At 43.1% G+C, this 288,358-nt stretch overlaps 8 protein-coding genes and 1 long non-coding RNA gene across 24 annotated transcripts in view; 5 read left to right on the plus strand and 4 right to left on the minus strand.

Moving 5' to 3' along the window:
- The first annotated feature begins 66,962 nt into the window (after window positions 1–66,962).
- VSTM2B (V-set and transmembrane domain containing 2B) lies at window positions 66,963–87,859 on the plus strand. The gene is made up of 5 exons (XM_074881678.1): window positions 66,963–67,552; window positions 68,231–68,415; window positions 70,028–70,057; window positions 70,951–71,341; window positions 87,157–87,859. Exons 1-5 carry the CDS (start codon window positions 67,480–67,482, stop codon window positions 87,243–87,245), a joined length of 768 nt encoding a protein of 255 aa, XP_074737779.1. The 5' UTR covers window positions 66,963–67,479; the 3' UTR covers window positions 87,246–87,859.
- Window positions 71,922–131,419, minus strand: LOC141948802 (uncharacterized). Of its 5 annotated transcripts, XR_012630558.1 has the most exons (8): window positions 131,052–131,419; window positions 128,632–128,710; window positions 126,040–126,171; window positions 94,728–94,836; window positions 91,044–91,137; window positions 88,836–89,348; window positions 86,567–86,696; window positions 84,022–84,224 (listed from the first exon to the last, which is right to left on the minus strand). It is a non-coding gene; the product is annotated as an uncharacterized LOC141948802 (long non-coding RNA). The 5 variants fall into 5 exon arrangements; XR_012630556.1 differs by lacking the exons at window positions 84,022–84,224; window positions 131,052–131,419 and adding an exon at window positions 71,922–72,122 and having other exon boundaries at window positions 128,632–128,861; XR_012630557.1 differs by lacking the exon at window positions 131,052–131,419 and having other exon boundaries at window positions 94,728–94,827; window positions 128,632–128,861.
- Window positions 107,183–110,277, plus strand: POP4 (POP4 homolog, ribonuclease P/MRP subunit). The gene is made up of 7 exons (XM_074881791.1): window positions 107,183–107,206; window positions 107,299–107,351; window positions 107,835–108,058; window positions 108,665–108,742; window positions 108,955–109,016; window positions 109,362–109,463; window positions 109,916–110,277. Exons 1-7 carry the CDS (start codon window positions 107,200–107,202, stop codon window positions 110,050–110,052), a joined length of 663 nt encoding a protein of 220 aa, XP_074737892.1. The 5' UTR covers window positions 107,183–107,199; the 3' UTR covers window positions 110,053–110,277.
- Window positions 131,420–131,693: 274 nt separating the features above from the next.
- Window positions 131,694–139,666, plus strand: PLEKHF1 (pleckstrin homology and FYVE domain containing 1). Of its 3 annotated transcripts, none has more exons than XM_074881919.1 (2): window positions 131,694–131,776; window positions 137,295–139,666. In XM_074881919.1, the coding sequence occupies exon 2, from the start codon at window positions 137,307–137,309 to the stop codon at window positions 138,126–138,128; it is 822 nt and encodes a 273-aa protein (XP_074738020.1). In that variant the 5' UTR covers window positions 131,694–131,776; window positions 137,295–137,306; the 3' UTR covers window positions 138,129–139,666. The 3 variants fall into 3 exon arrangements, with proteins under 3 accessions (XP_074738020.1, XP_074738019.1, XP_074738021.1); XM_074881918.1 differs by lacking the exon at window positions 131,694–131,776 and adding an exon at window positions 134,679–134,730; XM_074881920.1 differs by lacking the exon at window positions 131,694–131,776 and adding an exon at window positions 135,392–135,404.
- A 14,060-nt stretch (window positions 139,667–153,726) lies between these two features.
- LOC141948822 (protein C19orf12 homolog) lies at window positions 153,727–159,185 on the minus strand. The gene is made up of 2 exons (XM_074881733.1): window positions 156,817–159,185; window positions 153,727–154,778 (listed from the first exon to the last, which is right to left on the minus strand). Exons 1-2 carry the CDS (start codon window positions 156,974–156,976, stop codon window positions 154,513–154,515), a joined length of 426 nt encoding a protein of 141 aa, XP_074737834.1. The 5' UTR covers window positions 156,977–159,185; the 3' UTR covers window positions 153,727–154,512.
- A 3,912-nt stretch (window positions 159,186–163,097) lies between these two features.
- LOC141948821 (protein C19orf12-like) lies at window positions 163,098–165,763 on the minus strand. The gene is made up of 2 exons (XM_074881732.1): window positions 165,604–165,763; window positions 163,098–164,165 (listed from the first exon to the last, which is right to left on the minus strand). The coding sequence occupies exons 1-2, from the start codon at window positions 165,761–165,763 to the stop codon at window positions 163,900–163,902; spliced, it is 426 nt and encodes a 141-aa protein (XP_074737833.1). The 3' UTR covers window positions 163,098–163,899.
- Window positions 165,668–216,068, minus strand: LOC141948820 (uncharacterized protein F13E9.13, mitochondrial-like). Of its 10 annotated transcripts, XM_074881724.1 has the most exons (10): window positions 215,705–215,972; window positions 214,441–214,523; window positions 206,979–207,159; window positions 199,264–199,414; window positions 196,988–197,115; window positions 190,753–190,848; window positions 189,795–189,911; window positions 181,041–182,255; window positions 180,716–180,915; window positions 179,596–180,081 (listed from the first exon to the last, which is right to left on the minus strand). In XM_074881724.1, exons 1-8 carry the CDS (start codon window positions 215,844–215,846, stop codon window positions 182,173–182,175), a joined length of 981 nt encoding a protein of 326 aa, XP_074737825.1. In that variant the 5' UTR covers window positions 215,847–215,972; the 3' UTR covers window positions 179,596–180,081; window positions 180,716–180,915; window positions 181,041–182,172. The 10 variants fall into 10 exon arrangements, with proteins under 10 accessions (XP_074737830.1, XP_074737825.1, XP_074737829.1 ...); XM_074881729.1 differs by lacking the exons at window positions 179,596–180,081; window positions 180,716–180,915 and adding an exon at window positions 165,668–165,773 and having other exon boundaries at window positions 181,041–181,120; XM_074881728.1 differs by lacking the exon at window positions 180,716–180,915 and having other exon boundaries at window positions 181,041–181,120.
- A 442-nt stretch (window positions 216,069–216,510) lies between these two features.
- Window positions 216,511–229,289, plus strand: CCNE1 (cyclin E1). Its single transcript, XM_074881720.1, has 11 exons — window positions 216,511–216,725; window positions 216,832–216,922; window positions 217,178–217,246; window positions 223,780–223,922; window positions 224,003–224,138; window positions 224,949–225,095; window positions 225,916–226,011; window positions 226,382–226,516; window positions 226,611–226,722; window positions 226,807–226,964; window positions 227,794–229,289. Exons 1-11 carry the CDS (start codon window positions 216,712–216,714, stop codon window positions 227,914–227,916), a joined length of 1,224 nt encoding a protein of 407 aa, XP_074737821.1. The 5' UTR covers window positions 216,511–216,711; the 3' UTR covers window positions 227,917–229,289.
- Window positions 229,290–280,897: 51,608 nt separating this feature from the next.
- Window positions 280,898–288,358, plus strand: part of URI1 (URI1 prefoldin like chaperone) — a 42,897-nt gene continuing 35,436 nt past the window's right edge. Inside the window, exon 1 of the mRNA XM_074882192.1 lies at window positions 280,898–281,355. Coding sequence (XP_074738293.1) covers window positions 281,284–281,355 — 72 coding nt within the window. The 5' untranslated portion in view covers window positions 280,898–281,283. The remainder of the gene's footprint in view (window positions 281,356–288,358) is intronic.

The raw sequence follows: 288,358 nt of genomic DNA on the forward strand, positions 1-288,358 counted from the left end.
CATGTGACAAAACCTCTTCTTTTGGTAACGTCATCCTGTGTCACTTTGAAAAATTTGCTGTGCTCCATTATGAGAAAAAAATATTTTAACCTAATGCAAACTAAAAGTAAATTGCTACGTACTGAAGAGTGGACAGGGAGTGAGTAGGGAAGGCTTCTGCTGTAGCCTAACAAGAAAGGAATTACTTTAGATCACTTTGGATGCTATTTTTCATACAGAAAGTCCTGCATCATAAAATACAAGATGGTCTGAAGGGCTTGAAACTTTGCACACCACAAAATGCATTATGCAGCATCATCAAACATGAGTAAGGGTTGTGCCTCTTTCCACCCTGTGCAGGTAGGAGCAGGAGCTGGAGTTCATCTCAGTTATTCATCTGCACGAGTACAGCTGAGACCTGAAGGAACATTTTCTTTTCTCTGATGTGAAGCTTTAGTTTCTTCTTCTGGAAATGGCAAATCTGCAGTAAGATTTGGAAAGATTCAACATATTAAATGTTCTTAATTCAACAGGCACTGAATATGTATCTGGCGGGGTGGGCAGTGAAACATTAGTTAGTGAGGCAGTGGATATGCGATTTAGTTTGAGGGCAGAAAGATTAACAGTCAGTGACCATGATCCATGTCAGAAAACCTAGCCCCTTGCCAATACTCACTGCTACTGGTATTTTAATTGCAAGTATGAGATTGCACTTCCAATCTTTTGTTTATTATCAATTCAGTCTGCTAGTTTCATCTTTGCTTCTGCATTGTCAAATTAAAAAAAAAAAAAAAAAACAAAAAACAAAAAAAAACCAAACCACCAAAAACCAAACAGTTCCCTTATTTGTTCAAAAAAATTGAACACAAAGAAATGCCATCACCCTGCCCCAGCAACACCACTGCATCATGGTTGGTGGCAAATGCTGCCAAAGCTTCATGAAAACTTCAGAAAACCCAGTGCATTGTTTCTTCTGTGGTTTGCCAGACTGAATCTGAAAATACTGCATTGAATTCCCTGAGTCCTGGAATTACAACAACATGTCATAAATAGATGCCTGGCAATGCACAGCCTTACTAGACAGTTACAGAACAGCATGTCAAGGATGCCCCTGGTGTATCTCTACTGACATCATTACACCAGGGATGAATTCAACATAGATACAACAGGAGGAAGGGGTCTTGTACCTCAATAGGCACAGATCCTGGCTCACGTAATAATTATCTACTGTTAAACAAAGGAAATGTAAAACTAAATCATCTCTGTGAATATATAATTTAGAAAGTTTTAGTTATAAGTCAAATGATTATTCGAATAACATCTAGATTTAGGAAAGTCCTCAACAGAGGTCTATGTGTTGAAATAAACTTTTGTATAAAAATAACATTTCAGGGTTATGGCGCACAGGGATTTGTAAGTGGGTAGTTTGATGCTGTATGTATGCGACTATGTCTCATATCTGGGGGGACTGACTGCAATAGGAAGGAAATATTCACCTCCTTGGAGGCTAATGATGAGGTACAGCTACAGTCCAGCTCTGCAGTGCCCCCTTACAAGAATGGAGAATGTATTGAAAAAGTACAAGTTTGTGTAAAATAGAGGAAAAGAAAGCAAGATGATAAAATGTTGAGAAGTACTAAATGACATTTACACAAGAGGCTTATCTTCCAGGCTCCTGTACCTTTTTTGCAAATGTGCTCAAGTGTTTTTTTCTATTTTTTCCCCTCCATTTTCCTCCATTTCTAAACGCATCTATTGTACCTGTGTTTTTTTAGAGCACCCATAAACTTAACGTTTGGATGCAAGGTCTGACAGCAATCAGATGTCATACTCTGCCACTCACTTTCCTACATGTTATATTTTATTTTACAATGTTGGAGGAATACAGAGCAAGTTTTCTATTAGCTTTAATTTTTCTTTCTCTTTCCTTGCCGTGTGAGGGTAGTATACCTCTCACAGGATATTTTAAAATAACTGCAACATTTTTTCTGGGTAATTCCATTTCTGAATGCCTGCTCACATTCTCCCCACATGTTTCTCTTAATATCTGATATTTTTCAAATATTGGAAGGCAACATTACACAGTAAAAACAGCTGACATTTTTGATTTCTCTCTCTCCATCTCTCAGTGGAGGAGGTAGCATTTGTCATCCCTGGGCAGAGCAGCTGTTACAAAGCTTTATGGTGAATTGTCTGTGTTTACAGTACTTCAGAATGGCATTTTTGTAAATCTTTTCCTTAAATTGTTTATTGCAGAGTCCTATCTTAAACTCTGTCTCTCCATACACGCTGAACTGAATAGAGGGGCATTCTCAGCACTTACTGCCTTGTAGTAAGTGGAGTCTGGTCTGAGCGCTGTTGCTAGTAGTAGGGGTTTTTCAATTGATTTCAAGGGGCTGCTAATCAAATCTCTATACTATGAACTGGAGCTCAGTTTCTTCCAGTGAATAGCTTACTGCCTTTATAGTATTTAGGAGTGTGAGTTTTAACCTAGAAGATTTCTGCTCCAAAAAAAATTTATGAGAATATTTTTTCTATTGTCTCTTATTTTCACATTGATGCCAGTCACTCAGATGCATTTGTATCTGCTTCTAGCAGAGTTAAAGCTTCATTTCCTGCAGTCTCACTCAAACAAGATTTTTCTTTCTTCTTTTATTTTGGGGGGTTAGGGAAGTAAGGTCCTATGCTTTTGACTCCAATATTCTTTTAGTGCTCATGGCCATCTGGGCACTGAGGCATGACTTTGTATAAAGAACTGGATTACAATGCAATGCTCTTTTCTTGGGTTTGGTATTTTTCCCTACCTTTTTCTTTCTTTGATCCTGCCCTTTTCTGATTCCCAGACTACTAAGCTGTACTTCTTGTGCAGTGCCAAATTTTTCTGTTTCTTTCTCTCACCAACAGCCATTTAATTTCACCGAAAGTTAAAATGGTTATAAAATAGGTTATGCTTTAATATGATACAGATACTACTATCTGGTGGATATTATTTACCTCTGAACTTTAGAATTCAACAACATGCCCTGAAATATTTTTTCAGTTCTCTTGGAATTAAAAACTTTTCATTTGGCTAAGCCAAATCTGGCACATGAGCATCTCTGTGGGATGGACCCTACTTAGTCTCATGAAAATGCAGTGTCATTTTTAGGAGCTTACTAAACTTAGGCCACTCTCCTGCAAGTGAGCAGCATTATCATGGTGGAGTCATATGCTGATGTTTTAGATGAAGATCACACTGAATTCTTTAACTGATTCCAGTGATTTGTTTGAGTGGATTGGGACCAGCTAGCCCATTAGATTCCCCTGTTTCTTTCTGTAATGTCATTTTTCTTTCTTTGTTTGCTCTTTCATTGTCCACCTTCTACTGCTTGCTGAGTCACCATCTTCTTAAGTGTGGTTGGCACAGCTGTAGTGATTTTTATCTGTTCAGAGAGGACAGAAAGGTGGAGGAGTGAAGGAGAGTTTCTGAGGAAGTTTGACTTCTCCATAGCCCACAGGATGAGTCTGGGGTACTGTGGAAGGCAAATTTTTGTCTGCAAGCAGTGGCCATCCATGATGGACTCTATGCGGATAAGCAATAAAAGGTTCTGGTAAAAAGCTCCTATGATGAAAGTCCTTGTGACTGTTGGCCAATTTCCACAGCAAAAAGTAGCGTAAATATATGCAAAAATGCCATTAGTTCAAGCTTTTGCTCTAGATGCTGGAAGATCCAACATGGAAAGTTTTCTGCTGGTCTGAGATAATTTGGTAGGAAGAATGTCTTCAGATCCCCAGGCTACACTGAGGATCCCTCCTCTGTTCATCAAACATTCAGACAGCCCCATGGATAGGACCATCTAACAGCTTGAAGGCCTCTCCTCAGATAGCAAATTTCCTTGCAGGAAGGCTGTCCTCTCCTGCAAGTTTTGCCACAGAATGTTTTTCCTTCAGCTCTGTGGTACATTATTTCTTTCTTTAAACTGCTTCGAACCAGAGTGAAAATGAAAGCAAGAAGCAGCAGGTAGTGCTTTCAGTAGTTTCCAGATACATACTTACCTTCCTGAGCATACATTCTCTCTCTGACTCTCCTAAAACCCATTGAGCGCTACGCTCAATGCAGTGAGGGAAATGTATGGTCAAGTAAAGCAATCAGTGTTATCTGAAGCCTACTGAGTCTTTCCCTTTATCCAAAACTGTCATTGTACCATTAGCCTTAAATGACTAGTGACTGCTAAAATATCTATAATCTTTGCAAACTGGAGACACAGTGAGGTTTCCTGACTTCTCTGCATAATCCAGCATCTCTGCAGTATATAAAAAGCCTCTGTGAACACTCACAAAGGGCTAGTGCCTCAGCTGAGGCCCATTGACTTCGCTGGAGCTTTGCCAGCCTCCACCAGCCGAGAACCTTTTTTTCTTATATTTTCTAAAGATGCTATTGGGAAAACACTTTTGAAATTCGATGAACAAAGTTCAATCCATAAAAAGTGAGAAAAAAAATAGCATGTGCAGCAATGGAACAAGTGAAATCGAATTCAGAGGTTACAGAGTGGTGCTGGTTGATGCATTTTTCTGTCTGATAATACTGATTTGGCAAAATGGGAATGTTTCCCAAAAATGCACCAGGTTTTATCAGTATGCTATGGGAAATCACTGGAACCTTTTGTATCAAAATTAGAACGTAGCATTTTGTTTCGGCTATTATGAAATGAAGATTGAAAAATCCTTCTGGAAACTAAGCAGTTTGATCCTCCTGAAGGAAAATATTTCTAAAATCTCATTTTGCTGTAAATTGTGATATTTCAACTTGTTACTCAGATCTGGCAAGAAGACATATGCCAGAATTCCTTATGGAAAGGTGATTTAATGCAACTTTAATAAGAAGCAGTTTTAATAGGAAGTATTACCATGGAGAACTGTGAGTGAAATAGGCACCCTTATTTTTAACAGGGGTATGCATTAAAATGAAATCCTCATGATCGCTTTGTAATAGAAAACTATATTATGTTAAATAGTAGCACAGCATTTCAAGTCAGTGCATCATTTTCCTCTGCCTGTGTTTAACCACAACAAGTTTCACAAGCTCTCTTGTCTAACTGCAGAATACAGATATCTGCTGGAGTTAGGAACAGAGCATCAGCATAAGCATATCTGACTTTTCTTAACAAATTTCTAGATGAAATATAGGAATACAATAGGCAATGTAGAGTCAGAAGAGGATGTCTAAGTCAGCCAGCCCTGCTAAGAGCTGGGATGGGTAGAGGAATTGTTCACTTAAGCACCCTCTACTGACAAAATTGGTGGGGATCGTTATTTGGAGTATTCAGCACTTGAGTTTCTGGTATTTTCATGCTGTTTCCCCACAGATTATTTTCTTGTTGGTAAACAGTTGTGGGAGGAGATAATACATCACCTCTGCAAAGTTATTGATGCTAGAAATTTGATCCATTCTCTGAGATGGGCTATGCTGGCAAGGCAGGTATATTTAGAGATCTTATATTGGACAGGCTGGGGTTTTTTTGCTTTGAATAATGTAAACCATTTATCTTTTTTTCTGCCTCTGGAGAGAACATTTTCCGTAACTTAAAAAAGGCACTAAAAATACTTATCTGAAAAGCACACCACACCTTGGAGGCGTGTAAAGTTCTTTTTGTATCAGAGCTCCTTTGGAGTGGTTCCCCTGGGATATTTCCCTAAAAAACTTCAGGAATGGGCCCTCCATTAAGAATGAAGATAAGTCCAAAGTGCACTTTCATGACCTTCTTTTTGAGAGCCTCCATTCACCCAATTTGGGGGTTTGTTCCTCTCTTCTGTATTGATAAAAAGTCTCTTTTAGTTCAAATGAAATATATTTGTATTCATGGCACTGAGTTCTCAACTCATAAGGATATTTGCATACTGAAGTGGAGCTGATTTTGTTCTAATTCCACTCATTTTATTTTACGTATTTTTTTAGTTGTAAGGCGTAAAAAAGTCTTTAGATCAGAGGATCATTATGGAGAGAAAGGAGCTTAATATTCTCCTTGTGTTTCCTACCTGCAGTGTGGTGGGAAGATGAAAGTTAATCTCTAGGCTCTCCACTTCCTTTCAAAGAGGGCGGAGTCACCGAAGCATCATTTGTGTTTGTGAGCCCCACCTGAAAAAGTAGGTGAAGCATCAGATTCCTTCACTTAGTGAAATTTTCCTGTTTAGTTTTACTTTTGCACCTATTTATTCTGGAGCATCTAAATATGCCTAGCTTAGTCTGCAAAGAGCATGCAGTTAAACAGAACAAGCTGAATCTGCTGTGGTGTCACTGATTGTGTATTCACGTTGGCGTTTGTGCTAATGGGGAATTTGATAAACTGCATCTTTCTCTGAGCAGCAGAAAGACCATAGAAAACCCGTGGAGGCTTTTCTTCTGACAACCTCTAGGTGAGCACTGGTGTTCTGGAGATAGGGCAGACTCGGTACCTGAGCTCTTCTACTCTGTTAGCCTTCAGGAGTTGCAGCTTCCACTGTTCAGACAGGACTTTCTGAAAACACTTGAAGCAGTCGTTGTCTTTGTCATTCTGTTTTTCAGGGCAGGAGGGTGTTACTCATTTTGTTGTGCTTTCTGTGTGTGCTTATAGTAACTGCAAGAAATGGTGGACTTCAATAATTCCTTTCCTAAATCAAAACACTAATCCTGTCCTCAGTTATAGATCTATGATTTCACAACCCACAATGTCAGAGTATTCAAAAATTATGCAGGAAATGAAGCTGGACAGGACTTTTTTTGTTCAAGTCTTTATTCTAACCTCAGAGCCCATTGTAACTAGGGCAGACAAAGATTGCTATCTGTCTGTATATAAATATATTTTTATTTATATAAAAATATCAATTTTATTTAAATATATTTATTCATTTATGGAGTTAATTTTGTATGTATATATCTGTAATGTTTATGGAGTAGAGCTGCAAATGCTTTTTTTATTTTTCATTTAGAAGGATGACTCATAATTTCCTGAAAAGTAAATGTAGGCCATAAAATCTATACTTATCCTGAATTTGAAAACATTTGAGGAATATGCAAGAACTGAAGGTTTGCCTTGCTACCTCTTACTAAACCTCACTGATAGCATGATAGTAGATTTAAAAAATGGTAGAGTGACCCCCATTTGCCTCAAATGCCTGCACTTAGATTCCACTGATGCCTGCCCTCACTTAATTAACTCTGTAGGGATTATGCAAAAATCAAACTCCATAGTCCTCTGCTTCTGACACCCTACATACATCCTAATCCCAGATTTAGCTATGGTCAGGTTGGCCACGTTTACCCATGAACAAAAGATAACGTGATCCCTGTAATGCCAGGTCACATGTTAACTCTTGAAGGCTTCTGGCATTCCAGCAGCCATCAAGTTCTTCTGTTACCCTTATGCCTTAAACCCAATCCTAAACTAGTTTTTCAAACAGTGATTAGATTTTTACTTCTTTTTCTTTCAAAATTGTATTCAGTTGGGTTAAACACACTGTTTTGTCCCCCAGGTCAAATACAGCCTTTTTTTAGTGATTCAGTCCACTGAATTCAGTGAAGCTGACCCACAGGTTCATTAGTATCACTATGCAGTTTTCCAGCCACCCGGAGGACACTTCTGTTTCTCATGCAGGTTGTGCTTGGTGCTGCTCTGGATTCATGAAAATGCATTTCCAGCACTGAGCAACCTTGCAGGGAAAGGGGACAGCTCCTGTTAGCTCTAGGAACAAACCATCTGAAGATCATTTTTCCATGGCTATGTAGATTTGTCCCTAGTTCTCTAATGCCGTACTTGTGAAAGTGTCAGAAAGTTGTTCAAGACTGCTGTTGGGTTTGCTGTGTCAAACTGTCTTCCAGAAAATATACACTGGTAGGCAAGTGCCAGTAAAATCCCAGATGCTGGACGTGTACACCTGCATGGGAGAAGGAACGCAACCTCAGTAGCCTGAGATTATTACTGATGTTAGAGTTGTATCTGTCTGTGTCATTTAGCTATTCATCTTTGAATTTGGGTTTTTTTCCCTTTGTCTAATCTTTACTGTCTCCTTATTTGATTTTGTGTTTCTTATAATTGAGTGCCTATGAGTTACGTTTGTCAATTAATTGGTGTATGAAATATTAACGGAAAAATTCCTGTAGTACGAGAAGGTGGTTACAGGCACAGATACTCTCTATTATAAGAAAAGGGTGGTGTGAGAACAAGATCGCCTGTTTGGCTCAAATAAGATCTCCTTATTTCTGTAAAATTATAATGTAGACAGGGTAAATATTAGTTTTGTAACACTGACATACAGATTAGGCTTTCCACAATGCTTTGTCTCAGCCAAGAACAACAGCATGAAATTTCCCAGGCATTCAAGTTGTTTTGTCTACCCAGGGGCTTTATAAGAGACCTCTCTCCTAAGAAGTGTGCCCTTTTACTAGGTCCCTTTTCACAGCAAATCAGAACCATTCAGTACGGCAAGTGGCTCTGGGAGGGCTGTGTGCTCTAGTCAGTAAGGAGTAGGACTTTGGCAACAAGCTGCTGAATGCAGATTTCTGTGCTGATTTGTTCTGTAGGCCATTGTTGATGGGAAGCTGTTGACTAGAATTTTATTTTGGCTTTTTAAATTTTTTTTTTAAACCTGTATTTTATACTTTTAACAAGTGAATGTTTTTTTTATATCAAGACAGTTATCTCAGTCTGCTTTCTCTTGGGAGTTGATTTTTTTCCTCTTGTTACCCCAGTTTTGTCCTTGATTCTTCCTTCAACTTAGATTCTGCCACTGGATTTTGTGTAGAATCTGTATTTTGTATCCAGTAATGCCTATCTATAATTGCTTTATTTTCTACCAACAAATGCCCCTTTTCTCGTTGCTTTTGTGACTAAGCGAAAACTATTAACAGAGCAGTTCTGATATGAGCAGAGATTTCTGTTAATCTTACAAACTTTAACTAGCATATGCTTCAAAAAAGAAGCTGAGATGTATCTTTTGAGACTGTCAGTGTAGATAGTTCTTGCTACCTAAGATCAATCTTGAAGAAGCCCTTAGCAAAGATTTTTGGACATTGTGGTTTTATGATGATCTATTATCCCGGGAGGCTGATGGGATGGGACAAGAAAGTATATGTGAAGTTACTACAAAATTATGCTTACAGTGTGCTGATATGGCCTCTGCTACTTACCTATGGGCTGTTCATTACACTGCCAACTTCCAGTGTCCATCAGGGCTCTCCAAGGACGTTATTAAAGGGTAGAGAAACTGGAGCTGTTTCTCTTGACAGAGTAAATCAATTCCCATGACTTTTGTCAGATAAACCCATTTTAAATGTGAAACTTACTGTTTGTTTAACGTCCCATACTCTTGGCAGATTCAATATATGTTAAAGTGTTTGACTCCAGGTGAGTCCAAGGGGTATGTGTATGCGTTCTGCCGCTCTTCAGGAAATAACCTTTTTTTTGTTCCTTCTAAGGCTGCACATTGTGTGTCAAAAATAACAGTTTGGTGGTACAGAGAAGTGTGGTATGAAGTGGTTGAAAACTTTGTTGACTTAAGGGCTTTCCATAGGAATTCAGGGGACTGCAATCATCCCCAAAAAAGCTATGTCTTCATAAGCAAGCAAATAAATTTAGGTAGTCAAATTAAAACAATTGCAATATTTGTTCTGTTTATGAAAGAAATAAAATAGAGGAAAAAGAAGGGGACTTTTTTTTTTTTTACTTTACTGTTAAGCAGACTGTCTGACCTCTTGCCAACAGAAAAAGATGCAATTTCACTGCAAAAGAGCTTATTTCATTCAAAAGTGGTGAAATGTCATTGCTGGAAAAATGCAGGAAAGATTGCGTAGGACAGATTCTGGATGGCTTGCGTAGGGCAGTGATCCCAGATGGCCCTCTCCATTTTACAGCATCACAGCAGTGTTCATGGAGGGAAGCAGGAATCTTGACATCTGTGTCAGCCACAGATACAACAACTGCATCTGACAGACGGGTCATTCTCTGCAGTCCTGCAGTAAGTCACTGCCATTTTAAAATTCTTGGGGTGATATGGAATTGCTTAGCATCCACCACTTGATAGACTGGCTGATTATTAAGTTTAGCTGCAGACATGCTTTGATTGAAATATGTCAGCACTGAGTTGTGAACTGCCAAAGTTTGTGGCTGAGATAGACCATCTCACATTAATCAGTTTTTCGGCCTTGGCACTGACCCCTCTGCTTTCTCAAATTGCCTAAGGGGACCAGGCCATTCACCACAGCCCTCCTAACTGCTGCAAAATCCTCTGGCTGTTTACAAGACTTTAGCCCTTGTAAACATTCAGACTGTGGCCTCTCTGCTTTCTCTTCTAAGGACAACAAAATGAAATAACTGCTTCTCTCCTTTTGTACTTCTGTATGGGCAGTGATCATTAACTCGCTGGCTTTTCTGGGCTTGTGTTTAATGTATCATAGCAGCTCTTGTGCTGCACAAGTGCAGTTGCTTTGGGCAATTGATGCAAGACTGCTAGAGCAAGCTTTTGTAGATGGTACTCTAGGCTGCTTGTCTGCTATCCAGGCTCAATTTATAATCAGGTTGTTTGTGTCAGAGCTGAATCTTGGCCTCTCCTGCTAATGTTCGTTGTCCCAGTCTGTCTCCCCTGAATGTGAATTTAGGTTGCTTCAGACTCGGTTCTTGTGCCAAAATTCAAACAGAGAAGAGGATGCTACCGACACACAGGAGACTTGCTCCTCCAGCCTGGTAAATGCTTCTGGTGTGAGGAACAGTTGAGAACTGATGATCAAACATAAAGAAAGGCTTCAACCCTAGCCTCTTAGCTGCTTCTGTTTAACCACCAAGATAACTAAAGAAGAAATACCTAAACTCTCAAAGTAGATTAAGTAATAATTCCTAATTTTTTCAAAACATATTTACTGTGATTGTTAAAGCCAAAACCATTGAGAGTACTTGACTTATGAACTGACTCTATTATTGAATAAGCCAGCTGGCTTATTTCTCACAAAGCCAAAATACAGCATTTGCAGATGTTGTGAATGTTCAAGCAAGCTAGAACAGAAATGGGAAAGGCCTTCCTTTTCAAAACTCTTCAGGACCAGAATTGAACATTTGCCATTCACACTGATCTAGATGGCTGGCTTTGGGTGTCTCTCACTAAATTTCCTGTGATTCACCAGTTTTCTTTTGCTGCTCATCACTTCTCCACATACTTGGTTACTACTGCATTCATTCTCTGCAGTTTGAAGGAGCAGAGACCATACCATTACCCAAGGAAGATTTAGCATCACTACAAAGGCTGAGAAAAAAACTAAGCCAACAAAATTACAAATCATTGATATTCGGGGGAAATGAAGGTTGGGAGCCTGGAGAAGAGAGGTCTGAGGGAGTGACTAGGGAGAAACATGCTGAGCTTCCTTGGTTTGCTTCTAGTCCTAGCTGAATAGCTTTGCATCCATGGTCATGCCTTTGGGTGCTGTTAGTGTATGTTTCCCGCCAATGTTGATCAGAGGTAGAGGAAACTTCCTTTGCCCAGCTGGATGCCTAGAAACTCATTTCCCTGGCCTGTAAGAGGATTTTACAAAACAATTGTCCTGTCACTTGTGTCATAGTGATTTCCAATAATTCATAATTCATTGTACATGGAAATCAACTGCTTCACTTCAGGCAATTAATTAAGGTTGAAAACAAACACTTGCCCTTTTAGATGGCTTTGTTTTCCCTTTTTGCTCCCCCTTTTCCCCTCTACCTCCTCTTGATCTATATTATCACATTTGAATGGACTTGCTATGTTTAGCAGCTTTGTGCAGTCCCCTTGCGTGGGGCTCCTCTGAACCCTCTATAGACACAGGTCCATACAAAGGTCATGTTGGGAATGCTTTCCTTAACACTTAGACCTAAATGTTTTCATTTTCTAGGGCATCCACTAGAACAGTTTTCACTTGAGGAGTCTCTGGTTATTTGTGCTTAAAGCAAAAGTTAGTGAGAAGTCTATTGACCCTTTAAGGCACCAATATTCAGCTATTTGCTTGTGGTTCTTTACTTGATAAATTACTAATTTAGGGTGAAATCATACTCTTTAGTGGCTCCCTGTTCATAAATCACAATCTGACATTTTTTCTCTGGGGGAAGATTGCTGTTTGCAGTATGCTCTGCCACCAGAACAGATGACAATATTAGTTTATCAGAAGAAACCTATATTTTAAAAACAAATCCTGATGCAACAAATTCCCAGCTGTCTGTATTGCTGCTTGAATGTTTTTATTGCCAGAACATCTCTGTGATCTTGAGCTCAGAAACCTTTGTATATAAAGCAGAGAAATCCAAAATGGAATCTATGATCAAATGGAGAGAAAGGGGAAAGCAGTATTTCAATTTGACAATGGTCTGACAGCCGGTACAGGTATTATAGCAGATTACTTATGCTGATGAGAAATCACACACCACTTTCAATTAAGCAGCATTTAATCAAGAATAAGATTTTACTAAAGCTGGAATCCAGCATTTTCAAGAATCTGTTAAACTGTTATTGTTTTAAATTGCTACCACAAAATTTCAGGTTAGACTTTTAAAGGTGGTTTAAGCCCTTGACTCTTGCAGAACTAGGACTTTGTATTGTATATTGATGTCTTGCCTTTCTAACTAGTATACAAGGCACACTAAACTAGTATAAGGTCCCTACACATATGACTTGCAATTGCTCTTTGCAGGAAGAGTGAGAGAGAAATTATAGGGTTTCTCCTCTATGTCTTAGACGGCAGAAATTGAAATCTCCATCTCAAGCCCTTGTGCTTAACTGCAGGATGCCCAACCTACCTTGCTGCTGCCGAGACAAAGACTAACACCTCAGCCTGTGGTTTTTGCTGGGCTGTTGGTGGTGATACATCTGTGTGAAGAGCAGGGAAGAAGCTTCTTTCCCTGCTGCCCCGTGCAATATATTTTCCTTGTCTGTGGCTGGGCGAGTTTGTCTCTGCTTCCCTTGGCTTACACATCACCGAAGTGGCTGGGAGGTTGTGAATGATTGCTCAGTCCACCCAGATAGCCGAGATGGAGAGCTGTTCCTAGCGGGGTCAGTTGCTTTCAAGGAAGGAGGTGTAATGCACTGGATCCCCTCCCTGCTCCCATGTGGGGCTGGGCTCACTAAAGCTTTGAGCAAGCAGAGAGAGGCCTTGGGATGAACCAGTGAGCATCCCACAGGACCTTGCCACCTGTTTCTTCATTGTAAAACAGGAGCAGTGTGAGAAGCAGTACTTCAAGGCTTCATTCTGAGCAGATCTGTTCTCTGTTCTCCTTTTCTCAAACACTGCTTTGGAGAAAGTTGGATAGAAATTACTAAAAAGCAGGAGGGAGGGAGGGAGGAGGGCAGGAGAGGATGCTTGAACCCAATTTTGCTCCTGGCACTAGCAACTTCCATGTCCATTCCTGCCCTTGCTGCCCCCTTCCCTGTCTGCCAACCAGTGTCAGAGCTCTGTTGCTCACACCTTCCTCCTCTGCCATTATAAATGGTGCTGCTGGTGGGCTTGTCTGCAAATGTGTCTTCTGTGCGTGCATCAGGTTAGAGGACACCTGGGTGCGGTGCTCTCCATGTTCCCTGTGCTCTCGGCCTGGGCATGACGGGGACTCGGCAGCTGCAGCAGCAGTGCTAGGCTCTTCAGTCTTGCTAAACACATTTTAAAAAAGCAAAAACCACAGGTTCTTTTTTATTCCAGTAGAGTACTGCTGGCATAAGAACATTGTTCCCGTGGGTCTGGAAATGTCTTTACATCTTTAATGCGTCTTAACTTCAGAGAAAACAGGCATGTGCAATTAATTCTTAAATGTATGCTACTTGAGCCTATTTGAAATTATGTGTGTATGTGAGCAAGGTAATTAATATCCATTCTTCAGAACTAAGAGAGTGAGGGAGGTTTTATCCCTTTTCCTCTTTTGCAGTGGCAGGGTAAGGATTCAAATTTAGTTTTGGATTTTTTTTCTCCCAATTCTGTGCTGTTGCTTCCAGAGCACAGTGCTTGGGAAAGTATAGTTCTCATCCAGAGGAGCTTCAAGCAATAAAAAAGTGAATGATTAAGAAAGATGTATTTTAATGATTATCGCTATGCAGCACAAATCAAGCAAAATCAAACAGTAATTTCTGATTTAGTCCTTAATGAATTTAAGATAATTCACTTATTTCTGGGACAGAAATTGTCTTTCTGAAGGATGCTGTCATGATAAGAGCAATAAGAAATGGTTATCTGTTGGAACTAAGACTTGTGCTCCAGTGCAAGTTGCCGCATGAAATTAGTTTTCAGTGTAGTTAATGTACACTGGGTTTGGTTTTCTCTATGGCTGCCTGTCCAAAATGTCCCTCAGGATAAGAATTGAAGTGCATAGCTTTAGGGTTTGCAAATTTTATTCACCAGCTAGAACTCTCTTCAGTGTTCAAACAGGCAGGGGTACAACGGCTGCCGAAAGGAAATACAGGCAAAAGAGAAGGAAGACCAAGTGACAAACTCTTCTTTGTGTGGTATCTTCTTTAACTTTGCTTCCAAAAAATAATTTTAGCTCCTCAAACAAGGTTAACGCACCCATGCAGTTTGATACAATTGCTGTTCTTTTCCACTCACGATGTAACTCATAAAAATGTCTTGCACCATTTATGCAGAGACTGTTGTACTTGACATAAAAAGGTGGAAAGAAGTTGTTTCATGAAGACTGTAGCGTGTTCCTCTGGGAGTCATGAAACTCAATTTTCCCTGAATGTAATTAATATCTTCCCTATTATGAACTCGGGGAAGGTCCATGTAGCCCAAAATGGCAGCAGACTAATCGTCAGAAGAGACACGGGGCTGAGAGAATCATATGCTGGGTATTCATTTAGAAAATGAACTTCAGGAAAAACCAGAGAGAGGCACTAATGTCAGGCTTTATGGCTGTGCTCTACCACCTGTACAAGCAAAAGATGCGACTTTCACTGACCTACAGCAGTTGTTATGCAGCGCAGTGGATTGTTTCAGCAGCACTGCTGTCACATTCCGATTGCACACAAGGGGCCAGAATCCTTCCTTGATGCAATCCCCTTCACTTTGCCGAAAGAGCACCACCATTTGGCTCATGCTTTCTGTGAATTGAAGCCTTTTAGCAGAGATGTGGCTATTAAAAGGAGAGGTCAGCACAGCATTTCCTACCCCCCATGAAATATTTTTTCTCAATCTTTATGGACTATGGCATTTATCACTAGGAAGCTGTGCCCATCTTTTTGTCAGATGTAATGCAGGCTGGCCAAAGCCTTCAAGAGCATAGTGTCACTGGTGGCTGACTGGGAAGGAGCATGACCTGAAGCAGCTGGGAAATCCAAGAAGGAGCTTTTAACCGTTACCTGTTAGTAAAAAAGGGAGAAGTGACCAAATGGGCCAGATGTGGTTTGCATTCTGTTTGTGTGACGTTGTGGGGTTACAAAACAGTACATGGTCTTTGTGTGAAGCCTTGATTAGCAGACTCAAGTGACGGTGTAGTTCCAGGGAGGAGGTACTGCTTGATCATCTATCAGAAGCCTGAGGAGATTAAAACCATCTTTTATTCTTAGCCATTGAAACTTAGCCAGGGAAGCCAGGCAGAGTAACAAAAGGCTACTCTGGGATCAAGAGCTTCTGCCAGGACATAGTGAATCTGAAGCATTTCCTTTTATTTCCTGGTAGGTCTCTCTCCTGGGCAACTGAAGTATCACATTGACTTTCCCAACAATCAACACAGGGTTATATGTTCTCCAGATTTGAATGCAGTGGAACAGTGCTGGGCCAGTCACTCTGGCTCTCATCTGCTGTCACTTGAACATGTCCTGCTTATCAATTTCCATTTTTGTCACAATTTTCTGCTCAGGGACATTGAACAAAACATTCTTTAATATTCCAACAAAATAAGTTCTCTAAAAAGGTTTCAAACTTGTGTCTGATGTCTTCAACTACTAGACTTATTTTTTTATAAGAGAACCTCTTCTTTATGTTGTTCTGGATAAACTAGTTCAGACTTCTTCAGGGATCTCATCCTGCTAACATCTCTGAGCAAGCACATGGGAGTTAAGTGATGAGCTAGATGTAGTTTAACCACAGCGGAAAGCTCCCCCAGCGCTGAGAGTCAGTTCAGTAATACACAACATATTTACCAAAGAAGTGAGAAATCAAGGCCTTTCCTGTGTTTTCTGACCAAGCCTCTGAAATGTTTTAATCCTATGAAGGAAACTGACCTGTGACTAAGAGTGCTCTGAGGCAACAGCCTGAGAGAGTCTGTGGCATGGCACTAGCTCTGCTGTAGGAGTCAGGAGCTCATCAGCACACAAGGGGAGCTTTGGGAGGAACTGATTTGTGAGGGCAAGCAGGGCAGGAGCCTGCCATGGAAGTATGTGGTATTCCTCTCATTATAGCCACCTCTCCCTTCTATGAGTTCATTTTCTAGTTGCTACAGGCAATGAACTTGTAAAGTGTCAAAACTTTGATAGGCTGCAGCATCTCAGTGTGGTGCAGGATACTAAGCATTCGCACCTCCCATGGAAGCCAAGGAGAGCTGAGCATGTTTTAATTCTGGCTTCACAAATTAGGACCAAGTCCTTCATTTACCAGTTATCTGCACTTGTCTGGCGGTGATCAAGTCCACTGGTGTTATCCTATTTGTATAGGTCAACAGCATTAATTGGTTTTTGTGCATCTTGTATATTGAGCATGCAAAGTGTGGACTGTCTTGCCAAGAATAGAAGCAGAGGCAAATTAAAGAGTGCTTATGTTGAGGTAATCATAAGATGCTTCCAGGTAATTTTAATAAATTATTTGTTCAAGTCACTCAGATAGCACTAAATTAATGTCTAGAGTAATGTGCTGTATTTTCTATCAATCATTTTTTATTTTTCTTAATTACATTTTCTCTGCTTTAGCTATTGCCTTCTAGCTGTGGAACTGTTATACTTTAGCTGCAGTAGGTACAAAGATTAGAATACAAACAGTGCATTTAGCTCTCAGCAGGAGGCTGAGTTTAAAAATGGTTCAGTGAGTGAGTGCACAACAATGTTAAATGTGGAGCATCTGCAGATCGAGCAGTGGTTCTTAGAATCCTGTTCAGCTAATGCACAAGGAACATACCTAGGGCTAAAGAGTATGCAGACGTACTAGAAAAGGCAGCCCTCGATACCTAGTGGGCTATTTTTGTGTAGATGATGGAGGCTACTTGGCTTTTACTAAACATCAGAACTGAAAATTTTTAATAAAATGGGTTATTTTCAATCCAGCAGAGACTTCCCTTCTCTGCACAGTGGTATTATCAGATGTCCTTGCAGCTACAGAAGCCATGGGAAATGTCACTTCCATGTTCAAAGGCCACTTTTCCTTTCCCTGCCAGTGATAGTCAAGAGCAGTTCTAGTCAAGTTCAACCAGTTAGACTGGCAAAGAACCAGTCCAGATTGTCACTTCAGAATATAAGGCCCTGATCCTGCAAATCTGTCCTGTCTGAACAGAAAGCTTCTGAGATTCTGTGCAAACTTAATAAGTTATCTGCAGTATGCTCTTTACAGAATGATCTTCTCCAGTAACATCTCTCCAAAACTTTATGTCTCAGCGTGCTTAAGCACTGGAAGATAGGATTTCAGGCTAGTGAAACAGGAGGTTCAGGAGAGTGCTGAACCATACTGAATGTACCGACACAGCTTTATTAGCTCTTTCTTACTTCTAGAGACAATGATTTGACAGGGCATTCATAGAGAGACTTGGAAAAAAACTGGGAATGCAATGCAGAAGCCCTGGCTTACAGCCACAGCTCATCCAGGCCTGCAGTTGGAATACATTTTCCTTGGGTGTACTCCAAAGGGAGGGGAATGTCTGATGTACTTGGGAGTGGGAGGATGTAAAAGCACAAAAATGGCAAAATTGGCACAAATGTGCTAAAGATACAAGTGAGCAAATCATTCTTAACTAGCACCAATAAAATCTTTATGATGGAATAGCTATATTTAGATTTCTTCCTACTTCTCCATGCATTTTCTGGGGTTTTCTTCCCTTTTCTAACTCTGTGAAGTTTTACATGTTTTTAATTGATAATAATGTTAATACTAGGCTAGTGCATCCTTTAAAAGAAAACCTACATGCTGACTGAACTACAGCAAGTGTCCTAGTTTTTATTGTTTATGCACAATGTCAACTACAGTGTTGCCTGAGTATTAAGGTCCAGCCCTTCAGTCTGGATTAACTGTTTGCATTTTCTAATTCACTATGTATTTACATATGTTCCGCTGAGTAGTGCATATCTAGCAGAATTGTCTTGCTGTTTATATATTTACTAATCTGGCTAAACATAAGACATATAATCAAGCGGTAGCAGCCTCAGTTCTTAAAAAAGTCCTGTTTAACAGTGCTTCACTTGCATCTGTTTAACTCAAGTGTTAGGTTTCCAATCAGATTGCATGATGGATATTTAGGGGAAACACCAACCTGGTTTCAGCCAAAGTGCATCTTAAGTTTGAGTTTTCTTTGCTGTTCTTTCATCTTGCAATGTATCTTTTTTTCCAGTCTATCACTCTGAAATATGTATGAGTGCTTCCAATCATGATTTCTGGCCATCTGTGCAGTCTAGTGGGGATTTCATAGGCTATTTCTATTAAAATTTATCATTTCTTATACATTTTCTGGAGGACCAAAGTTGTACAGGAGATACTTGAGGAAGGCCCTTGTGATTCTGAAGTGCTGAAAAGAAGAGCACATAGAGAACAATACAACCAAACAAAATCTTAAGTGCCAGTTGATAAAGCTGAATATACCTTTCTGTAAAGCAAGGCAACGTGTGCCTAGTATTAAAATGCCGAAACCAGGACAACTATTCAAAAAGTGGATACAGGTTATCAAGACAAATATTTTAAAAGTAAGATCTGCTTTACTGTGAAAGCCTCTCGAGGAGCTGAAGATTCTTCACACAGATCTTTGTAAGATGAGATTGGCCAAAAGTAATCAGTCTAGGCTCAGTGCTGCACTAACTAGGTAATGAAAACAGCCTCAGGTCTTTTCTTTGTCTAGTTGTTATGCTTCCATGAGTGTTCTCCAAATTCAGGTCGCTCAAATCATTAGATACTGATCACAGACGAACATTTCCTAGCCTATTTGCATCTCGCAGTATGTGCTCAAAGGGTTAGCAATTGTGGGTGCAAATTTAAGAAGACTTGTGGATGGAAGAGCTGAGCTAATTCTGCATTTCGTTGAATATCTAAGGTGAGCAATTGTCCAATGTGCCTGAAGCTCTTAGAAACACAAGTCCTAACTTCCCATAAATTAATTGTAGATGTTTAATTTTGAAACAGTGGTTCCAATCTTCTAATTTTAAAGCTTCTAAAATTTCTATTTACAAGTTGTTCTTCTAGAATTTCTTATACTTAGCAAGAATAAACAAACTGTTCCCACAGGCACAGTATTTATAGCTTGGCACACTGGTTGTTACTTGAGTAGTGATGAAACTAATAGATCTGTTGTTAATCTAAGCCTGTCTCACTGAAAAGGAGAGGTTTTCAACAGAGGCAACAGACCTGCCATTGCAGAGTGCAAAATTCCTGAGAATGCAAAGACTAGCTTAGTATTGTACATGCTAGCATCCCGTTTCAAGAAAAACTTTGCTTCTCAAGGATAGAGTTAGGCATTTGTGATATTTGTGTAACATTTTTCTCCTAGGAGAACACTGTTAGTGTAAAATTCTCATTTATGTGCTTTTTATCCTGTTCCAGGCTTGGGGTGGGCTCTGGTAATTCAGTGGCAGTTGACAAAATGCATAAGTTATCCTATAGCAGTTTGGTTTCTGTTTCTCATTGTTGTACTTAGCATCCAAAACAATTTTTCTACCAATTTGCTATGGTAGCTGATTTTTAGTTTCTTCCTTGATGGTTTTTGTTGTGAGAACACATGCCACCACAAGCAAAAGATGGTTTTGTGTATTTCTGGTCTAGCCAAAACAGTCTTTCATTTCAATTTAGTGCTGCTAGCAGAACCCCAAAGGCTCTTGATGTTTACAGTGAGGCCCTTGTATGCAGCGCATAAGAGCAGTTGGGAATATCCAGGAGGCTTTAGGATATGTTTTGAAAGGATCTTGAAGTTGCAGTTTTTCTCTTGATCTCAGAAGTCGCTAGTAATTAAGTGAATACAAAGAAATTTTGCTATAATAATTCATGGTAACATAGTAATACACCAGAGTGAGAAGATATCTCAGAAAGAATATTTACAACGCAATCCTCATTCAAGCCCCATGGACAAGGGAAGGCTGTGTTGAAAGTATAGCTGTGAAGCTAAACATTCACCAAAAGGTCACCTTGAGAGTTTTGGTGTTGAATTTCCATTCATGAGGTAGAGAGAGGTTATACAGGCAGAAGAGACTTAAAAGGCTCTTGGCTGCTAAGGCTGGGAGTGCAGCTGGCTAAGAGCCTCCTGAACACCTACCGCAACATGTAATTCCTCACCCTCATCTTCTTCATTCAACACGAACACACCACCCTGTATTTTCTGTTTAGAATAATAATCTGTAAAATACCATAGGTATCCTATCCAGCCACTCTGCCGAGCCTGGCTATCTTGTCTGTGACCCTCACAGGCCATCATTCACTCCAATCATTCACAGCTTGCCAAAGCTTTTATTTCTGTTTTGTGACAGTGTTTATGGCTTCATTTCAGACATATGAGACCTCCCCAGGACTGACTGACTCATTACCGAATGGTCTGAAAAGCAACAGCTAGGTCCCCCAGCTTGCTCAGCCAGAGCTCCAACATCTGACAATTACAAAATTGCATTATGCAGCAATTCTGCAACTGCAGAGCCAGGTGATGTCATGCACTGAGTTGCTGCCACAAATTGAAAGGACAATTTGGAAAATTAGGCTCTGTGGAAGTGGGTACTGCAAAAGCTCACGCTTCTCTTTCAGATCTAACAGTGAGAAATGGCACAGTATCTTGAACGATGATCTGAGCTTTAAAAACTAATACAAAACTGATGCTGGGTCCATTTTTTAAAACTACTTGAAACATCATGTATCAAAGTAACTGGAAGCTAAGCTGAGGAAAAACCTTTTGTTTTTTTGCTAAGCAAATTCATTGCAGCTTAACTGGGAAAAGTTCTCAGGAACATTTTTCAGTGTGAGACTGTTGCCTAAATTTGTCACGTTTCCTGAATGTGCTGTCAGGATGAAAAATGTCACCAACAAATCAGCTACAGAAATTCAGGAACAGGGGAATTGGTTAGTTTTGAGGGGATTTTGCCCTTTTTTTTTTTTTTAATGGGAGAAGGAGCCAGGGTTTTACTGCTTCTGAAGTTTGTGTCAGCTTCTTCATAGTTTGAATGAGGAGTAGCAGGAGCAACCAAGTCAAGTCCGGAGTTGGGCAGCATAGGTACTGTTCTGGCTCTGCAGGAATCAAAGGGTTTATTTCAGAAGAACCAATGACTATTTAATAATGTGTGTGTACCATCTAATGTGTTGTTAAGCTCATTGTACTCAGTGCCTGGGGGTGATGGAAAAGTTACTGCAGTTCTTTGGTACTTACTTGGTGTTTAGTGTTTACATTTGGATCTTTGGTGATTTCACCAGAAAAGAGCTCGGAAATTTGTTGATGAAATCGAAAGAGTTTTCATATGGGACTTCAGTGAAAGCAGTGACAATCTGGGTCTGCTGCAAAGTCCTCCCCAGGGAAGAAACTGCTATAAATTGCAAAATCCCATAGGATACACTGAAGGGAAACTCTCAGGACTGTTTTCCCACCCCTGAAACTACTATACAAACTTAAGTATCTTACAGCCTACATACATGTGTTCTTCTCATTGACAAGACCCTCTGAAAGAGAGAGAGCTAATTTATTTTAGCTGGGTTAAAAATGAAAATTAGCACATATGTTTTTGAAATTGCTGGTGACTGTAACAAATGAGAAGGTTACTCTACAAGCCTTAGCTCTGTGGGATCAGATATGATATTCATATGTAACGATTGGAATACTTTGTTTTTTTACTGAAAGGCCATTTTCCCATGTGGACCTCTCCCATCACTGTGAGAGGCAGCTCACATTGGGGCTGAGAGGGACAGAGGAACCCTCAGTGTAGGGACTGAGAGCAGATCCCATCAGAAAGAAGAATCTGGCCATTTTAACAGGGATCTGATCTGAGTGGAGACAGACGCATTCTGTAAATTGACTCTGAAAAAACATCAGAAGAGTATTCTCCAGTTACTCACTAGAACTTTTCCTATTGTAGAAGCTATCATGTCTTTGACATAAAGCTGTAAGAGAGTCATGTTATAAAGTTGAAGTATCCTATTTATATTAATTTTTTCAGATTTGTTTCCTCTACCTTCTGATTAAAACATGTAGCCACTGTGATAGAGGTGCACCACTGGAGCTGCTTCTTTCATATGAAGGTACCGATAATGTCAGGAAAACAAATGGAAGAGAAAAGCTGTCTGATTGAAAGTAAATACTTAGAGCAGTTTCAGCAGTCCTTTGGGTGGGAGCTAATATAAAGTTGCTTAGTAAATCAGTAAACAAGTTAAAATGTGCACAAAAAAGATAAAGAAGTAGAATACCATCTGAAATGAAGGGCTCCCAGGAAATAAATCAAACAATCAAATATGTGTAGAGCTGGACAGAATCTCAATTCCCTGTGCTGCAGAAGGCAAACACAGCTTTCCTCTCACTTCCACATCCCTGAGGTTGTTGGCCTTGATTGTAAATATTTTGTAGTTCTGTCAAGACTTACTTAACCTTTATGGCCAATGTGCCTTGATTAAGCCCTTTCACTGCAAGATTGAAGAGAACTTAAATCATCACCATTAGTACTGTACCAGTAACTGCTACGAAGCTCGTGCCTATGTTTGTATAAGTCTACAATAGATGGAGATAAGGATAATTATTTTAAGATTTTCAGAGTTCAACTTTTCCAAACTTTACAAAATGTATCTGTTTCCACTAAACAGGTAAAACTGCAATAACATTATGTCTCTAACAGGACTTAGACTTATAAAAGGCAAGAAATCTGTAGCTTAGTTTCTGTGGAAACTGAGCCCTCAGAAACCCACTGTGCACCTTTGAGAAATCTGTAATAATGTTTAAGCTGTTACTGCTCCATTTTTTGTGTCCCTGACAGACTGTCATAGTTTGGATTGGTCTTACATATGTCTTTGAGGTTGCAGGAGGCATGTAGCGAGTCTTAATTCAGGTGTTTGAAGCTAGATGCTATTTCCCATATTTGTTGTACTAGAATATTCTCTCATTAATAGTCAAAGCATTATGATGGAAAAATGCTTCACACTCATGTGGTTATGAAGTGTTTGAAGATAAGATGATACTCACTCTTAGGAAATACATCTTCAGTAACACAGCACAGTTTTACCCAGCTCCTGTGGATCAATCCAACACTGTAGGAAAAGCAAATTCAGGTTTTAAATTGATGACCTAGGTGTCCTGCTCAAAGGCTTATAGCCAGTGGTGTTGACCAACAACTGTTTAATGCACAGGATTTTTACTTACAAATTAAGACAGATCAGGCAAAAAAAAAAAAAAATTTAAACAGCAAACTCCATGTGTGCATGGTCTTATCCAGTTTAATGCTTCAGCACCTGCTGAATGGGACAGGCCTTCCTCTTAAATTAGAGGAAAAGTCTAGGCCAATTTGCGGTCTTCTGGGACTCACCTGCTTACTAGTAAAAATTGTGCTGGCAAATGCTCCCAACAGAAATATCACTGCTCAGGAAGGCCAGATAGGCACAGGTTTGCTGATAACATTTGCCCTCGTGGTATCTTATTAGACTAGCAAACAGTGTGTCATTCCCATGTTCCCAAGTGACCAGATACCAGCTTTGATGAACCGTTGGCATCGTATAACTTCCCATGCAGTCTCGCCACTCCCTTGTCATGGAGACTGCTGCAGCATGCAAGTGTTTTGGATTTGATCCATTGAAAATCCTTCTCTGTAAAATCAGTTTACGTGTCCATTTCCTACTTTGTGCCTTGTTAAAATCCAAGTGTTGTTTTGTTTTTCTTTACTGTCAGTGTACTTCATACATCTTTCACACTCCAAGCAAAAGTAAAAGTTGCTTGGCAGCTTGTCAAAAAATGTTTCGTTTTGCTCCCTTGTATCCTGACCAACCTGAAGGGGATAGTGCCAGTCCGTATGTGTGCCGTACTTGCGTCAGCTCTGGATCCAGGCTTAATAGTGATTAGTGACCCCTGCACTCATCATATGCATCAGAAACTTCTTCTAAACCATGGAATTAAACTTCTGTCAAGCACTACGTGAAGCAATCAGTGCAGTTGAACAGTTCTATCTGGTTAGCCCCTAAGTATAGACAAGAATAAATAATTATTTCAGTCAGCCATAACCACACTCTGTTAGGGAGTCAACAAGACTACGGACTGTGGCCAAAGCCTTTAACCACTAACCCAAACCAATTTTCTCTCTTTCTCAAATGTTCTATGATTTGAAAGCTTTTTGAACAAAGAATAAAAGTTCATGAAACACAACCTTTCTAAATGAGCTTAACAAAACTCTCATAGAAAGCATGAGTGATATAGTCATGTTTTCTAAGTCAGTATGGGTTTGTGCATAAAATTGCATAAGACAATTAAATCTTCCTGAACTGAGCTGAACTTGAAAATATTATAATTACAAATGATCTTTTAGATCCAGCAGTGGGGAAAGGAATTCCCTACCACTTGCTGTCCTTTTTTTTTCTTCTTGTATTTCAACAGGCAGCAAGTGTCTAGATAATGTGTCAAAACTATGCATAGGCTATATAGGTGAACTGTATGCTCAACACATCTTTCTTTCAGAGAAGCAATTGGTATAGGACTGTCTTCTGTTTCTTCTATGATTAATCATAGATCATGAAGTGGTGTGTCTAAGGCCTTGAAAATGTATTCTGAGCATATGTGTATTCTTTAATATTGAGTATGCAGACTGGACTGTTGCAGTTTATCTTTTAGTTTTTCATGTCCTATTTATTTTTGCTGCACATCACTGTCATTGAGCCATATCACTTTCTGTTTCCTTTTCTTTCCTTTTTTCATTCCTCAAAATAAAATGAATTGAAAAACAAAATGAAATTAATATTTTTGCTTACTACAAGGCACATCTTGCCTCCTCATATCTTACAGTTCCCAATTACGTTATGGCCTTTAATGAACTGGAAGTATTCAAGATAAGAATTTGGTTCTGTGATTAAGGACAAAATAATTTTGTCATAGAATAGTTAATTTGTAAAGGATAGTGGTAATTTTTATAAGTTTTATTTCCTTTGGGATTAATGTAATGTTTGTGAACCAGTTCCACAATTTTCTAATCTATTCTGCCTTCAGAAATATTTAATAAATACTACAAGCAAGCAAATAAATACTACAAGCTATGGATTGTTTATGAAGCAAGTTTTGAAAATCAGTTTTCAGACTCTGCATATTTATTCATGAAAAATAGTTCTTTTTTAAATAGTCAATGAGATCAATCTCATTCTACCTGTTAGGCATAACTTAATCAACGATCACATAATGAGATAAAATATGCTCGATCAGAGAAATCTGCTTGTGCCTGCTGTTGCTTCTCTCTGGAGCTCCAGGCAAGTTTATAGCACACCCCTATTTCAGTATCACCTGGACATTGAATTATCTACATTTTCATCAGATATTAGCCAAAACACTTGCTAAAATCTTGCAAGAACTTAGTAAACATAAATGGAAGAGGTAAAGAAATTTTTAGTTAAGTATTGATATGTTTACTTGGGCAACAGTTTTCTGGATATACATTTTGAAAGATGGAAATGAATCTTAAAATAGGAATTTGTTCCTGTAAGTACATACTGTTTCATGAATTCTTATGAATTCCTGCTTTCTTTGCAGATCGTTTTTGCTGGCATAAGACCTCAGTTTATTAACATGTCCATCCTGTAATAGGAAAGACAATTACATTTGATAGTTACTTCTCTGTTTTCATCCTGTTTCAGAACTAACACCGGTTCCATAGACCCTGGGTACTATGTTCTAATATACAATGTCTGGGTAATCAACATTCAGAGATAATCCTCTCTGCTTCAGGCTTTCCATTCAATAGTATGGAATGACAGAGGGCTTGGTGGTTTTGCCATTGTCAGGTTTTTATCCCTTCCTTTCTGATGACATACTTAACCCTCCTGTTATTTTAATGATGTTTTAATTGCGTGTCCTGCCTCATCTCCCCTGCTCTCTCTGTTCTGGCCTGCAGCTCTGCTTGGCTTCTGGCCACAGTGCCACGGAGGCTGGGTGGGCTCAGCCAGAAGTAGGGCAGAGATTTCACCTCTTCACAGGCCAGGCACAACGAGAGCTGCTTTGCCTGTTGCACATTAGGCTTTTTGTTTGCATGTCATTATAGCTTAGCTTCATGTTTTAGGTCTTTAGAAATGGTAGTGTGTTTAGTCCTGATCAGATTAACGTGACAAAATTAATAAAGTACTTTAATATAGAGGGAGAAGAGACAGAAGGGAATAGAAATTAGGGAGACAGAAGAACAAAGGCAGTTCTTAAATGAACATTTTTAGCAGTAGCTTAACATTATAAAGATTAATAGGAATTAATTTACATATATAATGCAATGTACAGAACACAATTCAAACTGACTACCGATTCTACAAACACTATTATTGTAAAAGAAGAGCTACATAAAATAGGCGTATCTGTTTTCTTCCCCTGGTCCAGTAAGCATGCTTGACTGAAACTACAGCAGGCGCCAGTCATTTTCAGATGTTCTCATGTCATGTGCCTTCCATCCCATGTGTGAGTATATACTACTCTAGTGTGAGTATTCTTACTTTATAGCTGATCGAAGCATACACAGTCATAAGTAATGATAACACCAGTAATCAACGTTTATGATAATGTTGAGCCAAAACAAGCTGATTGATAACCTACTGGAAGTAAGAATAAAAAAGCCTAAGGAAGAAGCAAGCAGTAATACAGTAAGAACAGAAGTAATTTTATACATGCTGGCTTAACTAAAACAGTCTTCCTGCACATGAATGTGTAAGCTTCAACCCAAAACATACAGGTCATACTGAGTAGGTTCAGCCTCTGCTTTCTCTGTTCCTCTGAGCATTCCCTGCTTGTCTTTTCTCAGTGTAGTGTGCTGTAGGGATATACCTGTTATCTGCCCGATTGCAATGTTTATCTATAACGTTATAGGTTATAATGTTATAACTTTAAAGGAAGACATACGTCTACGGAGCACAGAGTATAAGTCCAGACTGAGAGCTCTCCTAAAACCTATCAGCTAGGGCTAGGATTACCAAAACTAATATGGGATTTCCTGTATTGTTTGATTGAATCTTATGTATTCAAAATCATAATAATAAATGGAATGGTATTTCCTGTATTTCCCCAACATCTGCTGTTTCCTTATGTGCAGATAAATAGCACATCCTCAAACTGCAAACCTCCCTGACATGTATACATGATAAGAAATGTCACTTCATACCTTGTCTGCTGTGGATGATCACTGGGAAAGGGGAAACAGAAATACCTGAGCATCAAAGATAAGAATAAAGGTCTTTAAAAAGGAGCAATTGTGACAGATAAGTGATGACACCTTCCCTCATCCCCACGCAAGCTACATGTAGTGGGACATGCATAGCTGTCTCAGTCGGCCCAATGTAGCATGTAATCTAGCTCACTAGGTCGCACTATTTTGCAACAACTGCAAGCTGCTGTCACTCCAGGAAGTGGAGGCAGGGGTGCTTGTACTACAGGGCTGCTGTTTATATACAACAAATTGAGAATTGCCAAGATGGGTGCCCACAGAGTATTCATATAAAGCGCGCTGGAGAGCAAGCCATGGGCCCACTTTTGTTTGTATCTAGCCATCTGTGATTGTGCTCGCTTGCAACAATACCCCACTTACAATTTGTCGTTTCCACATGGCTGCCTACTGTTTCCAAACGCTGTTAGATAATACAGTAGAGGAAGTTGGTCTTTGCAATCCACTAAGTCTCCCTTGAAACCAATGCTTTACAGGATGTCTGCATGCTGAAGTCTAAGACCAGTGGGAAAACAGGGGAATGAATACTTTAACTCTGAAATAAAATTTGAGGGAGGGGGTGTATTTTAGAGTAAAATGGCATTTTAGAATTTTCAGAGCTCCTGTTCCTTGTCCTATACTGAAGCTGATGCTTTTAGGGCTATTCTCCTGAGTGAAGACAAGCTTGGCAGCCGGTGACTCTCATCAAGTACAGTGGTGGGAGGATTGTAATGTTTCTTGGGGCCCGCTCTGAAGCCCTGCTTTAATTGCATCATAGAGATAGCATGTGCTTGCATCACGAGGTGTTTCTGCTTCCAGTCTGTACAGAAAAAGTACCTTTTTCAAAGGAAATGTAAAGGAGAGAATAGTGTGTGCAGTTCTAGATGGTGTGAAGACGTTGGTTATGTGTGCACAGGGACAGGTATGTGTAGTGCAACAAGAAGGATCTTTCAACAACCTCAAGTCTGAGTTTCTCTAGTTTCCATATTGAATGAGAGCTCTGGCAGTGGGCCAAGGATGGTGCTCCCTTGAGAAGTGGGCTGGAAACAAGGTAGCACGGACGGTTTTGGTACATAGCAGCTTTGTCCTGTTGGCAGTGCACAGACTTCTGAGTGGAGTAACCATGTCCTCTAATATGGTGTTGTTTCCAAAGTTAATTTTAGTGTCAGAAATAATGCTGATTGATTCTCATTACAAGAATTACTTAAAATTCCAGTTTTGGACAGTAAAGAGGACACTGGCTCTTTACAATGGAGATGAACAAGCTCATGTTCACATATCTGTATGTTTAGAGAGTTCATTTTTAAGTAAATCCAATTGAGAAGTTGATTATCTGAAATACTGGCAGTCTTGGAACAACTGTCTGTCTTCAGTAAATGCACTTTGGTCTTTTGGCTGCATGTATCAGTGCATGTTGTCTAGATTAGAAAATTGGACCAATTCAGAATCTGCATTCTACTGTGCAACCAGCAAAATAATCTAGAGAAATTGTTGGGTTTTAAATAATTATTTCTTGATCTTTTTTCTGCAGTCCAACTATGTTACCTAATATCCCAGTGCACTTTTGATCAAGGACCTACATCCTACTCCTGCAGGAGGGTAGATTTACTGACTTAATGGGTCCTTCTCATTTCTAGCTCCTGTAAATTTCTGTCTTCACAGGGTGCTCCAGTGCTTCTGCGTGGGCATCATCTGCCTTGTTACCCTGGGTGGAGGGTTGCATAAAGATGTTGCATAATAAGCGATAGAAGGGAAGCTGGACACAATCTCAGGAAACTTCTAGCTGACAAACAAGACAGCTCATATGGCAAGATGCATGCAGACAACCATAAAGGACTGCTAGTCAGGAAGTAGGCAATAGTAAAATGCTCCTTGTAGGTGCTCTTTGTGTCAATAAATGACTGATAATTATTTTGGGAGAGTGAATAGATTTTAGCCCAAGGCACAGATAACATGTCAGATTCATGAAGCACTATTCAGTGGCATTGGAGTGTCTACAGAGACATTCAGTATCTACAAAGATCACAATTTAGCCAGGTGAAGGCTGCTGCACCTATTCAGAGTTACTGTGTGTTTGCTTGCTTTTCAACTGTATTCATTGTTCTGTGATGCAGCTCAGTGTTCATAGATAAAAGCTTCTTTGAGCAAAATTTCCCTTTGGATCATCAGAATAAACATGGCCAGGAGTCCCTTGTCTTCAGCCTCTGTGTACAACAGCACTCAGAGTGGTGGTACTGTCACACTTGGATGGAAAAGCTGTGGTCTCAGTTTAAAGTTTTTTTGTGTTATTTTTCATCTTAGACAACGTCTGTGGGTTCTGCAGGTAGCATGCTGCCCTCAGCCACTTTTTACTCTAGAATAAAGAATCCCCCAAATCCAGTCACATGCAGAGTCAGTGGATTGATCCAAGTTCAACCACACCATTAAGGATATCCTGTCATTTTAAAAAAAGGTTTGAGATTGGTTTGTTTGCTTCAGCTGGAAACCGTCATTTCATTACGCAAATTATTTCTCTGAAAGCTGCTAAGAAGGATTGTGGTCTATAATTAGAATAATACCCCACAGGATTACGTTCACAAATGTAATTATATAATCATTTAGAACTAAATTGTGCCATGAAAACTACAGGGTTTTTCAAAGTGGTAGTGGCATTTCTGGAGGATTGTTTTTAAGATTTTCTGTTGTAAAGCAGTTGCCACAGGCCAATTACAAAGATTTTCAGTTCAACTGAGAGCTTCCCCCACCTTTCCCCATCAAAAGTTTGAGATTAATCAAGTTGGGGTTTATGTTCAAATATCTGCTGTAATTCGGAGTCAGTTAGTGGCAGTGAAATTAGATGCAGGTGTTTTGCTTTTAGTATTTGAGGTGAGATGGTATAAGGTGGTGTGCCTGTCGAAAGTCCACAGAGGAAGGCTGCTTTGCACAAGCTCCTTTGGTACTTTAGTACGATTGGTACTTAGTATTTCATTCAGAAGTAGACAATCAGTGAAATTGTTCTTCAGGGACTCTCATATCGCGGCTCTGTGGCAGGGAGGCTGCAAGCTGCATTTGTGTCCACAAAGCTCTTAGAAGAGAGCAGTGAAAGGGGGAGGTGATTCCTCGCTGTCTAGTACCAACCTGGTTGTACTGCCTCCCTTGAAGAAACACTGCAATATGTTATTAATCAAGTGGTGCAGTATACACTATCACTGTAGTCCTGCAGCGGTACTCAGGATAGCCTACCTTTGGTTTCACAGTGATGTGGATGTGAATACATTGAACTCTCTTTCCATACTTGAACCTGTGTGAACATGTTGGTGCAGTTCATGGATGAACACTGATACAAAACTATTTTGCACTAAATTAATTTCACTTCTCTTCTGTCTGAAATGATGAAACATAAATATGAAATAGAGCTGATTTAATGGGTGCTTTTTTTCTTCAGGTTTGCAAAGCCCTTTTTAATGTCTTTACAGTGTTAACATGACATCAAGTTGCATCCTTTTTTACATCGTTTTCCTCACTTACACTGCCTTGTCTATTGCACAGACAAAACAGTACCAGAAAGTTTGTTTAGTGTAGCACAATGTACTGAAACTCCAGAAATAAAGAGCAGTATGTTGCCCTGTTTTATTAGGAATTCATCCACTGTCCTTTCAGGTTGCAAACTCTGGTTAGTGAGCCAATGGGCAATAGCAGGGTAAACTAATGAGAAACTGCAATATTTGCAACCTGAGAAAGGCAAATATTTCACTGAGTTCTCCAATTATCTCTGGTAGCTTCATACACTTCTAATGAGCACAAGGTAATCATCCTATCTCTTCCAGTGTATTAACGAGAGCTACTTAAAATTCTCCAAGATTCCTGTAGAGAACAGATATATGGACCCAAATGGATAAATAAAGAGGTTGTGCAGTTGCTACTTCAAGGACTTCACGGACTGCCATACCCTTCCCAGGGCTGGTTGTCTCTCTGCCTGTGATGTGTTTTATTGTATGAAAACTAAAGAGACGGTAATTTGAGGATTGCAAGGGTGCTTGAGCAGCAGTGTGATCTGACTGCTGGGAGACTACAAAATCACTCTCCTCCAAGACAGCATCTCCTAACAAGGACTCCTCTGTGTTCAGTTGCTAGCTCACATCTCAAGCAGCACAACTGGGCAAGAAATAGGATGTCAGAAAGTTCAAACCTTCAAACACCAGCAGTTACTAGCTGGGCTTTTTCTATACCATCCCATGTCAGGAAGAACAGGAGGATCTCAGGAAGCAGTGAGCATGGCATGACAGCCATCTGCTTTGGGAGGCAGAAACCTTTCATATAACCTCCCCTGTGAGGGAGCTGGCACAAGACCTGGAGCTGTAGAAATAGGAAGCTCAAGAGAAGTGTGTGGAGTGGTAGGAAGAGCTAGAGGTGTTCTGTTTTACCACGTACCTTAACAACCTGGGGAGTAAAGATGAGGAATACAAATAAAGAAGTGTTTACTTCTGATCAGCAGCAGTAGCTGTATTTATTCGAGGTTTTTTAAAGCAAGGACAGAACAAATTGTTATTCAAATGGATTTTTCCTATGAGGTTGGAATATACGCAGATTTGTTAATACCCTACAGAAACTTAGAAAGGAAATAGAATTTGAGAACGTTCTCCAATCCAAAAGTCTGTGCCATAATGAAACCCATTTAGAAGCAGATGTTTATAGGAAAAAAATATCAATCATTTAAAAAATGTAAACTGACAGACCGTATCCTTTCTAATTCCTTAATCTGCAGCTGTGCTGAATTCAAACATGCACTTTTGGATGCTCAGGAGATTGGTACTGAGGGATGTTCTTCCACTTTTAGTACCTCCTGGCCTTAAAATTACACCACATGGTTGTATCTGCTTACAAGTCATACTATGAAGTTTTTTATACCAGATCAGTTTAGTATTTTTGTAATCACACTAACACCCTGAGAAACACAAAACACTGAGAATCTCTTGTTACTGTGTAAGAATCAAAATTGCACAGCTGAGTTTTTAACTAGTGGCTTTGTCTTGTATGTAATTAGCAAAGAGACAGCCTAAAACAACTGTCTTGAACCAGGAGACTGAACTGAAACAGCATTCCTGTTCTGCAGTCATTCAGTGGCTGGTGTGAGGTTTGGGTGGCATTGCAGCTGTCAGTGGGCAAACACCTGCACGGCTATACCAGCCCAGTCACCTTCTCTGTGTCCCTGCTGGCTGAGTGGAGCCCTGGGAATTTCAGTTCTCGCAAAACACCGAGAATGTCAAAATTCTGTCTAATGTACAAGTAAAAAGCTTTTATCCAGCAACGCAACAGCTCCAGGATTTACTGCTGAGAAAGTTCAATGCTGAGAAACAGTTGGAGAAATCTGGGAGTGCCATGAGGCACCAGCTCAGAGGTCTGGCTTTGGAGCCAGCAAGGGCAGCAAACTGGGGAAAGTAAGGAGGAAAATAAATATTAATATGACTGAAGTGTAGTGTCTGTGTATAAAACCTCAGTTGTAATCTTGTGATACCTGTTCTTGTGGTTTATGATGGCATTAGGCTCTCTAAAGGTTTATTATGTGCAGCTGGGTGTACATTAGTCTATTTATTAGTCATCACAAGGTTGTTGACATTATTTCTACAGTGCTTTTACATTAAGAGCTTACTGAAATGATAGATTTATGTTAGGGTACCGAAGTAATTTCCTCATATCAAGACAGCTTAGAAATACAGGGACCTACGTTGTTGCTGTAATGAATTTTCTTCCTCTCACAGGGATATTTATCCAATCTGTTCTGTAAACAGAGAAATTAGTTCAGACTTGTGCAAATGCTTTAATTACACTTAACTGGATTAATGGCTGAACTCTGAGGAAATGGTGTTTCTTCAGATAAAACAGTTTGACCAGGTCATCAAAGTACATTTTAAATTCAGGCTGGTGACTCTGGACAAAGCAGGCCTGTATTAGCTGGGCTGCTGGTGAAGCAGTCACTGGCCTTGGGCAATTGGGTTGAGACACAAGGATCTGTGACACAAAGGGCTGTTTGGATTTAGACTTCATGCCATCTCCTCTCTTCAAGCTCACTCCTCTTGGACAGAAGTTAGTCTTGGAAACTGATCCAAATTGTGGCAGTTTCACAGTCTGTTTCTTCCCACATGAGTGAATGATTGGCTCCAAAGGTTTTATGGTGAATATTTGCTGATCAGTTACCTAAAGGTGAATGCAGCAAATCATGTTAAAGGCTTCAGGTCTAGTTTCCTTGACTGTATTGTGTTAGTTTGAGCAGCTTGCTCAGAAATTTGATTATTTTTGGAGAAATGCCAGATGCTTTGTTGCGGTGGTGGCATCTGCATGCCGTTCCCCTTAGAGCAGCTTCAGCTACTTCCTGAGAGAAACACGCATCCCCCAGTGCACTGGGGATGGATCCCAGGCAGCCTGTCCCAGCCACAGCTTCCTGCATCCTCCAAAACGACTCTCTGGCCCCGAGAAGGGGATTGGATTTCTAGTCCCACCTTGTGCTAAACTCCTCGTTAAGCTGTTACAGCCAGCGACCTGCTCAGCGTGTTCCTTTCAGTGTTGTGCTGAGGCATTTCTATTTAATTTTTAACCTTGTTGAAACCAAGTACACCTTAGACAGGGATGTAGGTCCCACTGCGGAGCCAGGACCAAACAGCGACAGCTCTAAACACTTGATTCTGTTTAGCCCCCAGGAGCTCAGCATCCTCTGGCCTCCCTGTGCACCCCTCTGAGCAAGCACCTGTGTTAGCCCTTGGTGGAAAGTTGCCCATTGGTGTTGACAATAAGCCCTGAGTGTAAAGGAGCAATATCCTTTCTTCTCAGGCTCCAAAATGTGCATAAAGCTAAACTTGATGAGTGTGGTCCAAGGGCTCATGGACATAAGGCAAAATGACACTTTGCACTTTTGCACCCTTTCTCGCCTTCTCATGGTTCTTTACAGAGGAGGTTTCTGTGCTTTCTACAGATACACAAAATGTCAGCACTGTCGCTTCTGTTATTTCTATATGCTCTAAAATTTACTTGTCAAATGGCAATAACACTCAGCGTTCCTTTCTTCTTCTCCACCTCTTCCCCACTGCAGTTCCCCCTCTTCCAGCCCTTTAACCATTTAGAGGTATTAGCTCAGCTTCTGCTTTTAATTGCCACTGTCTGAATCAGAAATACTGGAGAGCTGTGGAGTTTCTCTGGTTTGCTGGGGTTCCTGAGACCAGAATTCCTTCTAAACCACAACTGCAACATGAACGTTTTCATGGCATATTTCACTGGTGCCCTTGAAATGTATTCTAAATAACTCTCTCTGCTAAAAATATGTCTGTTATAAATATTACATACACAGGTACATTTCAGGCATAGGAAACTGAAAGAATTTCAAATGGGGCTGTATGACAGAGCACACAAAAAATGTGCACATACTCTATACAGACCTCCTATTTCATGCAGTGTCTGAGAAGCGGTGTTCAGTAGAGTATACACAATTTTAGTACATCCACATACCCACTTCCATACAAAGATGAATGTTGACTTTGATGATTAAAAAAAAGAAAACAAAAAATTTGAACTTTTACTATTCTCAGTATTGTAAAGATACTTGTCGGATCCTGTCAGAAAGGAAATGAGCTATAATCAAAGTGTGGCACGGCATTGCATACCTCGCCTCACCCTGCAGACGGTGCAGGGCTAAACAGAATCTGTACATTCAGCATGTGTCAATTCCATGTAATTTAGAGTTCACTCCGAGTTGGCCTTGAGTCTCTTTTGATTTAAAATATTCCTGATTTGCTCTGGTTCACCTCAGGAGAGGGAGTCTTCCCCAGCTTTTTAATATTAACTGTGAGTGGAAATGCCATCAGCATTTATCATTCAAACTTTGCTGAATACATTACACTGCAGCTTTCATTGCTCCTTCTGCAGAATGGGAAAGGAAGGGAATTATGTTAAATACTCCACGGTTGTGACAGGAGGTTCTCACTGCTCCTGCTGCTGGGAGCAGTTCTCCCTAGCAGAAGTCCTCACCACTGTCCCTGCATGGCTGGACAGCCTGGACCAGGGCTGGAAAGACACCAGAGTCACCTCTGTGTGTGAACAACACCACTGAGCAGTGGCTCACACCATGTGTTGGGAAACAGACCCAGGCCTGTGTTTCCTAGAGCTCCTCTTTAAGTATTTTGAACAGTATTGTAGCAGGTGGGGGGTTTTTGGCAGGGGGAACAGTAGCAGAAATTAGTTATTCATGCGGTCAGCACACAAGCATAGCCCTGCCACCGCAGGGCACAGAGAGAGCAGGTTTGTCCTCCCACCTCCCAGGGTGGAGCAAACTCCTTGACTCTTTTTCCTCTTTTTTCCTCATCTGCAGAGAGAGCAGTGGTTTGTTGTAATGTGTATCTCCCAGAAAAGGATCCACTCCTGAAACAAAGATTATTAAGGAATGCAGTGGTATCACCACATTGATTATAAGAGATTAAGAACATGATGCTTCCTCTTCATTCAGTTTATCTCCCTCTGTGCTTACGAGGACATGTCTGGCTTCTGATTTGGCTTGTTTGGGTTCAGCTCCCTGTTCCTGGTTCCTTTCAATCTTTTTTTTCCATTAGATTAATAATCCTGTTAGTGTAGGGTACTTTCACACCTCAAAGGTGACAGTATAATTCAGCCCTGGGAATATCTGTAGATAATAAACCACAGCCCATGGCTTCATTACAGGGAATGTTGACCAGTGATAGGACACGTGGAAATGGAGTGAAGCTGCATCAGGGGAAGTTCAGATCAGATATTAAGGAAAGGTTCTTCATTGAAAGGGTGGTCAGTCACTGGAACAGGTTCCCCAGGGAAGTGGTCATGGCACCAAGCCTGTCAGAGTTCAATGAGTTAGTCATATGATTTAGTTTTGGGTAGTCCTACAAGGAGCAGGGAGTTGTACTTGATCCTTATGTGTCCCTTCCAATTTGAGATATTCTATGATTCTATAAACAACTGGATCTCTTCTTGTCTTCAGACGTTTTATCTGGGTGATGGAAGCCAAACAACAAAGTTTAAGATAGCTGTGTTGGGTTTGTGTGTGGCGGGGGAGGGGGGACTACAGCAGTGGCCCCTGCAAGAAACTTCTCGAAGCTCCCCCGGCTCCAAGGCAGGCCAGGCCAATTAGTGATGGTGGCTGAGCCTCTGTGATAAGGTATTTAAGAAGAGGTACCTGGGAGGAGGAGTTGTGAGGGAAATACCTCTGCAAATACCGAGGTCAGAGGAAGAAAGGAGGGCAGGAGGGGGGAGGTGTGCCAGAGCAGAGACCCCGCTGCAGCCTGTGGTGAGAGGGCAGGCTGTGCCCTGCACCCATGGAGGTCACTGGTGGAGCAGATGCCAACCTGCAGCCCGGGGAGGACCCTACACCAGAGCAGGGGGCTGTGCCTGGAGAAGGCCGGGACTCTGAGGGAAGCCCACGCTGGAGCAGTTTGTGAAGAGCTGCAGCCCGTGAGCAGGACTCATGTCAGAGGAGTTTGTGGAGGACTCTCTCCCATGAGAGGAACCCCACACCTGAGCAGGGGAAGAGTGTGAGGAGTCCTCCCTCTGAGGAGGAAGGAGCAGCAGAGACAAGGGGTGAAGAACCGACTGCAACCCCCATCCCCTGCCCCTGTGCCACTGCAGGGGAGGAGGTAGAGAAATTGGGAACAAAGCTGAGCCTGGGAAGAAGGGAGGGATGGGGGGATGGTATTTATAAGATATAGTTGTATTTCTCACTGTCCTACTCTGCTTGGTAAACTAAGTGGTGGCGGTGTTGAGATTAAATTGATGTTCTTTTTATTCCTCAATGAGTCTGTCTTGAAAGGGGGGCTCACTCTCTTTTATGTCAGCACAAATAGGAGCAGTTTAACACAAGTCAAAGGAACTGCACTGGCACTGACTGGTCAGAACATAGAACTGTTTGAAAGTCATCTGCATTGCTCCTTGTCCTGGAGATGGTGATGGGGGGGAAGGCTTACAAGTAAAAACTCACTTCAGACAAGTAGAGGATTTCTTAGAACTTGTTTGGGTTTAGAAAGTGTAATCGCTTGTATTATTACCATAAAACAAATATCAGGAAGGTTTTGCCAGTTTTTAGTGAGTTACTGAAAGCTATAGCAGAAAATGGTGTTAGTGAGAAATAACACCACAAAAAAATAAAAGTCACCGCTGTCCATTTGCACAGAGGCAGTGTCAGAAAGAGCTAAATATCAGTTTTCAGAGCAAAATTGCTATTTGTTGGTGAGTCAGTTTTATGCATACAAAGAGTGCTTGGGGATTTTGCTCCCATGCATGTTTATTTATGAAATGGAAAGCAGGCAGAAATTTTGAGTAGTCCCATGGTATAACCCAGAACTGAAATGTAAAGATACAATGAAAAAGCCAGTGATGCTAATAATAGAAATGCAAGGTCTCTGAGGGTGAGCGTGATCAGTGTGGAATGCTAGTGCTGCTGTAATCAGGAAAGAAAGGATTCTTCTGCTTCACTTCTTCCCAAAAATTTAGGAAAGCTTTTTCTTTGTTTTAAACTTGTGCTTCACAAAATCTGGTGACAGTCATGACCTGAAGGACCAGTGCGGAAACAAACCACAAATGCAACAGTGCTGAATGATTTGGGGCAGAGTAAACCAAACAGGTTTTGGCTTCATGACATCAAGGGGCAGCTGGCAAATTTATTCCCTCTAGGTTGGCTTTGACTGTGCCAGCCTGCACGAGGCCAAGGGCTAGCCCTCTGCTACTGCTACGATAGAAAACTATGACTTCCCCTAACTGATGACATGAACAGTTGAACAAATTTATTGGCCCAAAGCAGCAAACTAGCACAAACGTGATGAAGCTCCCCTGTGAGGTTCATTTCACCCTCCCTCCTTCTCTCACCATTGGGTTAAGATCCTTTGATCATATTTATTTCAAATTCCAGTGGTTTGTGTGCACTCTTACATCATGCAGTTTTGCCACTGGAATTGCTTCTGTGTCTCTCTGGCAGCATTTAATGCCTTTTTTAACCTTAATTTTCTCTCCTTTCCCCTCTGTTCATGTTAGTTCTTCAAGCCGTCTGCCATGTCTCTCCTCCAAAAGTGGCATAAGCGCCTTAGCACACTAAGCCTGCATGGATGGTTGCTCCTGTTTCACCGAGTGGAGGCAGAGATGATAGGGCCCCTCTTTCCAATCCTATTACCTCCTTGTACTCTTCTTATAAAAATTGGGCAACGGGGGTGAGTTGGCCACAAACAGTGTTGTGCAGGACATCAGTACAGTCATGATTTAACACTATCATTCAGCAGATATAAGCCACTAAAGCTTTCAGCAAAACTGTAAGGCTTAACCCAAAGCACTCGGAAACAAGATAAAAGCTTAAGCATTTCCTCATCTCACTTTCGCACCTGAAGATATGTGTGTACTGACCTTTCATATTGCTGGAATCAGTGTGTAGTGAAAATCCCTCTGTAATTTAGCGCTACAAGGAGTGCAGTCTGACTCATCTCTGAAAGAACATTTTGTCTGCCACTCAGGGTCCAGAGTGGCTAAGTGTATTATTTGTCTATAAATAAAAACACCTAATGAAAATCACATTCTAGACAGGGAAAGCAGGCATATTTGATCCATGTGGTTATTTTGTCCACAAAATAGAAAAATTGAGGAACTGTGAAGCAGCTCTTGGTTATCCAGGTCTACTCTTCACAAACCCCTGCTGTTGGTTCAGTCACATTGAGGTGAGGACAAGGGTGCTGTGTGGATCCATGAATATTTCACACCAATTATTTCACTTTTGCAGGCATCTCTGGAGGGTGCTGAAGCTCACTTTGTTGGGAGATGTTGGGCCGTTGTTCCACCAAGGAATCCTGGCTGTGCCAAGTTGCCCATCTCTCTCGTTAGTCCTTTTGTGAGCTGCATCCCTGTCCTGAGAGAAAATGAAGGTCTCTCCATCATTTAAAAAGAACAGTATGTTACTAAATAAGGGTTTTTAAATAAACCTTGGATGGTTTTGGTTCTCTTGCCTGTATCCTCACTGAGCACTAAATTTTATGCCTAATGGGACTACTATATATCTCTGTCTAAGCAGGACTAGCAAAACAGTCTAAAATTCTTTTAAACATTTTCAAGTGTCCTTGATGACATGTAACTTCATACAGTTACTGAAGTTTAGCCTCAGCAAGAGATAGACAATCTCTTTGAAATTAGTCAGCATCCATATCAAAGGGAATGAACTTGCTGATTAGATTCTGTTCTCGTTATTGGGGTATAACCACTGGCAAGAGAAGCAGAACCTGGACCAGACTGGGCTGTCTTCTATAACTCTCACTTCAGGTAACTGCGCTGCAGCCGAAATCAGTGTGGCAGGCATATGGTGTTCCTGGCGTTAGACAGTCTGCAAGGGGCTTAAGAACAGCAGGGCTGAACATACAGAATGACGTCCCATTACGTAGGCAGTGGCAGGCTAAGCAGCCCACTCTGGTGTCATTTGCTGTCTATAGCCAGAACTTTTATTTACTCTCTAGGTAAATAACTTTTGGTAGCAGCATCCATGATAATCTGTTGCCTGAAAGTCCTTGGCTTTTCTAGCAGGGGAAATATATTGGACTAGTCAGGTTGTCTTCTGTGATACCTGTCAGTTTAAATCGTACGACCTTTTAGAGAGCTCTGAACTTCACCTGTCTAAGTCAATTTAATCATGTGTCTTTGTAAGGCTTCACAATTTCAGAGTTCTTTGAGCTGAGAAAACTAATTGAAAAAAAGTTGGCAAATACTTCACTTAAGAGTAAGTGAACTTCGAGGAGAAATGTATCTTCTTCTGCATGGATTTTCCTATATTGTTCAACTTAACTTCCTTTAGATCCCTTTTGCTGAAAATGTTCACCCCTAAAGCAGCCCTTTATCTTTTCTTTCTCTGCATTTGACTGGTTCTCAGAGACCAAGATCTGTGGAAAGTAATTAAATTAAATCTTTTTTCCTAATTGGATTGAGTCAGTGCAGTTGTCCATTTCCTTCAGGCTTCACAATGTAGAATCAACTATTTCCTTTTGGATTTTGTTTCCTATTTTCAGCTGCAGCACCAACATGCTATAGTTCACCTTCTCATCCTGTCAGTTCCCGTTTGCTTTTTCCAAACTATGGCAGTATCTGTATTTCTCGTTCTGAGGAGAGATGATCCCTCTGTGTGCTGCTTTTTGTATAAGAACTTCAAAAAACCCTCTTCAGGTCCTGTTTTAGTTACTATAACCATGTCTCACTCCTTTCTGGAGCTTTTGGCTCGTTGCTAGCCGTAGTGGCGGCACAGAGGGGAGCACCTGCTATCCCCTGCCTTTACACAGCACCCAGCTGCTCTCGCACCCAGCTGGTCCTGCACTCTGCTGTTCCCACCAAGAGCGAAGGTTTGGTTTGGTTCCTCCATGGCATATGCAACACCCAGCTCATCATGGGGGTGACAGAATTGGGGACAAGGAATTTGCAGTGCCTTATGATCCAAGAGCACCCACTGCAGTGTGAATGGGTGCCAGAGGGAAATGCAACTTCTTTTGCTCCCTTTCAACCACTCCAGCTTTCCCAGGGAATCCTCCTGCCTTATCTCCAGTCTGAGTCACCAGTCCCAGTACAGGTCACTTAGAGTCCCTGCACATTTGTCAAAGGTGAATGGTGACAATTTAAGTTTAGCATAATTGAGACAAGAAAGGTTTAGACTCCAGTTGCTGATGATATCACAAAGCCAACAAGAGCCCTTGACTACTTCTTTTATTGGAAAGTGGAAATGCTTACCAAATCATTTGTCACCCTCAAGGGTTGGAAAAATGATACTCTGTTATGTCTCAGAAGCATGTCTTGCCTCATCCCCTGCCTCTGTTACAGGCTGGGTACACTCTAGTGGAAAAGAAAAAATGTTCAGAGAACACATAATACCATCAGGGCAGAAAGATCTCCATTTTTATTGATCGTTGCAACAAACCTCATACTTTATTACCCCTGTAAGAAAGACGAAGATTCCCATTCGCAAGAGTTCTAAAATCAAGAAACCCAAATTTGTGGAGGAAAATTAGGGGAGAGAGGCAATCAACGAAGTTCTTAAAAAAAAAAAAAAATTAAAAAGTGAAGAAAAAAGCTTTCTCAGCATCTTCTGCAGAGTTGCCTTATTATCTTTGGGGTTGGGCACTTCAAGGGGGAAGAGGCTTACCCGCCCTGCTGAACGTTAGCAGTGTTACTGGTATTCCTGCACTGATCGACAGATCAGCTTTCAGTTACATGATGGTGTTATCAGCCCAACACTGCCCAAAGCAGGAGGTAACTAGAGAAAAGACCAGGCTGTAACACTCTTGTGCATGATGACTTTTCCTAGGTTTTGAATCTTCTTTTTCCATTGCAAAGCAGAGACAAGCCCAGTATTTCAGAGAGCAGGAATGTATCAGAGGAAAGCAGTGACACCTCACCCGCTGAGGAGCCCATCTCCCAGCAAAGATCTAGCAGAGAAAATAGAGTCAATATATGTAATGCAACCTACATTTTTTTACTTGTCTGTATACAGAAGAAAAGGGCCCAAAATATAAATGCACTCATAATGCAATCTCAATCTTGGAGTCCTTGTCTGATAATTTATCTGATCACATTTTGACTTGTAAGAAGTGTCCACGTGGTTGAGACTGGGAGAGCTGCGACTGTAATGCATGCAGCACTTGTGATTTCACTCCATCAGCGATCACTCAGTAGCTGCTCAGCAAAGTGAATAAGAAAAGGTCTAGTGTAATTGACAGTAAAAGGCCTCTGAATTGAGTTACTCCTGCTTTTCCTTGTAAAGTTTCTGATTAGAGTGTAATTGCTACCCAAGTAGTAGTCTTCAACAAAACTGCCTTTTTTCTTCATCCATGTATTTTTGGTTTTCTGATGCCAGTGTTAGTCAGGACCAGTTCAATAATTCCATGCTTTTGGACTCGGTGCTGCACAGGCCCCCCCCCCGTTTGTAATGAAGATGTTATTTCACAATTCCTAGTGCTCATCTGGTTTGACTTTAGAAAAAAATATGGCTTTTGACTCAGAATTCATTGATAGCAACAAATAGGATGAGGTTATAATTACTCAATTTGTGTTCACTGTGCACAGGATTTGTTTCAGGTGTCTGATAGATTTCACACAAAGTTCAGGAGCCAAATACACAATGGGCAGTGCCCCAGCAAAAAGGTTGGATGCAATTAAGAGGCTGTAGCACAGCAGGGTGGTAATGAAGGACTAAGACTCATGAGGCTGGGAGAAACACTGTCTGAACCTCTGGCAGTTCATCATGCAGTTACAACGTGTGCACTTATGTGAATTTCGCACAAAGCACAGTAAAAGTTTCTTTCTCTACAGAGGCATCCAAGTACAATGAATAAAGAAGAGAAATTGTCTTTTAGAAGGATGGGAGGGTTTCCAATATGCCTAACAACCATTATAGTTTTATGTCAAGCAGTAGTAGGGGGGAAAAAAGTTCTCTTCTACAAGATATTTTCTTAAAGGATATGATAGATGATTAAGGTGCACAGAAAGCTTCAGCAGTATATACATGAAAGTTCTCCCTGCAAGGGTTCATTGTAAAACAAATGTGCTGCTTTAAGGATAATGGCATGGTATTATTTATGTAGACAGTTCCAGCAGTTCCCAAAGAGGAGTAAATGCTGTAATCATACCCATAAAGGCCTGCCTGCTTGCTTGCACATTATTTGGCATTAATTTTAGTACAGAATAATTATCAAAGGAACATTTGGATTTATTATCTGTAAAGGCAATTTTAAATGAGGTATGAATTCAATACAGTAAGTCTTCTCTCAGCAGTGTGAATCCAAAATAGAGTTGTCGTCTTTCACCCAATACGTCAAGCTGTGCCTGGGCATATGGAGATTTTCATAATATATTCTATTCAAGAATTAGAAAGCAGTAAATATTTGTGAAAGCGATAATCAGCAACCGCTTCTGAGGGCAGCAATGATGCACTGTAAGATTTAGAAATGAGTGCCTAAAGCTAGTGATCCTGCATTGGATGCTGAAACCTTGGCTTGGTTTTAAGGTCTTCTTGAGGGGAGAATGAGGCAGGAGACTGAGGTGTTAAACACTGAGAGTACAGTTTTAAGATGAGAGCCTGAGTTAGTGCTGCTCAGTACGATGATCACCTGCAGTGAAATGTTCACCTCAAATTCTAGCGCTGCCATTTTTCAGCTTCTAAAAGTAAATGGCTTAGGAGATGGTACAAGCCATCCGTACTGCTGCAGACCGTAGGTTTTATGGTGCTGATTTTGATCTCACTGGACTAAACTCCGCTCCTAGTTTGCTAGATAGCAGTGAAAAGAAGTGTCCTTTTCCATCTGTCCAAGCCAAGTAATTTATTTTGTTCTTTAGGATCAAAATGTGCTTTATGCCCTCATCACCTCAAGGCTTGACATGCTGCAATGGGCATTATACAGTGCTAACCAGAAAAGCCATGTTCAAGAATCAATTCAGATCACCCCACTTTTTTATGAGAGTCAGCCAGCAGAAGCGTAACATACCTTTGCTTCATACACTAGTGTTTGCTGGCACTTGCCCAAGAACCCATGTCACTAAGAAAATACTGCAAGTATTTCCATGAGCCTTTCAGTTGAGTTTTCAGCAATTGCTTCTCCCTCAGTGATCCCCTGGGGTCTGGGAAGAGCTCTTGGGGAGAGCCAGTGGAGTCCTCTCTGGTCTTTCTCCTGCCATTGTTTGTCAGGTCGTGAATCTGGCTGGTTTTGAACAAGACCAGCTATTCTTCTGGATGTATAATTGCTTTATTTATTTACTTATCTATATATTTATTTAATAGGAGTGGTAGATAGTTTGGGCTGGCAAACATTGCCCCATCAGTGTGAAAAGGGCCTGCACACATGTAAAGTTAAAGAATGGGTGTTGAGCAAATCAGAACTGGCAAGTGCTCAGGACTCAAACTCCCATTTGGGACTTTTTCTAGTAATAAAATTAACTTTAAAACCCTATGGGCCATTATAACTTTTTAAGTAGGAGGAGAACAGTAGTTCAGTACTACTGTTCAGCAGTTCTGAACAGTAATGAGCAGCACTGCCAGCCATGAACTGTACTTTGTGGAGTTTCTCCTGAATGTGAAAATATAGGCAGGAAAATATAGTGACCTACCTGAACTAAATTTCATATTTTGAAGTAACTGATTACAAACCTTGAAAACTTGATCACAAACCTTGAAAACTGAGAGCTATAGTGCTCACAGTTCTACAAGTAGACATAGCAGAGTGTTTGATAGAGGATCATTTAACTTATTTACCCCTTTTCTCTGTTCATGATTTGCTTAGAAGCAGTGAAGCATTTCTCATGTGAGTGGTCCTCGCCCACTTGTGGAGCTACAGGTAAATGTCTGCTTACTTGGGGCTCATTTTTGTCATTGGTGACTGACCTCCAGGAAGCAAGAGCCTGCAGAAGTGCTAAAATAAAAAAAGTCAGCAAAGACCCTTCTGTAGATTGTGCTGTCATGAGCAAGATATTGGCATGTGTCCCTAAAAAGCAGAGCCAACAAGTGGATTTGGTCAAGCCAGCACAGAAGATAATGTGACCACGAAAGGGGAAGGGCCTGAGGGCAGTTTGCAGAGAAGATGGGGAAAACTGACAGTTAGACAGCTTGCTGGGAAGGAAAGATAAGAGCAATAGCAAATCTTAGGAAAGATGGATCAGGCAGAGAAAGAATGAGAACAACACTGCTTCAGTAAAGAGAACAGGATTCATGGCATCATAAAAAAAAGAAAGTAGCAGAACAGATTTTCAGCTGGTGTCACATGGTGCTGTGACCATTATTATTTTCACCCAGTGAGGATCTATCTCACTCCTTGTAAAGGGACTGGTGGGCTTGTCTAGCTGAAAAATATCCTGCTGCTCAGGGAACAGCAGTGGCCCTGATGCAGGAGTTACAGGGGGGTATCCAGTCACCACCACAGTGCTGGAGGTCAGAATTAGATGATCATAATTTTCCCCTCTGGCTTTAAAATCTATTAACAGCTATTTTATGATGCTGATCATTTATCACTGCAGACTGCAAGACCAGGACCACCATGATATACTTCATAGTTAATTTATTTCCATTAGTTCACAGCTAAACTTAATTTAAAAGAATTTCTAAAAATTGGATTAGAAAGGAGAAAACCTAAAGACTTTCCAGTGTAGAACTATTTGGGGGAAAAAAAAGGAATTTCTAACCTGTGAGTTGGTGAGGGGTCTCAGATGCAGATCACAGAATCATTCAGGTTGGAAAAGACCCTTGGGATCATCGAGTCCAACCATCAGCCCTACTCTACAAAGTTCTCCCCTACACCACATCCCCCAACATCTCATCTAAACGACCCTTAAACACATCCAGGGATGGTGACTCCACCACCTCCCTGGGCAGCCTATTCCACTGTCTGACCACTCTTTCTGTGAAAAATTTTTTCCTAATGTCCAGTCTAAACCTCCCCTGTTGGAGTTTAAAGCCATTCCCTCTTGTTCTGTCACTAATCACCTGTGAGAAGAGACCAGCACCAACCTCTCCCTGTCCTTTCAGGTAGGGGTAGAGAGTGATGAGGTCTCCCCTTAGCCTTCCCTTCCTCAAACTAAACAGTCCCAGCTCCTTCAATTGCTCCTCATAGGATTTATTCTCCAGGCCCTTCACCAGCTTCGTTGCCCTCCTCTGCACTCTCTTGTATTGAGGTGCCCAAAACTGAACAAAATACTCCAGGTGTGGCCTCACCAGTGCAGAGTACAGGGGGATGTTTGACACTTGGTTGTGGCACTGATACCAGCCTGTTCCAGGAATGCCCCACATTTCACAGCAAATGATAAAGAAGTTTAACATGTGTGCCCAGACAGGTGTATGCTCAAGGCTCCTTCAGCATGGCTGTCTTCATGGCTAAAGCTTTGCTAATGAAACACCTTTTGCAGCAAAGACTGATACACGGTTTAATTACTTTTTTGTTTGTCCTTCTGGTGGCTAATATTAACTGTTCCTGAAAACAAAGTATGTCCTGCCTCTTCTGCAGACCTGTCAGAGCTGAGACACACTCTGTCCCTTGGTCCACATCATCCCTGGTGTATGGAGACAGTAAAATGGGTTCCGCTGAAGAAAATGAGAAGGGTGACTTGCTCTGTAACTGGTGCTGAGAGGGAATGGGGACAGGCTTGGTGGAGGACAAAAGGAGTAACTGGTTGCACCATTTTTCCTCTCTGTTTTACAGAATCACTCTCTTTCTTCTCTTTTTACCTTTTCTCCTGTCACAACCTTGCTGCAACATGGAGAAAACTAAATCCTTGAGGAAGTGGCCTGGTCACTTCTCCAGCATAGCAGTTCTCCAAGTGCTACTTCAAGCATATGTGCTTCCAGGAACCAGGTGGTTTTAGCTCCAGGTTAAATCTCACTGCACACCACAGGGCAAGATTGTCTCACAGAAGGATGGGGAAGTTGTTCTGGTGATACAGGAAAAAGTTAACATTTTTTTTCCACTCGCGTACATTACAATGATTTTTTTTTTTTCCTGAGAACTTAATCTTCTATATTAAATTAAGTCAAATAATCCTCTTGTCACTACAAAAATAATTACCATAGCTTTTGAAAAGAACATAGGAAATAAAAGATTTTTTTAACCCCCAAAACCCACAGCTTTTCTTTCCAGCATTATTTTAATGAGAAAACCAGTGTTAGATTTAAAACTGCAATTAAGATGAAAGTACAGAAATGACCAGCTTTTTTTTTTGACCATATCTGCTGTTGTTGATGCTGCTAATAGGTTCCACAGGCACTAGTACTAATTGGCCTAACGCCAGATAAAACTAGATTTTCTTTTAGGCAGGTATTTTAAAAAAAAAAAAAAAAGGAACAAGAAATATAGGGAGAGTAAAATCTCCTTGTTTTTCAAGCATAAAAACTCCAGAGACAATGAATCAGCTGCTCTAGGTCTCATCTCAGTGTTGAATGTTCTCCCCTACTTTCTGTCTTCAGTCTCTGTCTCCTCCAGGCCAGGCTGCCCTGCTGATGCACCAAGCACAGAAATAGTCCCAGTGGGAGAGGAAGTAATGACCCTTAATCAGTAATATCCCTTTGCATCCCTTAGAAGAAGTAGCACTATTTTTAGTAGTTTGCCTTGTAAGAATTACTTATATTTCTGTGCTCTTTGGCACAGATCCATTAACCAAATGTACTTTAATGTCAGATGTGTGACCATTACAAAATACAAACTGAACTAACGTGGCAAGGTTACTGATTGCTAAAACACACAGAACCGGGGTTTTAATCCTCACTGGATGAAACTCTTTACTCCCTGTGCATAGGCATTTTCTGCATTGGGACCATAAGCCCTTAACGGAGCTTCCCAGCACAATCCCCAAAGGGGAACAGATAAAGCTGAAATAACTGTGACTGGTACCAGTCCTGGCTATAGGCAGGGCTACTCTCCAGATTAGCTAAGGCCTGAATGTTTGCGTAAATCAGGACAGCAGGAATTGACCCAATATTTGTAGAGTGCATTTTGAATTGTAAAGTTTATTTTCTCCTATAAACTCTCTTGTTTTCCACTGATAAAGTACAAGGGTTTTATTGCACTGTTACTAATCATAGCAGCAATTTCACAACACTCCTGAAAAGTATCATAACTGAGATCAGTTCAATTTGCTTATACAGTCCTTGACGCCTTGCCTTGCAAAATGGCTGAAGTGAACAGGTTTGAACAATGACTCAACACATGTGTTGCTTTCCAGTGTCAGGACATCTTGCTTTATTCCCCAGCCATGGCTAATGATGTCTTCAGCATTGTCTGCACAGCCCTGGGATTTGTTTGTTTGCTTGTTTGTTTATAGCAGCAGTTTCAGCAAGAGGCGGGAGCATGAAGCATTGCACAGCTGATGTAAAGAGAGCAAGAGTCTTTTGTAATTCCTTTGTAGCTCTTTCAAGTACATCCATTTGTTTGACACTGATGCTGTTGTATATTTTAACCAAACACACACAAAGAAAGAACCCAGTTCTGAAGCCTTAGCTTATTCAGTATCCGAGAAAGGACTTCCAGACATTACTTATAGATATTTAAACTCTTTTAATGTAAATTTGAATTTTGGATCTAAAATCAGTGAGGTATAGCTCCCTACCAGAATCTGATCTGGAGGAGAAAGTTTAATGATCACATTGATGCCCACTAGTAGAAGCTCTCCTGAGATATTTTCACATCCAGGAGAGGATGCCAGCTTTGTACTCCAATTACTTTTAAGATATTCCTAAGCTTTGTCCTGCAGATTTATTAAAGTGAAGGATGAGTGACAATATTCACATTGCTTTTGTGCAGAAAAGTCTCTAAATGTAGAGACAAATTTCCCTGCTTCTCATGCCATCATCTAGTATCTCCCATGATTTTCTGTTTGTGTGGTATCACTAATTTATTGATCTGACATCCTTTTATATCATTCCAATCCATTACAAACTCTAAACATGCTTGTGTGTGTGTTTTACTCCTTTATTTTTTAACTAGATGTACACAAATAAATACTGACTTCAGGTCTAATACCCGATTTACACAGATGCAAATGGGTTATTATGCCTTTAATTTGCAAGCATGGTTGACATAACTAAAGGCATTTGTGCTTTTTAGCCAAACAATTGCATATAACTTTTTTAAAAGAATGATCCTCCTGAAGGATTTTTTCCCGCTAATGAACATAATGATTGAACATCAGGTACAGAGCCACTCTGCAGGCAAGAGAATGATGTTCTTGTAAAATGAGGTATCTCATATGGATTGGTAGTTGCATGTGAATATAGCCCTATTACCAGAGACCTGTTTTTTGCTGACCATTCTGACATACAGTCCTTTCTTTTGGGTGATGGAGGGGAATGTACAGGAGGACAAATGTATAATAATCCATAAATATAAGATTCCTTATTTAAGCCATTTTTCCAAAAATTAAACTTTCCTAAAAATGCTTTAATAGCATATAATCTATTCCACTTCCTGTGTAAAAGCAGAAACAGCTTAAAGATTTCAATAATTTTCTGTAAAATATTCTTGAGCTAGTCATTTGTATGCTGGATTTCCACTTGATGCAATATGAAACCACAGAGATACCTTATCATACTCTGAAAGCTGACATTATAAGGCACTACGGAAAATATTGCAGAGCTTTGCATCGCAAAGAACATTTGGCCAAGTAGCTAGTGAGTGTCCCATGGTTTTAAACACAGACACCTTTGCTGCTTCAGTATTATTAGAAGTTCAGAAGACAAGAATCTAGCTGATAATATTTATATAATTTTAAGTGTCATGGGGAAAAAAAATCCAAAAGAAAAAAAAGGGGAGACAAAAAGCAATCTAGCGGTGAAAGCTTCAGGGCCTCAATTCTTGCATATCATCATTTTTACTATGGTCAAAGTTTCTTTTAATAAGTGAACAGACAGAAAGATGCCTCCACTTTGGTGAAATTACAGGCTAATCAGATCTACCAAGTGTCTTCTCTCTCAGTACAAGAGAGCACTTGCACAGTGTGACAGCAAAGGTGGTGTCAGCGGCACGTCAGGGCCCACAGAGTTGGGGCTGCTGCTGCGGCTGTGCCACATGGGCTGCTCCTCGGCATGGCACCCCACTGCACAGCAACCCCTTTTCCAATGGAGCGGCTCAGCCGCACAGGGCACCCCGGGGTCCCACTGTAAGGGAGAGATGGTTGCTGTGGCAGCACGCACATGTTAGATACGTCTGGCTACTAGAAAACGTGAGGTGTCAGGGGGTGCATGGTCCTGTGCACGGGGGCAGGCAGAGCAGCACTGCTTCGCTGGCTCGTGTGGTCTCCCTTCATGGGGAAAAGCTTGTAACTGGGTACCTCGCTCATAAATGCATTTATGACACTGCTAAATACCAGGGGTGCAGCCAACCAGTATCTTGGTTAACGTAGAGGGCTAACTTCTCACTATTATCCACCGCTGGCACAAGATCTGTCAAAACACAGTAAGAAAAAATGAGGGATAATCTTTAAAAGCAGCTGGTTTTGATACAAGATGTGAGTTGGTTTTGAGTTTTTATCTTTCTGCTTTGTGTAAAACTTGATATTTAAATTGTGACTTCATTAGGGAAGGCTGTACTTTCAGATACCTCTTGTTTTCAAGCAAGATCTCAAGCTTTCCTGCATGGTTTTCCTGAAGCCTTTGGAACTGAATCTGACTTTCACATGGAATCAGAAATAGCGTTTATGTAGGTTTTTAAAAATTGGTGTTCAAACATCTCCCAGTGGCTAAATCCTTTGCTTGCTGATGATAAGGAAGCACTTTTTTTGCTAGCAGTTTACTGCTGTTTCCATGGCTTTGTAAATCTAAGCTTTAATTTTTTTTCCCATTTGTGCTTATGTCCAAAGGTGTTAAAGTGGAACTATTGTAAAATTAATTGCATCGGGAAACACAGCATTATTCTTCTCCCATCCCTGATGTTCATATTGCCACTGAGGGAGGGAAAGAGATGGAAGGAGATGGAAGAGATGGAAGGGGAGGTTTCTGAATGTTGTAGTAGATAAGCTGCTTGTTTCCTTCACTGATAGAGTGATTCCTTCAAAGTGGAGTAGAAATATGGCTTGGGACTTTGGCTGTGAATAACATCACACGCAGATGCACTAGGAGCAGAGGTTGATATCACGCTTTCTGGGCCACTGAGTGTCTGGGAATGAATGCTTTATGATCACGTTTAGAGGAGGCTGAACCAAATCTTAACAAGCAAAAGAGTTTTATATTCTGAAAACTCAGACCTTTGGAGAGTGTCTTATATATTCTGTGCTAATAAGAAATGTAGTAAAAAATGACTCTGAAGATTTACACAGACACACAAACACATATAGATGCAAATTTGTATAAAGCACAGTGGAAGAAGGGAGGTAGATTTAGATGTGAATGCAAGAAGGAAAAACTAAACACAGTTGGACTCTTGTAGCCAGAAAATGAATTAGTACTGCATTTTTCTGCCAAACACAAAACATGCATCTCATTTTTAATTGTCTCCTGAGCCATGGATTTACAGCTAAATAGATGTGATAAAAGGTCAGGGGTTTTAAGCTTCACACTGAAACAATAAAAAAGACAGAAGTAATTGTCCTGAGACCTTTTGCATCTCGTAAGAAGGACAAATAAGGCAACTTCAGGGTGTTAATTTAGACTTGATTCTGTCTCATGAAGTTCAGGGACATACTGCCCTTTCCCTGTCCCACAGAGAACCAGATTTCTTCCTCACCTAAACATTTACGAACTCTTTGCTCAAACACTTCCCAGGCAGGGCAGGAGGTTAGAGTACACCAGGTTTGACAACAATCCTGGTAAACTTCAGATGATTTACAAACCTATCCATCTCAATTATCAGAGTCTCCAAACATTATTTCTCTCTTGAGGCCTGCTGTTTTCTCAAAATCTGAATCTAATAAATCCTATTCCTCTGCCAGTAATGACAAAGCTACAGGGAAAAAAAGCAGTGCTGTGAAAAAAGTAAAGGACCAAAGTCCACATAAGTACCTGATACTGTAAGAATTTATCCTCTCTGCAGACAGATTTAACCCCATCTGCAGAGGCTCCAGAGGTGATCTGTGAAAACCATCATCTGATTCTTCACTTTCTTGTAGAGGGCCCCAACTCTCCTTTCCTTGATGACCATCTCAGAGGGCAAGTCTCATGGCTGGCTGCCCTGTGCTAGCCTGTGCAGTGGCCTCCTTATTTCTCCATGACCTTCCTCCCTGACGTTAAGCTTTCCACTTTCTACTGCATTCCCAAGAGGGCTTTCTACCCTCTCCCTTCCTCCTCCAACTTGTGCCCATCCTTCCCTAGCCACTAGGTGATTAGTGTTTTCATCTTTGGCAGTGGCAGTGATGGCAAACCTCTTGCTCTGTTTCACCTTCCTGGCACTGGAGGTAGCTCATTGCTGTCCTGCTGGGCTGTAACTCATTTTGGTGTGTTGCCAAGGAAGAGTAAGTTTTGGTAGGCTCTGTGTCAGCTACATGGCAGCACTCAGGGCTTATTCTGCGCCAAACTGTTCCTAATAAAAATTATTTATAAGGGACATCTTTTCCCAAGATGGTTTTGAAGAAATGACCCTGATATCTATATCTATGTGTTTATGGACACACACACACACATTCAAACAACAGTGCTATTTTTAATTTTTTTTATCTGTGGAACAGATACACAACTTTTTTTTTTTTTTTTTTTTTCCTGACCAGTGTGGTCAGATTCCCTGGATTCAATTTTAATGTTACCATAAAGCATTTCACTTATCCTGTTTAGTGTTGGAGTGGTGTAATACTGAGACAAAGTTACAGAAATCTGAAATCAAGTGGGTTTTTATCCATTTTAGGAGCTGCTCAGAGTCATCCTAAAGTTAGGAATCATGCAGAAGGTATTTCATATGGAAAAGGAGCAGACATTTCACTGCAGTCTGTTTATTCCTCTTTGTTTGCAAAATAGTCCTCCTTTCACCTTAATAAATAGAAGAATTAATGAAAGCTTTTTTTGGAACCCTGGCTATTTCTTTTATATAGCCATCAAAGGGAAATGTGAACAGGATTGACAATTTCATTTATCTTTGTGATAGAAATGCAAAGTAAAGAATTTGTAGCAAGTTGTGTGCACATCATAATAAAAGGGCAGCAAGAAGCCCTTTTCCAGCCAGTGCAATTTATTTACCTCTTTTCAAAATCAGCTTCTCATTGTGTGCCTACAAATCTGCCTGCTCTGAATATGCATTCAAAGAGAAAGAAAACAGGACAACTTTGAAAGGATATTACCTAGGAAATTGTAAAAAGTACTTTATAATTATTTGGAAGTTTTGTCAAATTGGACAGTGTATTTTGGGGCATTTCAGTAGGGTATAAAAATGCACTCGGCTGATGACCATGGAAGAGGGAAGCCAGTGTGAGACTAGCGAGGGCCACTCCTGCTTGTAGCAGTATCAGTGAGTGTGTCCGTCCCCAGGGAAGGTGCGACTGCCTGCAAAGGCTCGCATCTACAAGGGGTCAAAGAACAGCAAAAACCTGAGACAGAACTGATTCATATATGCTGTGATAGATATTGTTATGTGGAAAGGAGCATAAAATGAAGGGGCTGAAATTAAGACTTGGAAGAGCTTGTTCTCTTTTCCATCACAGGGGCTTCTTCATCATGCCCGTAGGATGGAGGTTATTATCGGTCTAATTGGGTGACTCCATAGATTCTAAACCACTGGTTAAAAATGTCCAATTTTTGTATAACAATTTGGAAGAAATGACCCAAATCTGTCTGCCCCGACCTGCTCTGTCCCACCCACTCAGATACAGTAGGTATGTTGGCCCCCACTGCCACAACCAGAGGCTACAGCTTCACACATGCATCTGTGTGACACTCCTGGCTCATCCCAAGCTGGAAGGCGGCTCCAGTGGAGTTAGCCAATATCAAGTGCCCTGAAAGCCTTTTCCTGCTAAGATGGTTGGGTAAAGGAGCCGCTCAATTCCACTAGCAGGCCTCACACCCTCTGCAATTACTAATCATACCAAATGTAAATAATAACATTTATACAAAAAGTAGCCAGGGTTTTTTACAGCAATGGAAGAGAAATTTACTGCTTGGGTTGAGGGGACAACCATCACCAAATGTCTAGGAAGAATTAGTTATAGGCACAAGCAAGGCAGTTTTTTTAAACATGAATGCTATAGTGCCTACACCTGTCAGAAAATTTCAGATAATCAACCATGAGAGGGGAATCATGACAATGAGCAGCTGGGTGAAAAGAACAAGTTCTCCATGCCACTCCAAGCTGGTATTTCCATAATATCCTACTCAAGGAACAGATCCCCATCATTACTATTTACCTAAACCAAAGGTTTATATGGTTCTTCATCCTGAAGATAAGATACAGTCTCTGTATAGAAGAGTGTTAAATTAAAACTCACAAAACCTCCAGTCCAAAAGCAGGGATAAACCAAAACCATTGTTGAATCCAAGATAAAAAGGATTTTGGGCATTCAGTTTGGCAGCATTAGCATGCAGTATCAGGAACCCCTTCTTCCTTCCCTCTCTCAACAACAGCAGAAGTCAAATGTGGAAATAACAATAATTTTTTGTAGAAACAATGCTGCATTTCATGAGCTTTCCCTGCCTGGCATTTCACTGAATTTGCAAAAATCTGACAAATCTAACCAACCATTAAAATGTGTAATAACAATGACAACAAAAAAGCATACTTTGAGGGAACATATACATGTAAATGCAGATGATGAAGAAACTTAAGTAGGATTTCTGACTCATGATGAAGAAATTAAGTAATCTGGTCAGACAATTTTAGTAATTTGTCATTTATTCATTAACTTGTACTGTAGCATACTCCTATTTATTTTCAGTGCAATGGCAAAGTACAGCTGCACAAAATGCAGGAAGAGAGCTAGCTAAAGGATAGTTTTAGGACAGGTGGTATCCTAAATTTGTAAGAAGGCCTTTCTATAATTAACAGTGTATTTACCACATCCAAAACATTCACTCATGTAATGTGCCTTCATGTATTATCAGGGTTACACTAAAGCCTATCAATTACTTTGCAGAATTCATAAAAATATAGACATCTAATATATTTGCAGAGTAAAAGGTGAGTCATTAGCTGCATTTTTAATTTAATGAATTTAACTTTATAAATAAGATTTTTTTCCCCAGGCTATCATTTTTAATTATGCCCCTATATAAATTCATGCTATGGTATTAACATTTCATAAACTACAAAGGGGGTTTTTAGTCTGTGTGGAATATTGTGGAAAAGTTTCTGTGCAATACAACATACTGTCATATAAAGTTATAGCCCAAACACTTGTTCAATGTTTTTGGAAGCAGCTCTATGTCAAAAGTGCATCTTTTTTTTCTACCTGGATAAGCCACAAGTTCAAGTGCAATCGGGTGAACATTTTAGTCTTAACTTAACCTCTACCATTAGACAAAGAGTCTGGAAAGCTATCAGCTATTGCTCAAGAAAAGGTCAAAAATAACTGCCAAAAAGACTGAAGTCTTTGTTGTTGAATATATAGGTTGATCCAAGTACAGCCAAAACAACAACAAAAAATATCTTGCAAGAAAAGCTAAATAAAGATGACACTATCTTAAAAACATAAGTTATTACACCTGCTTTTTTAATTGCCTCTGGTATCAACTTTACCCCTGAAAAGGTGAGACCTTTTGGAGGCTTGATCAGAGTAGTGCCCATGGGCTGCAGCTACCCAGCGCTCAGGAGGCCACCACAACCTCACTGCCTGTGCCTGCACATCCCTGTGTCCTGTCCATCACTCCATTCAGCTGCTTCCCAGGATGGCTGGGCACAATGGAGGATTTCCCAGAGACTGAATATCTTCTGCTCTCCAGGGCTTCATTCTTCCCCCATGAGACCCAGTGATTCTCTGAGGTTACAAAGAGCTTCATTTTTTTTTGCTTCTGAACAAGTTCTCCTGCCCATCCTTCCCCTGGGTTTAGGTGCTGGCAACTCTCCAGACATACAGAATGCCACAGATTATTCCAGCAGATCCCTCCTCCTTCCCACAGCACCTCTCCCCTTTCTGTAGGGCCAAGCTGTAACATGGGTATTATTTAAAAAATTATTTAATATGATTTCTTTTAGCTGTGACTACCATCACCAACTTCAGGCCTCTGTTTTCCAGAGATCTGCTTTTGACTTGATGGTATCGCATTGACAGAGAAACTATAGACAACAGAAGAGCTTCCTAATGCAAAAAATGTTGCTTGTTGTTAGCAGGACTTTCAATAATCATTAGCTAATCTGGATTCACTGTGATGCACTTCACCAGAGTCTCATTAGCCAACCAATCCTGCCTATTTGACCTAGCATTTCTCATCCACACAACAAGGCCATGAAATTGGACTTTAAAAATCACCTTCCCTGACAGCAGAAAGTATTCTGTACAAAATCATAAGCAGCAGTGAGGAATCATCACCCTCAAGACAAAATGATACTCTGTCAAGCAGATAATGTAATGCTGATAATCAGTATAAGATGAAGCATGGTAGGGTTATGATTTTGAAAGCCAACTAGGAGTTTCCCGTTCCAAGCTATCTTTGAAATTTTGGGGGTAGTGTTTATAGCAAAAGCCATGTGTGCCATCCAGGAAGAAAACATGTTGGTGAGGCTTTGGCTTTCAGGAGCAGGTCTCAGAGACCCAGGCAGAGAGTTCAGGCAGTGCAAAGCAGCCTCTCTCCAGGGCAGTGATCGTCCCCAGAGGGGTGGTCTTTGTCCCTGTGCCTATTGCCCTTGTGCCGACAAAAGCAAGGTGTGCTCAGCCCCGGCGTGCCGTGGCCAGCGCTGGCAGCGAGGAGCAGGACTGGTGCGCCTCACTGCCCAGGTATGCAAAAGTGCTTCTGACATTTCTCCCCATTTGTTAGAGCAACCATCTGGCCAGTGGACTTGTTCTGAGGTGTAAAGCACAGCTCAGAGAGGCTTTATTGCTAAGAAAGATGCAATAAAAATAGATAAGCAGAAAACATCATATGTAGAGCTTTCATACACAGAATAATAATGCTGGGAAAACAGACTGAACTTCCACATATGGTGGCTTAAGTTGGAAGCACTGGGATAGACCGTGAGCGCGCACACAGCTGTAAGAAAAATACTGATTTTGCTGGGATAGAAAACTCTAATCAGTGCTTAGAGTTTTCCTCGCAGTGTTCATCTGCTCACAGTATTGTGGCTGAATTCATTCTGGTTATCACTGCAGTTAACGTCTTCATAACTGCTTCCTGGTTTCTGCCTGAAAACCTCAAGTCCACAGTAGCAGAAACTAGTGAGTGGTAGCAGGATCGCTGCTGTATGCAAAGAGCTCTAAGGAAGAACACATAGTCAACTTTATACAGGATTATGAGGATTATCTCCTAAAAAAGATCAAAATAAAACAGACCTTCTGAACAATGGAAATAGCTATCTCTAACTAGCAGTGTAGTTAATTTATTTGAACAAATATCTATTTTTGCATGGTGGATTAATCTCAGATTAGTGAAGTAAAAGCTTTAATATTTAAGTAGCTGTAAATACTTGGATTCTAGCATTTTTATAGAGTTGTTACTGTTTATTTCAAATACATTTTTGCTTAGTGATATGATTTATTCTGTGGCTAATCAAATACATACCTTTATCTTCTTCCTGTTGGTTGCAATACACTTAAGGTAGGTGCTGCTCTGAGCAGGCTGTAGGTCCCTGGGGTTGGGACAGAACATGCCTTGCTTGGCACAGCTGGGCTCGAGCTGCAGTCCCCCAGCACCGTGACTGTGGCCCACCCACTAAGATGCCTCACAAATGTCATCCATACAGCCTGAGTCTCAGAAACACAAATTCCTAGCATGCTATGAAGCCTGTCCTTTCCAATTCATGTGGATACCTGCCTCTGCATTTGAATGACTGCCTGCAGTGAACTGGACATGACTGAATTACAGCTTGAGAAATAATCATTCTGCTCAAAAATTTTCACCATGCAAAAGGCTTAAATCAAAGCAAAGTCACATCTGAGCATCAGGACTCTTACCCACATAAGAGCCAAGAAAGGGAGAAACATATTTATGCATCCAAGTTTTGTTATCTATGTGTTATCACCTAAATTAGCCTCCTGACAGTCAGTAGAGCTTTCAGAGGGAAACATCTGAAGTCAGACACATGCTTATCCCTAACAGGAGCCACTTTGAACAAATGTGTATTGCAATTTTTTTCTAAAATTCTGCAGATAGAACTATTTGTCCATGAAACACTTCATTAGAACTATTTGCTCACCTCTACAGATTCATTTCATGAAGATCTTTTGTCCCAGACTCTTATCCAGGATGCTTTTGCAGATTAATTGCTGGAACTCGTATATTTCTACAGTGCTCATTATCATTATTTTAAACTAGCAAAACCTTATTTAAATTTTTGTAAAAGTCAAAACTCTCCTGAGCGTTTCCTTGAATCCACCTTCCCATATGTTCAACACCTCATCTGAGTATTGTCTATAGCCAGTATTTTCTGCCCACCCTCTTTCCACCTGACAAGCTCCTGTCTGCTGCAAATTGATTATTAGTTAGCACTCTGTAATGCACAACTTTTAATCCACACCTACCAAATGTTCTGCTGAGGTTAGGTTTTGGTGCTCCCTATTAGAATCTGTACAAAGGGCTGACACAGAAAACCCCTATCAGAAGTTAACCAGTTCAGATCTTGGGAGAAGGGAGGTGAGAAAGGATTATTTTTAATCTCATTTCCCTGAGAACACCAAGAAAAACATCAGAGTCTGCACAGGAAGGACGTGGAATCATGAGCAATCTGCCTTTCAGTTTCCATCTTCTTTCCTTTGCTTGTGTTAGCATCTCCCTAGATCTTCTGGTGCCAAAATCTCTGGAGGATGGGAAGAAGGCTCCTATTCCTGGGCCATTTGTGACCAAGCAAGTGACTTAAATCCCATAAATTAGTGAAATGTTGTTTGTCATTTCGGGCTGTGCAACTCTTTCTCCTCTGGCAAAAATTGCTTTAGGCTTGTGAGCTGCCAGAAAATTACCCAAGAGAAAATTCGTCCTGGCCAGGAGTGGACTCCAACTTTCCCAGCCACAAGTCAAGAAGCAGAGAGAGGCATCACTCTGGTCTATCAGTTTCAGGTCTATCAGTTTCTCAGGTCACTCGCTGGAACGGTCCCTATTTCCAAGCTCTGAATGTAGCCCTTCACAAGTGACCGCCAGCATCTGCCTGATACACCCACTGACCAATTTCTTTCATTTCTGGGGATAAGCAGTTCAATTTTCTAGATGGATTTTTCTTCAGTTTGAGTCCTTCCTGCCATGGCCATCAAATGTTAATGTATCAACAGGCCATAGCCAAACTTCCGCACTGTCACCTCCCAGTTCAGCACTTACTCCTCCACGTGCGTCAGCCCTGCAGCTTTCTGACCACAGCGAGCACTGAGGAAACACTAGCAAGTAATTGATCCTGCTTGAACAAAATAGTCATTTCAATTCTAATTTAGGAGCCATAGTCTCTAACAGTCTTTCTGAAACAGTGGGTAGCGGGTTGATTCAGCAACAGACTGAAGAGATACATTACTGATGAAAGGGTTATCTGCAAACCAAAAAATACACATCCTTTCACATTCCCTTCTCCATTCCACAAATACATGCTGTGATGAGAGGGGTGTGGAGGTGACCCCCTCTCAGGCAGACTGCTGCAGGCTGCAGAGATGCTCTACTGGCATCTCCATCCAGGCTGCTTTCTCCCAGTGCCAATGTTGCTGGGAAGAATGGGAACAGAATAGGGAACCTGGCCCAAAGTTTATTTTTATTTCATATAAAGAAAAGTAATATAAATGATTAAGTCAGAGCATCTAATTCATCTGTACAGCATGAGGTCAGGTGTTTCAGCTGATAAATGAAGACATCAACTTATTAGCCTAGTTTTGGCAGAATTATTAAGAGCATGTTTACATTCAAGCTCATTAGGGGAGACATCTAAAACCAGAAGCATCCAAAATTAATGGATCCTTTTTGAAACTGTTGGCTTCAATGAGTTGTGTTGTATTCTTTTATTAAGTGGATAGGTTTTCGTGGTTTAGGCAGAGAGCAGCTGCAGATAGTTCCTTAAAAAATAAAAATACAGTCTTGATCTGTAAAGGAAAATTAATCGAGTACTTAGAAGTCTTTCTGCGCGTCAGCCCAGATATGGTGCGTTTAATACAAGATGTTTGTGCGTAATATGATTTTTGTGTTGTGTGTGTTTTATACATAGCATAACATTCTTGTTCTACTTGAACTTTTCTTTTCTTGCACTCTGTTCTTTTATGCTATAGTATCAATTGGAAAGACAGGGTTTCTGTTTGTTTTCTGATTGTACTGATTTAACAAAGATTGTGATTTTGGCTTTATCGACTAGCCAGATTCACACTGTCAACAGCTTTTCTCTTGCTATCTCACTCATCCGTGACTTAAAGACATAGTACGTTGGCATGCTATGTACTTAAATCCCTAACTCCATATGGAGTACTCCCCTATATTCTCACAGCTTAAGTGGCATTTATAAAGGTATTTAATATAGAAAATCTATAAATCATTTCAAGCACAACAAGCCTGAACACTGAGTATGTATGTATGTACTATAATACAGAGACAGAAATATAGATCTATATAAAATAAAATGTATTTTATGTTAAACTGTTATTAAAACAATTGGTCCTGAAAAAGAGCCCACAGGGGAGCACAGGAAGGTTACCCCCCATATCGGGATAATCAGGAGGCCAGAAAACAGAGTCCATCATGATGCAGAGGATGCTGCAAGTCCTGCTGGCTCAGCTTTCTTCCTCACTTCTTCTGCAAGAGCAGTATCCTCTCTGCCACAGCAGCTTGTTTCTGTGAGCTACCTAGAAGCCAAATCAAGAAACCTAATGCAACCACGTTTAATGAAAAATTTTTTTGTACTTGCTTCAGCTCTTGACCGGAGGGATGCAAGTGATGGCTTTTTAACAGCAACGTTTTCCCTTCCAATAGTTTATCAAGTACTTCTTACTTAAAAAAAAAAAAAAAAAAAAAAAAAAGGAAAAGGAAAAGAAAAAGAAATCAATGCATTCTAAGCAAATAAAACTCATTTCCCCACCTCTAGTTAATCAGGCTTTATTTGCTTAGTATCTGTGATGTTGCAGTAATTATACTAATTCTCCAGCCATCCATTGAGTCTCTCTTGAAAAACTGGATAGATGTGACTTGAATTTCTAATTCTTTTGATTTTCTAGCTTTGTACTATTGGAGAGCCTAGCGTGATGTGATCCTAGCAATGCAAATAATAAAAAGGAAGGGAGAAACAATCTTAGCTTTTTTAAAAGTAAAGCAAACTCTCCAGCTTTACACATGGAAAACATGTATTCTTTAAAATCTTGCACAGTAGGTTCATCTCCTCATCCTTTGCCTTTGGAGCTGGGAGATTGCTGAGGCCCTTATATTGCAGCTCACACAGAAACACTTGCAGAACTGAGGCCTAAGAGTTTAAGAGGTTGCTGCAGATCTTGTCTGATCTGTTGGTTTCTTACATGGATTTTTTTCCATATGAGGTGCTGGGAGTACTTTGAGGTCAAACATTTGTCAGTTTTCTGTGTGGGAGATGTTACTAGGTTCTGTGAGACCAGTGGGAAATACAAGGTATTGCCTAACTCAGTGGTGTTCTCTCTTTAACTTAACGTTCTTTTTTTTAGTAGCATTTTTAATAGTGTTCTCTTTTTAGTCTTTATTAATAATATCTTGGCTTCAATTCCCCGTTAATTATACTGCTTTAAGAATGTGATGAATCAGGCTGTTGGTAAACAATTGTTACAATTATTTTGTAGATCTGAATGTGGACTATTTTGATTTTTGTCAATGCGTTTATCTCTTTCAAAGGATGACTATTACTTTTTCTCCAGAAAAGGGACAAGTGTTAATTTATAATCCATAAAATATGATCTTATAATAATTTTCTTTAAGATATAAGATATTACAAGATGGTGATCTAATATAGTTTATAAAGATCCCAGTGTAAGTTAAACACAATCATGTTACTCAAAGGGAGTAATCACAGTATGTAGGTAGACACTTCAGAGGCAATACTTGCCTCCATACCGTCAGGCACTGCTGGGACATTTGGAGTCGGAGCTTCTCATGGTAATATTGAAGTTTGGCTGCTTCCCTGTATTTAGTATGCTTCTGCAAAGCAGAGCATTTTTTATAATCCCCAAGACTGAGCCGAGTTGGCTTTTACTCTGCTACTTGTCTCTGGGTCATCCACCTCATTCAAGCTCTTCCCGATAAATTTAGTAGATCCCTTTTCATATGCAGGGATTGCACCAAGCAGTGGAGATGCAGCAGCTCCCATCTGCTGCAGGATGAGCTGCCGAATGGCAACCCCACCTGCCGATGGACCTGACAGATGACAATTTTTATATGTTGTCTTCTCTTGCCATCTTATACTCCTGTCTAAGTGTTAGGCAGCCAGCATTATGTCTTTTATTAAAACAGGCTATATGCCATAAATGTCAGATAAATTTTACAGTGTGGAGTAATTTGATTTTCTGACTGCTTTTGATTTTATTGTAAGCATGGCATGCTAGAAGATGAGCTATTGTTGCGTTACTATATGTTGCCTTCTCTTTCTGTATGTTCTTGCATGAGTATCTCATACTGTTAGATCATTTAACAAAGAATATCAGGTAAGAAAGCTAGATAAAGTAGAAACTAAAGGCAATTAAAAATGCATTTGCTGCATAAAGTGAGAACTGTACCTAGCCAAAATGCAGAAATGTGCTTTCTACCTTAGTCAGATTCATGGCAAGTAAAATGAAGCTTTATGGTGGAAATGTCACTTGGCCAGAGTAAGGATGAATGAACCAAAGAGATAGCAGAGTCTGACAGTTTTGGCCCTGAATTTCTTAATATAAGACCAATCAGTTCTTTCTCAAACACTGTGTTAGACTTCTGCCTATCACCTGGATCCTGGAATAACTTCAAGGCAGTGCTGCCCACTGCTTGCAGATGGGAAATAGGAAAGTCATCATGTATACTGAAAACAATCCAGCCCTTTGAACTTGCAGCTTTTATACCTTCTACAAATTTCTTACGGGAACACAAATATGCTCTCAGTTTGGTTTGGGCCTGATCAGGACTGGAATTTGGGGGGTGAGGAGAAGGAAGGAAGGAAAAAATGCAATTATACCCCTTGATTTGATGTTAAACCAGTGACATTTTAAAGGTAACCAGGCTGGCAGTTGCCAGCCTGTTCACTCTGAGGCAGAAGCTCCACAGTGAAGGTCACTGTGCTGGAAGAAATGTGAACATTTTAGCATCTCTCTCTCTCTTGCTTTTTTTGGTTTCTTTACATCCAATATTCGCTTCTGCCCCTCACCTATTTTCTAAAGATAATGCAGTTTTCAGAAGCCAGTCAGCATGCCATCAGTATATTCAGGTTCCTGGGAGGCACCCTGAGCTCCAGAGTTTGCCTGAATGCTGCCTGCGACAGCACTGCTTGCTCCACCACAAGAGCCGAGGGCCAGGACTGCTCTCCACGTTCACAGGAGTCATTTCCAAAAGCATTTACTTTCTATTAGTAGGAGCAAAACCGGCCCCTGTGCCTATGCAAACATGTCAGCCTAATGAGAAAAATGAGGGAAAAAAACCCTGACAAAAATCTAAGAATAGGGTGTTGAACAGGACTTAATTCTGCCAGAGGATTTAGGGCAGAGATGAACGTTGCTTAAATATGGTAGGAATACTGCGTCACATCAAGTATGTTACAGCGCTCTTACACCAACTCATAGTAAATGTCTCATCACATATGCTTTGTGATGGAAATTGGATATTTTTGCAGCTTTCTCCTTTTCAAAGGTGACCTGCACTGTTTTAATTTCTGAATGGATTAACTCCAAACAGCAGGGTATGAATTAAAGGCTCCTCAAGCAGCCATTAGAAAGTATTTTGGTTATTCAAATAATGGAGTTGCTAGTGATTTAAAAAAATTACAGGGAGAAATGTTCTTAAATGTCATCAGCTACACAGTGCTGGAGTCGCTTAGGGGATTTCATGAGTTGCTATAAAACATGGTCCAGCAACAGCAAAAGCAGTCTGCCATTACCAGTCCTGTAAGTCTCAGTGTCTGCTTAAAGCACCAGATACTACTCCGCTGTCCAGCACTATCACCCCCTGAGGTCAGCGATGCTCCTCAAAGGAGGATTAGGGCTAATGGTGGAATATGAGAACGAGACTAAAATAACAAAGACAACTGTCCCTTCAGGAGGGATTCTGCTGGTTTCGTCCAGTGGTCCCTTCAGACTCCTTCTGGCTTCCCTGGAAAAGGTGCTCAGGAGCCAGGAAAGGGACTTCAGAGCTTCTCCCTGCCACCATCTCCTCGGGGATGGCTTAGGGATGAAGTCACGTGGATAAAGTGACAACGAGTCCAGAGCAAATGCTCCTGTGTTTTGGCTTATGCTACAGCAGAGACAATCTTCTCTAGTAAAATCTGATTTGGAAGTGGGAAGCTATGGAAATGCCATAGGATTTCTCCAGAAAAACAACAAATTTCAGTTTTCCTAGGTGTAGAATATTGTTACCTATCTGCCACACAGCTTAATGTAATATCTGAGTGATAGTTACAGCAAAAAAATATGGTCTTCAACGAAATACAGCCTTTACTTTAAGCACCTGAATAGTTTCCCTGATTTCACTGAGGATCGCTGGTGTGGGTGATCCTGCAGAATCAGCAACTGCAAAGGGAGCTTCTTCCTGTGACACTCGTGCCGTTCATGACCTGTTTGGGGTATGAGTGCAGGCAGGTGACAGCTTCTGCGCTGCAGAAGTCCTTTTGCTGGCAGGACTGAATCAATAAATGACTTCAGATGTTGTTATGATCCTAAGAGCAAAATGATTTGCACAGAGTACTTGCTGGAGTACAATAGACCCCCATTACAATTTTAGTAGAAGAGAAGAACATAAAAAGAGTCTTGTTATTACTGTAACTTAAGACTGAAAAACACACTTGTGTTCCTAATTCCTTACTTTAATTGAATACGAAGATATCGGCGCTTCAGTGTTCAGCTACTACATATAAAATCAAATTTGGTGGGTAGTAAATACAGTAGAACTGAAGGTTTAATGCTATAAATCGAGGGACACATTCAAGATAAAACTGTCGTCACTTCAGCAACACTATTACTACGATAACAACCTTAGATTTATTGAAACAGAACTAAGTTTAAATGCATTTACCTCTCCTTTTCATTTTTATTACTTATTTTTTATATCCAAGAAACAAAACTCACTTAACATGAACTGAGTATTTTTACATTCCAAGCCTTTATAAATTTTCACAATGCTGCAATTTCAGAAGAAATTTTTAAACATCAATTTTAATAAAAACTTAAGTAAAAGTTTTTCAAATATGATCTGTCACTAGTAATTTGAAATGAAAAATACTTCTGTTTTGATTCTGTTTATTCATTAGGAGTTTTTTAATCAATCCCGCTGCAGAGGGCACAAAGTTGTGGAATTGTCTCACTAGCGGAGGACCCAGCTGGCCCATTCTTGGGATTTGACTGGAAGACTCTTGCTGCTGAGCAGAGTGGCTGCTGACTTACTTCCTCAGGTATGTCCATCATGATTGCCTTTCCCTGCCTTCACATGCCTGGTAGGTGAAGCACCACGCGGGGACTCTGGCAAGGTGGTCATAAAAGTCACTGCAGTGCTACGTGGCTTAAGGCCATGTGCGAAAAGAAATAATGATGCTTACTTACCGCGTGAAGCACATTGAGCTTTTGGGTAGAAAAGCAAAGCTATTAGACTGTTTGATTAAATGGTGTTTAATAGTTATTACAATAAAAGCTTTTATGATTGGCGGGGGCTGACTCCACCTGCCCAGGGAACCGGGCTCTGCCTGCTGGCAGGATTTAGGCTCCCAGGAAAGACTACAGAGAAAGGCACGGAGGTGCTCTTAAGGCAAGTTGTCACAGACCTGCCAGAGGACTATTGCAGGATTTAAATCATGATATGATCAGTAGGAATGGCTGAAAACGCTCTGAAGAAAAATCTTTCCAACAGGAAATACTGATTTGATGGAGTTTCAGTATTCTTCAGGATCGCCTGAATTTTACTTAAACTTCCTGGTGGAAACCATGTGGGCAGGTTTTCCCAGCAGGGAGCCAGCAGCTGGCAGGGCCCAAGCCTTCAGCTCCAGCAGTGTGGCCAGGCAGGGAGCTAGCTGGGAAGTTAGGTACTAGCACCCATTTAAAAATGGTTCCGATTTAGTTATTCAAAAAGTGAATGTTTCTAAATAATTTGTACCATACAAATCTTCATGCATCCAGCTTTGCATTCTGATACAGAATGAAACCATTAAAAATATAAAGGAAATTTTCAGCAGATCATAAATTACACTTTCCATGCCATCCCAGTGATCAAACGAAGTTGTGGCTGAATAAAATGGGGACTTTTAGTGGAATTTCAGGGGGAAAAAAGGCAAAGATTTTAGAAAGGCACCTCAAATTTATTAAAATACAGCTCCCTCACATTACTTACTGAAAAAATCAAACTCTGCTTGTGACTGTAACTCACTGCAATGACTTTTCAGACTTCGCTTTCACGTGCTTCTATTTTTTAATTGGGATATTTGCCTGAGAAACAGCTGATCCCCAGAAACATTTTATGCTACTGTATTCTAGATCAATAGTGGTCGGGTTTTTTTCTTACTGTATTTTAACAAGTACCAAACACAGTGAGTTTGGAAGCCTGACAGCAACCGAACCATCACCCCTGGGCACGCACCCCAGGAGGAGACCCGGGCTTGGATGGGGATGCCGGCAAACGTGGCCAGCCCCTGGCTCTGCACAGCCGCTTGGGGAACGAGCCCGGGTCGCGCACCGCGGAGGCTGACGCGGAGCCCAGGGCGCGGGGAACACCGCGGCGGCGGCGGGGCTGGAGGGGATGGGGAGGCGGGCGGGAGGGAGCGCAGGGAGGGAGCGCGGCCGCGGCGCGCTGCTGGGGGGGGCGGGCAGGCGGGGCCTCCCGCTGTGGGCGGAGCGGTGCGCGGCCGCGGAGGCGGGGGCCGGCCGGAGGGGGCAGCTGCGGTCGGGGCCGCTCGGCGCCCGGGCGGGGAGAGGCGGGCTCGGCCGTGCCGCCGCCCGTGCAGGGGCAGAGCCCGGGCCGCCACGGGCGCTCCCCCGGCTGAGGGAGAGGCGGCTCGTCCCCGCCGCCTTGCTGGACCTTCCTGCGGGCTCCGGGAGCGGCTGCTCACTGTGATGGGTCTCGGCGGGCAGCCCGGCCTCGCCTCCTCGCCCGCGGACAGCAGGAGCCCGCACTGGGCGCAGGGCAGTTGAGTCCCGCTCGCGGCGGACCGAAGAACCGGGACGAGGTTTCTTGCTTCATTCCCAGGAACGTCCCTTCCACCTGCGAGCGAGTTTGAGCAGCCGGCTGTGGATTTTATATTCGCTTCCCCGCAAAGCAAGGTTAGTCGGGCGGCTTTGGCTTTTTGGGAAGGAGCCCGGCCCCGGCCCCGCTGTGTGCGATGGATTGAGGCGTGCCCGGCTGCGCCCCGAGCCCGGCCCCCGCCCGCAGCCCACATCGATGCGATGGAAAATCGGGGGCTCTTCTGCACCCTCTGTTACCTGATGTTCAACGCGCCTCTGCTCTTCATCGTCACCGGTGAGTAGGAAACTTCTGCCTCTTCCCGCGGTGAGCCGCCGCTCCGGACACAACTTGCTGCCGGGGACCGGCGGGGCTCGGGGGCCGGCGGGGCTCGCCGCCCTGTCCGCAGCTGAGCTCTGGCCGCTCCGCTCCCGCCGGCAGCTGCTCCCAGTGCCGCCCTCCCCGCCGCTGTTCCCGTGGCAGTTGGTGGCGGGGGCAGGGACGCTGCCCGGGGGGGTTGCAGAACAAGGTGGCACTGTTGCGGCCGCAGCTGCCGGCAGCGCGACTCGGCGCCTCCCAGGCAGCGGCGCGGAGCGGGGCGCAGCGGGCGCGCAGCCCGGGACAGTTCCCGCGCTGGATCTGGGGGAGGAGGGGGCAGCGGGGCACTGGTGCCCCTGTATCCAGCCGAGGGCTTTCTCGGGAGGACGAGAGCTTTTAAGGCCCTCTTCAAACTTTCCCTTTCCGCTGGAGCCGCGGCCCCCGGCTGCAGGGTGGCGGGGACCGGCTCGGCCCTGCCCCGGGGTGCGCAGTGCCGATGCTCTGCTTATCCTGCGGTCACCGGCCTACAGGAGAGCCGTGTCTCGGTCAGTGCTTAGCTCTGGAGCTGAAGCAGCTCACGGTGCACTGAAAAGGACTGATCTTGTCTTTTAATCTCTCCCGTTAACCAGCCCTTGTAACTCTGTCTTCCCCTCTCAGCTACGTTTACTGAAGTTCCCAAAGATGTGACTGTTAGGGAGGGAGATGATATTGAGATGCCTTGTGCTTTCCGAGCCAGCGGATCCACCTCTTACTCCTTGGAAATCCAGTGGTGGTATCTTAAAGAACCAGCCAGAGAACTTGCACACGAATTAGCCATCAGTGTCCCCGGCAGCAGGAGCAAGGTAATACAGTGCTACGGAGATACGTCTCTTCCTGGAGTGCAACATGCTCAGAGGGTGATCAGAATAAGCCCGGCAGCCCCAGAGAGGAGAGTTGCTTCCTCTACCCAGTGCCAGCGAGCAGTTGGAAGCACCAGCGTCCCCAGGCCCTCCCTGGGACGGAGGAGGACAGGGCATGCACCATGGGGGACTTCACCTCAGGAAAAACTGCCACTGCTTTAGGGATTGTAAATTGAAAATTATAAATGTTCCACCGTAAAATCAGCAGCAAGGACCCAAGAGAGGCAGTCAAAAATAGCTGTAGTATGAATTGGGGACAAGCAAAACCCAGTGCTTCTGTGGGCTGAGCTAGGAACCGTTGTAAAAGGGGGGAGACTTTGTGTGCTCACTGATAGAGCAGAGAGAGCCATGAGGGATACACCTCTCTGTTGGTATGTTAAGTACATATCAGCCTGAATCTGCATACACAAATGCACACAGTTTCTTGGGGTGCATGTACACACTTGTGTCCGTATCTGGAGCTCAGCAAGACATTTTCAGACAGTCGGATGTAGTATTTAAAATGCATGAAGCAGAGTTGAATCTTACATGTCCTTTCCCCTCCCCCCAGCAAGCCTCCTGGCGTGAGGGCAGGCTCTAGTCTAAATTTTTCAGCTGCATTTTCCCAGCATAAGCCAGTTCACTCTGCAGCCTTCCCCCGGTGCAGGACACTGTGCTGGTGCCAAACGGGGCTGTACAAAGAGTGGGGTAAAGCAGGACTTGCAGCCCTGCAGCGTGGGGCACATCATCCTCTCCAGCCCCCCCAGCCCCTGTGCCGGCAGGGTGGCCCGCGGCAGCCTCTGTGCTTGTGCCAGCTCCCCTCTCTGTGGCACGCTTGTTTTCCTGCAGAGCTCAAATAGAGATGCAAAGCATATAGACACTGAGCTAATGTGATGCCGCCTAGCTGGGGAAAGTGTAAGTCAGTTGTCAGACAGGGAAATAAATCGCTTGGATTTAAATGTCTTCTTTAACCTTATATAAAAACTGTGAGTTGCTTTTACAATAAATGATGACAGGGCATGCCTGGAGAATGATGACCGTCTCCCTGGGAGGCACATTGGTGTGATCTGAGGCATCACTTAGGTTTACAGTAGTTGGCTGGAGACAAAAAAAATAACCAAGTACGAAATCTGCTGAGCAATACTTGCTCCCAGGACGTTTCAGGACCGAAGCTCTGCCCTGAGCAGTGTGGGATCCAGCCTGCCCAAGCACTTTACTGCTGGCTAATGCTGCTGGGAAAGCATCTTCCCCGTGTTTGTCAGTGAGTGTGAGCAGCACAGCGTGCAACAAGCAGTCCCTTGGCTGCTGTTCCCACCCTTGGGGAAGGCAGTGCTTCTGTGGGCACCACTGGAGCTTTACCAAACCAGTCCCCCCAGCTGAGCACTGGTTTGCTGCCTTCCCTGTCGCCTGGGGAACTCCTCTGCCCCCCCCCCCCGCCACACACGGGCTGTGTGAATGGCAAGCGGAGGAAGTTGCTTCTGTCCGTGTCCTGTTCTTGCGCTGGGGTGGGAATACGAGCATCTTGTTGATGTGCAGGCACAGCTGAGTCTAATCTCCCCTTTTTTCGTTCTTTTAGGTAACGAATAAGGATGCAACCAAAATCAGCGTAAGTGCAGCTCGAGCTGGGTGGTGTACACCCCTCCTCCCACACGCGTGGGGTTTACTGCATGCCCCCCTCCTTTGCTGACACACGAATGCAGCTGGTCTCGCTGGCAGCCCCGCTCCTGCAGCACGGCAGGAGCGTGGCACAGTTCCCCGTCTCAGTGTGTCGTGGCTCGGTCGAAACATTCCTGTCTGTTGCTGGTTTAGCAGTCACGTCTCATTCCTTGTAAACTGAGAGGAGGTGATGCTTGCCTCGCAGCCCTTCCTTAGCCACGTTTGAAAAGGACTCTGGGCCAGAAGAGGAGAGAAGTTGGCTTTTTTCCCTGCCCTCCGCAAACCCCACTCGCCTGTGGCGACCCGACTCTCTCCCTGTCCTTGCAGGAAACGAGCCCCTTTCCCGCTGCTGCGGGCCCGAGGTTGCATCTGCCCCGGCTGGGGCCGTTCCCTCCCTCCCACCCCCAGCAGGGCTCGGCCCCCTGCAGCCACCCCCGGGGTGCGGGGCTTTTCCCCCCGTGTCGGGGTGGGGGCGGTTCGTGCGGGCTGGAGGCTGTCCGGCCCTGGGCTCCGTGCGGGACTGGGCGGGGGGAGCGGGGACCCCCAGGCTGGGGGCAGGCACGCGGGGGGGTGGCGAGGGATGCGTGGGAATGATGGGGCTGGTTCTGGATCGCCCCTGGGGACCCCGAAATGGGGCTTAACAGCGAGGTGCTGGGTTTAAGCGTCCGCTGCGCTCCACCTGGGGGCGGGGGGGGCGGAATTAGCCCAGGCTGGGTGATCTTGACAGCAAGACGCGTACGCGGGGTGGGAGCGGGCTGTGCCGAGGAGGGCGGGGGGGGAAGGGAAAGCGGCGGGACCGGCGGCCGCTGCTGAGGCGGCGCCCGGCGGTGCGCTCTCTTGCAGACGGTCCGCGTCCAGGGCAACGACATCTCGCACCGGCTGCGGCTCTCGGGCGTGCGGCGGCAGGACGAGGGCGTCTACCAGTGCCGCGTGGCGGACTACAGCGACGACGAGACGCAGGAGCACCGGGCCCAGGCGCTGCTGCGCGTCCTCTCCCGCTTCGCGCCGCCCGACGTGCAGGCGGCCGAGGCGGTCTCGCACATCCAGAGCGGCGCGGCCCCGCGCCGACACGGCGCCGCCGCCCGGCCCACGCCGCCGCCCGACCCCGGCAAGCGCCCGCCGCCGCCGCCGCCCCCGGCCGAGGGGGGCACAGCCACCGCCGCCGCCGCCGCGGGCTCCTCGGCCTCGCCGCCGCCCGGACAGGCCGCCATCCTCCGCCAGCAGCACGGGTCAGGTAGGGCGGGGGGCGCCCCTCTCCCCGGCCGGCCTCGGCCCCCCCGGGTGCCGCCACGGGGGTGTCATGGGCGGGGCTGTCGCTGCCGCGCCGACGTTAAATAATTGCACCCGAGTCTGTTAGTAAACGGACCGGCCTTAGCCCAAAAGCCGGTGCATGGCGGCCCTGCACAGGGCGCGGGGCTGGGGAGGTGGGGCTGAGCGAGGCTGGCAGCCCTTCCTTGGGGAGGTGCCGGGGGAGGCCCCGCTTCCAGAGTCCCCCGTGCAGCTTTTCGGACGTGGCGTTTTAGACGGCAGCTGGAGCCTCAAGCGAGCGAAATGCCGTGGCTGCTCTGCGGCAGCGTCAGCCAGGGAGCGGTTACAGGGGCTGGTCGCCTCGGGCAAGCTCGGGCCCGTGCGGAGCAGGGTGCGGGTCCGGAGGGAAATGCCAATTGCTGTGCAATGAGCTCCCCGTCGAAGTACTGGCAGGGTGAGAATTGGAGATACTACGCTCTGTAATGGTTTGCAAATGCAAACATCGTGCTAATACTGATTGTCTGTCAGTTAACGGTGTATTCAGTTATGAATGCCACATTACCATATTACTGCTAGCCTGAGAAGGCCGTTGTAAACCTTTATTTACACTAATGACAGCAAAGTCTGGGACAGAGAACACAGTCTTAAATCTGCATTGCAAAGGTTTTTCTAACTTCAAAGGTGTGGTGCTGCTCTGGCTGGGCCTTAGCTCCACTCTCAGCCTCTGTCAGTTAGCTAATGTTGAACAGAACTTGTTGCCAAGTTATCTGTGGAAGAGGGGAAACAATTTTATGCGACTGACTGTGCAGGGAAAGCCCTGAGCTCCCCTCTCTGCCGAGTCTCTTCTGACGCAGATTGATAATCCTCAGGCAGGAATGTTCACACTTCTTCCTGCTACCTCTTCACACTTCTAGGGCAAACGGTTGCAGGTTTTGGCTCACAGTAATGGAAATCAGTTGTATGTGGGTCACTGTGACCTGCTGGTGCTTTACAGGTGCTGTGGTTTATCTGGCTACTACCTTTTGCTGTTTTCTGAATAACTGAGTTTCTTTCTCATGTAGAAATAAGTGTGAAAACTAGGTTTTACTCCTTGTCCTTCCTAAGACTTAAGCTGGCTGTTCATCGATGTCTAGTGGAAGACAAAGTGATGATTCCTGAGGCCTAACTGCAGGTGCCTGTGGGCATATAAAAAAAGTTGTTTGCTTTTGCTGAATTCACTGACCGCAAGAAATTAAACCGAACACTGTAATGCTCACGATCTGTCCTTTCCTGTTGGAAAGATCTGCTTTCCTCCTAGGAGCCCAGGGCTGGTGGTTGGTTTTGCATTTCCTCATTCCACTCCCCCACGGTGAGAATACTTGCAATGTTTTCTACGCCGACAATAAAAGTTGAGTTTAGGATTTACAGCACTGTGCGCTCTGCCTACTGAAGCCAGAGCTTATGTGGTGCATGTGAACTGAAAACAGGACGATGGAAGTGCAGTGGGCTCAGCTCCATCTCAACAGATGGATGTGAGTGTGTGACACCAAGAGAGCATGTCACATATGTCTGTTAGGGCAAGACCCCCTGCCCAGATCATCTAAACTGCTGTCTATCCTGATTTTTGACATGTCTGTGGTTTGGGGATGTGGCACTGCTGCATCATTTCTAGGCTGGATTAAATTCTGAAAATAAACTATAAGCATTGTGGCCAAAAGTGGAGATAACGGAATGATTTACATCAGTGAAAAGAGTAGTGGAATGCAGGAAAATATTTTGTGGGGATCTCCAGATGGAGACTGATGCTAAGAGGGCTACAAAATAGACTAAACTGAAATCTCCTGTTGTGACATCTCTCCTGTGCACACTGGTATCTGTGAACAGTGCCACTCCGTGGCAGCTTCCATTCTGGGAGAAAGCGTAGAGAGCGCAGGACTCCTGTTCTTGCTCATAGTACTGACTTAATATTGTACTGACTTTGTATTTTGGTATGGTCCTCTATAAAAATAACATCTTTTTACTCTGCTTGAATCAAGACCCCTTGAATAACAGACTTCTACACATGTAATTTCCATACATGTGGCAGCTTGGAGCTGCCTATCAGCCACAGCATGGCTCAGATTAGCAGCTGAAAGACTGGGCCCTCGAAGTTCCTGATTCTGGACCAGAACTGTCTGAAACTTGTCACCATGAAATGTCTCTTTGGTTGCTTTTGTGAAGCAGATTGCTGGTTGCCATCCCAGCCCCCATCACCAGTGTATTTCAGAAAGACTGTCTGTGCCAGGCACTTGGTTTGGAGCAGAGAGAGACAGCTTGGTGTAGAGGCAAGAAATGGATTTACCTCCCCTAGACGTGAAGTGTTGCTCCCTACCCAGAATAAAGACACGTGCATAAAATACTAACATGGAAGTCGGCGTGATGAGAACTTGCGGGGATATCGCTTGCTTTTGTGAGGAAATAGAAGATTCAGGTCTCCAGTGCTGTCACTCAGGTTGGATAAGCACTAAACTTTCTTCAGAATGTCTTAAAAGAAAATTACATCCTTAAGCTTCAGAGTTTCCTATTTGTATGTTAGAATGGTGTTCTTTAGAGCTATTTTAGGTACAGTAATTGTTGTCAGTAAAGGATGCAGTCTCTATATAGGAAATACTTTTTTTTTCCCCTCTTTTTTTACCTCTGGAAACTAGAAGCCCTGTTTTGAGTCCACTCCCTTAAGGCAGTGTCATAGCTGGGTTTTGACACAGTAGGGCTGTCAAATCAAACTAAATCTTTGTTCACATAGGTGTATAAGACTGCAGGATCCAACGCTCTATTGCTGTATGAGTTACATATATGTATAGTAGCATAATACGTATGCTTTGTTATCCTATTTTGAGCTCTGTGACACACATACAGATAAGTACTTGCACCAAATCTGTGTGCAATAATTGAATCATCTAATGTATTTGCTCTCAAAAGTCTTTAGCGTTTGTCAGTCTTTTCATTGTACACAGGGATATTTCCTCTGTATAAAAGCATAAATGTGCTTAAACAATGGATTTGCCATCAGTGATTAAGAAACATTCTCATTTAATACACTGGAGAGCTCTGCCTAAAAGCTGATGGCATGGCACTAGCCACAGTGTCCTGCATGAATTGGGTTCTAATCCTATTTTCCTTGCAATAAAAGTCTTCCCAATATGTTCAGTGTAGTAAGATCGGGCCTCTATGTGCTTGTACTCCAATAAATGTGATTATAGATCAAATGCTGCTTTCAGATGTGCCTGCAGGGCTCTTGTTGACTTCAGTTGGAGTCCCAGTCACGCACCGTGGAAAAATGTGATTCTTTACATCTTCTAGTTGAACTGAAACAAACTTATTAGAATAAATGTGTGTCTTACTGAGATTCTCTACAGAGCATAGAGTCTCATCTGACAAACTAGGTATAAATAGAAAAGCCATAGTTTTGGACATGTCATCTGAAATTGTATTTGGTAGAAATTTGTGATCAGCATTATAGTATATAAGGGAATAGATCTAGTGTAAAAGAAAAGTTGCCCAATATGCCAGAAATATTAGCTACTCAAACAGAATTTTATCTGTAACGTTTAAACTACCATATAAAAGCTTAGTGCTGTGGTCTCACGAGAGTCAAAAAGATTACTGCTTGTCTGCTGGTAAGGTAGATGGAAGTGGAAACTCAGAAGATGTTACTTAGGCTGCAAGGAGGTAAAGATCTGCTAGTAAGATCATTGGCTTTAATACTATCAGAGAAGGAGTTGTCCATATGCTTCTAAATGAAAATCATATTTAGCTTTCAGTTTAAATACTTACATGCAGGTGGAATCTTTTGCTGGAAAGGTAAAGGAAAAAAATCATGGAGAGCAAGTGAAAGAGTGCGTATAGTATTAACGTGTTTGGAAGTGTTCCTAGTTTTTACTGGGTAAGTAGGGGGGATGTAGGAACATCAGTGAGTAAGACACGCAGTGTCTCTGTCCCAGAAAGTTTGTAGTCCAAATGTGTGAGATGGGCAAATGGCAGGAAGAGCGATGACCCACTTTGCTGAGAGTGTGGCGGCTGTGAAATTAGGTAGGAAAACTTAATTTCCGATCTCTTAAGTCCAGTGCCTTAGTCGTGAGACTAACTTTGTCATCTGACAGGTGAAGTAATAAACAAGGATCTTCATACTGACCTCTGGAAGGCAAATTTGGCTGTATCGTATCCTACCAAACTGTCTCCAAAATGAGTGCCTGTGTATTGGCTTGGGGGCAATTTTTAGTTTAACTTCTGAGCAGAATGTAGATCAGACACTGCAGCTTCCAAATTCCCTTTTATTTGTTTGATCTCTAGCCTCAAAGCTCTGAAGTGAAAGCTTTAAATAAAATAAACAAAGATGGGAGTGTGAAACAAGAAACTGTGCTTCATTATGCCTAGAGTGCTCTAGGAAGGACACAGACAGACTCATGTGTTATGCAGAGTTGCAGTGTTCACAGCAGGAAGAAAATAAGTCTTCTCTACACGCCTATCCCCCTCTCCCCCCCACAAAGCCTTTTATATCTGAGGCAGAAGGAAGTCTGCTTGTGGGCTACATGGCCTGAGATAATAAAGCACCAGGTCCCAATTCTGCAGTCTCTGTGCATGTGCAGCTCCCAGTGATGCTCGTAAGGGCAGTACATGCACAAAGTCAAGCTGTGGCAACCTACCTTGAGGCGGGACACCACGTGGGAGAGTGTTAGATCTCCATCGTGCACTGGGAAGGAAAAGGTATTTTTTTGCAGCTTAGAGACAGGAAAGTAAATGAACACAGTGTCTTCTTGAGTGTAACAAGCTGTGGCTGGTTAGAGGGCCTCTGTTTGAAGTGGCTGTGGTTGAGTTTGGATTAACCTTGTGTAAGGGTTTGGGTCTAGGGCTCTCCTGGCTTTGTCTGAATTTGAATGACTCTGCATGCTAGTTTGAGAAACAGCACGTGAAGCTCGTTTATCTTTGGTAGATGAACATTACACAAAATAGCAAGAAAGGAGGGTCTGTGTTGCTGTTCAGCTTAGGCTCCCTACCCTTCCAACGCGGTAATGTCTGGGTCTACTTCATTCCCCCTATGTTTTTTATGAGACCATATATGAGCTCACATTCTGTTGTTATTTGTAGTTAAATGCAACCTGGGTCACATCACATTTTCCTTTACATTAAATAAAGTAGCAAGACAGAGGCCATAACTAAATTATCAGGCTGACCTCCTAAATGTCACTGGATAATAAACATGCAAAAAGAATTCTCATTAAATACACATCACTAGCACTTTAATATCTAGGCAAATTAGACTGCTTTGGGGACAAGTGAGGTCAAATATCTTCTTTTGTGTGTGTGTGTAATATGGATTAATTCTCAAACTGGACAAAAGCACGAACTGCAGTACCGTGTCACCTCATTACCTAGGGCAGAAACAAGCTGTGCCAGGGTGGTTTTGTACTGTGGAAATGCAATTTATTTGAGTAACCTCCTTTCAGCGGTTCTTGCTTGTTCCCCGGAGGACAGACAAAACTGTACTAACCTATTCCACTAAAGCCTGTGCAGTGTCCTTGAAGAAATCTGAATATTATTTGAACGTCTTTAATATCTTCAAGTTATAGAGGAAAAAACGTTTTAAAAAAGTATTACTGAACACAATGAAAGGGGTATTCCAGGTCTTTCTAATGAAGGTGGAAGCTGTACCTAACGTTGGTCTAGATTTCTATACAAGGTTGATTCATTTGTGAGTGAAAATTAGAAATTTGTGTGAGGGAAGGCTGAGTGCACCCATGTGTCTTTCTGCATGAACAAACAGCATTTTGGGCAGGAATATACATATAGTGCTAGTTCTTTATGTACGGTTTCAATAGATACTTTGCAAAATGGAGTCTTAGTTTGCAGTACCAGCTAACTTCATCTGTGTATTTCAGAAGAGGCAGCTAATTGTTACACATTCCCCACCTCTGCTACACTGATGCAGCTTTACTGATGTACAAAGTAACACTCGAACTGTGTTGTGGATTATATGGGTCCGTAATATTTTAAGTGGTATACGTAGCAGTCATAGCAGAAAGAAATGTCAAGACAATCTTACTGGTGCTGGTTTTGAGAAGGATATTAATAGTGGTGGTCTGCAGTTGGAAAGCAACCATAAAGTAGGATCTGTCAGGAAATGAATCTTACAGTAGTCCTGTGAAGAAGGTGTTTCTTCTTTACATAACAGAGCCTGACGGGACTGTGCTGGTAATAAAAGGGGTTTGGTTTGGGTTTTGATTTAGCTTTGCTAAAGCAGTGAGAATGCTGGCAGGTTCACAGTTGCTGTTTACTATGTGTTTTTTAAAATTAGGTAATGGCAGAGCAGTCCCATATGTCAATAATAAACAGTTCAAGTAGGTTTGTATTGAAAAAAATGGGGTTGTCAGCAGAACGGTATTATTTGTCACAACAGCAGTTAACAACCGAGTATTTTATATTGCTAGGCTGTTATCAGTTGGGAGGCAATTTTATTAGCTGGAAAGAGCAGCAGTTTGGCAGAGCAGCAACTGTGCTCTGTGGAGAAGACAGTGTGATCGCAGTGCACAGATCGTTGTGCCACGGCTGGAGAAGGGAGCTGTGCTAACGAAGCTCACACAGGATGTCAAGTAGTTGCCATAATATCTGGTCGTACCTGGCATTTGCATGGTTGTGGCTAGGAAGCAGAGCAAACTTGCTGTGTGTGCTAGGAGCGGCTGCTAACTTCGACATGAGGCAGAGCACAGTTAGTAAGTTCTCTAGTGGACACTGTCTTTATGTCTGTCATTTTATTTGTTGTGTAAAATTCACCAAACTGGTATATTTAGAACTACTTTACAAATTTTAAAATCGGTGTTCTAATCTGAATCCTTCTCACGCCAGGGAGCTGGAGATTTCACATGTAAAGAGAGCACTGAGGAATATCCCGTGTCCAGTTTTTCTAAATAATCCCTTGCTGGTTTATTCTGTAAAGTTTTGCCTCCCTTAGATCTAAGGTACGGCAGTGTCTTTAGTTAGCTAATATCTAGCAGATCAATCACTGGAAAGGTCTGGAGGGTCTGTGTATCAGTGGGTCACTCCCAAAATGTTGCTGTTTGTTTACAGCAAAAATGTGATCCTTTCTTTATGTAAATGACAGGCTCTGCTTTTTTTCAGGCGCATACTCTCAATACAGCCATTTTCCTTGTGTCATTGTGTATTCTGCTAATGCACTTTGCTCTATTCTTTAAGTATGGACAGGATAGGGTTATTTTTCAAAGAAAAATCCTTAGATAATCTGCACTTGGATCTGCTTAACTTTAGTAATTCTGATTGGAGTGATAATTACAACTACACTGGCAGCTTGCTCTTAATCCTGATCATGTAAAAAATACTCTAAAATACAGTGAAGTGAGAACTACAGTGTCTTGTTCGTTACTTCTGGGTTGCAAATATTTACAGCTTTTATCAGTTATAGAATGTGAAATCTGTGGTTCTGTCCAGTGTGACTTTTATTGAAAGTCTTTTCCTAAAGAGTCAACATGGAATGGTGTGACCATATCTAGCTTGCCTGCTTTTTGCAGCATGGCTTTTACTTCTCCTGTTTATAATGAAAAACTTGAGAATATGGCCCAGACTCACTTCAAAGCTCAGTAGCTGAAACCCTGCTACCAGTATTCTTCATTGCCTCATGATTTGGGTAGTCTGAGTTGTTGTTTTTGCTAGTTGTGTGTATCAGTATGCTGTGGACGTACTCACATAGTAGTACTGAAGAAGGATGTGTAGGGCTGGATGCTCATTTACCACCTGAACTACCACTAATGTAGTTAGTTATATTTTGATATGTTTTAGTTCAAAATTCATTTTCCACCAAATCACATTACAAAGAATTTTGCAGGTCTCATTATTCAAGTGTCAGGGAGTGAATTAATGGTGCTTGGTTTTGCTAAGTTAGTTTTACATCATGGAACTGCAGAAAATTCTGGAAATGAAATCTGTAGTTGCATGTTTTGGATCTCTTTAAAAAGATACTTTGTGAGGAGAGATCATCTCACAGATACTAAAGCAGCAATCCATTTATGGGAATGTACTGCAAAGTGGAGACCAGCTGCAGGGCTCAGGAGAGACACTTGCTTTTTTAAATGCAGACCGATACAAAGAATTTTAGCTGAGTAATCTATATAGAATGAATGACTCTTTTCAAGTATTCAGGATACGTTCCTATTTTACATTGACACTGTCTATAGCAGTGTTTCCTTTTGGAGCTTCTTTTAAATTAGTGTTGATGTTTTCTTGAAGCATGTGCTGGTGTTTTCTTGAAGTTTTTCCTTGATTTCTCAAGAGTGGATATTTGGAGTGGTTGGGCGGTTTATCTGGCTGTCTCCAGTGTAGGACAGATCCCAAGAGCAGCCCCTCCAGGGCCCCGTTCCACGTGAAGCGGCTCACCTGCTGCTTTGCTGGGATTTTGGGGGGGCACCACCTTATCTCAATAGAGCAGTTTTCATAGTCAAATGTAGCATTTGGAAGAAGTGGAGTGAGGCTTTCAGTAAGACTGCTGGCTGCTCTGTACATCTTTGGCTACCACAGGAGGGAAGTGGGGATATTGAGGGAAAATGTACCAACTGTTCACTGTATTGCGTGTCCCTACTTCTTGTAACTTTAGTGGGAGATGAGTTTTCACAAGCCTATTGACAATGAAACTGCATATTTTTCTGGTAACCTAAAAAGGAGAAATATTTTTGATAAAGGTAGAAGTATTTCTTGCTCTGTACCTGATATGCACTTCCATACATTCATCAAATCCACTAGTTTAATGACCCCTCTTTCTGTTTGTTAGTAGCTGTATTTAATAAAAAAATGTCTTGCCACGCAGACCTGCAGCAACTGTCGAACTGGATCAGGTCAATTGTCCATCTAATCCTGTAGCTTATGTCTAATAATGTCCTTACAATCTGGGAGAAAAACGGAAGAGCCTTCACAGAGGATAATTGAGCACTTGACTGATTTGTGTACCATGTGCATGTTTGGGAGGGATTGTTGTCCTAATATTTTGAGAACAGTTTGTCCTTAATGAGTCTCAGTCGAAATGACCTCTAATGTGATCAGAAATCCACCTCAGTAATTGTAAGTGCCTTAAGAAACGTAGACCCAACTCCTCTACCAATTCCTGTGTTTGCCCTATCCCACAGGCACTCGCACAGATTGACTTCCAGCAAAGCACTGCAGTACTTTAGGAAATCAACACTGCAGAAGGAATCTTTTTCCTTTCTTAGAATTGTATTGGAACCAAACTTTTATTTCTGCATCATTTCCTTGCATGACTACAGCTCCCTCTCCTTGCCATCCAATTTCTTTGTTTTCTAATCTGTCCCTAACTATGTGATGTACGTGACCCATTTTTCATAGAGTATGCTAGAACAGGGACTTTACAATATTCAAGGGTGGTTAGCTATGTCATAGTTTTCTTTCTCAAAGTGGGGGTTAAGCATGTCAGTTGAAATGCTCAGGGAGCTAGAAGATGCCCCTTCTCAAGAAAACAAGGTTCCACTAGTCTCCTTACCACTGCTGTCATGCCTCTCAATATGCTGCAATTCCTCTGCCTTTCTGCTATGGTGTGGTTTACCTTATGCTGTGGTTTACCACAAAAACACCAGTCTTCTGTCCTAGATGGGCTTTTTCAGATGTCACATCAAGAACAATCAAAATTAAGAATGAGGCTGCTACAAAGAATTGAATTTTTCTCACATACACGTTCTTATTTTTTTACCTATGCTGGAAATTTGCATTGTGCTGTCCTGTATGCAGCCTCTGTAGAGTTATCACACTTTATATTCTACCTCACCTCTGTGTTCAGTCACCTGAGTTCAGCCCAACACATAGATAAGGGTACGGGCAAGTCAAACACAGTCATTTCAGGAGTGCTAAATACTCCAGATGCAAATGCAATCTTACTTGAAATACTAAAACCTGTTGAGTTTCCAAAATTAGGATAGGATTGGCTTTCAGTTACCCTTGTTATGTGGTATTTTGGCAATTCACTTCTAAATGCAGGCCTGAACATAGCAGTAGATATCTTAAGAGAGAAGGTGGACAAACGGTGAAACTCGGGTATATTCAAGGAGACCTAAAATGACAACACGGTTTCACAAAACTGGCCAATATCTTCTGGCCAGTAAAACGTTTCAGTTTCCTGCAGAGTTTGAGGCTACGGTGTGGATAAGGAAAGTGAAACATGGGCATTTTCAAGAAGGAAGTGGGGGCAATACTGATAGTTTCACCCAGCTGTGTGAGATTTACTCTCTTGACCTTAAAAACCTTGATGGCATGAATGAAGGAAGACAGCAGGATCAACTAGTTTATACCTGCATGGTTGTGTAGAAATAAATACATGTGCTGGCTTCTATGAGGCATTTTTTTGAGATAAGTTAAAGCTGTTCCAACATTCAGCAAATCATAAATAAAAATGCATAGTGGGTAGAAAACTAATTTTGTCATTGTGCCTTCTAGGCAGGTTCAGTGGTGAGCAGAGGCCATGCAGTTGCTTATAAATAGGTGGGAAGTCACCATTGCCAAAATTAGCAACACCAAAAGGCAGCTCAGGAGCTGTTTCTGGTTGTGCCTAGGCATGATGATCCACAGCCAGCTGAAAGCCAGGAGCAGTGGGGACCCCATAGTTTAGTATTTTTGCATAGATTTCCATAGTACCACATATTAACAGGAGCACCTCAGGTTACATGTAGTGCTCTGGGGTTTTGCTGAGAGAATGTGCTAAAGTTAGCACAGGCTCTGGATACACTTCTGCACAGCAGCCTGGAGAACTAGCGCTTGGTGAGGACTAGGAAGTTTAAGGCACCAGTTACAAGCCTTTAAAAAAACCCTGATAGCAAAAATGCAGTGTGTGGATTGTGCTGTAAGTACTGAAGAGTGGAAGAAGGATATATGTAGCTTATAAGATCATGTCTCAGACTGTGGAGTAATTCTAATGTGGTGTAGGTTATTATCTCTTCAGTTCAGTAAGTGTATAGTGACTTTAGTAATGGTGTCTTTTTAATTAAAAACTTCTAAGAAGCTCTTAGATCTGAAGTTTGGTAAATTCCCTTCAATTCAGTGGAAGTGCTCCAAATGTATGTCAGTGAGAGAGAATTTGTTTTATCTAGGAGGTTATTGCCTGTAATGATCCTTGACCAGCAACCCATATAAAACCCTATTTTTTCCATAGATACAACATAATAGGAGCAATTTCTCCAAGAGTATGTCTTGAGCACAGTCTAAAGTTTCTGGACTGAGAGAATAAATCAATCTATATGGTCAGTTTGATCCCTCACCTCTTAATGAAATGCCAGGTTTGAGAGTTTTAATTGAACATTGTTCTGTAAGGAAAACAGGCTGAGGCTAACAGGTCACTGCATAAAAGCCAGTACAGAGAAATGTCTCGTGATACTGCCAACCAGGGTCCCAGCTCCGTCATGAAGAGGCAGTCAGATTTCAGGTGTTATCTTTCAAGGAAAACAGGCTGCTGATGTCTTTCAGCTTTTTATTATATGGGCCACTGCATTTTACCACTATCTCAGAAAGAGACATCAAAGGACCTTTCAGATTTTTTCTAGGAAGAAAAATAGGAAACTTCTGGAAACTGTGGGTTTTCGCCATTGGTTAAATATAGCTTGTGAAAGAATCATCCCATTTTTTCCATGTGTTACAAGTCACTTCGTTAATTAATGTTTGTTTTCGATTGGATGAACTGTTTTAAGTCAAACTTTGATGAATGCTGGCACAAAACATTATTAAATAGAAAACTACAGTAAAACATTATTATGTTGTAAATTGAAAAGAAGGATGAGTGATGCCAGAGAGCAATTCACCATACACGAACAGAACGATTTGGTATTGTTCTGCTTAGGAGTAGACTTTCCCTTTTAGCCATGTGCATATAAATAATTTGAAAGCAAAATTGTAAATCTGTGTAGCAATAAATAAGCTTACAATAACAAAACATTAAAATATAAATTAAATGTTTTATTGTAAGCATCTGTAGTTTGTTGGTAACAGTGTACTCCTGATTTAAAGTCTCTGGATAGAAACTCTGTTCTCAAATCTGGGTCGATTGCATGGCCAGATCCTAGTGGTCAAGACCACATTCTATTTGGTTTATGTCTACAAATTTAGCTATTTGCTGAGCAAAAGTCAAGACTTCCACTACTGCAGTAAAAGTAGAATTGAGGACATTAAGTCCATCTTGTTTATAAACAATACTACCTACAATGAGAAGGGTTCGGGTTAGCTAAACAGGGAGAAGTTACTGGAAATTATACTTCCAGTCTGCTTATGGCAGAGGGAGGAGAATTCTGAAGTTCTGCGTATCTGCTTCTATTGCCTGAAGACTTAGAGCAGAATAACACTGAATCAGTATGAAAAAAGAAGCTGGTATTTGGTGTTCAGTAAGAATAACTGCTTTCAAATAATTTTTAAAAAAATTGTTTTAACTGATGAGTTTCCGTTAGCAGACTCTGAACTCATGTTCTAGTGTCAAATTAAGATGGTGAAGAATGTAAATTAAAAACAACAGCAATTTCTACAAGAGGAAAAGACAAAAATTTGGACTGTTGCATTCACAGTTCTGCATTGAGATTTAAACTAAAACTAGTGTGTAAAGGTAAAACGTGTAGGAGTGATTTTAGTAAGCAGGCACACAGCTACTGCACGGAGTTGTGACTAATACTGCTTTCCATTCAGAACAGAAACAATCCTAACCTGGTGTCCTTTGCAGCCCTTCAGTGTGATGGTTGTAAGAGCACTTGAGCTACAAGAGCCTGTTCCTCCAGGTTGAGTTCCTCAGCGTTTCCAGGGGGATTCCCCCCTTACACAAATTCAGCTTTCTTGTTGCATAACCGGCAGCGTCTCCTCAAACTCAAGTCCTGTTCATTGAAAGAATTGAGTTCAGCCCTGGCAGGGAAAAATGGGTTTTCACTACCCTCAGGTTTGAGCATAATAAATACCCGCGGCGGGCTCTTCACCGCAGTGGTGGGCAGGTGTGGAATGGACACAGACTGGGCACCTGTGAGCTGCGTGCAGCTGCCAGGAGAGTCGGCTGCTGCCGAGCTGTCCCTGCATCCCCGGGCACGGGGGGTGGCAACAGCACATGGGCACCATCCTGGGCTGGTGTTCTTGCAGCTGTGCCATGTCCCAGAAGTGAGAAGAGCCATCTGACAGCTTGGAAATGGGGATGTGCTCACTGGAGGTACGGGTCTGTTGTGCCAGTGACTGCAATTTGTGAATAAGCAGCCTGTCTTCAGATACCACATACCGTGTTAGGCTCAGAGACGGCAGAAAAGCGGGGGTTACCTTCAGCCTTCCCAGTCAGCAAGCTGTTTTCTCTTGCTGGTGTAGGTAGATTTGTTGTTAGGGTTTTATCCTTGCTAAAACTGTAGGATATAATGTATTTGTGAATTGCCTGTATATTTTTAAGGGAACCCAGGACCTGCTGGAGGAGGGAGGTCCCTGAGGCTGGGGAATGGCTGTCACAGCCCTGTTTGCTGGCAGAGAGGCTGAAGTCTGGCAGGGTTGGCATCGGCACAGGCAGGCCTCCCGCTGCCCTCACCCTCTCAGTGCAGGAAGGGGATTGCTTATCCTGCCTGCAGGTCTCCAGGGACAGACCCTCCTTGCACCTCGACTCTGCAGGGCTGCTTCCTGGGGCAGGGAAGGCGAGTCTGAGCGTGTGAGCTCCTGCATTGCTGCCTCAGAGCAGTGGGAACATTGGGGCTGGTGATGGTCTGTCCCATGTGCTGGCTGGGAACCTGAGCTTTAGCAGCTGTCATGCACTTTCCTGCACACACTTGTAATGTCTTTTTGAAAGAATTTAACAACTTATTCCTTTAGTTACCCGAGTTAATTGTGTCTGTTAATGATTTTCAACTTTAAAAGAAAAATCCTGTATTCATCTTAATGCCTTGCTGTTGCTACGTAGGCAGCCCTTAGCCACGTGTTTGTGCATGCAAGGATTTAATTAAAACCTTAATAACTAAATAATCTCCACACAGTCTAGGTGTCTATGAGATAGCACTATGGGGACATTTCTTGAGTTCCTCAATTGCACACCACATTACTATGAACCTTTTTTTGATATTGGAGATAATAATACTCTAGCTTTGCTGGTGAGGTGTATATATAGGCTAGGAGGCAGCCTGAACAGCGAGCCCAAGAGCAGTGGTTTGCTCAGGAACTGTTCGAGGTATTTCCCTTGATCACAGCTGAGAGTCACATCTCCTAGAGACCAATACTAAAGTATTTGCATTAGGGTGCCTGAAGTGAGTTTCCTAAATAGAAGTGGCCTGATTCCTTTTTCAGAGATACTGAACACAAAAACCTTTTTTTTAAAGCTTTAACACTTTGCAAAGTGGCTCTGACAGTCACTTTTCTGGGTGGCTGTCAGTATTTTGGGCACTGATTACTCCTGTACGAAGGGTGTTCAGCACTGATGAAGCCTCTCCCCGGGTGCCTCTGTGCACTCCAGCTGCAGGGCAAAGCTCTGGCTGGGCTCCTGCTTTTGCATTCACCCCTGCAGAAATGTCCCACGGCTGCATGAGCATCAGTCACGGGTGTGCAGCCCTGTGTTGTCATGTTACAGTGTTGGTGACAGCTGCACACGCTAGTCCATGTCATGGCTTTGGAAAGGTGTCGGACCCAAACCGCTGCGGCCCAGTCCAGCCTTGTTTGTGTGGGCTCGGCCGGGGCTTGGGGTGTGAAAGGCAGCAATCTCTTGTCCTGCAGCAACGGCGCAGGCTGCACCAGGACAGCAGAACTCCTCCATAGGAAGGGGCTGTTCTCGCCCTTGCCCGGCAGCAGAGCAGTGACGCGTTTCAGAGACGGAGCCACCCCAGCACCCCACGCCCTGCCTGCGTGTCCTGGCAGAGCGTGGCCAGAGGACCTTGGCCCTGTGGCTCAGCCCTCCCACACAAGGGAGAGGGCCTGGACTGTGGTGGTACACAGTAAATTCCTCCTTTTTGGTGAAAGTAACTAGGAAATAAACTGAACAAGTACCTTAGTGTAAGTAAGTGATACGAGGCAAGTGATTAGTGCTGCAGTTAGCTGCACTATGGACACGGATGCCACTTCTTGCTGTGAGCAAAGGCATCGGTGTCTTCCCCTGCCCAGAGAGCTGCGTCCTCCTGCTCCAGCCGTAAGGTTGCAGGCACCTGCTTTCCCTTGATGGCACATACATAACTACCCCTGCAGCCCCATACCCGCCGCATACACTTACCTCATAGAAGCAGGAGTGGTCTTGCTCTCCCTGAGTTTGGATGCAGTGACTGTAACAGATGTGTTCCACATATGACCTCTGTTTTTCTATAGCTCCTGTGCACATTTTTAATTTAAAATTCTGCTCTTTCCTATAAAAGGTAAAGAAGATGTCAAGGTCTCACTGTTCCCATTCCAAATGAAATGGGTTCATGTCCTGTTAATCAAGGAGTACAGCTGCAGCATTTGTCATTTCCCTTTAAAGTAATGGGTGGTTGATACCTGTCATTTCTCAAGAAACTATATACCAGATTAAGGTGTATTTATAGAAATCTCAATTGCTGGTAACTTGGCTGAAGCCAAGTTTAGGCATACCATTAGTAATGCATAATGAAATGACCTAAGTGGAGTTAGATTTGGGAGGGGGAAGAGAAAGCTATTTGAGTTGGATAGCTTGAGGATGCTGTTTTACTATTAAAATTAAGCTTCTGACCCCTGGCTCTGAAGTGATAAAAATAAATCTTCCTATATTTCTCTTCTGCATTTAATCTTCTATATTGGAAAAGATAAAGAATAAAATCTCCTTCTCTCCCTTGTCTCTTTCTTTTCTAGGTACAGGACCTATTTATGCTACAGACCCACTCCTATATATGTTCCTGTTAATACTCCATAAGCTTGTACATTTATTAGTAAACCACTGACAGACTACTTCCTCCACTCCTCCTCAGCCAAACAAAAAGGAACCTATTTAAAAACAGAACAAACCCCTGACAAAAAAATACCTACAGTTTTAAAGATGGACAGAAAGAGACTGAAGGAAGCATGATAAATCCTACATGAGGGGAAAAAACATATTTTTGGGGATGCCACAGAAAGTAAACCACATAGAATAATGCATCTAGTTTCCAGACTCTATGGTGTAAAGGCCTGCTCTGTGCATGGCACTTATGATTTCTCTATTTTAATGTAATATTTTTTCTTTTCTAAACCTTTCCTCTGACTCTTCATTTTGCACGAACTGTTGAGCAGTTACCTTTATGACAATATGTAAAGATGTTGGGTCAAAGCCCTTCCTAAGAAAGGAAATATTTTTAGTAGATTATTGTGTTTAGGTTTTTTGGATTTCCTTTTTCTTTTTTATTAAATTATTTCTTTTGGAGGCATTTTAATTAAAAAGGTACATCTTACCATAATTAATATTCACTGTCAATAATATTTATTTTTAAATGAAGATTGGAAACAAGGTAAGACATTTGTTTATAAACTGTATTGTATATTGCTGAATAACAGTTGAATAAAAAGATTTTGAAGTAAAGTTTTTACAGATGTGTGTGCCTTTCCCTGTGTCCTGAAGCTCCCTGAGAAGGCTTCATGGCTGTGTCTGTTCCCTACCTGGTCACAGCACAGAGAATTGAGGAAAGGTGCATCACAAACAGAACAAAATCGACATCAGTTATTTATTACACACCCCCGTGTATTTGCAAACCCCACAGTGGAATGTGCTGACAGCTAGTCACACAAGCTATAGCTGCATTTTCCTGTGTGGACACCAGTTATCTCTGGGCAGTTAATGCAAGATCTAGTCAGATGGACAGTGTGACAGCGTGGAGCACTCAAGGTAAGTTGCTTTGTTTTTTTCAAGGCCTCTTTGAAAAAAGATGAATCAACCAGTGGAAAATAAAAATTAATCAACCTGGAATGTCGTATTCCCCAGTTCTGATTCCAATATTTATTTAAAATATATTCAGATTTTTAAAATTACATAATTGTGTAATTTATCTTAGTGAGCTTTCCTCTAATGAAGCTTTTTACAGTAAATACAGCAGTTATTTTTCTGTTCCAAAGTGCTTGGTTTTTAAGTGAGATAATAGGATGACTTGGTAAAGAAACATGACCACCTCTAGCTGAATTTAGTGAAGTACTTTGAAATTTCCTATGTCTGACTGTGATTCTTATCCTTTCATTTGCGTAGCATTTTAGAAAGGACCTTAATTGTGGAAATGGTAAAGTGACAGCTACAGCACCAGCAGGACTCTCTCGGCAGAAGCTGTGGAGCCAAAGCAGGACGTGCCATTGCCTCACCTCATACCTGAGTCCTCTTCTAGAAGGAGGGTAGGAAGGGATTTTCAATTTCTCAGATGGTCAGAATTTGCTTTTTCTAGGACTGCCAGTAATAGTGAGGGATTTGTGCCACTCACATCTCACTGGGTGTGAGACCAAAATGTATCTGTGTTTCATACATGCTACTACATTGTGGTGATAAAAACCCTCTTGTACTGGGGCGAACTCACCATGGGGATCCAAAGGTGATAAAATCTTTGTAAGAATATTTATCTCCTTAATGCCAGCTGTAGTTATCCAGTGGATTGGAGAATAATTCATAATCATCCCACAAAAAGCAGAACTGCTCTTCGGAAGGACTTGGGGGAGGTGTTTGTTGCAAACTTGAAAGAGCATCAGAGCCTAAGACACTGAAGAGCACGGTCCTTGGCTTCCATATGTGCATGGGAGGGTGAGTCTTTTATAACCTGAGAGGAAAAGACAAGTGGAAAAAAAGATTTGAATGTGGGGCCATGCCTAAATTAATACCAGTATTCATGTCTGGGAACTTGTTCAAGGACAGTTGTTCAATGCAGAGGTATGTGTGGAGACTGTAATGTCACAACAACTATAGGCCTTCGAGTAACGGCTGGTCGTGAAAGTGAAACCTGCCTGGGTTTGAACTGTGGGTCCTTTGGTGAGCTCATCATCACTGCTGCTTTTTTTCAAGGGCAGTGAATATTTCTCAGTGACTCCTCTTCCTTCTAAGGGGGAGAATCAAAACAAATTTTTCTACAAGAGGAAGAAAATCTGCCTAAATTTATCTAAATGAATAGCTGACCCTTGAAGCAGTGGAGCATGTCTATCTAGGAATAGTTACACTTCTATTTCAACTTCAGCCATACCTCAGCATGGTCTCTTAGTAAACAGATCATCTACTTTGATACTTTTGTTTCATCACTTACGGACTACATTATGTCTTGAATTGCATACTGTGAGGTTTGCAGAAAACATGGGAGGAAATACACCATCTTGCATTTGTCCTTCCCTTTGTATTGTAGCCTGTTGCCTGCACAGGGATGTGGCAGCAACTGGAAGTTTTGTGTGCAATGGCACGAGTAGAATTGTCAAGGTTTTTTAGACTTTAATCACATTAAAGGTGAAAAAATATTAAATCTGCAACTAAAAATAACTTTTTTTATCCTTTCTGAGATCAGAATTAAGTGTGCCACAGTAGGAATAACAATTATTATATTCCAGTTCACTGTAAAACCTCAGAACTACTAAACAATAACCTGAGGATTTGATGAAAAATCTCTTCTAACAAGAGCAGTAGGCATCTTTTCTTTCCAGTGAAGACCTGCACACATGCAGAGATAACTCATTACCAGCACACAGGATAAATTCAACAAGGGAGCAGATTGCCAAGATAACCTGGCTCTACCTTTACTTTCGCTATATTTCTGCCTTCAAAAATGTGCAGAATGAGTTGTCATGAGGTTTCGGGGCCTTGGTTTTCACATTCAGGCCAGCTTTTTTGCAAAATACACAGCCTATGTTTGACCCCGGCTTTGGGTAGTGCAGGGGAAATAACTGGCTAAAGAGGGAGCTGCAGCTTTCAGTACAGTATTTAGTCTTTAAAAAAGCACTTAAGGGAATGAGAAACATTTTGATGGAAAAATGTAAAGAATTTGGAGCCTTATTGCTTGTGAGTGTGTTAAGGACTTTTTCTAAAACATCTGTCCTTTGAGAGTGCTCTTTCTTCTGGAAAGGGCAACTGCCTCACTTCTGCTGATTGTATTTACAAAGGGTAAAGTGAGGTTTTGCTGCACTCTTAATGGACAGAGGCTAGTGGCAAATCTTGCTCTTTCATAAATCTCGGCATTCCTCGTGGTGTCTGCCGTCAGAATCGATTAGGAGTAAGTGCTTGGACTGCAGAGCGGCGGAAAGGCAGCGTGTCTCCTGCAGTGCCGCGGAGCTGGGCAGAAAGTTCTCCAGCGCTGGTGGCAGGGTGGGACCTGGGCGTCCCCGGGCACCTGGGGAGAGACAGGCCCTGGTCCCTGCGCAGGGGACAGCACAGTCAGCGGCTCCGCCTGGCAAAGCCAGGAAGCAGCTGAGCTGGGAAGCACGAGTGAGGGCTGTTAGGGGCCAGAGCTGAGTCATCTATAATATAATCATAAGGAAACACACATTTTTTCCTGAGAGAAAATCAATAGAACTTTGCACTTTTCCTTGTAATATTTCCAGTGTGTGCCATCAGCCATAGTTTGCTCACAGTTATACTGCTATAAATTCACTGCGAGTTAATGGATTTCTACAAAAATGAATGGATTTACAACCGTGTAACAAAGCTGGTGCTAGAGCCATGCACATGTAAAAATACATGGAACAAAAGTAGTTTTATAGCACACAGGTGACCTTCAAAGTGCCAAGACCTAGCAAGTAAAAAGCAAAATTACCTTGTTCCTGGTCTCCTTTACTGGCAAAACTCCCAAGAGAAATAAAGTGTGCAGGCCTGACAACGTCGCTGTGCATGGCAAGAGGGCCAGAGACCTGCCGAAAGGAAGACAGGTGAGCCAGCAGCTTCCTGCTGAGATGGAGAATGCAGAAGACTCTGAACATGTCATTTTTCATTTCCTGCATAAAACATTTTGGAGCCTAGTCTCACTTAGAATTAGTAAGTAAGTAAATAATGTGCTCCCAAACGTGCGTGTCAAAACTAGGTTGGTTAATGTATGAGCCACCTCTGTTGCATTTGTTACTACACGTTAAATTTCATGCTCAGCCAGAGGCTGGCAAAGTTCATTTATCCATTATCCCCAAACTTTGGGCAGTTATTATTCAAACTCCCCTAGTACATCTATTTAATAAGAAGAGAACAGAAAATTGATGGGATCAAAAATGTTAAAGTCTTAATTAATGCTTTTAGCAAAGACTGATTGGAGGGGGGGGGTGGTTGTGAAAATATTAATTTGTACAAGTGAGCGTGCTGCCTGGTTTTGCAGGGAGCAAGGAGAGCTCGCCCAGCCCTGCCAAGGGAGCTCAGCCCCACAACCTGGGGAGCTGCTGGCCCGTGGGGACACCCTGTGTCACCCCGGGGGCTCTCTGCCACCCTGTAAGGGAAAACAACAAGTGCTACAAGCCATGGGAATGCTAAAATACCAACATGCGCAAATTATTGCTGATTAATAAAGAGAGTGTTTAGATGGTAAAACATTCACTTACAGCAGAGAAAAGATGCTGGATTTTTTCTTCTTCACCGTTTTTGGGCTTTTGTAGTGTTTTTGTCTCCTGGCAGCCTTGTAGTACTGCAGATCACTGAGCTGCGATCAGGGGGCTGCCAGGCAGTGGGGGGCTTTGCTCTCTGAGGAGATGCCCTGAGGCAGAGCCCAGGGCTGTGTGCATGCGTGGGACAGGTTTGGGGTTTGTTCACACAGGAGCAGTTACAGTTATTCCATAGGAAAATTAATGGGCCCTAAAACAAAGGGAACGAAAGAAAGGCTGGAAAAATCCCAATGAGGCAGGAGGGCGGCTGTGAGGGATTCCTGCATCACCCTGTCCTGCCCCCAGCACAGCAGCAGCGCGGTTCTCTGGGCATGGCCCTGTGGTTTGACAGGGGAAGGGAGGGCTTTTTGTTGTTGTTTTTAGACCGTGTTTCTACAACCCAGCAATCTCCTCTGAGTAAAGATGGATATTATTATACATGGAGCCAGCAGGGGGAAATACGTGGTTCAGATCTGCATCAATGACAGTACAAAATATAGCAGTGAACAAGATGGCTTTTTTAAGGATCCATGCTAATGTCAATGAATGGATTGAAATCTCCTGTTTTTCCTCTGGTGACTGCCAGCGTTTTAATTATAGCAATTATGGACATTCTAAGGAACTTGCAGTTTTATATTGAGTCGAATTGAAGAGGGCTGCGCTGTAGAGTTAGTTAATGGATTTCCCTGTTTGTTGCCTATAGATTTGGTTTCCTGTTATTGTTAAAATGTTTCTTAAATCTCATATGGAAAATCATCTGTAGTTTAATACAAATTAAATGACCAAGGTCTTGATAAATAACTCAAAAATGCTTACAGTTCAAGTGAGGATTATACTTTCCTAGTAGGACATTTTTGGGATTTACTCTGGGGAAGATGGGAAGGGGGTTGTTATTTTTTTTTTCTATTCCATGACCAGATCTGTTTAAAACTTTAATTCATCTCTGTATTAATACCCTTGAAATAGGAAGCAACAGGTAAGACTTTAGGAGTGTTATGCAAGATGAAAAAACACATGACCACATAAAATGGTCTCTTATTTTTGGATATTCTTTGTCATTTTCCTTGAAAAGGTGAAGTCATTGATTTTTTTTTTTTAACAAACTAGAATAGGAATTCTTCATTACTAAATATTTTTCAGGCTTGTAAGTTGTTCTGAAAATCCAGCAGGTATCATGACTCACTTTGGGTTTCAGGGTGATCCACATAGTATCATCTGGACAGGTATGGATATTTAGGCTGTCAGTCGAAGTCAGCTGTTCTGGCAGAAATTAGTAGGATACTTCTGATTGCCAAGTGCTGTGTTTCTTACAATAGTTTTTAATTTCATTTTTTTAAGAGTGTTTCTGTATTCATAATCTATGGTAAACATGAGATTTAGCTCTGAATTCCCATGGCAGAGCCTCTTTTTAATGTATATGCTATAATTTATTTACTGTTATGGACAGTTGTAGTTCAGTGCTTCCAGAGTTGTCAGAGTTGATCCAAGTGACTGATACCTGTCAGTACGTCATTAATCAGCTGTCTTTGCAGTTTTGAAAATGTGTCATCAGCCCCACAGGGGAGCTTCTGCACAGTTAGGATGGGTATGAGGAAGGTCAGGGTCGGGACTTTGACACCCCCCTTGGGTGTTGCCTCACCCTTCCCTCCCAAGATGAGCAACATGGTGCATTGCTGTGACCTAGACAGGAGCAGCTTGGCCAGACTTTAGCGAAGGGTCTGATCACTAAATGGCTGTTTGGGACACATGCCCTCCCGCGGCACTGGGCAGCCCTGGGCTGGAGCACAGTCTGTGCTCTGAGACACACACTCACAGAATTGGACTTCTGGGACCTCCAGAGCATCACCAACGTGGTGGAGAGGACTCTTTCTTTCTTCCTGTGCTTTCTGGGATCCCCTCAGAAGGCACTGAAAGCAGGACAGCAGGGGCTGAGCCATGGGCAGTGCAGCTCAGGGTGCCTCTCGCCCAGCGTCCCAGTGCACGGCTCATCCCCATGCGCTCTGCTGCAGCAGGACAGCCACCACCTCTCCCCCAGCTTCGAGCCAGCAAGGACAGCGGAGCACAAGGAAAAGCCATCCTCTGGTTTAAAAGCCTACTTTCCCTAAACTAATCCTGCGTCTCCAACAGGAATTAGGAAGTTGTTGAAACACCCCACATTGTTACACCGAACATACATTGCTCTGAGCTCTGGACAGCTGCCTTGCTGTGACTCAGCCAAGCAGTGCGTGAGCTTGGGAGCTGCACTTGCTTGGGAACACGGATAAATCTTTGGACAAAGACATGGTGTGCACATCTAAATCCAAATCAGGCCAAGGAATAACTGTCCTGAATGATGGTCTAGACCAAACCAAGTCTGTCAGTGATACCTGTTACCTTGAGGGGAATGCAGGCACTTGAGAAAGTGCACAAGAGAAGCTAAAGGCAACAAAATCAAATGAGATGATGAAAATGCACAGTTTGATTAAGGAATCAGTTACTTTATGATGTTTACCAGATACACTCACGTTTGTAATTCATTTATGCTAATTCAGTGCAAGACAGTAAAAATACTATCATTCAGTGCTACAAATAATGATAATAGTGTAATCCATTTATAGAGTGCATGGATATAATTTCAACTTTTATAGTACAGTGGTATGAAAGTCTCAAATTAGTTAAATGCACAGCAAGGTGCTAATTGCAATCCTGGTTAAAATGAACCTGTTTCTGGGTAAGTTGCTGGTTGAGCTAATGACTTTTTATCCAAGCTAGCTGAGTCCCACTGAAGTCAGCAGCCAGACTCCTTATAAAGTGAAATCTTTTCATAATTAATAACACTGGCATTTCAGTCTCCAGAGAAGTAAGCATGTCAAACCTAAAGACCAAAACTGGGTACATACTGGTGCATTGATCCTGTTGTGGGTTTGTTGATGTGGCCACCTTGAAGTTTTTCAGCATGTAGGGAGAGACAGAAGGCAGCTCACTTCGCTGCCGCCAGAACTGGAGGAGCTCAAACACAAGCAAATAGTAGTTAGCAACACACACCAGACATCTGTCAAAATCTGAACTGTAACATGATTTAATATCAAGACTGAGTAAATGGAACTAAATCCAGCTTGCTGCAGTGTCAAATGTGAGAAATTGAACTTTCTGCGATATTTTTCAAGAACATTACATTTCTTTATTAACACAAGAGTTAATTATTTTAAGACCAGAGATGTCTTATGCTACTTATGCTACACTAAAGCAAACCGTCTCAAAAGCAAATGCGTGGAGCTTTGCTGGGTTCAGAAAGTGTGTGTCAACCTGGTCGTAAATGTGCATGGAAAAGTCAACCAAGCTTAGGCTCATTTCCCGGGGTGGTTCAAGCCTTGCCACGGCAGGTTTTTGGAGCAGAGCAGCACCAGAGAAAGCACTGCTCGTGTTCAGGGCCATGAAAATGCCATGTGTTCACACAGCGCCTTTCCCTTCGTTCTGTGCTCATCTGTTGCTGCTGGCATTTACAGGGCTTGGGAGAAACATCCAGCCCGTTTGTTGTTTGGAGCTGGGAGTGCTATTGCAAAACGGCAAGGGAGGAGGGGAGGCGGCCTGGGAAGCCGCAGGGGCCATTTACTGGGGGACACTGTAAAACTCCCCTGCTGTGGGGTCTCCGGAGCAGGAGACAGACGCGCTGTACAGCCTGCGCCAGGAACGTGCTCAGTCAGGTCTGTGGTCATGCTGAAACCATTTATTTTTATTTGAGCAGCACTTAACATTCCCAAAACAGCTGGATGGAGCTCAAGGCGACAGGTGAATAAGCAGGAGCAGTGCGATTTGCTGTGGCTCAAAGTTTCACTCTGCTCTAAAACAAGCTTTTCTCAGTGGAGAAAAAGGGGGTGTATTTTTCTTCTTAATATGCTGAACCAAGTAGCAAAATAAGGTGTTTTCCCAAATAAACTCACTGATAGTGATTTTTGTCATGCATCCCTAGCTAATTGGGGTGCAATGAAGTGCATAATTCAAATGCTATCTAGCCTGAGGGCTTAAAGAAAAGCTTAACACTGCCTGCAAAGCAGAGTGGAGATAGCTGATGTGACAACTGCCTATCAGTAGGCTGCAGGCTTTCAAATGAGCAGGCAACATAGGTGCGCTATCTGATTGCAGCTTAAATTCTGCCCACAGTCGTGCCTGCCTGGTTCAGCGTAGTTACTCGATGGCCAATAAGGCATTAAATAGTCACAATGTACAGCTTATTTCAGGAGAAAATATTTTAACAGCAGAGGTGACTATCATGCATGCATTAAGAAAACCAGGACAGAGAGTACCACATTTAGTTTAGTTACAGTAAAATAATTGTAACAGAGCAATGCTGATCCCAACTACTGAATGGTGACACCTGGCTTTTGCTGCACAGGAGAGATTAATTTTTTCTGGCTGTTTTCCTCCCTCTCTCTCTTTCTATATATTTCATGTATATAGCATATATTTAGTATTCAGATGTTTGATACAAACCCCCAACATTTTAGAGAGAGAGAGACATGCCCTTCAAGCCCAGCAGCGCAAATTACGGTCTTGTGGAAATAGCAATTGCAAGTGGAAAATAGCCCCTGCTGTGCACCACCTCCGCTTTGTTATACTGTAATATATTTTCATACATATATTTTTCACGTGCCTGGTTCGTGTGACCCTGCCAGTATGTAAAAATGGTTGTTGACAGTGTCTTTGGTTTTGTTTTATTATAATGTAATTTATGGAATGCTGGAAGTCTACAAGTTGCTTGTACTTGACTGACATTCCTCTGAGAGTCAAAAAATTGCTATGTATACTTGACTGAGATTAAAATGGGTAGACTGTGTATAGCTGTATCCTGCTTTCAAAGTGCGGGATTGGAAGGCTTCCATTAAATTGTTATTTTCAGTTATTATTAGCTCCTAAATCAGTTAATGTAATTTCTTTTCCATAATGAATGCACAGCATTGTAAGCATAAATGATCTATTTCCACAACCTGTTTAGTGAAATCATTAAAATTATTTACAAGGCTGACCCAATATCTTAGTGGTTTAGTAAATCATGTTGCTGGGTGGGAGGCTCAGCTAGTTTTAAACTCACAGCTCTTGGCAGCACGAGGACCTCGGGGCAGAGCTGCAGCGAGTGCCGTGCTGTGTCCGAAGGTGCGCTCGAAGCCGGCTTGCGGAAACGCCTCCTCCCCTGCTCAGGGAGAACAAGGGCTCCAACTGGTTGGTTTTCATCACCTCTGCTCAAAGCAGCAAAATTTCTTGGTGCTATCAAGCCAGAGCAGAATTTGAGCTGCCACCTGCAGGTAACGTATCTTCACTAGCCACTCAGAACATCCCCGTTTTCTGCCCCCAGAACTGACTCCACATGTCCGTGTAGGCAGCACAAAATGGGGGCGACAGTGGAGCCTGGTATTTTTACATGCAAGACAATGTGGGAAATGACAATTTCTATCCTTTTTTTGTTATTTTAACTCATAAGAAGAGGACAACTATAAATTCAATCTCTGTTTAAATGCCAGGGTGATGGAAGGGCGCAGTACGATTCAGCAATGTCAAGACAGAGATACACTAAGGCATGCCCCAAAGTCTCTTCAAATCTCTGGACGTCCCTCTGGCAATCTCAAAGGGCCATGGGTAACTCCTTGGGTGGCAGGGAGGGCTTCATGAAGATGATCTCCCTGGCACAGGAGCCCCTCCTGTAATGATACAGGCTCTCCTCGCTCCTCCATGTCTCCCACAGCTCTGATGGGCCAACACACAGGGATGATACAGGTAGGACTGACAAAACATCCCTGGGTTTTTTTTCTAGCTCTCCTCCCAGTGCTACTGTAATGCTAGCAGCCCTCGGGGCAGGGGTGGAAGGTCAGGACAGCAGTGCCTGGGAGGAGAGCTAGCAGCCAGCCTCGGTAGCAAGAGGGGGAAGAGCAAGCTATTTAAAGTACTACTGTGAAAAGCTGGTAGCAGCCCTCTTTCTCATGAAAAAAAATGTGCATTTTGACAGCTGCAGTCTGGAACAAAAGGGGACTGAGGTGAGTTCTATGGGATCAGGGCAATGGCTGCAAAGCCAGGAGTGTGCAGCTGGGTCCAGTCCTCAGGGGGATCGTGCCCCGGCAGGGCCTTGCCCTGGCCAGCCCCGCAGCAAGGACATCCCCTGGCCTGGGGCGGGGGGGGGGGGGGAATGTCCTATAAAAACTTAAAAATTTGAAGACAGTTGTTGGATGCACTTTGCAGCAGATGTCCTTATCTTCTTTCCCTGACCCTAACCCCGCCATCTTTTCTATTTTGCTTTAAATGGACCTGTAATTTCACAATGTGAATTCAGCTGGAACCATTCTTTTTGTTAAATAAACTTTACCCTTTCGCTGACTGCTCCAGGCTCTGAAAAGAAATACTTCCTGCTTGTGACTGTTCCAAATTGTAGGTCTAAAATTCAAAAAGAAGTGTTGGTAAATGGGCTGTAATCACGCTGAAGGGCAAGTGAGTATTCCTCCTCTAAGGCAGAATAAAAGAAAGGAAAATTTGCTTTGCCTTCTGCTGCCTCAGTGCTGATAACTTTACAGATCAGAGGGGTTTTTTTAGAAAGAAGCCTGCAGCGTGTGTTTCAGAGCTGAAATACCTATAGTCATGCCCTTAACACCACACTTAGAAGTGTAAATCAGGGTCTCATTTCTACAAGCATCATGCACAGAGCAGAGCCCTGTGCTGCCAGCAGCAGAGGGCCTGTGCGGTGCCACACGCCCCCAGCAAGCCCCGGCAACTGTGGATTCACCACGGGCCAGAGCACGCAATGTTAATGGTGCAGCCACCCTCTATCGCAGGCAGCGGTGCGCATGAGAGCTCAATGGCTGAGATGAATAATATCATTGAAACTGGGCACAAGGGTCAAAAATTACCTCAGAGGGGGACCATACCACACAAACACACACTGCCTGCGTGCACAGCAGGGTCACAGTCCCCTCGCTGCCTTCTGCATCAGGAGAACATCTCCCCCACTTTGATGTCTGTCTGGCCACAGAACTAGTTGTCTTCCAAACAGGACAACCACAAACCAGAAGGAGCCAGGCAGCCCTGTCAACAGTAAGCGCCTGAGCAGACTTACCCACAGCCCAAGCCCCGGCAGCACCTACAGTTCTGTCAGTGATGACCAGTGCACTTCTACATACAGGTCAGTCCTTTCCCGCGCCTCCTCTGTGCACCTACCAAAACACCCAGGGGCTTAATGTAGTCGCAAATAACTGCTGTTTTTTCTGTAGGTGCGATCTGCCGCTGCAGCACTCCTCATTTCACACTCATGGAACTCTTAGAAATCCCTTTAAACCACACCAACACAGAGTGAATCAAGCTATTTGCTAACGGGGGCTCTGTACTTACTGAGCTGGGGCAAAGCAGAGGATCCCCTTGCAGCTGTCCGCAAATGTGGTTTGGGTCAGTTGTAAGCCTGTGATTGATTAGTTAATTCTGTTTAGAGGCTCTGCTTAAACATTTTCTCTCTCCCATTCTCACCACTGTTCTGGTTTTAAGAAGTATAAGGTGCTTACTAATCTCTACCACCTGAAATATTCACTGGCAGGATGAAAGCTCTCCCCCTCCTGCCCCCACCATTTTGTCCCACTGCAAAATGCATAAATTAATCTCATGCTAAAATTAACATATATTTCTGAGGCAAATGAGTTGGCATCTCCATGTATATCTATTAGCTTCCAGCAGTTCCTGAGAGGGGCTTTCATTTAATTACCAGCCTGACAGGCTAGCTCACTCCAGAACTGCAGCCACATTTATTACTTTTATCTCCTTGGACACCTGCCTCTCTCCGTGGTTTATCAGATTTCTATTGAAGAGATGGACAAAATATTTTCTATTGCACCAGGTTATTGTTTCTTTAAAAGACACTTACTAGAGCACTGACCTCAAACAAACAAGGGTTGTTTTTTTTTTGGTTGGCTTTGGATGGGCTTTCTTTTTGTCAGTTATGAAAGCAATCCAGCAGCATTAACCCCCTCACTGCCCCACCACACACCGGCAGGTCAGAAGACCTCAAGGTTACGGCTAGGGAGCTGAAAGCCTCACACTAGCTCCAAGCAAGCAGCTGACCACCCTGACCACTGCTCATAAAGACCTTGCCTGCAGTGCGAGTCAAAACCCTCAGATGCTGTGACTGCTCTTCATCCTCCTTGTGTGCAAACTCCAAGCGGAAATGCCAAGGGACTCCTGAGCACATGGCTCAGTGCCCACCGTTGCAGTTCAGTGAGAGGGATCTGCCTGAATTCCTCTTGATGGTTTGGGCCACACTTTATATTGTCACTAGTGCCTCTATAACTGATAGCAAATGTAGATATAAGGAACATTTAAAAATAAAAAAAAAATCTGCCTACATGCATTACCAGCATAGTCACAGCCAGTGCCGTGGGTTATACGTAACCTGTGTGACTACGCAGCACTCTGCAACAGCCAGGTGAAGCAGCTGGTCTCTCTTACTGCCTCGGGCAGCAGCTCAGGGGACAGCTAGTTCAGGTGCTGACTGTGGCAAAAGGGACATCACCAGGCTTGTTCAGCCCAGTTTCAAGACAGTTTCCACTTGTTTTTCTCTGGGTGGCATTACTGGAATTTGTGGAGACACACGTCCTGCAGACAGGACTCGTGTGAGCTGGCATGTTGTGACAGAGGTGTTCAAACCAGTGGTGCCTTGGCTTCATGTGTGTGGACTCAGCGATGCATCTCTTTGGAGGTGCGCAAGCTGACTCATTTTATTAAAAAGACTGGTTCACTCCTGACAGCCTAATTGTGTTACTTTGAAAGAGTCTGGCAGGAACAGGGCCTTGCTGATAGTGATGCCGTTGAGAAAAACACCTCATTACAGAAGAAAAATGAGAAATTTGTATCTGTTTAATTAATGAACCTTTTCAACTTTCTTGGGCTTTCCTCCCAGTTCCTAACTCCAGGCATGCTGGCTGTTTGGCACAAAGCACCTGCTGGCACTGAGCTGTGCGGGAGGTGGCTGCACTGCAGACACGGCCCCACACAGCTGGAGCCTCTTGCTCCTTCGTGGGTCAGGTCAGGGCAGCAGGAGCAGCCCCCGTGACCCCAGCCAGAACCCCCAGAGCCAGAGGGTGCCCCCTCCCCAGACTCTGACCCAAGCACTTAGTGCTTAAGCACTTTCTGGGAAATGCACCAAAAGATCCTTCAGTGAAACATAAATTATTTTAACATAAGCCTTGTGCAAAAAGTGCCTCTTCCTTCCTGTCACCTCAGTCCTAGCAAAAACTGCTTCACCTCACTCCAGAGCCCTGAGGCTGTTAGACACAGCATGCCTAAAGCTCCTGGTTACATTTAGGAGCTCACTGTGTGTGGACCTTGAGCATGTGGGTGGCCTGGCAGTGCCAGGAGGTTTGGAGGTGACCAGAGGAAGCACCCTGGCTGACAAGGATGCACAAATACTGAGGCAGCCACAGTGCAGCAGCTCTTCGAGGTATCACTTTTCCAGTGCACGCTATCACAAACAGTAACGTGCAGTACGCAGCAACATGTTTTTGGCCAAAACTTACTACCCACTGGTAAAGTGCCAAGTCAAGACAACCAAATCATGTCACAAAAGCTTGCAGAATTGACAAGTCTAAACCTTTTTTATGAAAATCCAACATAATTGATTTTTGAGCCTAAACCCTATTTATTTGTATTATTTCAAAATGTTAATGAATTATGTTAATTTTATGTAGTTTAACAAAACCAAATTAAATACGTTAAACTATTCAATCTGCTCTAACTCCAGTGACTATTATTACTTTATAATTTATCATTTTTAATACTGATTTTGCATCATACATCCCTATCACATATGAGCCAATGTTAATTATATTTTAAAATAAAATATTCAATAAGATCTAAATGAGACTCAAAGCACAGCAAAAGTAATGACTGTAAGACAGACTGTCACAGAATAATACATGAATGCAGAATGCTGGTATTAATTAGTAAATACAAGCTGTTAAGGTGCAGCAGTGGTGTCTGTCATCCTGGTATGTGATTGGATCATACGTGATCCCAGCATTCAGGGAAACCAAACATCAGCTGCCAAAGCCTCAGCTCTGACTCCTCGTTATTGTTTTGGGGAGCAAGTGTTGCTTTTTTAGCACTGCTCTGTGAGGCAAGGCTAGGTAGTTCTAGTTTGCAGTAGTTATCTCCAGGTGAATACCAGCGTTGCTCATATTTTTAATACTTTAAGAAGGATATAGCTTATTATTTTGATGTAAGAATATACTGGTGTTTTAAAAAGTGGCCTCCTTAACTTGTGGTGAAATTGAATTCCTTCAAAATCCTCTTTCCACTGATAATTTTATGGTGATGCAGAAGAGGCTGGTGTCTGGGAGAACTGGAGTCCTGCATTGCTAAAAAAAGCTGCAGGCAAATTTCTTCCAAAAGAGGAAACACCCTTCAAACTTTCTTTTTTTAAAGACTTAAACCAGTTAGCTGAATGATAACAACACGTAGAAATAAGTACAGCAAATTCATAGCAGATCTATGCCTCTGTGCCTCTGCCCATCCGCAGAGGCGCTCCAGCGACCCCCGGTCTCGGGCTGCCCTCTAGTGAGAGCGGCGGTGGTGACACGGGCCTGCGAGAGGCTGCTCGGCTCTTCCCTTCGCACTTTAAAACCCGGCTGTTAAATCATTGACATTTTGTGAAAACATCCTGGGATTATTATTTGCTTTCTGACTTCAGTGACAGTAAGATATATTTGGATTACGTTTCCAAGCGCTTTCTTGTTTTCTTCACACACAGAAAAGAGTCTTTTTTATTTACCCTGAAGTGGTAGCTGCAATTTGAGATGACAAGGAGCTAGGATGGTAAAGAAATAATGAACCTACAGCTGGAAGGAAGAGTTTAATCAGCTGGGGGGAGGGGGGACGGACACACAGAACACATATCTCGTCCTAATCCATGAGTTAAAGACAAGCTCATAAAGCAGAAAAACTTACTGAAGAATATATGGAAAAGAAACATTTGAGGGATACAGGGTACATCAGAAGATGATGCAAATGATGCTGAACCACAGCTGTCTAAAATTGGTCAACCAAACCCAGAATGCAGGAGTTTGGGCTTCCACACACAAAACTTACAAACTTTCCTCTAGCAAACCTGCACTGACATGAACAAAATCAGGCTACTGATATCAAATACCCTACCCACCTGGCTGAACGGCAGTTCTCACCCTGCCCACCCGCTGCCACCCCACAGACACGAGCCCTTCCTAGACCAGTTTTTCCAGGGAACCACAAGTACCAAATCCCTGGAAACGCAGGGCACACGGCGCACTGCACCACCCTGACACTGCACAGCCAGAGCTGGCTACGGCCAGCCAAGGCGCCCTGAAAACGTGGGCACGGGGCGTCTCTGCGCTCCCTGCCAGGCCAAGAGGCGGTGGTGGCAGGAGAAGGAAAAGGCAGCGGTGGAGGGGCAGCGGGGCACGGGCAGGTGGTGGTGGCACGGCTGCGGGACATGCACAGGCTGGCTGCTCGCTGCTTCAGCACAACCCTAGGGAAGGGGGTGGAAATTGTATTAGCAGCTTGATAGTTGGATAGTGGAAATCAGATCAGAGGGTTTTAAATGGAAATTATTTTCACCAGTACAGACGTCCCTAGGGACCAAATTCAGTTACTAATACAATTTGGCCAAGAGGAATAAACTATATTGATCTTGAAAGCTCAAATGCCTGCTGAGACAGTCCTTCCAGGGAATTACAGTATTTATTTCTTCTATCAGTGACAATCAGCAGAAGTGTAACAGTGATTATAGCCCAGTCACTTTTTACACACATCAATTAACTTCATGTATTTCTGCTCATCTCTCACTTCAGTTCTAAAATTACTCCCTTTTTTAAAGAAACACTGATCATCTTGCATCATACAAATATCTTTAATTAACATCTTTGGTCACTCTGCATCTCAAGTTTTAGCTTTCTGTGACTGTCAATATAAAGCTCTTTCTATAATTGCTCCCAAATTCACTCAATTTTCCCCATGACTCTGCTGTTACCTACCCTGGCCTGCACACTTTTTTTTTCCCCACCACTGTAATTCAACAGCGCCTACAGGTACAGCAATATGGCCCCCTAGTGCACACAGTTAGATTGCATCAATGTTGGGGGTTTGTTATTATTTTTAGAGAGCAATAAATAAAGCAATAAGTAGATTTAATAGAATAAGAAATGCCAATATTGGCACCTATAACTTAGTATTAATAATATATACTAGGGACTTATATCACTATAAACCTATTCCAAGGTGATTTACTTGACATAAAGAGCTTCAAAAGTCTAAGACACTAACACAGGCAGAGCGGGTGATGCTGCACATTTGGAAACATGCATTATAATTATTTTGTTTGCATGTTTCCACTTCATTTTATATTCACATTTTACCCATCTCTCCTCATTCCTCTGAGCCTTCTCTTTCTTTTCTACAAATAGTCTTTGCCTATTCTCTGGTTTCTCAGTTTCTTCACCTGTTCTTTTTCATGTTTATGTGATGGGAGTCTTGACTCCTGACGCGGAGCCTTCTTGCTGTGACACACACTAACGCGCTGATCTTGCTCCCTCAGATGTTATATCTGAAGATAAATTGGGAAATGAAGATGTAGAGTTGTTGGAAGAGACTGGCTTCCCCAGGCACCAGTTTAGCCTGGATCATTGGATTTACAACACCAGCACCGCCAACACTGATTTGACTATTAATCCCTGAAGTGCCCTAGGAATTGCAGCATAAATCCAGTGAAGGAGCACTCATACGGCCCTAAAGACCCATAGTGCTTATCCCGGTACTTCATTCATGAAAATTGATCTTTTCTTAGTAGCAATGACAACTCAAGGAGTCCACGCTTTGTAAAACCAAGAGATCTGTTTGCTGTGGCAATGTACTTAACTGCCAGGAGGTCTGCGATACAAACCAACCTGTGCTCATGTTTAATACTCTGCAGAGACCGGCCCTTTCTTCTTTACACACATACAGAGATCTCTACAATTTCATTCCCTGTTAGGGATCACTTTAGTGCCTTTGTGCTCCACAGCAGCACTCAACAAAATCACCGTGTTTCTTATACCCTGCCTCAGTAACTTGCTCCCTAAGTATCCTTTACCAAGCAGTGCTTAATTATCTGCTAAGCCAACATCCCTCGTGACAAGAATATAAACCTCTTCTGTATTTGGAGAACCATCATGTCTGAGCAGAGAGCAGCATGAGCTGGGACTAGGCTGGCAAGGAAAAGGAGTTGGCTGCTCTGGTTTCAAGGTACCCCTCTGTTGTCCAGTGAGCACAACTTTGTCCTATCCCAGGAGTGAAGAGGCAGTGACATATTAGAGCGGGTAAACCCCACAGCAAGTGGCATCTTCCTGATTTTTTGACCTTGATTGCTAGAAACATGGGGACAGATTTTAAACAAAGATCTCACGTTGCTGGGGGGGGGGTGTGCGAGTACAGGCATGGTACAGTAGCATTTGACACACTGTTAGCTACTGGGAACAGCTGAACAGGAGCATGCAACAGCCAGGTACCTGCAAAGGCAGTGAGGGCCACAGCTGGAGAGGCCTTGAAGGACAGGCTGGGACTAGGAAAAAGCCCTCTCTCCTACCAAGAGAAATGGAATGGGAAGAACTTTGGTGGGGGGCAGAGAGGGCCTGCGCCTGCCCACAGCCTGGAGAGCTCAGGTAGTAGCTGACTCCAGCACCACATCTGTAAATCCTGGGCAGGGGAGACCTGCAGAACAAATGAGGCAACAAAAGGCAGAAGGTGAGGGGGCTGCAGGATGGAAAGGTGGAAATGGATGTCCCAGCATCTCTGGTGGAAACAACTTCAGGATGAGGGAGAAGTGAGGGTTGATGTGTCCAGGCTGCCTATCACAACACGTGTCCAGACTCTAAAGCAATGTTGTTACTATGGGAGGGACACTAACAAATCAATACTCGAACAACAGACTTGTCTAATCCAAGTGATCATACTGAAGTGGTGGATGACTAGAGAAAATGAGGTGGCCTGCATTACAGAAGGTATGAATGACAAGACATTTTTTAAAAGTTCCCCATGATAGTAACTGAAATATCTGGTGCTCAATTTACTCTCCCAAGTCAGAGAACTTGTTAGTATAAAGAAGATAAATAAGACAGATTTAATTTTCTAAGACTGTTTCTTTGGCTAGAAAGAATGTTAATTTTGCATCCTGATCTCTGCTGAAATAAACCTGTCACTTGTATAATAATACTAACTTAGCTGTTCAGGCACCTAACAGAAGTTAGATATTAAATGGTCCCTATCTAGCTTAATCTAAACGGCTAATCTAGCAATCTACCCTGGCCACAACTTCCCCCTTTGTAGAACCTCATGGTTTCAATAAGCAATGTGACTTCCCTGTTTTAAGTTCTTTTCTTTGGATTTTGGTCTTAGCAATGGCTTCCCTCTAAACCAGAGCCCAGCATGGTTTGTGATTTATGGGGGACACCGAGATCTTTGGGACCCTAGTGCCAGCCATGTTAGGCAATAACCCAGAAACACTGGTACATGCAGGGAGGCTGCTCTTCCTGGGACACACAGGGGTCTTGGTTACCTCTAGAGGTACACCCTCTGAAATTTGAGGTTAAGGCTGGGATTTACTAACCTAAACCAGCAGCGGGGGAGATGGTAACAAGATGGTATTTCTTTTGATAAGCTGAGTAGTATAAACTCTCTAGAAAAGCTTTTTAGAAAGCAGAACCTAACAACTTTCCCCACTTCTTTTGGCTTCTGTTTGCTGAAAATGTTTTGACACCCGTTTCCCTTTGTCCCTCATGACTCTGTCATGCAGCCCTCAGGCAAGGCCAGAGGGCGAGGGCAGGGCTGCCCCCTGCCCAGTCCTCCTGCCCTGCCCACAGCTGCCTGCGTGCCCACACAGCTCACCAAGGCCGGCGTGTTGGATACACGACTTGTGTGAAGGTCAGTTTTGATGGTTTCTTTAAGCCTGAACTCAACCCCGGTTCAAACGGCGCCCGGGCCTGAGCCCCTGTTCCCCCGGGCAGGGCAGGCCGTCGCAGCGCCATCTGCACAGGCCTGCACCTGGCTTTGGCACCTCTGAGGGGCACTGCGAGCTTTAAACACTAGGGAACTGCCATAAGACATTTTTAGCTCTTAATAATCGTAGAAAAAGAACTGTGGATGTTCATTTCCTGGAGCACCTTCGCCATTAGGATAATCTGATCCATACGGCCCAAGCGCCACCCGTTCCCGCCCGGGAGGTTAAAAGGCAGCCGGGCGCAGGCGCCGCCTGGCGGCCAGCCCGGGCCACCGCCTCTCTGAGCAGGCGCACGTCGCCTCCGCTGTCGTCACCCACCTGCGCCGGAAGTGCCGGCGGCCGCCGCGATGGAGGGTGAGTGATGGAGGGAGGGCGAGCGCCGGAGGGCGAGGGGGGCCCGCGCCGCGGCGGCCCCTCCTGACGCCCTGCCCCGCTGTGCCTTGCAGGGTTGCTGTACCGCCGCCTGCCGCCGGAGGAGACGGGGGAGCTGCGCCGCCAGGTACCGCCGCCCGCCCGCGGAGCCCCGGCCCGGTAGGACAGCCGGCGGGGGCGGTCCCGGGAGCAGCCTCTCCCGCCCGAAGCGGCCGTCCCGGGAGCTACTTGGCGATTTCAACTCTTTTCTCACACAGTTTTATTCAGAACCAAAGGAAGGGGGGTGGGTTTATGCCCGCGAGCGGGGGCGCCGGCCCTGGTTTCCCCAGTACGCTCCGTTTGGCGGCACCGTTTCAGATTAAGTGCAAAAATGGGCATTTCCTCACTAACAGACACATTCACCTGACGTGAGAAAGCCGTAGGCTATCGTATGCTTGCACTCGGCAGTGCATGCACGGGGTTTCTGCACGTGAACATTTTCCATTTACGATTACTTATGTGTAGATCTCCCTATGTTGATTTTGTCAGCTTGATAAAACTGCTAGTCAGCAGCAAGTTCTTAATTCAATTAAAATTTAATATTATAAAGTATCTTTTAAAATATCTTTAGCTTCAGGGATCAGAAGAGGCCAAAGCGTTTGTAAATGCCTTCCTGAAGCGTAGTATGCCAAAAAAGAAAGATGAAGCTATCCAGGATATATTAACTCGGAAAGCTGTAGTTCTTGAGCATTATTCCAAAAAAAAGACAAAGCAAAAGAGGAAGAAAACAAAAGGTTTTACTGCCAAACAAAGGCGAGAAATGCGTCTTTTTGAAATTGAGCCCGAACAGCAAAGGTAAGATCTTAAATATTTTCTTTGTGTGGTAAGAGTGGGAAGTACATCAAAGTATGTAAAAGTGACAGCACATACACGTGGATATTAACCCTTCAGTATGCAAAGTCTGTCTGAGACTCTGTTAGTGGCATTTCACCATGAAAAACAGTTCTCTTGTCTGTATAGTTCGAAAATTCATTTCTGTTTGTTACTCGTTCTCTTTCCTTTTGTATACCTAACCCAGATACAATCACCTCTGATTTAAGTTTAAGTCAGACTGGCCATGACCAGAGAGTCAGAAATCTGCATCAGGTTCCTCAAACTAATGCATGTTGAGTAAAGCCCCTGCTGTTGCTAACAAAGTGGGGAGGTAAAGAGTAGAAATCTCTTCAGTTTTAGATGTATTCTCATCCTCTAAAACATGTCACCATTTGGGGTTGGTAGAGGGGAGCATATTTTGTACTTTTTTTATACAGCAAACCTGTTGTTTGTTGTTTGCAGGTTATGAGGGCAGATTACAAAACTTATGTTAGTTTTAACAATGTAAATATGGATTACTTTAGTAATCAACCAATAGATTTTTTGATAATTAAGTTCCTGTATACTACTTTTGTCTTTTTACCACAGATACACCATCTTTCTACCACTACATGAACTCTGGAAACAGTATATCAGAGACCTCTGTCATGGACTTAAACCAGATGCGTAAGTTGAGATATTTTTAAATTAGTGTGGTTTTGATTTGGTAGATATTTCCAGGATTACTGAGTTACTGCTTGAAACATCATGGTTACTTGATAGGGTGTATACTATTTTTGTAAGCTATGACCATGATTTCAGTAGTCAGAGTCACATTTTGTAAACCTAACTTTTGTTACAACTTTCTTTCCCTCTTCTCTAATCGCACCCTCTTCAAGGCAGCCACATATGGTTCAGGGCAAACTGCTAAAAGCTGATCTCCATGGAGCTATTGTTACAGGTATTCTGTTTGTTTTCTTTTACAAAATCATCTGAAGTTAAGTAGATACTCTGTTTCAGGGGCTTATTATTACATTCCTTTCAGTATCATTAACTCTAGAATCACACAGGTGAGATCATATGTCCATGGATTCTTTCTCTATTTACCAATGCTAATTACTTTTCAACTGCTCTTGAAGATCATGTTAGTTGCACAGATTAACTGCAAGTTTTACCAGTGATTACTGTAACTGGTTTGCATTAGTCTGAAATAATGCAGTTTTTAAAATCATGAGGCAACTGTAGAAGAGTAAAGAACTGCCTGCATCTGAAATTTTCTAATACATACATACTTCTGTTCTTTCAGTCACAAAATCAAAGTGCCCCTCTTATGTTGGGATAACAGGAATCGTTCTACAGGAATTTAAACATGTCTTCAAAATTATCACTAAAGAGGACAAATTAAAAGGTACACAAGACAATTTTTGCAGTGCTTTTCTCAACTTGAACCTTCAAGTACATTGTTTTATATCCGTCCTTTTAGTTCTTTGCATAGAGTGGCAGAAATCAGTGTCTTCACTGACCACGTAACAGCCCAATATCTTACCAAAAAAGTATCTCAAATGAGCAATTAAAGCATTTCCAGTGAACCCAACATGCTTATGCACATGGCTCATTCATCTGATTCACATGAGATGTTCAGCACATTACTGCATGCTCCTGGAAGAGGAGTAATTTAGTAATTCCAGTTTAAAATGTAGAGGGTTTGGTTATTTTTCGTTTCTTGCTACAGCATTAAAACCTTGAAACATGGCAAACCAAGTCTATGTGTGAATAGTAACCCATGGTACATCAGTATATTTTCATAACAGGAATTTACATTAGTCCACTTCTGTTAATTTCTTTCCTTTGCATTTTCAGTTGTTCCCAAACTTAATAACATATTTAGGTTGGAGATTGATGGATTCATTTCCTACATCTACGGAAGCAAGTTCCAGCTTAGAGCGAGTGAGCGGTCTGCAAAAAAATTCAAGTTGAAAGGAACTATTGACCTCTGATTTCATGGAAAGTCAGAAGTATTAATAGAAATGTCTGCTGTTTTCCTGCAGTTTAAAGACCAGGTTTTCTGACAGATTAAAAGTGGAATAGTTATGTGAAAGTCTTCTAAAGCATTTCGTACTGAAGAATGACTACTAACAGTCTCTCAGACTGCTGGAGTTTGTTGTATCTGTTATTTGTATATAACATTCTGACTTTTATTAAACTTATATGATTAGTATTGATTACCTGACTTCTGTTTCAATTTAAAATCATGAAGTTGCACAATGGAAGTTAGGTCTTGTAACCCTGATAAATGTTACTGTTGCCTTCTGTATCAATTGGGCTTTCTCTACCTATTATGTGCTTACAATGAGACTGGAGGTGATGATAACTGCTCTTTTATATTAACTGTTCCTGGGCCAACATAACATCTTTGCCTGGTGCAAGCAAGTTGTTTCAACTGATAGGTTTTACCTTGAATATCTCCTTCCCTGTCGTTAATATTGTTACAGGTAACATGTATATGAGTGAAAATATAACCATACTAAACATGTAATGCAGCCCTATAAGCTGTTTGCTTACCAGGTGCTTACTAATAACATCCTCCTTTAAGGTTAAACCAGATACGTCTGTATTAGTAATTACATATTATTATGCCAAAGTGTAGGAAACACAACACATCACAAAAGAGGGAAGCGCCTGAAGCTAGAAATTCAAAGATGGAAGTGACCCCCATTCAATCTTGTGGGTAATTGAACTACAAAATTGCATTACGAATATGTAACCTCTATTCATAGCTTTACTCTAGCCTTTTTTATATATATTTAGACATGGTATCTGTTACACATTTAAAAAATACCTTTATTCTTACTAGTATGTGTTACATACACTTTTTAAAAAGGCTAGTGTGGATGGCAATTTGTATCACTTGTGATCAGTACATCACTGGAACAGAAGTCATCAGGTAGGTTCATAGTGTAAGTCTTATAAACTCACGAACCACCCTTAATAAAACACCACTTAAGAAGCTTCTAGCAATTAAACCTTTTGTAAATATTTGCTTTTTGCAACAGCCCGCAACAGTGGTTGTAATGGAGACCCCACACTTGTACCAGTGGAGACTTGGTCAGCTTTGAGTACACATGCTTCATGTATCCTCAGCCACTTTTTATACCTTTTTTTACTATATACTTCCAGGATCCTTTTTTGGATTACAATCTCTCATCAACTAGGCAGGTTTGACTTGTTTGTGAGGTAGAAGCGACCCCTGTATTTAGATCACTTAACATTTTTCTGTTATAAAAGAGCCTCTATGGTGTTTATGTTATAAAGATAGCTTTCAATTTAAATGATGTAGTCCATTTCAGGATACAGTGGAAGACCTATATCTAAGAAAAGGAGTTTTCCCTGTCACCATCCAAGCAATTGTAGCCAACCAGGGTCATCTCTTTAAAGAGGACATAGCTGTTCCTCACATACACTATACACCAGAGCCTAATGCTGGGGTTAGGACAGCTCCAGTTAGAGCTCTTAACTGCACTGCAGGGCACACAAACCATTTATCTGCCACGAGAAAGCCAAAAGATCATCACCACCTCCAACCCTCCCCAGTCCTGTGAAAACACTAACTGTGCCAGTCAGCCCTCAGTTGGCCTCCAGAGCTCCTGCTTCCCTTCTGGAACCTGTTGCTGGGGGAGGTTACAGGAGAGGAGAGCTGCATCTCCCTGGCACGATCCCTCAGACACAAACCAGATGCAGCATCGCTGAACCAAACTGATCAGTTGAAATCACAGCATGGGCAAGAATAGTGTTTTTCAGGAACAGACTGTTTCTCTGCCCCCTTTGAAGTCAGGCAATAACAGAGTTGGTATGGAAATAAATCTGCTGCAATTATATGAAGTACTGCCCTTGAGGTGGGGAAAAAAGTTTTTGCTAGAGATGTGTATTTTGTACAGGGAAATACAGTCATTTCACACCAGTGGGAAACTAGGAGAAAGAAACACTGGGAAAGCTTTTGAAAATACAGATAAACACACTGGGAAATACAAAAGAATAGCAGCTTTTTTCAATGAATTTATATCCGCGAAGTAAGAATAAGATGTGTTAAAGTTGTTAGACCCAAGTTACTATTCTACCTAGTACCCATTATGTTCTCTGAAGTACCTAATGTTCTCTGAAATTAAATCCCTTATTTTCCTGTGAAAAGTCAGAATGAAAAACAAACAAAATGGTAGAAAGCATAAATCATAGCAGAAACTTTTCTTTCAGGACAATGACCTAATTTTAATTTTGCTCATAGCCTTCAGTGTAACATCTAATTAAGACATCTGTTAAATGCCTATAATATTAAATTAATAGGGGGAAGCTAATAGAACTTTATTGGCATAGTCCAGTTAATTAACATTAAGGGCCTTTAGCGGACGTCTTAAATAGACATCATTAATGAGAATGCCATACAAATTGGAATTTGGCACAATCATGTTTCATTGTGCTGTGAAGGACATACCATATTCTACCATATGGACACATTAGATGAACACGATACAACTTCCCATAGCTACTGGCATTTCCATTTTTTAAACTTTCAGCAACCAAAAAAGACAAATGCTGCCTAGCAGTCCCTTTCGATAAATAATAGCAAGACATTCATTATTTACAGTGAAGAGTGCTGAAGAGATGTTCAAAGGTCTCCTCAAGGTAATCACATGCTAATAGCACATAAAGACAGATGACAAATGAAGAATAACAAGAGAGCTGAACAGCCAACGCATTCAAGACACCCTTACTGCAGTTGGTAAATCACCTGAAAAGGCCTTTTTGTAATGACTCAGTGAGATGTTCTAAACAGCCCCCGTAAATCACTTAAGCTAAATCGCTCCCACAGACTGCTGGTATCACCATCTACCCATCAGCTCCTTGAACCAAACCCCCATCCCATCTGCATTCTGCAGAACACAGCTCTGTGTTCATCTTTCACTAGAACACATTAAACTTCCCTTTGCTTGTGAAGGAACTTCCTTAGAAACCAGGTAACATGAAAATGACTGCTCACCAGTTCTCCCCTGCTGATTCATGACTGTTCCCCATCTCTTCATTAGCTGAGACAGTAAATACTTAATGGATTTAATATTAGAGAACTGGAGAACTAAATCACAGCTGTCTCTAATATGCCTCTTCCTTCACATGTTCAACTCCGAACTGCATGCAGCAGACGTGTTTTTCGTTATGATTTTTATACCTAAACTCTCACTAAAGAGAAGGCTAACCAGGGAATAATGAACAACAGTGAAAAATATACTGTCTCACTATGTTACACACATTTCTGCTCTTCTTTACTATGTATATATATTTATAACCAACTGAACTGAAACAGTTGTAAACAATCCAGTTACTGAATTTTGAACATTTAAGCAAGAATGGGAAACAAAAAAACCCACCATAATTTGTTTGAAACCTCAAAATTGTAGGAAATGCTTGAAATTAAAGCCAAGTCACATCTGAGAAAACATACAGAATATTCAATTTGAGGTTTTTTTAATACTTCCTCTAAAAGATGGATTACACAGCAATACAATGGAAACCCCCAAAAACCTCCTGGGACTCTTCTCAGGAAACTCATACTAAGTTACTGAAATCACAGCAGCACACAGCTGACGTTAACTCTATGTATTCAAGCCACCCAATGTTTTAGACAACCATAAGAGAGCATAAAAATCTGATCTGGACCAAAGCCCTTTTTAATGAATTCTGAACTCTTGGATAAGTTCATCCCTCTGACAGACTCTCTTTGTCCATTGTAGTATTTTAGATCTGGGAGGACTTGTGTCAATGCAAGAGGTTAGAAGTAATATCTAAGCCTCTTACAACCTCTGACCAAGCAACTCTTGTTAGATAAACCTTAAAATAATTTGGAACAGTAACACATAGTCCTTAACAAATAGCTACATTTTGCAAAAGAGAAGTCCCAGCAAGGGTGAGTAGTATTTTTTACTAGAACAATGCCCCTGTTGAACTGGAAAAGAAAAGGACAGAATAAAGCTATACCAGGCTGTATGATCTGGAAAAGGAAGCTTCTTGTTCTGAGGTGCATACATAAAAGGTAGGCAAACCTAGCTTAGCTATTTTTACCATAATTTGCAAATCATAGGTTTAGAAACCTTGACTGGAAACATTGTTGGTGTTTTCTAATGGAAAGAAACTAAAAAATAGATGGGGTGAGAAAGAGTACAGAAGAAAAAACAGAGTGAGCTTGGTGTTCAGACTGAATAACAAATGGAAGGAGCATCAGTTCGGTAGAGGAAAAAAATCCTACAAAGAAAAGCTGCAGGTATTCATTGGTGACACTGGTAATTCTCTGTATCGTCTGCAGGCTTCCACCTTTCTAGGGAAAAAGATATTCCAATTTTGCTACAGATTGCATGTGTCACACACTAACCAACTAGGGGCTATTGGTCCTTCTCCACATCAGCACTTTATTTCAAGTGTTTATAAAGCTTTTATAGGAGATTTAGAGATAACCTTTAATATTCTACAAATAAATATGAAGCAGTCCTTGAGAAGAGAACAAAAGCCACAGCATACCATCTAAAAATGATTAAAATTTTTCACTTTCCAAGGAAAATTGTGTCCTTGGGTGTTCAACAGCATGACTAGGAAACGCTGAGTTTGCAACAGAGCTCTTACAGCAGCCCAGGCCCACACTCTTCTGGGTGCTTCTGTTGGTGTGTGTGTGCCAAGGAACCAGCACACACCATAGAGCTACTGACAGGTTTGCCATCAAATAACTTACATCTTTGCTTATAACTCCTTTCTTAAATAGCATCCTTTGCCACATATAACCAGAACAGTTAATTCGTTTTTTTCTACACTTCCTTCTACTCCTTTTAAGATTCACTTAAAACACAGCTCTGATGTCAGACAGGACCCACTGTACTGCATTAGACCTAAGACACCACCTTGCTCCTCTGCTTAACAGCAGCATGTTTTCAGGAAACAGGAGCAGTGTCTTCTCAAAACCAGCAAGACAACACTGCTTTTATCTAAACAGGGCAATTCCTCAGCCCCTTACCAGAGCAGTTACACATGCCCACAGACCAGCTACAAGTCCCAAAAACATACACAGACAAGTTTTTTAACTAACAAAAAGTTATGGTCACCTCATCATTCCTGCTGCAGTCACTGACACCTTCACACCGAAGACCACTAGATAGCCAACTCCTAGCTCCTGCTGTTCACAGTCCTCCCTCAGCACACACTACAGTGTTCTTAATCTCCCTTTGCCTCCGCAGTGACCTTACCATAGGTGATGCAAGTACAAGGCTTCAGCAATCCATGAGCTCTCCTTTCTGGCTCCAACAGCCCCATCTTCTGCAGCCTACACAGCACGTAAAATCTGAGCAGTACTAACAGGATAAAAAGCCTCCAAAGCCCCAAACCAATATAACAGCTGTATCAGGCCAGTCTCCTGCACCATCACAGCTGAGGCAAATATCCAATTGGCCTCTTTGGCAACACCAAAACTCCAAACAAGCTCTCTTGATATGGGAAACACCTGAGTACTTTGAAAGACTATCTCTTGTCAGCTGTGCCTCTTACCCCAGCTATACTGTCTTCTTGCACTCAAGGTGAGCTCATTAGTATGCAGGGTCTTGGTGAGTAAAGCACATTAGTTGACTTATGTAACAAATTCTCACCTTCATTCATCTTGTTAGACAAATGAAAAAACTGGATTTAAAAAGCTTGTCATGCTACAACATTCACCAGACCATGGTCCTCCATATCAGACCAAATTATACGTCAACACAGCCAATTCCATGGAATTTCACAGAGGTTTGACTCACCTTTGTCTCACACTCCCCCTCCTTAATTCTGTCATTCCTATGGTAACTAACTCCAATTCTGAATCACCTTCCCTACAGTGTGTGATTAAAGTATATTCTTTTGGTAAGACAGAAATCTCCCTCAGTGTACTGTTTTAATTAAATTAACGCGCAAATGTGAAAAATAGAGGATCAAGCATTCACTGCTGCTGAGAGGCGCAGTTACATCTGGCAAATACAAACCTCCTGGGCTGCAGAACAAACAGTATCTGGCGTTCTACCTACAGACAGGCTCTGACACATAGCTTTGCACACTCTACCTGTTGGATAGGGATTATGGAGAACTACAGAGAACCCAGCAACATTTAATACTGAATTAAGAGCTCTCCCTGTTAAGAGAGCTCTTTGCTGCTTTCTATTATTGTATTAGTCAGATAAGGTACAGTACCTTACAACCATTAAGAAGAGAAAAAAATTGAGTGTACAATTGACTAAAATAACATAACTGATAGCTTTGAAGCAGTATGCTGAAGGAAAAGGCACAACCTAAACTTTACGATCTATCCTGGCCTGCTCCCCAGCCTGTTATTAGGCTATTACTTTCTTTCATTCTGCTAGGAACTATGCCCATAGCAGCTAACTATTGCCAAACAGCACTGATTTAAAACATAATATTTTCATATACTTTCAGGCCCTGACCAATCTTCTAATAACCATCACCTTCTATAGGCAGCTGAACAGCATGTTAAAGATTTGCAGTACAGGCCCATTAATAGAAATCTCTTCCTGGTGTATTAATAAATTTGGCCTTATTTCTTTCAGCTCTCAGAATGAGCTCCTAGCCTCATGACATATGTGCATACTTTTGACTGAGACACTAATCTTAAAATATACAAAAATATATAATAATGTTGTAAGAACATTAATTATAATATTCATGTAATAGTTTCTGGGAAGTATGATACCACCAGAAATGCCAAAGGACTTTGGCTTGACCTCACAAATTTTAAATCAATAACCAAAATTGAATATAAAAGCTAAAGTCCTCACATGCTTGTTAAAGGCAAAAGTTAAGACTTCAAAAACAAAACCTCAAGTGTGACTGCACACACCTATCTATGTGTCAGGGCTTCTCAGCTGAGCCACGTGGCTGTGGGGCCCCAGGCTTGTAACAGAATATTAAGGGAAACATGCTTGTTGTGTATGTGAGTCCAGCTGCCAACGCAGACCTCTGACTACAAGCTCCTTGGCCATCCTCTAGAGTACAGACAGTATCAGCCCCAAAATGGACTCCACTTAATAGCACTGTTATTCTGGGAGGGCGGGAAAAATAGGATGATGCACTTCTTGTAAATGTTAAAATAATCCCATAAATCTGAATAAAGTGATTTTTTTTTTTTTTTGTGAAATAGTCTGCAACACTCTGCCATGCATATTCTTCCTCGAAAGGATTATTTCAAAATTATGGACTCAGAAATGTTCAGCTGGATAGTTCTTGGGTGGCTGAGGTGCTCACTGAAGAATTTAAATGATGTAATAGCTATTGAACACACCATTATATGGCTGCCTAATTAATGTAAATGATAGTTATGTCTCACTCACAGAGGATTATTTTACACAGAGGAAAATCTACTCACTGCCACAGTAGCCATTTTGATAGTTTTTATAGGAGCACTTGCATTATGGCTTCATTGAGTAAAAGGTAAGTAGCCGTCCTAAATAATGAAGATTGAAGGTTTAATAGTCCCAATAAAGAATCCTGCAGGTTTTTTATTTCAAAAATTAGAGTTTGATTGCAAGCGTATGATAATGAGAGGGAAAAGAGCACTGGCACGTGGAATCCTTCTGCAGCTCAGGCTCCTTGGGAACTTCCATTTTTTCTGCGCAGAAATATAGAAGAATGATGGGAAAAAAGAAAATAAGCTCTTCTTTACTTTTCATGACAGCGTGTCCAAACTCCAAGCCTCTCCCTGTGGCAACATTTCAGTGGATAAGGATATGCTGGATTGTGCCTATTATACTTAGAAGGCTGACATTACTGGAACAGCTGCGTACGGCTGATCACATACACACAAATACCCTAAAATAACGTGAAGAGCCCAGCTTAGACCCATTTGAGTGATGATATGCAGACATAAGACAGCCTTGCAAACTTGTCTCAGAATTGTAGCCTATTACAGCAACTCTTTTTTGCAAGGCAACAGTCAAGGGACTCGGCATTTCTGTTACGAGACCCTATTTCCAAGGTTATATATCAGAGATTATAACAGCTATAAAAATTCAAATGAGATTTAAAACTTGGCATGAGCATTCTCGCATGGGATCTAGTATTTTTTAAGCAAATCTTTGCAGGAAAAGCTAAAAGTTTACTTGTTATTTTAGGCCTCTATTGCTACATAATTTTCAATCTAGATTCTTACACGCACCCCATTGCAGTACCCAAGTAATCTCTTTTCACAGCTGCATTTTCAGAATGGCAGTTTGGAGCTGGGACAATTGATTTGACATTTGTTTCTCCAAACAGCAAACTTCCAAGAAGGGTTTTAAACGAACTTCTGTTCCAAGGCAGCCACTTTTTTCAGCAATAAAGCACCACATGCGTTTTAGCAAGTAAAAAGTGGCAACAACATTAACCTGAATTATGGTAACAATGACTACAAAACAAGCTGGCTGGGGATTTGCAAACACAATCTCCAGATGTCTGCAAAAGATCTGATTTATCAAACACACTCCAGGCCGGATTTGTTGTGGGTTTGTACTTCCTAATAAAAGAGGTCTGTAGTATTTATTTACTGTTAGTGTCAGTGAAAGTGCTACCCTTGTGACATCTTTCAGAAAAGTGAGTGGATCCCTTCAGGAATAATCCACAGGAGAGAGCTACAGACCCTAGATACCGAAGCTTGGAATCACCAGTGAAACAAAACAGGATGAAGCTGAAAGTTAAATATAGGGAGGGGAAAAAAAGATCATAGGAGTTGGAGGCAGACTCAAGAGAAACCTTGGGTAGTGCCAAGGGCAAGTCCAATGCACTCTGGCTTCAGGGACAGGTTAGAAATGCTAAATACAAGCCATGGAAGATGCAATCTTATTATATCAGCACAGCCTGTGGCCACTGCAAATGTCTCCCTCTCTGTGGGGGCCTTAAAAGCACCACGCTGAAGACTAAAGGCTAGTTCCACCTCTGGTTTCAATATCCACAGCCTTGCTGCTGAGGCTATGATGAGAAGCCCTGGCCAGGGCTTACTTTAGGGATTATTTTTGTGATACAATTCCCTGCCATACAGGAGCTGGACTGACATAAACGCACTCTTTCCAAGCAGGTCTCCACACAACCCTCCCCATGGGTAAGTGCTGCATGCAAATAACTCATCACTCGTGTTAGTGGAAGAGTGGCGCAAGTTCGGGCAGAAGCAATGGGGACATTAAATTTATGTTCCCCCACCTTCATTCTCACAGCTCTGCCATGCAGGAGTTTACACTGAAAACTAATGCTTCATACAAAGAATACAGGGTCCCTTATATCCTAGGCTCAATATCCACAGAAAAAAACAGACATACTTAAATACATACATGGAAGTAAAAATAAGTAAAACACATGATCCACATTTTTAATTTTGCATTGACAGTGCAATACCTCCTATTTGCAATGACTTGCAAACAACAGCTTTAGGACAAAACTGCATCAAGATAATTACCTGTGTTTCTGATTTGTTGTGATGGTGGGCTTTTTTCTTAAAAAAAACAACAAAGTTGAGGCAATTCTTTAGGATTACTCAGAAAACCTAAGGCTTACCCAGAGAATGATAACATTTTCTGGCTTTGAACAATGACTTACTTCTGCTTAAAACAAAATTAGTTACTAAGGTGAACAGATTGAGTAATCAAGCTCAATTAAGCATGCGCAATATGCACTGTAACAACATTCACTGTTTGGTGAAGTAATAAACCAGCTTTATTTTCTTTTGACTTCTGGCAGCCTACCTCAAAGAACCATTCATTTCTACTTCTACCCAGTTAGTATTTCTGTGACGATGTATCATGAATTTTAGCTACTTTGCCAAAGATAATGTTGGGGAGGGGGAAACAAAGAAAAACATCCTACAGCTATAAGCAGGAGACAATATTAACACCTTCACAGGTACCAAGCTTTGCTGGCACGGTCCACGCTCTGACCAAACATTGTTTACACGTAGGAGAGCGGTGTCGTGCTTTGGAAGAGAAGCCACTTTTGGGGCTACACACTTAAGAGAATGTTTCAAGAGATAATTTTCTTCCCATGCAGCAGAACAGTTTGTAGCTTCACAAAACTACATTAACAACTTGTGGCTTGGCTCTGAGGCACAAGTATTTTAATTTATTATTATTATTGCTGTTGTTTTTGTTGTTGCTTTTGTAGCAGCTATAAAAATCTCCTCACTTCCTTCTATGCCCAGAGCAACACGTTTTGCTTTGGTACCAGAAGATGGAGCCACATGCTCACAGTTTTAAAGTGATTTTTTTTCCCTGTTCCCACAGAAAAACCACCCATGAAGCAGACAGTGCCTAGAAACTGCTCCCTTACCTTACATGAACTTGCCTTTTTACTGCGTCTATGTGTACTGCTAATCTGGTGCATGCCTCACCCTATGTCAGCTGCCTTTCTCAGACGTTTCCATAACAACTAAATTTTCCTTACTGCAAATGTATTTCCTGAATTACCTACCATCTATGCCTGCCATTCCACCAGGCATCCTACTGAGGGAGCTGGTGGAAGTGGTCACCAAACCACTTTCAATCATTTATCCGCAGTCGAGGCTAACCGGGGAGGTCCCAGTCGACTGGAAGTTAGCAAATGTGATGCCTATCTTCAAGGGCTGGAAGGAGGATCCAGGGAACTACAGGCCTGTCAGCCTGACCTCAGTGCTGGGGAAGGTTGTGGAGCAGATCATCTTCCGTGCCATCACACAGCATGTACAGGACAATCAGGCCCAGTCAACATGGGTTTATGAAAGGCAGGACCTGCTTGACAAACCTGATCAACCTTCTACAACAAGGTGACCCACTTAGCAGATGACGGAAAGACTGTGCATGTTGTCTACCTTGACTTTAGTAAAGCCTCTGACACCGTTTCCCACAGCATTCTCCTGGAGAAACTGGCTGCTCATGGCTTGGGTGGGCATACTCTTCACTGGGTAAAAAACTGGCTGGATAACTGGGCCCCACGACTTGTGGTGAATGGAGTTAAATCCAGTTGGCAGCCAGTCACAAGTTTCTGTTCCCTCACCTGTTCTGTTTAATATCTTTATCAATGATCTGGACAAGGGGATCGAGTGCACCCTCAATAAGTTTGCAGATGACACCAAGTTGGGTGGGAACATTGATCTGCTTGAGGGTAGGGAGGCTCTACAGAGGGATCTGGACAGGCTGGATCGATGGGCCGAGGCCAGTTGTATGAGGTTCAACAAGGCTCAGTGCTGGGTCCTGCACTTGGGTCACAACAACCCCACGCAACGCTACAGGCTTGAGGAAGAGTGGCTGGAAATCTGCCTGGTAGAAAAGGACCTGGGGGTGTTGGTTTGACAGCTGGCTGAATATGAGCCAGCAGCGTGCCCAGGTGGCCGATAGCATCCTGGCTTGTATCAGAAATACTGTGGCCAGCAGGACTAGAGAAGTGATCGTCCCCCTGTACTCAGCACTGGTGAGCATCTCAAACACTGTGTTCAATTTCGGGCCCCTCACTAGAAGAAAGACATTGAGGTGCTGGAGCATGTTCAAAGAAGGGCAACAAAGCTGGTGAAGGGTCTAGAGAACAAGTCTCATGAGGAGCAGCTGAGGGAACTGGGGTTGTTTAGTCTGGAGAAAAGGAGGCTCAGGGGAGACCTTAACGCTCTCTACAACTACCTGAAAGGAGGTTGTAGCGAGGTGGGAGTCAGTCTCTACTCCCAAGTAACAAGCAATAGGACAAGAAAAAATGGCCTCAAGTTGCACCAGGGGAGGTTTAGATTGGATATTAGGAAAAATTTCTTCACCAAAAAGGTTGTCAAGCATTGAAACAGGCTGCCTAGGGCAGTAGTTAAGTGACCTGAAGGTACTTAAAAGACATGCAGATGTCATGCTTAGGGACATGGTTTAGTGATGGACTTGGCCATGCTAGGTTAACAGTTAGAGCTGATGATCTTAAAGGTCTTTTCCAACCTAAACGATTCTATGATTCTATTCTATTAGGGCTTTCCTTTGTTGGCTACTTGCTTCGTGTCAGCTGTATGAGCAGCCAGTCCTAGAGAGTCAGATCAAAGCAAGATAATGGCATTCCTAATAAAGCCAGCAGAGATCTTTCAGGTAAAATGTTTATTGTTCGAGAACATTGTCAGGTCCTTTCATGTCCTTTCCTGACCAGACAATGTCCCAAGTTACTGTAGAACTGTTTTAAATACACAGACTTAATTATTCTTTTTGCCACTCTTTCAGACTGATCTCAGGCAGCAGAAGCAGGCAACTAGTTTTACTCTCATGCATTTCCTTAGTACGATGCCATAACCTCTTTATAACAAATCCTCCACCACAACATTTAACATCCTTCTAACGGGACATTAAAAATGAAGTCAGCAAAACATTCTAGCAAAGTGGTTCACCAAACAAAAAAAATCATTTATTTTTTACAGAATCTAAACATGGGACAAAGCATGCTGCCTCTATAACCCTGAATGCTGCAACTTCTATCAGCAGTAGATATTCACACATGGCTTCAGCTCCCACCAGTCCTTGGGGAAGCACCGTTTGATGGGCAAAAGCAGAAGGGTGTGTGTAACACTGAATGGAGCCCACAGCAGGTGAGATTGACACAAGTGCCATGCTCTATCCAGAGCTTGTAGGTACCACAAGGCAGCTTCGGCATGTGGAACAACTAGAGTAATAGTTACTACTAATTCTCATCTTTTATTTAAAAAACTGTACTTGCAAGCTTATCTCCACCAATTAATTAAAGGCACCTGCACAACAAAACTGAAGAAAATGTCATACTGATCCTTTCTCCCCCCATTTACTTCAGTGCTGTAGCTGAAAGCCCAATGACAGCTTTGGCTGCCAAGATTTCTAAGCAGTGTATCTAGCACTCCTTGTATGATTTTTGGACAAACACTTAAAAACTTGGTATTGCTTCCTTTGCCTGTAATATATGAACAATACTCAAAGTCCTCAGGGGAGCACTACATCTGTGAATCACTTTGGGGCTATGAAAGCACTCTGTAAAGGTATAAGGGAGCTGTGGGTTGGGGTGCTAAGGCATGCCTCAACATGAACAAAAAGGACTTTCATACTCTTCCCATCCACAGTCTGGGTCCCTTGCAGAGCAGCCACAGCTGTAGCAGTGGACCCAGTCAAAATGCAGGAGGTGGAGACATCTCGGCCATGCACCCAGTGCAGGCAGAGGTCAGCTGTGCAGCAAAGCCACCAAAAGTGGCTGTAACCTGCATCTACCAGGCTTAATCTGCATTAGACTACAAACCCCATAAAGGACAGCCGGGCACCACTTGTATAGTATGTTAGATGTATCCCAAATACATCACCGGCACTGTTCGTGCTCTCTTTGCTCAGAGAGGAATGGAAATCCCAGACAGAAGTACGGGATTCCTATTGAAGATCTGCACTGAAATGATAGCAAACAGGAAATCTCCAGGAGGAAGCAGAAGAGGCCACACTGCTGACTGACTATTGTGTCTGCAAGATGGACAAGAATTTGAACTCCTTTGTAAGGAGACCAAACACATCACTTAATAAAAACAAGGCATCCTACAATGAACCTCTCTTTCCCATATTTATTCCTTGCTAAACACAGCAGTGCACAGATTATAGGAAATGGTTTTACATTTAACTTCAACCCCAAGTGGTAAAGAAACGGATTGTATCTCACAATGTAAATTTGCATCTACCATCATTTAATGGATGTTTTATACATGCTATGTACTACTGTGTTTTTATGGAAAGGCAAAAAAATTACTTGGGAATTTGTTTTTAATTAAGCAATAAGGCTCAATGGGGTACTGCTATCATGCAATAAAACCACTCCTGGGGTGTTGTGAGGCATTTGGTCCAGATGAGTGCTTCAAATCACCCCCAGATTGTGATTAGATGATTACTCCCTGGAGTTAATATTAGATGGTTCTCTCTAGAGTTGCCTTATTGCTATTATAAAAAGTCTTCAACATGGGGAAACTAAGTAGCTTTTGTGCTTGAAGAAGATGAAGTTTGCAGTTTCGACTGTTGAGTGGCTGTCTGAGCTGTGTGGGTCCCATAGATCAATTCACCTATTTAGCATGCGTGAAAGATCATCTTAGTGCATTTCTTTGACCCAAACAGTTTTACAATTAAGTGGCTTCCTTTTTTCTAGGAGATGGAAGGATATAAAGAGCAAACAACCCCAAAATAAAGCAATCCCAAGACAAGGCACTGAGGAATTTGATTCTGAGATATGTATTACTGGCTTTATCTTTTTGTAGGGAATAATGAATCCTAATCACTATTATGCTAATTGTATTAATGAAGGCTAATGCATGCAGTAGCGGTAAGAGATTCTCCCAAGTTGGGTGCACGAGGAGGTACATGGCCTGAGGCATTTGTGGGGGCTCCCAAGCTAATGAATTCAAACAGCCCAAATGGCAGCCCTCCCCTGCCTCCCCTCAACGGCTCTTCAGGGCTGAGGTTAGAGAAGAAATATTTCATTCTGAGAAAGACAAAAAAAGAAAAAAAAAAAAAGCAGAAAACAAAAACCAAAGCTTCCTGCATATTTCAGTATACCATCAAGAGAGAAATCTCCAGAAAACAACTCTTGCAGTTCCCTTCCACTCCCAAAAAGGCAGGATGGTAGCACATGCACATGGACAATTTTTGCACAGCTTGAGCTGAAGTACACAGCAGAATCCTCAAGTCCTCCTTCAGATGTCCCTAAACACCCCACCACACACCTCCTGTTACACAAAAACCCTCTGCTTTCTCAAGCAGGCAAGAATTTTTACGCTTCACAAATTAAGCTGTGATCCTTCACACATCCTTTGTACCCTAGCCTATGTCACATCACATACACTGCGCAGCCCAGGCAGCAACACACTCTCTAAAAGCCAATAAACCTCTTCCACCGGGCAAGAAATCCCCATGGTTCCTCCTTCAGCTCAGCACCTCTCCATTTAAAGATCCAGCATGCCAGTGGATGGGGATCCCAGCCAAGCTGAGGTCTGCCCTCTTGGTTTCTAGGATATCAGCAGAATACCTTGAAAAAAACACACCGCCTTTCTGTTTTCCATTATATTTGAAGAACACGAAAGGAAACAAGGATTTCCTTTTTTTTTTTTTTCTTCTCCTTTCCATACAGAGTACTATGTACTCAATGCATAAAACTTCCCCAGGCAATCACAGCAGATGCCTTCCTGCACAAAAGGCACTGATGTGGGGCAAGGCGTAGGTCCCTTACAAAGAGATGATTTTTCCTTTCTGAGCAACACACACACACACACACTCAGCCTCGGTAGCAGTTCCAAAGGAGAGAGACCAAAGCACGTTCTTCAGATAAACAGAAGCTATATCCATGGGCAAAGCAGGGTTTATGAATGAAACTCTTTTATGTGTCTTTGACTAATCAGTCAATCATAAGTGAACAAATTTACATCTTTTTAAATTAACTGATGACTATCATACTCTTGTTCCCTGTGCTTTTTCCCCACTTTAATATTTGAAATGCCTAATCTACCTAAGTTTAGTGTTTGAAATACCTAATTGTTCACCATGATTTATCTTGTGCAATAAAAGCACACTCTGAATATGAGATCACTGTTTAAATAGAATAGCAATAGTAGGAAAAGAGTTCAGATGAAGAACATGCACAGAATGGTGTTATTCTGCAATTTGGCTGAGCCCGAAAGATGCAGTACTCTCTCACAGCACGCTGTAAAATGCTTTTAGCAGCTTTTTTTAGACACATCACTTTCTTCCACATTAATTTCATACGTTTTTCCATTAATATGACACCCCCTGTCTGCACTGAATACCTGCACCTTCTCACAGTTCTGGCATTTCATACTCTCTTACCTCACCTCTTTCTCACCTTCCGCTTTCATACTTTGACTAAAACCTGCTCCCATTACTGGGGAACACTACTCAGAAATAGTGGTCTGGCAGCATGCCAGACCTACTGCTTGTTTTTCAGTGCATACTCACCTGTCCTGCTCCTCTGAAGAGAACAAACTTCTGAGCTTTCCCTGTTGTATGTCCCTGTACTGGGCAGTTCTTGGGTGCAGCCTGGAGACTCACAGCGACCGATCCACTCAGAAAATGAACATCAAGCTCATGCTGTTAAGAATGAAAGCAAGCATGGGTTAGTGACACAAGCTGAAAAAATTGAGACTAGGTAACCTGGGTTTAAAAAAAAACCTTTTCCACTGAAACAATGCAACCCCTTCCTTACTTGCACCTGCTCACTTTTCAGCTACAAAATGCCCTTGCTACCTTCAACCCACCAGCCCACATGGGAGAAGCCACAGAGCTGTCATGGGGCATGTGGCATAGGTGCTGTGGGAGGCAGGGAAAGAGCTGCCAGTGTGGGACAGTGGAGGAGTTTCTGCACCGCAAGGCGAGGCAAATCCACAGTCCTGGCAGCAGCAGCTTCCCACTCACGACTTCACACAGCCAGCGCCAGAGGTCCAGCATGCCCTCCTGACATCCACCACACTCCTGCACACTCTCTGCTTGACCCCACGAGCGTAAATCGGCGTATCTGGGTTTGCTCATGGTTTTAAGGTTCAAGTTTTATCATGTTTCCTGGTCACAGTATACTCTGTCATGCAGAATGGTACAAACCAATTGCATCATATAAAGAACGTTCCAGTGACAAAATACCCTGAGTATTTTACAGTCAAGAAGGAGGATATAAATGGAACTACATATTACATGCTGATCCAAAGCAGAAATTAAAACTCTTACCAAGCTTTGGATCAGATCTTCTAACCACTTCTGTGATTACAGTTACAGATCACTGTGAAGACAGCAAAATTGGCTTAGTGGGAAAACCCCTAGCATTCCTCTCTCTCCCACTGTATGTTTCACCACTGCTATTTATCACTGAAAATTAAGAAGCAACAAGCAAAATACCTATGTCTTCACAGCACTGTGATCCACAGACAACTGACAAAGCTTAACATGAACACCAGTATACAGTCTAAAGATAACATGGGTTTCAAACCCTTCTTGTAGTGCTGACAACCACACTTCCTTTAACTGGGGAGAACACACCCCCTTCTTGCTTTTTCCTAGAACCCAACCCGAGAGCAAGTATTTATTATGTGTTTATACACAGCATTTAAATTTAGCCTCTGCTGTTTACCTGCTTGGTCATTATTGGTTGCTCAAGACTTCAGTTCCAACTCTACCTAAAAGCCATGTACAGCACGATACATATGTGACCAGAAGAACAGGGCTGAAGGTCTGAGCAGGGAAGAGCAAGGCACAGCAAACACAAATTCTCTTATCATGCAAACTTACAACTTTAGAATCTGCAAGCATGACTGGTTTTGTGCTCCTTGAACATGACAGCTTTTGTAACAATCACTGAGATTTCTGAGCTGGGGTATGACTCTGTGGTGAGGCACACGAGGCCATGAGTCAGGAGCTCTGCGGGATGTCCCTCAGCCTCCCAAGTGATTCACTCTGAGCCAGAGCCCATTGCTGCAGAAAACAATAGCAAATAACCCACTATTCCTATTTCAGTGATCAAGCTGCACATGACTATATGTAAGTGTCCAAGTTTCAGTTTTATCCTCTGTGAGGAGGGTACAAACCCTCATATGGTTATCAGAATTTTTGCTGCACTTCAAGATCCTTAAAGTGCTACACATATGCAAAGCACAGCAATGCCATTGTAAAAACAAAAGCACATTGATTGTGTATTGCTTCCTGTGAAAGACAGAGGAGCAAGCAGGTCTCAAGGTTGCTTTCAGGAATACTTTCATCATTGACAATCATTTTGCAGCCAGGCTCCCAGGAACCACTCAAGAACCGGTAACTTCCTGCAAGTGGGCTGAGAGAAGCCCTGAGAACACAAGGACCCTCTGAAATGGGTTTGTCTGGCAGCGGTTAAGGCATGCGGACTAGTGATATTTTAGAAACCAACATTCTGAAGTTTCAGTCTGTACTGAGGGAGCTGAGCAGGGCTCCGACTTCTGCACCAACAGACTTGGAAGCACCTCATTTCTAAAACACGCTAATGATGGTGGTAGGGCTTCAGAGACACAAATCAATCACAACAATTCATACATTTCTAAAATAGGCTGATTAGGTGGATCCAACAGGAGCTAGATCAGACAAACATTCATCCCTCCCTGCACACTGCACTCTCACGGAGCGTAGGACAGAGGTTATTCATGCTTACAAGTAACCTGTATAATGAACACACATTGACTTCTTCACTCATTAGGTAATAGGAGTATTCCAAGCTCAATTCAATAAAATCTCCATAGCTAAAAGCTGTCTTGTTCACTGATGAAATGCCCCATGTAGTCAATTAGTTAAAAACAGTCTTTCCTACGATCACGGTGCGTTCCTAACATCCCAAACTAAATGTCAATATTGAGTTTTATTCAAAATAATTTTATTAAGTGTCTGGGGTTTTTTTAAACATGCACTAAACATACACTGAGCTCAGAATTTAACAGATGTTTTTGTTACTATTATAATCTAATCTTTTCATGCAGGCTGTTTTAGTAATTTTGCCACTAGAAGATAATAAAAAGCCATTTTCTCCCCTGCAGAGCTTACCTTTGGCTGACTCAGCTGAGCAGCTGCAGTTTCCTTTACTTGCTTTGAAATTATTGCATCCCAGTTGGGCAAGATATTTCTGCTAGTGAGAAACAAGTGGTTTTGGAGAAAATGCCAGAGGCAGTAGATCAGATAAAGTCTCTACCTTGCTCCAGTTGCATTAAAAGCTGGTAATTGGGGCTGCAGCTTTTTCAAGTGGTCCCACAAATGTTTCGCTTTTACAGCCAGGAAAAAAGAGCTCCTGAGCCTGCCTATCAAATAGCTTTTAAGATTACTGATTAAACTCTCGAGTTTGTATCTCAGTAAGGCATTCAAACAAGGATGTAACAGCTTCCAAAACAAACAAACAAAATACCAACAGAAAGTCAGCTCTCAAGTGCAACTGCTTAATACTGACTGACATCCAGCGTGTACCTCAGGGCTTCCCTTGCCTCCTGCAGCAGTTGCCTGAACACACCTCCACTTCTGACTGAAGAGAAAGTAGAAACAACATTCAAATCCCAGACTGTTTGGCTAACCCAACGCTATGTCTGGCCAACATGTAATAGCTATTGCCCAGGTCAGCGTATTGAAAAACAACAAGAAAAATAAATCAAAGTATCACAGAATCGTCTAGGTTGGAAAAGACCTTGAAGATCATCTAGTCCAACCATTAACCTAACACTGACTGTTCTCAACTACACCATATCCTTAAGCACTATGTCGACCCTACTCTTAAACACCTCCAGGGACGGGGACTCCACCACCTCCCTGGGCAGCCCATTCCAACACCTGACAACCCGTTCTGTAAAGAAATACTTCCTAATATCCAGTCTAAACCTTCCCTGGTGCAACCTGAGGCCATTCCCTCTTGTCCTATTGCTTATTACTTGGTTAAAGAGACTCATCCCCAGCTCTCCGCAACCTCCTTTCAGGTAGTTGTAGAGGGCGATGAGGTCTCCCCACAGCCTCCTCTTCTCCAAACTAAACCCCAGTTCCCTCAGCTGCTCCTCGTACGACATGTGCTCCAGACCCTTCACTACATCTCAGTGATAAAGACTATGATTAGGATAACATGAGAGAAAATTCAGAATAATTTTAGCACATAGGGAAATGCTGTGGTTTAACTCCGGCTGGCAACTAAGCACCACACAGCTGCCCGCTCACTTCCCCCTGGTGGGATGCGGAGAGAATTGGAAGAGCAGGAGTGAGAAAACTTGTGGGTTGAGATAAAGGCAGTTTAATAGGTAAAGCAAAAGCTGCGCGCACAAGTAAAGCAAAACAAGGAATGCATTCACCACTTCCCACCGGCAGGCAGGTGCTCAGCCCTCCCCAGGACAGCTGTGCTCCATCACACGTAATGGTGACTTGGGAAGACAAGAACGTCCCCCCTTCCTCCTCCTTCCCCCAGCTGCATACACTGAGCATGATGCCCTACAGTCTGGGATATCGCTTTGGCTGGTTCGGGTCAGCTGTCCTGGCTGTGTCCTCTCCCAACTTTTTGTGCACCCCCAGCCTCCTCACTGCTGGGGTGAGAAACAGAAAAGGCCTTGACTCTGTGTAAGCACTGCTCAGCAGTAACAGAAACATCTCTGCATTATGAACACTGTTTCCAGCACAAATCCAAAACAGCCCTGTACTAGCCACTGTGAAGAAATTAACTCTATCCCAGCCAAAACCAGCACAGAAAAAAAAAAAAAACAAAACACTTTAAGAGTGATAATCTATGGCTGGTTAGATCTGAATTATTCTGGCAGCTAAGACAAACTGACATATTTAGTTCAGCACTTTGTATATTTACAGTTAGCTTTATGTAAAAAAGCATTTTGTCGAGGATTAATGTCTAAACCGGGCGGATCTCCCCAGAGCTAGAAGACTGCTTGCAAGGCAGCCAGGACAGAGACTGGTGGTGTCCAGGCTCAACACAAAACAGCTCTCAGTTTTAAGAACTGGTCTGCAAAGGCTCTGCCCCTTCTTCCACTGACAGACCACTCAGTCCTGCTCTCCCACAAACACAAGAGACCCCACACTAAAGCCCTAGCAATAACATGAAAATCACTGCTCAGCCCAGCCGCCTGCCCTCTGTGGTGAGCTCTCTTCTCCCAGGTTTTCAGAAGTCTGTTGACGATCAGAGGACCCTCTCTGTAACTAACCCTCCCTCATATGCTGCCAGGGAGCTACATACTGCAATTAACGTAGTCCATGTCCTCATTCACCTACTCATCAGACACAAACATAAAGTATGAAGAAGTAAGGTCTCATGGAAACTCTCGTGACTGCCCAAGCACTTTAGCTCTAAAGTGAACCAGAAGCTTCCCAGTCCACATTATTATTACTAAAGAAAACGAAAACCTGGAAAGAAAAACACATTTCTAATACCTTGACAGGTCCATCAGTTCCCATTAAAAATAGAAAAGCTATTACAGAAAGAGAGCAGGCACCTGAATTATAGATCAGCACAGGCCCGGGTACCTGGGGGTTGTTTTACAGCGCCAGGCACAGACCAGAGCTCAGCTCACCCACGCCTCCGGCCTGGGGCGCCCACAGCGGGTGTTGAGGGACGCCCGCGGCCTCTGCTCACCCGTCCCACCACCCCCACGGCAGCGACACGCAGGAGGGGCGCTCGGTGGCCCGTGGCACACGCAGCCACCGGGGAGACACAGCCACAGCAAGAGACGCCCCTGGAGCATCCCCAGGGGGCACCAGCCCCTGCGCTGTCGGGGCGCCAGCTGAGGAGAGGCGGCAGAAGGGCCCGGAGGCGCCCGGGGGCCCGCACGGCCCGGGCCAGCCCGCTCGCGGCGCTGAGGGACACGAGCGCGCGAGGCAGCGCTGGGCAACGGCGCCAGAAGCGGCGGTAGCTCCCGCCCTTCCCCCGCCCCATCGCCCGGCCCCGCCCCGCAGCGGGGAGACCGCAGCTGGGAGACCGCGCTCGGGCGCCCCCTGGCGGCGCCCAGCCCCGCCTCGCCCCGCCCCGCCATTGGCCGCCGCCCAGCGAGGGGGCGCGGCCCCCCGCGGCGCTCGGAGGCCGAGCGGTGCCCATTGGCCGGCGGGCGCGGGGGTGGGCGGGGCCGCGGGAGCGCAGCTCGGGCCGGCGGCGGAGCGGAGCCGGCGGGCGAGGGGCGGTTGGGGAGCGCTCGCCAGCGGCGGTCGAGGCCCTTCCGCGGAGGTACGGGGCCTAGCGGGGTTGTGGGGGGGGCTCGGCTCGGCTCGGCTCGGCTCGGCTCGGCTCGGCTCGGCGGGCAGCTTGCGCGGAGGGGGGAGTTTTGGAAGAGTCGAGGGTTTCCGCCGCGGGGCCGGTGCGGCGGGAGGGGAGCGGTCTGGCGGCTGCGCTCCGCTGCTCCGCCCGCTGTAGGAGAAGGTTGGGGGGGGCCGTGCTCGCCGCCCGGAGGACTCGGCGCTGCGGGGCCCGCGGTGGGACCTGCGCCCACCCATAGGTGCGGTGCCCTGCTCACGGGAGAGCGGGGCAGCACCGAATCGCCACCCGCTGCTGTGCAGCACCCCGATGTCTGTGCACGGCATAAGCGCTAGTTAGAGTGACGATTTATTTTTTTTTTTAGAAAGGACTCTTAAGTTACCAAGTTTGACCCTGTACTAAAGCCACAGACAGTGGTCCCGCTGCAGAGTTGTAAGAGGAATCCCCCACCTTTGGCCGTACATCTCTTCTAAAAGGCATGTGGGCTTTTGGGCATTGGGAGAGACAGAGAATTCATCTCTTCCTTGGTGACTGCCCGCCCTCACCAGCAAGCCTGTGTGTGTCATTTGTCAGGAGCCCTTGTCCAGCCTGAGCATGTAACGGGTGGCCTGACCAAATGCTGTTAACGTTAGTCCTGCCGCCTCCCGTTCCGATGCTGGGAGTTCCTTATGAAGGTCTCTTCTTTATGGCCAACTGCCAGGTTGACGCTGACGAGCAGCAGAGTGGGGAGCAGGAGGTGCCCATGGAGTACTGCTGCCAGAGGATGTGTGCATGGAGAGCAGGGGAGAGGGAGGGGCTGAGGCTCTTCCTTGAGTTTCAGGTTTTCCTTCCTTCTGTACAAAGCTGCTTGGGTGCCTCTGAGGCTGGGTGGCACGTGCAAGAGCCACCGCTGAGCTCGGGCTACCAACTGCTGGTTTTGGTAGCATCAGTCTGAGCTCCTCAAAAGCCACTGTTCAGCTATCCCCATGCTCAGGCCCTACATGCCAGAAGTCCTGGGCATGCTGAGCAACGGTGGCAGGAAGCTTTGTTAGTCTATATCCCACCAGGACTGGTGGTATTTCTCAATCAAAGGCCTCATGTGACAGTCCCAAAACATAGATGTACTGAATTCGGTTTCTTATGACCACAGCTGGAATGGGGTTGCCAGAGCCTGCCCCCCTTGCCCCCAGTGGTCCAGCAGCTACAGCATGCCAGGAAAGAGGGAGAGGCAAGCTCAAATCCCCTCCAGCAGGAAAAAGAGAGGAACTGTGTTTTTTCTTGCTTGAAATGCCTGTTCTGGCAAAAGGTGGCTGCATCCCAGTTAACCATGCTTGGTGAGGAAGAGCTTATGCCAGCCCTGACTCCAGGAGGGACTTCACAGCTGAGCAAAGCAGAAAGAGGGAGTAAGGGAGAGCTGTGGAGAGATGAGGCTCAAGGCATTTTCTGCTGGCAGACTTCAGCAGTCTGGTTTCAGTGCGCTGATACTCATGGACCATCCCTTGCACATGGTATGCGTTAGGTATGCAACGGACACCAGGACCGTCCATTCTGTTTGACAGCAAGAACAAGGATCAGGTAGAACGGCTCACTACATTGCTACGCCTAAGCCTTAGATACATACAGACTTGAAAAACATACCCCAGACTCGCTGACCCAGGAGCTTAAGTTGAAATGCCCTGCCTGGCATGCATCAACATGGCTGTTTATAATCACAAGTGAACAAGGGCTCATTGTTAAAAGACGTGGCTTGCTTACTTCTTGAGTGGAGTGCCAAATAGTAGGTTTTTTTCCTTTGAATATCAGTTGTATTCACTGAGTTACATATTCACTGCATAATATTTGATCACATGCAGAACCAACAGATCCTGATTAAAAAAAAAAAAACAACAACAAACTCTGCCATGCCAAAATCTCCCATGAAAATTAGCATGCCAGTACAGTACATATTCCCACCCTCATTTCAACTGTGTAAGCTTCTGCCGCACATGCATATGTATCACTTGCTAATAAGCACTCTGACCCTGCTGACCTGTCAGGACAAACTTGGACAAACAGGAAAAAAATATTTACCAGAATGAATAAAATACATTAGAATTTATATCCTCATTTGTATATCTCATCACTGTTGTTCCAAAGGGAGAGGCTCTCACTTCCCAGTAAAGGAGACCATAATAACACTCAGAAGCTATCTATCTATACCAAATTCACATAGTACTTCCATTCCAAAGCCAAACTGAGTATTATTTGCAGTGAGTCACAATATTAACATGAAATCGGTTTGTATGTGGTTACTCAAGCTGAACACTACCAGTTGGAGCAGAATTGATCTTCTGTGTGGTGGGATGAGGCGAGTCACCTTCTGCAGATGGCTGTTTCTCCCTCTTCTAACTAAAAAGGGAGCATGTAGAGAGGGATGGAGTTAGTTGTCCAAGTCTAAAGGTAGGGAGTGTGAATCCTACCCCTCCTATTTTTTTACTGCTTAGTATGTGTATGTGCTGTTCTCTAGTCATTTATGCCTGAGGGGAGAGAGATGGAAGAAAAACGCTCTGCTTTTGCTTCCCTGGGAAAACTCCTTTGGGAAATACCCTGGGCTAGAACCGCAGCTGACACTTTTAGTCTTAGCAGGTAAGATTTTCCCAGAACAGAGTTAGCTTTTCTTTGCTTAACTTGTGGCATTTTAACTAGGTAACAAACCAGAGGGTGGAAGAATAAGGACATACCCTGCAGGTAGAAGTGTGATGCGTAATGAGCGCTCACTTTCATTTCTTCAACGTTGCAGGATTGTGTCCTTCCCCTGTCCAGCCCCTTCTCCTGTTGCTCCACACAGCACGTTCAGGAGCCTTCTGGCCTATGCAGGGGCCCAAATCCATGCAACAGCTAAAACTTTCATGGCAGCCCGGCTTGCACTCCTCTTTGAAAATGAACTTATGTTTCCTACCTCTTTGCAGGTACCGTCTTTATATCTAACAAAACGTTTTCATTTCCACTGGGATCCAGTACATGGAGATCCCTAGAAATAGAGTTGTGTCAAGTACCGTGCTTGCTTGAGAGGTTAGACTACACTTCTGAAATATATAAAATAAAAGTAAAAGAAGTAGGCTAAGAGCTGGGACTCCATAACCCAGAAACATGATGAGGAAGTGAGAAGACTAGTGGGAGCAGGATTAACTGCTTTGGTTTATCCCACTTGATGTTGCTGGTGCCAAAAATTCTTGACAGGATTTTGTTGCATTCACAGTCTTTCCACACTAAACTTCCTGAGCTGTAATTTCAGTTTTTCTTTTTCTTTTATTATTTCGTGTGTTTATCTTGCTCTTTCACTCAAAAGCTCCTCAGGAAACCCTGAGAGACCACGTCCCAGGATAGGTGAGACTCCAGGTATTCATAGTCAGGGAGTTTGGTGTTCAGTTGGGACCATAGTTTTCCCTGCCTGTTTGTTCTTTGGCCTGATTTGCATATTTAAGAGGGAGAGAAAAAAAACACGTGCTGCATTCAGAATGTAATTCAGAATAAATTTGAATGTATGTCCTGTAGGAGAGCAGCTCCCTTCCATGCACAGGTCCACTCAGGCTGACAGATCAAGGAGGGGGGGAATGGAGCCTTTCTCATCTCCTGACGGCAAGTGATAAATCCCTTTGCATAACTTCTGCATGTCTGTACTGAAATGGCAGGTTGAATGGGGCATTGCTTCAGCCACTGCTGATGGTGTCAAGGCCCCTGGCTTCCCCCAGTCTGGCTGCAGCACGGCCCCCGGTTGGAACATTGCAGTTAATTGTAAATTGCCCTCCATGCTGGAGAACACACACACACACGAGTGGACATGCTTAACACTGTCCAACTCCATCAAATCCATTCTGGTGCTTCGAGGCCCTGAAGATACACATCCTTCCAGAAGGAAGTTAGAGGCCTTGGGACCCTCCCTCTAGTTCGAGGGAGACCCCAAAGAAACCAGCTCTTCAGGAGCACTGGCCATTCAACATTTCTCTGGGAAAGCTATTTCCGCAGGGTAGGTTGCTTCATTTAGGTCTTCTGGGGCTAAACCTGCATCTTAGCTTTGTGCCCTTGTACCCTGGCCTGCTCTAGTGAAGAAAATTCTGGGAACTCAGAGGAATTGATTGGTCTGTCTGCCAGATAGCTCAGACGAGAGGTAAATGGCACGCAGCAGCCTTAAACAGCGGCTCTGTGGTTTCCCTTCTAGCATACTGAAGGGGTGATTTGGGGTGAAGGGCAAGGGGAGAATGTAAATCATCATTGTCCCGAACACACAGGACCAGGCATGTTGTCTGTTCCCTTTCCCCTCCAGCACCCATGACTGCAGGGACTCTGGACAAGGCAAATGGGGAAAGTGTTGGAGAACAGCTTTGCATTAGTGATTCGATGAACCACTAACAGCAACCAGGGCGACACAGATCCCTGTGATCATGGAGCTGCCTCGTGATGGCTGAGCTACCTCGCGGGAGGAGGAAATGACTCACGTTCCCGTGGCTGGCTGGCCTCGGAGCAGCACCCTTCAGCACAGGAGGGGCTAGGTGCAGCGAAAAACTGAACTTACAGCATGGAGTGCTTTCCTTACTGCAAACTACCAATAGCAAACATTTGTTTTCGCTACAGTTACCCTTATGTAGGTTTTTCTATTAAAAAAATACCCAACAGGCTGTCAAACCCCCAGATTATATGAGAAGGAGGGTGCAGAGATGTGAAGAGGGATGAGCATGCTGCCTTCCACTTCCCCTTCAGCAGAGATCAGACTATTTTCAGAATGATGTGTCTTGTAACTGGAAGCACTGGCAGCCCCAGCATAACTGGGGTAATGGAGGAAGGGCTTGGCTTGTGTGGGTTTATTCACATAGGGTGCTTTTTGCTATATTTTTTTTCCTCCCCTTTTTGTCATGCAGGGAGGACCAGCAGGAACAAGTGCTACTGCACTGTTTTGTTTCTACCTCAGCTCTGGCTCAAAATGGCATTGTGGGGTGTGTGTGTCTGTAACTAATCCTCAAGAAAGCAGGTGTGTAGTCAGAAACGGGAGGCTTGCTCCCAAAACCACAGATGTGTCCTCCCTGGGCCTGCATCCAGCTTGGCATCAGTTAGCTCCCAGGACCCAGAGGGATAGAAGGGAGGGGTCCTGGTACCCTTCAGCTGTCACAGTATGGTAACTCCTGAGCAAGTAATGCATAAGAGCAGTTTCAGACCAGCTGGCTTCCTTTACTATGGGCATGCAGTTATACTGGTAAAAAGCACAGCTGTAATGGAAGAGCTGATTCTGCCTTCAAGGGCTTCCATTGCTGCAAACTGAACTATCCCAGTATAGACCAGGCTGTTGAAAATGGGGTCAGAAAGTTTGAAAATTTAATTTAAAAAGGTAACAAACTAAAGTGAGGACTGACAAGGAGATTACTCATAACCTCAGGTTGCATTAGGAGTGTCTCACCTGTGCATATGTTCGCTACTCAGCCCCACCCCGATGCACATGCTTGCAGCTTCACTACTTCCCTCCGTATTTTCCTCTTTTCAGAGTGAGCTGGAGATGGTGGACCATCTTGCAAATACTGAGATCAACAGCCAGCGCATTGCTGCTGTGGAAAACTGCTTTGGGGCTTCTGGACAGCCCTTAGCCGTCCCGGGAAGGGTCCTTCTAGGAGAAGGGATTTTAACCAAAGAATGCCGCAAGAAACCAAAGCCTCGCATATTCTTCCTTTTCAATGACATCCTTGTCTATGGCAGCATAGTCATCAACAAAAGGAAGTACAATTCCCAGCACATCATTCCCCTTGAAGATGTCACTTTAGAGACGCTGCCAGACACCTTGCAGATGAAGAACCGCTGGATGATTAAAACCTCCAAGAAGTCCTTTGTGGTTTCCGCAGCCTCCCTCACGGAGCGGAAGGAGTGGATCAGCCATCTGGAGGAGTGCATCAGGCACCTGCTGACGAAGACGGGCCGGCAGCCCTCCACGGAGCATGCAGCCCCCTGGATCCCAGACAAGGCGACAGACATCTGTATGCGCTGCACGCAGACCAAGTTCTCCACGCTCACGCGAAGGCACCACTGCCGCAAGTGCGGCTTTGTCGTCTGCGCAGACTGCTCCAGGCAGAGATTCCTGATGCCCCGGCTGTCCCCCAAGCCCCTGAGGGTCTGCAACCTGTGCTACAGGCAGCTGCTGGCAGAAAAGAAAAAGGAGGCAGAGGCAGATCACAGGCAGCCAGAGCCAATCCGCTCTGACATCGCAGGCTATGAACCCTCCAGTGGCGATGACAGTGACAAGTCTGATGACGACAAAGCTGACCAGTGGCCAGCAGACACAGAGTTTTATACCTCAGAAGTATCCTGGTCATCTTTCCATAGCTGACCTCCTTGGGAGTCAGTGGCATTTAGACATTGGGAAGCCAACCTCTGGCTCCAGTGCATGTCCTTCTTGATGTTTTCTCTGGAGGCCGTGCCTACCAAAGTGGATCTTGGCCCCTGTGTGTGGCGTCTGTGTGAGGAGCAGAGATGGGGTTACCCCTCTGAGAATGTGTCTCATACAACATGGGCACAGAGAGCAGCAGCTCAGGGAAGAGATATGAGACAGACTGGTGCAGAGACCTGCAGATCAGCCTTGGCCAAAAGACCTCACCCTTCAGTGCCTTAGTCTTCCTGTCTGCAAAAACAGAGCAATACTAACTTCGTTTCTCAAATGCTTTGAGATCGGCTTTTGGGAGAAAAAGAAGCAAGAAATCCTGGAGTTAAACATGCTTGCCTGCTAGCAGTGTGTTCCTCTGTCATGTCAAGGGGCATTCTGGATGCCACTTTCCATAAACATTGCATCCATGTCAGAGATTCTCATTACAAGAATGCCAGCCTGAGGGGATAGCCGCTCATCCCTTCATGGTAAGGTTGGCACGGGCTTACATTTCTACTCCCAGGTCTCTCAACTTTAGAAACACTAATGGAATGGTGCTCCAAATGCAGGGAGCTCGTACGAGGCTCGGCGTAAGTGGCCTTAGCAAAGCACTGGAGCATCCAGCTCCTGCATGGAACGAGGGCATTTTGGTGGTACTGTGCTAGGAGGAAGGAAGGAGAGGGGAAAGAGACAGGTAAAATTATACAGAGGAGTGAGATAATGAGGGAGAGACTTACCACAGTTGACTCAACTAAGTGCACAGCCCCAGATCTCAAAAAATAGGCAGTTCCACCACTCTACCAGCAACTTGATGAACTCAAGCCTATCAGGTGAAAGGATAGCCCAGGGAAGACTTGTTAAAAGTCTTGAAAAATCCAGGAAAATACCCCAAATTAAGATCCTATGAAATACAGCATTTCAACTTCCACTTCCCTCCTGAGCAGGAGCCCAAGGCATTGAATGCTCGCTTGTGGGCTCACCTCATGTCTATTAGTCTCACAAGTCCAAAGTTAAGGTCTTTTATGTACTTCCAGGATTGGAGCCCAAGATTTTACAGTTAACCTGAGAGCAACATTAAAGTTCAAATTAAGTTAGAAATAAACCGTGTTTATTCAAGTATATTATCATAATATAGCATGGGAGTAAATATACTGAAAATCAGACAACAGCAATTGTTTTGCAGCAGACATTTCTACAAACTCTGTTATTACTTTTAGTATATTTTTGTATTGTATATTTTATGCTCTGGAAAAGGAACATGGCGGGGAGTACACTGCCAATGTTATAAACTTGTTTCCTTACCATGACCTGTTCCAAACAGTGCATTGCCTGCCAGATGGCCAGGCTTAGGGGTTTTTAAATTTCAGTTAAAAATAATCATTCTTACTGTCTTTTGTAAACTGCCACTGTTCCAATGAATTTGTATCATTTGACTGTGTGTGAATAAAGATATGGCCAACAGGAAGAAGCCAGGAAAATATGACAATAAAGCATGTTGTTGTTTAACAAGAGTCTTAAACAACAGCTGGGATTCAGGCCCAGCCGGCCAGCACGAGTTCTGACTCCTCAGCCCTGGGGTGAATGCCCTGGGTTTCTATTTACTGCTTGAAGGTAAACACAAGTGAAAAAAAAAATGGCTTCCTTTTTATTTAAACCATGTTATCATCTGACTGAGTTTTCCCAAGTCTTCTGCAATCCCCTGCAGTAGTCTGTATTAATTGCAACTGTATTTTTCTGGTGGGGGTACAGCTTAGAGTGGGTCAACAAACCTTATGATCTAAGCAGATGTTCTGGGGTTTTAAAGCAATAAGTACACAGAGTTCTGTTTTTTCCATCCCTCTCCAAGCTTAGTTCATAACTCTGTGCAGCAGTGATTGTTTTTATAATGCCTCCCACCCACCAGAAGGGTGTACATGCTATGCAAACAGAAAATGACCTTAAAAATAAACAGCCATTAGAACAGTTCACAAGCCAAAAATAGCCCAGCTGCTGAATCTGCATCCATAGCTGGCATTCCAGTTCCCTGCTCGTGAGGCGAAACTCCCTAGTTTCTTCCTAGTAACTGGCTCCAGAAATATATTCCAGTTTTGACCCTTCTCCTTAGTTCTCATAGAGATCAGCTTTTCTTTATCTATGTGTCCAAACGTCTTACTATTATCAGCCCTGGAAGAGCTATGAACTGTTCTTATCCCCTAATGAAGGACAGGCACACCTCTAACAAATGCCTTCTTGTTGAGCAAGAGCTTTTCTTAATCACAGCAGGAAAAAAACAAACACAGAAATGAAACACACTCCACCAAAACCAACCCAGATCCTTTTTTCTGTGCATGCTGTAGTTGATGGCCTTTCTGGAAATGAACACACCTTGCAGCAACTAGTACATCCCTGTTTCTCACAGGAGGTGAGTATGGAGAAGAGTCAAGGGTGGAAAGGATGTGACTCTTTCGTGAATAATTGAGAATAAGGGCGACTCACATCACATAGATGCTGCTATTTCAAAACATGGTGGTTTGGAGCCAAGGAGGTGCACATGAGCACTTGCACTTCCAGAGACTTCTTACATGCCTGCTGCCTTGTGTGCGTTATGGTGCCTTCTCCCAGAGCTTTCCTATTGCTAGCCGGCCGCTCGGCATTACTCCCAGCTCTGCAGCCGTGCAGGCAGTGTCAGGGTGTTGCATCACAGCTGCTGCCAAGTGGGGAGACCCGGAAAGGCTGGGGCTGCCCCAGCTTCAAGAAGACGCATGGAAGCCCCAAGTAACCTTGCGACTCTTAATGCATATGGTAAAAGGAGCCTGGTCAGGAAAACATGGGGAAATTTAAACAAAGACTCTCCCCCCCTTCCTGTAATTTTATTAGCCAAACTGGGGAGCTCAGCACTGGGATTAGAGCCTGGGGCTCCTGGCTTCTGGCCTGCTGAACACATGGGTTTTACATCATGGGCTGTGCTGTTACAGTCCAGCCTGGAGTTTTCCAGCTCTGATTCTATCTCCAGGGCATTAATGGGGCATTTCCTGATGGTTTCGGTTTATTCTTTTTTGAGCTAAATACCAGGAATTCATTAAAGTTTGCAAACCCATGCAACTACAAGAGCAGTAGCTTGAATGCTCACTTTGGGAAAACATCTGTGCGCTGGGGAGTTTGTGGGGTCACATCCTCCTCGTAAAAGGCTCCCAAACGTGATGTGTAGGGATCAGTTGCCAGAAGGGGTTCCTTGCTCAGTCCCTGCCTAAAGGTGTCATGGCCCAAAGGGCATAGCACCATGCAGCCATCCCCTCTGCACACCAGCTTTGGCACTGCCTGAGCCTGAGGTGCGCTGGTTCAGGAAACCGGACTGACTGAAGAGTGTTCCTCTCGAGCAGAAACTGGAGCCCAGGTACTTCTGGAAAAATGCAAGAGATTTTTGGCCCTCAGAAAATGGTTCCTTTTCAAGCTGGGCACACGAGTCAGAGGACTGTTCCTGTAGCCATCAGGAGCAAGAAGAACACTAGCTGTTCTTCTTTGTGCACTGAACACAGAAAGCAAACCTGGAATGTTAGCATCAGACCTGCTGAAACTGTGGGGGATTCTCCAGCAAAGAGACAGGAAAACAGAGTTAAGGGCCATGCAGTGAGGGAATCCTCTTCTGCTCACCAAAGTCAGTAGGAGGGTGAGGAAGAGGATGGCACTGCTGTAGCAGACAGTCACAAAAGCTGAAAGAAAGTAACGGGGAGATTTGCTCTGTGAGTAAACTGAAAAGAAAGGATCAAAGAGGCTCAATGAAAGACATCTGCTTCACCCAAGGCACCGCACGGACTCCAGAGCCTGGCGCTGACTCAGCACTTCACAAGCATTTGGAGGCAGCAGGGTGAAGCAAGACGGCTTCTCAGTCAGTCTTGCTCCCAGTTACTCAAACTCTCCGTTTTTATCCAAGCAGGAGTTCTGGCTCTGCCACAGCCCACAGCCTCTTCTGACTCACTACTGCTGCAAGGCAGTTCCTCATGTTCCTCAGCCTGGGATTTTGGGTTATCAGGAGGAACGGAGGAGCACAGATGGTCCCAACTACTGATGAGCTGAAAAGCGAGCGTCTATAACAAAAAGTACAGGCTGCTGTTTCTGACTCTTACTGCTCCAGGCCACGGATCTTTAAGAAGGGTGTTGGCAGGAAGAAGATGTTACACTACTGTCACTTCCGTGCTGGACACAATATGGCAAAACAGTTCCAAGAAACCCTTTTCCCGGACCCGAGCGCTGGAGATGCTCTTGGGAGCACCTGGGGAGGAACGCTGCGCTCCAGGGAGGCACAGGCTGCACACCATGGTGTAAAGCAGCAGGGGGGCAACACACAGCTGGGCCTGCCTCATGTTGCATGTCACAGGCAGGAGAAACCCCAGTGCCACACACGTGTAGGGGAAGGAGCCTCTCCCCTGCCCACCCCCTTGTTCATAAAACCTCCGGATAGACACAGCAGTCGGTGCTGCGGTCCCGAGACAGCAGCTGGAGGAGACGAGGCAGGCGGGGAGGCAGCATCGAGTACTGACAGACACCGAATGACTCCCTTTGAAGTTCGCATTTAACTTCATTTCCAGTAAGGCCCAGAAATGCAAATAAACCACAAGCAGGTTTTCCATAAACCTCTTATTGAGAGGTTCACGACCAAGAGTGAGTTACACAACCTCCCCCCTTTGCCATTGTAGGAAGGGTGGAGAAAAAGGAGGAGGGGAGCTACATAGGAGGTTTTGCTTTAGCAGAGCTCTTGTGCAGTGCCCTCTTGCACAGTCAAACCGCCCTGGGGCAGAGCATCCGCTGCCGGCAGCAATACTGCTGCCTGTAATCCTGCTGCCTGTGATCCTGCAGCCTATGATCCTGCTGTCCCACGCAGGAATGGAGCACTGCGCCCCGTTTGAGCTTTGTCTAGCCTCTCCTTTTTTGTCCTAAACACAATGTGTTTTGCTAAGAATCTTAGAAAAAAGTGGATTTGAGACAGCAAAAGCATTGACTCAAGGCCAGACAGGCCTCTTTTCTTCTAACAGACAGCAACAACAACAAAAAAAGCCACAGGTGGATTTTATCAGGAATTACACATAAGGTTAAACCAGACCCTTAGTGGTTTCATATACAAAGGCTCTTCCAGAGACGCCAGAGGGAAAAGTAAATGTGACACCGCGTTCTCTCCATGGATTTGTTCCCCCTCCTGTCGAAGCCCACAGGAGGAGCCACGTCCCCCAACACACGGCAAACCCCCTCGTAGCCATCATCCTGTGACAACTGCCTTACAGAGCATGGCCCAGCTGTGAGAAGGCAGCAAGGGTGAGTGTGTGTGCTGGGGAACCTCTCGGCAGCCCGAGGTCACATTGCCCTGTGTGCGGCACGCTGGCTCCGCACAGTGCCAGAGCTGCAGAATGGGCCCCGTGCCCAGGAGCACACACAGGACAGCAGTGCTTACGGGGGCGCCCCTTACAGTCATCTTTAAATGGCTTGAACAGCTCAGATACCATGGTGCGAGCCAGCAAACCAAACCCCCAACCAGAGCCACCAGCACCCAGGTCACAACTGCCTGCTTTCCATCAAAGTCTCTGACTTGGTGAGTGTTTGCTCAGGAGCAAGTTTCAGGCAAACCAATGTGAGCCTCTAGCTCCTTTCAGAAAATGGCCTTGACTACACTCGTTTACTGACCAGCCACTAAGAGCCAGGCAGCCCAGCAAGGATTCACTGTGTGTGGCTTTCTTAGTCCAAAGGTCTTTCATACGCTCCTGTAAGGGTTCACCCGCCCTTTGCAGGCCAGCCCTGCTCCCCAGCGGTACCCAGCACAAGCACTCTGGTTCAGCCCCTGTGGCTGGGTCCATGGAAACAGGGCAGCTGCCCCTGCATCTTCCCCCTGCACAGCTCCGGCAGCAGAAGGGAGCCTCACACCACTTGCAGGTCTGTCTCCTCTGCTAGGAGAGGCTGTTTTTCACGGGCTTGGCAGGATCCAGCTGCTCTCCCTGACACACTCCTAACACAGCTGACTTGACTGAACCAGCCCAGCGGAGCAGAGGGAGGAGTGACGCTGTGCGTTAACCCTGCAAGGGCCTCTGCAACAGAGCTTTCTGCGGCAGTTCATGCAGGGGAGACGCCTTACCCCCCAAACCTTTACAGAGACAGGCAGGTGTCAGTCATACCCATCCCGTGGCCAGCGGAGGACTTGTCCCGCAGGGTATCAGGCTGCAGCTGCATTTGTTCGTTCTACTAGTACCACGTTCAAGGCAGACACAACCCCCGCAGGCCAGCAGCAAGCTGAGCAAGCCCCTGTATCTGGGCTGGCTCCCACAGGCACTGGGGATGTCACACACCGCAGCCATCTGTTTGCAAGGAAACAGCCTTAATGATGAGAGGTTCTACAAAACCCACTGGTAAAGAACTACAGTGTTAATCTGGGGAGGATGACAAATGGAGACTGTCACACTTTGTTATTTCAAGACTTCAGCAGTACCACTGCTGTCTCTATAATACAGCAGTTAGACGTATGTTACCTTCATAAAAATGGGGTCCGTAATGCAGCTGGTGTAGCCCCCGAGCAAGGGCAGCCCTTCACAGCACGCCCCTGGAGCCTAAGGACAGCCCTTTCTGGAACAGCAGCACTGCAAGCACCTTGGCAATCACTAAGCAAGCATCCATCCCTCACACCAACTGACATTCTCTCTTCTCAGGGTTGTGCAACAGCCAAAACCCAGCACACGGCTGAGGCACAGAAGGAATTCTAAAGGATGTGTTTGCTGGTTTAGACCTTACAAGTTAGGGACAGACTGGTAAAAATAGGGTTACTCCTCCACACAGTTTCCCCCATGAAGCCCCCAGGATTGCAACTCCTCTTTCTCTTGGGAGATGGGGAAAGGGTCCTGTGCTGGAAGCAGGCAGAGGAGCTAGTCATTACCCGGTCACAAGCAATGCAGCTCTGCAGATGCAAGTTTTCACAGGCAGCTCCAGAACCAGATGTGGTGTTAACAGCTGTTTGGAGCACAGCAGCCTGATCACCTTCAGTACAGCTCTGTCTCCCACCCAACAGCACTTGAACTTTCTCCTCCTTGCCCATCCTCCCCCACCAGAATTTGTTTGTTGTGTTTCGGAGGCCTGACGCGCGACGCAGCGAGCAGGGCATCCCTCCTGGCTGAACCAGCCCTGCACAACAGGTACGTCTGTGAGCTAGGGGTTTGCTGGCTGCAGGTTCAGGAAGAACAGCGAGATAGGGGAGGAGAAAGAGCTTTTTTTATATAAACTTTAAATTAATTCTGTGAGAACACTTAAACACATGAGGAACTTTTTGACCAGCATATGACCCATGTAATCTCTCTCTGTGTAAAACAACTTCCCTTCTGCAAAACAAAGCAATAGCATGACCATATCTTAATACAACTTCCACTGTATGTGGGTGTGAATAAAGGAGATTTTCTTCTTTAAAAATACTGTCTAGTGATTTGGACTCTGGTGGCACAAAGACATTTTCTGCTTGGTGCAAGCAATAAAGATATTTAGTTTAATTTTTAAGCTGATATTTCAATTTTGAGAACACAAAATAATGGATTGCAACCGATGGACTGAGAGAGGTTAGGGTTTCCTACTTCTGCTTAATCACTTGTTTGTACACAGGAAAGCATTCAGGGAGGAAGGCTCCACTCCTGAGCAGGATAAAAGGGACAAAGGCAAATGGGCAGGTCTTCCCCTATCACAGGAAAACCCTTTTGTACAATGCAAAGCGTGCCGCACTGTTTACAGAAGGTGATTGCTTTGGCAGCACATACGTCATATTTTACTTGCAGCAGCACGTACGTTGGCACAACACTGCAGAATTTTGTGCTGCATGTGTTTGGTATAACATATGAAAGCAGTCTTATTAATAAACCAGAACCAGAGTTCACCTACCTATTCACGAGGGACAGCATGTAAGAGGCACCCACAGAGCGATACTTCCACTCCTTTAGTCTCTTGTCAGCCTCTGGCGAGAAACTTCCCGAGACAGTGCTTGATTCTTGACCAGTGTGTTTAATACTCCTCACTGCCATCAGTCTGCCTAATCACTTTCTGAACACATTTTTGTTTTGGCACCTAGAGCATCCTGTACCAGTTAGCTCCACAATTCCCTGTTATACTGTGCGAACAAGCACTTCCCTTCACCTCTGCCAGTTCAGTGGGTGCACCCTGCCTTCTATGCCACAGTATTGTTCCTCCTGTTCATCTCTGTCCTGTTCAAAGCCATGAACAAAACTCTCCCCATTAGTATCTTTTTCAGGTTGAACAGTTTTAAACTAGCCCATCTCTCTTTACACAGATGCCCTCCCATTCTGTGTTATCCCCCTCTGTATCCTTCATAGCTCTACAATGCCCTTTTGACTCCAAAAGGACTAACTGGAATGGATCAATCAGGCTGCACAGACTACTCAAGATGTGGCTGCTACCTGGATTTATTCAGTGACCTAACAACGTTTACTGCTGCCTTCTCAGTTTCTTTCCCCATCTGTCCTAACCTTGTCGTTGTCTTCTGACCTGCTGCCGAGCACTGAGCTTGTACTGACAGAAATCTGCCCACAGTGACCTCAAGCTCTTTCGTGAGAGAAAATAGGTCACTGCGAGCCCAGCACTGTGACTATATAATCAGGGTTATCTTTCTTCTGGTGGCATTTACCAATACTAATCAATACCTACCATTCTACTGACTGTTGGCTCATATCAATGCTAGCAGCTGATGGCAGGTGCTGGAGTGCTGTGGGCAGGTGGCTTCGCTGCCCAGAAAGGCTTTGAAACCTTGCCATTAAAGTAGAGCATCCACTCTATTCCTTGACATGTCAACACAGCACAGTGTGACCTTGTTTTCCTTTGTGACCAGTATACAACAGTACCATACTGTAATTACAACACCACACCAGCAGCACAGAAACCGGGGCTCTTCAGTTAAGCACAGAAGTGCCTGGGTTTAACTCAGTGTCACGGGGACTGCATCCTCTGGGCAGGGCTAAGAGACAGTGGAGGCCATATGCACACACGGAAACTGAGCTGCTGCAAAACACTGGGGCCACTTTGTTAAACACAGCATTGTGCTGCTTTGCAGGAATATTTGAGGTTCCCAAAGATGTGCCAAGGGTAACCAAAAGACATGGGGCAGCTCTGAAGCTGGCTCAGTTGTTGGGGTGTGAGCAGCCAGTATTTGGTTAACTGATTTCCTGATTACTATCTGAAGACAACGTCCAATTTTGGTCTATGGCATAACAATATGGTACAGTTAAATTATTCACAGTAGAAACACATACCTTTGTCACAAGGCTGTGTGGCAGCTTAATTAGTTAGTATCAGCAGAGCACTACATAAAGCACATAAAGCACTATGAGAGTGCTCCTTATTATCCTCATTGCTACTTATCACTAGTGGCACAATGTGAAGGCTAATCTTTGCCCTATACTCACTGGGGATGTGCTGCCACCATTGCCAGCAGCCCTGGTCCCATGGGGCCGGGCTGGGGACATGAAAGCCCAAAATTAGGATTAGACTCAGCAGCAGCACAGGCTCCTGCAGAGTTAAACTTCAGAGACAGCAGAAATCCTCAAGTATGCAGGCAGCTGCCAAGCAATGGGAGGCTGTTCGCTGTGGTTATGGAACAAATATTTTTATACACAGATTCCTGGAGAGAATGGCTTGGAAAAAGCAAGCAAGCCCCTTTTATGGAAACCAACAAAATCAGATCCAAGTACTCACCAGTACCCTATTTAGATTTTTATTACTGACTTTGTTCCTGCATAAGCAATTAATAAACTGCAGTTTGGTCAAAAGTCTGCTGTGTGAACTTTAGCTCACGGACAGGCACAGAGCAGGCAGCTGATCCTTACAGATACTCCAGCAATGCTTCTGCCTAAACACAGTATTTGCTGAACCATTTTGCCCCGTTCCCTGCTTTCTAGAGTAACTTGAAGCATTTGCTCTTGCACTCCATCTCTCCCATGACCAAATATTACATTCAGCTGTTGCATCTTTTGTGTCCTTCGCTGCTTTAAAAGGAAGCAAGTCTGTAATTTAGGATTTTGAAAATCTGGTTACGTAGGGCTTAAAATTAACGTGGAAGGGCAAGGTAGAAAAGTTAGATGGCCCTCTCATTTTGGCCTGAAAAAGTAGGATTGTTGGAGCCAAAGAGGTTTGAATAAATGCAGATGGCAGTCAAAAGTCACAGCTGCCCTGGCCTCCTTTCATCTTGCAGAACACTTCCATTAGCACTAAGCAGAATTGCCTGGTGGGGAAAGGGCAGAAATATAGAGGAACTGTCCATTGGCACAGTTAGCTTGGTGAGAACAAAATAATCATGTTGGAAATCTATAAACATATCAGAAGAACAAGCTTACCTACAGCTCTGCACTCAGGATAGGTATCCACTGGCTCACTTCAGCATGCTTCAGCAGGAGACACAGATCACCTCCAGCTGGGAGGGAATGCCGGTGCCTGGAGAGGTATAGTTGAAGCTAAATACACACCTGCCCCAGCTCCCTAATCTCTCTCCCTGGGAACCCTCCTATTTCTGTAAGTGTTCAGGGGCTGATTCTGACTCAGCTGGGTGATTCTCCAATTATTTTGTCGTAACATCTCAACACAAGATGTTCAGGGAGCTCCAGCAGAGTGAGGTTAAAATAAGATCTTCAAAGCTTTTGTTTTGTTAGATGAGTTTTGACCCCAAATTACAACAATTATTCATCATATCTTACTCACTGATACAGAAATAACAAACTCTTCATGCTGTCTTCAGATTACACATACAAGGGAGTATCTGAGAGTGCTCTACTCTGAGGCAGCATATCAGAGCACAGGAAAGATTTAATTTCACCCTAAATGACTCCTCCCCACTGAAGCTGAGCAGAAAATAAAGCATACAAAACATTTGCGTCCTCTTATACACTACTCTGTGGGGTCTCATTGGTTAAGGTCAAACAACAGTGTAAATTTTTCATTCCCCTGCAACAAAGAAAGTAGCTACATTTCAAAACCTCCCACTTTTTTCTTCACCCCAGTTACTGTGAACCCCTACTAACATTTATAGTTCTCCTTCTTTAATGCTCATGTCCTGACTGCAGGATCAGAGGGTGGTTAGATCCATGTCACCACATATTGCTATCACGTTTTTGTAACACACCACTTCCTCTTGAGAGATTACAAAGTGTTTGACCAAAAATGCATTGAGGATCGAGATGGGAAGTTACTCAAGGTCACCCAGCAAACAAGCAGAAGAGCCACCGAAGGCGATACGGGCTTTCTACCAAGCCACCCTGCTTTCCCTGCTGAAGCTGAAGGGTTATCTTTGTTGAAAGATCAGCAGTGACACTAGATGAAACCAGACCGTTTTGAGGCAATGGCAAAGGTACAGACAGCCAAATGCAGTGCCTCTACTGAGCGTTGAACGCTGTAATGTTCACGTTTGTCTAAATCCTTCCTGCTGAACAGTCATCCAGAGAAACGAATGCCTTCAGTTTTGCAGACTTCAGAATAATTTCATATATTTACCTCTTAGGCTCTTCTGGAACTCATAAGTCACACTTAATGAGAAGTATTAGCCCACACTTACTGCAGTTACGTGATGAATGTTCGATTTCTGGCTTACAGCCTGAACAAGACAGAGACTTCTGTGATCTCTACGTGGGAAAAGATGAAACCTCCTGTTTTAATTAGGGGCCTATAGCTTTAGCTCACTGCAGTGCAAAGGCCTTTGGTTTCTTAAAAGCTTTGCAACCCAGCAGAACATCTGCTATTCAACTAGTCTGGAGTTACACATCAGCTGGTCAAGCCATGACAGCCTTTCTAAGAAGCTATTGCTTTCTCCATCAAGCATTGCTTTTCCATCCTCTGGCTGCACTGGGGCTGCTAAACTGCTGGTGGAGACTGAGCTCAGCAGGTCCTACCACTGCAGCTACGCAGGATTAAACCCTTGAGTATGCCCATATCTCACGAGTGAGCGCTAACTGGAGCTGCTGCAGCCCTGTGAGAAAAAAAACAGAAAAAATGTAGTTTCCACATGGATCTGCATAGTTTTTCACAGAAATATTAAGACTGGTATAAATGAGGTATGCCCAGTAATACGTGTACGTGAAAGCAGCAGGGCACCACTCAGAGGAGAGGCTTAATCAGTTTGCTTAATGACTTTGAATAATACAATCCCTTTCCCCTTCCATAAGACCTTTCAGTGAGTTTTGTAACATTGACTTCCTATAAACCAACCGAAAGGGAGAAGAGGCATGCAAACCACCATTGGGTTGCAATCATCAACAAGGTGTCACCTGAAAGACAGGTGGACATACTGGGTCTCTAGCTTTATGCTGTGTGTGCTGAACAGCATTTCGCTTTCTATTTTGAAATCAAGCAGCATAAAAAAACCCAACAAAGAACAAAAGGCAATTTTTAACTAAGAATACACCACCTGTCAGTGAAAACCTAGCTTGATTCTGTGTGCTGGTTTTGGCTGGGACAGAGTTAACTTCCTTCTTAGTAGCTGGCACAGTGCCGTATTTTGGATTTAGTATGAGAACAATGTTGGTAATGCACTGATGTTTAGTTGTGGCTAAGCAGTGCTTATCCTACCTCAAGGACTGTTCTGTTTCCCCTGCTCTGCCAGCCAGCAGGTGCACAAGAAGCTGGGAGGGAGCATGGCCAGGACAGCTGACCCCAGCTGACCCAGGGGATATCCCAGACCGTATGCTCAGCACATACAGCTGGGGGAAGAAGGAGGAAGGGGGGGACGTTCGGAGTGATGGCGTTTGTCTTCCCAAGTCACCGTTACGTGTGACGGAGCCCAGCTGTCCTGGGGAGGGCTGAGCACCTGCCCGCTGATGGGAAGTGGTGAATGAATTCCTTGTTTTGCTTTACTTGTGCACGCAGCTTTTGCTTTACCTATTAAACTGCCTTTATCTCAACCCACGAGTTTTCTCACTTTTACTCTTCTGAGTCTCTTCCCCCATCCTACGGGAGCCAGGGCGGGGGCAAGAAAGCGACTGTGTGGTCCTTAGATGCCGGCTGGGGTTAAACCACGACTTTCTGTCACATCTCCAACCAAAGCAGGCTAATAACCAGCATCACAGATGGTTTCTTTATAGAAGTATGTACGTCTCCCCACCGTGAGTCTTTCAGATGCTTCCCAAAAGTGCTGGCACGGCGTTACCTCGTTTCCTAGGCGACAGCTGTGCCTTACACACAGCCTGGACATTATGCAGCTGGAAAGGATTTCAGAAGATGCCATCCCCTGCCTGTGGCTGTTTCCAATACCAACAAGGGATGCAGCGGTGGACAGCCATGTCTCTACCCAAGAACAGCAACAGATGGATATTAATACATTCTTGTGCAGCTGGTCTTCTCCTCAGATGATCAAATCTGCTGAGGAGTTCTTTCAACTTGCCCAAATGCCCGCATAAGGCTACATACCAAACATCATGGTGACCTCGATACCATAGCGTAGGGCTGTAGTCAGAGCATTAGGGGCAGAATCTGATCCTTCTGCAGCATTCAACAGTATGAACTGTCATAAACCACTGAAATACAAACAACAAAACCATTGTAGGGTGCCACACTCATTCTCCCTCGGTAGTTATGTATCAAGATCTCCACAATCAGAAGTGGTTATTTCCCAGTTCTCGTACGTCCAAACTCACTTGAGATGAACGCTTGAGCTGGATTCTGTTCTTCTTCCGTTACCAGGAGTGAAACGTGTTTCAGATCAGACTGCTATCCTCTTGCTACCACTTTGAAAAGAGGTACCTGCCACCTGCCAGCAAGTTCCACGAGCACCAAACCTGTTAAGCAATGATGCAGAGAACAAACACAATTTGATGCATTTCTTCCTGGTTCTACTTCAGTCGTCTGAAAACCTATGGAAGTGAAATTTGTTACACCAACTAAGAGCATGCTGCTCTGTGGCACGGAGCCTAAAGCTTCTCGGGAGCTCAGGGGCAGCAGGGCTTAACATAAGCCAGACTGGCCCACGCAGAACTCCCAACTACTTGGACCAAACTGCTATTGGTACCCACATGACACAAGCCCCCTTCGCACAACAGTGAAGGCTGAAAGATCGTTAAAAACTGAACAGACACCGATGTCTGGCTTCACATTATAAACTATGGCAGAGTGTGGTGGTGCAACCCCTCCCCACACCTCTTGGGCTGCTCGGTGCTTAGTGCAATATTCCGCCCGGCTCACATGCCAGCCCAAGGTGAATAGGGAAAGGTAGTGAACCAGAGCATTAAGGCACTCCTTAACGCTCCTCAGGCCGATCTTCCCTATCGCTTGGAAACGGACTACATGTCAGGTCACATGGATCAGGAACGGCAGTAGACCAGAGTGCTAAGGCGCCCTCTTAGCCCACTTGGTTTCTACCCCCTCCTCTCCAACCGTTTGAGAACAACGACAAAGGCAGTGGACCAGAGTGTTAAGGTACTCCCTTAGCACACTTGGTTCCTGCCTGCCCCCCCTTTTATCGCTTAACAACAATAGTAAGGATCAGTATCTCCTGACAACTTAGTACATCCATACTTGGGTTGTGGCCCAAACGGGGTGATACCAAAACTCCAAGAGCTAGCAAGTTCTGGGCTTGCACAACTGGTAGAAAGTACCACAATGTTCCATCATCTGCATTGGGCTGAGATGGTAAAGTACCTGCCAAGAGCCAATTATCTCAGAACCTATAAAACCGATTCTAAGCAAGACCCTTTGAGCTCTCCTGGATCGCAGTGGGCTGTGACCAGCATCTCCCCTGAGCTGGGACCTCTCTCAGGCTCAGACTTCTCAAAGTTTGATGACCCTCTGTCCACAAAGCCAGCGGAAGGCCAGGCTGAAGTCAGACTTCTTCTTGAATCTCAGTTATCACCCATTGAGAAATAACGATGCGAGTATTTGCTCCAGCCTTGAGAAGAGAGAAATTTTAACTGTAGGCTAGCCTCCTCCACCCACCTCTTTACCTATCCATGTGTTTACCTGAGCACATTTGCCTTTACGTGTGTGGATGTCTATATCATTTCCCTTGATATCCAGATGTTTCCACGCTGTTTGTGTGTGTGTGTCTCTGTATCTCTCGTGGTTTACATATATGTACTTTGATTCAGAATACGTTGTAGTAAGACAGTGTGAATCTTGTCATGCTCAAATCTGTAATCAAGTAGCTATTTCAATCATAACATTGTATACAAAATCACTTTGTCAGTCTTTAAATCAATCAACCATTTAGTGCTGCTAAAATTTAACCTTTGACCTACTTCACACCATTAATGATCTTAAATTGCTGTTAAATCATAACCATGTGAGAGACTTTCATCTCTGACACAGCCTAAGGCGTGCCCACTTACCATTCACTTCTGTCTGTCTTTCACGTCACTAAAAAAGTGTTTTCAAATGAGAAGAACAGTCCCTGCCCTGTTAACAGCAAACGGTACCTGCAGAAGGTAAATCGATCAAATGTATACAATAGCAACCTCCAAGTTTAAAACTTAGCTTCTAGAAATCTCACCACATACACACAGGTAAGTCTTGATTCTAGGGGAAAAATGGATTCTAGGGGAAAAAATAGTTCATTTAGTTTAAAGCAAAACATAGGCCACGAGGATGCTTCTTATGAACACTTTAATGAAAACAGAGGACCAGCTGTGCAGTTTCAGTCAAAAAAACAATGCTGAAATGACAACCCTAACCCTAGGGATAGTACAAACATGATAGATTCAGCTCCCCATTTTTCAGTTTTTCTTAAAAGAGAATTATTGCAATGCCTTCCCATTCCAGGACACCCAGAACTACTAATTGTGCACCGTTTGTTTACCTGTTGCTTTAAACCTCGTTTAGGCATTGGCTTCACTTCTTACAGAAAGGAATATGTAGTACCTCGAGAGTTACAATTAACATGGGACTAAGAATAAAGTCAGGATTGAGATCTTTGAGTTCACAGTAATGCACTTTCTTGCAACTTTCCTTTCCAGGACTGAAACAGACAGTAGGTAAAATTCTTCAGTGCCCCAACTACTTTGGCACCTAGATGTCATTCACAGAGGAAATTCAAAGCATGTGTACAAACAGGATTAAATCTCCTAACTAAAATACATAGACTTTGAAAAGCTTAACTAGTAATACATTAGCGTAAGAGAAGCATGATTCCTTTCGTGATTTTGAATTCAGTCCTACTGCAGAGCAATTCAAAATTAGATTGCAAGTCAGCATTAGGATAATGCAGTAATCTAATACTACCCTTACCAAAAAGAAAAACAAAAAACAAACAAAAAAACTCCAAAACAGAAACCAAACCCCAAACTAATACTGAGATCTGCCTACATTCAAAATTAGTACTGATAATTGTCAGAGTAAAATTCATTACACTGTATAAAACCTGCTCTGGAAAGATTTATCGTGTATACTGAATCTTTGCTCCTAGCTCTTTGGAGAGGTAATTTATCAGCACTGCTGTTAAATTCTCCAGGAGACACATATCTTCCATTACAAGAGTGGTCAGCTCAGCAGTATCAGTCCAGTGTAAGCGACTGAGAACAACAATGGCTTTATTATAGAGCTTCTTCTGCTCAGCAGGAGGCAACTGCCATAAAATCTGAGGGACCGGCTTGAACTGTCCAGAAGACATCCTTGCACCAAGCAATCCACCAACTGCTCCTCCTAGAAAAGAGAGAGGGATTTTACTCTTGACCAGTTAATGTTAAAACCTGAAATTCTACCACAGCCTTCATCAGCAATGTTCCCACCTTTATTAGAAATCAAGGCAGAGTTGCATATGTGTCTACTTTAACCAGGTTTATACACCATGTTCAATGCACCAAGAAGTATTTTTAAAACTTTTTTCACCCACAGCAATCACAAAGGAACTCTTTACACAATCAAAGCTAATAGCTTCAAGCTAGGAATCAGAAACAAAACAACACTCCTTAGGGCACTGGTCTCCTTCAGGTAAGCTCTACTGCTAAATAAAACCACACCCAGGGAAACACCAGACCAACAATTGCCTTATCAGTGCCATGAACACATAATCTCATCACCTCATTCAAGAATGAGGCCACTTTCATTTTTACTTTTACTTCTGATTTACAGCATACAAATTTTTTACAAAAGCTTAAATTCACTTCTTTGTTCCTGATAACTTCAGTTGTACGTTTGTCAAAATACTATTTCTGACTATTAATTAAGCTCTGTACTTGTAACAGAAGTAAATACACAGCCTCATTTTGCATTCTGCAAAAGGAAGCCTAGAGAGGGTAGAAGCAAGGACAGATGAGAAGTATACAGAGAAACTGTCCAAACAGCCAGGGATCTGGTTAGAAAAGCCAAAATCCTGATAGATTTAAATCTGGCCAGGGATGTCAAGGGCAACAAGAAAAGCTTCTACAGGTACAGTGGTGATAAAAGGAGACTAGGGAAAATGTGGGCCCTCTGCAGGAGGAGTAACGGTTTAACCTGAAAGAGGGCAGATTTAGATTAGATGTAAGGAAGAAATTCTTCACTGTGAGGGTGGTGAGACACTGGCACAGGTTGCCCAGAGAAGCTGTGGCTGCCCCCTCCCTGGCAGGGTTCAAGGCCAGGTTGGACGGGGCTTTGAGCAGCCTGGTCCAGTGGAAGGTGTCCCTGCCCATGGCAGGGGGGGGTGGAACAAGATGATCTCTAAGGTCCTTTCCAACCCAAACCAGTCTGTGATTCTATGATTTTCTGCTGTCATTCATCATGTATTATTTAGTTACTTTTTGTAACTCAGCCTTGCTAACCCCCATGCAGGCACACTCCAATTCACTCCAATACCAATAACTTCCCAGGAGTAAGGAGCACTCAGGGACCAAGGCCCACACGACTTCAGTGACAAGGCAGCTTTCAAACTAGGGAACTAGTAATGCAGAAAACAGAGGAGAGACAGCTCTTTTCTACTAGACTCTGGCCTACCTGTAATTTTCCATATATGGATAAAAAGCAAAGAGACAGGGAATAACAAATTCCAGAGGAAAAAAACAAGTTCACCAGGAAGTGAATAGCAGGTACTTTTAACATACAGAAATAAACATCATTTTTAACAAGATCATTGGGAAGATGACCCTGTCCTTGCTAAGGCTGACTAAGAATACTTACACACCCTCGCTTTACACCCCAGTTTTCTTTCTTCTGTGCCACCAGGTACCAACATCCCCCCCCCCCGACTGCTACCATCGCCTCTTGTGCTCCTTCGCCCCTGCCTCACCCCTCTCCTCCTCACTCCCCCACCGCAGCCCTGGAGCAGAGCCCGCTCTAACGAGCTCAGAGCCTGGTAGTTTGCTCTCTGATTCGTCCCACACCCCGGACACTGGTGCACCTCTCCAGATGGGAACCAGGGCTCTACCCACCAAAAGAAAATGACTGGTTAACAGCTTGTTCAAAGGGTTTCAGAGGCACCACCATCTCAGCCTCAGACCTCTGGATGGCTTCCTGTACGCCATGCAGGAGTCCAAGTCGGCAAGGTCACTGTCACCCTAGCAGGGAACACTGACACATGCCTTCCTGACGCACTGCTCATTTCTAATAAGCCAACATGCAAACCAGCATCTTGTTAAAGCCCAGTTACATGAAATCTCAGCACTGCATGCCCCCTTCCTTCAACCCGTACCTACTACACAGACTTCCTCATTTCTTCACTCAGAAATTAACCACGCTTCTTGTTCCTAAAGCAAAACACACTTACCTACAGCGATTCCAACTGGACCTCCCAGCAGACCCCCAAGAAGTGCTGTTGGAATTCCCAGCAGTGCTCCTCGAGCAGAGTGTTTGACAGCAGCTTTCATCCCCTTCACCTGAGAGAGATGGCACAATAGTTGAATCACATCATCAACAGTGATGGGCATCTTGGTGATCCTGAAAAAGACGTTTTAAGTTATCTTTTGATTGCTGCAACAGGGAGTAACACAGAGTTCAGGAGTCTGTGAGACTAAAACGACAGAGGCACAATCAGAGGTTTCACTTTCATTTTTGAGAAATTCACACCCATTTTCCAGAGTCAAAGTGCAATTGCCTTAAGAGTAAAAAAAACCCAGACCATAACGAAACAGGAACCACACTGCTATCTGGTGGTGTACAAAGTGTGCCAAACAGGGATTCCTAATAACATATTAGTCTCAAGGTAAAGCAGAAACATACCGGACCTCAAGCAACTGTATGTATTTTTTCCATAGGAAATTGTTTTACTGCTTTCATCCCCTCAAAACTTCCTCAAAGGGAATTTCCACTGACAAAATTAACACTTTTTGGGGTTTTTTTTGGCTTGATTGAAGAAGGCTGAGGAAATCACAGTAAAGGCTTGTAAATCTCTGCAGCTGGAAACCTCTAACACCTCACAGAGTGGTAGGGTCTGTAAGAAACCAGCTGCAAGAATGTGGAGCAGAAAGTTGCAGCTGACAACAACCTAATGATCAGAATCACTGGGTGAGCAGAATAGGAAGAGAAGCATTGTTGAAAATGTCAGTGAACTACAAGGGAGAAAGGATCCCACCCCAGATTAAGAGGTAGAACCAGAGGACAGCCAAAAATATTTATAAACTTTGATGGTGTAGCTGACAAGTAAAGAAAAGCCCAATTTGTTTCTAGCACCAAATTATTTTCTACAGAATCCACCCAGACGTTAAGAAACACTAGGAATGTAAAATACTGGATTTACACTAATGGAGGGATAGAAATGTCAATGACATCCACAAAATTGGGCCTGGCTTTCAGAGGTGCTGAGTCCCCACAGCTCCTACTGACTTCACAAGGCACTGAGAATATTCAGCACCTCAAGAAAAAAAACATACCAAGACTTTTGGAAAATGAAGTTGCTCAGAAACCAGCTTTGCTGTATAAGAGAACAATGGGTCTTACTAAAAACCAACAGGTTTTACTAAAAAGTACATTCCTCTCAGAACTAGTTTATTACTTCTTAAGAAGAAAAATGCCATAGAAAGAATGAAAACATTTAATTAAAGGATCACATCACACCCAACTCACTGAAAGCCCTATTAATGCAAACAACCAAAGAGGGTCCCCAGATTGTGGCGTGAACTCATTTCAGCTCTTTCCTATTTAACATTCCCATCTCATTACGCCGCTTCCCTCTTCACAGAATTATGCCTTCATACAGGCAAAAGCCCTTTTATCCCCTGGACTCACCATCCCACTTAGAGAAAAACAAACACCCTCCCAAACATCCACACAGGAGATATCCCAACCACTACACAGCCTGGCCCACCGCTGAGCTGTCCTCACTGCTCCTTACAACCTCCTGCTGAGTTAACGGAGTCTACTCTTCAGCAAAACTCTCTAAAATGTGCACATACATAGAACAAAAATCACCTACAGGACAAATTCCAAACCAATTCCAACCAATAGGTTCACTACCTATTGCAATAATAGCTGGTCCATATGCGTAGTGTTGGCTTGAGTAGCCTTTGTCCTCCTAAATCACCACTTTCTGAAAATACTACCTTTAGAGTCCAGAGCAGAGAGTGGTTAGCTGCAGAAGAGTCCTATCATGATTTTGTAGATAGGTTACAAAGTTTAACCAAAAATGCATTGAGGATCGAGATGGGATGTTACTCAAGGTCACCCAGCAAACAAGCAGAAGAGCCACCGAAGGCGATACCTCTTCTGAGGCCCAGCAGAATGGGCTTTCCACCAAGCCACCCTGCTTTCCCTGCTGAAGCTGAAGGGTTATCTTTGTTGAAAGATCAGCAGTGACACTAGATGAAACCAGACCGTTTTGAGGCAATGGCAAAGGTACAGACAGCCAAATGCAGTGCCTCTACTGAGCGTTGAACGCTGTAATGTTCACGTTTGTCTAAATCCTTCCTGCTGAACAGTCATCCAGAGAAACGAATGCCTTCAGTTTTGCAGACTTCAGAATAATTTCATATATTTACCTCTTAGGCTCTTCTGGAACTCATAAGTCACACTTAATGAGAAGTATTAGCCCACACTTACTGCAGTTACGTGATGAATGTTCGATTTCTGGCTTACAGCCTGAACAAGACAGAGACTTCTGTGATCTCTACGTGGGAAAAGATGAAACCTCCTGTTTTAATTAGGGGCCTATAGCTTTAGCTCACTGCAGTGCAAAGGCCTTTGGTTTCTTAAAAGCTTTGCAACCCAGCAGAACATCTGCTATTCAACTAGTCTGGAGTTACACATCAGCTGGTCAAGCCATGACAGCCTTTCTAAGAAGCTATTGCTTTCTCCATCAAGCATTGCTTTTCCATCCTCTGGCTGCACTGGGGCTGCTAAACTGCTGGTGGAGACTGAGCTCAGCAGGTCCTACCACTGCAGCTACGCAGGATTAAACCCTTGAGTATGCCCATATCTCACGAGTGAGCGCTAACTGGAGCTGCTGCAGCCCTGTGAGAAAAAAAACAGAAAAAATGTAGTTTCCACATGGATCTGCATAGTTTTTCACAGAAATATTAAGACTGGTATAAATGAGGTATGCCCAGTAATACGTGTACGTGAAAGCAGCAGGGCACCACTCAGAGGAGAGGCTTAATCAGTTTGCTTAATGACTTTGAATAATACAATCCCTTTCCCCTTCCATAAGACCTTTCAGTGAGTTTTGTAACATTGACTTCCTATAAACCAACCGAAAGGGAGAAGAGGCATGCAAACCACCATTGGGTTGCAATCATCAACAAGGTGTCACCTGAAAGACAGGTGGACATACTGGGTCTCTAGCTTTATGCTGTGTGTGCTGAACAGCATTTCGCTTTCTATTTTGAAATCAAGCAGCATAAAAAAACCCAACAAAGAACAAAAGGCAATTTTTAACTAAGAATACACCACCTGTCAGTGAAAACCTAGCTTGATTCTGTGTGCTGGTTTTGGCTGGGACAGAGTTAACTTCCTTCTTAGTAGCTGGCACAGTGCCGTATTTTGGATTTAGTATGAGAACAATGTTGGTAATGCACTGATGTTTAGTTGTGGCTAAGCAGTGCTTATCCTACCTCAAGGACTGTTCTGTTTCCCCTGCTCTGCCAGCCAGCAGGTGCACAAGAAGCTGGGAGGGAGCATGGCCAGGACAGCTGACCCCAGCTGACCCAGGGGATATCCCAGACCGTATGCTCAGCACATACAGCTGGGGGAAGAAGGAGGAAGGGGGGGACGTTCGGAGTGATGGCGTTTGTCTTCCCAAGTCACCGTTACGTGTGACGGAGCCCAGCTGTCCTGGGGAGGGCTGAGCACCTGCCCGCTGATGGGAAGTGGTGAATGAATTCCTTGTTTTGCTTTACTTGTGCACGCAGCTTTTGCTTTACCTATTAAACTGCCTTTATCTCAACCCACGAGTTTTCTCACTTTTACTCTTCTGAGTCTCTTCCCCCATCCTACAGGAGCCAGGGCGGGGGCAAGAAAGCGACTGTGTGGTCCTTAGATGCCGGCTGGGGTTAAACCACGACTTTCTGTCACATCTCCAACCAAAGCAGGCTAATAACCAGCATCACAGATGGTTTCTTTATAGAAGTATGTACGTCTCCCCACCGTGAGTCTTTCAGATGCTTCCCAAAAGTGCTGGCACGGCGTTACCTCGTTTCCTAGGCGACAGCTGTGCCTTACACACAGCCTGGACATTATGCAGCTGGAAAGGATTTCAGAAGATGCCATCCCCTGCCTGTGGCTGTTTCCAATACCAACAAGGGATGCAGCGGTGGACAGCCATGTCTCTACCCAAGAACAGCAACAGATGGATATTAATACATTCTTGTGCAGCTGGTCTTCTCCTCAGATGATCAAATCTGCTGAGGAGTTCTTTCAACTTGCCCAAATGCCCGCATAAGGCTACATACCAAACATCATGGTGACCTCGATACCATAGCGTAGGGCTGTAGTCAGAGCATTAGGGGCAGAATCTGATCCTTCTGCAGCATTCAACAGTATGAACTGTCATAAACCACTGAAATACAAACAACAAAACCATTGTAGGGTGCCACACTCATTCTCCCTCGGTAGTTATGTATCAAGATCTCCACAATCAGAAGTGGTTATTTCCCAGTTCTCGTACGTCCAAACTCACTTGAGATGAACGCTTGAGCTGGATTCTGTTCTTCTTCCGTTACCAGGAGTGAAACGTGTTTCAGATCAGACTGCTATCCTCTTGCTACCACTTTGAAAAGAGGTACCTGCCACCTGCCAGCAAGTTCCACGAGCACCAAACCTGTTAAGCAATGATGCAGAGAACAAACACAATTTGATGCATTTCTTCCTGGTTCTACTTCAGTCGTCTGAAAACCTATGGAAGTGAAATTTGTTACACCAACTAAGAGCATGCTGCTCTGTGGCACGGAGCCTAAAGCTTCTCGGGAGCTCAGGGGCAGCAGGGCTTAACATAAGCCAGACTGGCCCACGCAGAACTCCCAACTACTTGGACCAAACTGCTATTGGTACCCACATGACACAAGCCCCCTTCGCACAACAGTGAAGGCTGAAAGATCGTTAAAAACTGAACAGACACCGATGTCTGGCTTCACATTATAAACTATGGCAGAGTGTGGTGGTGCAACCCCTCCCCACACCTCTTGGGCTGCTCGGTGCTTAGTGCAATATTCCGCCCGGCTCACATGCCAGCCCAAGGTGAATAGGGAAAGGTAGTGAACCAGAGCATTAAGGCACTCCTTAACGCTCCTCAGGCCGATCTTCCCTATCGCTTGGAAACGGACTACATGTCAGGTCACATGGATCAGGAACGGCAGTAGACCAGAGTGCTAAGGCGCCCTCTTAGCCCACTTGGTTTCTACCCCCTCCTCTCCAACCGTTTGAGAACAACGACAAAGGCAGTGGACCAGAGTGTTAAGGTACTCCCTTAGCACACTTGGTTCCTGCCCGCCCCCCCTTTTATCGCTTAACAACAATAGTAAGGATCAGTATCTCCTGACAACTTAGTACATCCATACTTGGGTTGTGGCCCAAACGGGGTGATACCAAAACTCCAAGAGCTAGCAAGTTCTGGGCTTGCACAACTGGTAGAAAGTACCACAATGTTCCATCATCTGCATTGGGCTGAGATGGTAAAGTACCTGCCAAGAGCCAATTATCTCAGAACCTATAAAACTGATTCTAAGCAAGACCCTTTGAGCTCTCCTGGATCGCAGTGGGCTGTGACCAGCATCTCCCCTGAGCTGGGACCTCTCTCAGGCTCAGACTTCTCAAAGTTTGATGACCCTCTGTCCACAAAGCCAGCGGAAGGCCAGGCTGAAGTCAGACTTCTTGAATCTCAGTTATCACCCATTGAGAAATAACGATGCGAGTATTTGCTCCAGCCTTGAGAAGAGAGAAATTTTAACTGTAGGCTAGCCTCCTCCACCCACCTCTTTACCTATCCATGTGTTTACCTGAGCACATTTGCCTTTACGTGTGTGGATGTCTATATCATTTCCCTTGATATCCAGATGTTTCCACGCTGTTTGTGTGTGTGTGTCTCTGTATCTCTCGTGGTTTACATATATGTACTTTGATTCAGAATACGTTGTAGTAAGACAGTGTGAATCTTGTCATGCTCAAATCTGTAATCAAGTAGCTATTTCAATCATAACATTGTATACAAAATCACTTTGTCAGTCTTTAAATCAATCAACCATTTAGTGCTGCTAAAATTTAACCTTTGACCTACTTCACACCATTAGTGATCTTAAATTGCTGTTAAATCATAACCATGTGAGAGACTTTCATCTCTGACACAGCCTAAGGCGTGCCCACTTACCATTCACTTCTGTCTGTCTTTCACGTCACTAAAAAAGTGTTTTCAAATGAGAAGAACAGTCCCTGCCCTGTTAACAGCAAACGGTACCTGCAGAAGGTAAATCGATCAAATGTATACAATAGCAACCTCCAAGTTTAAAACTTAGCTTCTAGAAATCTCACCACATACACACAGGTAAGTCTTGATTCTAGGGGAAAAATGGATTCTAGGGGAAAAAATAGTTCATTTAGTTTAAAGCAAAACATAGGCCACGAGGATGCTTCTTATGAACACTTTAATGAAAACAGAGGACCAGCTGTGCAGTTTCAGTCAAAAAAACAATGCTGAAATGACAACCCTAACCCTAGGGATAGTACAAACATGATAGATTCAGCTCCCCATTTTTCAGTTTTTCTTAAAAGAGAATTATTGCAATGCCTTCCCATTCCAGGACACCCAGAACTACTAATTGTGCACCGTTTGTTTACCTGTTGCTTTAAACCTCGTTTAGGCATTGGCTTCACTTCTTACAGAAAGGAATATGTAGTACCTCGAGAGTTACAATTAACATGGGACTAAGAATAAAGTCAGGATTGAGATCTTTGAGTTCACAGTAATGTACTTTCTTGCAACTTTCCTTTCCAGGACTGAAACAGACAGTAGGTAAAATTCTTCAAAGTGCCCCAACTAATTTGGCACCTAGATGTCATTCACAGAGGAAATTCAAAGCATGTGTACAAACAGGATTAAATCTCCTAACTAAAACACATAGACTTTGAAAAGCTTAACTAGTGATATGTTAGCATAAGAGAATCATGACTCCTTTCATTGATTTTGAATTCAGTCCTAGCGCAGAGTATTTCAAAATTACATTGCAAGACAGTGTCAGGATAATGCAGTAATCTAATACTATCCTTACCAAAAAGAAAAAAAACAAACAAAACAAAAAAACCACCAAACCCCCAACTGAGATCTGCCTACGTTCATAATTAGTACTGATAACTAATAATTGCTACATTGAAGAATCACAATTGTCAGAGTAAAATTCATTACACTGTAAAAAGCCTGCTCTGGAAAGGTTCATTCTCCATACTGTATCTCTGCTCTTAGCTCTTTGGAGAGGTAATTTATCAGCACTGCTGTCAACTTCTGCTGGAGACCAGCATTTCCCATTACAAGAGCAGTCAGCTGAGCAATATCAGTCCAATCTAAGTGACTGATAACAACAACAGCTTCATCATAGAGCTTCTTCTGCTCAGCAGGAGGCAATTCCAGTAAAATCTGAGGGACCGGCCTGAACTGTCCAGCAGTCATCCAGGCACCAAGCAATCCACCAAATGCTCCTCCTAGAAAAGAGAGAGGGATTTTACTCTTGACCAGTTAATGTTAAAACCTGAAATTCTACCACAGCCTTCATCAGCAATGTTCCCACCTTTATCAGAAATCAAGGCAGAGTTGCATATGTGTCTACTTTAACCAGGTTTATACACCATGTTCAATGCACCAAGAAGTATTTTTAAAACTTTTTTCACCCACAGCAATCACAAAGGAACTCTTTACACAGTCAAAGCTAATAGCTTCAAGCTAGGAATCAGAAACAAAACAACACTCCTTAGGGCACTGGTCTCCTTCAGGTAAGCTCTACTGCTAAATAGAACCACACCCAGGGAAAACACCAGACCCACAATTGTCTTATCAGTGCCATGAACACATAATCTCTTAGGAGAGATTGCCAGACCCATCCAAGCTTTCTGCGTCTGTAGAGCCACACATTGCAGCCTCCACTCCCATGAAGTCCTGCCCTCAGAAAGTGCTCACAGACACCAAACCCACCAGCTTTCTGGGGTTAGACACATTCCTGCTTTCATCTCTCAAATCAACACCTCACTGGAACCACCCACCCCAGCTGGCCAAGAAATGTTCAGGTAAGGAGAGTGGTTTCCAGTCATCAAGGTAACAGCAGCGGGATCCTCTACAGCTGACATGACTGACATGAGAAACCAGCGTTAGCTCCTACATGGCTGTTCTCTTTCACAGCATTACCAGTCTAACTTGCAACACAGCACTCTCCCACACCAGTTCACAGGACTGACACCGCGGCCCGGGGACACAGACATCCTGGTGGAAGGAGGGAGAACCCTCACAACAGAGGGGCGGTGTCAGAGCCCATCCTGCTTCCAAAATTCAGTTTGTCAAAATATTATTTTTGGCTATTAATTAAGATCTGTACTTGTAACAGGAGTGAAAACACAGTGTCATTTTGCATTTTCTGTTGTCACTCCTCACGTATTATTTAGTTACTTTTTGTAACTCAGCCTTGCTAACCCCCATGCAGGCACACTCCAATTCACTCCAATACCAATAACTTCCCAGGAGTAAGGAGCACTCAGGGACCAAGGCCCACACGACTTCAGTGACAAGGCAGCTTTCAAACTAGGGAACTAGTAATGCAGAAAACAGAGGAGAGACAGCTCTTTCCTACTAGACCCTGGCCTTCCTGTAATTTTCCATACATGGATAAAAAGCAAAGAGACAGGAAATAATGAATTCCAGAGGAAAAACCAAGTTCACCAGGAAGTGAATAGCAGGTACTTTTAACATACAGAAATAAACATCATTTTTAACAAGATCATTGGGAAGATGACCCTGTCCTTGCTAAGGCTGACTAAGAATACTTACACGCCCTCGCTTTACACCCCAGTTTTCTTTCTTCTGTGCCACCAGGTACCAACATCACCCCCCGACTGCTACCATAGCCTTGTTCCTAAAGCAAAACACACTTACCTACAGCGATTCCAGGCGGACCGCCCATCAGACCCCCAAGAAGTGCTGTTGCACCTGCCAGCAGCGCTCCTTGGGCAGAGTGTTTGACAGCAGCTTTCATCCCCTTCACCTGGGAGAGGTGGCACAACAGTTGCATCACATCATCAACACTGATGGGCATCTTGGCAAAACTGGAAAAGACGTTTTAAGTTATCTTTTGTCTGCTGCAACAGGGACTACATCTTGCTGCTAGACGCATTTTAGGAAGAAACAGAATTCAGGAGTCTGTGAGACTAAAAGGACAGAGGCACAGCCAATACAGGAAAAAAAAAATCACTTTCTCTTTCATTTGTGGAAAACCACACCCATTTGCAAACAGGTTAATGTTACTGAATCTGCAAAAGAAAAGCACAGAGTAGACCAGAAAAGTCTGTTTTTATGACAAATTGAGAAGACTGAACAAGGACAAGTAGCAGAAATGAGAGGCTTAAGAAAGTTTCTATCTAATTCTTCTATCTATCCATTGTCTCTGTCTTGAGCAATTGCCACGTCTGTTCAGCATCGTGCACAGCTCTGGGAAAAAGACAAATCAGAGCCTCACTCTACTGCAACTAGCAGATGATAATGGACAAATCTGTCAGGTATTTTCTCCTTGTCCTAATTCTTGCCACAAATCAGTTGTTTGTTTTCACACCTCAGTCCTTCTCCCCGTTTTGTTACACACTTAAACACTTCCACACTGATTTCTGAAGGCGGGAGGCTGTCTATAGCAAGCAAGGAGAGCCTGAGGAAGGGAACAGATTTCAGAAGGAGTCAGACAAGAGACCTGGGAATAAACGGGGAGCGCTGGAGACAGGGCATCAGAAATGCAGGGGTGTACGTGCACGGCAGTCAGGACTCAGAGCAGACACGAGGGATGACTCTCATGTGTACAAGGAGGCAGAGAGATGGGACCTCAGTCCCCTTAGACGCAGTGACAAGTCCCCAGCATGGGGCAGACACCTGCCCTTGAGAACGATCCCTCCGAGACCAAACCTTTCCCACCTTGTTCACTTGCTGCTGCTGCTGCCTATCTAAGCCCACTCATCTCCATAGAGGCCCACAGAGAGTGTGGCTACCCATCGCCATTGCTGTGGCCACCGGTGACAAAAAGGGCAGCGGGGCAGGCCCGGGTGAAGGTTCCAGCCCCCAATCCTGCAGGCATGGCAAGCCAGGCTATTGCACTTGAACGCAGCCCCAGGAAAAGGCATGTGAACATGACCTGGTTAAAAAAACCCAACTGATAACAGGGCACCTTTTTGGAATTTCTGCATATTAAATATTCTTTTCCCCAGGTTACTTGCCTTGTCATAGCAGGTAAATCAGGAAGCATAACAGAAGCAAACACGGGCCTCAGAGTTGCTGGTGCCAGCAAGTGTAGTTTTAAAAAAGATAAAAGTCTACCTGAAGAAAAGATTTTACCCCTTATTTTGCACCTTATGTTTGCTTGCACTTAAGCCAGTCATCCAAATCAAACTTTTCAGAAACGGCTACTATGCTCCAACTTCCCCAGGATCCATCCTGCAGTCTCAGAGCAGTATTTGCAATAATGCTGAGCCCTCAAAATAACAACCAAATTGAAATGCAGCTCTCCTTAAGTACAGTGTTACACAATGCCAGGCACTGAAAAATCCATCTCTGGCTTTCAGTTTGGCAAAGCAAGTGGATACTTTTGACTTTAGCAACTACTTTAATGATAGGAGAACAGATAGAGATACTAAAAATATCCACATCTCATGTTGCAAAAATAGGTTCAATACTAATGAAATACTGATTCAGAGATCAGAGGAAAACCCCTAAAGTCAAGTTATGAAACTCCATCCCTAGAGCAGAGCTGGAGGAGTGTTCAGTAAATAAGGCCTGAGGACTCAGCACTGAACAGTAAGGAAAAGCTTGCTCATTAAGCAAGTTTCTTCAATTCTTGTGTCAATTGAGGAAAGGGATTACAGGGCAAAAACAAAGAAAAAACATATTCAGTATGATTAAAAATATAATCACGTGTACATAGAAGGTAGATTATTTTTTTCCTTACAAAAGATACAGGTCGCTTGCATCAGGTAGCTGATACTGAAGCCAAACCAATCCGACCTTCCGTTAAGAAAGAAAAAAAGAACTAACACTTGGAAAACAGGAACAGCAGAGGTTGCTCCCCTGTAGAGATACTTGGCACAGCACACTGCAGTGGTACCTTCCAAATGCAAACTAAACCTGAAAATGAAAGATGCTTTCCCTGACTCACTACAAAAATGTAAGCTTCAGCTCACTAAAATTAATCAACATATCCTGAATATTTTAAAATTTATTAAAATCTTTATGACTAAAATAGGCTGAGCATAAAATGCAATTATAAACTCTTTCAAACAGCTGAAATTTAATTATACTTCACGTATTTTTTTATTTAATTTCCTACAACGTCCATTTCAGGTTCACTATTGCTGAAACGATGATACAGCCGCAATGTAACTTGGGGAAAAGAAACCAGGAATCAAAGGAGAGTTCCACCTGATCTGAAGACTCTCCCAGCTCTGCTCGCCGTCTCCAGATGACGGCCTCAAACCCGGGGGGCCCCAGAGGCTGGAGGGGCCGCCAGGGCCCAGGCCCCCCCGGCCGCTCCAGTCCCATTGCCGCCCGCCCCGGGGCAGCCCCGGCACCCGCCGGACCCTGGGCCGCGGCCCCACTCCCCACCGCGGTCCCGGCCGGTCTCTCTGGGATCTTCCCGGCCGCCGCAACACGCGCAGCCGGCTGAGGCGGGGCCGGGCCGGGGGGAGCTCCCCGGGAAGCGGAGGGGACAGCGGGGCCCGCCCGGCCGGGGTCGCGCAGCACCGCGGCTGCCAGGCCCCTCGGGCCGAGCCGGCGCCGAGGCCCGCCGCGGCCCTTCCCTCCCTCCTCCTCCCGCCTCCCGGCCGCTTACCTCAGCGGGCGCGGCGCCCGGCTCGCCCAGGGCCGGCCCGGAAACGGCTGCGGCGCCGGGGGAGCAGCGGGCCCCGGCGGGGCGACCCCCGCGCAGGCCGGCCCGGCCCGGCCCAGCCTCCTGCCCGCCCCGCGGCCCCTCCGGCATCGGCCGCTGCCCCGGGAGGGAGCGCCGAGCCCGCGCAGCCCGCCCGCACCCCCGCGCCTGGCAGCCTCGGGGAGCGGGCGCGGCTCCCTCCGCTCCCGCCGGCCTCTGCAGCAGCTCCCGCGCCGGCTCCGCGGGGAGAACGCGCAGCCCGGAGCGGCGTTAGGCAACCGGCCTCGGCGTGCCCCCGCCTGCCCCCGCGGCGGCACCGACAGCAAACCCGGCCCAGGCGCCCCAGGGCGGCGCTGCCTTACCGGCCCGGCCCAGGCCGGAGGTCAGGCGCGGTGGAACCGCTCTCCTGGAGCCCGGTGCTCACTGGGGAACTGCCCAGCGCGCCTCGGGGCGCTCCCGCGGCTCCTCTGCGCGGACACGGCCTGTGGGAAGGAGACTCCAAAATGCCCCTGGACTGCCCGGTCCGCTGTTCTGCAAGAGCACCTCCCCATCCCCGCGGAGCCGGTCCACCGGGAGGAAGAAAGGGACTGCCGTCCCCAGAATGCTGTTAGGACGTCCCTGGCTGTAATCTGAGAATATCAGCTGAGAATATTTTTGCATACTTTTCATCCAGGTTTATTTCAGCCATCAACTCGGTAAAGCGCAGCCTGCCAGTCTGATATAGCACCATATGTAATCAAACACGATATGCACTGAAGCAGCGTTAAACAGCTGTGGCACATATGGCTCTTGAAATATCACAGTTTCTTAACACCGGTACAATCTTTGGAAAGTTACTGCCTAATGTTAAAAATGCTGCCATTTCCCAAGAACGGATTATTAACAAAGGTTTAGTTGACAACAACAAAAACCCCTATTAAGATTTCATCTCTGATTTAAGGTAAACCATCTCCCCTCAGTTCCTTGTTGAGAAGATGGAAAAGCAGGATGAGGAAAAGAAGGAGGGATATAACTTGCCATTTTTGTCCATTTCCTGTGGCTGCACTGGGGACTTCTTAACCTCCCCATGCTTTATACGATCACATAAAATAACTCTCTGTGTAACAACTCAAAATGTTACGGGTCTGCTGGTGCTCTTGATTTTTATGATTTGGATGTAAAAAGCAAATGCAATTCCTAAAATGAGCAAAGAACCAAAATGCCATGTACATTTTAAAAAGTAACACCCCAAATTCCAGCTGTAAGCAGCTTTCTGAGGAGGAAAATTAAAAGCAATTAAGTCTGCCAACCATCAAAGGAGGTTGGTTTTTTTTTTTTATCACTTTATACCTCACTACTCCAGTTAAAAATAAATACAGGTTACTAGGACCACATAAGCAGGTGTTTATTATGTCTATTTTTTCCCATGGCAGAAGTTACTAACGCAAAAATAGCAGATAACAGTGCAGAGTGTATCCTTTAAGGATGTACATGCTGCTGTAAATCATACTACATTCTCAGAGGAATTCTGACTCTGTTGAAGTCAAGGGGAATCTGGTTATTGCAGTCAGCTGGATTAAGATTTGATTCTGTACATAGGGACCAGCCAGCATCTGATTGCATGCCTGGTATTCTCCTTGGTGAGCATTAGCCAAAACACGTGAATCGGCACACCACACATTCCACCAAACATTCTGTGAGTTTGAGCTAAACAACAGCGCAGAAGTCCTATTTTTGGTCTTACTGAAGCAGCAAGTCCCGACCACGTTTGCTACCCGGCGGGCTCCATCTGGTGGCTCCCCACACCTCGCCATCACCGGGGTTCGGCTCCGCGCTCGCCGTTCAGGGAACAGACATCCTGAACGCAAGCAGGGACACCTCTGCTGGCTGTATTCTCTGGTACAGGACTGTGTATTCTGGCTGGATCTATCACTGTAATTCTAGTGTGTATTTGAGCACATTTCAACATCCACTCTTAACAGATAATTAGTACCCGAGATAAAGGTTCACGCGCTTTTTAAATTCTAGGAGTGGAGTGAGAGCAGTTCAAGGTGGTCCTGCTCCTGCTGCAAATCAGATCCTGCCACTAATCTCACTATATTCACTGCAGTATGCTGGGCTCTTACAAGTACTAGATGTTACTGCTATTCCTAGATCATAGTTCTCTTTGTCCCCTTTATCAGGATGTTTTATATCTTTTTCCTCTTCAGGTTACTAGGGACTCTATGCTTTTAAAAAAATCAAGAGAAAAAAGTTCCCTTTCACCCCCCAAAATCCTCAAATCATCTGTCAAAAGCAAGCATCAGAAATCAACCGCAGCAATGGTGCATTGCCACTCTGGTTTGATGAGCCGCTTGGCAGATTTCTGCCAAATCCTTCCTTAACATACAGCAGGAACCCAAAACAACCACAAGCCAGTTCAGCATGTCCTCAGCATGCTGGGTTCACTGCATATTTTCGTAGCTTTTGACATACTAGGAGATAGGTCGAGGGGCACCAGGAACGATTTCAGCTGGAGGTGGACTGTTGCTAACAACAGAATGATTCATTCTGGCTTTCAGCTTGCTCCTTACAGGGTCTTGAGAAAATGCCCATCAGGAGCAGGCTCAGTCTGGAGGAACTGTCCAGAAATACCTGATGCAATCATCTGAAATACCTATTACCTTCACAGGAAACCATGACAGATTTTTTTAAGATGAGGCACTTAATCTTGTTGGACAAAAAAAGATGTTTGTCTGAATTTTCTTCTGTGCCAGAGATTCCCGGAGAAAACACAAGGATTAGGCAACGGAAAGTGACAAACTTAGTTTCATCATTTAATCTACTTGCCCTTTTTTTTTTTCTTAAAATCTTTAAATTTCTTATTATCACAATGGCAGGAAAGAAACATACAAAACTTAGGCAAAGGGATCTATATTATTTGCACATGCCTCAAGCTTGCAAAGCACCTAAAAATGCTTGAGATTTCCCTTTTGTGTCAGTGTGTTAACTTGGATATGGGTAAGGATGGTTTAATTTACAATGTTACATCAAAGCAAGAAGGGAAGAGGAAAAAGGAAGAAATGTCACGTGTTCTCCGGAATGCGTGCGTGATGGGAGTGGTCCACAGAGAAGAAAGGGGATGGAAGATGTAACAAAGCAGGTTTCTAATCATATCCAAGTTTAGACAGGTAAGAGATTTCTATCAGTTCCCCCAGAAGTCTGGGAAATCCTATACTGCAGTGAAGAAAAACTGCTTTGCTTATCCCAGTTTAACATCTAGGGTTCTAGACAACATACATCTCTCCCTAGATACTATATAACCCCGGTATGCATGATCTGACAGGGTCACGGGGATAACAGCATCTGTTCTGAAAGAGTCTGCCACTTCTGCTTCATATTATATTTATAATTTGAACATTCCCTTCTTGACAACAATACAGTGTTATAACTTCTGGGTTCCTGATATTATGCTCCAGATTACCAAGAAAATGGTGAGCTTCACAAGATCAAACAAGGCACAACGTATATTGAAGGAGAAAATGAATCTAAAAGTAATACTATAGCATTTAAATCCTTAAACAGAGCCACTTAGTATGGGAAATTTTGCAACTGCAGAATGACTGTTTAGAAGGAATGGTGCTTTCTCCGGAACTCTCTACAATGAAAAAAGGCAACATTTCTAAAAGCAGGAACCCAGCTCCAATTTTCATCTATTAACACTCTTCACGTCTGTGCATGCAGGTGTAAATAAAATAGTAAAAATGACCGAATCACTACAGGAAGACACAATAGCAGGTTACAGAGATCCACTACAAGCAAAGCATATGCTTGATGGCAGATCTTTTCCCCATTTCCTACATTAGATATTCATCAGGGTCTGACTTCTAATTGAATGCAAATAAAGGATATAACAGGTTTTTGCATATGAAGTGAAGATATAGAACATCTGTCTCTTCACAGCCTTTCAATGTACCTTATGTGACATTAAGCAAAGAGGAGGTTTGCCTCATCAGCTTGTAGGAAACAGTTTGAATTTGAAGAACAGTATCACTAAACTAAATCATTTCACCGCTGCTGTAAAAGGTGTTTCTTTGGTCTCCCTGCACAATCTCGGGTGATAAAATGGCAAGTTGGACAAAATCAGTTTCAATGCCAAAAAGATGGACTGCTGGTGCAGAAGGTCACAAAACACTATTAATTGCCTATATCATCTCAGTCTTGAAAGATGATCCAAAAATATAGGCTGGTGCTTTGGAATAAAGCACTCATTGCTAGCTAGCACTATCCAAGTGAGCTGTTAAAGATACTTAAGGCGTATCCTTAACTGCATAACAATCCATAAAGATCCTAAGGCATATCCTTAACGGTGTACCAATCTTCTGCTCTTTCAGACTCTTATTATAGTAGTCATTTATGCTGGTTTTTTACTTCCTCAGAAGCCTAGTTCAGAATTGTGTTTACCGATACAGAGTAGCCATTTTGTGACCTTTTCAGAAAAAGCTACATCAAATCTGAATGTAAAAGTCAGTGTCCTGAAAATAGTTTACATGTTTACATGTATGCATGAACACTGAAGTGGAAATAAAATCCTGGTTAAAAAATAGCTACACAAAATACCTGCAAGGTTTCCCAGACAGGAGCTAAAAAAGTGGTCTCCTACAACCACTACTTCTACTCAACACTCTTTTGCAGAATGTATCCAAGAAAAGTGCATCTGAGCTTTCTTCAAACCTCTAATTAAAGGGCATACATAAAGTGGACAAAGTTCAAAAACAGATCTAAAATGTGTATTGTGAATTCAGTTAAGGAACAAAGCATACTAGTATCAAGGATGGAAGGATGACATTTGAAGGTGTCTGGAATAACATCGGGGATAGATTTCCATGCTTGATACTATTCAGTGGTGTGAGAAATCCGCAGCATAACCTGTGCTCGTGGAGTCTGAGAATAGTAAATGTTCAGCTACATATAATTCTGGCCCCAAACATACAGTACTTCAGAGACACAAAGAGTAAGCACAAAGAAGCTGACTTAAGTCCCATCAGAGTCAAGACTCCTTGGCTAACTTCACTTCCAACCTTACACTGACTTCACCGGTGCTGAATGAGAGCCCAAATTTACAAAGCTGTTAAGACTAAGTTTCCTGTTCTTCTGGGAACACAGAACAATTCTCTCCAGCCTTCCTGGGTCTGAGTTCTGATAACGTGGCAGGCAAGAGGTGAATTCTCAGTCAGCTAGGTAGCAGGGTGGAAGTGAAGAGGCCAGCTTGTACACAGTGTATTGCCCAATTGTCTCTTCTCATATGATAGGTTGGAGGCAAGAAGATGGAAAGGTGAATTTGAATCACTCTCTACAATGATGGACCAGATTCAAAGCTTCCAGAAGTCACTGCAAAATGTATTACAATGGGATTTTCAGACTTAGACAGTTCAGCATGTTATATTTTAATACTGTCTCCTGGGCCACCTCTCTGCTTCACATGGAATCACAAGGGTGTCACCATTTGGGATCACACATAATGCCTATATGGCTATAAAAGTTGTATAAATAGCTATTGCTAAACTAAATAAAGAGCAGGGCAGTGTTTATACCATATTTATAGTTGTACCATAACATGATCTAGACTTAAGAAACAAAAAGAACTGGAGAGTCTTTGCAAACTACAAAGAGGCCCTTTGCTGGGTTTCTGCAGACCTCAACTTGGGAACCACTGCCTTAAAAACATCACAAATGACTGTCTCGGGAATAAAATGATGTGCATTCAAAACCAGTAATGGGCATAATTGATAAAGAACACCTAATACCAAATGGCTTTACCTACAACAGTGTGCATATACACAACTATGAGAGACACTGGAGTAGAGGGCATTGGCCAAGCAGATGACTGAATGCTAGAAAGGGAAAGATCTGGGCAGCTCCTTCTCTATGATAAGTTCCAGGGGATCTTTCATTCTGCCCTAAGTAGACAAGCATTAAGTTCTCAAAAGTCTGTTGAAAAGACTCACAGCAGGATGTGTCAATCTCTATGTCACGGAATAATAAAAGGCTAAGATTTTGCTGCAATTAGAATAAACAACTGTCCTTAATTTCTGTCAAACAGTAGATGTCTCCCTTTGCCAGTATTTGAAATGTGTGTAAAACGTTGTTAGGGTACACATCCACAGCCAGCATTATTAGTCTTTTTTTCAGCCTACATTCCCATCATGCCTTGTAGAAAAATCCATGGGGGACGAAAGATAACACTGAGTCCAAACCCTGAGAACAGAGCCCCATGAAAGCAACAAATTATAAACTCTACTGAAGAGATTTTCTTCAGAAAGATCACAGGTCTCATGCTTTAGTCATGGCCCGTTCCTTTGCCAGCAGGTTCAGAGAGAGTGATCTGTGAGAGCTAAGTGATTTCTTTCAAGTAAGCTGCTCACGATGACTACAGAAACCGCAAGGATTACAGTGCACAAACAATGGGAGAAAAGCTGCTTCAAATAATACACCCAGACAATGGAGTTGCCATTATGGTAGCAATGCAAAAAAATGGACAGGGATTTAAATGAAACGGGTGATATCTGTATACTTTGGAGGGCTCACGTGTGCCAAATTTGGCAGCATGAATGTTCATATTGCTTGTTGCTCCACCCCTTGAACAATGAGGCTAAACCCCATACGTGCAGGAGTTGGTAGAGCACAAGCAGTTTTGCTAATCACACTGCATGCAAAAGCAAAAAGACAAAGGAAACTAGTAATGCTTAGACTAGCATTGGGGAAATAATTAAGCATGAATGAAATATTGTATGTGGATTTGAAATGAATGTTCTTGGAAACAATTGTGCTGTTTCAGTTGTGCTGCTTTCCCCCCTAAGTTTCACAAAGTAATTTGCATGTCATTTAAATAAATACCATAAATTATTGCAAACTTTTTGTTTTTATTTACATAAACCAAAATGCTCATTTCCATTATTGTTTGGATTACCTGACAAGAGTGAAATGCAGAGGCCTGAGAGGAAACTTGTCTCTCCACAGAATATTGGAGATTTGTCATGCGTGAGCGAGCCAGAAAGGAGGGCACCACCTTTAGCTTTGCCTTACACAGACAATTAACACTCTGTAGATGTAACAGAGATACAGGACTGGATCTTTCAGCAGAGCCAAGCTGGAGCTGCAAGCTGGTCAAGGGTACTGGTATATGTACTTGTCTGGGCTTCACGGCCCTTCATGAAAATAAGAACAGCCTCAGCACTGCTTGTCTGCTGCCATGCAATGTTCACTGGCCAAACCTGCTTTTTCTGGGATAGCTTAGTTGTCTGGGGCTTAAGCACCCGCAGCGAACAATGACAACAGCAACTCTACAGGCATACTGAACTTGCACAAGCTGCTTGAGAGCCCGACAGCATCTGCAGTGGATACTTGCTACAGCTTTCACTTGCTGGGAGGTTAGGACATTGTTAACTCTCATCTCTCTGATGAATTCTCTGTTTCTCTTTGAGAATTCATGAGATTTAACTTCAACCACTGTAACTTACAAGGCCTACACTCTTCTTCTCTGATGCTCATATTGCTTTCACTTCCATTCAGTGTTATCCACACATCACCACTTTGATTTAATCTCTGATAAATATTTGCCTCCCTCCTTGATAATATAATTAAACTTCCTTCTCAGAGTCCTTCTCAAACCAGCTTTCTCATCTCACCCTACCAGGGGGGTCAAGGGCATCCAATTCATAACCCTTGCCATTCTGTGCATTCAGAGAATTAAAAATAAACCAAATTAACAAAATACAGATCCTAATCCAGAAAAAGGTGAGTGCAAGGTAGCCTAAAAAGTTAAGTAGGTGCACATCCCTCTGCAGGATCATATGGGCCTGTTGGCCACTGAAAACTAAATATAGGTACCATCACCTGAAAAACTAAGTGACCTAACCATCTGTAAAAGCAGGAATTAAATATCTAGCAAAAATTTTAATGCTCTGGCCATAAGACAGTAAATGATCATTTGGGCTTCTGACCTGTGAAGACTGCCTGCAGGTTTCCTCCACAATGCTTTATTTACATCTGGTTGCTCTCTCCATGCTCTCTCCAGCCTGAAAGCGAACGCAACAAATATTCTCTTCCCTTCTCACACAACCCTGGGTTGCTTTTCCCCATGGTCTGTTGTAAAATACATCCAACAATACAGACTGCAGAACAGATAAACTCATTATACAGATGTTCTTTTCACAGAAGAATATCCTGTAGTCTCAATTTCTAAGGCTGTTTTTTGTTTTATAAACCAAGGGATTCAACCCGCTTCACATCTTGGATACAAAAGCATTTATTTTCATGGACTTTCCTTAGTGGAATCTTAAGTTTGCCTTCACCACAAAGGAAGTAAAATTGACTGGGTCTAACTTTGTGATTTCCAGGTATCACTAGGGTGTGCTGTAGATCATGAAATCTCAGTAAAGCACAGTTAACAAGGAAAAATCTAGCTGCTATACTAAATAGTTTAGATTAATAGAAGCAACATAGAAACATCACTGACTCAAATTCCTTTTAAAACAACTTACACACTCAGGAGAGGTAATATAACTCCTTAACAATTTAGAACATTTTTGTTACACAGGCTTGGTAAGCACAATGTGGTACACAACACAGAACTAACTAGAGTCAGGCAGATAATCACACACCTAAACTGCACATAGATAACTAAAATCCAGGAATGCAGTCTGATGGGAATTGAAAAAATGGGACTAGAACCAATATCCATAACAAACCAGGTAACAAGCAATAGGGGACTCTTTGTGGAAAAATTTATTTGAAAAAAAATTATGAGACTATTTAAGTCACTGGAACTCACAAGAGTAAGGCCTGGGGATGCAAAGTCAGGGGCTGAATAGTAATTATTTATACTAATTAATGCATAAAAACAATGGTGCTGAAATTCCCAGTGAGTACAACAGTAGAGCTGAACCAAATTAATCACAGGAAACTGCACCTGTCAGGTATCAGTTCTTAGTACAAGGGTGCCCAGCACTGAGTGACACCAGGAAGGGGACCGCAGCCTGAGAAGGTGGGAACCCTTGCTACAACCTACACCCAACCAGCTGCTCAGCTCTTGGGAGGAAGCATCTTCCTGCTCTTGCACCTATAACCTTCAGCCTAGGAAAGAAACATCTATTCTGGCACACCGTCCCATCAACTCCCAGTATAGTCACGGAGTGGCGGTGGGATAACAAACCCAGCACAATAAGGATGCTGAATCAGAAGAGCTTTTAGGCACACACTCAACTTAAGCATATATTTACACTAACAACCACAGACTCAAATGCAAATTTAAAAACATGCACCTACTTAAATACTAACAAAAGCTTAAATGGTTTACTGGCTGAGGCCCCAACTGTCAAGACATATCCAGTATGCCATAGTTAGTGGTAACAGCAAACAGAATTATCAAGTGATGCTTCAGCAGGCTGTATGAACTGAGTTTGGTAGTCTTACACCATGAACCATGTATTCATTATTATAACAATTTGTATTACTATTTGTAGCATCTAGGGAACCCCAATCAGGGCTCTATTGTGTTACAGGCTGTACAAGCACAGAAAAATAGGATGGCTCTTATAATGAGTACATCACAAGCCCCACTACCATAATTAACATTGATTAGCATCGATGCAAACAGCATGGGAAGACAAAGATTGAGCCAGTCTGGGAGCTGAGGTACTCTCTCACCCTTTAAGGTGACTCCTCTGGTTCCCAACTGCAGAACAGCAGGGAGGCTGTTTCAGTGGGGAAGGCTGCAGTCTCCAGCACTCCCAGTTAGCAGCTCCCATGAGCACATTCTAGGACACGAAATTCAAAGAGGCATCTTTGTCACTTACTAATCCAGTCTGTATCAAAGGCAACTACATCACACAGTCCTGCCCTTAAATTATCAAGCACCATTACAAACCTTCTAAGAGTGCCTTTTCTTCCTACTCAGGGCATATACATCTCTCTGAAAACACACCAGGTTGGCTGAAACAGTTGGATTAGACTGTGTATCTATGTGTCAACCTACACACAAAAGAAAGCCTGCTATTCGCTGTCACAGATCAGTATGAGCGTGAAATGCAATGGCTAGAATTGACCTCAAACAAGAATCAGTCACACTTCCAGGGTATGTAAATCAACTGAAGTCAAAACACCAGTACCAAACCTGCTCCCTAATGTCTGAATGGGATATTTTCCCTGCTTCTCCAAGCCCCCCTCCCAGCATTTGTTACTCTTCCCCAGCACTGCTATGAAGCTGTATGATTGCAACTACCACAATCAATTCTGATCAAAAAGGACAGTTAGCAACCTCTGATCCACTTAACGTATTAGAAAAAAGACCCCAAAAATCCAGATCCACTTTAAATGAAATCTCAAAAGAGTGACCTTAATGGACATGGAATGTGGAGTTTCATGTAATAAACTTTCTCCCTCCAATATACAGCCCTTGTTAGATCTATAATTATCACATGCACCTTCTCATCCCAGGCCCATGGCATTTTCCCAGGTTTGCTTTGGATACTAAAGCTGTTTTTCCTTTCCAACTGCAGGAAAGAGCATCAACAGCTCTGTAATACCAGCAAAAAAGATAACATTTTTAAATGGATAGTGTGAAATTATAGGGTTGAATATTTTGATTGTGTAATGAAACTACCTTTATTAACCAAATGAGATTCAAGACCCAAAATTTGCTTATGAACCATCCTCTCCCCATAATGTTTCTGCATGTTTTTATTGCATAACCTAACAAAATACAGCCACCTTGAATTTCACTTTCATATCCAGTACCATGGAAAATATATCCACAAAAAATACATTCACACTAGAAATTTAGATCACTTCTCCATGACATCACTCATGTCATGACCTAACCTGCAGTCTGGTGTATCCTCAGACTCTGTGCATATCTGAAGAATTCTCATATGCATTAAACTGAACATGTATGTAAATATTTGCAGGATTACACTGTAGCCACAATTTCAGCTGCAATCCAGACATGTTTACATGCTCAACTGTAGTTAGGTTCTGGTGTTTTGCTACTTTTTGTCATTCTGGTAATGTTTCTTATTTTTTTTTTTTTTTTAAGATACTTCCTACAATTTCACTCAAAGGGAAGTGAAATATAATTCTATAAAGCCTAAAAATAAACTTAGAGTTGCTAAAAAATTCATCATTTCACTCCCAGGCTTCCACCAGCTGGGCTTCTCTGCTTTAGGTTTGACACCCCTGAGAGCTACAAGCACAACTTATAAAGATGAGCAAGTTTACATGAGAATGATTAAGAGATCCAGTTTTTTAATCTTTAATTTGCCAAAATACTGTCTGGGGCACTTATTACTAGAAGACATTTGTTTCTGGTAATTTCTCACTCACTTTTAATACCGAACTTATGTTATTTGCAAATTTGGAGAGGTAACGTCCAAATACGTACGCTTCTCTATGTGTACGTCTTCCAGGTTTGCTCATTACATTCGTTAAACTATTCAATTCTCAAGGATCTACTGGAGATACAGTGAATACCCCCTGAACACCAGTTAAGAATAAACCTGTAATGAGAATAAATTACACACACATATCAATTGCCTCAAGTCCTGTAAGGAGTGAGACCCTTCCACATAAACATCTGCTGCAGAATTAAATCTGATACATTAATAAAAGCCCTCCCCACCCAAATCAAACAATGGAAGTATAACAGTTACCCTATCAGTTAAAAGAATAAACCTTTTAAATAAATAAATTTGCGCTACACCAATTTATGTCACTGTGGTACTTAAGGCGAAACCTTTTAAAGGAATAGATTTACTGTGCATACAGATCTCCACTGGGTATGTGTAATTATGCAAAGGAAAGGCATTACTTTTAAAGTGGATGAATGGCTGATACTTTTTGATTTACTGCTAGAAACAGAAAAATGGTAATGGCATGAAATAAGCATTTGCAAAACCGTTTTGGCAGACAGAAAATGTTTGATTTACCTAGGGCATCCATCAGGTTCTATACTTTAGATCAAAGTAGATAAATGGAAAGGCAAATGGATATTTGGAAAAAAAAAATCTACAGCTTTTCTGTCAGCCCTGCAAGTAAGTTAAATGTTTGGAGGTGGAAAAAGCCCAAGGCTCTCTGGATGGAAGGAAGTCATGATTCATCACTGCTCTGGCAACTACAGCTTTCCATATTTACCTGGAAAGGTGAGAATGGCATGGAAGTAGCTGTAACTTTCTCATTGTGGGCCTGATTCTGAGAGGTGATTTGAAGGCAACCAGCAAAGCTCAACATTTCCACCTGAGCTGGGAATCGATAATGCATACCCTGGGTCATATTTTCCTCTCAACTCCCAAGTTGTTCACCATCTTTTTCTCTCCTCTTCTGTCTTGAATTTACTTTGGTGAAGAAAATAGGTTCCAGTCAAGACACACATCCCCCAAAACACAAAAACCATTGCCTTCGCAGATCCTTTCAAAATCTGTGCAATAGGAAAGCACAATGAAGGTAGGACAAGGCTTACCGGACTTATCTGTGACAAGTCAGGAGACTGAAGAACCAAAAATCAGCTTCTTCCAGGGGCAGAATTCTTCTTAGAGGTTCCTAGTAAAAAGCATGATTTCTGAGTGTTCCATGATCCCGTTCTGAACTCCTCCTATACTGAAATGCATCATCAGGAGCTGTGTAGTGTATGCATTGTGTCAAAACCCTTAAAGCATCACTAGACCTGTGGTACATGTGTTGCACAGATGGTCTGAACGTGCACAGTAAATCCAAAAATGTTTGGGACACATCCAATTTGTTGTGCTTGTGAAAATTCACAGGAGGGCACATGCACAAGAGCCCCAGCCACATCAGATTTACTGCAAGTGTGCACACCACGTGCAGCAGGCATTTCCAGTAAGTGTCAGATTTGCTATACATGCACGGTAGAAAGGATTTGCTCATGTGCCAAGAAAAGGCTGCGATTACTAGACATCTGGAAATCTTGACAAACATACATAATCCTTGAATATAACCTCTCGACAAAATGTCTGGCTGGGGAAGGACATGTCTGGAGAAATTCAATGTATGTCCCTCTGCTCACTCCATCAGGGAGTAACGCAGAGTACAGTATGGCCTTTCCAGGTCTCTCCACATCATCATGAACATAAGCAGCAAACCCATCTGCTTCTTCTGCATCCATTTATTCTATGGAAGGGTTGCCCAGCTCTTAAGGGGCCAAAGAACAATCAAAACTGACATCTTTTGCCCAGATAAGTAAAAAACCCAGCAGGACGTATAATTACACAACAAGGGAGCTGGCTGCTTTCTAGGATACTCGTTTCATACATTTGTCATAACAAAATTAGCAGATATCTGTTCCTGTTGACTTACATGGCCTGTAGTTTTAACTCAGTAGCTTATCCTTGACCACTGAAATACTGGAACAGGTGACCCAGAGAGGTTGTGGAAACTCCATCCTTGCAGATATTCAAAACCTGTATGGACAAGGTCCTGAGCATCCTTTCTAGTTGTCCGTGCTTTGAGCCAGGGGGCTGGACTAGATGATGCTCCTTCCAGCCTCCACTATTCTGTAATTCTGTGGTGAAGATCTTTGCCTTCAGTTTTGTAGATGCACTTGCCTTCCAAGAAGTAATTAATTGATCATACCTCTACCATAAGCCATGGTTATCACTGTATATGGAAAGCTCAAAGATGATTTGGCCCCCTCCACAAATGCAGCATCTGCAGTGATCTGCAGTTATCAACAAAAAAATGACCAAAAATTATGAAGTTTTACCAACAGAAGAGACCAAGAAGGACGATGCTAGCCTTCTGCTGCATCCCAGTATCTGTGACTGGTAAACAGCCCTTATACATAAGGCTTTACATATACAGCTCCACAGATGAGATGAAAATCAACACATCTTCAGACCAGGCTCAGCAAGCAACACCCTGACCTTTTGTGACTATATGCCTTCCAATCTCACATCCCTAATCCCCAAGCCTATCTTTAGTTATACTTCTCTGAAACAGCAACTCTGCTACAGACTTCTGCATACATAAAGTCTTAAAATCAAGACTCAAGACTGTAAGACCACCAGATGCAGGATGCACGTACACCTATAGCAGTCAATGTACCTGTGCGAGCTGAAGATTTCTGCACATCCAGGGAGATCTGAAAGTTATACACTTTGTCTGTGGAAAAAGTCATTGCAAGCTTCGATGCAAGGAATAAAATAAGTGTTAAAATATTGAGCTAGAAGTAAGGCCAGACTGTATTTCTCCTCCTGTAATAAATCAGCACTATATGTATATATTAAATCCAATCCCTTGGTGTGTCCAGTTTCAGTGATAAAAACTTAGTGAGCAGGGCAAAAGTTATTGGGTAGAAATCGATATGCTTGCTTGTTGTCCTTGATTGGCAATAATGTGACATTTTCTCCTTGACTGTAAGAGGCACTTTTGTGATTTGGGAGCATAAAGAAATTCTGTACCTGACAGATTTATATAGTAGGAATACGCTAATGTCCTTTGACCCGCCTAAGAATAAATACGACCTACCAAATTGTCATTTTTATGGGTATTTACAACTGAGGCACTTTGTAAACCTAAGAACTAATATTTCCCAAAGGAAATCTGTGCTCTCGAATCTTGATAAATTACTGAAAAATACAAGCCGCTACCAGCCCTACAAATTTTCTCTTCTATTTCTCCTATTTTTAGTTACATAGGAGTTGTCAAAGCAGATTGGACCACTGATCTATTTCACCAAGTATGTTGCTGCAGCCATGGCTAGTGCTTCAGAGGAATCCTGTAATATTTTTGGCTATTTGATCAAGGTTGTGTGAAAAAAAATTATTTTCTGAAACTTGAAGGTTTTCAGTGTCCAACTGAAATATTAGTCATATAACTCTTTAAACTCTCAAATTACTATTAGAAAAGTATTAAAACTATAATTTCCACAGCCCAAATGCCAGCAGCTGCATTTGGTCTCATGAATGCTTCAGTTGATACTTTAAACAGACAGTGCAAGCAGTAAAATAAGCCATCCCAGTTCACCCAAACTCCAGTGCTCACCAACTCATGGGTGTAGTGTAGATACTCTGTAATTTAACTCGTTACTAACCAACTACATCCCTTGTTTCTTAATTCTCCAGGCCAGGTGACCCAGGAAGCCTTCACTTGATTGCTGTATCACAGCTCCAGTTCATCTCACCTACCCACCCATTTGCCACATAAATTTCTTCCATCACCTTCATACTGTCTCGGCCCACAAAGGCTTTCAGAAAAGACAAACTACCCACAGAGGAGAGATGGAAACTAATGAGATGAGGACCTTTGCCCTTCAGAATCTTCCTCTGGAGGATGGCAGTGCACAACTATACCTCTATAGTTTGGTGTTAAGGAAACAGAAGTTTTTGATATGAAACTGATTATTAATATTGTTGTCCATAACAGAATGGTTGAACACACTGTTTCCTTTTATCACTATTCTCCAGCTAAAAGTTGACAAAAAGTCAGCACTATTCAGGACAGTATCTAAGACACAAGACTTGCAGTATTTTTCTAGCAGAAGCTTATTGTTTCTCCTCTTGGTTATATCCCTGTACAACAGTACAGATCCTCTCAAAGACTTTCAACACATCAGATTTTAACTAAAGCATCATGACGTGGCACTCATCTCTACTTTTACTCCATTTCTAAGGGCAGCTGCTTTTCTATTTTTCTTTGCGCATCTGTGGACAACAAAATCTTTTCTCTATCACAAGAATGTCTTCATTAAGTCAGTTTCTGCCTTCAGCTTATTCTTAGTCTTCTGCATACTCTAATCTATGTATATGCACAAGAAAGGCTTGAGAGGCAAACTGAAAAAGCAGGAAGCTGGAATAAACAATGAGGCAGGAACTGCAGGAAACTCAAGCATTTTTTCTTGCCCTTACTGTGCTGCCTTCCTTTTCATCCTTGTTTACTGTTGAATTTGGGATTCCTCCTACATTTGTATGAAACATGATTTCAATGTCCTCTGTTTTGTGACCTCATTCTGATAGCAGTATGACATGGCACAGCTAATACAGTGACTGCAGCACAAAGTCAAACAATTCTAACTACTATCTTGAACACTTAATTTCATATCAGATTTGGCAAACTTAGATATTTAAAATTTCTTGTACACTTAACTTACACTTTTACACTAAATGTTGCTCCCTAAGTAATAAAAAGGTCCTAAATAGCCACTGATTCATCAGCTCCTACCCTCTACACTGGATATTCCATCTCCCTTTGCACAGGTAGTAGGACAGAAGTAGAAGTTGCATTTTAATACACAAAACACCCGATAACCCAGCAATCCACGCAACGAAACAGCATCTCTGTCCCATTCATTTCAAGTAGAGTGACATCCTCTAGAAAAATAAATTATGAAACACTAACATTTGCTGTCTGACACTGAATTTACTTTGTGAAACAATGAAAATTCAAGTGACAGGAAAGAGAGAAGTTAAACATAGACAGAGAGTAGTAGTTTTACCCCAAATCAGCAAAATCCCTTTTTAACATCTGGAAAGAAACCTACCTGTTAATAAGATCAACAGATTTTTAATCAAGATAATTACCCTCACACATCTTTTCCTTAAGTGTTTAACAAGAAACATCTTAGGCTCCCCTTACCTTTACTACTTCTAAAGCTTCAAACTGTAAGCAAAGAAACAGACTATGTTGTGAATTGCAATCCTGTTGCCTCATGTGAAAGGCTTTCCTATTTGCATTGCAGAAAAGACTTTTTTCTCCCTAAAATTATCTGTGCATTTAAAGATTGGGGTGAAAAAGCATCTATTGCTCTCAACATTTCACTAGAAACCATCTGGCTTTACTTTTAGTTCAGCTGCTGCCTCTGTTTTCCTCTATTTGCTGCAGACCTGCAGAGGCTGACAGGAAGGAGCAATAGTTTTCTGTCTGTGAGCAAAGCACAGGCGAGAAAGGGAGTCATCTGTGAAGGCTGGAATACTTCAGTGCCCCAAAGGCATCAGTCTGAGATAGTGCATAGGCAAGTAGTAACTTTGCCAGCTGAAGAATAATTGAAAGAAAGTATTTAATAGGTCTGTCTGGACCTGAGTGAGTGCCAAAGTCTTTTTGACAGATGAAGTCAGGAATATGAATGCAATCAGGAAACTATGCAACATTTTCAACTTAATATTGACCAAGTATGGACTTTCCAATAGAAAATTCCCAACCAGTCACCATATGAGAACAATGTGACTGAAGTTATTAGTCCTAACACAAGCCTTTAACAGACATCCTAAGAGAACTAGGCTTTTTATCCCTAAAACAAGTGTTCAAAGGATCAAATAATCATTGTCACTAAGAGTCAAACAATAGTTAAGAGTAGGGGGAAAAAATGGAGATAAGTTCCCTAATGCCTCAACATGAACAATTTCTTGCAAACCCCAGTACAAGCACTGGTCCTTATAAAGGAAAGGAGCTAATTGGGTACATTTCCCTGTCACCTCTAAGGCAGGAATCCAGCTCTGTCTCTGAAGGATTTTAAGGTCTGATGGTGTTTCTGCAACTGGGACTGTAGAGTGGAAGGGAAGGTCAATTCTACTACACACCATGGCATGTTAGCTCACAAAAAGAATATCTCAGCCCAATTCTCTACCCTTTCTGAACAATATATTATTTAGGTTGCATAGATAAGCACCACAAACATGCAAGAAAAAAAAAAGCCACAGATAGTTCTGTTCTGAAGCTCAGCTTCTAAGTTCCTCAGCACAGCAAACACTGACTGGATGTTACGGCAAAGGTGCAGGAAGTAAGTGAAGTTTTTGTAATGCAAACATTCAGTGGTTTCTTTTTGAAGATACATACAACTAAATATGCTCTTAAACCCAAGGAACTGTGAATTCCAAGCTGGATTTTGCTACAGATAATCATCCCTTATCGCCATAATTATCCTGCAAAACTTCAGCTTTCATTTAGGAAAAAACGTCTCCCTAAGCACAAATACCAGCAGAGATGAACTTGGAAACATAACCTAGGTGTGAACTTACAAAGTTTTAACTGAAGAGGCTGCAAACCTGAAACTATGCCAAACATCCCCCCCATGCAATTCTCTGAAGAGAACCATGCAACGTAGAAATTTGTCATGGACCTCGATATTTCACTAAAGCCAAATATTTTGGTTTCCTTCCCCCCTTCTGCTCTGCCAGGACCTGCCTGCAAGTCCTTTCCATTCCTCAGTTTTCCCCACAGTGAGGAGTTTGTTGGCATAGGTGCAGGAAACAAGAACTGGACTCCAACTTGTAATCAGGGAGTCTGCAGAATCAAAGTAATGGGATGAAAGAACAGCCTAGCAGCTGGATCAACTGCCTAAATGACACAGGGAAGAAAATCTCTGCAAATCATCCATAAATCTTACAAGCTGACATACTTTCAGCACCAAAATACCTAAAAAACCCAATTTGTCTTATTAGGTCCAAATAAAAATATTTACATTTTATGAATGGAATGAGGATTTATTAAGATTTATACATTGATTTAGACCACAAAGTCTATTATTACCTGTGAGTTTTATTCATCTATAATTTCACTAGAGACCCTCATTTTCTAGGTTTCTTTCCTTAGTAAAGGTGATACTGAATCTTCATGAAAAGTCATTTTGCTACACAAACGGACACTAACATTCTCTCTGCTGGTTTATAAGTTAACAGTGAGAACCACAGGTGAAGTTCAGGTGGGCACATCAGGGAACTGAGCTGTGGGCAATTACTGTTGTATTTTCACAATCTATTTTTAAATTTTTTCTGCTCAGCACAGAACGGACATGAGTAAGTACAGTAACTATGCAAGAGCAAAACCTGAGAGAAAGAAGAGATCCAACAAGAAAGGGAGGCCACTATCTGACATTTTAAAAGGGCAAATCGAAAGCAATCAACACCCAACAAAATGCTCAATGTAGGATGAGGTGATAGCTTAGGATATACTTAGGATACCGTAATGAGACTACCAAGTGCTGTGTGTTTTAATGTAAATTAACACAAGATAATCTCTTCACATATTTAAGTGATGCACTTCAAATTAATTAATACATATTTAATAGAAGTCTTCTTGAACAGCTGTTATTTACTTCTGGAGTTTCTACACATTAGCACTGCCTGCTTTGTTCTGCTCTGAAGTTGTTCATGCTCCAAAGTACTTTAACAACTTGGGCTGTATAAAAATTGAACACTCTTCCCAAAAGAGACAGCCTTTCTGATAACTTAATATTTTTACATTAAATATTCAAACACTTTCTGAACAAAAGGTCAAATTCTACTTACAGCATCTGTGTGAAACAGGCAAGCAGATGCTTAATGCTGCTAGACAAATACTTTCGGCACAAAGAATGATAAAGAGTTGGTGATCAGTCACATTTCCAGGCTTTAAAATCAGCTTTCGTTTACTTCCATTCCGTGAATTCTGCACTTACCATTCATATGTAACAATACAGACCCAAATTATGGCCTGTTCCTTCCATAAGTGTTACACAATGGTATGTTGAATGAAATCCTGAAGTGAAAGTGCTGTGTACAGTATTCACTACATGTTATGAGTATTACACCAAGTCCTTAGGGTTTTTGTCTTAAAGACTACTGGGTATGACATTACTTCATTCAGACCTTGCATACAGCATTAAAGTAGTTCTCACTTACCACCCCTTTCATTCAGAGGAAAACCCATTTGAGTCCCAGTGACTTCTGAGTTTTTAGGAAGTGAATGAGTAGAAACTAATTCAAGAAAGATGCTGGTAACACATTGTATTTTCACACTCACAGTGATGAATGTGACTTTTGGCAACTGTAATCAGTTTCTTTATACATCACTGAACAATCCTTATCAGTTTATCAGTTCTAGTTTTCAGGTGACTACTTGAAGATGTTTACTTTTCTTATGGCACTAGAGCACTGGCTAGTGCTTACTGCTTACATGCCAGCCTTTCTAGCTTACAGCTTTACTGAAAATAACTTTCAAAGTTGGTAATAACTGTATGAGAAAATACCTGTTGGGACAACCATCATTAAATCTTCTGTGCAATGATGTACGGAAACATACGCAACTTGTGAAAGGCCTGAAAACAGTCCTAAATACACAAAGGTGAAAAATATGTCCTGATTTAGGCACACTGATATTACTGACATCTAAATTAATTCTTTTTTATTTAATGTGGTGTTTTTCATAATAAAGAGGACATAAGACAGAACTCATTATTCAGGCTAAGAACTTAAAGACTAAACCAGATCAATGCTTTACCCAGTAAATATACTGTGGGTGAATGAGTGTGTGGAAGACAGATTTAGAAAGCATCTTCACGATCCTCAGATAATTCTGCACTGCCTTGGAGTTCGAGCTGCATATGCAAGGAATGAGGAAGATGACCTAAATTCCCCATAAACAACCCCCCCCACCCCCACCCCGAGTGTGGCTGGTAGAAGACTGGGTTAGCTTTCAGCTAGAATCAGTTTCCTGATCCCTATGAGGCCACATGAATGCTCCTGCTGACACAAGAGAAATGGTGGGGACAAGTGGTTGGGACGGAACTGTTGGTTTTGATGGAAGTCCAAGCACATGGCAGATTAAAATGCCTGTGTAAATGTAGACTTTTGAAAAAGTAGTGTTGGCACAATAAAAAGGCACCTGAAAGGGTTTCTATGCACTGAAACTTAGGAGGAAAAGGGAGCAAAGCAGAATGCCAAGATTGTCACAGGGTCTGAAGAATCTCTTTTCCAGGTCAGCACACCAAAGACATTTCACTGCTTTGATAGGAGTCATGTGGGAAGCAGACTAGTCCAGAAAAAAGAAATGTGAGAAGACTTGATCTCATGCTGTGATGTTCTAGAATCACCATTATGTTAATGAAACTAAATTTCTTGAAAATCTCTTTGCCTTTGGAAGGAGGGTGTATCTTTTGTTCAGAGAAGCATAGGCACTCTGCCAGCTGATACCAAAAAATGTGTTTGTATACTTGCTTTTGCTTTGATATCTACAATATAGCTTTCATTACCATAATGAAGCCTGATGCATAGATGTCAACGAGAGAGAGAGAGAGAGATCCCAGAGGACAAACTTGGCTCCTAGTCCCAAGGAATGAAAACATATGCCCACATTTTATACAGCCATGACATAACAGATATTGGGTTATTTTAAACTTCCTTAGAGCTAAAAGATCAAATTCAAGGGGAATCTCTTACAACATACACAGTGAGACTGTTATATTTTTCCTCTACATTTTACAGGAAAAATGAAAATCTGTGTTTACCTGTCAGCTTTAGTAGAAAGGTTTCCATCATAATTACACCTTGTTTATTGGAAGGAACCTGGCAGTTTTTAACATCACTAATACTAGTCTGGAGAGGTACAGAGCTGTAGGAGCTTGCTGAAAAATAACAATAAACCTTTATTAAAATTTCCAATTTTTGCAAAAACATTTTGACTAAATTTCAACTCTACTTAAAATGTAATTAAATATTTACATTTATTCTCTAATAAGTATTGTAAGTAAATCAATTTCCCAAGTATCTTAAATTTTTGCATGGTATACAATTACTACATTTTTGTAATAAATGCACTATTCTAATGAAAAAATAATGATCTTGAACTTTAATAGAGCCCCTCATTTGAGATGAAAGTGCTGTACATTCATTCATTTATTATATCTTACAACCCCTGTGTGATGTAGGTACTATTATCATCATTTTACAGATGGGGAAATTGAAAGGCTAATTAACTTGTCCAATTTACAATACTCTTAGCTGTAAACTTAGGGCATCCTATTGTACTCACAGGCAAAACAAAACTCAGCTCACCTGTGATGAATATTTACTACAAATTCTTAAACTCCATAAGCATTTTACTTATAGGGGAGAATATATTACACAAGCCTTTGGAGAGTTGGTTTCGCATTGATGATGGCTTTGAGGGCCACAGAAATGTGCTGCCTAGAAAGAAACATCAGAGCACCAGTTTATTTTAGTGTCATCACGTTTCCCAGCTAGTTATGGAGATGATGTGCGTTTTCATTTAATGTTATTAGGCATTCAAGCACACATTTGTGCTTTAATTCTGTATGATGCATGATACTGCACTTATACACACACAAAAAAATACTGTTTGCTGACAAACTCATTCTCTCAGTTTACTTATGTGTTCCATAAATTTCTTTACTCTGTCAGGATCAACACCATTTGCCCAATAACCTTCTTTCTTGAAATACGAACCAATTATTAGAGCATTTGCATCCAAGTAATTCCTCATATTCTCCAGAGTCACTCCAGACCCAATCAGCACAGGAATCTTCACAGCATGTTTAACCTCTGAAGAGAAGAAAACTAAAATTAGGGTTAAGTCCCATCTTTGAAACTCTATCAAGACTCTAATTTGTATAGTTTTTCAACAATAAAGAAAGGTGAGTATCAAGAAACTCATGATCATGGTATTTCTTACTTCTACTATAGAATGAAACAACTTCTCTAGAAAAAACACCTTTAGCTCTGAACAGCTGTTGAGAAATATCTCACTTTTATTTCATTTTGCATTCTGTTGTTGTATGAAATGGTGCAGAATAATATTCCTGGCCACATATCAGAGGATGGTTTCAGTGCTATGGAAGATATGAAAGTTGGGTCTTGGTACTATACCTGTACCCCTCTTTATTCTCAAGGAACAAGATTTAAGCAAGATTAAGTTGAGCTGGCTGGCAGAGAACGTACTGCATTTTACTATACTCCCTCAAATTCACTTCTATTCCACGACCCTGCTAAGAAGAGATAGTAGATGCAGGAAATTTTTGCACAGCAGGACCAGACCCTTTTACTTACTGTGACTGGTATCATCACCCTTAGAGCCTCCGTTGTGCTTGAGGTACTACACATACACGGGAAGGAGCTATCGTTTACTAGTGTGTTGCAGTAGCACCCAGTACAGATCCCAGGCAAACCAGGTAGGTCTATTGCCTTGAAAAGGATTTACTGATGCTGGAGGGACCATGTGGGCTGCCACGCCCCATCTAGAGTTTTAACTGTTCTCTATTTCCCTCACCTTAAGATGGGAATAATCACCTCCCCCAATCTTTCCATGAAGTAATCAAAATACAGCTACAAGAATAAGATGCCAATCTTGTTTCCATTCATTGGAAGCTCAGATTCTTTTTTGCAAGTCTGGTGAGATGGTGACACTGGCAGAACTATTCAGCAGAGCTGTGCTCATTACAATTCTTCAGTCATCAGTTTAAATCAGAATAACGGTAGTTGGACTGGTGTGTATTTCTGTCAGGTCTCCTTGCTGAATTTATGCTATGTTGACAATTAGTAGAAGATCTTCAGTGAAGAAACAAGAAGGGCCTTATTCATAGGGAATAGAAAAGGAACGTGCTTGCTGCTTCATGATCCATTTCAGGGACTCGGAAGTAGGAAAGCAAGCAGTGGTCGTATAGACTCATTGATAGCTCCAGCTAGTTTACCGGAAAGCAAAAGGTAGTACTGATAAAGACTACTTCTCTTTCTATGAGTGATAATGGAATAAAAAAGAAAATTATTATTTTCTACATACAGCATGTGTTAATTATCTGACCCTATACCTAGGTCCAAAATGAGAAATAGACAAAATATCAAAATATTACAGATCCACTTCACCCCTCACGTACAGGGGTGGATTTCAGTCCATGGTTCAGGTGATCACATTCACTGTGAAATGCATGCATTCTGACAGACCTGACTGTGCAGAAACTGCTCTGTGGATCAGTTACCGGAGTTTAACATTTTTTAGAATAAAACCAAAAGGGGATGGCTGTTTTGACCATGGAAAGGTTCCCCATGGATAAATAATAGGTTATTAGAGTATTTTCTGCAGGACTTGGGTCAATACTATCTCTGGGAAACAAAAAATTAAAAATCCCTGTTCAAGAATTACTAAGCATCCTTCTCATCCTTTCATTTCAAACTGACCATCCTAAGAGTCACTCACAGGACTGGATGCTTTATCATTTACTTAGAGAAATGTTGAGGCATTATTTCTGACCTTTAAAAACACACAAATTGATTTAATTGGTGATAAAGTGATGTAAGATGGTTAGAGCTTGAAGTAACTAGGGAAAGCATATATGCAACATATAAGTCTGCCTCAAAACACTGTTTGTTTAAGTGAAGTTTCATCAGAAGCCTAACTTATTAATTATGCTTCAGGGAAGACTAATTATTTATCACCTTCCTACTTCACCGAAGAAAGGGGATCAATTAAAATGCTCTTGAATCTCTTTTTAGGTCACATGCCCTACCATTTTTCTTACAAACATTTTAACACAAAAATAAAACCATTCCACACAGTCCTTATTGAAAATTTTAAACAAATCAGATGGATCATGCATATATGATTAAAACTATAGTTATTTCTATGCATATTTTATATTCTTATAGTCATCCTGCTTACAGCAACAAAATAATTCATTTTTAGTTATTTATAGCATTATTACTGAAATACTATCCTATAAAAATCAGAATTTTATTTATATAGTATCTACGTGCCCTTAGAAATATCGTATCTGCTTTACATAGATACCAATGCATAATTAAGGTGCTACGACTGACCGCAGATTTGTGCAACAGTACTTTACTGTATTCCCAGAAGAACTGCATTCCAAGTCAATATTTGTTTTTATGACAAGTGTGTAAGGCACATTAGCAGGTACTTGTTTTATAATTATTCCACATCAGCAGGAAAAGTAAAGAGCCAAATAACTAAACAGAGCATGATCACATGGGTGAGAGACAATAGCTTAGCCCTACCAGGCAAAGAGTAAAAACCAGTGAAACCTGAGACTGCTGTGAAACTATAAAAAACCCCAAAGCTTTCCAGAGTAGCAAGGTAACCAACTCCTGCTGCGATCCATAAATGACACATGAAGCCCATACACACATCTCCTGTGCTGGAGATGTATTCAAGATTGACAACGTAGAGAATGGCAATGAGAGTGCTTGGTCTGCAATGAGACTGGGTTACCTAATTAGGTACACTACAGATGCTACTGTTAAGTCATTTCCAAGCACATCAAGGCCTCAAGTTGATTAGTAGAAGGTGACTTGTCTATTAGCTGTGTTAATACAAATTCTAACTTGTAAAGAAACTAAAGCAACAACAGTGAGATATGCTTTTGTGTGGCAATGTTCAGTCACTGTCAAGATGTCTCTAAACACAGAGCTTTGCTTTAAATCCCTCAGCTTTCTTGGCTTCCTTCTGCTTACGTATTTTTTAACACAAAGAGAAAAAGAGACAATTTTGTGATGTTACAGTAACAAGATCCTAAAGTTTACACAACTTGCACATTTCTCTATTTCAATAAACTGTAACTAGAGGGCACTGTGCTCTTTCTTGTGACAGTACATCTGCAGACATGTCTTTAATAAAATCAAATGAAATAGTGCTTGGTTGCAAAGCACAATGAAAGCATTTGAACTATGGTATACACAAGTTACATGAAATAAAGGCCAAATGCTCCTAGCTTGAAAACAATGGTGAAGAGCAGCGCAAAAATAAGCACCACTGTGCCAATAACTTGCTCAACTACTCTTCAACAGCTTTTTCATATGCAGTAATCACTGTACCGTACACAACACTATGCTTATGGTAATGCTCCACTGTAACACATTTTAGTTTTTTAATTCAAAGGACTTTTTCTCTGTCATTAAATCTAGGGTTTACAAAAAGTACTCATCAGAGACTCACATCTCTCATTCATCTCTGAGGGTACCGCAAAGGCAGCAGCCTCTATTTTGACCTAAATGTACCATCAAAAGGTGAGAGGGTAAATCAGTCTTGATGCCCCTTTTATGAACAGTAACTAAGGAGGTGACAGTCACAGCCAGCTGTTGGGTTTCATGATGTACCCTGTTTTCCACTGGTTACTCAGCTGAGGCCATTTGCTTTGTTCACACAGATAACTAAGTAGTCATTACACAAAGCTCTGGTCACTTAAAATACAGCCTGGATGTGAAGCAGGTATTTCAGCAGTTACATCCAAACAGAAAACCTGGTAGATTCACTCTCCAACCAAAGAATGTTTCACAATGTAGCAAACTGAAGAAACTTCTATAAACCTCTTAAATGAAAATATGTTTTTTTAAATAAATTAATTGTAATTCAAAATGCTCAGCTATAATTCCTGTTCCACAGTAACCTGAAGTCTGATTTTTAGACCTTGTACTCTGTCAACCACTGGTGCCCCGGTATGCCCAGGGAGCCCTGGACCAAAGCCTGCCAGCCTCTGTGAGGAGCGATGCTGATGGTTGCCTACAAGAAGGCAGAGACACAAACTACAAACAAAACTCTACTGAACACAGTTCTCTGGCTTGACAGGGAAACACTCGTTTCCCACACCCCATCACAAATCAGTCAATTCAACACAAAGACACAAAGGCAAAAACACTTCTATATTACTGCACCACAAAGCTGAAAAAAAGACATGACAAAAATCTCATCTGTCTCTTGGTTCTGCTTTCAAGAGATGCTCTGCAGTGTGATGAAAGGTGCCCAATTGTGTGTATCATCGTAATACAGCACTTTCAGGGCTGCATAAATTCGTGAAATGCAAAATTTCACTCACATCAACACCAACTTTGTAGACTGTAGATCTGATTTGTTTTAAGAATCTGCTGACATAGATATGCCTAATTTGTCATTTCCTTATACTCTGGAATATTGATTTTTAAGTTCTTCTCTTAGCTGTTTTAAACCAACATTCTTCTCACGAGAGGGCCTGCTAACATCAAAAATGCTGTGACCTAAGTAAAATAAACCCATGATCTGCAGACTCTTGCTTTCATAGCACAAATCCAAATACAAAATTAATGCGTGTACTTCATTACAGCCGCCAAGTCTGATTCATTTTGTTCTTTGGACTCAGAAAGAGAACAAGACAGAGACTGACATGTTTGTTCACATGAAAGAAAAGCAGAAGCCACGGTGCTGTCTGGTTGGAGTCCTGTGATAAAAAAAACATGGGCCTAGAGGTCAGGTTTTGCTCTCTGATGCAGGAAATCAGTGGAGGTTGCACGTGCATATGTGAAAGCAGAATTTAACCTAGGATTTTGCCCTAAGACTTATCAAATGCCTTTCTTTTTTTTTTTTTCATTATTTAATCTGCATTAAGAGTGATGGGGACATTAATTGCAGGCAAGGATGGAGCTTTAGATTAATGAAATTTTGCAGTGTCTAAAATACGCCTAGTTTTCAGGGTCACCTGTTTCATGTATCATTTCTAGTTTACTATACCAAAAGACTCAACTAATTCAAGAGCTCAGTGTTCACACAAAGCCATCATTTTATTTTTAACATTAGTGATAGAAGCATAGTCATTTATAACCTATTATTTGGCAAAAAGTTTAATATGTATGAAATAAGAACCCATTTTGACAAGTTCAAGATTCGTTTTAAATGCTGTTAAGCACATACAATATAGATAAAATCCTGAAAACACTGAATTATTTCATGTTATTTCAAAAGATGTCTGAGGTCCATGTATCTATGGCAAGCAAATTATGTTCTTCACCCTGATCAGCTAACATAAGTTGAATACAATACATTCTGGAATGGAGCTTCAATACATACTAAGTTAAATAATGCATGTCAGCAAAAGTAAAACCTAAAAAAAATACACGTTCTATTTTATGTAGTGAGAGCCTCAAATTTAAGCCCTTAATCTAAATTAAAACTAGTGATGAAAATTAAATACCCTCATGATAGAACTTTAATTCTAGCATGGGAGCAATCCAGTTTCATGAAGACATGCCCAAACTTATGCCAATATAAAAATATGAAGAATCATGTAACACTTCTGCAAAGGTCAGAACTCATAGGTCAAATGATGCTCCCTTGATAAAAAGTCCATACCATTTAAAAATTATCTTGATGTAATAGCTTTCTACCTACCAATGAACTTGTATTCTTTCTGAAAATCTTCTAAGCAGTACTTACCCTGATATTACTGTTTGGAATGCTGCCTTATCAAAATGCCCCTTTTCCTGCAGGACTTCCATTTTCATTGTGAAAGATAAAAATGCTTAACTCTTCAATGGAAAGATTTATAGTTAGTTTTCTAATAAGGCTATAAAGTAGCTTTTTCTTATATTAAGAATTTTTAGAAACGGAAGAGTAATTTTTTTTACATAATTTTACATACCTTTTTTTCATTTAAGCCTCAGCATCATTCAGTGTTTTAAAAGGTTGAAATAATTTTCATTTTTGTCCCGCCAAATTGTTGTTTGGAAACATACAACAGCCAATCTGAATAGCCCCTCAATGACATTAGTTCTGCTGTATCAAATCAAACCTACAGTGAGAGATTCTTTTCCTTCCTTTTTTTTTTTTTCCCCTTAAGGAACAGCGGATATATAGATTTCTTTCTACATTAATCCAGAAGCTGATTCACTGCCTGTTGTCCGACCTTCGTATGACAGCTCTCACCTTTCAGCTCCTGAGGATCTGCGGGCAATCCGGTAGCCGTGCCAGTCAGTACAACCCCATCAGCCATGAAGAGCTCAGCAGCTGAAGCGGTCTCGGCCACGCTGACATCTGCCGTCAGAGCGTGAGCACTGTAAACAGCAGGAACGTACCCTGTGGTTACTGCCGGCACACACATTTGTTATCCATCTTGTTGAATGTTTAGACTGCATTTCTTCATCCTCCTGCTGTCAGAACAACCAAAGGCAGGCTTTGTGAGAGAGGGTAAGTGTCCTGTTTTAAATTGGGAAGTAACCCTGCAATACGAACAAGAGGAAAAAACCCAGCCTTTTCCATCAGGGAACCATAACTGATCCGTCTATTGCTCTGGGTCTCCTGTCTCTAAAGAGTGATTGCTAAGTGTGAACTACCAAGTGTCAATTGAGACAGCTGCTTACATGTCGAGCACCTGTATTTCAGAAATGTTGAGCACACGCAGCTCTCTGACTTCAAGTGGGAGTTGTGGATGTGCAGTCATTCATAAATCAGATTCTGTTGCCTAGAACAGAATTAACACCCTCCACATCATTTCACAAAGTCCAACTAACAGAAAGTATAGTTATTACCTATGATATAATCACAGGAATCATCTTACACAGCAGTTACAAACACCAATTACCTGCAACCTAGCTTTTCACCAGCGGTCTCTGATATATGGGTGACACACTTTGAAACCTATAGCAATAGCAGCTTTTAATTTAAATGGCTCTAAACTTTGAAAGAATTCCGGCCATTGCTGGTTCAACACCAGACTTTATTGTTTCTATATTTCCATTTAAGTAGAAAACAATGGCTATGGCCAACATGTTGCCTTGATGAGTGCTGATGAAGCCAACCGCTTTCCTGGATCAGCCTGGATGGACAATGCTCTTGGAGGGAGACATGCTCTAGCCACATTCAGAGGCAGCACGTGTGTGCAGTGTATGCCACTCGTGGCAATGGATGCAAAAGGAAGTACAGTAACTCCCTTTCTGCAGCTGGAGACAGGCAGGCCTAAGTACCTAATACATACAATGAGGTTGAAATGGGGCTTAAGAGTAGTAGGCACCCTAAAACCAGCACACGGAGGGTAGCCATAACAGAGCAAACAGACTACAGAAGTAGTTTCTCCCCATTTTAAAGAACAGGAAGCTAGCAGTAAAGTGGCAGGCATATTTTTCTACATTAAAAACTCAACCAACAAGTCCCTCAACATTTCCTTCTCAGCTTATGCATCTACCTGAAACAAAAACCTCTTCTCCTTTCTTAAAAGCAAACCCTTTGAAAAACAGGAAGTATAATCCAAATATCAATTCATCAATTGTCAAGACAAAGAAAGAAAATCACATGATGCAATCAATTTTTTACAAAAAAGTCTAGTGCAGTGTGTATATATACACACACACATATATATAAAGAAATCATTAGAAAGAAACCACTCTGAAAGGACCTTAAAAGTTTCATTTGACCACGCTGCATTGTCTCCTTTCTATTTTGAAACTTCTTACCTGTTTATTAAGTATTTAAGATCTTTCAGACTTGGTTATTCTCATGATTACCCACATACTACACACAAACATTTTAAGTAGGTTATTTAGCATGTATAATACATAACACTTGAGCAGTTCTTCTGGGGAAAAAACCCAAAGAGTGACATCTAAATAGCTGAAAGTACCACGTGACAGTGATGATAAAGTATCAGCAGAAAAGAAACTGTATTCATCTGTCATAAGTTCATTCTGTTTGATAATCACAGAACATAATCTGTACATAGACAGCACTGATTTAAGTAGAAGAAACCAGTATTATTGGCAGGAAGGGGAAAAAAAAAAGAGAATAGCTTTTTAAAATGCCAAAATATTATGATTTGGATGCATTTATATGGCAACCACTTGCATAACTAAAAATAAACCTTGATGCCTAGCCTCCAGACACAAAATTTCCTTAAACATATAGGCATACACACGAGTATCCAAAATCTCACCTAACACCAGATACAAAACTTTTACAGTCTGAATTTATAAATCCTGAAGGTTAAACAACTGCAAATTTCACAGATGCAGCAACCTGCAGCTTACAGGTGCAAATTTATTTTTAAACATATCCCCTAATAGCACTGCAAGACCTTGCTTGAACAGTAAAGTACTCACTATATCATTAACTTTCCTGACACTAAACAGGCATTAAAAAAATCAGAAAGTGGAGAAAAATATAAGGTCATTATTACATTCATATTTACATAAAATATTGCTTGTATTTACCTATGTTTCTTTTTAATATCAGCAAAAATCTGAATTTTCTCTGCTCCAACTTGTTTTCTGTATCGTAGCAGGTTACCTGCACAGGCATTTATAATCCCTTCATCAGCAACATGAGAAAACACAAACCCTTCAGCCCGGATAAAATCAAGACCTGAAAAAAAAAAAAAAAAAAAAAATTAGCAGTATCATAGCTAAAACTGAAGACTGAAAAACTGAAATACTAAACCCAAATGAAACCCCACCTTACAGCCCTCTTATTTGATCCCAGCACAAGTTGTTCCATATGCTCTAAGACTAACCAACCTTGCTTTTCCACATATTTAAGTTTTGCATTCTTTATTTTCACTGATATTCTCTGCAACTTCTTTCCATCTTACTTCCTTCCACTCCTGTCTCTCCCATAGAGTCCACCAGTTTTCTCCCTATCCCCATGGTTCCCTTCTCTTTCTCAGCCCCCATCAGTTCGTTTCTGTGTGACTCAGAACAGGCGGCTGCACACCCTGCCCTGCCTCTTGTCATGATGTGCCAGTGAGCATGTGCCAGAGGAGCAGGTAGGTGAAAACATGTTTCTCCTAACAATGTGTCTTCTCTCCAAAAAGGGTCATTAACTTGGGTTCCTCCCCTCTTTCCAGATACTCTTTCATTGTATTCCTTCTTTCCCAACATCTCTTCTCCTGTTAAATATGCCTGAAGTTGTCCATCAAGTCAAAAAGCATCAAGGACATGGACACACAGAGGAATAGCATAAAGTCTTCTTTCTTTAGGAAATTAGGCAAGAAAACACAGCCTGTGACACATTATATACAACCTGTTTGACTCTTCATCTGAACATAGCTTGTGTTTTCTACACAGCAGCACATCAACAAATTACTTCTAGAGCTGTGCCAAAGGTACAAAAAGATAAGGTTTGGGAAGAGTGAAACATTTCCCACTCTACTCCAAACTTACTCTGACCATCAGCTCTACCATGTCTTAGCAACATGGTTTCCATCATATCCTTAATTTTTTTCACTAGGAAGGTTTTGTGAGATGGATACTTAAGAGGAAGATTACAAATAGCAATGACTTCACACAGGCCATTCATCTACTCTCAGGGACCCCCTACAGAGTCTTGAAATATCTCTGCATTAAAATACTGAAGCCTTGGGCCATGATGTAATAAGCCCACAGCTGTGAGGCACAAGATTGAATTCTGACTCCCTTATTGTATTCCCCTCTTATCTCCTGTCTTTCATAGCCTTTAAGTTTATTTCACCTGCCACTTAACATTCGTGTCAAAGCTCTGCACTAATCTTGTGCAGCTTTTGCTGTTCTTCCAGTTTGCTTTAGAGGTCTCTTCCAAGCCCTTCTGAAGCTCTGCTGCTGCTCCAGCTTTGGAGTCAGCTGCATGTTTAATTAGAGCTGACATCATACCAAGGAAGCCAATACATGTGAAAGCAGCCATCAAGAAACAGTCCCACCCACCAGAGAACTGCTTAGGCAACAGAGGCCTCACCTTAGCACATTTCAAATATAAATATAAATGATCTTTAAAATGTATTTACCAAATGACAAGGTGCCTGTTTATTTCAAAATTTCAGTTTCATTCCAAAAGCCCTGAAGTTGCAGAAACAGAATCTTATGCCTGATAGAGAAGAGCCTGTATTGCTTAGCAACACAGACTCCAGCTAACAAGAAACATCACAGATGGATGCCGAATCAATTGCAAGCTGTCCTGTGTCTTGAGATTAGTGGGTGAAAAGCATGGAGTATTCTCAGGATCCAAAGAGAAGAGCATGCCACAAGTATAGTTACAGGTGGGTAATAAACACAGTGCAAAGCTAGATAGAGATTTCTGCATCCAGGAACAAAGGCTATAGGTTCTATTTAAATCACCCAAGTTTACAGTGCAGTTCAGAGTTAAATAAGAAAAATTACTTCTCTAATCATAAGACTATCAATGAATCTAAAGATATGTTACATTTTCACAGCAATCATTATGTCTAACTCAGGCCAGGGGCTTTTCATTAAGTAATTTCATTTACTGAGGTCACTACTTACATGTTTGTTGATGCTTGGTTTGTGTTTCCTCAACTTAGTAATTTAAGACTTTTTGCTAAACATTAGGATTGTACTTAGTTTAACAAGGCTGCACTCTATCTGGGTTTTTGGGGGCTATGAAAATACAAATTTTAACCAAGTGTAATAGGTGCAGGCACCAAATCATTACCCTTCTGTTTTATGAGGCTATAATCAGATTCCGCTAATGAATTCATTTTTACGCTCATAAAATTGTGAGAATGATACTATTGCTTACTTTCACATTTGGCAAGTTGAAAAGTAATAACCGTTGAATAGTTAATAGGCAGTCCCATTTCTGACTTATATGGAAAGAAAAAAAAATTTTGTAATCTCACTGGAAAACAAGAACAGGAAATTTCCAATGAAACCTAATAAACAGAACTTCAAGAGTATAGTAAGATCATGGAATCAAGCAACCAGCAGCTGCAAGGCCTGCTCAAGGAACTAGAGCTTGTCTCTTTTTCAGAAGTTAGTGTTACTCCACTTACTTTAATCCTACTTAAACAGCTTTACCTAAACAGATGTGAAAGTCTATCAATTGCAGAGAACAGTTTTGTTTTTTACTTTCCTTCCCATGATAATTTATGACTAAAAGAAAAAAAATGACAGACTGAAACACTTCTTTTGCTGGGTGAGAAAATATTGCAAGACTGAATTGATGGAGGAAATAGTAATTTTACTTTATGCATCTTAAATGCTGCAAATGTGCATATCTGCATTTTAATGCCCCAAACCACTGAGAAGCCCTTTCTCAGGTATGTTCCTTCCTTCAGTTAAAGTCAAAAGGAGCTGGGAGCCAGGATTTACTGCTTTCATAGAAATGGGATCTGGCCTCTGCAAGGCAGCAGCTCCTGGTTGCTGCTGCATTTTGGACTTCAGGCAAACATCTTTGCCTTTACACAAAGGCAAGATGCTGCAGGTAACTTTACTGGTAGTACCTTTTTTTATGCGCAGTAAATCCTGGCTCCCAGCTCCTCTTGCCTTTCTAATTCAAAAAGAATCTGAAAGACTGATTTTGTGCTGAAAATGAAAATTCAGAGTAATATTGACTTTGTCTGCTATTGATGCTAGAGGCATACAATCTCCATGCTGTGAAGACCCTTTACTACTCAGGACATCATCTTGCAGCAGCTCTTTCCATTCTCAGCATGATTTGCAGGACTGGGAGAAGCATCTCCAGCAGGGCCCCCAGTGCTCACTGCCTTGCTCCACAGCCCCTGTGGATGCTCCCAAGGCATGCACACCCCTGCTGCAGTTCTCAGCTTATGAGAGCCATCATATTAATGCTGCCACCCCACCACCACAGCATTAATATGATGGCAGTTAAAAACAAAAAAGCAGTATACAATTCTGTCCAATTTTATACCACCTTAAACAGTGTCATGGGCTGTAGCAAGTGAAATACTGCGGAAAATATCTCTGCTTGTGGGTGAGGGGAAGGAATGGTCTCAGACAGCAAATCTGTGTTTATAAAAGACATGGAGATATCTGGGTACCTGGGATGTCTTCTGATATGAAGCCTCACTTAATCAACTACCAACTGTGTCATTATCATTGATGAAGACTAATTCAGAAATGGGATTTCAGTAACATGATCCTTACAGGAAAAAAGGGCAGTTTCACAGTCAGGAGGAGATGCAGTTGGACTAGATGATTATTCTAAGTCCCTTCCAACTGAACTATTCTATTCTAAATTTATGAGTTGAGAGAAGATAAACTTAAAAACTGAGCCCTGATTCATGACAAGTGTAACACAGGCTCACCCAGGTGTAGGGAAGCTCTACTCTACAGTAGCCCCTACAGTCCTTGCTCCCAGGCACCCAGACTGAAGCTGTGGCCAGAACACAAGAGCATAACTTGCCTCTGGCCCATATGTTCAGGTTTTCCACCCTGTGGAGTCAAGATGCACAGGGAGGGGGTACCTGGAATATCAGAAGTATTTCTGTGCATCGCTACAGAGATACAGCTATGGGGACTATTTATGCCTCAAAGATCAGCAGATGGCCAGGCCAGTATTTCACAATGGCCATTTTTCTTGAAATCCTTCTTCCCACCATTAACTTTGTCTCCATTATGTTAATGATGGGCCAGTTATTTATTTCTTCTCAATCACTGCTACATGTTGGTAATGGAGAGCATGCAGAATATGCAAAATAATAAAGGCACTATCACCAGCATATACTCCCTGTATTATAAAGGCTCTGCGTCTCCTCTGCAGATCTACACTGACAGATTAGAGCCAAGCAGAACACCTCACTAATGCAAGGAAAAACGCAAATATCAGCTGAGGGCTTTTGAGCAATTCCTTTAGACACAACAGTCCCCTATAATATGAATAGTGCTTCATAATTAGCAAACTTTCTATAAAAGAAAAGCCATGAAATTCAGAAGTAGATAACAACACACAACATGAGTACATGAAATTAACACATGGTTAACTTCAGGAAGCAAGACACGCTGATAAATAGCAAAACCAAACACTATACCTAAATCTGACCCAGACTTAGTGAACATATTGTGGACATTCCTGAGCACTGAGAAATGATTACCAGTAATATTTGATAAACAAAAATAAATACGGGAGCATTTGTATTTTTATCTCCTCTACAAATGCTCATAGAACCTGCTTATAATACATCATTCTGTTTCAACCTCAAGCAGATGTAGTTAATTAAATTGGAAACTACAAACAGGAAATTATACACCTCTAAAAAACACATGGTACACCTGTTAATAATGAACCAACTGAACAGTAACCCTAGCAAACAAATTCTGACTTGCTTCTCCACAAAGAGCATTTTAGGAAAGAAGGAAGATAATACAGTCTTTGGAGGATGTCATTAAAATGAACTATTAAGAAGGGTTGTTTTTCTGAGAATAAGTATTTGAGATTAAGATGGCTTCCAGTCAAAAATATAAATACAAAACTGTACTATTCTGCCTCTACGTTCTGTGGCCTACGGTTCCTTAGGGACATTACTGTATTTTATATTAAAATGCCTACATTAGAAGAGTACAAAATTGAGCAGCAGAGTGTGATATGAATTTCCCCCACTATCTGCGTATATAAGGACACGATTTTTGAGTGGGCTGACATTGCCATACCTGCCCTTAGGAACAGAGGAAAACCCAGCAGATTTCAACAGAGCCTCTTGAAGTCAAAAGTGAAAGCAAAAGATCAGACACAGTGACTCTGGTTTGTGGGGCAGACAGAGGAGGAACACGGGCCCTGCAGCGAGGCCCACGGCAGGAGGACGCCACAGCCTGCCGGATGGATGCCCTTGGGCAACCGCCTCCTTCAGCCCACTGTGGTGGACCTGTCAGTGCGCTGAACCAAGCACATTCAGCACTGGCTAACAGTCTGCAATAACCTTTTGAAGCTGGGAGGGTGTTGGTAACAACTGTTTCGGCTCAATAGTTGTTTTATGGTAACATGAGGAACTGCTTGTTTCTGTCAGAAGAGTGGAGACACAGCAGTTCCCTTTTTCTTCAAGATCCCCCACTGTTTTCCTACCATTGCCCCATACCCTTGCTGAACTATCCAGCACGAACATGCTTTTGCTGGCATTCCTTCCTTTAGGTGCCTAATTGGATAAATAAATGTTTCTTAAAGAACCAAAATAAATTTTAAAAATTCTCGACCTTCTCAGATGCCTCATCCCTGATTTATTACTGTTATTTTCACATTTATCCAATACCTTGTCAATATGCTAAGAAAATTCAGTAATTTAATCTGTTACTATTTGGCTACCCACAACATATTTATTAACATAACCACACATTGCTGATGTTGAGTTCCTTCTAGTCACACTGCAAACCTGCTGACTTGTTTCCCCCTTTACAAAATAAAATCATTACCTCCACCTAGAGACCACTTAGAATTTCCCTGTGCAGTTCTCTTCAGAACCGCTGTTTCTACCAAAGATAGGAGTTTCCACAGGGAAAGTGAAATGACTACATAGTAGCAGGAGATGCTACATATGCTTTTTAGCTGAAACACGAGCAAGTATTTTTTGTAGTGAAAGCAAGAAAGGGCTTGCTTTATTAATAGCCACCTATTCAAACTGTATTGACATTAAAGTCACTACTAAGTTGCCACAGAAGAACTACTCAAACATTTGCTACCTACAAAGTAGCACTCACTTTTCTATGGTTTTGCTTAAAGTGATTTTCTTTTCTTTTTGCTTTCCTGTTCAGTGAACTTGAGACAGTAATTTTTAGAGAAGTGCAATGAAATGCATTAAACACAGGCCCTTCCTAGCTGGTGTTCTCCAGTTACAGAGCAAATAGTGCAGAACAGTAGTAGAGCTGAGCAAAACCCAAGCCCTCCAGGAATTCTCTCCCTCATTAATAATTGCTGAGAAGTAAGAGAAATACACTGTTCCCACACTATATCCCTTATTTAGTGATCAGTTTTGCTCCTCAAAGGATGCATAACTCACTAACAGTTTGACTACTGCTTTTAAAAATAAGATGTGTAAATATTTTTGCAAATGCCTGTGTACTCCAACTATCCTACATGTATACAATCCCTAAAAACTAAAACTGGATTCTGTTAGCACTTTTATTTCAGGTTTTCATATAGGTTCTACTGCAGCAATAAAAATTAGGTTTTGTCAGTTTGTCAAGTAGCTAGATACCTTGGAAATGGCAACTTCTGATTTTAAAGCACTCAAAAGAAATATGTTCAAAACACATCTACTAACAAGAATTCCTCCAAGAAAAAAAAGGAATTTAAGACTTTTAGAACATATTCAACATAATTAAAACTGCCACTGCACATAAGTTAGCCTACATTATTTTACCTGAAGTATGATTTTCAATTAACACCAGCATCTTTTAGTTTTTCATTCCTATGAAATTCTGCCTGTTTATAAAATTTGTACATTCAAAAATGTGCAACCTTACTGTAATCACATATGCAATTTGGGCAAAAACAGGCATTAACCCTCAATTTATGAAGTATTTAGGAAGTACAAGTCTTCCATATTAAACCAGCCTCCATCTTTAAATCATGGAACGTTACATATGAAAAACTAAAATTGCTTCAGCAAGCAGTAGGAGCAGAAAGGTTAGCAAGTCTAAGATTCATGCAATAAAGATAGATTAATTTATATTTAATTCCCCCAAATGCAATTTAATTTTAAGTAGTTTCACTAGCTGTACACTCAATTTTTTGTTATTATATAAAAAGCTTCATTCCATCCATTCATTAAAAAAAGGCAATGAAAACTTAGTTTTAATGGATAACAGTAGTAGCAACAAAATATAATTAGATGCTGAAACAGGATGCTTAACCACAGTGGGTTAAATTGATCCTCAAATATAATTTAACTGAAGTAAATAGAGTTACACCAAAGGTGGCTTTTAGACATGAGTAGGTTTAAACTAATCATTATATTTAGACAGGTTTCACCCAGAAAGCTGCAGAGCGGCCTTGGGATTTTTAGCTGCCTCCAACTGAAGCAGTGTGCAAGTATCATCTATTACAATCAAGGAGGCATCTTTCTCAAAATCTAATTTCTGCTTTTTCAGGGTACAGTGAGCTTTTCATGTCTCATTTTTCATGGTATCTATGTTAGTACAATGCACAATTTGCAGAGAGTAAATGCCATAGCAAACAACGGTAATAACTGATGAGTCATTTCTATTACCTGCAGCAAGAGCAACTGCTATCGCCTGTTGATTTGCAGCACACAGGATCTGGACACCCAGCGTGAGATGGGGGCAGGTTTGTCTCACTGCAGCACTAACGACTGTCATTGCTGCAGTTACTTCAGGCCCAGGACACACCATGTAAGGAAGATCATGCATGTTTTCTACTATCAAGCCATCCTGTGGAGATTATAAAGAAATATGATTCAACTGGGAAAAAAGGAATTTAAAAAACATGGCTAGTTTACCATTACGCTGTTTTGTATTAAAAGACACAGGAGTTTAAAGGTTTTCCTTCAAAGGAAGGATTATCTACAGTAAATTGTGTTGATGCATACAACCACTTATAAAAGTGCTTTCATCAACAGCATGGTATTTGCAGGGAAATCATGAAGAGAAATAAATGTGATTTTAATTATACATTCATCAATTTGGTTTCCTTTGATCCATCCTAAAATGTGAACTATAGGCGAATGAGTTAAATCTTATACCTCATTAAAAATAGTGTAAAGTCAAACTTCAATTATCCAAGTGGAATATAGGATATTGAGTATGTTTGGATAACGGAGGATTTAGAGATAATCAACGCAATTTTCAATTCAATTAATGTCAGAAAATAAGTGTTATTTTGGATAAATAAAGGAATTTTTTGTTTGACTATTATTGTGCCTATTTGCAGTGTGCCTAATACCATAGTATTAACTATTGATATTTCTCCCATTGCGGATTCAGAATTACTTGAAGGAAGATACTGCTATTTATTATCTACTATACCTCTCACTCCACACAGACATAATCTTAGCAAACAATGGAGTGATGATAAAATACTCTGCTGATGTAATTTATACGATTTACTGAAAATCTTTGTACATTATCTGATACCTTGCACTTTTCCAATCATTGTATAGTATATATCAGAAAGTTTTCAACAACTGGAAGTCATATATAATTTTGTCAAGGACTAATAACAAGAGTAAAAGTATAGCCTTGAAACATATTTCAAGCCTGATGTTTTGCATTTGCAGTGAGAATGTTGGAAGAAGATAGAAATTTCTCACCTGATTCACTCTAAAAGTACAAAAAGTTGAACAGGCAAATTAATTGTATATATAGAAAACAAATTCCACTCGAGTTTTATCACACATCTTAATCCTTTAAAATGAGAGCTTTACATTTTAAAGATATTGTAACTGAAGCAGAATAGAAAGAAGAACATTTGAGGAAAAAATACAACTACAGATTAAACAAAGAAGTTTGGTTAATAATAATGTAGAAAAACAGGAAGGGGAAAAAAGGTTTCCCTTTTAAAAAAAATTTCATACGTAACGCTTCTTTAATCTTTGTTGTAGTGCAGAAGCCCTTTTGGCAGTAAAAGATAAGACAGTATATAAAATGCAGTCAGCATTTAATGGCTGAATTACAGGCTAAACCACAAACATCATAAATGAACACCTAATGTGGAGGATGAGGAAAAGTGAGAATGGAAATAATCCAGTGGAATAATATGGTCAGTCCAAACACACGACCCACATACGTTCAGTGCACCAGGGTACAGCTGCCTTTACCAAATGACTTACAGCTGAGTATTTAAATACACAAAATACATCATGCTACCTTAAAAACAAAAGGACACAACCTATTATCGGAAAAAGTGATCCAATATTATGAGTACCCAGCATTAGACCTACTCACTATTTGGTGCCATTCATCAGCATATTTCATTACAGAATTTCAGTCCAAGAAAACCTCAACTAAGCAAAGGAAAACCAAGTATGACAACTAAACAAAACATCTGTCCTTGACTTTGTTTCTTCATCCAATTCAATGTATAATTTAACATCCACACTTCTCTACCTGTGATAGGAGATAGCCGTATTACAAAGATGACAACCAGTCCTCAGAAAATCCACAGCATTTTCAGAAATGAAAAAAACCCCACAAACTTTTAAGTCAGTTTCTCTGAATGAGGTCAGGACTGTTCCAATAAACCTGAACTGACCAAATGGTCTTGTACCTCAGGCACAACTACTGAACACTTTGTGGTACCAACAGAAAGAGAAATGCCTTAACCTTTTGCCCTCTGTAAATGTAAATATATTAGGTCGGTCTAAGCAAGAACGCAAAGTTGGTCAGTAGCGGTATGTGGCGTTAATGTAGAACTATAATATTTTAACAAAACTAAACAAACTCAAAAAATGCAATGAACCTTCAAAACCAGGTAATTCCTTGAGGCTACAAAACCTGGAAGCCCTTGGTCCTTGGCTCAAGAATGCTCTCACTGGCAGACTTCACCAAAACCTGGCTATCTGGGAAACTCCAAGCTTATCGTAAGGGCAAGGAGCTAGGGTCTGCAAACCAGAAGCCCCAGGCTTTCAGGCAGTCAAGAATCAACCTCAATAGGACAAACAGGAAGAAAGCAGAGAGGAAAATTTTTCACAATAAGAACAATCAGTCACTGGAATAATCTCACCAGGGAAGTAGTGGATTCCCTAATATTGGACACTTTTAAGATTCAGTTGGACAAGGTGCTGGACCATCTTATCTCAACAGTGCTTTTGCCAAGAAAGGTTAGACCAGGTGATCCTTGAGGTCTCTTTCAACCTGGTATTCTATGAAAGGCATCTGGAAAGGGGGCTTCAGCTGCTTCACTCCTGAAGAGCCACCCTAGCAGCCGAAAAAGCAGGAGAATGGGCCGGCAGAATTCCACAGGAATTTGACAGTGAAAGTGAGCTTTCCGTGAGTTGCTACTACTCTGACAGCTCGGGATTTGCATAAAGCAAATTATTCCATTAGATACATTAACAAATTAATTAATTTAAAAATTAATTAAAAACCCTAGCCATACTACTGTGCATAAAAAGTATCTGATTGAATTCTAGTTCAAAATGCAGGCATATGGGAGGATTCCAACATTTCTCTCTTCTGCCTTAAATGAACTATATTCACTTTCTAGCAGTTGTTTCTTCCTATGGCCTCAAGGTGCAGTTACAGTGAATATTTTTGGTATTACTTTAATAATGTGTCATTCTTTTGGTACCATCCAATAGACTATGTTCTTTTGCATATTATGTTTTGTTTAATTAAAAAAGAACAACATATGTTCTGCAAGAGAGCTGAATTACACATGCGTTAACTCAAAGCTTCCTTTCATATTTTATATAAAAATATAACATCACAGATTTCTGTGTTTACTGAATTGATATGTATATAAAACAGACTTCAGTACCATCAGACAGCTAATTAAAATGGTGGAAAGAAAACAGTTACATTAAATTAAAGTTCTTAGAACTTAAGCTTATAGTTTAGAAGTCTATGGGAACAGCTACTGTATTACACTCTCCAAAGCAGAATTTATTTAGATAGTATGAGAGAAAACTCTAGCAAATACCTTTTGTGTTCCTTTTCCACTGAATATTAAGAAGATTTAAGTGTTGCTTATATATAATAGCCTTATTATAAAAGTAATTCTCAAACAATATAGGTCCTTTCTACTCTGAATGACTTCTGAAGTGCTATGTATGTGCAAAGTGCCTCCTGTATCACAGTTAGCTATTGGAGAACAGGTCATTCACATAGCTCTCTGATTATATAGAAAAATAATTTCCTTAGCTTTATTCCACTTATAGAAATGACCTCTTAAAACACTTCAGCTGCACACACACATATCACAGCAGAAAAGCCTCAAAAATAGTCACAGCACTATAAGCCACAACAGGTAGAACAATCATACAAGCTTTAACTCAGCATCTACCTAATACAACTTTTACCTAGGGCAACTTTAACCCCAGTGTTTCCCCTAACAGAAGGGCTCTACCTACAAAAACATACATACTAACACAAACCTTTGCAGGCTTAAAGCAACTACTCTTTCCTACAGGGGGAAAGGGAGTTTTTGTACCATGCCTGTTATTATATAGGCTCAAGTATGCACTAAGGCAATTAAAGCCTTTCCCACCACCACCGTCATGTGCACCTTATAAAGGAAATCAGGTGCTTTGGTAGAGCATTTATTTGCTGTGTCTAGGCACAGCTCCCCAGCAATTCCTTTAAAAGCTCTACCTCCAGAGGAAGCAATTACTGCCTTAATATAGGTAAGTAGATATCTTATGTTCTCCTACATATAACATAAGAGGTAGTAATATAGCTAAGACTTGAAATATTAACCTCTGTAATCCAAGTGATAACTACCTACATGTTTCTATGCAGAAATACTAATTTATTTGGTCTCAACTGTTATTAAACTTTAAGTAACTTGAATTCTAACTATCATTGTAGTTATAAGAGTAACAGACTTGAAACTTTTCATTTTTTTAAAAACATCAATGTAAAACATTTACTAGCAACTCCTATTCCAAGTTCAGAGACAAAAGAAGTGTTGGGAGGATCAGAATAGCAATGAATGCATCTCCAGAGACAGCATTGGTAAAAGAAGCAAACCTAAACTTTGTGTGACAAGAAACACCATAATATTTGCAACTCAATGTAGCTTTAACTTGGGGATTTTTTTTAAAGAAACAGTTTTACTTATGTATTATCTATTATGTATTATATCTAGTGGTCTTTAATGTCAGCTACTCAAGTAGCTGCAGCTATGTAACAGCAACTAGTAGTAAAGTGATCCTATCAATGAAATTATAGGAAACTTGTCCTCTATTCTGTGGCTACAAAGTAAGCATAACCCAGGCTGAACAAAATGAATAAAAGTTAACTTGAATACATATTTTGCATTTTTCTTAAACAAAAGCAGATACAAATTGGAGGGATCATAATGCCTCATAGCTTGCTGCTTATAAAAATCTTGTCTAGGGAATTTCATTGTTTAGCAACACACAAGTACAAAGCATATACATTTTGAGCACAGATGGCTTTCTGACTGAGCACTCGCTTGTTTTCATTACTGTGCTCTAATATCCCAAATCTTTTATATTTATTATGTTAAGCTGCTAATGTGCCAACCAAGTCACCTTTTCTAAATATACTAGGATTTGCTTCAAGTGCAATGCGTATTGAGTGAGCAAGACCATATTTATTTTTAAATGTTAACACCAATTCAAGCAACTTGAGACAATGTGTAAATATCTAGTAGCAGCAAAATGGTTACATATCTTCTTAAAGGCTACTGTCAGCAGCATTTGGAAATACTGTCACTAGAAACATCCATGGAAAAAAACCTTTCAGTTTCTAGTTCTTCTTCCACAAGAAAAACAGATTTTAACAGTTCACTCGGACTACTGATGGGGAAACTCAAATCTATTCCCATTACAGAAGCAGGAGAGTTAGCGTGGAAGAGTGGTGACTTCGGTGCAAAAGCCAGAAAGTTTCTGCAGTATCTATCATGAAAACTTGCATTTCTCTTAAAGTACCAGGAAAAACACCACAAGTGAATTGCAGAAAGTGTTAGGCAACCATACTGGTATTCATGGACACTCTCTGTTATCTCTGACCTTTATGGCATTAATAAAGGATTTGTTTGCCATACTGCTGTAACACTATTGTGTACAGACATTTAGAATGAAGATCAGTGTGGAATGTATACTGATGTTCTTATGACTTCTATAGGAAACAGACTAAGCATAACTTTAAGCCCTGAATTTGTCCAAATGTGTAGAGAAATGACTACATTTACCTCATCTGTCTACCTGAGAGGTAGGTTTGAAAATATATTCTAGTGCAGAGACTGCAATGCAACAGGAGAAAAGGTAAGCCAGTTAGACCTGGAATAGCCAAATTTATTACAACTGTTGAAAAGACAGAAAAGTATAAAACCCAAATTAAAATTTTGCATTAATACTGATTTTAAAGCTTGTCTTAAAACTGTTCCAGCTTTGTGCATGTCAGCAGTGAAAGTAACTGCTTCTGTACCCTCCCTCACCTTTAGGTATACTTGGTGTTTTCTCCCTGCTGCTAAAGGTTTCAATGTGTAATTAGCATGTAAGGGAAATGGGTAAACAAGCACTGGAATGTGGGGCAATGGTTTTACCAGTTACAGATCACTTGTGTAACCACTTCCTCTAACACAGGAAGACAGAGACTTGCCACTCCTCTGCTGTAGATCAAATCACGTTATACCTCATGTTGATACTGTAACTGTGAAGACAAAATATAAAGTCACAGTACAGAATACAGAGCTATTGCACACCTGTTCTTTCAAGAAGCATGAAAAGGAAGAAAATTTACTCATTCTATACAACATGCAGTTAGAGATTATTCTGAGTGGACAGCTTGTCTGGTTCACAGGCACTGAAGTCCACCTATGTAAACATCATTCTTCTGCACTGCTGTTTATCCTTTCAACAATTCTGTTCTCGGGATTCTTTCCTAATTTAGACTTACTAGTGCTCTGCTCATAACCTACTTTGTGTGATTTGTCTTGCATTTTCACCATGGTCTTATATAATTTAGACTAAGCTCTTATATTCGATTTTGTTCACTCTGTAAAGTATCATTCTAATTTATGCCATTAAAAAGGTTTCAACTGACTTGTTGTTAAAGCTTTGCAGAAAACAGCAGCTCAGAGCAGTGACTACTTGTTCATTAAAGACATTTTCAAACCTCGGACATTAGGACACCACCTTACCATGCCAGAAAATGCACATAATACTGTAGGCAGGTCAAAGAAAAAGCACATCAACACCTGAAGACAAGGTGCAATGAAATTTTTAAAACATATCTGACCTTTCAAAAGGACATACACCCTGTTAAAATCTACTGACCTATGAAGATTACTACACCACTTTAGGTCCAATGGCAATTCAGTCAGTAGTACCTGCCTGTTCTTGCCTCTGGCTGAGACTGGCCTTTTGGGTCTTCTCCTCTAGATGTACAAAGCAGGCACGCTTGCTGCCCGGGGGTAGGATAGAAGGGTTAAAGAAGACAGAAAAGGGCCCAAGCTTTTTTCTTTAGTCCCTGAATGATCTGTGATGTTTTGGTACAAACACAAACGTGGGGTGATCCTGCACCCTACAAGTGACTGAGGTATACATGCAGCGCCTTGGCCATACACACAGCATTCCTCCATGACTTTGTGAAACTGGAGCGTTGTACAGAGCTAAAAATACAGTGTCTTGTCAGACTGGATGATGAAGCATTCTACAGCCAGGTATCTAGAATGCCAGCAACCATCTGTGTTGCAGTCAATTTTCCTTTTTTTTTTTCCCCCCCCACTTAAGATTTGATACTTAGAAATTCTTAAATTGATGGTAATCCAACTTAAGCAACTTGAATTGCACAATTTGAACCTAAGCTTTTTCAATTGTTTTGGGTGTATGTGATATTTATTTTAGGGTTTGTACTCTAGAAGGCCTACTTACCATTTGACATAAAAGATGTGGATTTAGGCATCTTCCTAAACAGTGCAGTTTAAGGTGCTTTTGATGAATTATAGACTCAACTTAAGATATTGGCTATGCAGGAGCAGCTTTGTGTAAATGCTGCCATAGGAAGAAGGAAACCAAAACTTACAACTCCAGCATCCTTGTAAGCTTCTGCCTCTTGACAAGCTTGATCAGTGATCTGGGTCAATGGAAGGGAACTTCTTGGTGTCCCTGCAAGAACAATGCTGCTTACCCCAGGGCACACACAAACCAAAACCACGTACAGTAACAGCTTTCAGGTAGGGTAACCACAGGCATACTGAAACAGGGAGAAAGAGGGTAAACTTGCTAGAAGGCTGCTGTTATCTCCTTGTGACATGCCTTGGTGGCATTGCTTTCCTTAGCTGAACTTGACAAATCTGCTGTAACCATTCAGTTCCTAAATCTAACTCACAGACTTGAGGAATATCTGCTATAATCTCTTATTGCACCAGGCCTGCTCTTAGCTTGTTATTCCTGTACTTACTACAGCTTATCCTGCATTAGTGATGCTCCATGCAATACAACCTATGGCAAGACCGACCTCTAGATCTGCAGAATACCTTTGCTAAACACCTGTCAATTTAAAATTAGTTAAAGCTATCTTTAATCTGCAAGGTTGATTGTATCCGATCTGCAGTATAAGCGCTTCATAGTGGAAATGAACACACATGGATTTTGCTGGAGTTCAATGAGTTTTCCTTAAGATCAACTCCGAAGTTTTTTCTGGTATTTGGGTTCCTAAAGCCAAGCACTGAGAGTGTGAAATGGGGACTGTGAAGAGCCCTCTGACATCTGTCAGATGGTCTGATTTCACAGCGTGGGGAAAGCTGGCAGTAGTGCCTGGAGGCTGCTCCTGGGAAAACATGGAGCACGGTGAGCTCCGGGAACCAGCCTGGCAAGGGGAAGGTCAGCTGCTGTAATAAGCTCTGCTTACCCTGAGCCCCGGCAAAGGTGGAGGAGGAGGTCAGGGCGGAACAAGCCCTGCCTGTCGTCTGAGCTTCTTCTCGCCTCTCACTGCATGTGAGAGCTCTGTCCAACCACTGTCCTGTTCCAACGCTCGTTTGCGTACTTCCTAACCCCTGCCTCTTAAAACACAGCAGCGGAGAGCTCACCACAACCAAGCCCTTGTTTTCTCGGTCCAGCTCCCTACGTGGAAGCGTCTCCTGCCTCTTTTACCTCTAAAGAGGGGAGATGCCCAAACCTGCGGCACTGCACAGGAGCCCGCAGCGGCGGTTGAAGGGACAGGCTTCCAGGGCAGCGGGCTCTGCCGCGGGGGCCGCACCCGGGCTAACGGGTGACGCCGACGAGAGGGCGGCGCGGCCCGGCCCGGCCCGGCCCGGTCCCGCCGGCTGGCCGTGCTCGCCGCTTACCTGGCAGCGCTCCCACGTGCACCACCCCGACGACCGCCGCCTTCAGACGCCCGAAGAGCCCGGGCAGACGCATGCCCTGCGGGGGGGAAGGAGGGAGGGGATCAGGGCCGGCCGGCGGGGCGGGCAGGCCCCAGCCGGCCATGGCGGCGGCCCGCCTCCCGCCGCAGGCAGGCTGGTCCCGGACCCGGGCCCGAGCCGGTCCCCGCTCGCGGGCGGGGCGGCTCGGCTCGGCTCGGCTCCGCTCCGCTCGGCTCGGCTCGGCTCCTCTCCCCTCACCTCACTTCACCCCGCCCCGCCGCCGGCCCAGCCGCCTCCACCTGTGGCGGCCGCGCGCGCTGTCCCTGCTGCCGCTTCCGCGTCGGCGCCGCCGACCCCGCCCCCGGCCCGGCCCGGCCCCGGCCCCGGCCCCGCCCCGCCGGCCCCGGCGCGGGATCCCGCGCCCCGCGGCGCCCCGCGCCGCTCCCCCAGGGCCCGCGGGCGCCCCGCCGCGCCCCCCGCAGACCCCGCCCCGCTCGCGCGCCGGCCCCCGGCGCTGCGCGCGGGGCCACGTGTGCGGGCGGGCGGGGAGGCGGCCCCGCGCCGCGCGTTTAAATGTCCCGCTCGGCGCGGGCCGCGCTGTGCGCAGGGACGGGAGCGGCCGCGCCGTGAGGCAGGAGGCGCCCAGCGGAGCCCGCCCGCGCCGCGCTCCCGCCCTGCCCCCGCTCCCTGCCAGCGCTGGCCGGGCACCCACCGGGCACCCACCGCCCTCGGCTGGGAGGGTCCGGGGCGGCGGTGAGCGAGTGAGTGCGCGGGCGGGGGGTGGCGGGCGCCCCTGCCGCCTCCTGGGGTGCCCGGCCGCGGGGCGGGGGGGGGGGGGAAGCCGGCGGGGCCGGCCCGGGGCGGCGGCCGCCCTTTCCGCGCCGTGCGCCCGCGCCTCCGCGGCCCTTTGTCGGGGCTGGGGCCCGGGCCTGCTCGGCTGCTCCCCGCACGGCGCTACCGCTCGCCCCGACCCGGCCCAGGCGGGCACCATGCGCCGGGAGAGGTGAGTCCGCCGGCCGCGCCGGGCCCTGTAGGCCGAGGTCCCCGCCAGGCACCCCTGAGGGGGCTCCCCGCGGCCGGGGCTCTCTCAGCTTCTCCTCTCTTGGCAGCGACTGCGCGGAGGAGAAGGCTCCCGCCAAGGGGGACGGGGGTGCGGACTGCGCCATGCGAGCCCGCAAGAGGAAAGCCGATGTGGCCACGGTGAGTGCGGGCCCGGCCCGGCCCGGCGGCCCACCCGGGTGCCCGCAGGCCCTCGCCTGCCCCACCGCCGGGCTTGGCCTCCGGGCCATCGCCTCCTTTTGTTGGGTGGCTGGGGGCCATGTGGTGGTCTGGGTGTTGGGTAGGCGGTGGTCTGCTGAGGGGCTGTGATCCTGCGGGACTGGGCATGCTTCGTGGTGGTCAACGGTTGCTTGTCCTGCAGCTGGTACTCTTGAAATTATGTATTCCTTTTGGTAGTTCTTACAGGATCCTGATGAAGAAATTGCCAAAGTGGAGATGACTAGAAAAAAGCAGTATGAAAACCAGGTAACTGATTTGGCTTTAGATCATACTTCTGTAATCTTTCTTAACCCTATTATTATTTTGCAGTACCTCATTATTATTATGAGCATGGTGCAACAGGTATGTGGCTACCAGATGCTGTATAGCAATGGGCGAGGGAGACTATCAACCCTGGCTGATGAAGAGTGCAAAACACTTCAGCTCATACAGGTTGCTTTGGAGTCTTTGCAAGAGATGAGGACTGTGTTGGTCTAAAACATTATGTTAATACTTCAGTATATCCTGCTGTCCTGGGATTGCAAGGGTGTACCTTACAAAAGCCGTAATATGCATTCAGGCTTACCTGGAGGGACTCTGCATTGACGTCTCTAGAGCATTGCAGCAGTACAGTCACGTGCTTACGTGTTGTACCTTGCAGGCCAAAGCACAAGGCTCTTAAGCATATGAACAGAATCACCTTTTGAGATTATTCTTTTTGCAGTTGTGTCTCTACTCATGGGTCACCTGGGAGAGAGGAGAAGTCCCCTGTTGCTTCCACCATCAGCTCCATTCCTATTGACAGGTGTCATTATAAGACTGACAGAGAGTATGAGGTTACTGATTAGAACTTTGAAGTTTCTACTGGGTGCTAATGCAGTAGTAAAATAGGCTTCATTTCTCTGCAGAACAGGGGGATAATTTCTGTAAAGCCATGTAGCTATGGAAATCAGCTCTGCAGTGGAGGTTAGTAGTGACCGTTGCCAGTTTTCTCAGTAAGACACTTATAATGATTTCAGTTACAAAGTCAAAACTAACTTTAGTAGTGTCCTCTTGCTCCCTTAGTGCCCTTCCTATAATCTTTGAACCTGAGATGCTACTGGTATCTACATTGGATGCTATGTTGGTATATGGTATTGAAAGCACAATGCTTTTGTACATTGAGATGCCCACTCTAAATAAAACAGAGTAGACTGTTTTCTGAAATAGGTTTGTTCCTCTCCTTTTGTTGGTTTTTTTTTTTCTGCACGTACACACATGCTTGCTCAGTCACTGTCACTAGGACTTCAGCCTGTTAATGCACATGCAGGGTGATACTTAAGCTGCAAAAGTCATGATCAGGGAGTACAGACTGTACTCATTTGGTACGCAAGGCTATGCATAATGTGGCACATCTAACCAGAAGTGGCAGCTGGAAGTTCTAAGACTGAAGTGCTACCATAACAGATGGGCATCATTGTTTGGAATGGCCTCTGCTTGTTGCAACTGCGTATACTAGTTATCAGTCAACATATTAAGCGGGGCTCAAATGGTGAGCATTTAATGAGGGGATCTCTCCTTCCCTTCTGTCTTTCTTTTGTGCAGTATATTAAACTAATTTCTCACTTCTGACAAGGAAGAGCTGCCTGTCCTTTACCACAGCTCTCTCCTTCACCAAAACATTCATTCTGTTTGAGCTGAGCAAGGGCTTCTTGTGCATGTTTATTGCATAATAGTAAGGTATTGTTAAAAAACCCACAGTGGAGACCCAATTTTACCTTCCTTCAGAAAGACAGTGGAAAGAAACTTGAAACATATTTCGCATACATTGACCTTCAACTCTGAAAGTAGATAAAGACTTCCAATTTCTTTTTGTTTGTGTTCCTGGCATGGTAAGCCATTCAGGGTTACTTCAGGAATGATAGGTAAATTCAAATTTAGATAGTTTAGGCAGTAGGCATCCAGAATATTTACTTGGGAGTTTTTCAAGTTAAGCTTAGGATACTGGTGGGATTTGGCCCTTTGATTCTGTAAACCATAAATAAAATGGGTACCTGTGTATCCATCCTTACATATAGAAGGTTTTTTGTTGTGACAAAGTAGCCAGATTGTTACAGAGCTGTTTAAAAAAGCTAACATTTGGCTGCACAGCAGCAGCTCTTCAGTCTATGGTGTGACACAAGCTATTTTCTGATATAAATTGCCATGGGCCACTAATGAGAATATGTTTACGGTTCCAGCAGCAGTATAGCAGGCTTGTATGATAGCCAGTGAGATAGTTATTCTGTTGAGGCACAACAATTCTAAAATGCAAGTAGCTATAAATCCACTGCAGCCTATACCACATGACTTCTACATTAAATGAATTGTTTACTGACACTAGTTTATGCACGAGGCAAAATATCATAGTCACATCCCACTTTACAGCATCTTCATAGTCAATTCATTAGTTTGTTTCTGTTGAACATAAGGCCTGAGTTCTTAATTAGGATGCCATTGCCCTTTATGTGATGAAAGGGTGGCTATATCATCAGGTTTGTGACAGCAGAATATTGCATAAATTCTGTGTTTGATTTTAGAGAACTGGCACTGCTGTAATTCTCTAGCAATTCTCATATTAATTCTGGCTGCTTTCTGTGGACAGATACACTTCCAAGGCTCCGTGTAAAACAAAATTAATCTAACTAGATTAGAGTCATCTGTGCAATTGTGACACAAAATACATAGCCACCTCCATCTAGAGTGGGGAATTGAATCTAGAAGTTGATTTCTTTAGATTAAACTAACTTAATGTTTTCAGGTGGCGAGGAGAAATCATTTTGACCAGTTTTTCACTAGACTTTTTTCCAGAATCTAGACTTACTGTTCTCAAAATGCTCCACCTAACTGGCTTGAAAATATCCTCCAAAAAGTTTCTTTAACTAGTGAAGGTTATCGTTGGAAGATCCAATTTAAAAAACAAAACAAAATCCCAAAAAACAACTTGCAAGTTTTGAGACAAACAGATAAAGAATGTAAACTATATCCAGGTTGAGAGCTTGATTTGGCTTAAATCTGGGGCAGGGCAATATTCAGACTCTTTAGAAAACTAAAAGTGATAGAAGCTCCTGTGCTATTCAGAAAGAATCGAAACGGCTTAATAATGTGAGTTGCTCTTCTCTCTCCTATTTAATAACTCAGGACTCCCTTTCTGATGGCAAAGCAAACCCCTATACTTCAAACCAATGCATCCAGTGAGTGCAAAATGGCTAGAATTACAGGTCTTACTATTTCTGATGGGCAAACTAAAGCTGCAGTGTAGTAGTTGATATTGACATCTATTATGCAGCGCTGTTTTTTAGGATGAGACAAACAGGCCTGTTCCTCTGCCTTTGATTTCCATGCTGAAAATCCTCTGACCTTGCAGTTTGAATGCAGTTCTGGGTCACTGTCTTCCCCTGCTTTTCTGCTGCCTTCCTTGTCCTGGTCTGTGGAAGCTTGTTCTGGTGGCTCCCAGCTCACACTGACACACACGAGTGTCTCTGCAGCTTGTACTCTTAGGCGTTGCTGCTTCACTGGAGGCTCTGCCTGTAACCGGTAGCCCCAGTGGTCGCTACCTGCTCCATTTTGTGTCTGGCCTTTGTGCCTGAAGAATGTCCAAAAAGAAAATCTGTTTAAATGAACATTTGGTTTATCAGTGAATTATGACATGCTGCAGAAAACACAGATGTGGGAGGGAGCATTTGAGCTTTAAAAAAAAAACCCCAACACCTCTGAACTCCTTTTTTGGAGCTGTATGGGCTTGACTGCTCTGATAGACTTCTCTGGTCACCTACCTTCTGCCCTTCTTGGTGCTCCTTTTCCTAACGAGCCTTTTCATGTCCTCAGTTCAGTTTCTGTAATCTGTATGTAGTTGTTGGGTCTGAGGTACAGATCTGTATCTCTGATCAATTGTTCTGTTTCTGTATCTGGAATATTACTGTAGGTGTCACCAAGCTTTCTTGCTGGGCTCCATATAGATTTGAAGAGGCAGTTTTCCCCATTGATTTTTGGTTTGCATCTTACTCGGCTCCTATTTGCCTCAGAAGTAAGCCCAGGACAGTAGGATTTCCTCCATTAGGCTGCACTGATTCTATGTAACATCTGTCACTTTTTGGCAGCTCCCTGCTTTTGGGTTGGCTCTGTGCAAGCCCAGAGGAAGCTCTTCATGGTTTCCTCACACCCTCCCCACCTTAAACTGTTTCTTTTTTCAGTGGTGGCTCCAATTTCCTTATAGTTCCAGTGTGGTGTAATGCAGTTTCTTGATATTGTTTCTTAGTTCTTGTTGAATGTCTTGCTGAATCTGCTTTAAAGATTCAGTAGTCTGATTAATATGCTCATTCCCTCAACCAAAACCCATGCCAGAGCTATAGTGCTCCCTCACTTACACTAATTCAGACTTGTGTCTCCCTTCCTGGTAGCTTCATGCTTTTGAGGGCCCTGCACATTTCTTTCGTTCTTGTCTCTAGCTAAACCATGTTTTTTTCTGTTGCTTGCATCTTTTCCCCAATTGTCTTGGTGAGTGATATTATCTAGTCAAAAACTTTGTTTTCACTTCTTCTCAAAACGTCTAAGAGGCTCCTGAGTCTTGATTTACATTTCCTTATAGAAGATGGAGAAATCTCTTAAATCAATTGTTGTTGCTGCAGTATAGTATGTGAGGTATCTACTTTGGTTGAGAACTCTGGAGCAAATCCCTCGTCTTTCAGAAGCTGCTGGCATATTAGTCACCTTTAAATAGACATTATATAATGTACTGCTCTTCTGTTGGTTTGCTGATTAACTGACAAAGCAGCACTTCTCCAAAGGCTGTTGGCAGCTGGGCTTTCTGTGCAGTTTGGAGGACAAAGTGTAACTAAAGTCTAGTATTGAGGGAGGACAAAAATTAACTTAAAGCAATGCTGATGCAACAATTTTATTCAAACTCTCAGTTCATAAGGAATCTGTCATTTTTAAGATAAAGATACTATAAAGATCTTTTTGCCTTCCCCCACCCAAATGAAGTTGTGGCATGGCCGGGTATATAGCTATGCTAGATTTGCATGTAGATCTCCAAGAAGAAAAACTACCCATCTGTGTGTCAGTAACTCAGAATACAAAGCAGTCTTAGGTGTGAGTGAATTGTGAAATGTGGGTTTTGTTTCATCAAGTCAGTGGTTTCTATTTCTGAAGCTGGTGCTAGAGGGTAGCCATTTTGCTGGAAAGTGATGTAGCAAGGATAGGACAAATACCAGGTGTGGAACCTTCTTTGCAAGAGGTAAAATTTAATGTAGAGCATTTTACTTGTTAACACCTAATGATTCTTCTGGGGGGGGGTTTTGTGTTTTTTTTTTTTTTCTCTTGAAGCCCTCTAGGAATCTTGTTAGGGATTTCTGTCCTTTCAGCACTGCAGAACAGGTCAGTTTGCAGCAAGATGGCTGACTTCACTATTAGGCAGAAATGCCAAATTTTAATTTGCTTAGGCATGATGACATGGGGCTGGCTTTGTTTTCTACTGCAAAATAAAACAGAAAAAAAAAATGTTAAAAAAGGTAGTATTTTCCTGGGGAACTGTGTGAAGCGTCCACCAAGATCTTGTTTAAGAAAGTGAGCCGGGGAAAAGTAAACCTAAACTTAAGTTCTGGTCCAAAGAAAAGGTGGAGTGTCAGATGTCTGATGTTTGCAGACCTTGGCAAAATTCTGTGTGTGGACTGGTCAACTTGATACTTTAGTGGCAATTGCTTAACATGTGCTTGCTTTATTCTGAAAACAGTTGGATCATAAGTGCTTTGTTTTTTCATCTTAGCACTGCAAGATGAATGAGTAAGAAAAATTCTATAAACTAGTATTTTACTGTGTTCATTGTCAAGGTCGCTTTGCATGGAACCACAACTTCAGGCATTGCATCTACATATTCCTTACCAGAAATCCTGACCTTGTCTTTGTATAATTATAATCACAAATTGGGTTTTTAAAGTTCCATCTGCTCATTCTTTACCTGAAGGCAAGCATCTTGCTTTCAATCAAAATATTTTTGGTAAAAACAAAATGCAATGTGATAACAGGAGACTCTGACTTGGATATTCTTTCATGAAACAGTTGTGGTGCTTCTAAAGGAGAACAGGGTATAAATGTTCTTCAGCTTTAGTTGCAAACTTTCACTACTGTGAAAATAAGCAACATCCCTCTACTCACCGCTGGTTGAGGTCACACCTGGAGTACTGTGTCCAGCTCTGGGCTCCCCAGTGCAAGAGAGACTTGAACATACTAGAAAGAGTCTAGCAAAGGACCATTAAGATGATTAAGGGATCAGAGCATCTGTCCTATAAGGAAAAGCTGAGGGAGCTGGGACTGTTTAGCCTGGAGAAAAGAAGGCTCGGGGAGATTGTATCAATGTATATCAATACTTGAAGGAAGGTTGTAAAGAAGATGGAGCCAGGCTCTTTTTAGTGGTGCCCTGTGACAGGGCAAGAGGAGATGGACACAAACTGAAGCACAGGCTGTTCCCTCTGAACATCAGGAAACACTTTTTTTAGGGCAGGGGTGACCAAGCACTTGCGCATGTTACCCAGAGAGGTTGTGGGGCTTCCATCCTTGGAGATACTCAAAGCCATCTGGACATGGTCCTGGGCCACTGCCTATAGGTGACCCTGCTTGATCAGAGCAGTTGGACAAAATGACCTACAGAGCTCCCTTCCAATCTCAGTGATTCTGTGCAGTTTAAAGAGGTAATTGTAGTTTCTTGCCAATGTCTTATCTTCTAATTACAACTAAAATGATTATTTAAAAAGGCACAGTGTAAAATCTCATGTTTCATTTAATAGCCATCCTGGAATAATGTTCACAAAAATGCCCATATGCTGATTCCTACTCCGGATAAAGACGACGATCCAGTTGGTGTTGATTACTCTCACTTTATACCTCTAAGTGTTGTTCCAACTAGAGCTTCACCTTTACCAGTTCTAGGGTAAGTGTGCCATTTTGCTGCTGCTTGTCTGCCTTCCTTTAGTCTTATGATTTGAGACTAAACATATTGATCTGTCTTAGCTGGGCAAACAGGGAGGACGTATGGAAAAACATGATAAATAAAGACGAGACATATGTGAGGGATAAACTTTATATGCAAAGGCACCCTCTTCTGCAACCTAAAATGAGAACAATCCTTCTAGACTGGCTAATGGAGGTAAGCTTTTCAATGCTTGTGAGTATTTCAAGTGTGCTTTTGTTGAAGTGTATTAATAACTGTCATGATTATGTTTCATGATCTTTGCATAACCCATTCAGCACTAGACACTTGTCTTTATCTTAAGGTTTGTCAATGGCAGCAAACTTTAAAAAAGAATATATAATGGATTGAGGTGATGTATACAAACTGACAGTATATTCTGATATTAATTTATATTATTGTGGATAATACACAATTTGTCTCTAAAGCTCCACAATGTAAGCTTTTTAAGGTCACACTGCAGATAAAAGCTGCACAAGAGATTATGAAAGTCACTGTAAAAAGGAAGGTGTGGTGTCTTAGAGACCAGATGCATCTCACAACTGCTCTGTTATGGGCACGTGGAATGTAGTACAACTCTGCATGTAAGTCTTTTTTTGCTGTTTGGATGACTTGGTGGCATAGTCTCTGTTCTTAGTTCTAAAGTATTTCTGAGAATTTTCTCTTTTGAGGTGTTGGAATGATGCATCTTTGCAAAAATGAGGAACTGATGTTCTGACATTGTTAGAACATGTGCTTGCATTTCCTAAAAGGGTTTTCACTCTGATCTGTTTGTTTTGGGAGTTACTGTAGTGGCAGTCATCTTGTGTCAAAGGAAACTGTTTAACTCGTGCTCTTAGTTAACATGTTACTTCATAATAGCAGTGAAGCAGAAAGCCAATATGAATCTTATGTCTAGCTCTTGCTGTTTTTTGAATACATCTGTAGCATCTGTTTTTGTCTCTGTAACACTGTTGTTGACCTTTGTAATCTCTGATGTCTCTCCAGGTTTGTGAAGTCTACAAGCTTCATAGAGAAACTTTTTATTTAGCACAAGATTTCTTTGATCGGTTTATGGCAACACAACAGAATGTTGTAAAAACACTATTGCAGCTTATTGGTATCTCTTCTTTATTCATAGCAGCAAAGCTTGAGGTAAGTATAACCAGCTTTATTTAAACATAAAAATGTGAATGGACAAACAGCACACTTATTGTACACTAGATGCATTTTGACAGTCTCTATGGAGTTTGTTGCTATGACTTTTCAGCTAGGAGACAAAAAAAAATCCTTTTTTATTTTCAAAATTCCTCTTTTTTGTTTTTTTTAGAAGTCACTAAAGACTAGCTAACATCACAGTATATCTCTTTAATATTAAAAGGATAGTCTTTTCAGTGTTGGAATAAATATAAAATTTTTAATTGCAGTTGCTAAAGGAGTTTTTGGCTGGCTGCTGTATACAGAGACCACTTGTTGCAATTCTGTTGTCAGTGGAGTACCTACTGGATGATAGTCTCAGCTATTCTTTATTTACTGAAACAAATTGAACTATTAAAATCCATAGTGCTTTTTAGGTTCTTACTGTTTGTCTTTTAAGAGGGCTATTATTCTTCAGTCTGTTCTTCTCAAGCAAGGGATAAAAGGCCTTTTCTTTAATATGTATAAAAAAATCTAGACATCAGTTATGATACCGTCGCGGTAGTGCTGTAGTCAAATATAATGCATGTTGTACTGGTCCATCAAAAGTGAAAGGTGAAGGCTACAAGCAGAAATGTTGAACAAGAAATCTGTGTATGTTAAAGGCAGAGTACAACAACATCAGTTAGGGTGGGGGGTTTGTTCTTTTCTCTTTCTCCCTCTGTTTTGAAATGCTGAACTAGTGGTGGGTTGTTCCTTTTTTCTTTTTCTCTTTTTAAGCACATGAGATTAGTTACAACCTATTCCACAAATTAATACTTGATCTCCTATCTTTCAGGAAATTTATCCACCAAAGTTGCACCAGTTTGCCTATGTTACAGATGGAGCTTGTACAGAAGATGAAATCCTCAGTATGGAATTGATCATCATGAAGGTAATATTTCAAAGTGGAGTTAGTTCTACTTTAGTTTTTAAAAATGTATAGCATAATCAGACTAAAAGCAGAGAGCCTCAGTTAATCTTATGTGCTGCTAAGAGGCACAATTTCTCTTTCTAATTAGAAAACAGTGTTCTCTAGGTAACAAGTGATTTAAAGCATCCACCAGTATGTGCATATTAACAACATTAATTGTTCCCCCACCCTATCAGCAGGAGGAGGTACAGGAGAGGATTAGATTTGTGTGTTTCAAAGATGCCTTGATGAACTGGAATTACAGCTTCTGATCTGGAGTACATAAAGTTGCATGGTTTAAGTTAGGAACTCTTTATTAATACTGAAGTTTTGTGCATGTCTACTTTTTCAGGCTCTTAACTGGAACTTAAATCCACTGACAGTTGTATCATGGCTAAACATTTACATGCAAGTTGCATATTTAAATGAGCTTTATGAGGTATTGCTGCCACAATATCCACAGCAAATATTTGTACAAATAGCAGAGGTAAGACTGATTTCCTTCAAATGCTATTTCACTTGGGGGGGGGGAAAAAAAGGTGCTCTTCTGGTAGACTTATTAAACATCTGTTGTGTTGTAGCTCTTGGATCTCTGTGTGCTGGATATTGGCTGCTTGGAATATACCTATGGAGTACTTGCAGCTTCTGCTTTGTATCACTTCTCCTCATCTGAGTTGATGCAGAAAGTTTCAGGTATTGGCATTTATAAACTAAGTCTAATGTGCATACAAATGTTAAGCTTCATTCAGGCAGGTAAATATATGTCCTGTCTTCCAGGTTATGAATGGTGTGAGATAGAGGAATGTGTAAAATGGATGGTTCCATTTGCAATGGCTATAAGGGAAGTAGGAAGCTCCAAACTCAAACACTTTAGAGGTATAGCTCCTGAAGACTTGCACAATATACAAACGCACATAAACAGCTTGGATTTGCTGGTATGTATATGCATAATAAAGACAAAAGCTGTCTATAATATCTCTTAACATCTTGTTTCTTCTTTGGTTCAAACTGAACTTAAGTGAAACATTATCAAATTGAGACTTGAGTGTATGCAGATGATAAAAGGCGTAAGATTGTACTCCAGTTGCAAAATTCTTGGGAAAGAGACCTAACTTGTTCAGTTTTAGTTTAAAAAAGTGATTGTGACTTAAGCCTCTCATCTCAAACAGAAAATAATTACCCTAGAAATCAGAAGCATATTTCTACCCTTTGAGATGCTTCAAATATTGTATGTTAGACCTTTCTCTATAGGAAATACATGTAATACAACCTTGTCTGATGGAGAAGAGAAAATAAAGACTGATCACTTGACACCGATCTTGTGGGACTGTTATGTGACAGTGGTAGTTGACAAGAAGTTGAGAGAGTGTTTTTTAGCATGAGAAATTTGCAGAGGATCAAAATCTAGTCCAACAAATTGTAGTTAATCTAAGATATTGGAGGTTTTTTTCTATTTACGTCATTTAGTTGTAGAAGTAGTTAAAGCTTTTCCTGTTCAGTTGCTTCTGAATTTTGTTTCCTTGATACAAGTACAGTAATGCTGATTGTTAGATTCCAAAAGTTAATACTGACCTCTTGGGGTTTGTATTCACTACTGTGTACTGCACGATTTATCAGTTCCTGTTAGGGGGGTTAGATACAGATAGCCATTTCCAGATTAGCAATCTATCAAGTTATAAAACACTGAATTATATTGATCTGTTGCATAGATATACCAAAGTGAAGATACTATTATTTTTTTTTCTCCTTTTCCTGTGCTTTCAGGACAAAGCTCAAGCAAAACAAGCCATATTGGCTGAGCAAAATAGGACTTCACCTTTCCCCACTGGTGTCCTTACACCACCACAAAGTAGTAAGAAACAGTCTTCTGGGCTGAAGCCAATATGACTTTAGAAGCTGTTGACAGACAATTTTGCTGAAGTGCCTGTTCTGCTCGTTCTAACTCCTGCTCCATTATAGAAATGCTGCCAGTGAAGTTCATAAGCTTTTATGGAATCTGTAAAGGAAACCGTACCTTTTTTGTGACAGAAGAACTTTTCTATTTGAAATATTTTTATTGAACATTAAAATATTTTAAAGAAATGGATCAAGTACACCAGCCACTTAAAAGAACACCGAAGAGTGCTCCAAATGCTGCTATGGAGGGTGATGCTTGATGAGACCAACTGTTGAGAAAAAGGGTTTGAAGTTTAGATTAGTTACTGTGCCTGTTTGTCCTTTGGATAATCTACAGTTATACTGTCCCCTATTGACAAATGGGCAAAAAGTGCTGTGGAAGACATTTCAAAGCCCCTTTTTCAAATAGTTGGCTTACAACTTGATGCCTTTTTAAGAACCCTTTATTGTAAATGCTGCTAAGTCTCTGTGTATCCATTTTTAATAAAAATGCTGTCTAAGACAGCTGGATTTATGTATATTCCTATTTTCTTTTAATTATGGTCAGCTAAGGTTTTTCAGACTGACCACTAGTAGTGTGGGAGTTGGGGATGAACTGTGTAGTAACTATGGTTTTATTTATTTACCACTACTGGCTTATCAATTAAAACTTCCTTTTTGGATACTAAGATAAAATTGTCATGTTGGGCTACTTGGATTTCCCTTAGCCAGATGCAGGTGGCTAGGGAGGGGATAATAAACATGACAAGTATCTGGGGAATCCTTCCACAACACACTTTCTAATGATCAGTGTATTGGGAAATTCTTGAATGAGATTGTCTGGATTGTTATGCTTAATAGCAAGAAGTGCTCAGTAGGAAAAGCCTACCTTTTCTTAAAACAATCATTTAAACTTTGGTATTTTGTCATAGTCTTTGTCAACTAATCGTCTTCTGTGCAAAATTGAATTCTGGAATGGTGTGTGCTGTTTTACAGGAAGAGTTTTCCTTGACCTTTGCAAGGTCTGAGAACCTGAGAAGTCATAAGAAGATGTTTTCTGGAAAGTCATAGTTCTAGAGAAAAGGGATATAGAGAAATAAATGTTAAAATGGCTGCTTGTTTTTATTGTGTTCACTTTGAAGGTTCAAAAACACTGAACTTTTGTGAGGCTACCAGGATTCATCATGTCCTTCTGTAGATAAATGCTACAACACTTATTTCAGGAAGCTCCTACTCTGCTGTTGGTTATTTTTTTCTAAACAATAGTTCCCAGCAAGGCTGCTTTTTTCTTATTTTTTTAAGTTATTCTCCCTTCTGCTCTTCCCTGACCCAGTATTCTGATAAATGTTAAAAGTTTTAATGTAATAAAAATGCCTATGGTAACTAATGGTAAGCAAATTCTTTGCTGTTGCTATTTTTTTTCCCCCTTGCAATAAATGGTTGTAAATTCTGTGAAAACAAAACAAGTGTAAATGTTAGCTGAACACGTTTGCTGGTGCTAGTTCAGAGAGGTTTTAATTTCTCGGAGAACTACATAGCCTAGGCAAAGGAATGTTATATTTGCCTATTATTGAAAAAGTTTGTAACATTGGAGGAATTGTCAAGACACATTTTGGTACTTTGTCCTTAAATTTAGAACACAAAAAGGAGGGAGGGCAATAACTCTCCTGAAGGGTAGTCTCTAGGCTTAATTTCTAAATCACCAGCCAAGATTAAGTACTAGTCCTTTTACTGTTATTTTTCAGTGCTTAGATGTGTTTAATGTGTCTCTAAAAAAAAAAATTTAAAAATCATATTTAAACTGTAACTAGCATCTTATAAATGGGGATTGCATTTTCTTTGACTTTTAACTGTTCAAGAAAATATTCTGTAATAACATTACAGGTATGATCTCAGTTTAAGCTACATAAAACTTTCTGGTTAATACCTACTCAAGAGTGAATGCAGGTGGGCCACATGTTCTCAGCTGTGTGGGAAACCTGTATCTGAGAGATACATATTTATCTATGAATGAAACTGTTCAGATAACAGGCCTCTTTCTAAATTGGGTCTCTGATTTAGGTGGTAATCCTGCTAATTTTATACTCCCCCCCCCCAAAAAAATGTTACTTGGATGAGAAGCAGCCTGTTCACATTGTGGGGATCACAGCTTTGCAGCAGGTGGGAAGGCAGCAATGTGCCAGAGCTGTGGTACCTTCCAGCAAGGGTGACTTACCTTAAGAGCTATTTTCTTACTTTCTCATCTATCTTATGCTTTAAGAATCTTTGTTTCTGGTTGTCTTGCAACACATGTGGATACTTCAGTTGGAGTGTGCTGTTGTTCTAAGGTAGCTTGAAAAAATTATGCACTGGTTGCTACAGGCTGAAAATCATTTTACGGAGGAATGGTGCAGCTAATTTTAAGGAAAATAGTTGTCTATTGAGGAGGAAAACAAACAAAAAAAAACCCAAAACAAAACCAAGAGGGAGTTCTCTCCATATTTCTTTGCCTGAGGATACTATTCTCCTAAATTCTGTCTGGTCCTGGACCAATCTGGGGGCAGATTCATGGCAGGCAGGGAGAAGCAAGTGGTCAGTTGTGTCTGGCTAGGTAAGAGAAAAAGGTCTCGTTTGTTTACAAGTGGGCTGAAGTTTGTGCAGCAAAGATGAGTTAATATCAAATATTACGTTCCTGCAAACTGTCTCTGACTCTAAGCATGTTACCCTGAGAGCTGGGGAGAGGCTCCAGGGGAGCAGGGCCCTGGGGCAATGCGCAAGGTGGCTGTTCCTGGTGCAAGTGTGTGGGGCAGGAGGCTCGATGGCACTGGGGAACCCCAAGAAAGCATTTAGCTGTGCATTGCTGCACACTCCTCAACTGGAAATGTCTCTCCCTTTAATAGCTACAGACCAGCATAAAGCATGCTGCAAAGTAAATTGAATTCTGCAGTAATCCAGGTCGCAAATGATTATCTTCCTCCTCCTGAAAGGTTCACCATAACTATGTATCAAAAGCTCACCTTGGTCTGAAAGCTGGGGGCATGGGAGAAACTGAACAAGAGAAATTAATCCAGTGCTAATTTTGTATTACTGCTACTATAAAATTGAAAGTTGCTTGCAGCTGTGACCGTGTTGAAGGGAATAGCCCCAAATGAGTGAGCTGAGGCTGCAGTTGTGAGCTGGGGTTGAGGAGGAGTGCTGGTGAGCAGAAAGGATGAAGGTGCGGAGGTCTGCAAGGTGCTAAACTGTTGAAAATGCTGTAGTTATCTAACAGTAGTTCATGGAAGTACTTCTGCATAGCCTGTCTCACATAAAGCAGTAGGATGGTCTGCCTGTGGCTATCTATCAGTTCTGAGGTCTCAGGTCAGCATCTCCTCTTGGTTTTGAGGAATTGCACGCGAGGGGGTTTATTACAGCCCTGCTTGCCCGAGGTGGAGGTAAGCAGCCAGCAGGAGTTCAGTGAAGTGCTTCCACCAATGTCCAGCCAGGCATCCCCTGGGAGCTGCAGGCCCTGCAAGCTCTCCTGGCCTGGCTCAAATTTCTCTCAATTCCTGGCTGCTGTTTCCTTCACATACAGCGCAGCTGGCTTGTCTCACAGCAGTAGCAGCCTGAATTCAGGCAGCTGGGTAAAATGCTCTTCCTTCAACTAGGCTGTGAATTTGGACCTTGATGCGAGCATAGGAGGCTTACTGCAGCATTACCTCTCGGTGGGGGAGGCATCAGGGCACCTGAACTTTGGGAATTGCCAAAGGCTACAACTGGCTTTCCTCCAGACTTTAATGGGAGTTAACACCCAGTCAGGGCACTGCGAGGCTAGGTAAAAGTCTGTTAGGAAATAGTCAAGGGGCCGATGTGCAGTGCAGCAGGGGAATTGGCAAGTGCACGTGTTGACATTGGATGGACCCGCTTTACCTTGTTTGTTGGCATAAATCTCCTATTTTGGGAACATGCTTCCTCTATGTATTTAACAATATGCATTTAAAGTATCAGATTACACATATCCTCATCTTCAAAGCCTTCCTCCCCCACAACCCTCTCCCCTTAAAAAAAGGGAGATGCTAGTTATCCTGTGAAACAATACAGGTTAACTCGGACTTCATCCAGCCTTGAATTTGTTGGGGATTAAGCACAGCTCCTCCTTGTTGGCAAAGCTGAGGTCAGCTTGACCTGGGCTCTTGTAATCTCTCTGGAGAGATCTCCTGCTCAGACTTGGCATGTAAGTAGGGGGTACAGCTCTGTCTGTGACGCCTGTGGCAGGAAGCAGCATGGCTCTTCCTTCCTCTTCTGGTCCTCCTGCCCTCGCCCCGGCCAGCATCGCCTGTGCCACAGGGCACAGACCTGTCAAGGTGGAGTGACTGAGAGGTTAGGGTGGGGTTTTTTTGTGTCTATGAGATGGCAGGAGGTGATTACTATACACAAATGCAAGAAGACTTTAATGTCTGTTTCTTGCCATTATAGCACTTGATTTCTAGCCAATTCATGGAACTTCTGTGCTTTGAAGTTAGGACTCCCGCAAAGCAGTCGCCTGGCTTGAGTTGTTGAACAATAAGTATTTTGGCGATGGGCTCTTTCGGCCATGCTACCTGCAAACAAGTCTCATTATATCTTATCTTTAAAGTATGAAACCCGTTTCTCTCAATTTTTGAATTGTCTGCTACTGACACAACTTATGCTTAATCAAACATTTAATTAAGACTGCAGAATATTGTAATACTATGTAATCCATTTCCTTTCAGTCTCTTGAAATAATCAGTTCATTCTAAGCACAAAAGGGTAAGTTTCTATATGAAGCTTTTTATTTCTGTTTATGGTAAAATTGAGTTTATTAAAGTGTTCTTGGTAGACTGAATAAAACCAGGGTTTTCAAACTCTGCAGAGTGGCATGTTTTAGGGCAAATTAGATCAAATAGCTATCAAGGAAGGAAGGAAAACCTTTCTGACCCCAGGGGGCTTTGGTCCTACAGCTGCTGGCAATTCAGAGGAGCAGACTGTCTATTGGAACTGTGTATCTGTTTGAAAACAGGTTTTGTTTTACTGAGCTGAACATGATCTCATCTAACTAGTGTAGTAAGAAAGCAAATGTATTTCATAATGTACTGATGTTTCAGCAGGGCTGCAATAATATTCAGGGAGGAAAATTATGAAAGGCCTATTTCTGTTTGGCTTAGGATATGTGATCGCCTGGGATATAAGGAAAAATGATGTGCAGAGCCTCACCCTAACCTTCCCTTTGCCAGTGGACCCTGGCCAGGTAGACCTGTTGTTTCTCCTCCCAGGTATTTCAGTTAAATATCTGCTTGTTTGAACTGAAGAGACTGCTATTGACACATAAGGGGGGTGAAAGTCCTCTACTCCTTGGCGTGAGAGTAAGGCCTAGTAAGGCCTTACTTCTACTGACTGGTGTGTGTACTTGAAGACATCTGCACCAGCCTCTGCTCCTGGGATGGAGAAGAGCCTGCAGTTGCCCAACAAGACCTTCTCTTTGTTTGAGGGGTAAGTATCTCCTTTATCAACATGTTTTAGTGTGATGTGTTATGAGTCTCAAATGTTACATTTCTGACTTGGTCTTGGCTAGAGAAATAGGGGCTTAGTTGCTTTCTTAAATTTCCATGACCGTTGGAAAGAGGAGGAGCTAGTGTGTTTACAGACAGTGGCTGTGGTGGTGAAAGAGTCCTCTACATCTAAACGCACTTAATGTCTTTCTGGCAATACTGCAGTTGGTCTCCAGTTTGGGTTTTTTTTTTAAAAAAAAGATATTCAGCCACATATGTTAATGAACTTTTAAGCTATAAAGGCAAAATCAAAGGATCAAATGTTTGGTTTTTTACAAATTGTATACAGTAAAATTGCTTGAAACTGAAATGATACTGGGTTTAATCATGAGATAAAGAATTTTCCAGACAGAAAAAAGCAACAAGCCTAAACATTTTCTGGAAAATCATGCAGCTAAAGGCCACACCACACACATGATTTTCCTGGTACTAAAAGCATATCTTGGTATGTTGTATTTTCTTCCATTGGAGGGAGATTCTTTTATTTTCAGTAGGGCCAGGGGTACAAAGTAACTTGTATTCAGATGTGAGCTTTCAGAAAGAAACCACCATGCACGCTGATGGTGTAAGGATGAGAAATCCACTAAAGCTGAGAGGGTGAGACTGCTGCTGGTTAGTGTGAGCAGGCAGCACACACCACTCTGGATCTAGGACTGTTGTTTTTTTTCTTAAGTATGGATGGAAGAGGCTTCACATAGAACCGAAAATAAGTGGCTTGGCTGGAAATTAGGCATTCACCGCAAAGAGAGTAAAAATGTAATAAAGCTGTGTAGGACAGGGTTTGGGTTTTTTCCCACACACAAGGCAGAAGAAGAAGTAGGGACAGCTGTGATTTGCCGGGTTACTGTGTTCAGACTCCAGTTACATGAATTTACCTGTTGCGTGCCCTGCACGTAACCAGGATAAATGGTTTGAGCATTCTTGGATTGAGTCCCAGAGTAACAGCATCAGACAGAAAAGAGGAATATGGCACTTTATTTTATAATTCTGTGTAAGTTGTTTAGATTTTATTTTTTTTTTTTGAGGGGGGTACTGTACCAAGATGTCAGCCTCTGCAGTTCAGCATACCAGTTCAGTTTTTCTATATGTTAAGAATTATTGAGCATGACAAGAGTTAAAAGATAACTTTTTTTTTCACCCCAATATTCACCTTCCAAGTACTTACCAGATGTCAGTGTAATATTTGGACTGTACAGCTCACAGTGAGGTTTGGTTGTTACACTTCGGTTTAAGGTCGGTCTGAGAATAAACAAGTTGCTTTCTCACTTCAGCCAGATCTGCAAAACACTGCTTTCTGAAGTTCATAAAGTTGATGTTTCTGGGCTCACAGGAGTCATCCCCTCTTACCTATGCCAGAATGATGATGATGTTATTTGGGCACAGTAGAGGGCAAATGAAAACCTTTTTACATCTTGGTTTGAGAAGTCTGGTTGTCAGCCACAGGCTTGTGAGAGCGAAGAAAAATGTTTTAATTTTGGCCAAAATCTTGCAGAATGAAGAATGCGCTGAGAAAAGGTTAGCTGATCCTGCGTGGTTTTATTAGTATTCTGGGCTTCAGTCAGGAGATTAATAATGGCCACAGACAGTGTCTCTTCATATTAAAGTGTCTTCACATGAGTAGTTTGGGTGAGTGCAAAAGGACTGCAAGGCACAAGCAAGCTGTCTTGTCTCACCCCAACTGTCAATGAGTCAACACTTTAATATAAAGAAGAGACAGTTGGTAACAGTCATTAACATAACAAAGTGCCCTATAGATCACTCCAAATGCATCTGACTGTTTTTAAGCAAATGTTTTCCCCTGAGAAGTGGTAACAACAATTTGTTGAATGTTTCGCTGCCTGGGCCACCCTGTTCTGCTGGGAGTGGGAGAGGTGATCCTATGGGATGACTGGTCCTGAACCTAATAGAGGATGGTATTTGCTTGGAGAGTGTGCTGATTTTTTATTTTTTAGCCTGATTTTCTAACAAAACTGGACTCATGGGGCTTTTTTTGTGGTTTCACTCCCTCTCCCGCTCCCTGTCTGTTGGCTTGTTCCATTGTACAACTTGAGCAGATCTGACTTCTATTAATACAGGGAAGAAGAAAAAGGAGTCAGACAGGCTGCTGATCCTCCATGTGAAGGAGAGGCACAGGCTTGGCTGCCGTGCTCTGTGCTTGGCCAGACCCCTTGACAAGTGACAGCGGGGGCTCTGTGCTGGCAGGATGAAAGGTGGGAAGCAAGAGGGAAGAGGGGAAGAAGGAATTGGGGGTGTAGCACTGGCAGCCGTGGTGTACATCTGGCATTGATGGAGGATGAGTAGAGGCTAAGAGTAGCTCCAAGGGGGGAGGAAACACCATGCACGAGAGCAGGTCTGTTAGTCTGGTGCTCATGGAGAAATTTGCTTGACTTCTTTATGTACCAGTGGTTGAACGTACCAAGAAGCCATTGTGCATCTGCCCAGAACAACCTGGTTTTGTCACTGCTGTAACTTGCATGTGCTCTTGAACTATATGGTAAGGCTTCTCCTGTGGTTTCTGAGGGCTGCCTGCCAGTGGCAACAGGGCTGGGGTGTGCCAGAAGCTGCAGCGGGTTTGGAGCCTTCTGCTGCCAAGTGGACTTTGCTCCCCAACAGCCTGCCTGAACAGAAACCGCGTTTCCTGGGACTGACTCCAGAGAGGGTAAATCGTGGGAGTCTGGGACACGTTGCAGTCTGGGAGCTGAATGGCACCAAGGGTAAAAATACCAGAGCAACCCAGGTGGAGGGTAGTTTTGAGAGGCATCGGTTCATCGCTTATAATTGCGTACCTGACTTTGCTGAGTGCTTACAGATAGGTCATCACCTCGAGGGCAGCTGCAGGCACGTGGGACACTGGGTTTGGGACCTGTTGCTCATGAGCATGAGAGAGAAATCCCTGACTCTCTCCCAGCTGTTGGTGTCAGAGGGAAACTGGAGGGACCTCTTCCACCATGGCCAGGGTAGCTGTGCATGCCGGGCGGCCGTCCTTCTGGGGTGTGGGGGGAGCATGAATGCATCCCTTTGTGCAAGGCTGCGCTGGGGGCCGTGTACTCCTTCAGGGATGCAGAGGGCGAGTTGGAAGATGTCCGGATGGGACCTGGCTGGGAGAGGGGTCGTGGAGATGGTGGGAGCAGCTCAGCGGCCCCACGCTCATTGACTTAATTGGGGCTGCGCTGCGGGGCTGAAGGAACGCAAGATGGCCGGGATTCTCACGGCGTGGGGAGGCTCACCGGCAACGACCAAGACCCGGCCAAATCATTAATGTCAATTAAGTACAGAATGTGTAGATTACTGACATGTTATTGTTAGGGCTCTAAAGGAAATATAATTAATAAAACTCCCCCACCCACACCAAGAGGCAGCCCTTTGTGTTCCCTGTGCCTTCCCCTGCCAGCAATGTCTATCTCCTCCCGCAGCCCCATGCTCCTTTCAGCAGCCTCGGACAGCATTAACATTTGAATTAACATAAAATCACTTTCTGAAATCTGTTAACATTTATAATGTTGCTGTACTTCACCTGATCATTGCATTTTTTCTGTCGGTTTGAGCTTGGTGAGTTTTTTTCAAGTGATACCAAACATAGACCTATTATGCTGCAAAAATCGCATATTTGTTTAATGATTTCCCATTGGTATCTTTGTTGCTATGAACCAAAGCATTAAATAGAAGCTAGCACGTTAACGCTGTGTTGTTCTACATAATAAATTTGAATATCCCCCAATGAATATTTTTAACAGGGATTTTCTGAATAAAATGCATACGTGCCAGGGTATTAGTAATTACTTAAAATCGTTTTTTGACATTTAACGTTGACATCTAAAATATTTCCTTTAATTTTTGGTTGCCTCTGCAAACAGAAATGATGGCATTCGTCCTAGGGAAGGCTGGGTGGACAAATAACACTTTTACTCATAATGAAATGAAAAGCAATAAAGAAAATGTGCTAAATGTCAACAGTAAAGCATATCTTCTCTTCACGTATTATGAGGAGAATATACCCCAAAATGTGCATACACACACAAAAATCCTTTAAGTGACTTAATATGTTTGAATATTAATGGCTTGAATGTTAATCCATTGCAATGGTTCCATTTTTTGAAAATTGGCTATTTAAATACATTATTACCCCAATAAATTCTCTATGGTCACTCTGGTAGCCATAGTATGAAAAATAATCATCATAAATCTGAATTTACAAAATATCTCCAAAATTGCACAGTTTTGCTGAGAGAAACAAAAGATGAAGTATATATTATTTAACTCAATATATTTTGTCCTTGCAGGAGTTGCTTGTCTGAAAAACCAGCAGATGGAGTCTGTTGGAGGACACGAGTGTCTGGCAGGAGCCTAAGAATCCAGCTCGATTTCATAAGCGAGTGATGACTGAAAACCTTTACCATGTGAGATGCAGTCCGGAAACCTCTGCTAAAGAAGTTGGTTGAAGTGGAAGCATCTGTGTTTGCAGAAAGCAGATTTGCTGGGAACCCAGGTGAGTCGGTATGGGATCCTGTGCCCCTGGTAGAAGGGATTTGGCTAGGAGCAGTCAAAGATGGCTTGTACCATCACTGCCTCCTTCTGCTGGATGGTGGAGAAACCAATAGGCTTTGGTTTCAGCACAGCGAACTGGTATTTTTCAGTGTTGGTGGATTTGCATTAAACTGCACAGCAGTGCAAGAACAAGGATGTCCAACGGGGTGCAAAGAAGTGTACTTGGATGCAGCAGCTGCCCTGCCCCCCGTGGTGTAGCCTTGCTGGGCGAGCATCGCTGGCCATGGTTTGAGGGTGTGGGAGGGCCCCGGGAGCTGCCCCACGGCACAGTGACACTGCAGGGCAAAGCCATGGGGTGGTCTGAAGGGAAAATGAATGTCACACTCTTATCTTTTTGCACAAGATGCTGTTCAAACTGTAGCATATACCTAAAGGCAGGCTGTGATGTTTTGTGTTGGAGAGCATCTCCATGGACACCCAGGTGCAGGAGAGGCTAGGGCAGAGTCTGTGTGCGAGGCTTGTGCGTGCGGTCAGGTGGGGTGGGAAAACCCCTTCTTCCTTCTCTTCTTAGTTTTTACAACTTGTTTGTTAAAATAATTATGACGAAAATCATGAAGCACCTCCACACTTCTGCATTCCTGAGTTTGTCTCATTATGCACAAACATATGTCTTTGCCCCTGAATTTCCTGGGAGGAAATTCCTTAACAGGGAGAGGGTTGTTGTTTGCAAGTGTCAGTGATTGCTGGGATGTTCTTTGCATGGAGTTGGCCATTCAAACAGCAGTGTGGCAAAGCAGAGGGAGAGGAGAGGTTACTGTGGTTTCTGAATGCTCCTCTGACACTTTGCCATAGCAGAAGGAGGGCTGTGATCAGGTGCTCTGCAAAAAGTAGCAGCCAGCAGGGCCTGCAGGAGAATCATGGGCATCACTCTGTCCCAGAACTGCGGCGCTTGGGGGCTTACATGGTAATAACAGTAATTTTAAGCAGAAGAGGGAAGACTGCTCCACTTCTGACTTTTTCTGTTCCCAAGACATCTATTTCTCATCATCGTTTTCAGCTCATGTCCCCTCATGACACCTCTCATCCACACCTGAAGATCTTTGTGCAGGTATCTGTCTGGGGATGTTACCTGCTTTTTAATTTCTTTGGCTGCATTGTCACTCAGCTAATGGCATTTAACAAAAGTAGGCATCAGCGAGGCAAAATCTGAAAAGGCTGATAAAATACTGACCCATGTAAATTAATAAGAAGTTTTGCCATTATTCTCTCCTCTTTCACTTGAACTCTTACGACCAGAGTAACCTGTGCATACTGACTTAGATAAACGATGTATCCAGGCAGTTCAGCCACACGTGTTGTGCAAGGACAAGGAAAGAAACCAAATGACTCTTGAGTCCTTCACGAGCTCCAAGAATGGGGACATCACAGCAGTATGCAAAGGAGCGTGCCCAGGCAGCAAGCGCAGCACAGACACCCCCTTTCACAGGGTTCAGAGTCCTGAGCCGTGTATGCAGGGACTGATTCTGGGGTTCCCTCACCTAGCTCAGAGTCAGGCGGCTCTGTAGGTTTAGGAATATAGCAATGGGATTAGCTTCGCTGCTAAACCCTCAAAAAGCTGAGCACCCTAACTATGAATTGCAGCCTTTCCTTTCATATCTGCAGCTGAGTTTGACATGTGTAGCTGCAGCTGGCCCTACCTCTGCAGTGTTATTTGATAAATCTGATTGATGAGGGTTTTTTAATTCCTCTCAATCTCTTTAAATTAAAAAAAAAAAAAAAAAAAAAAAAGAGAGAGAGAAGTTGAAAAGAGCTGTAATTGCGAGTGAGCACTATAGAAACCTGCAGCCAGCAGGCATGCTTCAAAGGAAACAGGGCCAGCCTGGACCCTTTAGTTGCTGGCTAGTGAGGGCTTCAGATGTGCCTGCATGGTGACTGTGGTTTAATTTTGATCCATACCAAAAGAGCTTAATTGGAAGATACTGGGCGTTTTGATGCATGCAGTCTCTTCAATTTGGTGAGAGGAGGCTGTTGTTAGAGCAAACACCGGAGGTGGTCTCTAGCATGATGGGGTGGGTGTCCTGGCAGCAGGGAGCTGGCTGCCAGACTCCCCCAGTGCAGGCAGGCACAGCCCTGCCTCCTCTCCTGCCCACAGACCTGTGGTTTGTGTCTGGTCCATAACAAGGAAAAATTTTCTCCTTGAGGAGCAAGAGACCTGCTTGGTGCGTATAAAGCCTTGATGCTTGGAGAGCAGCCTGGCTGGGCAGTGGGGCTGGAAGCCCACCTCTCTCAGGTCCTCGTGCACACTCCATGTGCTCTGACCATCCTGGGCAGCAGGCAGGGACACAGCACTCCTCTGCGCTTGCACGTGAGTAACTTCTCTCCGCCCTTGTGTCTGCTCGCACAGTGATGCAGCCGCTGCCTGGGCTTCTGGGCACGCACAGCCAGCTGCCTGCATGCTCTCCTGCTGCTGCCTGGCCGCATCCCATCCCATCCCATCCCATCCCATCCCATCCCATCCCATCCCATCCCGTTCCTGAGTGCCCCAAGGAACAGGGTGCAGAGAGCAGCAGCCTTCCTCTGCTTTCCCACCACCTTCCCTGGCATGCTGCCCTGTGTAGCCAGCAAATTAAGCAACTAATTTTCATTAGTGTCAACGCGTCTTGCACCTAACTCTAAACTACCAATTAAAGTTATCGATTCTGATCAGAAAAAGTACTAAATTCCAGTTGGAACTGGAAAAGAAGGTACTAAACTTATGGAGACAATCTGTTTCGGAGAGAAGCTGCAAACTAAAGCAACTGAGTTATCATCTTTGTATCTTTACAAACACTAATCCTCAGAACATGGGTCTGGACCAACTCCTGTGTGTTTGGAGTCTTCTCATTTCGTCCTAGCAGGACAAATCTGAGCTGTGAATTGTTGTCCTTGAATATTTACCACCTCAGACACAAGTTGATTTTTTGGTTCAGCTGATTAAGTCTACAGGATGATTAATCACCGTGTAAAGATAATTTTGTGTTTATGGGTTTGGACATGAGAATTTATCCCTTTATTTCCCAATCCTGCAAACACAGACCATAGCAAAGGGTTATTGTTTTTCGCCTACTTCTGCTGTGGATTCTCATGTGGCTTTTCTCAGCCTGCTCACTGAATTTGGTCCTTAGGTCGTGGTGTCTCCACAAGGCATTATCAGTCCATATATCCATGCTCTGGAGAAAGTATTTAAATTTTTCTGTTCTAATTTCATCCCACTGGAGGTTGCATCCAGACAGTCATTGATTGTTAGGATAATTCAACCTGGAATATACAAAAAAGATGCTTCATCCTCTGTTACTTGATCTGAGCTGATCCAAGAGGCATGAACGTCTGCATTCCTCTGCAGCAGGAGTGACCTGTGTCTCCTCGATGCATAGCAGTAGTTTAAAAAGCTCATAGTATGCTTGAACTAAGAGTGAGAGAGAATATGAAAGAATATTATAATTGTGCATAACAGAAATTTCTATAATTAAAAATGGAATTCTCTGGCATTGGAGCAGAAATAGCAATTTTCTACCCAGTGAAGCTCCAAATTATTTAGAGGGAATTAGATGTATTCTCCTGGACTGTGATCACTCTGAAAGATTTTTTGATGCTAAACTGTATCTGAATATTGGTAAGAGCAAGCTATGTTGTCCTCTCACCTGCTGCTAGCTTGGAAGTGGAAACATCAGAGACAAAAGTGTCATAGCTTTTGGATTTGTTATAGTTGTGTTCTCTCTTCACCCGATTAGAACGTGGGAAATACCTTCTATAAACACTGTATATTCTCATGCACACATTTTTTCACTGTGTTTGAGCCAAGATTGCTATTGGCTTTATATGCAGTTGCATCCTGAGAAGCTACTTTTATGGGTTAGTAGTTGAAAGGTGCGGAAGGTTCCTGCTGCAGGACAGACAGCTCTGTGTGAACAGAGACCTGCAGAGCAGGCTGAGCGTTTGTGATGAGACACCGGTGTGTCCAGGAGCTGCGTGACCTGGGGATTCCCAGATGTGCCATCTCACAGTTTCTCCAATGCAGCGACAAGAAATCTTCCCCTCCCCCGCCCCCCTTCTTTTTTTTTTTTCTCCTATTTGTTTAAAATCAGCTTGTGCTGTAATCAACCGTTTCAGCATAACCCCCAGTATGTTTCTGGCTTTCCCAAACCTGATCTTCTGCATGCTGGAAGGCTGCCTTAGATGGACTCTGAAGGCAACAGCAATAAAATATTCGGGATATGTGTTAGCACTGGCACTAGGCTGCCCTCTAGTTTTATTTCCCCTGCAGTTCACTCAAGGCTGTTGCCATCTAGCGCCCAGGTTTGTCCGTGCAGTGCTTCTGTGCGTCTTCCAGGCTGGGAGCCTCCTGTGGTCTCACATCAAGCAGCAGCCCTACGGTAACTACATTTGTGTGACTTATTTGACTGAATGGGGGAAAAATTCAAGTGAGCGCTCGCTTGAGAAAATATCCTGGCAGGCTGGCTCTAGCCTGGTCCCATTGGTACAGGGTGCTGGTGTAGCTCCCCTGGGCATGGCTGAGCATCCTTTGGAAAGGTGGCGGGGGGACTGGCTCCTCTGGCTGAGCTTGGCTATGGCGTGTTCAGTGTAAATCATAAGAAAGCGATCTGTGTTTGCCTCCATTAGCTCCGATATAAATATTGCTGCTCTGCCCTCGCTATTGACAGCAAGCGTTTTTCTGCTCAGCAGCCCAGTGCCAGGCGCTGACAGGCTCTTTCAGTACGGAGGCTGCCTGACCCGGCCTCTGACTTGGTGCTGTGGAGAAGAAGGTTGAGTCTGTGCTTAATGTACTGCGTGGGCACCCAGGGGAGCCTCTGCAATTCCCAGTTCTGCCACAAACTTCTACTGTGACCTGGGATAAATCATTTAATCTCTCTGCAAAAACTCCCCTTTTGGGGAGAGAGGTGGGAGAAGCAATAATAGCCTCCTTTGTCTTGTCGGCTTTAGGGCTGTATTTTAAATAAAGTGTGGCACCAGATATCTTCTATTTAAAGGGCTGCCTTTCTAAAACAGGTCTGTTTTTACTTGGCACTTAAGACTTAAACCCACACCTGACAAGGGCTTGCACCTAAGTTGGAGTATTAGAGCTTCACTGTGACGCAGCAGGTGATAAAGCACATTACTGCAAGAGCCCATCGCTGCTTCTGGTCCCTCCGCCTCTCCCTTTGCTGGCTGTGCCCTGCTTTTCCCAAGGAAACTCTCCAGCTGTCCCCTGATGTCTGTGTTAAAGAAAGAGACAGCCAAATGCTGCCCTACCTAGCAGCATGGGGAGGTCAGGCGAGGGAACATATTTTACTTGCAGAGCTGACATAATTGTTTAAAGCAAACAGACAGCTCAACATTTTTGCTAACTTACAAAATCTGGCATCTCGGGAGAACGTGTTTGGACTCAGCAAGGCCATTTACACAGGCAAAGCATTGTCATTAATCTGCATGTTTGGCATTGCTGCTGGATAGCCTCCTTTTTGCTTTGAATGAGATGTATATTCATGGACTGAAAGTTGCCTGGTTTTGTTTTTATGCCGGCCGCACGGTTTTGATGGGGTGGGATCTCCGTGCGCAGGCACTCGGCTCTCCCAGCTGCACCGGCACAAAAGCTCTGGTCACTGCTGCTGGATTGTCAAGCAGAGTGCGAGCTGTGATTGTATCGAGGCCAATGCAATCATATCACCTGCCAGTCTGGGGAAAAATAGGGTCTAAATAAGATGACGAGTGAATGATGTGGTCAGAATTAAAAGGATAAACAGCATCTTTCCTTTAACAAGCTCTGTTTAACATGTGAGAAGCCCACACATGCTTTATCTGTATTCTGACCAGCGAGGAGCCTTACCCAGACTTCATACAACAATTCATCACGGCTGATTTGTGCAAGGCATATTTGAGATGTAAGATGTGTGACTCAACCTCTTTTATTCCCTCATTAATTTTCTTTTCTGCCTGAAATGGGTTTTTAGAGTGCTCGTCACCAGAGTATGAGTGCTGGTGAAAATGAGGTGTCAGGATTTCTGGTCTTATTGTTGTCACTGTGGTTGGATAAGCGAGCAGATGTACAAACACCCAGGCTAGGCAGGTTGTCCTGAGTCACCAGCATCTACTCCTACCTGCCTCTGTTCCCATGCACGTGCGAATCTGGTAATAAGGGCTGATCATTGCTCTATCATTGACAGCATTTCTAAGAAAATTGGTGGCTGAACAGTTGAAGTTTTTAGCTCATGTTGATACTTTTGAAGACCTCACCTGAATGTGCTTGAAGATCTGGTTTATTTGGTCAACTTGCATGCACATCTGCTGAACTGTGTATCTCATGCAGATTTGCTTTTCTGCCCTGTTTCTTCTCTCCCTTTCAACACTTCTATACATGCTTCTCAGTGTGTCTTTGTATTGTGTGCTTTATGTATCTTTCTGCTGTGATACGTATTAACTACTCAGACTCCCAAGGGCCTCAGAAGATGAATGGCTTTATCTATAAGATTCCAGTAATAATCCATTTGTGTATGAAATGTGCTCTTCAGTATTAGTGCATTGCAGACGGTTGGCATTATCTGATAGCTGCAGAGGAGGCTGTGGGCAGCAACTGTGTTCTGAGCTGCGCCTCGGGCTCTCCCGATAACTCCTGACAAGTCACTTAAATTCTTTGCAGTTCACTGTATCAAAAGGCAGACATCGCTCAGCTGCGTGGGGTGCTGCACGGCTTCCTGAGCTAACACCTGCGAAGCACCCCAACCTTTGGGGAAGGGCAACCAGTAAGCACTTACACTCCAAGCAGTGAATCCAGGCACCTTCCCAGGAGATGTGGTGGTGGTGGTGTAAGAGGGCTCAGTGTCACCAAGCACGCTATGTGGGGGTGTTAGAGAAGAGCTCCCCTCATTCACCCTCCTGAAAATCCCTACCTCTGATGGAACTGGGCTTTTCCAGCCATTTCAGGTAATGCATGTAGCAGCATGGCAGCTCACTCTAGTATGCAGTGGTATTCTCAAAGTATTGTCCACTTGCTTCTGATTTAATTTCAGATGATCTTAGTCCAGGCAAAAAACCACATTCTGTGCCAATCAAGAAGTATAGATCACGCAGTAAGTACAGTTCAAAAGCTGCATTACCCTTATCTATTAGTAATGATCAATTAGCATGAAGGTCAGTGGGCAGCTTGGAAATGAGTCAGATAAGAAGGGCAGAAGGAGGATTTGAATGGAAAGGAAATTCTTGATTCATATTCGGTGTTTAAAGTCATAACTCTGTAACAGTGGGGGCGGAGGGTAGCGTTAAGTAGTCCTGCTGTCACACTGACTCAACCAGAGTGTAAATCACGGTGGAGAGAGTGCTGTGGCTTTTTCCTGTTGCTAAAGCACTATATTGTACCACAGAAGGGATTGCAAGTTCCAAGAAGTACTCCTTGCCCTCCAGCCCACACTGAAAATCTCTGGCCAGATTGACCCCCCTGGCATGGCACAGCACTACAGGGCTGGTGGCTGCTGTCAGTGCCACCAAAAGCTTAAAATTCTGGTCCTTGGCTTGCACCAATGTGAGTGGGATCAGTGGTGAAGGGCAGTGCAGGACAGAGGGAGGGAGCCTCCATGGTCTCCTGAGCTTCATCTGGGCAGGAGGTACCGTTCAACACCGTGTTAATGTTTTTGGGGGAAGAAGAGAAGAAGACTTGTCACAAATTAATTGACTTGCAAATTTTACACAGATGATCCAAGTGTGCCACATCAAACAGTAACTGGCCCTTCCCAGTGTGTATGTGCACTCTGAGATAAATAAGAAGGTATTAAAGAACATTGCTGAGAGTTACATGTGCACACCCGGGGTAGTGTGGGCCTCTCAACATGAGCGTGTTCCGGAGTCTGGTTCCTGTTGCGAGCTGTTGCAGTTCAGGCAGAGATGACAGGGCACATAGTTGTGGTAGGCAGCATCATAATACATTGCCAAAATGCTGTCTTTACCCTGTCAGCTACTTTAAGTAAGTGTGCTCAAAATTATTTTATCTTTACCTGAGTCTCCTTCTGTGAAAGCAGCTGGCAAGCTACTGAACAGACAGGTTAACATGGGTAAGAGAGGTGGGTGTTTTGGTGTAACACCCCATTTGAAGGAGAGGAGCTGGACAGCCATGCCTGGTGGGACAGCAGGGTGGTTTTCCTTTCCCATGGTGGCTGCAGGAAGAACAGTGCTCTGTGTGCTGGCCATGCCTGGGGCCGTGCTGCAGGCAGCCCTGGTGCAGTGGCCAGTGCCACCTCGGGAGGGGACCTGGCCCCAGGCACAGGAGCCTTCTCCCTGGGCCTGGTAAAAGGGAGCTTCCTTGGAAGATACATCAGAGTTGTTCCTGAATATAAGAACTGATGTCTGAGGCAGTTTCTCCGGATTAAAACAGACGAGGAAACTGTGGTGCTTGCCACAAATTTCTGACAATATGATACAATCTTTCTTGTTTTCTCAAGTTTATGTATCCCAGGTTTTCACTGTTGCTGTGGGGCAGGTTGGTGGATGGGTGAAAATAAATCTGTCACTTTTCGGTGTGTGAAGTTTATTTCTGCTTATTTCTCCCACGCATACATACATATGCACACACGCTGAGGCTTAACAAAACACTTCACCTCCTCCCGCACTGGGTGTGTGAAGGAATACACGTGCACTGTGCTTCCAGCTTCTGTTCCTGAAATACCATATGTTCTGGCCTGCGAGCTTAAAATATCCCAATGAAGTGATGTTTTAAAGCATGAGAGCGCTACATGCAGGGTTTCTTCTCCATTCTCTGGAGGCTAATTAATCCCCTTAAAATAGAGACCTAGTAGTGAAATAGGTGCTCTTGGTACCAAGCAACTGCACTGCCTGTTGAAGATGATGAAAGGTAAGTACAAAAGAGAATAGGTAGAGGTAGGTTAAAACCGGTGTTCCTGCCTCTGACAGTTTACTTTGATGAATGCACTCATTCACTCAGCTTCACCATTTGGATCCTGCATAATCAGAGATAACAGGCGGATGGTTTGCATGAATAACTAAGTTTGTCATGTTTAATTTTCTTTAAAAAAAGAAACAGCAGTTGCTTTACCCTCATCCTTCAGGCCCAATACATATTTATAAATTGTCAGGAAATGAAAAGCCTTTTAACAGCACGCAACAAGCATGCAAAGCTACCAGGAGAAATAACTGGGAGAGCAGTGAGCGTGGGGAGCAGAGCAGCCCACCTGCAGCTCGAGCGGGCTCACCTCGCTTTGGCTGGGAGGGTGGTGTGGGCAGAGGGTGCCGAGCAGGTTGTCTGAATTATTAGGATGTGTGGCACTGATACTTGTTTTGTGTTCTGCAGACGGTGTCTTCTGATAACCTGACATTGTGCAACAAGAAGCATTAAAACTGAAAATAAACCTGCATTTGGCAGTTAGCTGTGACTGACTATGTTGTGTAATATTTGATAGGGTGCTTGCTTTATAGTGCCTATCCCATCACTGACAATTTCTTAAAACATACGGAAGGTGCAGCTGGAGTTTGCATGGAGCAAAATGGTGGAGGAATGTCTCCTGCAGAGCGCTGCTCCCGGCAGCCACGCCGTCCCATCCAAAGCTGGTCCCAGCTGCCCCAGGAGCTGCACGTGGTGGAAACGTGAAGGTGAAAGGACTGATTCACTCCTAAGATGGCTTTGATCCAGGATCAGCCCTTCCCAGCCTGTGCCAGGCGTAGGTGCGGGCATCATGGCTGCTATTGAACACTGCTAATGTTACAATTAAAAAAATCCAGTCTCTTTATTGAGCAAATGATTTCTGCAGAGAATAGTGTGATATATTAAAATGTCTGTGTAGAAAGCTCCCAAGGGAGATATTCAGAAGAAGAAAGATTGGATCACTAAAACTGAGAGAGAAACCAGGAGTCGCTAATGTGAGGCTGAAGGAAGAAGACCAAATCTAGTTAGAGAGTCTTCTAACCAGCATGGCTTTTTTCATAATCATCCTATCAAGATGATCTTTGCAATAGGCGACCTCTGACTTCAATACCAATATATATGTCACTAGACACAAATCCCTCAAGAGCTAACTCAATGATATTTCAAGTAAAAACTACTAGGCAGAAGTGCAATCTGATTATCAGCGTGTATGCAGCCTGGGAGGCACAGAAGATCTATGAATGCTGAAGCCAGGAAGAAGTGCGGGGCAGGAGCACGCTGAGCCCCATGCAGCGGTCCTGCTGGCTGGCCACCGCTGCCCCTCCAGAAGTCCCACTGATGGCACGTGGCATGTTACAGCAGATCCCCACAGAAAAGGAATCTTCAGCTGATTAGGGATCCCCTTGCTGGGTTTTAATTTGACTTTAGCGTCATTTAAAATGATCTCAGAGTTGCTTTAAATTACAACCAGTTTATTACAACCAGTTAATTACAACCCAAAAAGCCCTGGGTCGCTGGCAGGGTGGCTGCTGGGGTCGCCTGTCCTCACCGGGGAGCCAGAGCCGCTTGGGCACTGCCTGTGCAGGCTGTGAAACCACTGCTGAAAGGAACTGCAAATGCAAACTTGAGTGCGGTATTTGGATTTAATGGTAAAAATGATAAATCTTACCAAAAATATCACTGAGATGAAAAGTATGAAGTGTCTGCCACTAGTAGTCGTCTAGGGAATAGAGAATAATGAAATTGCAAATTCAAAACCACAAGGGCCTGTAAAACATTGTTTCCCTGCTAAAAATATCTTGCAGAAAAATCTTTAAAGCATCCGTCCCCCCTCTTTTTTATAGACCTTGCTTCATCCAAGCGCTTACGCACGTGCTTAGCTTTCAGCGTGTGAGCCGTTCTGCGGATGCCATCAGAAGAGCACGACTTTAGAGCACTGGCATGTGGTACCGTTTGGCTGGATCAGCCCGTGGCGAAGGCTTGTGGGAATCTACCAGAGGGTGGGTGTGCAGGGCCTGATTCTCATTTACGCTGAGGCGACTGTACACAGCTCCCCAGGCAAGCGGGGCTCTTGCAGCGAGCATAAGTGTGTGTGAACGCTAAACCATGTAATTAATTTAAAATCCCCTGAAGTTAACCCAAAATAGTCCCATATAGACATCGTGTGGCTGGTAGACCACAAGCATCCAAGCGCCGTGTCTTCATCCTTCCCTGCAAAGGTGCCAGCAGGCGTCCAACGGCCATGGTGGGGCTCCCCCTCATCACTGCCCTCCCGCTCCAGCTACCGCCCCCCACCCCAGCCGCTGCCCCATATGTCACCCGAGGGGCCACATCCCACCCCTCCGCTCTGAGCATCTCATCTGCTGTCTGGACTGGAGAGCTTGGTCTCAAACAGAGACATTAACATTTCCGTTAATAGGGATCTCTGTGTTGCTACATAGTCTGAATTGGCCTCTATTACTTATTAATGAAGATCCAAAAGTGCATGTACTTAAGACCTTGCTTAGCTAAGGGGAGTCTTCTAGGGCCAATTTGAGTCCTATTTAATGACTAATGGCTATTGAGACATAATGTCCACTAAGCAGATATCACATCCTATTTAGTATTTAATGTTTAAATATTTAATTAATTAAACACTGCCAAATATTTAATTAAACACCATCAGAGCCATCCTGACACTTCCGCTATGCATAATGCAAAGGAAATCAGGGCTTTCCTTATCAGCCCCACAAGTAACACAGATTCAGCCTTACTTAGAAATAGCTGGGGCCTGTGTAGCCAAAATACCTGCAATCATACACAACAGAGAGGGCTGGTTTTTAAAAACCTCTTTTTTTATTTTTTTTTTCAAAATGAGCTGAGCTAAATGTTCTGTTAGTAAATCAGGCTCTGAAGTGACACACAGGCAAAGCAGTGGTACTGTATGCCGCACTGCAACAAGAACGCTATGCTTGTATATTGACTTTTAATTATTTAAAAGTAAATGACTGCTACTTAGCATGGCATACCTGCCAGCAGTTTACACTAGTTTTGCTTAAATATTTACTCTGCTATTCAATAAAAAATGAGTCTACTGAAGCAAAAAATGAGAACCTACCGTATCATGCGGTCCCTCTCCTACCTGTGGCATGCCAACTTTACAAAGATTTATTCACAAAGAGATGCTAGATTTTGATGGTTTTCCTGGACTAAGCCAGTACAGGTTTAAATTATCCAGTTAGACTTCCAGCTACAAACTGGGTCATAATTACCAGCTTTTGACATTCAGTTTCATATTTACTTATGGAAACTTGGCACTTAGAAATACAAAGATCTTTAAATCCCAGTTTCAAAATCTGGACACCCAGCAGGTACAGAAACATTTAGGGCTGAATTGCTTATTTGAATATTTTATTAGCAAGCTCCATCCTCTGATGCGTGCTGAAGTTGCTAGGTCGTGTTTCATCACTCCCAGCCTGTGTGGGGATGTCTTATTTTAATGTTCCCACATGGGATCTCTCGCTAACAAGGAATGTGGCTACCAGTTGGAGAAACCATTAAAGTCACATCATTTTTATGCTTGGATTCAAGCCATTTATTAATGAAACGAGGATACATATTTTGGGCTTTCTTTAGAGGATCTTACACAGTCTTACTGGCTGCTCCAGCCAAATTATCTTTCACTGTAAAGAGCTGATGCTCCGGTTGCTCAAATTGGGTTTTACTTATATAAACAGGCAAAAAAAATTGGACTCACACTGTAAAAAGCCTCTATTGTTAGGACCTTTATCTCTCAAGTTCAGTGATGCTTCACTTTGTCCGTTTGCATTTATTGAACAATCAGTTGCCTGAATGGCCAGGAGTTTGACTACATCTATAGGCTGCCGGGATGTTTTGCATTTTCATGTTCTTCTGCCCACCCAAGCAATAACCTCAGACTATATTCATTCCTTTCACTTCTCTGCTCCTTACAGTCTTTTAAACAAAGGTATATTGCCACCCAAGGTGGGAGTAAAATGCCATCGTGCCCGTGCTTTGCCCAAAAGTAAATGCTAAAACTGAGCAGGACGGAGGACTCATCCACCTCATTTAATATAACAGACACTTGATGGTCTTGCTTGATGTAGGTCCTATCTTCTAATTAACTTTTGCTTTATTGTCATACGTATACATATAACCCCCCCCCATAACTCATTTAAAGCGGGCAGTGGTCTATGTATTGGAGATGCAAAGGTGGCAGGGGACTGGAAGTTATGAGCAGAAAGGTGAAGGACAGGGACGGTGAGATGCTTGGGACTTTGGGCTTGGTCCTCCCCGCCAGTGCTGCAGGCTCCCAGAGGCTAGGTGGGACAGGTGATGGAGAAAGCATCGACTACGGCGAGAAAGCTGGGCTCTTCGGAGAGGAGCTTCCCTGGCAAAGCTGGGGGCTGGGAGCACTCTGCCAGCGTGGTGTGCACCCGCTGCGCTCACCGCAGTTACCCGGGGACTCGGTCCCAGCTGCAGCCAAGGCCTTTCTGTGCTCATTTATTATTCAGCACGTCTTGACTGCTTAATTGAGGAGATGTGTAGCAGTCTCTATTAGCGTGTGAGCTCTTTGGGGGGAAAATCAGTGCAGACAGCAATTCCACGTTTGCATTTCCAGTTTATAAAGAAAAACTCCTTCACCCCACAGGTCCCCAGATACAATTACCAGCCGCTGAATTTTGATGGTGCCCTGTCTGGGTTTGCACAGCTGATCGTGCCTTGTAGCTGCAGCTAAACCCAGCCCCACTCGTCCCGCCCTGCTGCAGGGGCCTCCTGCCCACTGGGGCTGTGACGCCCCATGGCCCCCAACACCCCCATGCCTGTGGTGCCCAAGGTCACGGCTCCGAGGGGGGCAGCTAATGCATAACTCGTTAGTCCCTGTACACACCTCGTGGGAAATGCCTTAATTTGCCCCTGGTGGGTGAAGAACCTCTCGATGCTGGTGGCACGTGAGCTGGGCCAGGGCCCGTCTGCGCCACAGCAGTGTCATGGTGCAACCGCCTGTCACCTCGTGGCCTGGCTTCGCCTTCGGGCTGAGCCTCGCAGGTTGCTCCTACCCCCCGGCTCCCCCGGAGGAGCAGTCCCTTGCAAGTAAAGACACCTGAGATGCAATTTTCTCCTGTTGTTCCGTTTAAAAGATCTCAACAACGTCAAGTTTCCTACCGTGTCGGTAGCAGGGCAGCAAGCTGTGCTGCATGCGGCAGGAAAGCGCGAGCGCTGCCGGGCGGATGGCGGGGGGACCCTGAGCACCCCACCCCTCGGGGGGACCCCGAGTTACCGCCTGGAAACGGCCCGCTACCGCCCCAGCCCTGCCAGCAGCCGACCCGGTGGCGGGCCTGTCCCGCCGCACCTAACACCCACCCGAAGGGCCCCGCTCCTGCCGAGCTCCACCCCCCACCCCGCGCCGCCCGGCGCGGCCGCGGGCGGAAAAGGCGCGGGGCGGGGCCGGGCTGGCCCGGCGGAGCCCCCGCCCCGGCCGCCGCATTGCAAAGGGTCTGCTGCCACCTCGTGGGCCGCGACGAGCCCCGCCGAGCCCCGCCGCGCCCCACCAAAACCCGCCGAGCCCCGCCGCGCCCCCCCGAGCTCTGCCCGCCGCGCCCGCAGACCCGCGCCTGCCCCCACGCCGCTGCCTCCCCACCACCCCAATTCCCTGGCGGGAAATTCCTCGCCGAGCAGCCTCACCTGCCTCTGACCAAGGCACCCAGTCCCGCCGTGCCACCCCACGGACAGCGGGAAACTCTTGGTCTCTTACGGCATTTTGTTTTCCACGCAAATGAAGTTCGGGTTTCAGTCCCCGCGGAGTGGGAGAGACTCAGAGAGGCACAGCCAAGGTGTCCTGTAAAACAGCTGGTGCAGCCTGGGTTAGGGTTCTCCACAGGACAGAGGTCAAACTAAACTAGCTCACCGTACAAAGCTTAAAAACACTTCACTCATTCGGGGTTCATCTTTCTTTTTTCCCCACAGGTATGTGAAATGCTACTGGAAACACCCTGGTTTTGGCCCTGTAGGTTCATGGACAGCACTTTTGCACTTACATAAGGACTCGAGTCAATGTGTAGGTGGAAAAGGTCATTCTTCTCTCCACAGTTTCAAAATGTATATATATATTACATTTCATTGTCTCACATAAGATTTTATCAGGCATGTTGTTTTCACTGCACATCCTGACTTAATGCAATGTGGCCTACAAGAATTAGTCATAACACAGTACATCAGCCAGGAAGACACAAACATTTCCATAAACTGCATGTTCCATCAGTGTGTCGGTGCAACCTATGGGCAGATGGTTTTGTCCAAATTCAGTGGAATCACATGTTTTCCAGATGGCTCCATGTTCACAAATAATGTATTCCCATACAACTCTGACCCGGACATGGGTCAAACTCAGTCTCGAAGCGAAGGTATATTAGTAACAAATGTGCTGCGCTTTCTCCCTGCCCCTTTTCTTGGGCAACACACTATGAACTGTTGGAGAGAAATGTCCTTAATCCTAAAAATAGACTCGAGAGTAATTGAAGCTCCACCAGCTTTATTTTGAATTGTTGGTTACTAGCTCCTGTGATTGAGCAGAGCCCTGACCGTGCCGGGCGAGCAGGGAGGACCTTGTGCCGCAGGGCCTGTGCTCACCCCAGGCTGCCACAGCCCCGGGCAGCCCCATGAGCTCCATGGACAGGGTGAGAGCTGGGTGGGACCTTGGCCAACGTCCTGCTCCTGCGAACCCAGCTGGCCACAGGCTGCTCTTTGTACTGGGACAGTGCTTTCCATGCACAGTGCTCATCTCCTGGCAGGTATCTCCAGGCACTCACCTGCTCTTTGGCTTTGTCCCCCCATTTTACAGAGGCAAAACACCAAGCCGGTGAGCTGCTCTGGTTGTCACGCAGCACGGCGTACCCCACTTCCCAAGGTAGCTGGGCTGGTGCCCTGACAGGGCCAGCAGGATGTCTGGGCGATGCTGGGAGGGGACAATGGGGGCTGGCAGCTGTGGCCCCCGGTGCCCGCACCCCCCGTGCTGTGTCCTGCGGGTCAACTCCACTCCTCACCGAAGAAATGATTGTCAGTTGATCCTTCACTACTTCAGTGATGCCGATCAGCTTTTGAACTGCGTAAATGAGGCCAATCAGCATTACTTTCGTTTCATTACTTCAAGAGCTTACTCATAAATTTCCTCTTATCCTGCTTCCCCTTTGGTCTGGAATTAGCCACAGCACTTGCTACGAGCTGCTGTACCCAGTTCTTCTCCACTGGAGCTGTTTGATCTTTCCTAGGTTTAGCAATCAACTGGCAAACATACCTTATCTTGTTTGACTTAAAGCAATACACCTTCTTGCCTGCTTTTCCCCACATTGCATGCACGGTGCTGCTGGGGAAGCAGGGGACTAGCTGTGGCACTTAACTGACCTCAGTATAACATGGGAGAGAATGAATTGGAACGAGTCTGTGAAATAATTAACAACATCTTTCATTTAGCTGTGTGAATTTTATTACTTGGATGTTAAAAACGGGGAGGATGGATTTCATTGCAGACGAAAGGGTGGTTCCCCCCGTTACTACCACGCAGCTCATGGCTCAGTGCGCAGCAGGGATGGGTTTGACAGAAACACTCTTCTGGGGTGAAAACCAGCATGTTCCTGAAAAGGTTCAACAGGAATGTAAAATATCTCCTCTTTCGCACCATTTCGTTGGTGTTGGGGTAAGTTGAAACAAGGTGAGGGATAGCTCCAACCACTCTCCTGCCCAAAGTGTCCCTGACTTGGATGGCTGGTCAAAGGAGTTGCTGCAGCTTTTCCAGCCAACAGCAGCTAATTAAAGACAGCGTGGGTGTAGAATGGTTGTAACGAATGCAAACCCCTTCAAATGTGTTTCCCTGACAGGAGAGAGCAGAAAAGGGTCATTTTCAGGGGTATTTTGCCTTGACTTTCCTGATACATAAAGTAACCCAACCTGCTTTCAGCAGGAAGTGAGCAGCAACTTTCTTTTTAGCAATTAATTTTTCATAAAATGCAAGTTAAAAAATTATTTGCTTTCTTGATGTTAGGATCTCTTTTAAAGGAATGATGAATAAATTGAGTATTGAAATTGCTGAGACACATAAAAGGCATCAGGACAGATTATCTGTGCGAGCACCTGTGCGTCCAGTGCTGAGCCTGAGCCTCCTTGGCTGCTATGGGCAAGACCGGGAGCCCTCAGGAGGCACCCGCTCCCTCCAGCTGCCATCCACCTGCCCTTTTGGGATGGGCCATTTCCTAACTAAACACAAATGTCTCCACCTGTCATAAATTACAGATTTTTCTGAGGATCCTTAAATTCATGGCACCTGGAAGAAACTATAGCTGCCCATAAAAGGGTCATGTGCTTTTATGAGCTTCATCTGGGGCTTGAGCTCTTGCCCTACACCTCTTTATTTTGCAATCCCTGCCTCGGAGTAGACTCAAGGTAAACAATTATTGCTTCATGCTATGTCAGCAGCTGGAGGGGTAAGGTGTGATCTCATTTTTCTTCTGAGTGGATCTGTAGGGGTCCTCTGGGGTAGGAAAGCAGCAAGTGGGAGCCTGGTGCTTGCTGTGTGCGAGGGCTGGCTCTAGTGGTATGTCATCATGGCTGGGAAGTTTCCCACCCTTCTGCTGTTGTAGTGTGACGGTCTTTCCCAAAAAACCCCTTTTTTTTAGAGTGACGTGATGTGTGGTGCTGCAGTGCAGGCTGCAGGCTCTGCCCAGCCAAGGCTTGCTCCAGCCGTGCTGCTAACCGTGTGCTCGAGGGAAGCAGCATTCTGGTGACTCCCGTTTATCATATGTAAAATGGGGGTAATAATAACCTATGTCACAGGGGTGTTGCAAGTCTTAATTAATTAGTATTTGCAAAGAGCTTTCAGATAATTGGATTAGAGGTGCTATATTAACACAAACCGTTATTGTTATTATTTATTTATTATGTACTTGTAGAGTTCATCTGTGCAGGATGTTTTTGCTGAGTCTAGCTTGCAGATGTAAACAGAGGAGATTGCATTGAGTTAAAGGGAGCAAAAGAAGCAAATTCCTATTCCAGCTCTTGCATGTGTCTTCCCCAAGGCAAACACACACCCAGAGTCTTAGCAACAGTTACAGGAAAGTTCTGAGTGGTGCCTCCTGCTGAAACTGGGAGGATCTCTATATTTCTGGAAAATGCCCAGAAAATGTGTGGAAAAAGGTCCCACAGTTTGGAAGGCTGTTGTGTGACATGGCCCAGGTTTAGCTTTTCTTCTCGAGTGCCCTTCAGCCCCTGCTGTCAGGCATAGGATGATGTGGAAGGAGACTGAAGCAGCATCCCAAACTATGCGCCTGTCCCTGGGTGAGGTTTGAAGCCCAGCAGCAGCAGGGCATGGGAAGTGTGGCACGGCTACCCATGTGGCTTATTGAGGTTGGGTATCCTGGATTCATTTTTTTAAGTTGGAATATATTTTTAGGGCTCAACTAAAATGGAAAAACATGGGAATAACAGAAATGGTTGGGCGGAACAGCACTGTGGGGATCTGGTGCTATGGGAGTGGCTCCTGCCACGCTGGGTCATGGCATGACGTGCACCAAATCCTCATGTTTTTGTCCACAAAATGAAGTTATTGGTGAACATGTAAAGTAAGCTTCCTAAAGCTGCGAATGCTTTTCTGTCTGACTCCAGCTTCTCTAGGTAATTCACCCCTGAGGTGAATACTTGGGTCAGAGTTAAATACAGCTGCTTTGGGATTTTGTGGGTATGAAAACAGACTAATTTGGTGCATAAGTCATTTTTAGTGCACTAATTTCCTTTTTTATATGCAGAAATTGTCCATAAATGGCACAAAAGTCTTGAGGAAACTAAGCCTAAAGCATCTTGTTCAGATAGACTGAATGCTGAGTCTTCCTTAAGAGCGTATTATATGAAAACTCTTGGTGCTTCACTTCTTACGAGAGACCAGCAAATCTCTATCAGTTTATAGCTCTGCATAGGTTATTAGTTGTCTCTGGCTTGCATAGCTCTGTGTTTCTTCATTAATATTAGGCTTTTATACTTTCAGGCTCTTTTTAAGAGCTCCAAGTCCACAGCTGATGATCTGAAGTCTTTCTTCATTAAAAAGAACAACAACAAATACAGTGTGCAAATGAGATATTTAAGGAAACGGAGCAGAAGCTGCTATGTCTGGAGCCAGCGGCTCTGGGGTGGCTCTTCTGCAGTGTCCCCAGGTGATGCTGCAGCATCTCCTCGGCCGTGAGCCGGGCAGGCACTTGGCTCTGCAGAAAGGCAAGGTGCTGCCCTGCAGTGCACCCATGACCCAGCCACTAAAACTCCAGGCGCTGGATGGAAATGCACCAGTCTAGGTTTAAATCTATTGAACTGCCTTAAACCTGAGGGCTCAGTCTCGACTTCCACACCTATGGCGTGGGGTTCCCATTAACTGTGGGGACTTCTTGCCTTGAAGAAAGACCCAGGAGGGAGGGACTGTCCTGGGGGAAAGGCACTAAAATCTGGAAAACTTGTAAAAGGTGCAGCCAAGTCTGTAAGAAAAACTTCAGGATAAATTTTACTCCTAATTGCTGGTGAGTTACTAGCTCAGGCAAGCCCTTGGTGGAGGCCTGGATTAGGATTTCAGATGGGGAGGGAAGCAGCCTCCCTGGAGAGGTGCTGGCTCACTCTTTGGGTTGCAACCCATTCCTCTCACCTCCCATGCTCTCAGCCGTGCACCGCTCTGTGCTTTCCCTAGCCCATTGCTTAAGCTTTCAGCCATGTTTTACAACAGCATGCAGAATTGAGCATGACATGAAGCAGTTGCTGCGTAGATGGGATCCTGAGGGTAGTCCCAGCAAGATGCAGGTGTAGGGAGTTTGGGGGCTGGCTCATGCGCCACGCGGGCAGAGCAGCAGCGAGTCCGCGGCAGGCTTGGCGTGCCCAATTTATGGCCATTTACATGTGAAATTGCTCTGATCTAATTTGCATATGCAGTCATAGTAATCGTGGGCCAATTAAACTTGAGTTCACAAAATCTGGGCCTGAAACCTTTACAATTCTTACGAACATACTAATCTGAGTGTATATGTCACTTCATCAAATTCATGAAACCATAAATTGTTCCTGTCTGGCATCACCAGCTGCACGCGGGAGTCGCTGGGGCTGGGCTGAAGGAGCCATAGGCCCCATGCAGTGACTGGGGAAGATATTTTTAATGAGCTCTTCCCTCTTCAAGGATTGAATCAGAGCTGTTAGGATGTCAGTGTAAGATTCATTGCAATATCTATGGGAGATTTATCTTTACTCTTCCATTTTTTTAAAAATGTTGTCCTGGAGGAGTTGTTACAATGTCAATAAATGTGTCGTCTACATTTGTTAGTGCAAATGCAGTTATAAAATGTCAGAGATTTGTCTCAAGTATTTCATTTCTACCTTACCATTGAGGAACAGAAATGGCTTCAAAATGGGCAGCATGATGGGCTTGTGGCTGGGTGGGGAGCAAGCCTCTAGCCACCCCCACCCTGGAGACCCCATTTTCCTCCTGAGTCTTGGGCAATGGGGTGTTTTGGGTCTTCATCCCCAGGGTGGGGATGGCAAGGGAATGTGGAGGTGATTTCCCTGGGCAAGTGGAGCTGGGTGCTGCATTGGAACCATCCTACTGACTGCTCCCAGGAGCTGCCTCCTCCCCAGCTGGAAGCATCTGTAAGCACCCAGAGAGTGTTTGACCCCTATGAGAGCACATTTTAAAAATTTAGTCTATGTCTACTCAGCTTTAATGGTCCTCTTCCTGACCAAGTGAGGCTCATGCTCAATACCTCATCCAGCCTCCCCAGAGGACACCTACCGTGTCTCCACCTACCCCTTTCTGCAGTTCAACTTCTCAGGCGCATCCTGCTAATTTAGCAGTGCATCTCAGAATAGCTGGTGTTGGAGCAAGGCTTTATCATAGCCAGATGCTGTTGATGACTTGAGGTTTGGCTTTTGTTCAGTGAGAAGAGTTCTAGCTATTGAAGCAGTGAGTCTGGGGCTGGCTATCACGGAGCCAGATGGTTTTGTTCCAAATGTTTAAAATCTATAAATCTTTAATCTATAAATTCTGTTGTCACTATGAAAATGATAGGTTAAATTTTGCAATCCTCACAGATAGTTACCCTCTGAGTAGATATCATCAAAGATTAAAAAGTCATTATTTCTTGGCTTTTTATATATTTTTCCTTCTTTGTCATTTTTGTGTAAGTTCCTACAGGGAAAAAATTATTCGAAGCTCTGAGTTGAAGAACATCAGAAATCAGCTTCTCTGAACTGGATTTGAAAGAATTTTTTCCAATGCATTGCTTTTCTTTGGTCTAGCTGCAATGTTGAAGGCCTTAGTGTATTTGTGAGATTTTTGTTATTTATATTCCAGCCAACTGCAGATTTTATTCTCTCAGTGATATTTTACACATTTTGCAGAAAAGTGGTTACTCACTTCATTTTTTACCCTTGTATTTCTGGTTTTAGGCCTGTAAGCAGCAGTATTTTTCTTCCCTCTTAAATCTTGGTAGGGGCTCTGGCATGGTAGCTCATTGCCTGTGGCTGACTGCTGAGGCCTAAGGGCGCCGTGCTATGCCTGTCTGTTACCTACATCATTTTTGCAGAACAACATGGCTTAAAAACCTTGGAGAAGTCATGTTTCTGCTGAAACTCGCTATGCTGAGAGGCAAGAGGCATGGCTGCTCGTGGGGGCTGGTGCAATGGTCTGCCTGCCCTGCTGAAGGACTGAGCTGCAAAGTGACAACCTCGGGTTGTGCGATGTGGATATAGGATGCTTTCCCTGAAAACACTGCACTGCCCTGTCTGCTCGGTTTTACCTTGTCCATGCCAGTAAGAACCTGGTGCCTTGCACCATCAGGAGCAGGGGCTGGTCCTGCTACGTAGCAGGTTATATATACCATAGACTGAGGGAACACATCTCTGGCTGAAGAACACAACAGAGAGCCAGGAAACATGGTGCTTTTTAAAGCAATCCCACTGTCCTGCAGCAGATTTTATACCTGATGAGTTATGGATTTGGGAGATGAGAAACATGCCTTCTTGAAAAGAGAAATACTTGCTTGGAGGTTGCTGGAGGAGTCTGGAGTAGGTGGACTTGAAGATCTGACCTAGAGGCTTTGTTAACCTGCACACGTCTGTATGTCCCAGTGTCAAACCACATTTCTGTGTGTACCTGAATTATCTGCTGCTCAATGACTGCTGCAGGTAGCACAGGGCTGATCAGCAACTCAGGGACCTAATACTGGGCTCCAAAACATGGGAATGAAACAATACAGGCTACTCAAACTCTGAACCTGAGAACTTAGCTGCAGTCAGAAAACCAGTCTGGGCTCTATTCAACCACCAAATAGCTGCTTTACTTCTAATTGTATGAAGTTACATTTTTGGCTACCTAGCAGTGTGTAGTATTTCGAATGCACACATACACATGTGTTGTACACGAGGCTGCCTTGCAGTAGCCAGGGATGTGCCCATCCCTCCCAAGTGTGCTGCCGGGGCAGAGTCTGGCCCTGCTCCCATGCCCACGCTGCCTGCCCAGCCTGTACCATGTAGGGAGAGGAATACCTGCCTGCTTTAACCAACCTCTCAAGGCAACTGCTTGCAATGAGCTCTCGATGCTAGCATTTTGCTCCAGCATAACTTTAAAATTGCTAGGGACAAAGCTTCCAATGTATTTGCTTCAGTTTATGCAAATTTATTAAAATTAATGCAAATTGCAATCTATTGATTTTTTTAAATGATATTGGCAGGCATGAGTGAGGCAGAAAGACACCGCACTGATTTTTCACTATCTTGCATCTTTTCAAGCACTTTACTCTTGTGCATAGTGAACAGAAGTGTCTGAAACTGTTTTATGCTCACTTCATAGACGCCAGAAAGCTGAACACACAGTAGAGATAAATTGAGCCTGAATCCATTAACCATTTTGAAAATAAAGAGGATTACTGTCACCAGATCCATGTATCGGTGAACAGAAAACACATGTGGAGGGGAGCAATTTGTGCTCAACGTGAGAGAACCAGAACAGCAGTAACTTGTGTACACTGGCAGGAGTGAGCTTGGGAAAAATCCCAGGAGGGGGAAGAGGTGGTGGTGGGGGGCCTTCAGCAGCAGTCACAGTGGGTGGACACGGAGAGACCTGTGTGTTGGGAACACCAGCAGCTTGTTGCAAGGCTGGGAGTGGCAGCAAGGCATCCTGCTGCAGAGGAGAGGCAGTGCACAAGGGCAGCCTGCCTGCCTCCTGGCCAAGGCACGAACTTGCTGAGTTGCTCAAAACTAGGGCTGGGCATCTGAACCAGACTAAAAGCATTGTGGAAGCCCTGGGATGAAGGGGCTGTGTACCCCGAAGCTCTGCTCCTCCTTGGCTTGTGCAGTGGTCGGACACGTGGCCCTGACCCCCAGCTGCAGCTTGTACCAAATGACTTAGTAGTTTATTTTTTAATTCCTTTTTAGTTTATAATAACTGGCCTGAACCTTGGATTCTGCATCCCCTCTCCATGTTGTTTTTTGAAGTCTTTGTTATAGAGTAATAGTGTCTATCAATACCACATGGTTTTTATTTACATGAGTTTGCTAAAGGATACACAAAAAAGGTGGCTTTTGATATTGTATATAGGATGGGCAGGTTGGGAGGGCATTGGCAGGGGAGCGACTACTGCCATGACTTAGCTGCATGCTGGAAGGCATCAGCCCTACGTTTTGCTGGTGAGTCAATACACAGGGACATGCTTAAAGCTTTCCATAATTTAACTTTAGTTTCTTTCTGTTTGTTTGAAAAGCAGTCCTGTGTTTTCTTTATAAGGTAGAAGGAGTTTGTCTTGCAGTTGGTTTGAAGCTGAGCTGGGTGGCTGGTGGGGGGACTACAGAGCAGCCCAGCCTCTTGTGAGAGCCCTCTTGAAAGCTGCAGTGAGAAGCCAGGCAAGTCTGGGAGGTCCCTGGCAGAGGCTGCATAGCAAAAGCCAGACTGACTTCAGGGCTAATGCTGCACCCAGAGGCTGAGCTCAGCATCAGAGGGAAGCTGAGATTTCTGTGACTTTCCAGTTGTTACGTGACGCCTCTCGCTTTTCCCCTGTTCCAGTCCAGCTTCTGCCAGGCATGGCTGGGGACCAGTGCCAGATGATAGGTACTTGGTGACATATGCAAATGTGCAGTTTTAATACATTCCTTGATGGATAAATATCCACGTTACAACTTGAATTTGTTGTTTATTTATTTTTCTTTTTGGAAGTCCTCATGGCAAGGTTTCAGGGGGAATGGGCACAGAAGTCAAACATCTTTCATTTAGGTAATTGCCTTTCAACATCAGGAGTGCTACAGGAAAGGGAGGCTTGCCCTGTTTCCAGGCTGCACAGGCTCCTGTCCAGGAGTTTTCATCACCACTGAACTTCTGTGGCAAGCTGAACTCAAACATTGGAGGGGGGAAAAAGGCATGGGAGGCATATTTGGTGTCCTCAGTGTTATAGATAACTGCTGGACATGGTGAAAATAACGTGATGAAGAAAAATTGATGACCTCTATCAGAAATGTTAATGGAACATTTCTGTTAGAAGGGAATTACATGGTCATGTTTGTATGGCTTTTCATAGGAAAATATTTCATATTAATTGGCTACAGTGCAAATCTTAGGATAGAAAATACCTCCTCATGTCTGGTTCTATATAGAAACCAACGAGGTAGAGCAAATTTGTTGCTAACCTGCAGCTTATATAGTATTTCACTTATCGGAGAGTCTAGTTAAATCCTAAACCTGCTGTTATATACCCATTTATGGAGCAAACACGCGATGCTCTTCTACTGGTTTAATATACTATTTGCTTAATGGGCCATTGACATAATAATTTGATATAGATCCCAGTCATATCACGTTACTAAGCCATGATATATTAATATAGCTACGTATTAATGGTGGAGGGCAAGCATGTTATATTATTATCCATGACCAATTAGTTTCTGTCTATCTTAGGGGCACAGTTATCTAGGTGTTAGTCTTTATGGGCCTGGTTTTTAGAAGTCTGAGTACTCCTAGCTTCCACTGAAGTGAACTGTGTTTGTTGATGGGTCCATTATTCAGGGTTACTTGTAGCTGTCTAATATAATCTGTGAGCATGTCACTGTAATTGTATATTTCTACTTGCAGTTGGGGATTTTTATGTTTAATTACTGTTAACTGTTTTCTTCCATTTTTTTTGTCCGATGGATAATCAAATAAGGCTTTTCTTTCCCTTTTTAGCTTTCTACTTGATCAATCAGAAGATGGCCTATAAAGTCAGAAGGGACTGCTTATGTCAGGAAAGCATGACGCTTTGCAGTTTCATTAATATAGATACATTTAGTTGCTCACAAACAGGGCTATTGTGCTACAGTTATGATATCTAGTATAGAACTGTACAGCAGCAAATATCTCTTCTCTCTGTCTTTCACCCCCCTCATGCTCAGATTATTAATAACAATATGAAAATATGAGGGACCAGTATGCAGATTCTGCTCTTTGTGGGATGCCTGCAGAATTAAGTGATCATTATAAATAGGAGGCAAAATTGGCATTTTATCTGCCTCATATGCTGTAATTAAGTAGCTGATTTCTTCCTGATGTGGCAGCAATGGTGGCTATACAGAGAAGGAGAAAGGGTAATAGTCTTCTTGATCAGTTCTGGGAGGCTACCTTATGCAGAAAAATAAAGATATAAAGTATGGAAAGTGTAGGTGACAAGGGAACAGAAGAGTCACTTATAAGGACTAAAATAAGAGGTTTGATTTGCAGACAGATTGAAAAGGATGGGATGTTGAAATGTTTGGGTTGATGAAAAAAGAGTGGGATGGTCTAGATACTCAGAGCACTGAAGTCAATATGTATGAGCCACAGGGAGGACAGTGCTGGAGGGGAGGAGGAAGGAACTCAGATGCATGAGGAGGTCAGCCAGATGTTTTGGAGTAGGTATTTTTAATATTCTGGACTGGTTTTAACATTAAAATTCAAATGCGACAATAAAGGAACACACTTCTTGAGGAAAAGCAGGCAAACTTTCTTGGTAGTTGCTGAACCAGAGGAACCACCATCCTGCCATTCTCACCTGCTCTGATGGTGATGCTTACAGGGAGCACACAGGCTGCTCTGTGTAGCAGTCCCACGTGTAGCCTGAGTGATGAGAGGCACCTCCTGTGAATATCTTCTGCAATGTGAAGACTGTCCTGTGTTCCCTAATAAAGTCCTGGCTGTTTTCCCTAGGGTATAATGGGGACTTGTAAGAGCATCTTTAAAAGAGGCTCTGCTAAGCATCTTAAATTGTGTACTTGGATAATGTCATGTGTAGATGTACATGTTTCATGCTTGCTAATTCAGAGACTGCTATTCATGCTGTGCACTGAATAATATAAAATCCTGTAGAAAGTGTAACATGGGAGAATATAATTAAAACTATATGATGTGGCTGCACCAAGTAACCAAACTGAGGTCTTGAAGGAAACCTCAACTTTGCCCGTTTTTAACTTTCCATGCTTGATTTTTGTAGCACTATCATTTTTTTAATGTTGGTGTTTGTAAATAACTTCCTAAGCTTTTTAGATGGAGGAAATGGCCCCTCCCTTGCTTCCCAAGTTGTTCTGCATAGATAATATTGGAGAAAAATGTATTGAGCAGGATCTGACAGCCTGAGAAGTGCGAGGCTTCTGCAGCTCCATGCTCCCAGGTCCAACTAGCAGCAAGGCTGAGGATGTAGGTACTTGCATACACCACATAAATATGTATACATACACATACATACACACAGCTGGCAACACAGATCAGACACGTATAGAGTGCTCACACAAACACAGGTACCACCAACAGCTTCATCCTGCTCCCCTCTCTGGCTAAGCAGGATGGAGGTCGGCTAGTGAGAATGAATGTGTATGGTGTGTGTGTGTATATATATATATAAAAATATAGAGAGACATGTAATACATATACACACAAGGTGCAACCCTACAGCAGCTGTGCTCAGATACTCAATCTGCTCAGTGGATCCCTTCCTCAGGAACTCTCAGTTTGGGTTCCTGCCTGCCATCCTGCCCCTGTGCTCCTCTGGGCTTGTGATGGGCGGATGGCCCCATGGAGCTGCTGTTGCAGAGGGAGGCTGGGCACCCTTGCTGATGAAGAGGAGACGTTGAGGACTGTCAGCTGCTGTTTCACTCAGCTCCCAGGGCTGCCAGTAATGCTGGCCCTCTGTGGTTCTCCTTTTTACTCCCTGGAGTGGATGGCATCTCCTCTGTTCTCCCCCAACTGTTCTGTGGGTCCTACCTGGCTGCTTCACTCTTGGAGTCATCCTGGACCTGCTGTGGGATGGAGCAAAGGTGGTCCAAGGCCTTCTCTGCGATGTCCCCGCAGAGGCTGGGGGAGGAATAAGGATGCTCATGGATTATCCTGCTTGAACTTACACAACTGGCAGCCATATGTGTAAGCAAACAAAGTTTTACTACTTCTCTCTAAAAGAGATCATTTTAAAAGCTTTATTTTCTTGCCAGTTGGCTAAGAAGTGAGCAAGGAACAATAGATTCAAGCTGAAATAATTTGCATTTATGATGAAGACAAGGAATATCTACCTTGCATTTTCCTAAAAAAGAAAAATTAAACCCCATTTTTAATTAACTGATAAACTATTAATCAAATTTTTGCAATGTTAGGTGACACATTATTCATTTAGATAGAATGACTGTGAACTTAAACTAATCAAATCTGATTTGCCCACATATGCTTGATTGAAATACATTTTAACTAGCATATACAAAGAGAAAATCTTGGATTTCTTACCTAATCTTCAGAGTATACTGCTGAGTTAATAAGGGCAGTTTTTTTTAAATGAGACCACCATTTCTTAATCTGCATATCAAAATCAAGAGCAACTTAATTGCAAAACACATATTCCTGAAATCTAATCATTATACTGCTTTAGGGTATTTTATTGAAGCATGTTAAATTATGGACAGAATATTAATGATGAAGCTAATCAAACCCAATTAGTCACTTCTAACAATAGTCACATAAATATACAAGTCAGGTACTAAAGTACTGTAGGTATGGTTTTAAGTTTTTTTAATATAAAATTTATGTGGTATATATGAATTATATACTCATTATTTTTAATCTAAAAATCTAGGACAAGTCATTTCAAAGAAAACGCGATATGCCAGAAGACAATGGGACTTGTCCCTTAGCATTAGAACTGACACTCCTGATTTTTGAATATATAAATGCTGCTCCAGCGTGAGGTTGATGGGCACATGGTTAATAGGACAGAAGGGTGGATCTGCCTGGGCTGCCAAATGTGGGAAGACAGACGTGCACGTGCGGTTTTCTCTTGCTTGCGTTGTGATTACCATGACCGCACGAACTAGTCTGTGTGAGCAGTCTAGTCTCATACTGCACTGTACAAGATTTGCATATGCTGCTATAATAATTGTAGTATATAATAATTACAGATGTATTGTGTGTGCATAAAAAATCAACGTCTTCCTTTAAGCTCAGATACAGCATCTTGTAGGGATATAAGCATAATCCTTATCTTTATGCTGATTCCATTTGCGTGTACCTTGACATTGATATTTTGGGTGGCTTTCAGTTTGTTACAGATTCCTACTTGATAATTATGGGAGGGCAGCTGTCATCTTACTTTAGGTCTACCTACTCTATCAGAAAAACCCAGACAATGCAAGGGCCACAGATGACCTTCTACTGATGTGTCTTTTGAAAGATGATGTGTTTTGAAAATCCTTTTAAATTGCAACTCTTACAGTTTCCATAATTATTCAGGTCACATAAAAGAATGACTTAGCATATTTATAACCCCTTTTTTGCACTTACAGATTTAAGGACATGTATTTTCTAATTTGTAATAATCTAATTTTAAAAAGGGGTATCCATAAATAATAGGTATGGGTTTAGTGCCAGACAGGGAAGCCCTGACAGGATTTGTGATGCCATCGGTGCCAGTGGTTGTGCTGTGTCAGGGAACTGAGCAGTATTTTCTTCCTACAAGCCATGATTACTCGTGGCTCAGTCATGCCACTTCTGCATGGCCTCATGCAGGGCTGTCACAGGCCAGGTGTGAGGGCTAGTAAGGGTGCTGGGGGAAAAAGGGACTGTGAAGCATTCCCTACCAAATTTCAGGGAAATGGGTCTCTCATGAGGAGAAGGGAGAGCCGCTGTCACTGTAGCAAAGTAGGAAGGGAGAAGAACGGCTTTTGTATGAAGCTGTTGGGTATAGCTCCAGGGGCTGGAGTCCCAAATGGGCACCAGCGAGGGCAGGGGATGGATTTGGATAACCATCAGACAGCTCTGTGGTAGGGAGCAGGTCGCTGTGCAAGGGGCTGGCTGGCAAACAGCTGTCCGGGAGTGGGTCCGTGGGGCTGCCTGCCCTGGCAGCGGCTGGCTCCCAGAAGGGGTGGCGAGGCACAGCTCTCGGGGGATGCTGCACACACTGAGGAGGGTGCAACTCACTTTTCCACACTGATTCCTTCTCTAATAACAAGATCATATGCAGGTGCTTATGTTAGTCACCAACCAAACCACGCTGGCTCTTGTGTTCAGAAAACAGCTCTGTATCAGAGATCCAGGCAGTCCCTCCAGAAGATGCTGGTGGCCGGGAGCAGCCACTGTCCGGTGATGACCGTGTTGGCAACAACCAATGGCAAGCCCTTGCAAACGGTCTGTAATGACATTGGGCTCTGCAAAGGGTTTTCTCAAATCAGTGTAAGATTAGTTGAAATCCACTTCTATGAAAAGAAAATACTTCAGTGAAACAAAAGCTGCTATTAGAAGTAGCACTAGAGCTTTAGACTTAGACAGGACTTAAGTTTCTATTTGCTATGCAATTCCAAATTGGTTTGTCATAAATAGTGCTCATGTCCACAAAACCAGGCTGAGACAGCAAGGGCTATCTGAACTGATACATACCTATGTGCTTTTTAATGTGAATATACAGCTTTTTCTGAAAGGAATGAAAAGCTTCTGGCAAGTTTGGAAAGGGAGATGACTGATACTGCATTGTAAGTAGTCAAATTAAGACTTCCTCTACTCCTTGATAAACTCTTCTGGAAACCTGCTTATGCAGCTAAAGGCCACAGGCTGTTTTATTCTATCTTTCATTATAAAAAGAAGATTGAGAAGTGACTCAACTGTAATGTATAAGCACCTTCATGGGAAGAAAATGCAGGGTACTAGGAAGCTTTCTCACCTAGTGGGGAAATGTGTAAGAACCAATGTCGGAAAACTGAAGTTGAAACTGGAACTAAAACAGCCGTTCCAAAGTACCTGCTGGAACTCTCTGCTGAGATTTGTGATAGATTCTGCCTGTCTTGGTGTCTTATGTAGAAGCTGTTAAAGTATAAGTATTAAACTTAATGCAAGGGTATTTTCATGGTCTAGTAGTTTTTGCTGTGTGAGTTGGGATAGCTGATCTAATAGTCCTTTCTTGCCTTAACATCTCCACACCTATGTATTGTAATTCCTTGTCCATCACAGTTGAAATTCACAAATATTTGATGATGTCTTGTGAGTGCAAGAGGAAATTACTGGTTCCTTGATTTTTTTGAGCATTTTAGTTGCATAACAAAGCATTGTACCAACCAAAAGAACACCTGCAACTAAAGAATTCAGTATTTATTTCCTCTCATTCCCAAATAATATCTGGTTGCTCCTATTATTGCTACATTAAGAGTTAACTTCCTCTAAATTCTGAGTTAGTGCAGTATTTCAAATACACTGCAGCTGTGTGTACTCAGTGGCGGCTGCCTTCAGCCTTGCCTTTGCAAAAGGGACAGTGACTGCCTGTGCAGTCCCTTGGACAAGGGCATGTTTGTCTTGTGCAGACATCTGAATGTCTGTAGCTACAGAAGATCTGCCTTGGTGGGAGGGAGCAAATCGGATCATAGTGTAGGGCAGTCTGGGGGAATGTCTGCTTCAACCATAGCTTACTATAGTGTTTTGTAAGAATAAAATGGGACACTGCTAACTAGTTAAACTTATTAGCTTATTGCATCATGCCTATACTGAAAATAAAAAGATCCTCTGCTGTAGTTAAACTACTTCAGCATGGCTTGAGTACAGCTCTACTCCTGCTGTGTGACTCTTTGGACCCAGCAAGCTGCATATAGTGGTATTTGAATTCATCAGTGTTTCAAAAGAACATTAAAATTTAACAAGTACATTTAACTAAAAAATCTATATCTAAATAGCATGGAGGTAGTGATAAAAAGGAGGTAATTCAGGCTAAGATATTGCATTAACTTTGCTGTGAATGGACCTTTCAGACAGCACGGAGCCAGGCTGAAGTCACTGAACTAATGCCAGTTTCTCTGCTCGAAGCCCATGGAGCCTCTGCCTTGGTTTAGAGTGGCGTCACAGCCTCCTCTTTGACTTTATATTTATCTGTCAAAATAACCCCACGTTAAAAAACCCCACAGAACAGCACCAAAAACCCCACAAAGAATAAAACCCCCACTTTTTAAGAGTTTTTCTTTGCTAGTACTACAAAGGTATTTTGCTACTAGAATCATCTTTCTGGAAAGATTTTTTCCACCCCAACAGGTCCATTGAACTGGGGCAAGAGCATGACCAGCCCATGTTTTACTCTAACTTTAGCAGTGACTTTATTAAGGTTAGTTTCTGTCTCTGTAATAAGTGAATTTTATATATCATAGATGGGGTACAAGTTCTGAAATATTAGAAAAATATTAGCTCCATGTAACTTTGCATGCTTCCTTAAAAGTGTCTACTGCAATAAGAATGATGAAGGCTGTCCATTGCTACCTTTTTCCCAACTCAAACTGAAACACCTACAAAGTGCTAAAGAACAAAGCCCAGATCCCTTGGATTCTTTTAATCACAGAAGAAATTAAAGTGCTTACACAATATTGTAGAGTACTCTGCAAATACTGAGTCACCACAGTGAGTTGTCAGTTCTCCTATAAAAATTACTGAAAATCATTATTGTGTGATTTATTTCCCTGGCAGTTTATCTAAAAACAAAAATCAGACCCAGATTTCCTCAAAGCCTCCACTTCTCAGCTGTTTCAAAACTGAAAGTTAATAGTGAAAGCTGCTGCCTGACAGTTTTAAATCCCTTTTCCTATGCGAGCCAGGGGTATGCAGCACTAGCGGTTCCTGGGGCGCACAGGAGTGGATGAGAGCTCTGAGCACAGCCATCTGCATGGACCATTCCTACCTAGCAGTTCTATACTGCTGTGTTTCCATGTGCCTTCTGTCTTAGCAAAGCACTGCAGGATTGCATGTGAGGTATCCTGAAACAACTTCTCTTCTGTAAGAGTCTCCTACTGGGCTTCTGGATGATAGCAAGGTTAATTAGGAGGCTTGCCTATAAAGAAGGGCTGGAGAAAGGTTTGTTGCTGCTCCACGTGCTGCTGTTTACAGCTGTGTGATGAATGACACATCCTCTCCTGAGAGCAGGGAATTGGCAGATGTTTACACCCAAGGCTCCAAGCTGTACAGATCAGGGCAGACTTGGTTGGGCTATAAGGATTTGTGCACATTCTCTTTTGGGGACATATGGGTTAAAGCAGAGACTCAGAATAAAAGCCTGACTCTATTGAAATGAGTGGCAAAACTCCCATTCACTCTGGATTGTCAAAATGATCTGTAGAGCCCCCTAAGATTTGTGTTCTGTTAATAATTATTACTTCTACATAAAAGTAAACTTCTATTTAAAACTTATAACTTGGCAACTACAAAATGCACATGTCTATAATGAATAACCGTGTGAGCCTATTACTCCAGCTCTCCTCCATTCTCATCCCTTCCTATGTTTTACCTGTCATTCATCTGTCTAAATTTTAGACTGTAAGGTCTTCTGGGCAGAGACCATTTTTTCTGCTGGCAGAGCAAAGCACCTCCGTGGCTCTGTTAAATAAGGCAAGTATTTTAAATCTGGGGAAACAAATGTTCATGCATTTGACAATTTCAGAACATGAATGCAAGTGATCAGGCATGCGTGTCTAGAGATGTGCTTTCTACATACACATATTGTTTCCTTTTAAAGACATCTGCATCTATTGAACTAAGTCCAGAATTTGGCCTAGAAGTTTACCGTTATTATGCCTCAATTCAGCAAAGCGTGACTGTAGGGAGACTTAAAATTAAGTATACATGTAAGTGCTTTGTTGGATAGAGGCCTTTAAGATTTTGTGCATTTGTGCTCTTGTAATTTTAAAATGAAACATATTATTGAAAGTCTTCAGTTCCTTATTCTGTCACTTCCTCACTTATTTTGATTTATTATATATAAAAACACATCTCTTAAATTCTAGATGCTTTTGAAAAAAAAATTCAAAATACATTGAAATCAAATGTAAAAATACTATCTGCTCTTCACTGAACAACAATAATATCCTCTGTTTATCAGCATCACTTTTGTCTGTATACAGCAGCTTCCCTATCATGGCCCCCTCATGTGAAAAACTTGGGGTTTAGCCAAGAGCAAACATGTCTTCTCCAAATTTGGGGGTTCTTCATGCACAATCAGCCCTACCTACTTTGCTTCCTGAGAATGGTAAATGTTGCTGCGTATGTCCTTCATTGAGTTACCACCACTGATCAAAAATCTTGTTGAGAGGGTGTTCAGAAATGCTGTCCTTCCAGTCCTGCCACCGTGGGTGATGAAGTTTTGGCTGTTGGTTAGGTTTTCCTTTGGGCTAGCTATAATTTTCCACGCAAATTTTAAACCGTGGAGATGCTAGCTCAAGGATGTCTGTTAGCTGTTGCTGTAGCAGAGTGGACCAGGTTTGCACAGTACTCTGAAACAGAAACAAAGTAAGATGGCCAGGCAATAACTTTCTTGAAATGTAACGCAATAAATGCATGCAAACAGATGTAGATTAAGGCTCATCTTGGAAGTTGATATCCTGCACAGTTCAGATTGATTAAAATAGTTTGAATGTCTACAAAACTATTAGTCAACTAGATCAATTACATTTGATATGCCAAAGGATGTGGAAATAGCTATTTATCTTTTGCATAGAAGGAGTCCAATCAATCCTAACTTGTTGTGTTGTATTAAATTGGATATGTTTGTATGCATGTCCTGAAAACACAGATGACATCTTTGGAAGCATCCTCCTCTTTGGGGCCCGTGACTGCTAGCCTAAATGGCTGGGGTCATCTCACTGAAGTTTGCTGAAATATTTGTAGTTTACATCGTCCACACAAAATATGCACTTAAAGTCTTTTTCTTCCTCTAAGTAACTATGATAAATATCTAGCAGAAATCTTCAGGGGTCAGAAAATATAAAGCTAATTGACTTTGTTACATTTTATTTGCTAAAGATGCTCTGTGAATTCAACAGTGGTAAAAAGTGCTGGATTTACACCACTGAGCCTAGAGACCTCCATTTTAAGTGCCACCTGCAGTGGTGGTTTATGAGATGAGGTTTGCTCTCCTAGGAGTTATGAGACCACCCAGCCCTGATTACATATGCCATGGATTAGAATTCAGATGGTAATGATTTCTTACTATTAAGAAGCCCAGATTTGATCTGGTGAGGCAAAAAAGAGTTCAAATTGTGCTACAAGTCTCCTCAGCCTAGAGCCTCCAGAGAAACTCTTTCTTAAACAAGTCATCTGAATCTTTCTCCCTTGAGGAGAGACCATGATCGTGTAAGTACTTCCACTGAAGCCATGAGGACTGTCTCACTAATTGGGATTACATGCTTAAGAAAGGGCGCACAGGAGTGGATCGTAACATGCTTTTGGTTTTGTAGCAGCAGAAGTAGAGGACAGTGTTTTCTGACTTCCTTCAGTTTGCCATCGTCCTATCCCAGTTGTTTTCTTAAAAATTAATGTAATACTCAATACCATTTGGATTTTACTAAGAAGAATTAAACAGAACTGGTAGGATATCAGGAAACCAAGGATGCCTTTAGCAACAAAACGCAGTGTTATAGGATAGAATAAATGTCAAGAAACAAAACAAAAGGTGAAATGAAAGGGAAATTGGATGATAGGGATATGGGTTTAAGTTTGTTAGGGAAATGCCTTGTTTTCATATGAGTACATTTGTTAAAGTGTATAAGTACATGAAAAAGATATGTAAATAGTTCCCAGAAGTGAATAAGAAATTACACTTAAAAGGATAGACAAAGTTATTAATTGAAAGTAACGATAAACCCAGCCTCTGTAGTTACAAGTTTTACTTCAGCCCCAGAAACTCAGGTAAAAAGTTTGGGAAGCAATTTAAGGCTGCCATGTGGGCTTGCTGCAGTATAGAGAAGAGAAACCACTTAATCAGGAGAAATGCCACTTTATCACTTTGAAATGAGACAGTGTGAGATACCCAATTATCATGTACACCTCATTTGGGGCCTTCGAATTGGAAACCAAAGCAACAGCTTTCTGAGAGTTTAACAGTGTCAAACTGGCTGTCTCTGCTACAGTAAAAATAATGGTGTATAACCAGCTCTTGATCAATAATTAGCAGAAAAACATACCTAGTAACAGAGTATCTAGCAAGGCCACTTCTGGTTAAGAATTCTTCATGGGTCTGACCCAGGTGGCTCATGCCTGGACCTGACACATGACATGTATTAAACACACTGGCATGGGCCAAAGTCTGATGGCCTTATTTTAGCTTGCAAAAGTGAAATGCAGACCTTCATACAAAATTTATGTGCTAGCAGCTTTGGTTTATATGTGCAGACTGTGTGTGCGTGTTTGCCAGTTCCTATACTGAAGAGAGTTTTTGTGTCCAAACACTAGAAAAGAAGTTGTGCATTTGCAGTGGGGAAGACCCTTAAATCCGCTCCCTGGGTCTGTATAAGGACTGCTTGTGCTCTGCCACCCTTATCACCTTAGCAAATGAGTACAGGAGTAAATAGTTTGGGAGAAAGACATCCTTAATGTCACAATCTTTACTTCAATGGAAATGTGAATTTGGTACTGTCTGTTTAACAAGCCATAAGAATAAATTTCATAGTATCCCTCATAAAAGCCTCAGAACTTGATTCTCTCTTCACTAATGCAGGTATAAATCACCATTGAAGTCAACAGAGTTATACCAGCTTTAATTCTGGGACATATGAGAGGAGATTGGGGCCCTTAAGGTATTCAGCTCTCTTGGCTATCTTTACTAATACACTGCCATGATCAGAAAGCTCTCCTCCTTTACAGAGAAAAGATGAGGGGAAAAAGCAAAGTGACACTAATCTTTTCTGAGTCAGGCTTTCCTCTTGGGTGTGACTACATGCAGAAAAGCTGGGATTTCCAGGTGATACTAATCAAAGATGGCAGAAGCAACTACAAAGCATACAAATAAAGCATCCAAGTTTCCTGTATTAAACCAGCCAGGACAGCATTCATGGTATAAGGGCTAGGATACAGTTAGCTGTGTTGCTGTGATGGGCCTGGAGCTTTATTGCATGTTAGTAGCATAAAAATAAATTGTTATTATTATTAGCAAACACATAATAAGATTAAAGCATAATGTGCACTAATAGTTGGCTATCTTGCCTTCCAAAGATATTATATATTTTACATAGATGCCTTTTAGATCAGGAAATAGAATTTCTATAGATGGTCCCACCAGAAAGCTTATAGTCTGCCCCATCTTTTCTTAAATTGCTGCTCCCAGATGTGTGGTAATGCATATATGTGTGTGCATATATATGGGTAATTTCTGACTGTAAATTCAGGCTGTTCTTCATCACTACCAATGTAGAAATGCAACACACTGTATTGATGGACTTTAAGGTCTAGTAGCTTCAACCTTAATGTAATAGAAAATCAGGGCCCTTGTTCTCCCTGCAGAGGGGAAACAAATGAACATCAACCTACACGATCCTGCTGAAAAACTGAACCTGAGGGTGCATCAGTTTGATGGTTCTCAAATATCACAGTGTTAAACATGGGTAGTTGTGTGAATGAATAGCAAGGGAGAGGATAAACTGGTGACACTGAACAAATAAATAATTAGCTGTCACCTAGTGCCCCTAAAACTACATTTTAAGCATGAGTTAAGGTCTTTAAGTATGTAACCAAAAAAATTAGTAGCATGTTGGTGTCATCCCTGAAGCTTCTTATTTTTCTCTAATGAGAAGAGGTGGGAGAGAGGAACATGCTAACGTCAGTATCAGCACAGGCTCTTTAGGAAGGACAGGCAGGGGAGACAAGGAGGTGGGGGGTCACCCTCTAGTCAATGACCAGCTGGAGTGCATGGAGCTCCGCCTGGGTATGGATGAGGGGCTGACTGAGAGCTTATGGGTAGGGATTAAAGGGAAGGCAGGGACAGGAGACATTATAGTGGGGGTCTGCTACAGGCCACCCAACCAGGAAGACCCAGTGGATGGGGCCCTCTATAGGCAGATAGGAGCAGCCCCATGGTCACAAGCCCTGGTCCTCATGGGGGACTTCAACCACTCCAATATCTGTTGGAGGGGCAACACAGCAGGGCATAAGCAATCCAGGAAGTTCCTGGAATTCATCGATGATAACTTCCTTCTCCAAGTGCTAGAGGAGCCAACGAGGAGAGATGCTATACTGGACCTTGTTCTCACTAACAAGGAAGGGCTGGTGGGGAGTGTGAAGCTCAAGGGCAGCCTTGGCTGCAGTGACCATGAAATGGTGGAGTTCAAGATCCTTACGGCAGCGAGAAAGGCATGCAGCAAGCTCACTACCCTAGACTTTGGGAGAGCAGACTTTGGCCTCTTCAGGGATCTGCCTTGTAGAGTAGTATGGGATAAAGCCCTGCAGGGAAGAGGAGCGCAAGAAAGCTGGTTAATATCCAAGGATCACCTCCTCCAAGCTCAGGAACGAGGCATCCCAACAAAGAGAAAGTCAGGCAAAAATGCCAGGAGGCCTCGATGAATGAACAAAGAACTCCTGGACAAGCTCAAACACAACAAGGAAGCCTTCAGAGGGTGGAAGAAAGGACAGATAGGCTGGGAGGAATGCAGAGAAACTGTCTGAGCAGCCAGGGATCAGGTTAGGAAGTCCAAAGCCCTGATAGAATTAAATCTGGCCAGGGATGTCAAGGGCAACAAGAAAAGCTTTTACAGGTATGGTGGTGATAAAAGGAGGACTAGGGAAAATGTGGGCCCTCTCCGGAAGGATACGGGATACCTGGTTAGCCAGGATATGGAGAAGGCTGAGGTACTCAATGACTTTTTTGCCTGAGTCTTCACTGGCAAGGGCACCAGCCACACTGCCCAAGAGGCAGAAGACAAAGGCAGGGACTGGGAGAATGAAGAACCACCCACTGCAGGAGATCAGGTTTGAGAACATTTAAGGAACTTGAAGGTGCACAAGTTCATGGGATCTGATGAGAGGCATCAAACTGGCAGATGAAGTGCCTAAGCCACAATCCATCATATTTGAGAAGTCGTGGCAGTCTGGTGAATTTTCTGCTGACTGGAAAAGGGGAAACATAACCCTCATTTTATCAAGAAAAAAAAGAAAGACTCAGGGAGCTACAGGGTGGTCAGTCTCACATCTGTGCCCACCAAGATCATGGAGCAGATCCTCCTGGAAACTGTGCTAGGGCACATGGAAGATAAGGAGGTGATTGGTGATGGCCAACATGGCTTCATTAAGGGCAAATCATGCCTGACAAATTTGGTGGCCTTCTACAATGGGGTTACAGTGTTGGTGGACAGGGAAGAGCAACGGTTGTCATCTAACTGGAGTTGTGCAAAGCATCTGACACTGTCCCACATGACATCCTTTTCTCTAAATTGGAGATACATGGACTTGATGGATGGAGCACTCGGTGGATAAGGAATTGGCTGATGGTCACACTCAAAAGAGTTGCCGTCAATAGCTCGATGTCCAAGTGGAGAGCAGTGATAAATGGGGTTCCTCAGGGGTTGGTGCTGGGACCAGCGCTGTTTAACATCTTTGTTGGCAACACGGACAGTGGGATCGAGTGCACCCTCAGCAAGTTTGCCAACGACACCAAACTGTGTGGTGCGGTCGACACGCTGGAGGGAAGGGATGTGCCATCCAGAGGGACCTGGACAGGCCTGAGAGGTGGGTCTGTGCAAACCTCATGGGGTTCAACAAGGCCAAGTGCAAGGTTCTGCATGTGGGTCAGGGCAATCCCAAGCACAAATACAGGCTGGGTGAGGAGCAGATTGAGAGCAGCCCTGCAGAGAACCACTTGGGGGTAGTAGATGGAAAACTGACTGTGAACCAGCAATGTGCACTCACAGCCCAGAAAGCCAACCGTGTCCTGGGCTGCATCAAGAGAAGCATGACCAGCAGGTCGAGGGAGGGGATTCTCCCCCTCTTCTCTGCTCTTGTGAGACCCCCCTGCAGTGCTGCGTCCAGCTCTGGGGCCCCCAACAGAAGAAGGACATGGACCTGCTCGAGCGGGTCCAGAGGAGGCCATGAAGATGATCAGGGGCTGGAGCACCTCCCCTGTGAGGACAGACTGAGAGAGTTGGGGGTGTTCAGCCTGGAGAAGAGAAGGCTCCGAGGAGACCATAGAGCCGCCTCCCAGTACTTAAAGGGGGCTACAGGAAAGGTGGGGAGGGACTCTTGGTCAGGGAGTGCAAGGATAGGATGAGGGGCAATGGTTTTAAACTGAAAGAGGGTAGATTTAGGTTAGATATAAGGAAGAAATTCTTTGCTGTGAGGGTGGTGAGACACTGGCACAGGTTGCCCAGAGAAGCTGTGGCTGCCCCCTCCCTGGCAGTGTTCAAGGCCAGGTTGGACGGGGCTTTGAGCAGCCTGGTCTAGTGGAAGGTGTCCCTGCCCAGGGCAGGGGGGTTGGAACTAGATGGTCTTTAAGGTCCCTTCCAACCCAAACCATTCTGTGATTCTATGTGCTGATGTTTTGGACCAACAACCATTTAAAAACCTTAACTTGTTCTATGCCTGGACACTGAAAGGCGTCTAGTAGTTTGACTCCATTGTCATCATTCAAACAAAAAATACTGGCTGTTTCAGACTGATTAGACTGAAGGAGGTGCATGTTTTGACCATGGTTTTGCAAGCATTGCATAGCTTCAGTCCTCTAAGTAGTTCCACTGAGCCCAGAGGGACTGTGACTCCTTCCAGATTTATCAATGGAAGGAGACTCATGTCCATAATTTTTTGCAAGAGAAAGCTCCAAAAGTACATAAGTGCAATCTTGAGAATATTCATTAGAAATGTTAATAGTGATCTTGTTCAGAATAAAACTTCTGGATAGGAAAAAATTCAGTATCGCTGGTGGAGTGGAGACAGTTATTCTTAAATATTTGCTGATGCGCTTAGCCTCCTGGCAAGTCACAGAAACAAAAGAAATGCTTTTCATCTTTAAAAGGAACCTAGAGAGTTGCTAAAAGTTTAAGACGGTGAGTCTTACAGCCAGAATTATATAAAATTCTAAGATGGACCTGGTCTCACGACATTGTGATTATGAGTTAGCTTTAACATGAGGATACTGGTTTGGGTTTTTTTCCGACTGTAGCAATATCTTCCATAAACTGTCCATTAGAATTAGTGCTATGTCTTGATTCAAGTATTGTAGACAGCCATGTAGAAAGGCAGGTTGTCTACAACCACAGTGATGTACTATGCTGTAACAGTTGTTGTTAAAAACAAACCACCTGAAAACATTTAGTTCAGAATTGGATCCAAGAAAAAAGCCCAACAGTTCTAGCATGTCCACCTCATGCCAGAAGACTGAGTATGAAATTTGCCTAAAGCAGATCAGGAAGTTTGCTGTTGCCTGGGGAGTTCATTCACTATTCACATTATCAGACTGTCTGGGTGTGCCGACAACAGAGGAGGTCTTCATAGGCCATGTCTTGTTTTCCAAAGATGCATTCATCTCGTGAGAGCTCTGTCTTATAGAATCATAGAAATAAACAAAAATCTGCAGCTCTGACGGCCAAATTTCAATTTGATTTATATTATATTTCATAGAGTTTCACTGGTGATAATGGTTTTGTACAGGTTGTAAGTGCAAAAGTATGTGACCCAGAGATAGGCTTTGTGTTCCTCTTTGGCAAACGCTGTCTCCCATCTGTTTGTCAGTATCCAAACATTTCTTCATTGACAGATGAAAAACAAAATGTACAAAAGGATCCAGTAAACTATTCCATACTATCGTTAGTACAACCAAATGCATACAGTCATTACTCTGATAATGATGTGGCCTCGTAGTTTGGCCAGCTATCAGAAGTCTGCAATGCAATACATGTAGTGACTAAATGATGTATCAGTACTGGGCACATGAAATGACAAAGTCTTTGGAATATGAAACAAGAGAAACAATTGCATGCCTTTACATTCTACTTAGAAAATAGTGTCTTCTGATATAAAATTCCTAGTTTGTGGCTCCTCCTGTTAGTTAAGTGCTTTTTTGTTATGTCAGGCAAAAAAATAAAATCTTAAATAAGATATCTTTATGTTGTGCATCTGGTTTTACCTCCAATCAAGTTGAGATGAAATGGGATCAAACTAGAGCATTTAAAAATAACTTATATTTGTAGTTACTCCTCTGTGAGCCCTGTTAACTGGAGAAAAGTTTAGAAGAGGCTCTAAGCAGGCCAAAAGGGAGTTACTTACTATGGGCATTTAGAAGGTTCCCAAGATTTGTATACCCTATTTAAACTTGCGATATACTTTTGTTGGGGAGCTGTTTTCTGATGACAATACATAGATGTCTCTTGTCCATTCAGAGGATCCAGAATCCCTTGGTGACAAATATGGGCCAGAGATTTCAGCTAACTTTCAATTATTCTTGAAGATTATGGATGTAGTTATTTCATAAACCAAACTACCCAGCTGCAGTTGCAAATTTTTATTTGCAATATTGGAAGCTGTATTAAAGTCTGGCTAAAAGCTAACTTCCAGCTTGAGTAACCATGCTTTGAAAATTGTTTCTAAATTCCTCATCTGCAGAGCTTTAACAAGCTCTTTAAGGGGGATGGGAACTTGGATTTAGAAAAGTGCACAGCACGTACTGTGTCATGTATATAACATAAACCGTTGTTTTGTGGTGTATACAGGGTTAGTTATGCTGATGGAAAGGAAGCGTTGTTTCTTTACAAGGAGAAGGAAACCCCTGATCTAAACGTAGGGAAGATGCACCTTTGTACCTCCCCCTTATGACATGCCTGCCAGTGCCTGTGGGGGACAACATAAGCCCCTCTACTCTGCTGGTAAATATATGTGCTGGGAGTGCACAAACCCCTATTCATTGAAGTGGAAAGGTGCAGCAGTAAACACAAAGTCTATCTATAACTCAACCCATGTATGTGGCATTCAGTGCGTAGAAGTTAAAATACACCTGGCTAAGAGTGGCAGCAGCCAATTGAGCACTGTGTGAAGTTACTCGGGTCTTCAGTGGTGCTGTGATCCGGCATGCTGCTCAAGTATGGCTCCATTCCGTTACCAACATGGCACTCTGGACACGTCTAATGCCATTCATGAAATTAGCTAATGAATTTACTGCACATAAATCCCTCTGTGGTACTCCAAGTGTGGCTGCCTGCCACTCGCTTCCCATGCGGTAACTTTCCCATGTAGGCAAGCCCGAGTGCTGCTCCAAGTGATTTCAGTGAATCTAAAAATATTTTGCAATCCTTCGGGTCATAGCAGGCTACTGTTTATTCACTGTCAGATGTCCTGACAATGTCAGCTCTGCAGAGCAGGCATTCTGCGATCAGCTACTGTGACATCACCTCCCTGTTATAAAAGCCCCAGAGTCCTGTGTACACATATCTGGGATCGTTGTAGACCGACCCGAACACTCTGCAGACGATGGTTCGATTTTCTGAACCTAGGGCCTACGCGCCCCGGGCCTGCGCTCCAGGCCAGCGCAGCACCGAGGGCACCGGGCGGCCCCAGCGCTGCCAGGCCGGAGCAGCGCCGAGCCAGGGTCCCCGCGCGGGCGGCGGCCTGAGGCACAGGCCGTGTCCCGGGGGAGGCCGCTGGTCGCGCCCCGGGGGGGGTGGGTTGCCCGACCCCGTCCCGGGGCCCGGGAGGCAGCGGCCGTGCCCCCCTCCCGCCCCCAGCCCGCCGCGGCGGCGGGGGGAGCCGTCGGGGCCGTCGGCAGCGGCGCCGGGCCGGGCAGGGGGTGGGGAGCGCCCGCCTCTCGCGGCTCGCAGCCGGGTGCCTCCCGCGGGCGCGGCGGGCCGCCTGCCGGGCTGGCTGGCTACCCAGAGTGCAGCAGGCAGGCGGCGGCAGGCGGCGGCCGGCACCGAGCTGCCGGCGCTCTCCCGGCCCGCCGGCGCAGCGGGAGCCGGGCCCAGGCGGCGGCGCGGCCCAGAATGCGAGTGTGAGATGCTTCCCCCGGCAGCGGCGCCCCGGGCCCAGGCGGCGGCGGCCCCCGCGTGGATGCGGCTCTGGAGCCGGCGCTTCGCCCTCCACAAACATTTCTATAGGACTCATTCGCCCTGCTGAGGAGATCGGCCCGGCCCGGCCCGGCCCGGCCGCCTCTGCCCCTCGCCGCCCCCTCCGCGCCGCGGAGCGGCTCCCCCACAGACTGCCGGCCCGGCCCGGGCATGGAGGCCCCCGGCGGCGCCTCGCCGCTCAGCCCCGCGCTGGTGGGCCGCCTCCGCCAGGAGCACGAAAAGGTAAAGGCCGAGGCGGCCGGGCCGGGCCGCAGCGTGAGGCGGGGGGGAGCGCGGGCGGGGGCTCGGGGCGGCCGGGCCGGGCAAGGAGGGGGGGGGGAGGGGGGGTGTCGGGTCCCCCGGCCGGGGGGGGTGTATCGGCCCCCGGGCGGCACGCGCCGGGGCCTGCGTGCGGCGGGCGGGCGGGCACGTGACGGCGCTGACGTCACGGTTGGCGGCGGCCGTCGGTCCCCGGCGGGACCCGGAGCAGCCCCGGGGCCGGGCCGGCGCCTCTCCGCCAGCCCGCTGCGAGACCGGCCCCGCGGGGAGGAAGGGCGGCGGGAGGCGTGCGGGCCGGGTGTGGAGCTCCGCTAGCGCGGCGGCAGCGGCGGCGTTGCCGAAACGCCCTTTACAGCGAGACACGTCAGGCGGCCGCCCGGGGGCTGGCAGGAGCGGGAGGCGGTGAGCTGTGGGGGGGCCGCGGGCCTGACCCCGCACACCCCGCGCTCTGCTGCCTGAATATCTGCCCCAACACGTGCGTGCACAGCGCTCTCCTAAACGCGTGCTCTTCACCCTCTTTCGGCTTCTCTGTGGTTTTTCCCGTCGCAGGGCCGATCCCGCACCTTTTTAGAATGCGGGCCTGCAGGTAGGCCCCGTGCGGGGACCGGCGAGTGTCTGCACTGGTCATCTCGTGGGGCAGCTTGAGGAGCGACTGAATCAAAAACCGGTTGTTCGTGACTTGCCTTAAAAACCATGGATTACGTTTGAAATGGGTTTGAAAGAGCCCAACTCCTCTGCAGACATGATTCCCGAGAGTTTGGAGGCTGGTTCCACACGTGGCCATAGTCCAAAACTCCAGATAGGTTTTCCTGCTGATTACTCTCGTGGTCTAAGGCAAATGGGCCCTGCTAATTTAACGAGTGTGATTTCGGGGTTGTAGGTGCCAGCCTTGCAGTGAGCTCTGTGTGGGTGCAGGGGTGACTGTGGAACTCGTGGTCATGGTCAGTGTATTATTGGCACAAGCACGTTTGCCCAGCCTGCACGCCTCTCAATTTTTCTGCTCATTTTTTTCATGATTAAAATCTTTTAAAGCTGCTTCTAAGATGCACATTAGAGCTCCTCAGTTATAACAGAGGACTTTATCTTGAGCGTGTATTGCTTTGTCACATGCTAGTTTAGTTAAGAGTAAGAAAACTGAATACATGTATACGATGTAAAAAAATGCACCTCGTCTGGAATACCATGTGCAAAGATGTGTGCACACTAGATCATTACTAAAACCTCTACATAACCAACTGACCATTAATGTGGATGAACGCTAAGAGGATCTGCTGGAATACTCTTGTGTCATCCATTCTGCACGGATAGTAACCCATTATAGCCGTAATTGGTGATAGTAACTTGTCTGCTTGGGCTCCTTCAGTTAATTTTCAAGGTGGGAGAATGTGGTGAAGAATGATTTCTCTGGTATGTTAGTGTCAGTCAGGCCTAATGTGTAAGCGGACGTCTGTCGCAACCACGTAGAATTGTTCTCAGTTCATGGTAAGACCCTTCTGTAAGCAAGTTTAAGACTCCTCTTAAACAGATCTGCTCCAGTGGAAAAGAGGCCCAGGAGACCATTAATTAAGCCTCTGTTAGGCTGATGTACAAAAATTATATTTTATCATAGGGAAACTTTACATAATTTCTGCAAATTGGCAAAAAAAATTGAACACTTCAGCTTCAATATGAAATTATACTAAAGAACTACATATCTTGGTTACAATGGAGTGTCATGATGAAGATATAGTAGACTTTCCCTCTATGCAATGAATATATATAATTGGATTACAACAGTATTTTCAGTTACGAAAATATTGTATTTTAAGATGGAGGAGGTCTTTTCATTTCAGCTGCCTCTTTTCAGAGATTCGTATTTTTCTTACAAAATTACTGAAGTTGAAGGCTCATGTTTTGGTCTTAGCGCAAAGATGAGGGAGAATTAGTTATGTGGTACTTTGGTAAACTAGTAATCGTAGTACGAGCATCATAACAAATAGTAAGGTTGTTTAGCCAGAATGATATCTATATATACTGGCATTTAAGCAGGCACATATATTTCTTTTAATTACTGTGATGTTGTGCTGTCCCAGTCACTCTTGATTAAGTATAAAGAAACCTATTTATTCCCATTAGTCTGAAGGCAACCTTTAGTGTAACAGTGAAATACAGCGTTATCTATCTGCAGAATTAAAGATAGTATTTGAGTCACGGCTGATTATTTTAACATCCAGGCCATTGTACGGCTGTGGTTCAGCTACGAGTTTGAGCTTTTAGGTGCTAAAGAGCTGCTCTGGAGAACACATGAACTGAGGCTTCCTTCCTGTTTAAAAATATTAAAAGAACAGGATGTTCATGACTTTCTATCTTTAATCTGATTGAGGCTGCAACTTTCAGGTTTAGGACCCCTGGTGAAAAGTAATTTTAATTCTTGTTTAGGACTGCTTGCCTGTTGGACAGATTTCATCTAGTTAATTTGTAGTGATAGTAAGAACAAACTGTTAAAAGCAATTTTCAGTGCTCCCACTAAAGGCACTTTGTATAAAAACATGACTTAGAATGTGTATCTTGGGGATAAATTATAGAAGAATATCTAGTAATTTTCATGATAAAGACCATCATTGGAAGCACAGTGCCTGCGTAAAGTTTTGAATATTTCTGTAAAAAGAATATAATGTATGTATCATGGATTACTTGCAAAAGCAATATATGTTAGCTGAAAATACTGCGTTAAATCTATTGCAAGTTAGTACAGGAATTATAAAATGAATATTTAAATAGGTGGATTCTCATGCTATAGAGCCTGCGTTTAAACATAATATTTGATATACTTTTATTCCTACAATCAAATGAGTTGGGATTACTAACTGATAGGAAGTTGACAAGTAGAATCTCTATGATTTGGTAAGACTTGCGTAGCCAGTGAATTTACAGTGGGCTGATGCGTTCTATAGTTTCTGAGCAATGCAATGAAGATATGCGTAATGGGAGACATTACAGAACCAATTAGACCCAAGAGGCATTTGTAGAGTGCAAACACAGGCATGGAGAGTCTAAAGGATTCCAGTATTAGCTGGCAATGTGATTTTTTTTTTTTTTTGTATTGCACTGAGAAACACATTTTTTTATTTTCCTTTTAGGAAAATTAGGACAAGGAAGTGACTGTCACTCATCATGACAACAAAGCACAATTAGATTTAGTGCAGCTGTTACTGTAACTCATTGGCCACTGTGTATTATGACATATTCTTAATTTTTATGAATTTAAATGGTGGAGCTGTATGATCTTTAATTTCCAAATTGTTTTTGAGATCCTGGGTACTTGCAGTTTTTTAACAGTTAAACAACTTGTGGGTGGGTTATGGGGAAACAAATGACAGAATCCTAAACTTACACTCCTTTAAATTGTTTTCTCTTCTTATATGAATTACTTCTGGGGCTGGCTGCTTCTGTTTAAGTCTTCTTCAAGTATCTGTGCTATGAAATCAGCAACTTGGCAGTTTTAAAGCTGTTCCTGCAGTCAGAAAAAGAGCAGTGAGACTGAGTAGGGTCTTGTATACTTCATGCTGCTGCAGGAGCCCCTAGAAATCTGGAACTGCTTGCCTGCAGACTCAGCAGATGAGATTCAGTGTGCTTTCCAGTGCGGTGTCTCCCAGGGTATTGCACTTTTTCCAGCCTACATCCAAGTTAACTGAATCTAGAGAAAGCCTGGGTACAAGACACCAGTGCAGTAGGGCTTCATTTTTCACAATAACTGTTTGAGAAAAGTTAACAAGAGTGTCTGAAGCTTGGTTTGACATGCTCCTATTTAAAAGGACTTGTCTGAAGCTTCATTTGCCATATTCCTTTTTAAAAGGTACCTGGACAGTTAACTCTTCAGAAACTTGTGATGACATCCACTTCACCCTGTCCTGCGCTTTTTTGTTATGATGGGCCCCAAAAATGTTTTCTCATGTGCTGCTTTCAAGTAAAAGGCCTAATTCAGTCATTTTCTGGAAGCTTCCAATGTAATACTGTTCCTCCTGTGTTAATTGATCACCACTTTTACTTTTTGTAGTCAATATTTGTCTATGTTCTTATTAGTATGAATTAAATACCCTCTATCTTATATAGTGCCAAGAACTGTAAAATAAATTAACAGATCTTAAATAGTTTTTTTTTAATGGTAATTAAAGTCAAACTATTCACAGAAGAGTTTAAAGAGCACTGCCTTTATTCTAGAGTGGGCACGTCTGTATGTGTCCTGCCTCATTGGTAACTAAAATGTGTAGATGAGATTATATCCACAAAATTTAAATGTTACTAAATTGTGCTGCTCCTACAGCTGTCTACTGATTCTGCGAGTGGATGGAGTGACCAGGGTACTGTTTGGGAGTCATCTTTAGTATCTCTAGCATCTTTGCAGGTCTCCATTCCAGACGTTATGTTCATAACCTGTCTTCTCAGATTGACTTGGATACCCCTTGCCCCATGTATTTCTTTCCTCCTTTGAGATTGTGAAATTGTATTTTGTTTTAATCTGAAGCTCCAGTCTTGCAGATGGATATGCTAGCTCAGAGCTTGCCATCTTGAGGCCCTCAGAGCAGCAACTGTGCTAAGACTTCCATTTTTTTGTAGTGGGGCATTAGGACACTGGGCTGCACTGTGTAAGTTGCTGGTTTTATGGTTCCTCTTGTCTGTTAGCACAGGCTGCAGTTTCACTGTCATAAAAAGGGTGAATCCCTCCACCACTTCTGTACTAACACTTGTGATCAGACTGCTGTGGGGTAAGAGGAAGCCAGTAACGCATGCCAAAATGGTCGTGTCACATGCCAGCGTGAATGTGGCAGAGCAATGCAGAGCCAGTGGTGGGTGAAACTGGATGGGACCTTTGAGTTGTGGCCGTGCTCATACCAAGTTAGAGCAGTTGTGAGCAACAGTCTTGGTCACTTGTTCAAAAATTTCATTAATGATCATGTGACTTATCCAGGAAGGATGACTTTAATTTGGCGAACAACTTTTTAATCTTAGCTTTTTGGGGGACTGCTTGTTTCTGCCTTTTAGCAGTTTTAGGGTGACACATTTGTGACACTGCTCAGTTGGCTTGGGATCCAGCTTAAAACCAAACTTTGTTGTTGACTTTCTTGCTTCTTTTTTCTTCTTAGATTATTTTTCAGCCAGTGTGGTGTTCCCTAATGTGGTCGATTGTGCAGTGTCACAAATGTCTGCCAGCAGATTGTGTTGGGGTTGGAAGGATAAGACAGTGGAACTGAGTAGCTGGAGACAGGGAGAGATGACTAGTTTACTCAGGACTGTGGCTGAATGTTGAACCACAGCCTGAAGGTATGTCTGTGAAGCAGGTGCCACTGCTCATGTCAATTGTAAGCTGGTTAACTCAGGTATTGCTAGCAGCATAGTTGTTGCACCACAGACTACATCAAAGCTTGCAAAACCTGCTTGAGATGTTTGGTAAGTTAGACCATGAGAGTTCTGTGCTTATGTGGATCTTCTGCTGTCTTGGTACCTGAGCTAGCTTGGATATAGTATAGCCACATTAATATGTTCACCTGAAGTAAGCCAAAATATTAAATTACGAGTTCCTTAGCTCTGTCTCGGGATAGTGTTACATGACATGGATACTGACTTGCTTACCAGGGAAAGACGAGACCTTGCTCCAGTTTGTTCCTCGCTTGCCCCAAGTCAGTTGGTTCAGAGCTAAACAGACTCATTCACTTAGTGGAAAACATCCCGCTGCCTTCGGAATTTTGCTAGGTTTGTGAGTTGAAATGAGTCCCAAAGGGGACTGACAAACAGCAAAACAGCATAAAGGTGTTGGGAACTCGTGATTGGAAGTGAGGAAGAAGGGTGCTGGCTCGTGTAAGCTGACACTGCTGGCCTGGCTGTCATAGCGGAGCGGGCTGCCACGATGATGTCTGCCACGCTTACTGCAAGGTGTCTCTTAAGTCATTTGTCTACGTGACCCATAACCACAGCAGTGGTCAAAACATAAAATCGTCTTGTGAGAGCAGAATTTCCCAGCTGGCAAAGAAGAGATGAGTTGTTGTCTGTCTGCTTTGTAATTCTCAGATGTTTCAAGTAGAATTTTTAAGCTCTCAAAAGTCATTTTGGTTAGAACTTAGTTTTTATTTATTGATAGATAATAGTTACGTACTACTTCTGCAAAACTCAGAGACCCACTTGTGTGTACATAATTAATACAAAAATAGTAGATCTGACCTTGTTTTCTTGTAGAGAAGGGTAAAAATTATGGTTATATTTTTAAATAAGATTTTCCTTTAGAAAGAAATGTTTGCCATGATTCAGATTTATTTCAATCCGTTTTCCTTCAGTAAGGAAATTCTTCCCAAACACATTTCTTCAGAAGGCAAAAGTTTCCACCCAAAGGGGGATTTATGTTAATAATTTGTTGAAATGTAGTGCTTTTGAGTAATATGATTTAATAAATGAATATGAGAGCTCAGAAATGCTTTCTTCCTTTTCCATTAGATCATACAGTGTGCCCACAGACTGAAGAACTTTTAATAGTTTTATTTCATTTTTTGATTGAAAATGGGGCTCTAGGAAAAACAATTGTGCAAATGTTAATTCTCTCTTTCTCCATCAGTGATTGCTGTGTTTTAGGCAAGTACTGTATAGTTTCCTAGAGGAAAAAATGAAAATTCATTTTAAATGTTTATTTTGCGTGTGGCTTGTTACACCCTTGTTATCAATAGATGATTAAATATTTGACCACCCATTAGTGTTCTTCTGTAGTGTAAAGTCATATGGTGAACTTGTTATTTCATCGGTAAACTTTTAGGGTTTGGGTGTGCACCTGAGAAATCTCATGCATGAGGTGCATGGCAGAGTGGGTTTTGATACTGCAAACATTTACAGACAGAGGCAGCTCATGTGCATGTAGCAACTGCAGTAAATACTTGAATGTAGAAGGTTAAGCAGTTAAAATGTGCAGAGTTGGAGTCATGTGAATTAGGTCAGTAGTGAAAAT

This window comes from Strix uralensis, chromosome 12 (genome assembly GCF_047716275.1).
Source record: "Strix uralensis isolate ZFMK-TIS-50842 chromosome 12, bStrUra1, whole genome shotgun sequence".
In the NCBI taxonomy this organism is placed as follows: domain Eukaryota; kingdom Metazoa; phylum Chordata; class Aves; order Strigiformes; family Strigidae; genus Strix; species Strix uralensis.

What these genes read in the sequence shown, in the direction of transcription:
- POP4 (XM_074881791.1), top strand. An exon ending in CGGGGGAGCTGCGCCGCCAG is followed by an intron (nt 107,352 to 107,834) that starts GTACCGCCGCCC and finishes AAATATCTTTAG; the next exon opens with CTTCAGGGATCAGAAGAGGC. An exon ending in CCATGGAGCTATTGTTACAG is followed by an intron (nt 109,017 to 109,361) that starts GTATTCTGTTTG and finishes CTGTTCTTTCAG; the next exon opens with TCACAAAATCAAAGTGCCCC.
- LOC141948822 (XM_074881733.1), bottom strand. Translation starts at nt 156,976, where the DNA reads ATGCCCATCACTGTTGATGATGTGATTCAACTATTGTGCCATCTCTCT. An exon ending in TCCAGTTGGAATCGCTGTAG is followed by an intron (nt 154,779 to 156,816) that starts GTAAGTGTGTTT and finishes TCTCTTTTCTAG; the next exon opens with GAGGAGCAGTTGGTGGATTG.
- LOC141948821 (XM_074881732.1), bottom strand. Translation starts at nt 165,763, where the DNA reads ATGCCCATCAGTGTTGATGATGTGATGCAACTGTTGTGCCACCTCTCC. An exon ending in TCCGCCTGGAATCGCTGTAG is followed by an intron (nt 164,166 to 165,603) that starts GTAAGTGTGTTT and finishes TCTCTTTTCTAG; the next exon opens with GAGGAGCATTTGGTGGATTG.
- LOC141948820 (XM_074881721.1), bottom strand. Translation starts at nt 215,846, where the DNA reads ATGGCCGGCTGGGGCCTGCCCGCCCCGCCGGCCGGCCCTGATCCCCTC. An exon ending in AGCAGTTGCTCTTGCTGCAG is followed by an intron (nt 199,415 to 206,978) that starts GTAATAGAAATG and finishes TTTTTTTTTCAG; the next exon opens with GTCTTGATTTTATCCGGGCT. An exon ending in CTTTCTACTAAAGCTGACAG is followed by an intron (nt 188,619 to 189,794) that starts GTAAACACAGAT and finishes TTGTGTATTTAG; the next exon opens with GACTGTTTTCAGGCCTTTCA.
- PLEKHF1 (XM_074881918.1), top strand. Translation starts at nt 134,710, where the DNA reads ATGTTTCCTACCTCTTTGCAG. An exon ending in TGTTTCCTACCTCTTTGCAG is followed by an intron (nt 134,731 to 137,294) that starts GTACCGTCTTTA and finishes TCCTCTTTTCAG; the next exon opens with AGTGAGCTGGAGATGGTGGA.
- CCNE1 (XM_074881720.1), top strand. An exon ending in TTCTAGACTGGCTAATGGAG is followed by an intron (nt 224,139 to 224,948) that starts GTAAGCTTTTCA and finishes ATGTCTCTCCAG; the next exon opens with GTTTGTGAAGTCTACAAGCT. An exon ending in TATTTGTACAAATAGCAGAG is followed by an intron (nt 226,517 to 226,610) that starts GTAAGACTGATT and finishes GTTGTGTTGTAG; the next exon opens with CTCTTGGATCTCTGTGTGCT.
- VSTM2B (XM_074881678.1), top strand. Translation starts at nt 67,480, where the DNA reads ATGGAAAATCGGGGGCTCTTCTGCACCCTCTGTTACCTGATGTTCAAC. An exon ending in TCTGCTCTTCATCGTCACCG is followed by an intron (nt 67,553 to 68,230) that starts GTGAGTAGGAAA and finishes TTCCCCTCTCAG; the next exon opens with CTACGTTTACTGAAGTTCCC. An exon ending in TCCCCGGCAGCAGGAGCAAG is followed by an intron (nt 68,416 to 70,027) that starts GTAATACAGTGC and finishes TCGTTCTTTTAG; the next exon opens with GTAACGAATAAGGATGCAAC.